This window comes from Zootermopsis nevadensis, unplaced genomic scaffold (genome assembly GCF_977971745.1).
Source record: "Zootermopsis nevadensis isolate Lab colony 2312 unplaced genomic scaffold, Znev_1.0 Znev_ptg000028l, whole genome shotgun sequence".
Taxonomy (NCBI): domain Eukaryota; kingdom Metazoa; phylum Arthropoda; class Insecta; order Blattodea; family Termopsidae; genus Zootermopsis; species Zootermopsis nevadensis.
This window is the reverse complement of record NW_028259160.1, coordinates 19,854,033-20,131,507: the sequence shown is the minus strand read 5'-3', so window position 1 is coordinate 20,131,507 and position 277,475 is coordinate 19,854,033. Positions and strand designations below refer to the sequence as shown.

At 40.4% G+C, this 277,475-nt stretch overlaps 9 protein-coding genes across 20 annotated transcripts; 6 read left to right on the top strand and 3 right to left on the bottom strand.

Moving 5' to 3' along the window:
• Positions 1–12,375: 12,375 nt before the first annotated feature.
• On the top strand, positions 12,376–45,670 carry LOC110826943 (kelch-like protein 10). Of its 2 annotated transcripts, XM_087357822.1 has the most exons (12): positions 12,378–12,744; positions 12,906–13,188; positions 25,421–25,521; positions 35,088–35,275; positions 36,845–37,096; positions 37,441–37,720; positions 38,539–38,778; positions 39,692–39,861; positions 40,260–40,429; positions 41,419–41,580; positions 42,840–43,026; positions 44,463–45,670. In XM_087357822.1, exons 2-12 carry the CDS (start codon positions 13,134–13,136, stop codon positions 44,572–44,574), a joined length of 1,917 nt encoding a protein of 638 aa, XP_087213948.1. In that variant the 5' UTR covers positions 12,378–12,744; positions 12,906–13,133; the 3' UTR covers positions 44,575–45,670. The 2 variants fall into 2 exon arrangements, with proteins under 2 accessions (XP_087213949.1, XP_087213948.1); XM_087357823.1 differs by lacking the exon at positions 42,840–43,026 and having other exon boundaries at positions 12,376–12,744.
• LOC110826948 (uncharacterized) lies at positions 20,079–22,933 on the bottom strand. Its single transcript, XM_022058100.2, has 3 exons — positions 22,829–22,933; positions 21,786–21,886; positions 20,079–20,476 (listed from the first exon to the last, which is right to left on the bottom strand). Exons 2-3 carry the CDS (start codon positions 21,801–21,803, stop codon positions 20,087–20,089), a joined length of 408 nt encoding a protein of 135 aa, XP_021913792.1. The 5' UTR covers positions 21,804–21,886; positions 22,829–22,933; the 3' UTR covers positions 20,079–20,086.
• A 48,778-nt stretch (positions 45,671–94,448) lies between the features above and the next one.
• On the top strand, positions 94,449–111,214 carry LOC147872427 (kelch-like protein 10). 3 transcript variants are annotated; one of them, XM_087357860.1, is made up of 5 exons: positions 94,468–94,641; positions 104,848–105,035; positions 107,418–108,532; positions 109,465–109,637; positions 110,035–111,214. In XM_087357860.1, the coding sequence occupies exons 3-5, from the start codon at positions 108,380–108,382 to the stop codon at positions 110,240–110,242; spliced, it is 534 nt and encodes a 177-aa protein (XP_087213986.1). In that variant the 5' UTR covers positions 94,468–94,641; positions 104,848–105,035; positions 107,418–108,379; the 3' UTR covers positions 110,243–111,214. The 3 variants fall into 3 exon arrangements, with proteins under 3 accessions (XP_087213984.1, XP_087213986.1, XP_087213985.1); XM_087357858.1 differs by lacking the exons at positions 109,465–109,637; positions 110,035–111,214 and having other exon boundaries at positions 94,449–94,641; positions 107,418–108,376; XM_087357859.1 differs by lacking the exons at positions 94,468–94,641; positions 109,465–109,637; positions 110,035–111,214 and adding an exon at positions 99,377–99,608 and having other exon boundaries at positions 107,418–108,376.
• A 19-nt stretch (positions 111,215–111,233) lies between these two features.
• Positions 111,234–173,625, top strand: LOC110830738 (kelch-like protein 10). 4 transcript variants are annotated; one of them, XM_087357825.1, is made up of 10 exons: positions 111,234–111,344; positions 160,676–160,863; positions 162,456–162,707; positions 163,102–163,381; positions 165,824–166,060; positions 166,960–167,129; positions 169,267–169,436; positions 170,430–170,591; positions 171,826–172,030; positions 173,445–173,625. In XM_087357825.1, exons 2-10 carry the CDS (start codon positions 160,679–160,681, stop codon positions 173,623–173,625), a joined length of 1,842 nt encoding a protein of 613 aa, XP_087213951.1. In that variant the 5' UTR covers positions 111,234–111,344; positions 160,676–160,678. The 4 variants fall into 4 exon arrangements, with proteins under 4 accessions (XP_087213951.1, XP_087213952.1, XP_087213950.1 ...); XM_087357826.1 differs by lacking the exon at positions 111,234–111,344 and adding an exon at positions 155,919–156,207 and having other exon boundaries at positions 160,676–160,722; XM_087357824.1 differs by lacking the exon at positions 111,234–111,344 and adding an exon at positions 155,919–156,207.
• Positions 131,720–139,724, top strand: LOC110830739 (uncharacterized). The gene is made up of 7 exons (XM_087357042.1): positions 131,720–131,898; positions 132,293–132,572; positions 134,515–134,684; positions 135,084–135,253; positions 136,246–136,407; positions 137,828–138,032; positions 139,449–139,724. The coding sequence occupies exons 1-7, from the start codon at positions 131,720–131,722 to the stop codon at positions 139,612–139,614; spliced, it is 1,332 nt and encodes a 443-aa protein (XP_087213168.1). The 3' UTR covers positions 139,615–139,724.
• Positions 173,626–175,188: 1,563 nt separating the features above from the next.
• Positions 175,189–181,299, top strand: LOC110830737 (uncharacterized). Its single transcript, XM_087357856.1, has 5 exons — positions 175,189–175,741; positions 176,537–176,759; positions 177,149–177,305; positions 178,289–178,565; positions 178,787–181,299. Exons 1-5 carry the CDS (start codon positions 175,189–175,191, stop codon positions 178,864–178,866), a joined length of 1,290 nt encoding a protein of 429 aa, XP_087213982.1. The 3' UTR covers positions 178,867–181,299.
• Positions 181,300–186,209: 4,910 nt separating this feature from the next.
• On the bottom strand, positions 186,210–228,098 carry LOC110841047 (kelch-like protein 10). Of its 6 annotated transcripts, none has more exons than XM_087356841.1 (10): positions 227,925–228,098; positions 197,046–197,233; positions 195,996–196,244; positions 194,364–194,643; positions 192,451–192,687; positions 191,428–191,597; positions 190,941–191,110; positions 189,942–190,100; positions 188,472–188,661; positions 186,210–187,984 (listed from the first exon to the last, which is right to left on the bottom strand). In XM_087356841.1, the coding sequence occupies exons 2-10, from the start codon at positions 197,228–197,230 to the stop codon at positions 187,834–187,836; spliced, it is 1,791 nt and encodes a 596-aa protein (XP_087212967.1). In that variant the 5' UTR covers positions 197,231–197,233; positions 227,925–228,098; the 3' UTR covers positions 186,210–187,833. The 6 variants fall into 6 exon arrangements, 5 of the variants coding, with proteins under 5 accessions (XP_087212967.1, XP_087212965.1, XP_087212966.1 ...); XM_087356839.1 differs by lacking the exon at positions 227,925–228,098 and adding an exon at positions 199,929–200,177; XM_087356840.1 differs by lacking the exon at positions 227,925–228,098 and adding an exon at positions 199,747–199,920.
• Positions 209,185–220,998, top strand: LOC110835242 (kelch-like protein 10). The gene is made up of 10 exons (XM_087356844.1): positions 209,185–209,325; positions 210,358–210,545; positions 211,272–211,523; positions 212,521–212,800; positions 214,822–215,046; positions 215,841–216,010; positions 216,393–216,562; positions 217,104–217,262; positions 218,477–218,684; positions 220,030–220,998. The coding sequence occupies exons 2-10, from the start codon at positions 210,361–210,363 to the stop codon at positions 220,178–220,180; spliced, it is 1,800 nt and encodes a 599-aa protein (XP_087212970.1). The 5' UTR covers positions 209,185–209,325; positions 210,358–210,360; the 3' UTR covers positions 220,181–220,998.
• A 2,598-nt stretch (positions 228,099–230,696) lies between the features above and the next one.
• On the bottom strand, positions 230,697–234,747 carry LOC147872426 (uncharacterized). The gene is made up of 3 exons (XM_087357600.1): positions 234,526–234,747; positions 233,881–233,985; positions 230,697–231,661 (listed from the first exon to the last, which is right to left on the bottom strand). Exons 1-3 carry the CDS (start codon positions 234,618–234,620, stop codon positions 231,232–231,234), a joined length of 630 nt encoding a protein of 209 aa, XP_087213726.1. The 5' UTR covers positions 234,621–234,747; the 3' UTR covers positions 230,697–231,231.
• Between the last annotated feature and the right edge of the window lie 42,728 nt (positions 234,748–277,475).

Here is a 277,475-nt window from a genome sequence, read left to right as displayed (position 1 = left end):
AAATGAAACCAACGCTCGAGTCCGTAGAACTTATTAGTTATTGTCTTGGTATCGTGCTGCCAAAGAAATGAATAAAGACGTCTTGCAAAACACTGAGAAAATCACGTAACATTATTAATTTATTTATTTGTAGTGTTCTGTCTGACGACAGGTCCATATGAACAGGATCCTTCCATCCTTTTCTCGGACTGGGACCTGTTCATATACGTTCTTGGCAGATGATCCAGAAGTGGTTTGCCATTGCCTTCTTCTGTGTGTGAATGGAGTAATTGTTGGGATGCCACGGAGAAACCGGGGAAGCCCCCGGAGGAAAACTCCGTGTTGCCTAGACCACGGCCTTGCCCAACACAAGTTATAAATTCGGGCACCGCCGGGAATCGAACCCGAGACCCCAGGATTACAAGGTCAGCGTTCTAACCGCTAGACCACCTCATCTTATTATTATTTAGTGTTCTGTCTGACGACAGGTCCATATGAACAGGATCCTTCCATCCTTTTCTCGGACTGGGACCTGTTCATATACGTTCTTGGCAGATGATCCAGAAGTGGTTTGCCATTGCCTTCTTCTGTGTGTGAATGGAGTAATTGTTGGGATGCCACGGAGGAAAACTCCGTGTTGCCTAGACCACGGCCTTGCCCAACACAAGTTATAAATTCGGGCACCGCCGGGAATCGAACCCGAGACCCCAGGATTACAAGGCCAGCGTTCTAACCGCTAGACCACCGTGGCAGGCAACATTATTAATAATGATCCAAAATAATTCCATTGGCTAATAGAGTCAGCCTCGCCAGAGGAATGTCGGATAAAATTTTGTAGGGAGATGACAAAAGGCAGATTCCTCGACAATTATTTCTATCAGCTTTATTACCCTTCGTATGAATTGTTTATAATAATACGAGATTCCTTCCTTCGCTGTGGTACTTTTTACTTTATTCTATTTAGAGAAAATAAGGTCGTGTATCTCGAGACGCAACGTTTCGCCTCCTGCCTTGATCAAGTCGGCCAGTACCCGGGGATTTATACTTTTCCAACTTCTCAAAAGCAGTCTCCACTTCGATGATTCTAGGCTCTGACACTAATGTGTCAGCCGTTTGTATATATCTATGTGCGTAATGTCATGAACCCCGTTAACATTTAACACCTCGTTAAAGAGATGTTTCCACCTGTTCAAAACCTTGTCAGGATCTACGAGCAGATAACTATTCCCATCTTTGGTAATATTAACTCTAGGTTGCCAACATTTTCTTAAATTAATTTATTCTTCTGTATAAATCACTAATATTTTTGTTTTAAGTTCATTAATTTTCTTGCTAAATGTTTTGCTGGTTTCACGTCTTAAATTCTGCAGATTATCTCCATTGATTTGGCATGAGTTTTGAAACCAATATAATTTAGCCTGATTCTGTTTTCGTCTATCAACTTTGAGCACTCATCATCAAACCATGGTTTACTATGATTTCGTTTGTGATATCCTAGCTTACCATTGGCTGAGGTCTTGATATTGTCCCTAATATTAATATTTCCCAACTACTATTAATATCCAAACTGTCATCCAAGTTCTCTAAAGCCACAAATCTATTGGAGATTTCTAACTGGTACTTTTCCTTAACTTCTACGTTACTGAGTTTCTTCAAATCAAATCTTTATAAATCAAACTTTTGCCTTTAAAATTGGCGTGTCGTCTTTTGCATATTAAAACATTATCTGATTACGTGTGACTCCATCAATAGAAGTTCAAGTCTGTTTGTGAATGTCACGGTGTGGGAGTGTTGTGCTCTTGTGAATTAGATTTTTTGAGATTCATTTTTGAACCCCGCGTCACAAAAATACAAGCTTCAATGTCGTTCCAGTGGCTTCTGACTTCAATCTGCTGGAATATTTTCATTTGTTATGGGATCAACGACGTCTTTTGATTATTGAATTCTTAATTTATCTCTTAAAAATAGAAAAAAATACATCATGGCTTTTTATTTTGATAAATGAGAAATCTCTCCCTGGATTTCGAAATATTTTTCATCTCGCAGGTAAAAATATACTTTGCCACGAATTTACGTGTTCTGTAACCTGCCATCCGCATTGTACTCATGAAATGTAGTTAATGGTTCATGCTCTATGATTCCGATAATCACGTCTGAATTGATGTTTTAATTTACTAAATAAAATATATATGTTTGTGTGTTGTGTACGTTTGGTAATTTTACTCCGTGACTGGCGGGCACATCATCACGAAATTTATCTAAATAGGTCGTTTTAGCTGTTTGATGTTTACACAATTTTATATTAAATAGGATTGGGATGTACATTCTCTACTATGTAGTACAGAAAACTCCCAACAGAATTTTTGTAGCAGAACATTTCTGTTTCAGCTTACGACGTTGTGATATAAAGTTCCATTTTTGGGATATAAATCATCATTTATATGTATATGATAGCAACAACGATGGATCTGTGAGTTCCTCACAATAATGTTGCTTTTGTCTTACGTATTGTTTGGTGCCAAGAACATGGGACAGAACTCATTTCTTTTAAGTCATTTCTGACGGAACGGGAATTCTCTAAAAAATTACAAAGATAAGATTACGCTACACTAATAATGGAACCACCATAGTTAAACCAGTCAAGAGAACGAGAATGCCAGTCAGTGTTCAGAATCAAATATGTAGCTGCTTCCAGATGGGTTCCCAAAGAAAGCTATGTTGTTCTTGACTAGTGACATCTTTCGTACGCAGCGTGTACTTCTATTGTGTTTCCTTCAAGTAACTCCCGACAGATACGGATAGGTGTCAGGAGTGTTTGTTGCTCCTTCCGAATATTAAATATAATTGAGTGCGCTCGGGTAACCACACCCCAACCAATCTTTGGCCCGCGAGCATGGGACAAGTGATGTAACAGTTTTTCAAGTTCTGTCTGAAATGGTATATAATATTGTTCTAGCGCGATGTTCCAGAACCAGGATTTTTAAAGCGACTGTATTTACACAGAAGACGGGCATTCAAGCTGCGAAATACCGAGGCACTGCGACGAGAATTTCTTGTCCGGGAAAACTACAAAAGCCACTTCCGTTCTGTTGCAGGAAGTGTATTGTAACGATGTTTCGGTTGTGAAACAGACGTCCATTAAAACTTCAAATTATGCATTGATATTACACATACTTCAAAGATTCTTTAATTTTTGCACAAGAAAACATGTTAAATCCAGCAAAATAATATTAATACCTCATTGAATATGGGTACACTGCTACACATAACGTTGAGTTTGATGGCGTGTGAGCGGGAAACCCATTTGTCCCAAGTTGCACCATGTGTGGGCCAGAAGTCTGGAGAGATAAACAGACCTTCCCTACGTCGTGTGACGTGATGTAAGGTAAGTGGAATACAAGCACACAACAGATGAAACACTCTGGGGCGGTCAGACATTCTCCGCCTGAGAGATGGGATACAACAAATGAATATCTAGAACCAGACGTCATTCTGTTGCTAAACAGGGCTTTATGAATACTGGCGGCGTAGCAGGGGGGGGAAATGGAATTCCACCCAAACCCTACACACTACTTCTGTTGTTAAGAGTTCTCACGGTCGTGTATAGTCGGCGCTGTAGTTTTTGGCCGGTGGAGAAGCTGGCGGAGCTGGCGGACGGGCCTAGTCTGTGTACCTGAGGTGGCACGGTCAGTGCATTTCTTTTGTTTGGGCGTGCAGACAGCATTATACTATCTCAAAGAGACTCGCTCCTAGCCTTTCCCTTGAAAATTCCAAGCTAGCGGAGCTGGCGGACGGGCCTAGTCTGTGTACCTGAGGTGGCACGATCAGCGCATTTCTTTTGTTTGGGCGTGCAGACAGCATTATACTATCGCACAAGAGACTCGCTCCTAGCCTTTCCCTTGAAAATTCCAAGCTAGCGGAGCTGGCGGACGGGCCTAGTCTGTGTACCTGAGGTGGCACGGTCAGTGCATTTCTTTTGTTTGGGCGTGCAGACAGCATTATACTATCTCAAAGAGACTCGCTCCTAGCCTTTCCCTTGAAAATTCCAAGCTAGCGGAGCTGGCGGACGGGCCTAGTCTGTGTACCTGAGGTGGCACGGTCAGTGCATTTCTTTTGTTTGGGCGTGCAGACAGCATTATACTATCTCAAAGAGACTCGCTCCTAGCCTTTCCCTTGAAAATTCCAAGCTAGCGGAGCTGGCGGACGGGCCTAGTCTGTGTACCTGAGGTGGCACGATCAGCGCATTTCTTTTGTTTGGGCGTGCAGACAGCATTATACTATCGCACAAGAGACTCGCTCCTAGCCTTTCCCTTGAAAATTCCAAGCTAGCGGAGCTGGCGGACGGGCCTAGTCTGTGTACCTGAGGTGGCACGGTCAGTGCATTTCTTTTGTTTGGGCGTGCAGACAGCATTATACTATCTCAAAGAGACTCGCTCCTAGCCTTTCCCTTGAAAATTCCAAGCTAGCGGAGCTGGCGGACGGGCCTAGTCTGTGTACCTGAGGTGGCACGATCAGCGCATTTCTTTTGTTTGGGCGTTCAGACGGCATTATACTATCGCACAAGAGACTCGCTCCTAGCCTTCCCCTTGAAAATTCCAAGCTAGCGGAGCTGGCGGACGGGCCTAGTCTGTGTACCTGAGGTGGCACGATCAGCGCATTTCTTTTGTTTGGGCGTGCAGACAGCATTATACTATCGCACAAGAGACTCGCTCCTAGCCTTTCCCTTGAAAATTCCAAGCTAGCGGAGCTGGCGGACGGGCCTAGTCTGTGTACCTGAGGTGGCACGGTCAGTGCATTTCTTTTCTTTGGGCGTGCAGACAGCATTATACTATCGCACAAGAGACTCGCTCCTAGCCTTTCCCTTGAAAATTCCAAGCTAGCGGAGCTGGCGGACGGGCCTAGTCTGTGTACCTGAGGTGGCACGGTCAGTGCATTTCTTTTGTTTGGGCGTGCAGACAGCATTATACTATCTCAAAGAGACTCGCTCCTAGCCTTTCCCTTGAAAATTCCAAGCTAGCGGAGCTGGCGGACGGGCCTAGTCTGTGTACCTGAGGTGGCACGATCAGCGCATTTCTTTTGTTTGGGCGTTCAGACGGCATTATACTATCGCACAAGAGACTCGCTCCTAGCCTTCCCCTTGAAAATTCCAAGCTAGCGGAGCTGGCGGACGGGCCTAGTCTGTGTACCTGAGGTGGCACGATCAGCGCATTTCTTTTGTTTGGGCGTGCAGACAGCATTATACTATCGCACAAGAGACTCGCTCCTAACCTTTCCCTTGAAAATTCCAAGCTAGCGGAGCTGGCGGACGGGCCTAGTCTGTGTACCTGAGGTGGCACGGTCAGTGCATTTCTTTTGTTTGGGCGTGCAGACAGCATTATACTATCTCAAAGAGACTCGCTCCTAGCCTTTCCCTTGAAAATTCCAAGCTAGCGGAGCTGGCGGACGGGCCTAGTCTGTGTACCTGAGGTGGCACGATCAGCGCATTTCTTTTGTTTGGGCGTGCAGACAGCATTATACTATCGCACAAGAGACTCGCTCCTAGCCTTTCCCTTGAAAATTCCAAGCTAGCGGAGCTGGCGGACGGGCCTAGTCTGTGTACCTGAGGTGGCACGGTCAGTGCATTTCTTTTGTTTGGGCGTGCAGACAGCATTATACTATCTCAAAGAGACTCGCTCCTAGCCTTTCCCTTGAAAATTCCAAGCTAGCGGAGCTGGCGGACGGGCCTAGTCTGTGTACCTGAGGTGGCACGATCAGCGCATTTCTTTTGTTTGGGCGTTCAGACGGCATTATACTATCGCACAAGAGACTCGCTCCTAGCCTTCCCCTTGAAAATTCCAATCTAGCGGAGCTGGCGGACGGGCCTAGTCTGTGTACCTGAGGTGGCACGATCAGCGCATTTCTTTTGTTTGGGCGTGCAGACAGCATTATACTATCGCACAAGAGACTCGCTCCTAGCCTTTCCCTTGAAAATTCCAAGCTAGCGGAGCTGGCGGACGGGCCTAGTCTGTGTACCTGAGGTGGCACGGTCAGTGCATTTCTTTTGTTTGGGCGTGCAGACAGCATTATACTATCTCAAAGAGACTCGCTCCTAGCCTTTCCCTTGAAAATTCCAAGCTAGCGGAGCTGGCGGACGGGCCTAGTCTGTGTACCTGAGGTGGCACGATCAGCGCATTTCTTTTGTTTGGGCGTGCAGACAGCATTATACTATCGCACAAGAGACTCGCTCCTAGCCTTTCCCTTGAAAATTCCAAGCTAGCGGAGCTGGCGGACGGGCCTAGTCTGTGTACCTGAGGTGGCACGGTCAGTGCATTTCTTTTGTTTGGGCGTGCAGACAGCATTATACTATCTCAAAGAGACTCGCTCCTAGCCTTTCCCTTGAAAATTCCAAGCTAGCGGAGCTGGCGGACGGGCCTAGTCTGTGTACCTGAGGTGGCACGGTCAGTGCATTTCTTTTGTTTGGGCGTTCAGACAGCATTATACTATCTCAAAGAGACTCGCTCCTAGCCTTTCCCTTGAAAATTCCAAGCTAGCGGAGCTGGCGGACGGGCCTAGTCTGTGTACCTGAGGTGGCACGGTCAGTGCATTTCTTTTGTTTGGGCGTGCAGACAGCATTATACTATCTCACAAGAGACTCGCTCCTAGCCTTCCCCTTGAAAATTCCACCGGCCAAGAACTATTGCGTCGACTATAATACAATCCATATTTCTTTTTTGATTTCGTCCATAGTTCACCCAGCAACACGTAACTTCAGTCTACGGTCTTCTTAACTTTCCTGTCAAATCAATATCCACATTCTGCCACACTTTACGTGTGCAGTTTTCTAACATTATCATCGAAAGGCTTGTTAACTGACGCATAAAGACGCTGTGAAATTGACTTCAGGAATTAATACCAGATCAGTTTATATCTCCATAGGGGTTTTTCAAATACCCGAGGAAATTATCCACACAAGGAGATGGTCAACTGTACAGCAGGTACCTCGGTCAAAGTTCGGGAATTAACGGGCTACTCAACTTACGCCTCTAACCAGGACTCTTCAACTACACGTGCATATTCGATATACGAATGGAGTAACGTGAATCGGCTCTTAGACTGAGGAGAATGTTTCAAATATTTCAGGACATTATTTTTTAATCTGGGAGAGTAAAATCACGGCGCGTGAAATGCAAGAAAAAGTTCAGAAATGTTCTTGTGTAACATTTGTTATAACACCACGGACATAATGTACTTTCGCTGTACTGAATAACCTCTCAAGTTCATTATCACTGCGGGGATTTTAAAGAAAAAGAAGTCATTATGCGAGGCAGAAAATAGGAAAAAGTGGAATATGGCCTGGAGACAGAGAGAAAATTTATTAAATTAATTTATGTATCAAGTGTAATCTTCCTTGTAGTTACGAAACACTTTATTAATATGAATAAAACATAGTAATTTTTTAATTCCAAGTTGAAATAAAATCTTATTTACCTGATAAACTCATGTCGCATGAACGGATTTCGTGCCTAAGCAAATTTTAGTATCGCCCGCGACCAAGAGTCAGTACAGTGACTGGCTACGAACAGGACGACCGGGGTTCGACCCCCGACGGGAGCAGATAATTTTTTTTCCTGTATCATCTGCATCCAGACCGGCTCTGAGGCCCACCCATCCTCCTCTACAATGGGTACCGGGGTCCTTTCCCGCAGGCTGGGTTTAAGAATGAGTAGGAGCTACACGACCTCTCCCCCCAAGCGCCTATTTGGCGTGTAGGGGGATATATTTACTTCCTCCTCAGTTTTGTTGTGTCCAGAATCATGATGTTTTTGATACGTTCGGATTACAAGTGTTTTTTACAAATGGCATTACTGGTTGTGTTAGACTGTGTTCGAAATTAAGCTTAAAACTGCCTCAGATTTAAGTGGTAACGGTGTGTCAGTAACATTCCGTGCCTCTTCTGCACGAAATTATTCACAAAAGGGTTCATTTGAAGCTACAAATTTCCGTAATAACTCATTCAAGTTCTATGATAAAGGTTTGGAGCTGTAAATTGAAAACCTCCTAGCGTCGTTGCGATTAATAATGTTAGTCAGCTGAGTAAACGCGTTCGGAAATGAAAAACGGAGTTTCAGAAGGGCGCAGTTATTTTCAGCGTGCCGATACTGATCGAGAGCTGTCCTATCCAAGAAGGTACTAGTACGAGCTGTATTTTCATGCATGAACAATAAAATGAACTCGTGACCTTGGGCTGATTTCTTTGGAAATACAGAGCCTGGTCTGACGTCACCCTAACCACTAGAATTTCTGAATGAAAAGCTCAGTTCCCACACAGAGATCACAACACGTCAGTATTAAAAAGGTCATTTTGTGTGCTGATTATGTAAGAAGTAATAACACTTCAGGAAAATACTCTCAAGTCAACTGAGCGTCGGTTTTTCTCAAAAGTCCTTAATATTAAGAGCTGTAAAAGTCCGTCTTGTTTTTTTCTGGAGCTTATCGTGACTAATTCGGCCCGGAAACTGGTGTTCTGGTTTCAAAAACCTTTCATTTTGCTTTATAGAAGGTTATTTTACGTTTTATTTATGTAGTTTTAAAGGCAGGATGTCTGCGTCAGGACAGTCTGAGTAATATGCAAGAAGATTACTTTACTTTATTCTATGAAGATTTTACACCGGAACCCTAGCGGCATTCCACGACACTCCCAGCACATCGCACGTCCACTGTACACGTGTTCCGATGTTCCACTCTGATGTCAACTGAAGTAATATCCGTTACTTGGTAGCGTTGTCTAACCTCTTCGTTTTAAGTCCAATGCGCCAAGACGCCATGTTTACGACATACCCCCGATGTGTTGTCGGACAGTAACACGTCCGTAGCTGTGTAGAAGTCAATTTGGCTATAATTAAGCGTCATTTGCGTGTTCTTCTTTGTTGCAAATTTTATTTAACTAGCTAGACGTGTCGATACTGTTCTGTTCTAATTGTTGCGTAACTCTGAAACGTGCCAGATAATCGGATGATGTGTAAATGAGTCGACAGGGAGCAGCACAAGTCGAGAGTGTTAGAAACTGTGAAGGGGAACGGACACACTCTGGTGCCACAGAACGAAAAGCGTGACTCATCTGTTTCTGACGGACGCCGTACTGTGCAGAAACAGCGCTCTCTTTGGTGCGTTATAGCACCTCACGGTTTTGAAATGGTGGAGGAGGTTCGTACGTAAGAAAGTCAGACGAAATGAAACCGCGTCCTTGTCACTCACTTGTTTACAATTGTTCTCACAGTGTTCACCAGAGCCCGCCATTTACCACACACAAACCGAGCTGGTTGTATTACGTAAATAGCCGCTCTGAAATCAGAAACACATTTTCGTATTCTCTGTCAAGCGACTATTTATTTTAAGGTTTCCGCCTTAAATTTTATATACATTTCTAATGTCTCATGTATATGACGCACGTCTTGCGTGCCTAATCCTTGTTCAAATGAGCTCCTGAAGAAAGTGTGATGTTTCAGATCGTGACATTTTCTCCTCTCTCTGTCTAGGACTGAACAACACGCTCGTGGTTGGACTGTTGTGCTTGTGATTGCCTGCAAGGAAGGAGCCCTGAGCTCCGTAGGTCGAGAGATCGATACAGCCCCCGACTCGCGTGGCCAGGGAACCCGTCTCTACAATTTCCAGGTCTTCGGTTCGAGATCCAGAGCCTCGTCGATCTCCCTAGGCGCTGGCCTTCTGGAAACTTCCGAGAAACGACGATGTATGTAACCAAATTTTTCTTTTTAACTTTCCCGTAGGAAAAATAACAATTCTTTTAATCCCTTTGCGTGGGTGTGAAAAGTGACGACTTACTTTGAAGCAAATGACAGTTATTTGTATTTCTTCTTTTATTATTTTCATCCTTTCAAGAATATTCTCACTATTTCTTCTAAAATGCTTGTTTAATTATTTACTTATTCGTTCATTTCCTTTAATATGCTTCTCTCCTTCGTTTGTTTACCATTCGCCCAGCAAATACGAGCGGATATAACGCTTTTACGCCAAGGGTGAACAACTTACTGTCCGCGGGGGCCGCATACGAGGTGCGATCGAAAGGTTTCCAGACTGCGCGTATAAAAACACGTACACTTATCTCAGGTATTAAATTCATCCATCACCCTCGAAGTAGTTCCCCTGGGAGTGAACACAACGATCCCAGCGCCGCTGCCAAGCCTGGAAGCATCCCTGGAAATCTTTCTTTGTCAGCCTGTCAAGCACCATCTGCGATTCTGCCTGAATCTCTTCTATCGTCTCAAATATCCTTCCCTTTAGCTGAATTTTCATCTTTGGGAAGAGGAAGAAGTCACACGGAGCTTAGAAAGGAAGTTGGGGTCGGTTCTTGCAAGATCTTTGAGCTCCTGACAAACGAGAAGTCGATTCTGCTTCTGGTCCTCAGACAGGATGCGTCGCATGTGGAGTTCTTCCTTTAGAATCAGCTGACAGGTCCCATAGCCTATCCCAACAATGTCGCACAAGTCGTTGATGGTACGACGTCGATCTTCGTGAATGGCCTGCCGAATATTCGTAACATTTTCGGGCGTTGTGCTCGAAGATGGTCGTCCAGAACGCTCGTCATCATCGACAGAGGTTCGGCCATTTTTAAAACGTGAATGCCACACAAAAGTTTGTGCACGACCCATTGCGGACTCCCCAAATGCTTGCTTTAGCATTTCATAGGTTTCCGTAGCCGTTTTGGCGAGTCTTTGGCAAGAGATTCAGGCAGAGTCGCAGATGGTGCTTGGCAGGCTGACAAAGAAAGATTTCCAGGGATGCTTCCAGGCTTGGCAGCGGCGCTGGGATCGTTGTGTTCACTCCCAGGGGAACTACTTCGAGGGTGATGGATGAATTTAATACCTGAGATAAATGTACGGGTTTTTATAGGCGCAGTCTTGAAACTTTCTGATCGCACCTCGTATGACCCACAGCATATCATCATGTATCTTTAACGTATCGTTACGTAGCCTAAAACAGGGTCATTATGAAGGCACCGCAAATCAGGGGGACTGCCTCTAAAGTCTGTTTAATTGTATGGTTTTCATCAGTACTTTCTTTTATTAGTGTGTTCATTGTTTGGTAAGGCCGTGCTGTCAACAGCCCCCCGAGTGTTTCTTAAGACAGCGGTCAGTTACCCCAAATGATTATGCGATTGCAAGTGACAGTCGGTAATTATTATGAATTATTCTATGTGAGTCACCTACTTTTCCGGGTAAATGTTGTCATGTACGCATCAGGACACGTGTAAGCTCAAAATTGTTTCGAAAACTCAGTTACGATATCCTTTTCAAGCATCAGTCAGCGCACATGAATGACGTATTTATGTTGTGTTTAACGCAGAATTGTAAGGTTTCGTGTCGACGTCAGCACGTGTCATGGTTTTTCCAGCTGAAATATTGACGCGATTGCTTTGCAATAGAATTCGGGCAGTTCCTGACATAAATGTTATTTTATGTAAGTTTATGCGGGGTTTCCAATAGAACTTGGTTTTCCTACCTATGAGCAAAGAAAGATGTTCTAAATTCAATAGAAACACCTTTATAATGCCTTTAATAATAAGCGTAAAGTGGTCTCCAAATGTGGAATCTTTCGATGGAAATGTACAGACGAATAAATTGGTATTTTCGTGAAGGGAAAATGTTATTGTCCTTTTTTTTGAGTAAATTTAATGATGCTTTTAAACAACCCAACATTACTAAAAGTAAAAAAAATATATCAGTGACCTGAGAATGTAAAAATATGTGCCTTTAAGAAGAATAATTGATGAGATGATAATGTTGCGTCATATTGTGATGATTATAATTGCTTAATTTTAACCGTCTAATCACAATAAAATATTTTATTAAATATTAAAATATTAAAATATTATTACTACAATTAACATTTAATATTTTAATATATAATATATTTTATATATTTTAAATATTAAATGTTAATTGTAATAATAATATTTTAATATTTATTAAAATATTTTAATGTGATTAGACGGTTAAAATTAAACAAGAATGATTGAGTTACAACAGAATTTAATTTCTGTCAGACCGCAGTGCTTGTCATTGAGCTATTTTTATTGCTCAGAGCAGTCTGACCCTGTCAGATCACCTTCGACATAAATATTACTGACTTCATATCAAGACTTACATTTATATGTGTATGTGTTTATGTCGCAACAGAATGTCCATAACTTAACTTTGTGCTCTTGGGATAATTTTGAAACGAAAAATTCAAATAAACGTGGGTCTGATTCTAAACAGTTTGTCAAAAAAACGCACCGCCAGTGTTTGTGAAATTAGTTCACTAAGCTGCTCACGTGGCGCACGTAGACAAGACACAGACAGGGCAGTCAGTACTTGCGAAGGCCGCTCGACATCTCAGCGCTACTTGCGTTTTAGTACGAAGAGCCGCCATTGATGTAGATAGATGTTCCTCTGGTAAGCAGGGAAGAAGTGTGAGTGTAGCAAGATGGCGCACCTCCTCATTTTGGTAGGCGTGTGCATTTCTGAATCAACAGTTTCCAGACCGTTGGATTTGTTCGAGGTAGTCCAGTTGCTTGGCCAGCTACATCACAAGATATTTCGCCTTTGAACTACTTTCTCTGCGGTCACATGAGATTTCTGGTGTACGCCATCACGTCAAACAGCAGGGCTGAGGTGGACTCCGGTGCTAACGTCATAAATGATTATGACTCTGTGCAAAGGACTGTTACTTCAATTACACGAAGGGCTTAACTGTACATCGATTATCAACGTGGCCATTTCGAGTCACGTAAGTAACATGAGTAATTGAAAATAATTCCAAGAGAATGTCAATGGGTGCCAGTTCCTTCCTTGAATTTTACATCAGGAGCATCAGTTTTCCTAAACTTATTTCTGTATTTGTCTTCGCTGAACTGGCCTTGGTAATAACAAATGCCACATTCATTTTAGGCGTGGTAGGAGCTATGCAGTAGCCGTCGTCTTTGGCCTCAGACTTAATGGGGTGGTAGACGATGTTTATATTCACGAAGAGACGCAGACATTCGAGAAGGCCTGGTCTATCTGCCCATCAATTGTCGTCTGATCTTCCTGCAGTCAGTTGAGTTTCAATTCCGATTTTTAGTCCTTGGAAGTGACGGCTAAGGATGCTGTTGCCAACGTGTGCTTACTTCACGAGTAATGGCTATTTCATGGAAACTAAGGTGTTCGAAAATTATTTCCAACAGTTCTGTGGGTAAGTGTTATTAGCACATTTTTGGAAACTGTTGAGCACTTTGTGCCACATTAGTGGTGAGAAACTCCTTAAATCCCTTCGACATTGTGTGTCCGTCCTTTGACGTCCTGTTTTGATTTCTCTTAATATTTCTTTTTCTTACCTAAGATGAAATGTGCTGTATCTTCCCATTATTATTTGTATGAGTCTGTATTAGTGAATTATTACTATTTTCATTAATTAACTAGTCTTTAAACTGCTAAAATTCGCTTTACACATCAGAAAATTTCCTGTACATAAACCATTGCACATTGCTCTCTCGCAACTCGACCGTTGAACATTTGAAATTTTAATTAATTTATTCAAATAAAATTACAAATTTTAAGCTCATCATTATGTAGTTTTCTCCATTCCCCATCGTCTTTTCTACTAGGCCCAAGTATCCTCGTCAGCACCCTGTTCTCAAACACCTGCAATCTGTGTTCCTCCCTCTGAGTGAGAGACCATGTTTCGCACCCATACAAAACAACAGGCAAGATTATTGTTTTGTATACTTTAATTTTCAGGTTCTTAGAAATCAGACGGGAAGACAAAATATTTCGAACTGAGAAGTAGCAAGCATTTCCAGAATTTAATCTCCTCCTAACTTCCTCATGAGTGTCATTTTGATTTGTTACTGTTGTTCCCAGATATTTGAACTTTGTAACACTTTCAAAGGATTTATTAGCTACCCTAAGATAATTTTGCCCACCTGTCTTCTGATGACGAGATACTAACATGTACTTAGTTTTTTCTGAATTTACTTCTAGCCCCACCTTTCTACTAGCCTCTAGTAAAACTTCTGCGTTCCTTTTATTGTATTCATATCATCACCCAATAAATGAACATCATCAAGGAAAGACAATGAACAAAGGACAAATATTCCGAGTATAAATTCTTCTCAACCACGAATACATGTAAGGTGACTCAATGGAGAAAACACCAATGTTTCGAGAACCATCTTCATCCCTGTCCTCAGGGTGCTGTTGATCAATTACCGACCCATACCATATAGACACTCAGAACGTTTTTAAATTAAATAAAATAAAATAAGCAGGCTACCAGTTCTGAATCCCCATTTAAAATGAAAACATGGGCCTATTCTTTCATTATACTTGTTTCCTGTATCGTCAGGATGGAATGAAAATTTTGCAGTGTTGACACACTTTTGTCCTTAAGATTGAGTTTGGCTAAACTTTCTTCGTTGTTGGTGCATTAAGGTACAACAAAATGTTTTACTCTTCTGTGTTCCTGTCTACCTACATTCTGATACTCTATTCCACGTCTAAGAGTGGTAATGCTGTGAATGAATGCTGGTGTGGAGTAGTTTTCATATTCTGAAAGCCAAAGAAGCAGACAATTTTTTACGTGACTCCAGTTTAGTTTTAATCGTACCAAATTTGTGTTTATATGATCTGATTTTTGTACAATTGATTACAAATTAAAGGTTATATTCGCTGCAACAGTGACAGGCCATGTTGGGCCTTGCTGGTGTTAGGTCCGAAATGCTGGGCCTTGCCAAGCCTTGTAGGACTTTGCTGGGCCAAACTGAGCTTTGTTTAGTCTTCCTGGACCCTGCTTGGGGCCCGCCAGGATCTGATGGAAGGATCATCAATCTTGGTAGCTGTAAAACAATTTTCACTCTTGAGTATTTGAAAGCATTGCAAATGCCAAATTCACATCCATACATACAAGCATTCATACATGCATATTTATTACATTCCAATGATCCATAAGTCAAGTCAGATGACAGCTTGATGTGTAATAAGTCCTAATAATAAATAATACAATGCGTGAAAATAAGAATAATTCAAATAATTATAAAACATGCCACATAAAATAAGCAAAGTGTTCATATAAGGTCGTAATATGTTCCAAATAAATCCACCTGGTACATGGATAAATGTATTGTATATAAAGACAAAACCTTATGAATAATATGAATTATTTGCTAACATTAACAATTCATTAGCAGGATAAAGGGAGTTTGTAATGAAGTATCCTTTAATGTTACTTTAAATTGTGCCCTCTCATTTACAAAACATGTGAGACTAGATGCTTGCTACTTCTCAGTCTTACGTCTGATTTCTAAGAACCTGAAAATTGTAGTGTACAAAACAATAATTTTACCTGTTGTTTTGTATGGGTGCAAAACATGGTCTCTCACTCTGAGGGAGGAACATAGATTGCAGGTGTTTGAGAATAGGGTGTTGAGGAGGATATTTGGGCCTAGGAGAGAAGACGATGGGGTCTGGAGAAAACTACATAATGACGAACTTAAAAATCTGTACTCCTCCCCCAATATTGTCAGGGTGATTAAGTCGAGAAGAATGAGATGGACGGGGCATGTAGCGCGCATGGATGGGACAAGATGTTTGCACCGGGTACTGTTGGGAAACCTGAGGGGAAGAGACCTCTGGGGAGACCTAGACGTAGATGGGAGGATAATGTCAGGCCGGATCTATGGGAGATTAAAGTTGAAGGAGACTGGATTTTGTTGGCCCAGGACAGGGTCCGGTGGAGGGCTTTGGTTGGTTCGGTGATGAACCTTCGAGTTCGGTAAGCCATCTAGTTGGTTGGGTCCACTATTTGGGAAGCCTGAGGGGAAGAGACTGCTGGGGGGACCTACACGTAGATGGGAGGATAATCTCAGGCAGGATCTGTGGGAGATAGGAGTTGAAGGAGACTGGATTTTGTTGGCCCAGGACAGGGTCCGGTGGAGGTCTTTGGTTAATTCGGTGATGAACCTTCGGGTTCCGTAAGCCATCTGGTTGGTTGGGTCCACTATTTGGGAAGCCTCAGGGGAAGAGACCTCTGGGGAGACCTAGATGTAGATGGGAGGATAATCTCAGGCGGGATCTATGGGAGATAGGAGTTGAAGGAGATTTTGTTGGCCCAGGACAGGGTACGGCGGAAGGCTGGTTAATTCGGTGATGAACCTTCGTGTTCGGTAAGCGTTAGTGAGACTAGATGGTAGACTCTTGAAAGGTTTGTTGCCAGGATGATGACCAATGTGCTTCAAAAGAATGCTGGAAAAATTCATATTTGCAGTTTGAATGTAATTAGAAGTCGCTTGAGTTGCAACTACCAATCAGGTACTACAACCTGACAATTGCACAGCACTAACAATGCCAGCCTGAACCAGTTGGAATCGCCTCACATTCTCATAACATTTTCATGTCGAAACTATCTTAATATTATCATCCATCTTCAGCCTGGTCTTCCAAGGAGTCATTTTACAACAGACATTCTGTATGCATTCCCTGTTCCACCATCCAACTTACATGCCCAGCCTCCTTGCATTCGTTATTCTAAAAATACAAAGAGACCTGCATAACCAGAGAAGTTGTTTGTTATGCGTATAATATCTTAAACTGGTTTCTTAATTTGTTCTTCTCAAAAACGAATATATTCCCCAGAATTTTGTTTACAAACAATTGTAATATCGGACATTTCTTTGGATAATAATGCACCGTAATTTAAGAGCAACAAATACATAAACCTTACTCTGCTATTTGTTCTTCTGTGGATAAATTTCATTGATACCGTTTCAGAAATCAAAGTTTCAGAATGTATCAAATATCAAGTTCATGAGTATCAAGCAACACTGTAAAAATTATCATTGATGCTGCATAGTCTGAGCTGCTGAAAGTGTCATTGTACGAACAACAAATACTTCTTCTTCTTCTATGGCTCTCCAGTCCGTATACCACTTAATGGTACCTGCACCTTGTCCTGGTGGTGGGGCTTGAGTACCTCAGTGACCCCAAGAGCTACTGGTAGGGCCTCCCTAGCCAGACTGGTCGAGGGGGAGAGATCAGACTAAGACAGGTACCCTGGTCCTCCAGGTTGGGGGTTGGTCGCAAGGCCAACAACCTTGCACCGTAAAAAGGAAGATGTTTCGAAACCTCGATCAAAATCTCAGGACAGATGGACCTAACAGAGTACCGAATGGAAGAGGAGAATTGAGGGGGCCGTGGACAACAAATACACAAGCGACTAAATATGAGCATAAAATCAATTAGCTCAGTTCATGACCTTCACCAATGCCTGGCAAGGGTTTCAATTGTCCACGTTCACATTTGTTCAGACCCTCTTTGTCGACAGGAGCCGACCAGTTGTTCAATGGTGTTACAAGGCCTTGAATTTGGGAGGCCATTCCAAATTGCTGACAATGGCGTTTTCTGTGAAAGATACAAAGCAACTGTAGTTAATGGTTGTTAACCTCATGCTTAGCAACAAACCATATGTGTAAGAAATATAATTAAAATTTCTTGGAAATACGCGACGGTTGATTTCATTCTGCATGTGACCTAGGACAGGTGAAGTAAGAAAAGAATGCAGTAAATTACACAGCAGAAAGCTTTATAATTTGTATTGTTCGAATGATATTAGAGTAATACAAACAATGATAAAATTGGTGGGGCGTATATAATGTAAAGAGGCAAACAAAGGAAACCATAAAACATTATTTGGTCTGAAAATTTCGTAGGTGCTCACTAATGAGAGCTGAACCATATATGAAAGGGTAGTATTAAATGTGTTAAAATAAACAGTTCAGTTCTTAAAAGAGTCTGTCCCAGAACAAAATGTACCCATTACTGGAGTATTTTAACTCTCCTATGACAAATGAAAAAGCAATGGTTATTCTCATGTCTATGTATAAGCACCTCAACTTCTTGACATGGTGTGCACTCAGGCGTGTAAAATCTAATTTATTGATACGAGGCTCGTCCACAAAGTAAGTTTCCCTGGGGCCGTTTACAGAAACAAAACACAATTTCATGGAAATATTTATTGCAACAGATACAGCAAGTGTCCAGCTATTTTTCAACATATTCGCCACCGGAATTGAGACATTTGTCATACCGTGGGACCAACTTTTGAATACCTGTGTCGTAGAAGTCTGCCGCCTGGGATTGGAACCACTGTGTGACAACCATCTCCGCCTCTCTGTCATTCTCAAAACGCTGACGCTGACCGGACAGGAATTTCTTGAGGTGTAGGAAAAGATGGAAATCACTGGGAGCGAGGTCCGGGCTGTAGGGTGAATGATCAAACACCTCCCAGCTGAACTCCTGCAGGAGACTTGCTGTCCGTCGAGCCGTGTGCGGCCTAGCGTTATCACTGACCGCACTTCACAGTCGGCGGGAGCTGGAATAAGAACCTCCATCTTCAACAGCTGCAACGATGCTACTGTGAGAACGCGGGAAGTGCCGTTAGTGCATGCGCCATGCTACGTCATTGCTCTATCACATACGCACAGTCGCTTCGTGCAATATAAGGTTTGCTAGCTGTGGGACGAGTGGGAAACTTACTTTGTGGACGCGCCTTGTACTTAAAATATGTTTCACAAACAAATCATCTTGACAGGAATGACTAGCATTTTGTTTTAAGGGGCTGTCTTTTCGGTTGCAGCGCCGTATAGTCTGGTAGAACTGGCGACGGAAGCAGCAAGGACCTCTGAAATGTTGGTAAACTTCTACCAGACTGCAAGGCGCAACAACTCAGAAGACAGCCGTCTTTGGACACACCGCCATGAAAACCTCAAATCCTAATTTTACTTTAATTTATCACATAACCACAAGTAATACTCTCTCACAAGGTGGACAAAACATGGAATCTATAGGACTGTATACAGAAAAACTAACCACCTGTTAAGATCTGTATGTTTGGGTGTGGCAGGTGGAGATATTCTCTCCCTGCGTTCACCACGGGTGCCTTTGCATGCAGTGTGGGCATCTGTAGGAGCTGCTGCCAGTTCTGGGCGAGTATCCTGCATGTAACCTTGTGCTTGAGTACACACCGGCTGCTTGATGTTTTTACGTTCATATTCTTTGTCTCTGTAATAAGGCTGGTCCAGAAGCTCATTGATTCCATGCCGGTTGAGGATTTTGCATTCCTCTTCCATGTCCTGAAGTCCAGGCATCTTGTCACGAGGTTTTATAATACTGTCCCTGCATTCAATATGAGTTCCTTTGTCTGCAGTATAGTCATCTCTGGGAGCTGCTACCAGTTTCTGGGAAGTACCCTGGGTGTTACCCTCTGTCGGGCCACACACCGGCTGCTTGATGTCTTTATGTTCATGTTCCTTGTCTTCATAATCATGCTGGTCTACACGCTCTTTCACTCCCTGCTGACTGAGGACTTTAAGTTGATCTTCCTTGTCTTTAGAACGAATTTGACCCTCAAGCTCATGAATTCTGTCACGAAGTTTTATAATATCATTATTTTATTACCACTTTTTGTACTCAAGCTCATCATGTGTGTAACGAAGATTCATAATATCGTTCTCATACAGCTTCACATCTTGTGCAACAACTCTCAGTTTTTTTATCTCTTTCTCTTTAGCGTACAGATCTGCACGTAAACGTTTGATCTCCATTTCTTGAACATCAATTGTGAACAGCCGTTCATACAGCGCAGCACTGAGATTGTACACTTTCTTCTGAACAGGACTCATTGCGACAAAAGCACTAGGATCCATTTTGGCTCTTTCTATCAGCTGTTTCAAATCAGCCGCGCTCTTTAAGAGGTCTTCAAAAGTCAGGAAAAGACCATCTTTCTCCGCCCTTTCGACTTCCCTCTGCAAAACAAGTAACTTAATCTCCTCAGATGTAGTTTTGAGGTCATGGTGTTTCTTCACAAGGTCGTCTAATTCCGCTCTCAAATTTTCATTTGTAAGCATCATGCGTCTGTTATCTTCTTCCATTTCTCTCCCCTTTTGCCTGTTAGTTCCAAATTCGTACTGTAATGCTTCCATGTACAATAACTTTCTTTCGTATTGGTCCAGTGCCCCATCCTTCCTGTTTATCTCATTTTGCTGTTCTGCTACCTTTGCCTTTAAAGATTCAATTTCTGCCTCCATTTCTTCCACCTTTTATACAGCATTCTTTCTGTCCTGTCCTGTAACTGTGCCTTCTGGCTTGTGTCTGACATTAAGGACTGCCTTCACGACATGAATGGATCTTAAATCTTCTTCGTTCTGCCATGGAAGACAATCCTGAGTTAAGAGTTCTTGGTCTTTATGAGGAATCTGAGCCCTTAACAATCTATTCTCTGACTGGAATTCTTGGATTCTGTTTTCAAGTGTTTCAAACTCTGACTTGTGCTCCTCCTCATTGAGGGTTATGAGTTTCAAATCTTCTTTGGCCCTAAGAAGGTCTTCCTGTATAGCTTGGATGGATCTTAAGTACTCTTCCTGACAATGCAGTATACTCTGTTGTGCCATTTCTTCTCGTAATTCTACTACATTCTTTTGTCGCTGTATCTGCAAAACAAATAATGTTATATAAAGAACATATTAAACTGAGAAAAATTTCTGACACTAAATTGAGTGATAAAGAAAACAATACAAACAGCCAATGTTTCTCTAACAAGTAATAGAATAATTAAACAAATAGCAACAAAAGTCTCATATGAATTACAAAATAATCATTTAGCATGACATAGGGTATTTGGTTAGAGTTTGGATTCATTTAGAGGCAAGAGAATAAAAATGATGCTCACAACCTCTTTTACTCATTTTGAGAAGAACATTTCTTCAAGGTCTCAGACAATAAACAAATTTCATCTTCACAAGCTGACAATAGCACTGACTGACTTTTATAAAAATCCGAAGGTTCTTTAACATGACCATGCCACTGAAACTCATCTTAAGCCTGATGAATGGGCTGTTCTTCACAATAACAACAGAATAGTTTGGGTGTGTGGAGACATGAGCGACCAGGTAAGCGCCTTCAGAAAGCGAGGGGATTGGATGATTACAGATGTCTGCAAAGTTTATAAGAAAAAGTGTCAGAGACACAGAAATACACAGGCCCATGAGATTTATTTTGCTCACACTAGAACATGAAGAACATAAAAAATGGCAAAGTCCCTGTTCTTAAGTGCACCATGAAGGCCCATATGAGGCTGAAACCCAAGCTCCATACACACATTCTTAACATTAGTGGTAGACGTAGGAGATTTGTCAACATTATCCTTGGTCCACCGAGGATTTTGTTGTTACCCACACACATTCGAATATTCTTGATGTGATCTGACCTGACCAAATATCAGTACATTCAACTAATGTTCTTTGTAACACCAAGATTGGAGGAATGTAATATGTAGAAGAAATAAAGAAATCTGGTTGAAAACTGGTTACTGGACCATGCAAAAGAGCTGCAAGTATTTATTCACAAATTTATAGCAATGTTTCTGAAAGTATGGTACGTGAAATTATTTCGAGGGTATGCGACAGAAAATTAATTATTAAACATTTTTCCAGACTTCCATCTCCTAACAGATGAACCTCTTAATGTCAAAAACTTTAATAAGTTCGTAAGATTCTGTACATTTTTTACCTTATGTCATAGCTGTTTCTTAGTTCATACAATGCAATGATAAAATTGAGACAGCAGGTTCAGTGAACAATGAAAGTGGTGCACAAAGGTTTAATGTTTCTCAAAGTGTTGTATGAATATATCTACATAAATGTTGCAAACTGCATGTTGACATGCCATTTGGATTAAATGAGTTAACTGTTTGAAGTGGTTGCTCTCATAATAAGGAAGAATGAAAGAAAGGAAACTCACCTCAGATGCCCTTCTCATCTTCCTGAACAGTGGTGAGCTTTTCGAAGTATTTGAGAGTGTCTTTACTCATAAAACTTGAGTATGCTTAGATTCCACAACACCTGAAGCAGTAGAAAAGAATGCATTATGGATCATATTGCTTCAACTTGAAACTGTACTATACAGAAATTGTGTTTTAAAATGAGAAATACATGTTTAGTAAGGATATGAATAATTATCTCTTTGAGGAGGGAACACAAAGCAAGGTGTCTGAAAGTATTTGGGGCTAATTTTTTATTGCACATAATTTTTCACTTTAGCAAAATCACCAAGACTATTGAACAATGTAAAATAATTCCCTGATAATTTGTATCGCTATCTGCTATGTGGAATTTTTATGTGAATATTGTTCTGACAATTTTTGTATTTTTATTGCTATTGCAATAAAATTACCAAGAGTTCTGGACAATGGAAAAATTTATAACTTCTGGTTATTAATTTTAAGTGGAATTTGTAAGATAAATGTTAAAATAGCATTTTATTTTGTATTAAAATTATCTGAGGTATTGATAATTCTTAAAAATTCCACACAGATATAAATATAATTTCTCAACGTTGAGATCTCTTTTGGCTCAATTGCTGTCAAACAATCTTTCCTTCATCATGGCCCAACCTTCTCACACAATATTAGTAATAAATATTATCCTTCTACATCAGAAACGTGAAGTTACGGGAGAAAATGTATATATTGTATCTTAAATAATATCTTGTATAGTGACAGGCTACGGACTGGACGACCGGGGTTCCATCCCCGACGGGGGCAGAGGATTTTTCCTCTAGCCTGTGTCCAGACCGGGCCTGGGGCTCAGCCAGCCTCCTATCCAATGGGTACCGGGGTCTTTTCCCGAGGGTAAAGCGCGGCCGGGGCGTGATTCTGACCACTCACCCCCATCTAGTGCCGAGGTCAAGAATGAGTAGGAGCTGTACTACTCTCCCCCCAGCGCCTACATGGCGAATATTGGTACAGCTTTACTTTTTTTATCTTAAAGGGCAAAAATACTTACTATTGGCGTTTGAATTCTTGATGGTAGCCTTGTTTTATATAAATAAAATTCAGTTTTAGATCACTAAGAAAAGTCTTCAACCTCACTTCACAACAAACAACTTCCGAATTGTTTGGAAGTAACATTGATTGGTTTTGTAACAATTAGACTGATTACGTAATGAAGCGCCCTCCAATCCTAAAAACTAACTTATTATTTGGCAGCAACATGCTATCATACGTCTTGGGATACACTCAGTCTGTCCAATCAGGGACGGTTTTGAGCGAGATGTCACATTTGCTCAAGGCAAAATTGACTTTTTAATATTTTTAGTTCTCTAAATAGCAGGTGACAAGCCTGCTGCTTCCGAAAAATTTCTACTTATTCCTAACTTGTCTGCTGGAGAAATGGCTTACGAAACATATCGTTCATCCTCCAAGGTTTATTTACATGCCGTGAATCTACATGGGACCGCCGGCTTTTCTTCCCCTCCAAAGAATGTCATGTTACGGATTTTATCACCCTTAAAAAGTCCGTCGACCTCGGCCGGGTTTGAACCCGCAAACCTTGAATCCAGTGGCAAGCAAGAGCGTCACGTTTACATTTGACAACTTTTGCAACTCGCTGTATGTAAGTTGGTGTCATGGTTGTTGGTAGGTTGGTATTATAGGTTGGTTGGTTTCTTGTGTTTATTCGTAATAGATCAGAATATCGTGATTAACCTCATTTGTAACTAAATACTTTTATACGTACGGAATCCAAAAGCTGCATTGTTTCTTTGTTAGAAATAAACATTTTAGATCTGTAATTACATATAACTGGCCCTGTTTTATGCCTATGTCAAGCTGAGTTTGATACAGGCTGTTTGAAACACTTTTGTGACCATACAAGGGGTTTCACCTGATGTGGAATATAAGTGAAGTGCGTATTTTCTTGATTTGTGTTCTTAGTAAAATGAAACGTTTGTCTTGGAATTTATTCTTTTGGTTGGTTTGTATTATGCTAAGAACAACACCACCCCTGCAGACCCAGAGAAGGCTGTTTCCTGGGGGTTTATTTACCTTAATTTCTAGTATCAAAAAGTAATAGTTGTGTATAGTATTCTCAGTGAAAGGTCTGGAAATCCTTTAAGTACCTTAAACATAGTTCTCAACCACTTGAAGACCTTGGGCCATATTTACCCTTTCTTATCAGCTCACTAGCTACAAGTTTGTATAGAATATGTCAGTTGGGGGTTTATTAAAATTGGTACTGGATTACTATTGCAAGAAGTTTCACTTATTATTAAAAAAAACGTTCATTATCAGCATCCATTAGTGAGATAGTTGGCACTACTTTTGCAAAAGTAACCTTTCATTGTCACGTTTGGTGTATATTGCAATTCACTTACATTCCTCGGTATGTTAATCTGTGAAGTACATCCTAATTCATGGTCTGATATTTTCATTAACCTGTGTTGTTGTACTGATATTTTGGCCGTTATTGTACTCGTCTTAAAATTCTACCAGTTTTGTGATTGAAGTCATTGTTTGAATTTCAACAAGGAAGTAAATGTTAAAGACCACATTGTAAAATACACTGTGTGTACGTCTTCCTTTTTGTGATGTGAGACGATATGCAGGTCATTTTGTATTACAGTTGGATGATGTTGAAACTCCAATGCATTTTACATGTCTTTAATTCACAAATTTAAGTAAAACTGGTGAGATAGGCAGAAGTCTTTAGATAGATATTTTTGTTTGAATTATTACAACGAGTAGATGACAGCATGATTAAAAATTGAAGAAATGTAAATATATATACATGTAAATTAATTTATATTGCTTTGTTGTTGTTATCTATGATCATTATTCATAGATGGCAGGTCATCGTAATCAGTAGCAGCAATCACAAAATTTTGAATTTTGCTTTTCCCTAACAAAGCTTAAGAACTTTTGACAGTAACTTGGTCGACACGTCTTTAACGTTATAAATAATACAGAGTTTTGGTATTCTTTAAGAACTTTTGGTGATCAATTTGTTCAAGGTATGTAATTAATAGGTTAAAAGGATAGGTTAGGGTTGTTTCCAGCAACAGAAGAACAGTGTCCTCCAAAGAGAGGTTGCGCATTGCGTTTGAGTTCAAACTGGGTGCTGCGCTTCTGATGAGTTTTAGTTTGAGTAGTGATTATCCTGTCTGGAATGTGTAATGTACAAAAATGAATGTTGGGTCCAGTTTCCGGCATTGACACCTTCCTCTATATTGGAATGTATACTCAGTATTTTTCCTATTATATTAGTGTTGGGCTGTATTAAGTGGGAAAATTAATATTTGTTCTTTGTGTGTAAGTTTATGCAAATGGACACAAAATCCTGCCCTTTTGCAAAGATCCTTCTGCTATAGGCGTAATGTTTGTTGAAGAGGTTGTCGCACTGTTGTGTATTAGTTACATTTGCTCCAAGAACACCAGCATTGAAGTGACAGATTTTACTGACTCTCAAGAGGGTTTTGACGTGTTGTATTCAGATGAGTTGGGCGTGATGAGAGAACTGGAGGGTAGGGTGGTAATACTGCAATTCGTTGATGTCTGAAAGGATAGCTGCCATATTAACAAAGTTGGTGTAATGTTTCAGGTGGTTGCTCACATGTGGATAGTGGTACATGCCCCAAGTCAAGATGCAATGTGGACTTTTCGAGCCTCAAAGCACCATCACCCAAGGGTCCAGCAATGCAGGTAATGGATGGTGTGGATTTATAACTGCCAGAAGTAAGGATAGTTCTTGAAACATTTTAGTTGATGTGTCAGGTTCTGGAAAGCACTGGAAATCATCCGAATTTGATCCAAAACTATTCACCAGCAGTGATATCTCATGGACTTGATTGTTTGCGTCTTACCAATTTGAACAGGATGTACCATGGGAAATTTGTGTAGGGTGATCTGTTTTGCAGACACTTCCATGCATCTCGTTATTATGAAGACACGTTTAATGCTGCGTTCAAAGTATTTGTATGCATTTCAGTTTTGGGAGGAATCACAACTAAAAATTGAAAAAGATGTTCCTGTTAGCTTTGCATATCTGTTGATATTTTATTCAGTGATTGTACCCTAAATTTCTTTTTGCTGGCTTTGAACCACTGTTGAATAGTTTGTTTGTGAAGTCAAAGTTATCTTACAACATTGTCTAAAAGTGCAGAAAATGAACTGGCTGGTACGTAGTATGATTTTAATTGCAATTGCTGGGAGGAAGGCTTAAATTGAGACTTGAAAATTTGATGGTACTGGGTATTTATTTGGTATGGTGCTGCTGATTTGAAGAAGTCTTGGTTCTCTATTCATACAGAAGGCTGTTATGAAGGTTTGCTAATGCTTAGCCTTTAGATTGGCATGTGTTCGTAACAAAAATCTGTTTTATTTTTAAAACTCAAATTGCATATCTGTTGACTGCACTCATCTTAAGAATTGTTTGTGGTTGGACTTGGTGTGATGGAAGAACATGAGTTACAGTTTATTGAAAGCAAAGTGTTAATGAAAATGCGTAAACCCAGAACATATTAATCACATAAGGAGAACTGTTGCATTGTGCGAATTATTTTGTCCTGCTTGTGTATCAAGGTAATGGGCGTTAGAGTCACGTGAACATACATCTTGGATAAAAGAAAGTAGAAATAAGCACAGAGATTTAATGAGAAAATGCTGTATACTGTATTTGAAAGCTGCTGCTTGATAGGTCGAAAATAATGTTAATTTTCAAGTGATGAAGTCAAAAATCAGAATGGTGTATGGATATTCCATGATGAACTTCAGTATTTACAGTGTTGAAATTTACATTTCTGTGTTTTATTTAGGTTTCTTGTTTATTTAAATATAATCTCATTTTGCTAGAGAAACTGAGGAAGACCATAAAGAAACCTATTGAATTATGTGAGGTTAAGTACACTGTACATATTCAAATGCTAACATTTTTGCAGCGAACCCCCACTTCAGGATTTGGTTTACACATTTGAAAAGTGTCACCTCACTACTGCAAGCGTATGTACAATTTAAAGAGAGGGATGAGCCAGGTTCAGGGGCAAATCCATTGTCGTTAGTAGCTCTGTAAATTTGTGTCTCGTGGCGTTCTGTGCTGGCCTCATACCACGAGACTGAGTTGAAAGATATTAATGTTACATTTACTGTCAAGATTATCTATGACTAATTCGATATCTTTTTGCCAGATATTATTAATGTGATCAGTTGAAGGGAGATGAAATGGGCTGGGCATATAGCAGGAATGGTGTAAATGGAATGCACACAGAATTCTAGTCTGAGACCCAAAGATAGTTGTTAAGACAGAACTGAATGGATAGTAAGTAAGTGTAATACGAGTGTGTGGGGTGGGTTTAAATGACCCTGTCCAGAGACAAGTGGCAGACGCATGCGAACTTGTAATTATTCATTCTGTGTTGCCTCCAATTACCGTTAACTTATATGAATTTGAGATCATCATGTTTGGTTTTCTTCATCGTTAAAGGTAAAATAAATGGCTAGTTGAAATGGGAGCAGACAGGCACAAGGTTAATTGTTGAAGCCATGAAAATGGAAGAGTCTGCATTTCGCAGGAAGGGCAGTCAAGAAGCAGATATTGAGTTCGGTATTCAAGGCTAGCAGTTCTAGTTAAGATAAATATTTACAATACCGCGTGTTTAATTGGCAGTTGTGCAGATGCCCTTGGATAAATCATTCCTTACTTAACCCACAACCTTGGCCAGAATTAATTTTGTCTCCATTGATTTAATAAACCTTTCAAATCCTGTCTTTTGAGGTCCTGTAATATCGGGCTCAAGTGATTTTGCAAACTTATCCCAGTCTTCACTTCTGTATTTTCTAACTATAGGGCTAAGTATCTTGCAGTGACGGCGTTCATAAGAGCTGCAGCATCCCCTATATTTTTTCAACAATTGAGAAATTTATTTCTTGTGTTTATATAATTTGTGACACTATATTTCCTCTATATCATTATTTTAATATTGCCCCTTACGTGTCATTATGCACTAATCAGCTGAACTGACAGTAAGTCTGAGGGCCAGGAGTGCGAAGGAGAACGGGGCTAACTTCCAGCTGCAATGATTTCAGCGTGGTGGATTGAGGGGTAGTCCACTGTTACAGCGCGTATCGGGGCTGCAAGGTTCGCAACGGGCTCAGTATACAAGCTTGCCAGGTACCACGTCTTTTAGACGAGTTTCTTTATCGCAATCTGTTTCGTGGTTATTGCTATTGAGTGTTCAATAATTTTCTGTGCCGACTATTTTTTGTTTTGATAATGAAAATGATCAAAGGAAGTGCATCATTGTTACAGAAAATTCCTTTTTCTAAATTGTTCTTTGTGTGAAAAGAGTGATGTAAAACTCATGGCCGCCCTCTCCCGGACTTAGAAATAGTTAAAACATCCTCGAGAACGTATGTTTTTTCTCCTGATGAAAATTAATTTTCATTTATTTATGTTGTTATATGTTGAAAAACTATTCTGAGTTCTCCCACTTGCGCAGCACTACCACTGCTCAGACTCACGAGCCGCCACTGGCTGCTTGTAATAATTTAGTTAGCAAATACATTCTGTAAGCTTGTTTCTTTTCGTCAGTGATTTCTTTTAGATAGTCTTTAAATGTTCATAAACATTTTTTCTCGTTTGTTGGTTTATTACAGAGATTTTCAGAAGCAGCGTAAAGTGTCGTTTGATTTACGCTTATCCAATCCTCTTCGATATTTCCAGTGGCTGCTTTCAGTTTATTCATTAATCTATTCTTATGTAAAGTTCTTGCACTTTCTTCTTCGAACAGATGGAGTTTTAGATGTTTATGTTCCTTATGAATTTGCCTTGTTTGTTTGTACTTCCGATGATTTAGAATGTGTCGACAGAATTTAAATCTACTTACAACCAAAACAGAAACAATCCTTTTCAGGACTCGAACCCAGGACAGTTTATTAGTGTTGAAGCTGTTGTTTCTGTAATCTCCTCTTCGAAGCAAAAAAATTGGCAGTGGAACCACGGTTCCGGAGAATCTGACGTAAATACGTCTCTGTATTTAAATTATGTTTAGGCAATAAATACAATGAAAGGAAGGGGTTTAAAACACTTGACCAAAACCCCCTGGGGGGGGGGGGGGTTGGTCAAGTTTTTAAAATCTTGAGTAAGAAACTAAACTACAACCCCCCCCCCCCCCAAAGGGGGGTTAAAACACTTGACCAACCACTTGGTCAAGTTTCCTAGGTAACAACAATGCCGAGTAAACACATAGGTAACCATTGTTGTCAATTTGTGATACGGATCTTACACATTTTCGTTCCATGTTTTCGTTACACGTTTTCCTTTCACTTTTTTGCCGAATGACCCTTCTGTATAGACGTATTTACGTCAAAAGTAATGGTACTTATAAACCACGCCTGCAAAAATATTGACTGAGCATGCCATAAGGCTCTTTTTCATTTCTTAGACATGCAATATAAAATGTAATGCACCTGATTGTTACGTCATTTGTTTACTCGGCATTGTTGTGTTACATTATTGCCGTCAACAATCGGGTTTCTCTATTGTGGAAAGAACTGAACTGTGAATCGCTTGTAGAAGAAGTGTGTCGTAGACCAGTTACTTTTGTGTTGTTAAAAGACTTTCAGAATAACCCAAGAACATTTCTTATACGATTCAAGGGATTTGTGATACTGTCCTCAACTCTCCCCATTTTGCTTTTGATTCAATTGTTCTTTCTTTCCGGTGGACATCCAATTCTTTTCCTCTTGAACAAAGGAAGAGGTAAGTTCGTTCATGTTTTATTATTACTTTGAGAGTGAGCAGTGCGCTGAGACATAGTCCTTCAGCCAGGTGCGTCATCGCTGCAAATGACGTATGTAAATCTTTGGACGTATTTAGCATAAACATCGTCTCCTTCGAGGGCACATTCTCAATATAGGAAATGATGTAGATAGGTTTTCTTGATAGATTATCTAGCTTGGATATTATTTCCTTGTGATTCTTAAGCGTTTTACATTACTATAAGTGTTTCCCTAGGTGGATCATTTGCTTTTATTTATATTCATTTATTTTGACGTAAATATGTCTATGAGGAAGGGTCATTCGGCAAAAAAGTGCTACGAAAAAGTGTTACGAAAAAGTGTCACGAAAATGTGTTACGAAAAAGTGTAACTTCATTGTTATGTTACCTATGAAACGTCAAACTTCATTGCTATGTTACCTGGGAAACGAAAAAGTGTAACTTCATTGTTGTGTTGCCTAGGAAATGTCATCTGTTTATCAACAAATAAACAACAGTGGTTACCTATAAAACATTTCATTACATTACCTTACCTTACCTTACAATACATTACATTACATTCAGCTACCACAGACCCATTTTAAGCGTAACTAATTGAAGTTAAATAAGCAAAGTCTTAATCAAACTTATCTCAATTGTAAAGGATGTATAAAGGAAATAATTTAGAATAAAACCAATATATAAACTTCCTTTCTGTATAGACGTATTTACGTCAAATTCTCCGGAACCATGGTTCCACTATCACATTTCTCTTTGTGTATAATATTGTTTCTATTTTGTGTTTACCTGTATTTAGCTGTTATATTTAATATTGTACATGTATATGTTTAGTTAGTCTGTTTGTGTAATATTTTTCATTATTATTTGTTATTAATATTGATGTTCATAATGCTATAAAGCGTTTGAGGCCATCAAAAACTGTTGGACTTGATGGTACACCAAGTTTTATTATTAAGGGTTGTTCTGAAATCATTGTTCCTATTCTTAAATTCATTTTCAGTATTAGCCTTAGATAGTATTGCTTCATTTATAAATAATCATGTTATTTTTTGCTTTATTTTAATTATTAATCTGTCTGTTTCCTAGGAACTTTATTAATTGAATTGAATTAAATTGAATTGAATTACTATAAAAAGAATTGAAAATTGAAAAAAAATTATCTGTGTTTGCCTGTCATTGGCTTCTTGCTTTTGGCAAACATTTTAATAATTAATTGGATTTAATTACTTTTGATAAGTACATTTGCATGTCTTCATTTACATTTATGAGCTTCTGTAAGAAAATTAGGCTTCTCTTCTTTCTAACACAATTTCAATGAATATTAGATTGACTTCTGTTTGTTCACATTATCATAATATTCCAGAAATCAATTAACATTTTAAAATTTTGAAGGGATGAAACGTGTTTAGTAGCCCAGAATCTTAATAAAACCTATATTGATGTTAAAAAGTGTTGTATATATTCTGAATAATAATTCTGACACTTTACATTTCTTGATACATCGACATTTTTAAAGCGATGTAAGGAAGTGTGAAAAATTTTTATTTCGGTTTTAAAAGCCAAATTATCGAGATTTCTTCCTCTTGTTATCTTCCTATAAAATTGTATCCAAAATTCTTCTGGAGATGTGACTCCATATCCCAATGGAATTATTGGGAATCATCAGTGTGCGTTCCGTTGTAATAGATGTGCAACTGATCAGATGTTCTAATTCGCCAAATGCTAGAGAAAAAGTGGGAGGTAAGCATTTGTCCGATATATTTCCTATTCAGAATGTCTTGAAACAGGGAGATTCTCTATCGCCGCTGCTTTTCAATTTTGCTTTAGAACATGCCATTAAAAAGTTCAAAAAAGTCATGGCGATTTTGAACTGAAAGTGACACATCAGCTGTTGGTCTCTGCTGATGGTATTAATCTGTTGACTGATAATATAAATACTATAAGAGCCAACGTAGAAACACACTTACGGGCTGGAAGGGATGTTGGTCTAGAAATAAATGCAGAAAGACAAAGTACATGATAATGTCTCGGCATCAGAATTCATGACAGAACCAGAATATAAGGATAGGTAATCAGTCGTTCGAAAATGTGATAAAGTTATGTAATTGGGGACGACACTAAAAAGCCATAATGAAATTTATGACAAAAACAACAGCAGATTAAATCCAGGGAATGATTGCATCATTTAGCCAAAATCTTTTGTCCTCGCGTCTTATATCAAAAGAAGACTACAGATTAAAGTGAACCAAAGCGTAATTCTGCCAGTTGTGTTGTTTGAGTGCGAAACTTGGTCTCTTACTTTGAGGCAGGAACATAGATTGAGGGTCTTTGAGAACAGACTGATGAGGAGGATAACTAAGTAACTAACTAGATGGCTTACCGAACCCAAAGATTCATCACCGAATTAAGCAAAGCCCTCCACCGGACACTGGCCTGGGCCAACAAAATCCAGTCTCCTTCAACTCCTATCACCCATAGATTCCGCCTGACATTATCCTCCCATCTACGTGTAGGTCTCCCCAGCGGTCTCTTCCCCTCCGGCTTCCCAACCAATACCCGGTGCACACCTCTTGTACCATCCATGCGCGCTACATGTCCCGCCCATCTCATTCTTCTCGACTTAATCACCCTGACTATTGGGGGAGGAGTACAGATATTTAAGCTCATCATTATGCAGTTTACTCCATGCCCCATCATCCTCTTAGGCCCAAATATCCTTCTCAACACCCTATTCTCAAACACTTGCAATCTGTGTTTCTCCCTCTGAGTGAGAGACCATGTTTCGCACCCATACAAAACAACAGGCAAGATTATTGTTTTGTATACTTTAATTTTCAGGTTCTTAGAAATCAGACCGGAAGACAAAACATTTTGAACTGAGAAGTAGCAAGCATTTCCGGAATTTAATCTCCTCCTAACTTCCTCATGAGTGTCATTTTCATTTGTTATTGTTGTTCCCAGATATTTGAACTTTGTAACCCTTTCAAAGGATTTATTAGCCACCCTAAGATAATTCTGCCCGCCTGTCTGCTGACGACGAGATACTAACATGTACTTAGTTTTTTGACGTAAATACGTCTATATTTTCGGGTCAGTGTCATTGGGCAAAAGTGAAATGAAAAAGTGTATCATCATTGTTATGTTACCTTGGAAACGTCATCTGTTTACTCGGCATTGTTGTTACCTATAAAACATTTCATTACATTACCTTACCTTACATTACATTACCTTACATTACGTTACATTCAGCTACCACAGATCCATCTTAAGCGTAACTAATTCAAGTTAAATAAGCAAAGTCTTAATCAAACTTTACTCAATTGTAAAGCATGTATAAAGGAAATATTTAGAATAAAGCCAATAAACTTCCTTTCCGTATTTACGTCAAATTCTCCGGAACCGTGGTTCCACTATCACATTTTTCTGAATTTACTTCTAGCCCCACCTGTCTACTAGCCTCTAGTAAAACTTCTGCATTCCTTTTTTGTATCATATTGTCCCCCAATAAATTAACATCATCAGCATATGCCAATAGCTGATGTGTCCCGTTCAACTGCAAACCCTCCTCTCTATCCTGGTCTTACCTGATAGCATATTCTAGTGCAAAGTTAAAGAGCAAGGGAGACAAAGCATCTCCCTATTTTAGACCGTTCTTGATGAAGAATGTCTCAGATACATATTTACCTACTCGAATTTTGCTACAGGTTTCATTTAAGCACATTTTTATTAGACTCACTAACTTCTTTGGTATACCAAATTCAATAAGAATATTATATAACACTTCTCTCTTCACAGAGTCATAGGCTTTTTGACATCTATAAATAATTGATGTACGGTCCCACCAAACTCCCATTTTTTCTCTAGTATCTGACGAATGCAAAAGATCTGATCAATCGTTGATCTGTTTCGTCTGAACGCACACTGATGATCCCCAATAATTTCATTCGCATATGGGGTTAATCTTGCCAAAAGAATGTTTGATAGAATTTTGTATGAGGTTGATAGGAGCGAAATTCCTGGGTAATTACCACACTCAGTCTTGTCCCCCTTCTTATGAATAGGAATAATTATGGATTCCTTCCATTGTTGTGGGTTGAGGAGGATATTTGGACCTAAAATGGAGGAAGACGGATCGCGGAGAAATTGCATAATGATGAGCTCACGGCCTGTAATCCTCACCTGTTGTTGTTAGAGTGGTTAAGGTGGGCGGGTCATACGGCACGCATTGGGGGAGGGGTGTTTACAAGTTATTGGTTTTGGGGGCCTGAAGGTAGGAGAACGCTGGGAAGACCTAGGCATAGATGGGAGGATAAAATTAAGACGGACCTTAGGGAAAGAGGAATCGATGGATCGAACTGGATGCAGCTGGCTTAGGATAGAGTACGTTGGCGGACTTTTGTGAACACGGTGATGAGCCTTTTGATTTAGTAAAGATAGTGGGCTATTTTTTGAAAAGCCCTGTGTAAAATCGAATTTTCAAAGAATAACCTGCACTTTACAGCGTGTGGGTAGAGTTATGTAGGCCTAATCTATGTATGCAATAGAATAACTTGCAGCTTTTACGAGTGTTCCCAACTGAAATTCTCAAGTTCATTTGATAAATCTAAATTACGTATTGTGTTTGTAGTGTATATTAATGTGTAACATAAGAAGGAAATCATTAATCATATAAGCTCTTAAGCACGTTTAGTTCCACAGAGAGAGAAGAACTTGAAAATTTCATGCTTATAAAAAGCCGTAGCATTCTTTTTCCAAAATTTATTTCTTAAATGTCTGGTTCTGCATCAAATGTCACATAATTTCTATGGCATATTTTTGTCGTAATTTTTTAAATGGGTTCATCGGAATTGGAGCATCTAAAGTTTTAAAGGTTACATTGCTATTTTAAACTTATTGTCTATGTAATTTACTTGTAAGAAGATTTAACCTTATGTGAGTAATAACAAACACGCGGCATGACTTAATATTGCATTGAAAGTCAACGGGCATTTCTATAACTAAGAAACAAACTGACTCTATGGAGCCTAAGTCCTGCTTGAGAATCTAATAGTAGCCCAGTTGATCAAAACTCTCGCCTTTTATGAAAAATGAAGTTGCATTCCCGTGCTTACAAGATGACGCCTCTAAAAATATCCTCAAGCCACACCGTCATTCCCCAATTCTCTAAGTTTCATTTTAATATTATCCCACCAAAACATAGGAATCTCAAGTGGCCTCTTCCTTTCAGGTTTTCCGATTAAAATATCGCTTTTCTTTTCTCTGCCACGTTAACTACGTGCCCCGCCAATCCCAACACCTTTAATCTCATCAGCCTTCAATTAATTATTTATTGAATAGAACTGTAAAGTTCCATATTATGCATTTCTCACCATTATCTTGTTAGTTACACTGTCGAAGGACCAAATTTTCTTCTCAGTAACGTGTTCCCTCACATTCACTCTCAGTTGATGTGCACACGTGTCAGTATGAAGAAAAAGCTGGACTGTTTTTCAGGAGATGGAGTTAAGCGAACATTGCAGCTGTTCTCATCATGACGGCAGGTGCGTATTCACCGAAAAATTGGTCCCTCTGAATGAGTTGAGAGAGGAGAATCTTCTATGTGACGCGGTGTTGAGGTTGGAAGATGGCGGCGTTTTTCCTGTCCACAGAGTGATTCTCTCGATGCGTAGCAGATATTTCAGGTTTGTTTATTTACTGATGTAGTTGTTAACGCGTGAAATAAGGACATAACAGACGTCAATTAGTATGTAAAATATTAAATTCTCTTTGATGAAGAAAACTGTATTTTTATCTTTGGTAATTTGTTTATGGCCATGAAATCTCATGGCGGTGATTAAGAAGATTAATTTTTTCTGGACGTTGCGGCGTTGAAACCAGGTGGTGTTTCAGACGTACTTGCTGCCTTCTTTCCTTGATAACAGAGGCAGTAGGCACCTCTGAAACGTCCGATAATTTCTACGAGAGTACACAATGCAACATCCCAGAAGCCCATTGTTTTTGCACTAATTTTTAAGTGCAGATGCAGCAAGGTGAGAGTCAATCGATCTGGAGAGAGAAATTTAATCCATTTCCAAATGACCTTGGTATTAATGTACAAAGACGACCGCCAAAGTCCAAGAGGAAGTTGGTAATACACCTTTGTCACGCCATTGTCCAGAACATTGATATCTGCTCTGTGTTATTCTGTTTGACAAAGAACTTGGTGAGAAATCTTTCAGTTGTTAAGAGAGAATCGTTCGTAGGCTCGTTACAAAATTTGGTGATCGTAACGTCTTCTTCTTTTGACGGATTAGGATCCTTTTAGCCTTCCCGCTGTCAGATGCGGCTGCATCTTGTCTTTGGGCGTCTGTCTTCACCCCTTCCACCTGCGCTTTACTTCCTTCAATCAAATTCTTGGCCTCCGTTTTGTGGAGGAATTTCTTATTTCTCCTTATCAAATTGCGCTAGAATTGGAATTTATTTATATTCTTTGTATTCAGATTTTGAAACGGGATGTGCGCATCATGGTAATATATTGACACACTATTCTTCGTGGTAAAGCACAGCAGGCAGACATGTTCAGTAGGGTCAGACAACATCCCCACGACAAATTTGTGCGTACGTTATTTATGCTTGTGTTTTAAAGAGAGATGCGATGTGTTCTTGATAAATGAGAAATGAATTAAAACCATGAACCTTTGTTTAAGTTTTCCAACAGTCTTGTCACAAGCTGTGCCACTCTTCCACTATTTCGATAAGACGTAGAAACGTCGGCTTATTTTTTAAGTTGTTTTTCGGGAACTGATTTTTTGTCAGAACAAATGGATTTTGGAGGCTCTGATTTCAAATTACGAGCTGGGTAATCAGTGGAATGTACAGCCTGTGATATATGTTGAGATATTTGTTTCAATTTGCTGGTTGGCTTTAAAATTACAGTTTCAGTTGTTATAACCCCAGATATCTCTTGAACGATTGAATGGTTTCTAAGGAACCAGATAACCACTCTGTGGAACAAATATTCACTGTTTGCTGCTTTATTCTTGACGAGTAATTTTCAGGTACTGACACAAATGGTATGTGAGCATCCGACTTGTAAATTATTTTCTGTTAAGATTGCTCATGCTCTTTAACATAAAAATTCATCCACCATGTTGACAAAAACAAACTTTTCTTTGGCTAAGTAAGTTATAAAAACTTAAACATTATGTGCATGGCTTGTAAATTTCTGCTCGCCGTTTCTCCAAATCGACGACTGCTTCGTGACGTTTCAGGAACCTCTTCACCTCAACACTGAACACCAGTGAGAAAACTGACATTCTACTTCACGGAATTAGCTCGGACGTGATGACGCAGGTTCTGGATTATGTTTATTTGTGTAAGGTGGACATCCACTGCGACAACGCGCGTCAGCTGCTTGGGACGGCTGACTATTTGTGGTTACCAGCCGTTACTGAGCTCTGCTGCGACTTCCTCAAGGACATGCTGGACGTCCACAACTGTATCGGCATCTTGCGTTTCGCAAGGTAATTGACGTTCATTTGTCATTTGCGAGTGTACGTTGCTGTGGCGAAGAGCTTCACTCAGAGAGCAGCCAAGTGCCGGTTCAGAGATTAAAGCCTCTGACTGAGGACTGGGCAAAGTCTAATGCGTTGTTGATCTGGTCTATTGGCAGGTTATTATTAATGTGTTTTTGATTTAAATATTCTGATTTAACTGCATATGATTTGATCAAAGGGTGAAGGTAAAAAGTGGAGGCGAAACACTGTGGTGTGTAAACACTTGAGAATTCAGTTCTTGCTGCAGTGGTTCAATGTGTCGGAGTTCGATGAAGATCGATTCTGAGTCGGCTCTTACGCTGGTTTTGCAGGTGTCACTTCTGCGCCGGCCTTGAGGCTCACGCTCGCCGCTTCGTTCTGCGCCACTTCGTGAAAGTGTCTCAGAAAAGTGAAGAACTGCTTGAACTGCCTGTAGAGGAGTTGCAAGCGATAATCGAGTCCGATGAACTGAACGTGAAGAACGAGAAAGTTGTGTGGGAGTGCATTCTCCGGTGGATCAACCACGACCCGGACAACAGGAAAGGCCACATCGTGGGCCTTTTGAAGGGCGTCAGACTGGGATTACTTGACGCAAAGTTTTTCAAGGAGGAGGTCAGTATGCCCCTGAAATCGTGGATGTTTATGTGTAGGGAAGCCCGCATATTCAATTCCGTTTTCACACGTGTTCGTAACTAATTGTTGCAAATCGTGAGCGTTTTACTTCGACCCGTGTAAGCCCGCCCGTCTGTTTACAGTTCAAACTGAAGAACGTCTTCACAAATTTTCATTGAATTTAATACTGATGAGCTTTAACAGAATGTGTTGACACATCCCAATTCTGGTTAAAATCTTACAATAACATTGGGGGAATTACACAAAAGAAACACCTGAAGATGACCAATTAAGATCGAAACATGCAATAATCATAATCACACATTGTTATTTTAATGGCCATCACCCTAACCACGAACACGCAGCAGGTTGCCTCCATTGAACCTCGAAGCAACTATTCGTCATAATTTTCTTTTGGTTCTCCATAATTTTGACGATTAATTGAAGTCATCGAATCAAATATAATGTGATTACAGCGTACATCTTGCACGGGAGAGACGAGAAATAAGTTTATTTTTGAATGTAATTCAAAAGACAAATCTTACTGAAATATTTAATGTTCAGCTGAAAGACATTTCAATTAATTTCTCTGAAGGTTGATTTAACTTTGTTTACGCTTCACTCAACAAACTGTACATTTGTTAAGAGCGTCGATACATATACCAAAAAAAATGTCTCCTGTGTATACCATAGTCTATTTCGGTGAGTCTCCAATCAAATTTTGTGTAAATTTCTTCTCTCCTCTGCAATGGAACATGCTACGATTCATGCCATCCCTTCCTAAATGTTCATAAGGTCCACATTGAACTGTTCAACAGATATCAAAGCATCCGTACGTGACGAAAAATGAGGCGTGTAGACCTGTGATATTGGAGACGAAAGCCTTCCTACGCGACGTGCAAAAGTTGAAGAAGGTAGAAGACAAGGGATTCGTGACACCAAAGATTGCCCAACCGCGAATCCCACAGGATGTTCTGTTTGCTATTGGTGGGTTTCATGACGGAAGGCTGACGGATTTGATTGAAACTTATGACATACGAGCAGAACGATGGAGTGTGGTGAGTTGTACACATTTCTACTCTTACAGCTCTTTGTTAAATGACGCCTCCAAGAAAGAACTAGCTTTTCTACCAACTAATTGCATATTTAAGTTTACTCACAAGCACCTCTTTGGCTCTTTTTCGTGTTCATTTATTTCCATGGCAGTGAACACTTTTTTTAAGAGAAGCTTCAATTAAATTAATTAAAAAGAATAAATGAATAGATTAAATGTCGTGTCTTATGTAAAATTTAACTTCTAATAGGAATCAACGAAAAGTGTGAAGTTTGCCTTAAATACAATGTAAAATTAGCATCCTACATCAACTGTCATGGCAACCTGTTTGCTGATTTTAAACACGAAACGAAATCATCATTGATGATCAGTGTGGATTTCAACGTAATAAATGAATTACTGATCATTGTCGATATTCGCTTTCTGGGTGGTAACGCCGCATGAATTAGATTTCACACTGATTGGTGTGGGTTGGGGGACGTACTGCCTCCAGCTTTGCGTCGATGAAACCCAAAACACCATCATCTGTCTTCACCACCACACGAACCTGAAATGTGAGCTGTTGATCAGAAATTCTACATTTCTCTGTTAGCACAGAGAGAGAGAGAGAGAGAGAGAGAGAGAATGAGAATGAAGTGTCCTTCAGTAACTCGTACACTTGAAGAAAACTCTGATAATGTTGAAGTTTCTTTCTCTTTCCTCTGCCTCCCATAATTCGACCATTGCTCCAAGTTCATTTCTCCCGCTCTTTGTCGAGCGCGGTAGGCCTGGTCACCGAGCACGGTATAGCAATTTCGGTCCGCTGTTGTGGGTTGTACCTCTGCTCCGGTGGTTGCTTGAACTCTAATGTAAGGACTTCACATTAGTAGACCTTATGACCCAAAGAAACATAAAATCATGACCTGTCGTTCTTGCAGATGGAGCAGGTCGATTCGATCGGTCCGCGAGGCTTCCATGGCACGGCGGTAATAGGTTTCGACATTTACGTCATCGGTGGTCATGACGGCGAGGAAGTCTTAAGCTCATGTCGCTGCTTCAACGCTGTTACGAAGACGTGGCGCGAGGTGCCGCCTATGCATAAACGCAGGTAAGATGCAGTTCGCTAACTAACAAACTCCTTCGAGCAGAGTCTTTCTTTAAAAGCTGATAGTCGCTCTGCTAGCCAAGATATATATTTGGACAGGGGCTCTAACTTTACCACTCCCATACACGAGCTTCATAAAGAGTGGGAATGGGTACGAGGGCATTTGCAACATTGTTGATCGTCGGTCAAAGCCGAATAGAAGTTAATCAGAAACTTCGTTGCATTTTCTCCAAGTTTTAAGAATTTTATTAGGTTCTTAATTCATTTGAATTTTCATTTAACAATGTCGAAGGAAGAAGAACTGTATTCTGCGAGAGGAAATGTATCTGTGTCGGCAATAAATGAGCATCAACACCAGAGGAACACGAATCTTAACAAAGTCTATACTTTTTTCGTTTCAGAGAGTGCTTAAATGTGGCAGTTCTGGGAGAGATGGTGTACGCCATGGGTGGTCGTCGTTATGGTCAGGAACACGAAACGGCGGAGCGATATGACTACAAGACGAACCAGTGGTCTTTTATCGCTCCTATGAACAGGCAGCGGTGGAACGCAAGTGCGGCTGTGCTAAATGGTAACGGAGAGCCTGTGAAAGTTTGCTGTGTGAATTAGTGCGTAATTTCGAGGTCTCCGTCTGTCTGCGTGTAACAACGCAAGAACGGTTGAAGGAATCGTGGGATCTGAGGGTCTCACGGTGGCGAGTACGAAGATGGCTGTCGTTTGGCTTGTAGCGCCATGTACTCTGGTAGAGGTCTACCGACGTTTCAGAGAAACTTTATGCCATCATCATCAAGACAGCAAGCATATCTGAAACATCTGCAAACTAGTAGAAATAACCCTTTAAAAATGAGGGACGTGGTTTATTTCGTAATTTCATATGTCATAATATTCTCTCTCTTTCCTCTACGCTCTTGAACTGACTTTCTCATTGTCCCACTTTCTTTTACTATCCATTTCTTTCATCCGTGCTATGTACTACGTTATTTCACAGAATCCAACGACTTGACGTTCTGAGTGCGTGATGGTTTCCTTTGCTCTTGTAAGCTGTCCCTGTACATCGTCTTCTGCCTTTCTTGTACTACAGATGTATGATGTTTTTGAGACAGTTAATAATCTCATAAAATAGCAAATTGTGTTAAAAATTTAGAGCACCTCTTGGCAGCTTGTACCGTACATCTCTGGTATCGAATTTAACACAATTCGTTTTACAGAAGATATGTTGTACAATCATTTCCATTATGCAATATTTTAAACACTTTATACTGTTTATATCAAATTGTATCTGTTTGTTTTCATCCATTAATCTAGTTTCCTTTCTCACGCTAATTGTCTAAATTCATTTAAATGCATAAAGTTGAAAAGAAAGAAACAAATGAATAGAGATAGCCGTGTCCGTACAGTTGCTATGACACGAAGGGGGACATTAAATACAATATCATTAATAGATTTACAAATTTAAGTACAGATTTTCCCATGTTTGTGCTCTGCGTGGAGCAGTGTAATGCCTCTGCCTACGTCAAACCTGTATACAGTTTGTGTCACACATGTAATTTGTTTTTACAGACAAAATATATGTCGCTGGTGGATATGATAAATATGACAATTATTTGATGACGGTGGAGGTGTATGACCCAGTCACCAACCGATGGACGTTCGTTGCACCAATGCTTTGTGGACGTCGAAATCATTGTTGTGTCGCCTTCCACGGCAGTCTGTACGTCCTAGGTAAGAATTCTGGATATCCTGAATGATGTTCCTCCAACCTTCTTAAAGAACTTCCTATAGTGCAATGTTTTCCTAGTTTTCTTTGAGAGCTTCAGACTTTATGAACAGTACGGTAAGTTTGTCAGTATTTTCTTAACCCTGATTCGTGGTTTCGAATACATTATCAACAAAGAAAACTAACTAACAACAGATAATCTCTTGTGGGATCTCAACTAACGCATGCCCCATTTATCAAAAAGTCCAAATTTTAAAGGTAAATATTTTGTTCTTGTGGCAAGGACATTTACGTTGTCTGTGCTTTTATCCACAAGAAGCCGGTGGTTTGAACCGGTTTCTGCGTAATCTTTCCTTTTCGTCAATTGTTTGTGTTATGCCATTTTAATCAGTGCAGCTTATTGTAATTGTTGAACTCCATTTTCGTACGCAGTTGTATGAATTAGTAAACAGATGTCAGGTGCAATTTCCTTATGGTGCTGGAAAAGTTAATGGCGTCACTCTCCACAGAGTGCCTACGATTGTAGTGGGACTGGTTACGTTGCGTTTACATCAGGGTTCACGGCGCTTTAATCATAAGTTTCAGCTGCGTAATTAAAATTTAATATTAACTATAATCTAATATGTAAAATAGACGTGACATTAAACTTCTCTTGATGCGAATTTTGGGACGCTGTAGTTTAGAACAATTCTGTTTCTACTGTACCGTAAATAAACTCCAGCATTAAAGTAAATGCTTCATAGATTCCCTTGTTCACTAAGCAAGCTACTAGTACGAAAATAATATTGCAGCTATTTGATCCTTAACTTTGTTCCTGGTACTAATACTAACACTGGAAAAGGGAATGAATTTTCTTTTCTGTATATCATCCATTCCTTACGTTTAATTAATTGCAAATTTTAAGAGCGTCAAGTCCGTTGTGTATGAAGGACGGAGTGTGAAGCATTGAAGTTATGAGAAATACATACATCTAGAACGTTCTAATTGTGTAATCTTGAAGGTAAGATACCACTTGTGTAACATAGGCGTAAAAGGAAGGATAATATTAAAACGTATTTGAGGAACTACAGTATGTGGGAAGGGTTCAACTACCGACTTTTGTGAATAAGGTAATAAATCTTAAGGCTCCATAAAGGCCAAACATTTCGTGGTCAGGTGACAGAGTAATAAATATCAAGATGGGCTCGCTGAATGGGGTTAGAGTAAGTTTCGTTTGGCAGATCTTTTTGTATATAATGTGACATATTACGGAATGTGTGTGCAGGAGGAGACAATAGTACATACAACAAGCTCATAACCGAAAAGTATGACCCTGCAGAAGACACGTGGACCGAGATCCCTCACATCAACTACCATTCAACATGCTTAAAAGCAGAAGTGATCGACAAGCTTATTGTCATTTGTGATTATTTTGACGGTATCAAAATTTACAATGAAGAGGAAAATACATGGTTTGTTTCTTGGTTTGTTTGTTCAGAACTGTATAATCACAAACTGTTACTTTCTAAAAGCACTAGGATGTGAAATATTTCCGGTCAACATGACCGCGATCTTGCGGGTGCTGCACGATGTAGTGTCGTGGAAACTGTCCGACATTTAAAAGGTTCTTATCGCTTACTCAGAGCATTGAATACAGAACGCGAAAAATGGATGAGAGGAGGGGGTTGAATGAAAGCAGGCAGGGCAATGTTGCGGTCAAGTTGAATCGTTAAAGCAGAGAGCAAATGACTAGGTAATGCTAATCAGACGTCAACTGTAACTGCATTAATAAGGGCTCTTAGGGTAAGTTTCTTTGATCAGGGGTACTCTCTTGGGCAGGACGTTTCTGGCGTTCAGCGCATCATATTCGCTATAATCATTGGCTTTCACCAAAATGTTAGACTGGTTTCACATCTAATGACGCCTATCCGTCTCACATTCCCTTCTTTGGATGGAAGTTTGTTTGTAAATGGCTGTCTCTTCGCACGTTTACCAATGTAATCTTGTGCCATCTGATGATGGAGTCAGTAAGCAGCCCCACAAACATCCCAGAAGACAGTTTTCTTCACACTTGTCTTTGCAAGAGCCAGAAATCTCACAGAAATTCATTTGTTTTTGGTTTTTGCCTCTTTTACGTCCAACAGAACCTTTCCAGAACTATTTTTGCAAGACAAAGAAAAACTAAATTTTGAAAACAAATTGCTAAAAGGGGGAAATATTATTATGGCCGCAATTCTCAAACAAAACACGCGTCTCTCTCCAAATAATGTGTGATTGAAGTGTTATTCTGACCGGGGGTAATGGCTTAATGAAGTATAGCAAACACAGCTGACGCAGAACATAATTCATTTAACAACATTTTAAAATATTCATAACCTCTCCCTCCATTTCGATTTAGTAAAATATATTATGTTATAATAGCATGTTGGCCGGTGTTCTTTGTGTATATGAGTAAAAGAAAGATCACGTGTAAATCGTGCACTGAAGTCCCATTGGGGGAATATTTGTTAAGGTTGTCTGGACACAAAATACAAGCTAAGACATTTCGATGGAAGCCTGTGCCTTCAGTTTCAAGCAGTTTTCCATTCTACCCAAAGAGAGAGCCAGCCCATCAGGAATGGACTTTCTTACGTCAACACATTTCAGTTTAGAAGCTGAAAAGAAAAGGAAATGGTTAATTTTTTTAAATAATGTCACTGACATTCAATTTAAATTCCTGTTAAACTTTTATTAAGTAAATTATTTATGGCAGAAGACTCATTTCTTCATGAGTTACCTCGTCTCATGTAGAGCTACATAATTTCTGTAACTGTGTCCGCGAAATGTGATAAAAATTGTCTTGAGTGTAGAAAATACTGATGGATGATGAAAAAGGGTTTGTTTTCACTTTTGATATCTCAAATTGCAGGTACCAGGCGACAGAAAGTAATGTTTATAGATTCGGGATGTCGATTTGTGTCGTCAACAACCTACCGAATGCAAAAGATTACGCCTACAAACACAGGGACAAATTAATTTAGGAGACACGTATAAAATTGTTGGTTTAGGAAACCCAGCGGCAGCAAGCCTTTTATTACAACCTCGACAAACACGTCAATTTTAATTAGGTTCCTCAAGAAAATAATGAAGAAAACTGGGATTCGATGTAATAGCAAATAAGATAGATAAAGAGAAATATCTTTTCCAGCAAAGAAGGAAATATTATTTCTCCTGTTTATTTTCTGCTCAAGATGTCTTATTAACACTAAATTATTTTAAAGACGTTTTATCGTATCCAAAATATTATTATCCATGAACACATAGCAGTTTGACTTTGTGTCTTTTACTAAATCCATTTGAGGCGACATGTTTCGAGTTACGAAAGCGTCTTCATTGTTTTAGGGGAAGTGGGGGGAATCGCGCCACCTTAAGGGAAAATGAAATTTTGTTGCGTCATGAACATCGTTTACAAAAACTTCATTACGAAGGCAACACACAAGAATTTTTTATTTATTTCTAATCTACATATGTATAAAAATGTTGGTTGAGTTGCGCCAATATACCGTGTAATTCTGCCATGTTTCTGGCGAAGTACCACTATTTCCAAATGCCATAAAGATAAAGACGATGCTTTCCGATAATGATTATATTTATTTATTCATGTAATTTTGTACGGTACCTTTAAGTGCTTGATGTATAAGTACAGATTATTACCACAAAACACTCAAAATTAATTAACTTCAGTTTAGTAAAGTTACATACAGAGTGAAAGAGAAATGTGACAGCTGTAATTAAATGGGTAACTCATAACATGTTTCCGAGATAAAGTCAAATACTGTATCAGCTTAACAGATCATACACCAAGGCTCAAAAGGACCTTTTTGCCGCCACACTGCCTGGCACTCGGGCAATACCACACAATAAAGAACCATTACCTCAGACGTGGTTAACGTAACACATTATTTATTCCCGCCTGAACCCAGTATGTTACAAGACTGCATATTCAGAAGAATAGACATGCACATTTTACTTTCAAATGTTAGCGTCTAAAGCATGTCCATAGCAATGATCGGCTGGTTAATGCCATGTAGGGAAGTTATCGCTGTTTTTTCTGAGAATAAAAAACCCATAATTACACATTGTGATTGTTAATTCAGGCTTTCCTTTCTGTTAACACTGGGTTTTAAAAATGTAAACTCAGTGTCATGATATAGGCCGAACAATCTTCAGATGCAGAAAGTTATTGCTCTGTAAGTAAACATTAGTTAAGTACTGTTCTCATTTTCCAAAACCATGTCGAGTGTTCCCATTGTCACCATGGTGTTTCACATCCTGAGAATACGAACAACAGCCGATAAGGGGTAGTCTTCTAACGAAGGGTTTAAGAGGGGGCTAACAACTCCCTAACTTATTATATTACAGAGTTTTTTATTTGTCTGACCATAGTACTAGTTACTCAAGAATAAGTTTGCTCTATGAATTTCGTTACATTTTCCAAAGGAATTTAAAAACTTATTAATAAAATACAAAATGACATACATTTATATTTATAAAAATACTGACTTTTGTTTTCTAACAAAGACACATTATTGCGACATCACATCAAGTCTCATTACAAGTTCAAAACAAGATTAAATATTCTCGGCGGAGGTAATTACAGTTATGTTTTACAACTATCAAGATGTAAGAATCAGTTTTAATGACACGTTTGTACTGGAAATATCTTTGCTTGCGTCAAATGCTCCCTATGTGCTTTAGATGTTACTTGCTTAAGGTGGAGAGACAAGATTTGTGCTTCGATTTGTATGAAGGGCAGAGGTACAAGTCTGTGTTCAGTAACATTCCCACACTCGACATCATGCACTTCTCTTATCTTCCATGCATTCTACGTATCCCAGCCATCGTATCATCATTGATTTAATCATCCTAATAACAATTGATGGAGAATAGAAATTATGAAAGTTTTCATAATTCAGTTTTCTCCAGAATCCTGTTGCTGTCCCTCTCTTAGATCCAAAGATTTACTACAGAACCTTGTTCTCAAATATCAGATTTCACACCCATGCAATGAAATGGGTAAAACTGAGATCTTAAGTTGTGATGGTGGCCGAGATGTCAAAAGTGATCTTCCAGATATTTATAACTTGTGGTCTTGTAGATGGCTACCAATGTTTCAGAGGAAAACGTGCGGCATTGCAGCCTGGGAGACTGCCATTGGCAAATAAAATTATAGATACTTGTATTTTAATCTTTATGTCTCTAGACAGGAGAAAAGAAAAGAAAATAATTCTGAATAGATATAAGTTTCTCTTAATGTATTCATGGATGTGATTTTAATTTGTTATTGTCATTTTGAAACATTTAAATATTACCACAATTTTGTTGTTTCTGTATATTATAATGTTCTCACAACCTTTGGTGATTATATATGAAGATATTATTTTGTTAATATGGCAATGAAGTTTTGATTTCTTTAATAACCAGAAAATCTAAAGTAAACAGTCTCAAGTTGTCAATCTATAGGTCCTCGTCTTGGCCAAATTGGAAGGTACAAACAAGTTCGTACATGTAGAATAGATTTTCACAGACAAGTAGAAATTGTACAAATGATCATGAATGTTAATTTGAAAAATTTTAGAAACATTGGTTAGGATAGGAATAGGTCTGTAATTAGTAACAATGGTACAGTTGCCAGTTTTGAACACTGGAACAAGCGCAGTTTATTTCCGCAAAAAACAAATGACACATTTGTTAAACTGAGATTAGATATGAAAGATAAGAACGACGCTAAAGTGTCAGAACAACCCTTAATTATGAACGGTGGAACTCCATCCAGTCAAGCACATTTGGAAGCTCTAAGGGGCTGAATGTCCATGCTGATTTCAACAGCAGAGACAGAAGCAGTGGGTAAAAATTGTCAATACTGTCTCTTTCTACCTGTGGATGGAAACATTCGGTTTACAAAATATCGTGTTCTTTTGAGTGGCTGTCACTTGAAACGAAACTCTTCTGGGATTTATTTGTAGTTAGTATTAATTTAGAACCTAGTATATAGTACAGAACTTTATGATGTGCTTTACAAACACAATTAATACTGAAATGGTGTACTAGATATTCGTGCTGAATTTCTGACTTAATCAAGTGGCTACTTGATTATTCGGTTGACTAATTGAATTGGTATAAAATATAAATTATAGCTTCAGCATGGATATTAGCTAGTGCTGATGCAACAGTTCATGAACTTTTTGTTAGGTTTACATTCTGTGACTAGAGTGTCGGAAAACACGATTGGGTATGCATCACACAAAATGTACAATTGCTTTAAACGTGGATGTTAATACAGTGCAACCAAGATGGTAACAAGAGCCCAGATTTATGAGTGATGATTCTGTAAGTGACAAAGTTTTATTTCGAAAGAATGCATTTAAGATGTGGGGATATAAATGAAAGAGAGGTTATGTTTGCAAGACTTTTTAAGAAGCTGCTGTTTTTATAAGCTTGGATAGTCCTAAAAATTTTATAGATATAATTAAATACTTCAGGCATTAACATATGCTGTACTAGATGTAGGATTTAAATGCCTAGCTACAGGCTGCCAGGTACATTCCAGGATTGGAAACATATGCTACTACATTATACAGCAAGTTGGAAGTCACATATTCCCATTGGAGCCTAAGTAATTCAGGTATGAACCTAGATTTCTAAGTTATGACATTTTTTGTAAATGACTTTTCTTTTGATGGCAGGAACTCCTTAAGAGTTAAAAGAAAGTGCGGCTCATCAGCAGTTCTCTTGAAACCAGTTTCAATTTAATCTATTGTCAGGAAGGCATTGAAATACTATATACCAACTGAAATCTGTGTTTGTCCTGAAAGTGTTTACTCACTACAGTGAAAAGACTACATACTGGACAACCACGGTGCAATATTTGGCAGCAAAGTTATAGATCCTCCTCTTTGCCACTTTGGCCAGACCACTTCTGTAGCCCACCCAGTCTTGTATGTAATGCTCACTCACACCATCTGGTGTCAAGGTGGTGAAGAATGTGTGAAGCCAATCTCCACTCCCAATGGTTTACTTGCTCTAATGCTTATTAAGCTCTGCATACATCTTTATCTTTAAGAGCATTTCTCACATTGAGATCGGCCAATTTACAGAGAAGCAATGATCAGGGCAAAGGCCACTGAACATGCGTGACTGCCAAATGGCCTGACTATATCCAATTCAGAATTTTTCACAAGTCTCTTCCTTCCCACTGTCTCATGCCCAGCTCCACTTAAAGAGTATGGAAATACACCAGTAGCTTCAGAAATTTGATTTAGTATTTTATTAGCATTAAGCCCCTTCTTGCTGTCAGCTTATTCCTTCATAAAACCGTATGAACATAGGCCCGATTATAAATGAGCCAATGTTTTTGAAATGGAAGTCAACACATGTTCTTGACTCAATCTCAGCATTCACGATACTAAGCTCCACTCACCCTCGTTTCCAACAGAAAAGCTGCTGCACATCATAGGACATAGCTCATGTCCACCGAACAAACTGTACCATTTGCAGATGTTACGGACTTTAAACTACGGGAGAGGTAAGAAGTGGAAGACTAACATATTTGCAGCTTAAATTAAGTATGTAATTCCCTTTAGTGTAGATCATAGATCAAAGAGCTGGGTTACCCATGCTCTGAAGATGATCCTGAAAGGTTCTTCTTCATTTAGAAAATTAACCTGTGCAGAGATGTATTTGGTAGTATGTTAAATATTCTCCGTTTCTTAGTTACTGCAAAGGTGATTCAGAAATCAGGGGTCACCCATTTGGCATCCGGGTTCGCAATGTGCGGTGCATCAAGTGTCACAAATGGGGTCGCATTAATAAAGGTAAGGAGGCAGGCTTAGTATTTTGGCACTCTGTGATGTCAGAGTGTGTGTTTATTATGAGAGATTATCTGATACTAGGGTTTGATCTTGTTATTGTTGATGTTGCTCTTGGGTGTTGACACCATGCAGGACCTTCGGTCACTTCACTCAGACCCACAGCTCACCAGTGGTCAGCGATGATGTGGTTCTGTATCTCTGCTCACCCAGGTTTCTCTCGAGGTAATATGGGATCAACACTTTAGCAAAGACTCAATGAGCCAATTTGATCTACTTTCTGTTTGATGGTTGATTCTATGAGCTGGAGGATTGAGTGGGCATGGAGCCATCAACTATCCCACATTCTGAGGCACAAGTGGGGTTAGTTAAGTTTTGTGGGCAATGCCTTTGTTGTCTGACTGCATGATGCAGTGGAGCTCCATAACTTTCTCGTGCACCTAAACAGAATTCCTACAAAGAATCAGTTCACAATAGAGTGGGAAGAGAGAGGTCATCCACCATTCCTGGCTGGACGTTGACATTTACAGAGTCAGAGTCGATTCTTGGGCACAAACTACAGATATTACTTGAATGAATGCTGTGTTGCATCACCAGCTGACCCAGATTTTTGGTGTCCTCTGAACCTTTATACTTTGGGAAAGCAACATAAACCTACGTACTGAATTTGCTTGTCACAGAAGAACATCCATGAGAACAGGTGCTCTGCAGAATATTGTGCCCCAGGGACTGGCCCAGTGAAACAGCATTGAAACAAACCCATCAGCACAGCATTTTATCATTTGTGCAGAATCTGTCCAGACACAATGGCAAAATACTGGTGTGTTACTCCATCCAACTTATCATGACAGCTTTTGTCTGAAAGCTGCTGGAGGCTACTTGTGAGTGCAGGGCTTTGTTCATAGGTGAGATTAGTCACATAATAGAAGAATGATGAAAGGATTAGCAGAAGACCTCTGGCTCTGCTGTGCTTTGTTGTCAAAACACTTGGTCAGATACAGTTTGACTACACAATGGTAGGAAGCTACTTTATAAGCCTAGCGTCTCTAAGGCAATCACTTGAGGAACGTAGGATACCATTGAGGGCCAATAGCAGCTGCACCAACTCTGTAGATTGCTCTATCTGTCAATCGTACCTATGTCAATCCTCACTAACACCTGAACACATGGGTTGTGACAACAACACCACTTCGGGGTTCTCCATATTGACTGCTTTTTTGGTGTTCTTTATGCTCTAGAATGAGGAAAGAAAATAAGGGCCTGTCCATACCTGATTCTCTGCCTGTCACGATTTTGAGTAATGGACTGGTAGTAGATTCAGAAAATGATAATGGCAAAGATGAAATTGTTGACCAAATGGAGATTTGTTTGCTGGCTGATCATAACACTGATTAGAATGATAAGATAAATGTTGATGATTTTCACAGGTGATTTTGGATTTCAGAAAACTGATGTAATGGATATGGCAGTGATCTTCAGACTGATCATTGTGGACCTTGCCATAATGACTGTACTATAAGCCAGTCATTGTGTTGAATATTTTTGGGATTGGTGTGTTACCTGTATAAGATGTGAAGTTCTCATTGCAACTTATTTCAGCAAAGTCTTGCTCATGAGAATTGAGTTTTGATCACAACTCACGTGGCTGATCATGTGAGAAGACATCACTGAGTGGGACAGCTGATTCTGTGTAGATCAATTGTTAGATCATGAAAGTTTATGATAGAGGAGGAACTGTCTATTATACTGGGTTACTTGCAATATGCTATGGCAATGTCTTTACAAGATGGTGTCTAGAGTTGATTTGTAAGTGTATGCATTTCACTGATGATAAGAGTATCCATACCATGGCCTTCCAAAACTTTGAGGATGGTGTCTGCCAGGCCAAGGCATCTTCAATTCTGTGGAAGAGCCATCTATGAAATAGTTTCTTCCACAGTGAAATTTTTAATGTAGACGTCTGAATACTGAGACAGTTACAGTCACCTATCATACTAGTAGATATGAGTGTATTTCAACTCTTTTGTAGACTATCAAAGCCTAACCAAACTTAACATCTCAGTGCAATAAAATACACTAGAGGAATGTAAGCTGAGAAAATTGTGGCAGATACTCGTTCCAGGATGAAAGCGTGTGTACATGTGTAATAAATAATCGTGATGCATCCAGATTATGATTATGTTGACATAACTTTTCATTATGGTTCATGACTAAAATAAAGTTGCAGCACGTGCATGTACTGTTTCTTTGGAAGACCTTATTCCTAGTGAAGATGAAGATGAGGAATCAGAAAAGTCTGAAGTAGAACTCTTGAAGTCTTTATCAGATAAACAGAAAAGAAGGTTGGTTAAGTAAGTGTATAATGTTTTTCTTCGGAGTTGTATGAATGTGCTAGCATTTAATCATCTAGTAACCATCAGTTTCTTCAGTTATGCTCTTCTGTAACTTTCCATTGACGCTATCCTAATGTGCAACTATTGAAACGTTCCTTTAACCCTGTTTCCGTGACATCTATCAAGACTCATAAGTGTTTTATTGCATTCATGTCTTTTTGTGCAAATTCATAGCAGTCTTTGGCTGTCAGTATTTGCTTGTCATTAGGACACTGGGGGCTTTCTCTGGCTGCCTGTCATTTTGTTGTGCCACCTACTGGGATAACTGAGTCAGTATAATGACTAGCTACGAGCTGGACGACTAGGGTTTGATCCATGAAGGAGGCAGAGGATTTTTCCTCTAGCCTCTGCGTCCAGACCGTCTCTGGGGCCCACCCAGCCTCCTATCCAATGGGTACCTGATTTCCTGTCCAGGATTTAAAGAGTGACCAGGGCATGATGCTGACTACTCACCATCATCTAGTGCCGAGGTCAAGAATAATTACGAGCTCTACCCCGTCTCCCCCCAAATTACCTACATGGGTGTAGCGGGACTGCTTTTTACGTACAGCATCACAAGGACTTTTGCCTTGATTGACAGCAAAGACTTACCACTCTGCAGCAATTCCAACTTTGTTATGATTTACACATTTGGTAACATTTTTATTTTTCTTGTATTGTGAAACAGCTGCATATTTTAAGTACAATATGTCTCTCATTTTGCTATCCTGTGTCTTGACATACTAAATCTTTTGCAAAGCATAAAATGTGCTTGTTATGTTCATACCATGATACAGGCAGTTATTCATCACTCCAAAGGCAACATCTTCATAATGTCAAATTGGGCCATTCACTGTTAACGTAGGTACAAAGGACGAGAACAAGTGTAATCGTCCATGGGAAGAAATTTCCGTTTGTCATCCTGTCGTCTGAAACTTTCCTGGCTTGATACGGAATTATTTCTTTCGAATGTGCACGTCTGAGACGAGTTGGAAAAATTGAAAGAAATGTTTACGGTATGTAAGGAAAACAGCGACTGTTATCTCTTCATATTTTAATAGAGTTATTGTTTACTCAAAATGTGTTACATAACTAGAAGTTTTATTTAGGTGAGCTGTCGGCAGGACGGGATACCGACTTCATTTCTTCTGCAATGCGTTGCGATCTATCTGGATCGGGTGAAATTTTATTAGCATACAGCACAGGTTCACATCATGTAAGTCAGCGCCATCTTGCGTTTACAGTTTTATGTTACCCGCCCGTGCTGGATTTTGGTCCTACATTTTAGAAGTTTTTCTCAACTACCAGTGAAGGTAAGACCTATTTATTATTTATATCCACTTTGTTGAATGTTGCATGTTACAAGGTATTTCTTGAAAGTCTTAAACACAATATTTTTATTTATTTTCATGGTGTAATTTTTGTTGGGATAATCCTAACCTAAAAGAGCATAATGGGTGCCCCTATGGAAAGCAGAGAAAAGGATCAAGATGACGAGTGCCTGTATTGTGGCGATGTTTATTCGCAGTCTATTGACTGGTGGTTCCGGTATTCGTCTTGCTTGAAATGGGGCCATAACTCATGTGCAGTTGTTGATAGTGACTATGATGAAGAGGTGCATCTGTGTTAGGCCTGAGGAGATTTAAAATGTGTAACGTTTTGACATTTTTAGAGCCTATTTTTAGAACATATATTTTATAATTTTTATATCCTACGTCATAATTATTACACAATCTGTGTCTTCTTACAACTTTTTCAAACGTATATGAATCATATGACGTCTTGTTCCGAGCACGGGGCAAAATGGGGCAATTTACATTATTATAAAAAAACTAATATTTTTAAAAAACTGTAACTCTTACAACTAAACTAATAACTCGTTATAAATTTCAAATAGACAATAGATCTACACGAGTCTCCATGTGTTTTTTGTCTATGGTATTGTCCCTTCCACATGCCTCAGAAGATTAAGTTCCCATTCTGCCCTGGACTCTCCTGTTGTTCATACAGATTTACAAAGTTTACTTTTTAATATATTTGAACACTTCTGGAAATGAGATATTTTATTACAGGATTAAGAGTGTTCTTTTACGCATTACATATGAACCAAATTTCATAGACATACGCTTATTAGTCTTCGAGATACAAGTAACCAAGTGAGGAACAGCCTGTATCCTCAAACTCAAAAAGTTTAATTAAAATATAAAATTCATTTGTTGAGTTGGCATGGACTGACTCTTTTGTTACAATGTGCAGAATGTTGTTAAGTTGTACAGTTTACTTTCCACTTTGTTCTGATGTTTTGCCACAATTTTTGTACAGTATTAAAAGAAACTTTATATATAAATTTCATATACTTTCTGTGAAAGTTATATTAAATTAATTTCTCTGTTCTTAGGAAACTTGACAAACTCTTCAAGAAGAAGAAGAAGAAGAGGAGCAAATCAAAGAACAGGAAAATGAAGAATGGTGAGAGTGGTGACACTAGTTCATGTAGTGAAATATTTAAAGGAAGAAATGAAATCACATAAGGAGAAAAGGAGAGTGAAGAAAGATAAACATAAACAAAGTGAAATTCATTACCAAAACGTGGTAATCAAGAAGGAGCAATCAACACTGAGCAGTGCATCAGAGTCACATAATAAGACTCCGGAAAGTGTTTATGGGAGAAGCATTGATTTTGCTGTTCACCGCAGTATGCACCAATGGCATCAAGCAACTTGCGAGAGAACATCTAACAAGGATTACAGAAAGACTGCCAGACTGAAAATAAGACAGGATGGATTCATGAGTGGAAGTAAGCACAGCAGTTTTTTTACATATTGGTTGCCCAACTGGTTAAATTTCTCTTTTTTGGGAGTGGGGGCATAAGAGGAGTTAAATGTCTTTCAGCACAGTCATTTTCCATAAACGTTTTCTTTCCTCCTTGAATCTAGGATGTCATTTTAGCATGGTATTACAATCTGGGGATCTTCTCTGTGAACCTGATGAATTGTTGTTGGCAACATTTTATGTCAGTGCCGTTTTGCAACTTTGACATTTTACATCCAGAATATATCATAAACTGATTGCACCTCAAAATCACACAACAGTGCACAAGTTCTTAATGATTAACATGGAAATGCTAGAGTCCTTGTAGATGCAAGGTGACGCATTCTGTCCTCTGCCACTTGTGTCACTGGTGAACTGATGGAGACCATCCCAACTTGGACACCCCTTTTAATACAAGTTTTATCATATTGTTATCATCCTAGTCACAGTTTTTGTGTGGGGTATATCAATGTTTGTCCCTGCTTTGAAAAGTTCTAAACTTCATTTATAGTAGAAGGAGTCCTCGTTTAAGTGGGGAGTCGCATTCCGTCTTTAGCCACATGTCACCTGTGTGTTTTTTTACTTTCCATCCATTGCAAATGAGGTTTCATCACCTTGTCATCATCTTAATCACATTTTTTCTATCGTCACGTGAATGCAGGAATGTGGATATCCACTGTTGCGCCATCTCGTAAGTCCAACAGTGGATTTCCTACATTTCTTGTTACTCTTGCAGGTCCGGGTTTTCATAATGTAATGTCCGTCTTAACACCTCATCCGTGAATAAATACTCCGTCTTTCAACAAACTTTACTGCTCAAAGTTCCGTAGAAGGTCGCCGCTTGGATAAGATAATGTCTGTATTCTGATGATGTTTAAATAAAACTTTTCTTACCCCATATTGTTTTAAAGCTAGGAATTCTCTTCCCACAAATTTCTGGCTGTTGAAGCAGACAGAATCAACAATGGCCACTTGGTTGAACCACATAGCAATGTAATTACATTTGTGAAAAAAGTTTTCATGACAGTGTGCCTTCGGCTAAATTTGTCTGCGTTGTAAAAAAGTTTATTTTAATTATTTGTTGCAGCTGTACCTTCTTTCTGGGGATTGGTTCAGTGTTGCCCCTAACAAGAGACTGAGGAATCGAAATCTAGTGTAGAGTGAGGGACATTTTACTGTATTACATGCGGTCCATGTTCTACGTTGCTTTCGCGTTTCAGCTGTCGCCTTATAACAAAACATCGTTAAAAATCTGCATGATTAAGCTGGCCAGCACATAAACCGGGCACCATATTTTACATGGGCGTAAAATTTTCATGATGGGTCGTAGGTTTTTTGGAATTTTATGTGCTTCTGTCCTGGCTAAGAATTTTGAGCATTGTCGTCTGTAAAAAGAAGTTTCTGCTTTCGTCCTTTAAAGTATCTCACTTGTCGGATAGCAGAGAAGTCACTTTCTATCGCACGTTTTTCAAGAAAAGGGAATTGTCGCAATCGCTTAAAGGGGATGGCAAACTGGAAAAGGTCAGGGTTAAAAATTATTAATGCACGTTCCTTGGTTTGAACCGTGATGGAGAACATAGTTCGCTCAGGATTATTACGTGAGTGAGAAACAAAGGAACTTGCATTTAGCTGGCAAACTACAGGTTGCATGTGTTGGAAGTAGCCAAGTTGAAATAACCCGGTTGTAAGTAGTTGGATGGAGAAATTAATATTACCAATATTTCACCGTAGGTTCCAATCTTATGTGAAATGCTTGTTTTTTATTCAGTGTTCTGTCTGATGACAGGTCCATATGAACAGGATCCTTCCATCATTTTCTCGGACTGGGACCTGTTCATATAGGTTCTTGGCAGATGATCCAGAAGTGGTTTGCCATTGCCTTCTTCTGTGTGTGAATGGAGTAATTGTGTGGAAGCTGCTGCAGGAAAACTCTGTGTTGCCTAGACCACGGTCTTGCCCAACACAAGTTATAAATTCGGGCACCGCTGGGTATTGAACCCGAGACAGTTATTCATTCTGACTGACTACCATGATTATCGCTCAAGTGAGAATGTACTTAATGCCACTGAACAATATAAATAAATACGGCAACATGTAAATTTCTGTAATATATTTAAACAATGTATACACATTGGCCTATATTTAAAGACATTGCTTTAAAGTTGTACGGCCACAAACTCGACAGGTCACCAAGGAGAAAGCCATTTGAGGTGTAGGTGCCTCCTTGATTATAATAAACACTGTTGTTCATTGGGCAAATTGTATGGTTTAGTGCAGGGTGGTCCAACTTTTTTCCTCACTTGGGCCAGAATAGTTTTCCTGTTTGACCCAAAGGGCCAAGAAATCCCTTCTGTCACTGTTTTTGCATTGTCATTATCTTTAATAATACTTATTCAGAAATGACAAATTACTATTGCATATGCTGAAATATAAATTGTATTGAAATGTGCACAAAGTACTATAGATATGTATATTATTTTAAATTTGCTCCTGCAACAGCTTTTATCTGTCACAATTGTTACCTGGAAAATTTACACAAATTATTTGAACTCTGCTACTTTTATAGCTTGTATCAGATACAATATCAATTTGTACCAGTAGAACGTACATTTTATGCTTTTAAAGTCAATAGCTTTAGTGAGAGCACTGGCAGAATATTCTTTTATGAGTGATGGAATATCAACTTAGAAGAAATGGGTTTGCAATAACTATTCACAAAATAACAAATACTTTCGTGGGTCGCCAGTTGGACCACGTTGGTTTAGTCTGATTTGTTATAATTATGCCTGTGTGTTAAAGGTGCATTCGGACATGCTTGTTTCTCCCGTAGAAAATTTCTATAGTGTTAGTGTGAGTAGTGTGGTGGGGTGGGAGATCACACCACCTGAGGCAATGCTGCCACCCTGATTATCTTTCAAACGATTTGAATTGAGCGCGCACTGATCGCACTGACATCTGTGGTGACGACACGCAAACAGTCTACAGTCGATGGAAGAGACTCGGGTTATTCAAACGATTTGAATTGAGTGCGCACTGATCGCACTGACATCTGTGGTGACGACACGCAAACAGTCTACAGTTGATGGAAGACTCGGGTTAGAAGCCGCGTCAGGTGTCTGAATAGTGAATAAACGATATTCTGCGTTATAGGTGCGTGCCTTCTGAGTTTTAAAGTTAACAGATTGCATGGTAAGTGTAACTTAGTGTTCGTTATTATTAATATAAGTGATAACTTTATCTTCATGGGATTTGTATAGGTTGGGTTTTACCCCAGGCACATGGTAGAATTTCTTTGTTCGGTGGAATTCCGCCATATTTGCTTTTGCAAACCTTTGTCAAATAATCAAACGTAGAGCAGAAATTATTACAAAATTCTGTGTGTTGTCTTCATGAAGAATCTGTCAAAGATTGAGGATTTAGCTATTGTAAATAATGTTCACAAAGCAAAAAAATTAAGGTAGTCTAAAAATGTTTTTTTGTGGTGGCTGACCGCGTTCTTAAGCGTCTTCGCTAAACAGTGGTCTGGCAGAAGCGAAGTGTTACCAATTCTTAATTATTACCCTGATATTTTGTAACTAATCCTGTGCGTAATGTTATGAATGATTCATGATTGAGTACAGGGGATGTAGTTCAAGATCCTCAGTGACAATGTTCAGCATCATGGATGCTTTCGAGGACATAATGACTGACCAAGGATGAGACAGGAATACACATTAAGCTCGATGATACAGATACAGATTGTGAGGGTAGGTGATAAACTGAACTGGCTCTGTGCTGCTTCCTGTGGCAATCTTAAGTGTTAGCAATCATCAGTACTGCAGCTAGTGAGTAGCATCTCTTGCTCAAGTCCTGTCCCATGTAACTCGTGTAATATCATATTTTGTCAGCAGGATAAACTAACATAGTCCTGCTGGGATACACCACAGTATTTGGTCCCAGAAGCAATGAGGGGACAGGGCACAGCATGGTAATTATCCCATTCCAGGAGGATGTAAAATTAATGATATTATAGTTTCATGTAACTGAACCACCAGTGGTTTCTGAGTCTGGTGCAGTCACCTGCCTGGTATCTGGCGGAATAGCTAATGCATGTTTGTAAGAAAGTGGATTTTAAAACACAAGCACTGGAGATACACTGAAGTGCTCAATAACACTTCTTAATTCATCTGTTTGTCTGCTGTTGCAAGAAAAATTAGCTGTAATTGTTTATGTTGGCTCCATTATTCTTCAAAACATAAAGGAAGTTATTAACATCTAAGACAGACTGAAAATTAAATGTTAAATATAGTGCGACATTCTGTTTCGAGCCTGGGGTAAAGAAATTTGTCATGGGATTTTCGACCCGTGTATGGGACTGGTGCCAACCCAGCATCGTGAGGAAATTGGAGAGCTACAATGGGTAGCGTAATCTGGTCATGAAAACTAGCAATGGCTGGGGGTTTGTCGTGCTGACCACACATCATCCTATATCTGATTGGATTATCGTTCACCTCTGCTTAGGCTTGTGAACGTGAGGCCAGCAGCCAGCTAGTTGGCTTTGGCTCTCAGAGGGCTGTTACTCCACAGATTATTATTATTATAGTGTGACATTCACCTCTTCTACTAAACTACACGACAAAATTTGCAACAATTTCTTCTGATAAGAAGTGTAATTAAGCTTGCAGCAGTGAAATAAGTACATACCAGACTCATCAATCATAGGCATGTCAACAACTGAAATTCACAAAAATACTCCTATTGGCTTGTTTGTTTGTGTTTTCTGTCTGTCAGTCCACATTGAAGAACCCGGGATCAGGTTTTGAATATATTTGTTAATAATGCGGACACATTTGCTGAAGTCATCAATGTCAAATGTAAATACAGAATGAGTTTGTAATATTAATTGAAAAAAATTAAAGAAGTGACTTTTAAGTTACGAATAAGAAATATGCAAGGAAAACCATAGAAAACTCAGCATAGTTTATGTCTGGCTACAATTAGTGTGTCATCTTGATTTACAAAGAAAGCAACTGTTTATTCTTAGAAATGTTTAAGTTAATATCTGATGCAAGAAATAAACGACTCTGTTCAAATTCTTAATTTTTCTGTTTGTGGAGGCCATTGTGAGCATCTGTGAGGGTAGGTGTGAAGATATGAATGTGACTGATTTCAGCCATTGTCCCAATTTGAATTGTTGCAGGTATCTGATTGGTGGAGCCGTGCGGTTTTGACGCATGAGATACTGTCATGAGCTACACCTTTTGAAGCAGAGAAATCAACCACCAGATGATATTTGAGTGAGTCTCAGCATTTGGAAGCAGATTGGATATCCATGTTCCCTGTGAACAGCAAGTTTTTTTTAACAATTTGTAACTTTCTGTGGTTTGACGTAGATGTACATCTGGCATTTAACTTCCCATCTGCGGTTCGACATACACCCCACATCCAGCTGTAAGCCTAATTTCTCCAGCCCATAAGTATGGAACGAATAACACCTGCGCGATGAGGTTTGCACTGGCCTGTTGTGAAAAGAATGCTCTCTCTGTTCATGTAGCAGCAACTTTGCATTTCCTCCAGCTGTGCCTGCCAGTCTAAATATAAATGCGTGACCTCATAGTTATCATGGCTCGCCCTTCAACAAGTCGTGCGCTCACGGAGCTTCAGCAAATGCAAGTTTTAAATGAAGTTTTAGAAGATGAAACTATAAGTGAATATAGTTCGGACGATGATAGTGTATTTGACATTGATTATACACAATTTGTGACTCCTGGAACTCACGTGATTAGTGATAGTGAGAGTGATAATGGTAGTGACGAAAGACAGGAAGAAATCGTACAAGTAGGATTGGGAGGGGTGTCCAGTAAGTTTGTGTGGGAAAATATGGACTCATTTCCTGCTTCACGAGAAACATTTTGTAATGTATATGGTCCCCAGTTCGACACTGCTGGACTAGATGTCGTGAGTTCATTCAAAAACATTTTTGATATAGCTCTTGTACAGCTCATTGTAGATGAAATCAACACGTATGTTCAGCAGGAAATATCGAAAAGTGCCAATCCTCTCACATTTCGCTATAGGATTAGGAAGTGGGAAGATGTTACAGTGGACGAAATGTACGTGGTTTTGGCTGTATTTATGGTGATGGGCATTGTACAAAAGCCTACACTTAGATCTTACTATGCAAAGAACTGGCTGCTGTTCACTCTGTTTTTTTCTGAGACTTTACTTCTGGAAAGACTATAGGTAATAAACAAATTTATGCATTTTGCAGATAACAGTAAGCAAAATGAATATCAAGGACCTCCCAAACTTTTCAAAATTTATCCAGTCATTCAGCACCTAAATAACAAGTTCCAAAATCTGTATCTTCCGAACCAGAACATTTTGATAGACGAGTCCTTGACTCTATGGAAAGGTCGTTTGTCTTTCAAACAATACATACCCCTCAAGGCTGATAAATTTGGCATAAAAACTTTTGAACTATGCGAGTCTAGCTCTGGCTATGTGTGGTCTTTTCTCGTGTATACTGGAAAAGACATGGAACTGACGAATCAGTTTGTGACTGCAGAAACAAACAAAACTGCAGCAATTGTAGTCACACTGCTAGGACCCCTTCTTGGTCGTGGACACACAGTGTGGATGGACAATTTTTATAATTCACCGGATTTGGCACGTTTTATGTTTATGTTTACAGACTGTGTTGGAACTTTACGTGCCAATAGGAAGAATGTCCCTCCTGCAGTGAAGAGTAAGAAATTGAAGAAAGGAGAGCACTGTGGTCTACACTCTGGCGATGTGGCAGTTCTCACGTGGCAAGACAAGAAGCGAGTCACAATGATATCAACTTATCACAAGGATCATATGTGTGTGACTCAAAACAAAGCCAACCGAGTACAGATCAAGCCTGTGGTTGTTCGTGACTACAACAAGCACATGCTAGGAGTTGATCTGAAAGATCAGATGCTCCAGCTGTACTTGCTGGAACGAAAACGAGGAACAAAGTGGTACATGACATTGTTCAAAAGATTACTGAATGTAGCAATACATAACGCAATTGTCATGTACCGGTCTGTTCCAAATACCAAGAAAATAGACACCCTGAAATTTAGAATTCTTCTCGCCCAAGGTCTCGTAGAGAAACACGGTCCTGCTGTTCCACGTCCTGTAACCGGCCATCCATCACTTGAGCCCCCACCTAAGAGACTCTCAGAAAGACATTTCCCGGAACGTATTCCACCCACTGGAAAGAAGGCTAGACCTCAAAGAAAGTGTGTGGTTTGTACGAAACACGGGATGAGGAGAGACTCTAAATATTGGTGTATTGAATGTGAGGCAGGGTTGTGTATAGACGGATGTTTCAAGAACTTTCACACGAAACTGAACTTCTAATTCGCCTGCTTCCATTTGTCACACACAGGGAGCTTATCTTATAAGGTAAGATTATAAAACCATCTTTTAAGAGGATTTCAGTGAAATTTCATTATTATGTCTCATATAATTTAAAAGTTATGATAAAAACAGTGTTTTAGAGCAAGATTTAAATGGACATCGAAAAAAAACTACCGCTGTACGAGCTCGACTGCGGAATTTAAATCCCCAGTCTGAAGAGTTAATTTTCATGAACTTAGTCTTTGTTTTACAGGGAAGGTACAATGTTACCATCATGTTTCCAGAGACGTAACATTTGTCTTATCTTTTAAACAGTGCAGTAAGAACATTTCTGTACGTATTAATTTGCCTACTTACATGTTACTTCTGTAATACTTATTGCAATGTTTCTCATTTGTCACCTTCTCTGGATGAAATCCACTAGCAGTGCCCAGCCACAGTGATAACAACCTCCATTAGTTCTTAAGCTTGTATGTGATATATGCATTGCAAATTATATAGTTATGGAATGGTCCTTTTTATTTTTGCCTGACAATGATATTTTATTACTTGTGTTGGAAAAATAGGCAAGAAACTGACAAGCTACTTATTAGATAAATGGCTACAGGCTTCGACCATATTTAACCATTTTGAGGCTCTACCAAAAATTATTATTATGGAATGGATTATATGTGGGCAAGTGTAATTTGCTTGTTTGTTACAGTAATATATATCAGTGAACAGATATATGTGATGTTAAATATATTACATTTACAGATTAATACAGGATGCGGCAGAATACATTAGACGATTTAAATTTTTGAAGTGGGTAATTTATGTTCAGTTAATATAATAAACACTTACAGATTTGTGAAGTCTGTAAAAAAAGCGTGCCATGTGATAACTACGTTTTAAAGACAACACCAGTCAGATGAGCTCCATTGTTATGCATACAATCCTCTGTCCGTCGCCTGAGACAGTCCGTTGTCTTCCTCAGCATTTCCACTGGAATTTGCAGAATGGTAGTCCTGATGGCTTCATTCAGCTCGTCAATGGTGTGAGGTCGATTCTCGTAGAAATTGTGCTTTAAATATCCCCTTAAGAAGTAGTCACACAGGGATAAATCTGGCGAGCGTGGAGGCCAAGCGACATCACCATATCTCGAGATGACATGTCCTGGGAACATTTCTCGAACTGTTTGCATCGAGATGTCGCGCAATCTTGTTGAAACCATACTAAGCGTATGTCATTGTGGCTTCGGCATGGTTCTGGCAGAAGAAATTCGTTAAGCATGGCCACATAACTCTCAGCAGTTACCGTAACTGCATGTCTGTTGTTGTCTTTAAAAAAGTATGGTCCTAAAATGCCAAATGAACTGAGTCCACGCCACACTGTGACCTTCTGGCTATGCAAAGGTGATTGATGCAGTAAGCTCGGGTTTTCTTCTGCCCAGTGCCTGAAATTCTGCTTATTAACATAACTGCTTAGATGAAAATGGGCTTCATCTGAATCATTATTTTTTAAAAAAAAAGCTCTCCGCAGCAAATACACGAAAATCACACGACCAACGCTCCATGGCGACTAATAGGCTTTGAACTGCTCTAGACACAGCCGCAACAATCAGCGCGCTATCTGCCGGAATATATATTTGGCGCAAATTTCAAATCGTCTAATCAATTCTGCCTCACCCTATATGGAAGATGCACTTACATCATATTTGCAACCGTGAATTTATTCCCAAAAGCATAATTCCATCATGGCAGGCTGTATTCATCAACTGACCTTAGACAAACTCCACAGCTGCTTGGGTCATGCCACAGCTCAGGTGGTTAGTCGCGGAGTTCTCAATGTGGGAGCCCGGGTTGAAACCCAAGGCTGTTCTTCTATGATTTATGGTGGGAAAAATGACACTGGGACACATTCATCTCAGAGATGTTTGGTTCATTCAGACACTAGATTATTATTGTCCATTGCTCCGCATTATTTGTGGGCTGTATTATCAGGTTTCTAGACGCATTTCCAGACAGGCAGTTGCTTCCCTTCTCAATAATAACAGTAATGCAGAATGTTGCAATATTAAAATCAAATATTACACAGTTTAAATCAATAATTTAAAATATGTAGTGGTCTGTGGATTGTATAAAATCTGTTGCCATGCGTAATGTAGCTCTGATGTTTCTCGTTTATCAATGCTAAAATAAAACTTGGGACCAGCTTTACATGGAGCGTTAAACTTTTATTATTTATTATTGTAATTTATGCTTAGTGTTTGCTGGTATAAAGTAGTTCCACTGGCCCAATGTGTCTTGTGGATATCAGCAGTAACCGATGTTCTAGTTCTGTTAACTACGGTGGTATACTATGATAATGGGCCAGTTCCTGGTTTCCTGACTTGTCTTCTACATTAATCCTATAAAAGTGTTGCAATAATAATTTGGCATTGCCCATAACAGAAATGCTAACCAGCCATGTGGAGAGTCACTCCAGTGCACTGGGAAGAAGTCGAGCAGTTTACCCAAAGTCTTATTACGTATTGTCAGAAACTACAGTAAACTAATGGAGTGAATAAAAGACCAGGGAACAGCTGTGTTGCCACGTATATTTTGTTTGATTCTTCTGCTCCATCTTCTTGCTTGAAAGTTACTTGAAATTGGTGTTTGGTATTTACGGAGTGTCCTCACTGATGCAATTGAAACTCAATCTAAACAGGTCACACCAGACTTGAAATTTCCTGGTAGTCTCACAGAACCAACTTTTGGTTGCTGAGATCATCATTAAATTATATTCCAGATCAACATTTCCTATTGAAGCAGGTGAAATGGCCACAGTTAAGCAAGCATCTGTCAACTGAAGTCAAGGTGTGACTAGTAGTTAGTAGAAAATGACTCTAGTTAAATGACTTAACAGCAGGTTGCAGCATAGTCAATTTGTGATGACTGGAAGGAACTGGATATTTCTGTTGAATGAGAAATGCCAAGTGCAAGAAAAGTTTCTTTAAACTTGAGTTGAGTTGCTGTTATAGTGCAAACACCCCATAAGAAGTGTGACGGTGTTCGTAGAACAAACTACTGCAAGGAACTGACTGATGTTTTTTTTCTCTTTTGTGTACAGAATGTGAATTTTATGATGCAGTAATCAAGTCACCCATTGGCTTCTGCAATTAAACGTGAAGCTCATGCTGCACCATTCAAAGACCAGGTGAGATATGTTATTTAATTTTAGAAGCAACCTACCTACATCAGTTGTTAACCAACATTTCTACAATTTAATTTCTGTCCCGACAGTGGAACTCTGTTTTGATGTTGGTACTCTAGATTGTGACGCCAAGCAAATGTGCAAGTAGGTGCTTACACTTAAGAGAAACTTACTGTCTACATCATCAGCCCTGATGATGGAGGGAGTAAATGCTTCTTAGAAGCTTGTATCTCCCTACAAGTTCGCACAGCATTTTCTCCAAAAATATGGCATCACCATCTTCAAAATGCTGTGAGAACTTTAAATTTCACATAGAGGATCTGTTCCTCTAATTTCTGTACATCATTTCAAACTAATGTGCCTTTGCGGTGTTGCATAAAAGTGTACTGCGGCCTGTAATCTCACATTTACAAATATGAAGCGTTATTCCATTCCCTTACTGTTTCAAATGTCCTTCCAAGGACATCTTGACTGTTTCAGTGGCCTTTCATTTATTTGTTCCAATTATCATAAAAATTTCTGTGTCTTTTCATTAGTTTTATTCTCTTAAAACCATCAGTTCTTAATATTTTTCATTCTCTGTTAATCTAAGCCACCTGTTTAACTACTTACAGATATGCAGTTGCAATACGCATGGTTTCAGCAGTCTCAAATTATATTTTTGTTCTCATCTTAGTATCGATTTGTGAATATAGTGACTCAAAACACAATGTTTGTACAGTCGTGCGTCATGCGCTAGAATGACAGAGTAGAGTGGGCTATTTATTTCTCAGTGCTCTGAATTTTCACCCAGCAATGTTATTTTGTGTTGTGTCTGCTTAATATGTTGGTTTGCCCCATTCAGTGTTATGGCTTATTTTCAACAATATCAATAACTCGGATTATATGGCGTCTTGTGATAAGCTGATCAGTGATAGATGCACTGTAAATGGTGTGCAAGGAAGAACATTTTGCGTCACTTAAGATAGTATTCTGTCTTTTTAATTAACTAATTGAGGAAAACCAGGAACAATCTGAATGGGTATAGGTGTTGTCTGGACTGAGATTTCTTCAATGTAGTATTGAGACACATTTAGTAAAAATGAGATTTTAATATTGATCTTCCATACAATGTTACGATGCAGATATAAGACGGGCTATGAACTGGCGTGAGGGACAGATATCTGATGTGAGTACCTGCACTCATAAATGCACTAACTCCCCCGTAAAGGTGCTCACTAGCTAGGTTTATTTTATCATTTTGGCACTCAATATTTTCTAAGTGTCTCTCAGCCTTTGCTCTGGAAATTTTACATATAGAATTGGTTTATCTGTTCACAGAATTTATTGTTTCAAGTTACATAATTAAGTTAAAGTTTTGTGAATTAAGGTACAATTTGAAAGAAATGTAGTTTATTTACTCATAAATAATGACTGTAAAGACTTGCATTCAGATATTTTGTCCACACTGTGAATTTCTTAATGCAAGTTTGAGTATTCTCATTTATAAAACTGTGCATGAATTATCTGGTGCTGTCTTCCATCACTAGTGCCATAAGTTGTCCAGGTATTTATGACATCCTCATACACTTCTAGCTTACTTTATACAAAATTCTTGTGATAAAATAATAATTAGTTTGTATTTTGTCCTGAAAAGAATGTTATTCAGAATTTGTTATTAGTATCCTCTGTATGTACCGACAGTTACCAATCCTCGTGATTTCTGAAGATCATCCTGAGGATGCTTTTGGCGCCAGCAGGATGGGCGTTCAACACGGTGGCAGGAGTATAAAATCCATTAGAAATGACAGGAAGACAGGGAATCATGAAGGAGGAGACATGTCATCGGTTCAGAAGACTGCAGAGGGCCATGGAACCAACAACAAAGGTCAGTGTTCTGAATGGATGAAAACATCAGATTGGTGAAGAAGAATCGTCTTCAACGCCTCTCCTGAAAGTGCTTGCAGGAACTCTCAGCTGGTCCGTGGATTCTCCATCACAGTAAGGTGTAACTGGACTTTACAATGTGTAACTTTACCTTAAGGAGTAAGCAGTGTAGAATGTTGAAGGTCTTCCAATGTTTTGGTAGATGCTTATGTTGCTATCATCAGGGTGAATGTCTTTTGAGAAATTCGAAAGCTTCATTTTGACTTGGCAGTGGGGACAGAATAGAGTAACTGAGGAGCAATGAGCTATCCAATGGGGCCAGGTGCACTGCTAGTGTCATGTGCTAATTGTTATGCACATCTGTGTGCCTAGTTCTTGCTCTTTTCATGATTATGGTATTTCTGAACTATAAGTTCAACTGTATTTCTTTTAACTTCTTCGTGTGTTTCTGCATTACATACAAGGATATATTTATGGTCAGTCTTATTTGGGCTGTAAAAATGGACATTCTTTTTTGGTGGATTTCTCTTTTTTAATAGAAATTGTTGAACTTATTTTTGTAATCTTGTTCCAAGAATGAAATGGAAATTCAATCTGATACTGCTGAGCATCATGAAAAAATTTGTAGTAGTACTGGGCTGATAACTTGAAATACTTTTCCATCAGAGCACCCTATAATCTGTGAAATATAACTAATCTCTTTTTAATTATTTGAAAAATTACAAGCCATGACAATGCAATTTCGCTTTCACAGTATTAACTCTGTCCGTATCCGTGCAGAAAGTACACCAACGTATTGCTCTCCTTGGCCTACAAAAATTCGTGCACCGACTTCCCTTAAGCATTAACCTCTTATAGCCGTATACCAACTTCAGTGTCCTGTGCATAAATTCCCTAACCCCTTTTTGCTCAGTAACATTCTTCTGTCTGTGACCATCATATCTCAATATTTAAAACTAATCTCCCTAAATTTACCTCTAATCACAAGCTGTATTACAGTTTTCTTGTTTCATAAAATCTTGTTATATCCACCTCACAAGACCTAGCGACTCAACCCGTGGTCAGGGGGAGGGCAGTGCAAACGAGTCTTAGGGGTCGAGTGGTTGTGAAGTGACATGATAAAAGTTTATCAGCAGCTGCTTATTAGGATAACAGGTACATATCCAATGTTTACTGAAACCTTTAATGTTGTACACTGCTTATTCCCCAAAGACGTTATTCTTTGAGCTCAGATGAACTTTAGACCTGGAGATTGATTATCACAAACTAAAGCAGAGTAAACCATAGTTTGATGATAAGTGCTCAAAATAGCAGACAAATGAAAGCAGGATAAATTACATTGTTTGCAAAACCCAAGGGAAATCAGTGGAGACAATCTGCAAAATATAACATGTGAAAACAGTAGAACATTTAGGAAGAAGAAAATCAGTTACCTAAAGACTAAGCATGAACTCGAATCTAATTATACAAATGGAAATATTCGAGATTTATATATATGCATAAAAGAATTTAAGAAATGTTACCAACCTAGCATTAATATTACCGTCATGTGAATGCTGCCGCCATCGGTAAGGTCTTTTAGTAACAATGGTCCTATGGCATGAGTCTAGAATTGGGTAGAGTCAAGTCCGAAATACGGAGGTTGTGGTCAGTTTCATCAGGGCTGTAATGGTGAGGAATTGGCCTTCCTCAGGGCACAAGTGCTGCTCACTGGGCACCACTAGAATAACTTCCCTTAGCTTCTGTTTTATCATCACTTAACTAGACATGTGTTCTATAGTAATTCATTCTAAGGACACACTAAATTTTTGGAAGCTATCATACTTTAATTACGCGTAACAAATGTCTCTCAACTTACAACTGATCAGCGACTGGAATGTATTATCGCATCCATGCTGACGCGATAATCTGTATGCAGATACCCAACTGATCGTCACTTTTAAGCCAGGTTCCAAGGAGAAAGCACAATGAAATGTTCTAGTACGTGAGATGAAGTTCCAAATCAACTACAGTGGCTGTTCAGAATAAAACTTTGAAAAGTTATTCTTCTGTGTCAGGCAGGCAGATGAGATCAGGAGGATAATTGCCCTTCCTCCGCAGTGGCCTGATACGCTGCACCTGCACTTAATGCTACGCCACTTATTTTCACACTGTGACATTTAGTGCGAGATTTGAATCACATAAATCAGCTCTTGCTTCCTAAGAATGTCTCTTTTATCTTAAGGTCCTCAAAAATTGACTTTGCCTTACCCGTGATAGCAATTTGAGTCAAGCGAATGTTTTTCTGATTCATATCCACCCATAGGGACAGTAATTTCTCCATTTTTTCTAAAAGTTTTTTTCTGCCATAACTCACTTGCGTTGCACTTACGTTCGTAGCCTGTTGCATTGACTGTTTTTATTTTATCTGAATTTTTCATTATGGTAGTCACTTTCGAAGGAGGCAATTTCATTCTTCTACACGAGTGGTCCCCAACCTTTTTGTGATTACGGGCACATTTGAGAGTTTATGAGATCGTGGCGGGCACCAACCAATTAACAAAGCCAAATTTTCTTTTCTCTGGACAAATAATACACAAAACAACATGACGTTTAATGATACAAGAAACCGTGCAATCAAAAATACGTAATTTTATAAGTACAATTATTATTACTCAAGTGGGAAGCTAGCGTGATGTTTGGCACTGCATTTCATCGGCCAGTTTTTCAAATTTGGGAGTGTAGGATGATGTTGCTGCTCACAAACAATCGTCAAGATGGGCGTCAGCAAGTCGAGATCTGCGCTTTGATTTTATAATGTTCATGGTTGAACGGCCTTCATTATTCAGTATAACCTCCGCGTTGTGGACCCCTGTTCTACCCACATTAGGACAGGTATCACCACCATCTATTCTACAAATTGTGTCCATCTTCTAACGTAATAGACCTACGTAAGTTTTTAGTTCAACATTCACTTCCATTTGTTTTCAATACACTTCTCTTACCAGACATGGTGGCTCTTTTTTTATTAATTTAACCCACAATTTATAAATATGAAACAGTTGCTACTGCAGAATAGTGGTCAAACAACAACACAAACAAGTTAGCTCATGGTTTTCAGCACGCTCAATGCGTGAACAAAAAACAAACTTAGCACATTTTATCTAATCTTAAAACTTTGCATACCGTGTAGTGTATTGGAATATAAAAATAAGCATACAAACAAACTATTTACACTATAAATGACACTAGTGCCAAACACGTTTCAACCTGAAGAGGTCATCATCAGTGGCAAAAAATGGGAATTAATTCATATAATATAATCAATAAAATATGGTTTCAAACAGATCATAAAGATGAGTTCTTTACAAAACCATATTAAGTAACACTTCACTAGATGTTGGTTTCACAGGAGTTGGTGTATTGTATTCTGTACTTAGCAATTAGTTCACTGGTCTGGTGGCCGTTGCTGGTCTGCGGCAAGCAGTGGTTGCGTCGTCTATGCCTGTGAAGCGTTTTTTGATTATATTATATGAATTAATTCCCCCTTTTTGCCACTGATGACCTCTTGAGGTCGAAACGCATTTGGCACTAGTGTCATTTATAGTGTAAACAGTTTGTATGCTTATTTTTGCATTTTATCCTGCTCCTTTATTGGTGACGTTCCACTCATTTTGCCACTTTATACTCCCTTCCCCCTTTGTTTATTTAATAATATTACAAGTTGTCTTTTAGTATCTGTGTACACTCCTACTATTCTTTCCTCAATGCTGATTTCCCTTAAAGTTGTTACTGCATCCAAAGGCTCTAGAATTCCGATTTGTTCTGTTTGATTGTTTGAGCAGTGACCGTGTAACTTCGTTTTAAAGCTATGAATTAGTTCTCCATTTTTGAAGATAGCAGCAGCACCCACCATTCCCTGGTGTTTACTTCCATCTGTATAGATTTCCACAGTGTATTTATTTAAGCCCTTCACTTCATCAAGAGTTATTCTCTCCACAGGATGAGGCCGTTCCTTCTTGTTTAACGGTGCTTCGTACTCAGTAGAGTCATCTTTCAGTCCGTGTGTAGTTTTATATATCTGCACTGCTTCTTCGATAGTAATGCAGATAGGCTTAACCCCGGCAACGGCACATGAGGCTTCATATGATTGCGTTCTGTAGGCTTTCGCGTATTTTAATATTAACCAGCCTTTGTGCTCTCTGTAGTTTATCTCTTTCTGTATGCCTTCTTCCCAAACAGGAGCTCCATATGTCAGCATAGGTATAATAGCTCCGTAGTATATTGTTGTCAAAGCTTTGTGGCCTAAACCCCACTGCAGCTTTGCTGCTCTCGTCAGCATGTGTATAAGTTGAATAGTCTTTTCTGTTATACTCTCTATATGCTTGTCAAAATTGAATTTGCTATTCAAATGTATTCCCAGGTATTTTATTTCATTGACTTGTTTAATTCGTTTATAGTTTATGTAAATATTGATTTGTTTATTTGCAGATTTCCTTTTCTTTGTAATCAGCATGGTCATAGACTTGCTATCATTAAATTGTACTTCGTTATTTTTTGCCCATATTTTTATTCTTCTAACATCTGCATTGGCATAATTTTCTGCTTCCGTGTCGCTCGCGCCATTTGATAGAATTATTAAATCATCAGCAAATGCAACGACCAGAGAGTGTTCTGAAAAGTTCAGGTTGAGGAGTGAGTTATACATTATGTTCCAGAAGCCAGGTCCGCTATAGGAACCTTGTGGGCAACCTGTGCCAACCTGTTTCGTAACTTCGTATGTATTGACTGAAAATGTTGCAGATCTGTGGCTAAAATAATGTTGTTCTAACTCATACAAATTCTTTGGGCATTTAAGCTCTTTCAAATTAAGGAGGATACTTGGCCACCAGGCCACGTCGAATGCTCCTCTTAGGTCAAGACTCACTAGGGCAACACTGTTCTTTTTGTTTAGATTTTTCTCAGTGAGGTTTTTAACTGCTGAAACTGTGTCTATTGTTCCCACTTGAGGGTTAAATCCGTATTGATTACTATTCATCAAATTATTTGCGTACATGTGGTGAAAGATTCTGTCAATAAGTAATTTCTCCAACACTTTGCCAGCAACATTTAGCAGACTAATCAGTCTGTATTTTGACATTTCCTTACTATTTTCTTTGCCTGGTTTAATGATGGGCATTATTATTGATTTTTTCCACATTTTTGGAAAATATCCATTAGTCAAGCATGAATTATATAGTTCTGTTACGAATAATAGGAGGTGTCCGAATACGGGAAAACGATAGTTGCGGGAAAGCATTAAATATTTTGAAAAAAACCCTGAATGTTTCTTTTTCAAAGATACTTCTTTTTACCAAAAAAGTCTTTAATGAACAACTGGTTTGTCGAAACTTTACGTTTTAGGCCAAACAGAGCCCTTTCCACGTTCAAAATGTTTTCCTCGTCACGTTCACTAATATTATGCGCATAAAAGAACGACTTCTCTTTTGCCAATACAGCATGTGCTTCGGCGAAACTCGGCACGCATTCGTCGTCTTCCTCTTCCTCACGGCTCCCACCCCCTTCGCAATCATCACACAACTCATCAATCGTGTCGACTCCGCATGTGGCAAGCTCGCTGTCTACTGCCGCGTAATCACGTCTTTCACGGCGCCAAATCGATTCCAGTCTTCGTGAAAGCCATCAACTGGTTCAAATGGTAGATGGCGTTAATCTTATCACTGTCTTCAAACATGGGTAGGGATAGATCAGCAGCACTTAAGTAGTTATGTGCACTGTAAGGGCGAACATTTATACTACCAGGACTCACAGGTACATTCTCATCATTTGTATTTCCAGAAATATCATTGGACCTTGACACTTGACTACCCAAGTTTTCGGCAGGCTCGCTGTGGGAACTGCTTTGACTGGCTGTGTTGCTATCAGCTGTTGCAAACAATGGAAGTAGGTTCTGACAATTTACCCTTTAAACGTTTAATCTCAAGGTTCAACTTCTCAAACTTACTGTCCTTAACGCAGTTAACCCTTTCGACTTATTTATTTAACTCTACAAAACGCTCCCCCTGCCGATGACTTAGTTTCTTTTGTAAAATTTGAGGTTTTCACAGCGGTGTGTGTGAAGATTTCTGTCTTCTGGGTTGTTGCGCCGTGTAGTATGGTCGATATATATTAAATCTTGTCCGTCTAATCACTATAAATACTTATTAAATATTAAAATATTACAATAATTAACATTTAAAATATTAAATGATGTTCTTTATCGAAATATTCGATTTACATTAGATCATCATGGTCGATGTTAACCAACGTTTCAGAGGTCATACTGCCTCCGTCATCAGGGCGATGAATATGCCAATGGGGTGTGTGGGGCTAGGTTTATAGGCCCGGAAAGTGAAAGGTATAGCCTGCGCCGAGCCAATGGGAGCGCGTGGGCGAGTGTGGGAGTGGGAGGGGGAGGGAAAGTAAAGAGAGAAAGGGTGAGTTTGGTTGGATGTATCCGGGCCCTGAAAAGGGGCCATGTTAGTGGTCTGGTTGGTTCTGGCGGCGCACTCTTGCTCGCTCTCGGAGTCCTCTAAGTGTGTGAATAAGAGGCTTCCAGGACCGGCTCAGGTGAAGTCCATCTTCCCTGTTAAAGTTATCGGGATGTAGTTCGATTTCGATGGCTTCCCTGATTATCCGATCCATGTAGCCGATTTTTGAGGAGAGGATACAAGTGTCCTCGAGCTGTATGCGGTGTTCCATGTTGAAGCGGTGTTCAGCAACCGCAGATTTCTCGGGCTGGCCGAGCCGGATGTGGCGCTTGTGCTCCTTGATCCTGGCCTCGAAGTAGACTTTACCGCACTCACAGGGAACGCTGTATACGCCAGGCGTCTTCAGTCCTAGGTCGTCCTTTACCGGCCTGAGAAAACTGGGAATTTTCTTTGGCAGAAGACCAACAGACTTGATGTCGTGCCTGGCCAGCAACCTGCTTATGCGGTTGAAGGTCGTCCCGACGTAGGGCAGGAAGGCAACCAGGGCTGGTTTTTCAGGAGGCGGTGGCAGCCTCGCAGGAGGGTTGAGAGCTCTCTGGATCTGTCGGTTGATGTATCCGTTTTTCCTGAAGGTGGTGGTGAGTGTCTCCAGTTCACCCTGTAGGCTCTCGTGGTCGCTAAGGGCCTTAGCCCTGTGTACCAGGTTCGAAAGCACGGCCTGTTTGTTGGACGGGTGGTGATAGGAATTGGAATTGAGGTAAAGGTCGGTATGGGTTGATTTTCGTACACCTTGTGGCCTAATGAGCCATCAGGTTCTGGTGGATATCTATGTCGAGGAATGGGAGATGGCCGTCCTTTTCTGTCTCCATGGTGAACTGGATGCTATCGTGAATATTGTTGAGGTGGTTGAGGAACTCCGCGATCTTGCCAGGGCCGTGGTGCCAGATAACAAACGTGTCGTCCACGTAACGGAACCAGCAGAGGAACTTGAAGGTCGCCCCGTCCACCGCGATTTCTTCAAAATGCTCCATGTAGAAATTGGCGATGACAGGTGATAGTGGGGAACCCATAGCCACACCGTCGGTCTGTTCGTAGAACTGGCGGCCGAACTTGAAGTACGATGATGGTAATACAAGATGGAACAGCCTCAAGAAGTCACCATCGAAGTGCCGTTCCAGGAGACGTAGGGCTTTACCAACGGGTACCATGGTGAAGAGAGACACGACATCGAAACTGACCATGATGTCCCCAGGGCCCACGCGGAGTGACTTGATGGTATTGATGAATTCGGTGGAGTTCGTCACGTGACGTGGTGAGTGCCCCACCATTCCACCGAGTAGTCCCGCGAGATTTTGGGCAAGCCGGTAGGTTGGGGCGCCGATGGTGCTTAGGATGGGCCTGAGAGGAGCTCCTTCCCTGTGGATCTTAGGTAGCCCATACAGTCTAGGGGTCCTCGAACCCTGGGGCCATAGCTGTTGGATGACCTCCTCTGGAAATGATGACTTCTTGAGAAGAAGGGTAGTCTTCCTTTCAACGGCTTCCGTAGGGTCCTTGGGCAGTAACCTGTACGTCGGGGCTTCCAGAAGGGCTCGGATCTTCCCGTTGTAATCGTCAGTGCTGAGGACAAACGTCACGCTGCCCTTGTCAGCCGGGAGGACCGTGAGGTCCGCGTTATTCCGCAGGGCTCGGAGAGCTGTCCTCTCAGCTCAGGACAGATTGTCTTTCGGCTTCTTGGAGGCTCTCAGGATCCGAACGGTCTCTTGCCGGACCTCCTCGGCCGCTTCCACAGGTAGGGAACGGACGGCTCTCTCAACACCGCTCAGGAAGTCCTCGATGGGCAACACTGCATAGTTCAAGCCCTTGCCCAGGGCTGCGTAGGCAGTGGCCTGCCGCTCAGGTTAACTACAGTTTTCTTGGTGTCGGTCCGCGGGCCTGCATGTTGAGCTCGTTGTAACTTGTGGCACTGCCTGACTTTGTCGTCAGCTGCAGCACGTGAAGCCCTCTCGAAGGTGATGCGGTCGATGAGAGCCCAGTCCGCGGTGGACAGCTCCGCAGCGAGGCGGAGGTGCATGTCCAACAGGTCCCGGGAGATCGCATCCAACTCGCGCCGCGTGTGGTGTATACGCTCCCGTAGTAGGCAGAAGCTCGTCTTCCGATAGATCCTCTTGGCGGCCTCGGAATGGATATGGTGATGAAATTGCAGGAAATGCGGGACCGTCCCTTGGTCCCTGCATCGTAGTAGGAAGTAGAGGGAGCAGAGACGTTTGGCTTTCTTGATCCGAAGAGCTTCGAATCTCTGGATGAAGCGATGAGTATCCTCCCCATAGTTTCTTTTGTTCTTTCACCAAGTCATTTCTAAAAACCTGAACTTCATCAGTTAATTTTGCTAGCCCTTGTCCCAGATGTTGCTAATTTTGGATAACCCTACTGGTTATTTCTCCTCAACGTTGTGATGGTCTAACTTATTATATAGGTCATTCGACAGTTCCTACATATTCTGTTTAGCAGCTCTTAACTCCCCTTCATTATCTTCTCCAACCTGTTTGATTTCACAAGGAAATCTTAGAGATTCCGAATGTAATTTCTCTGAAATTTCTTTGCTTAATTTTGCATTTTCCCGCTCAACTCTCTTAATCAAGCTTTCGTTTTCAAGTCTGACTATTCCAACTGTCAGGGGGTTTTCTACAGCTAATTGTTGAATTCTCTCCCGTGTGTCCATAAAACCCCGGAAGGTTATTAGGGACATGTCAATAGGTCCTATATAAATCTGTTCATCGTCTGCGGCACCTCCAGGTGGTCCTGCTAGTTCTGGGCCCTCTTGTCCTCCTGGGAGTCTTCCGGTTGGAACTCCTGTGGGTGGAGCCATGTCTGTGGGGCCTTGCTGTGATATGGAGCAACGGCGCCACATAACTTGTATAATTTATTTTAAACCTGTGATGGTAGTTGCAGACACCAAAGAATTAGCACGACAGCTTTTGGTTTTTAGGCGCTGCGTATCTTGAGATCGCCTCTGTCCACCGACGATCAGTAGAAACTCCGCCGTTACTAGTCACGTAGCCGAGAATTCTCGGGTACATTTTCCGGAAGCTGTCTTACGTATAAGAGAGCTGCTGCTTATTGGCATTAAAAGAATGAATTACTTACCGGGATATTTCAACTTGTGCTCAGCGTCCGCCTGGCGGGCTCGAGCAAAATACTCTTCTTTGTCCTTCTTTTGAATTGTTCTCCACATACAGCCAAGTCTGCAAATAGAAGAAGGTATGAACACAGGCAGGTTGTAGGAGGAACCGGAGGACGAACGTCCAGGGGTTGCAGTTGGGTAAAGCCAAATACAGTGGCGTATGAGGGCGCACGAAATGTTTCACCTATTCTCGACGATCAGAACATTTTCAGCAAATGAAAATAAGATATTCAACATCGAATTCCCGTCATGCATTCTCTGACAATTTTGGTTCCTTTGCAAATTTTACAGCGATATAATAGTTCCGGGCGGACTCTGCTGCCGGCTAGACTTTTGTTCTTTGTATCATGTGTTCAGTTATAATCCAGCAATAAAAGTAGCCTTCACGTTAATGTGCTGAGTTTGTGAGTCGAATTTTACAAGAGTCAAGATTTTTTAAATTACTAGGGCTCATAATTTATTACCTGCGCTTAATTATAATTTTGCATGTTCGCACCGGCGCCATGTTTATAATCGTTACCTTATGAACATTGATCTTACAAGTCTTCTACACAATCTAGTTCTGTTTTCTTTGCCGTCTCTGTCATATTGTCTGTTATTGACGCACGGGTAGTGTTCTCTTACGAATCTGGAATGCAGTGTGGCCAAAGCTTGCGCCAGACGCCATCCATACATGAATATGACACTTCACTCCATGCCGCTGAAGTTTGGAGATCCCTCTCATGATGTCGTATGACTTCCAGTCTCTCAACGTGACATTGTCGGCCACTTGAATAGCTCAGAAATTCCCTCGAGTGTTGTCCGTAAGTAATAAACCTTGAAGGTAGATATTACAAGTCCTCTGAATTCGAATGGCTTTGAAGACAATTTGTCGTTCACAAATGCTGTGCACATTGAATTATTAACAAGTAATTGTCCTGAAGTACATTTTGTATTGCAACCTACCTCACGCTGATTTGGTTGTTGTTTTCATCAGGGAACAGGGCAGCCAGTTTCTTTCTCCATTCATTAGAGTAAATTATAAAACCATTTGGCGGTCTTTTAACTTTTTGATTTTGCACAGCAGCAAGTTTTCGTGGCTTCTTTCCCAGGTTGTCATCTTTATTTCCTGAAAGAATAGTGGAATCCATACATAACACAGTTTTAAAACAATACGAATCAGAATATGGTTAGCAGTGTAGAAAAGCATGGCTCATTCCACACTTTTTTCTTTCCTGAAGGATTACAGACATCTTAAGCAACTCTAATGGATATTTTACAGGATCAAAAGTGTTTCTCAGGCAGTAAGTTGAGCATAACTTCTACACAATCTAGTCCTATTTCCTTTGCTGTCTCTGTCACATTGTCTGTTATTGACGCACGGGTAGTGTTCTCTTGCGAATCTGGAATGCAGTGTGGCCAAAGCTTGCACCAGACGCCATCCATGCGAGGAATATGACACTTCACTCCATGCCGCTGAATTTTGGAGATCCCTTTCATAATGTATGACTTACAGTCTCTCAACGTGACATTGTCGGCCACTTGAATAGCTCAGAAATTCCCTCGAGTGTTGTCCGTAAGTAATAAACCTTGAAGGTAGATAATACAAGTCCTCTGAATTCGAATGGCTTTGAAGACAATTTGTCGTTCACAAATGCTGTGCACATTGAATTATTAACAAGTAATTGTCTTGAAGTACGTTTTGTATTGCAACTTACCTCACGCTGATTTGATTGTTTTTTTCGTCAGGGTACTGAAGTGCCAGTCTTTTCCGCCATTCATTGGAGTAAAGTATAAAACCATTGGGCGGTCTTGTAACTTTTTGATTTTGCACAGCAGCAAGTTTTCGTGGCTTCTTTCCCAGGTTGTCATCTTTATTTCCTGAAAGAATAGTGGAATCCATACATAACACAGTTTTAAAACAATAAGAATCAGAATATGGTTAACAGTGTAGAAAAGCATGGCTCATTCCACACTTTTTTCTTTCCTGAAGGATTACAGACATCTTAAGCAACTCTAATGGATATTTTACAGGATCAAAAGTTTATAGTTTAAATGCGTCATGTTTGTGTTTTAAATTCAAATATTTAATATAATTCAAGTCTATACACAAACTTATAAATTGTTGATGTTAAAATTTAAAATTAATATTGATATTTTGCGCTATTCATCGTTATTACGATGTTACAGTATTGCGCTTTATACTACTACATGTTTCAATGCATAGCATCATCTTCAGGTTTTTTTATCTTTAAAACTACTCTATATTTTTAATGCAAGTTTTTCGTTTATTATATTTATTTTGTAGATTATTATAGTAGGTGTTCCGTTGATCTTTTTATTTGCATCTTATGTTTTGTTTTTCATTTTTCAAGAGTCGTGATGTACAGTGTATCCTCGTCTGATGAGGTTGAATGTCTGTTCGTCTCTTACGCCATTCATTGGAGTTGTAATATGTCCACATTGCGCGTGAAACGAATTTTGTGAAATTTCGATCCACTGAACCTATCAAATCATACTCGCGCTCCACAACAGGAATAAACCCCTCATATGTTGCTGAGAATGTATTCTCTCCTCGATATGGTGTTAGTCCTGAAAAACCGTGCTCCTCGAAATCAATCCACATTGGGTCGTTTCGTAAAGGTGTTGATGTTCTTGCCAAGTCCTTAGCCACTGGTCTAGCTCCCGGTGGTGGACGTGGTAGTGGTGGAGCCACAGGAGCTGGTCCTTGTCCTCTTGCCTTCGGACCTCCGCGTCCTCTAAAGAATCCTCCTTGGGTTGTAAACCTTTGGAAATCATCTTCCTTCTTCTCTCCTTCCCTTACTTGAGCACCGGGCTCATTATGCACTCTACTGCCATCCATAGCCAACTAGGCGATGCAACCAAAATGTTTACTAAGTAAAAATTTGTATCCGACCTTGGGCCGGGGGGGGGGGGGGTTACAATGCCTAATCCCCTTCAAAGTAGACCCCTTGTGACTCCACACACTTAGCCCAGCGGGCCTTCCATCGCTGAAAGCAATTCTGGAAGGCTTGTTTTGGAATGGTGTTTAGCTGCGCCGTCGCGTTCTGTATGATGTCCTCGTGGCTGTCGAAACGGGAGCCTTTTAGCGGTGTCTTCATTCTCGAGAAAAGACAGAAATCACAAGGAGCCATGTCAGGAGAGTAGGGAGCCTGGCGAACCTGCGGGATGCCGTGCTTGGCCAGGAAACCCTGAATCAGGTGTGATGAATGAGCTCGGGCGTTGTCATGATGCGGCTGCCAGTTGCGTGCGTCCCACAGCTCCGGTCTCTTGCGCCGAACTGCATCACGAAGATGACGGAGGACTTCTTGGTAGTACTCCTTATTGACAGTTTGGCCTAGTGGTGCGTACTCATGATGCACAACACCCCGGTAATCGAAAAAAAAAAACAGTCAGTATCACCCCCAGTCGTGATCTATGAGAGGCGCAAAAGTGAAGCGGCGTAAACCGAGTCCTACCTGTACCGGCTAAATTTTACTTGCGCATACAACACGTTTGTTTGCACTGAAGAAAGCGAGCCAAGTGCCCCACTGCCCAAAGCGTAGCAGTTCCAGAATTCTGAGTTTCAACAGTTGGGATTGGATTCCTTCTCCACATTGTCAATCCTGTGACATTGGGGTCCCACAGAAAACTGCATTCCAATTCCACTGACTTGAGTCCTACCTTGTGGGATCTTTCTAGAGATGTACGTTTAACATCTGCAAAGGATAAAAATTCTTGGAAGGAAACAATCTTCTGCAACTGCAAACCCATTGTAGATGTTACATATCCACCCGACAATAGGTCCAGAAAGATGTTGTCCCAAGGTAACTTGAAAAGGTTGCCAAAATATAAAATTAATTTAGGTGGAGTAAGGTCCACTCATCTTAAATGCACCCCTTTCTTTAATAAACGGGATCAATTACCAATTGTCCAGTTTAACTTCGATCTCAAGGCGCAATCAGTTCGGGATCCGAACCCCAAACTTGGTCTGGTACAGTATCAGTACTGAGTTCCTGCCCACAAGATAGTGGACGTAGTTTTCATTGCTAAGCAAGGAAAATTCAGGACTGTTAATGGGTGAACCTCCTTGAGGACATGAAATAGGTCTTTTGTAATGGCTTCAATATCCGGGTCGTTTATTTCACTGGGATTGGATGTTTGGTCAGGAATCTGAAAAGGAAGTAAACTAATGGATCCGAATAGGAACTGGAATTATGAGTACAAATGTGGTAACACATGCGGCAAAAGTTTATGAACATTTTTTTATTCTTATTCCTAAATATATGATACAGTGTGTCCACAAAGTTCCTTCGGGATTTTGAAAAATTGTGGCGCGCAGACAAATTGATCTAGCCACATGCGGTTTGCGGCAGATTACAGTGAAACTCTGGAAGTTTTTTTTACTAACCTCAGTAGACTTCGATGTGGGTTCCCTTGGTAGCGCGGAGAACGTCCAGACGATATTCGAGCTCTTGCCATGTTCTGTGGAGCATGTCCGCTGGAATAGCCGAGATCGCATTCCTGATACGGGTCTTCAGGTCATCAAGTCCGTTAACTGGTGTTCGGAACACACTGCTCTTGGCATAACCCTACAGAAAGAAATCCAGTGATGTTACGTCTGGTGCACGTGGAGGCCAAGGCATTTGGTGGAGCACCATCTTGTTGCAGAATGATGTGTGGCTGTAGGTGCTCAATTTGTGGTACTGCGTACAGTTCCAGCATGTCCATGTTCATGTTGATCATCTGCTCTTGAAAAAAAGAAGGGTCCAATAATCTGGTCATGCATTGCACCACACCACACGTTCACTTTCGGACTATCGCGAATGTGCTCCCTAACAACATGTGGGTTTTCAGTGCACCATATGCGCACATTATGCCTGTGAACTTTACCCGAGACATGAAATCTTGCCTCGTCTGTGAACATGATTCTTTTCAAGAAGTCCACATCAAGGTCAATGCGGTCGAGCATTTCTTCTGCGAAATGTTGACGTGCTATGCCATCACCAGGTTTCAGCTGTTGCACTAACTGAACCTTGTATCCACATAACCTCAACCTCTTAAGTAGCACTTTGTGTACCGTTGAACGTGGGAGTAACAATTGACGCGAAGCTCGCCGTGTGGATTTTGTGGGGCTTCGTACAAACGATTCACGGATTCTTTCCACACATTCATCGCTTACACCCGGTCTGCCACGTCTCTTGCGATCGTGGACGCTACCAGTTTCTAGGAAACGCCGTTGCCAGTCTCTTATGGCATTGTCACTCGGAGGTTGCTTATTGAACTGTGTGGGGTAATTTCGTTGAGTCTGGGTGACTGATTTTGTCTCAAAAAGCCATCCCACACAACGCGCGCGTTCCTGCACAGTCGCCTTTTCACAAACAACTGACTGAGAAACGTAAAGATGGCCGCTTATGTCATCTGTTGGCGGCAAAGAAAACTTCCAGAGTTTCACTGTAATCTGCCGCAAACCGCATGTGGCTAGCTCAATTTGTTTGCGCGCCATAATTTTTCAAAAACCCGAAGGGACTTTGTGGACACACTGTACATCAACTAAATACAAATCCAAAATCGAAGCAAATAAATTTTCTTCCATTTCTGGAATCTGGAAAGGAAATAAATATATGAATCAGATACAGGAAGTCTGATTAAGGGTAACAAGTATTTCATTGAAAACAATTTAACTATTTATGTAATTAACTATTCTATATTGGTATTGACTTGATATCTTCCAAAATCGAAGCAAATAGATTTTCATCCATTTCTGGGATCTGGAAAGGAAATAAATATATGAATCAGATACAGGAAGTCTGATTAAGGGTAACAAGTATTTAATTGAAAACAATTTAACTATTTATGTAATTAACTATTCTATACTGGTATTGACTTGATATCTTCCATTCGAAGCAAATAGATTTTCGTCCATTTCTGGGATCTGGAAAGGAAATAAATATATGAATCAGATACAGGAAGTCTGATTAAGGGTATCAAGTATTTAATTGAAGACAATTTAACTATTTATGTAATTGACTATTCTATACTGGTATTGACTTGATATCTTCCATTCGAAGCAAATAGATTTTCGTCCATTTCTGGGATCTGGAAAGGAAATAAATATATGAATCAGATACAGGAAGTCTGATTAAGGGTATCAAGTATTTAATTGAAGACAATTTAACTATTTATGTAATTGACTATTCTATATTGGTATTGACTTGATATCTTCCATAATCGAAGCAAATAGATTTTCATCCATTTCTGGGATCTGGAAAGGAAATAAATATATGAATCAGATACAGGAGGTCTGGTTAAGGGTAACAAGTATTTAATTGAAAACAATTTAATTATTTATGTAATTGACTATTCTATATTGGTATTGACTTGATATCTTCCATTCGAAGCAAATAGATTTTCGTCCATTTCTGGGATCTGGAAAGGAAATAAATATATGAATCAGATACAGGAAGTCTGATTAAGGGTATCAAGTATTTAATTGAAGACAATTTAACTATTTATGTAATTGACTATTCTATACTGGTATTGACTTGATATCTTCCATTCGAAGCAAATAGATTTTCGTCCATTTCTGGGATCTGGAAAGGAAATAAATATATGAATCAGATACAGGAAGTCTGATTAAGGGTATCAAGTATTTAATTGAAGACAATTTAACTATTTATGTAATTGACTATTCTATACTGGTATTGACTTGATATCTTCCATTCGAAGCAAATAGATTTTCGTCCATTTCTGGGATCTGGAAAGGAAATAAATATATGAATCAGATACAGGAAGTCTGATTAAGGGTATCAAGTATTTAATTGAAGACAATTTAACTATTTATGTAATTGACTATTCTATATTGGTATTGACTTGATATCTTCCATAATCGAAGCAAATAGATTTTCGTCCATTTCTGGAATCTGGAAAGGAAATAAATATATGAATCAGATACAGGAAGTCTGATTAAGGGTAACAAATATTTAATTGAAAACAATTTAACTATTTATGTAATTAACTATTCTATATTGGTATTGACTTGATATCTTCCATTCGAAGCAAATAGATTTTCGTCCATTTCTGGGATCTGGAAAGTAAATAAATATATGAATCAGATACAGGAAGTCTGATTAAGGGTAACAAGTATTTAATTGAAAACAATTTAACTATTTATGTAATTAACTATTCTATATTGGTATTGACTTGATATCTTCCATTCGAAGCAAATAGATTTTCGTCCATTTCTGGGATCTGGAAAGGAAATAAATATATGAATCAGATACAGGAAGTCTGATTAAGGGTAACAAGTATTTAATTGAAAACAATTTAACTATTTATGTAATTAACTATTCTATATTGGTATTGACTTGATATCTTCCATTCGAAGCAAATAGATTTTCGTCCATTTCTGGGATCTGGAAAGGAAATAAACATTTGGATCCGAACAGAAACTGGAATAACGGGTAACAAGTATGGAAACACAGGCAGCGAATATCTCGTGGTAGGCAATCTCTAAGGTTGCACGTTTTCAAGGAATTTGTGACGTAGCTCATGCTGAAAGACACTGGACTTATTCTAGTTACGTGGACTCTTGTATAAATGACAGGCTTAAACCTGATTTAGCAGTTTTAGGTGTGACTTCTGTTTGACCGTCTGTTTCATCTACCTGTCATAACCTTACCTGGTGTCGTAACTTTTATGTCGTGCGATTTTGAACTGCATGAAATGTGCGAGTCGGAGGTCAGATGCAAGAACATAAAAATTATAAAGAGAACTTCGGACTCTTAGTATGCCTTCGTGGCACTATCCAGGCACTACATCTAGATGAAAGGCAAATCAGTAATTTCGTGGTGGGCGTTTCCTGTGGTGATAATTAACTGTGAGCGTGTAATTAGTTCTGTGTGATAATTGGGCAAGTACTGGCTTATACCTCACACCGTGCCAGAATCTTCTATTCTGTGATACGGATTTCTAGATGTGGATACAGAAACTTTAAACGAGTTTAATTTGGATAATTTATATTAGAAATAAAACACGTTCGTAAATCAGCTCAAAACTCTATGCAGTGCCTTAATATTTTCTTCTGCGCTTTACTTTTCTAAATGTTCAGGGTTAGTTATCTTACATTCCAGATAATTCCGTTGGATAAATGTTCCTTGCGTCCTTTGAGATTGCTACCAAACGATTCAAAATCTGAGTTCTTCAATTTGTAGTTCATCTTTTCAACAGGGACTTCGAAAGTGAAAGTACGTATTGAAATGAAGCTCAAGAGGAGCGTTTCAAAGCCAGTTCTGTAAACAATTATGTGTTATTAATTATACAACTACAAATGTTAATGTTTTGAAATTGGTCCCTAAAAATATTACTTTAAAAGTATTTAATTAATACAGTTTCTTTCAACTGTTACATGACTGGGCTTTGATTATCACTTCTTTTAAATGGGAATGTGATAATTTGTGATGGACTTCTTCATAACTGTTCCTTTTTGAATTGTGAAATGTCCCTTCCTTATCTCTACGTCTTCGTCTTACTCCTATCATGTTGACTATGGCTCTGAATCTCTCCCTTATTATCACAGTGCTTACGAATCAAGGCGAAACACTACAGCAACCTAAGGGAAGTGTGCGTACAGTTAACTTAAAGGGGCAAATGGGCGAAGGCATTCGATGACTGTCACTGGCTTACGAGATAGTTAACGTCATTTTAGAATGACAGTTTGCCTTTAAATGGTAAATCTGATATTCAACACTAATAAGGCTTCTTTGAACAAATATAACACGAAACCTTTTCACAGTTTTATGTATTATCCGAACAGGATGAAAATGTTTCTTGATAATGAACTGAACTCAAAATGATAATTGATTCAAACGTGGGGATCTGTGTTTGGCCCGCGTAATACTTGTAATCCGAAGCAGAGTGGACACTAACCTCATCGTCAATGAACTGGTGGATGTCGGCTTCTTTAGGGGTTCGTCCCCATTGGTGTTCAGGGGCAGGCAGCAGACGGGCGCTGCTAGTCTGCGCCGTGGTGTGGTGGATGTCGGCTTCTTCAGGGGTTTCCAAGAATCCTTGTGTGCCTGTGGTTCCTCCCCATTGGTGTTCAGGGGCAGGCAGCAGACGGGCGCTGCTGGTCTGCGCCGTGATGAGGCGTCGCTTCTTCGACTGGCGTCTTGACCGTCGTAATCTGGCGTCGCGGGCCTGGTCTGCGTTTTACTTTACTAAATGTTCAGGGTTAGTTATGTGACAGTGAGCCTGTAATTTGTGCTGTGCTCGATGGCGGTGAATTCTTGCTGATTTTCTGATCCTCTGGCAATGTCACAAAAATGAAGCTCAGGGTACCCGTACAAACACACAGCGTCCAACTTCAGGGAGTAAATTGTTGTTTTGAAGGGGATGGTTTAGAAGGCTCACTGTACAGACTGCATTTCCTTATGTCCTGGCCGTCCCGAGCAGATGGAAGTATTCGTCTTGTTTGTGACACCTGCTGGGAAGAAATATGAAATTGTGTTAATATGTGATATATATTTATTGCTTGATGTATACTGCAATGAGAGCTATAGATGAACCCTGGTATCTTTGTTAACCAGGATACACATTGATTACAATACATGTCAGTCATTATTCTAAACAAGTGCTCCAAACTGGTGTGCCACAACCTTTTTATAGGAAATGGCATGTTTGCACACTTTTTTAGGAAAAGGCATATCTTATCTTTCAAAATTAAATTTATAATACACACACTCTGGTGCATCATTATCCAAAATGTGGAATGATTTTCTTATCCCCTTTTTGTGGGGCAATATTTCGTGGTCTGCCACCACATGTCTTCGACAAATTAGGGTCTACAGTGAATTTTCAATTCCATACATCATTCTAAATCTCATTTATCAACTCTTTCTTTCTTCGTGTACCCCAAATAGAAATTCTATTTCGGTCACCAAACCGTCATTTTTTTATTTGAAAATACCATCATTATAGCATATCATTACTAGAAATAGAATGTTCCAGCACTGAAAGCTGCTGTTTTAGCCTCTTAAAATAAGCGTCGTCATCATCTATGGTGCTTCGGCCCGTTTTCGGGCCAAGATCTCCCCAATCTTCTTCATCCAATCTTTTTGGGGTAATGAGGGTCTTCCATCCTCGCTACATGGCCTGCCCATTGGAGCCTCTTTATACGAATAAGTGTTGAAAGTGCCACATCATTGTATAGTGCTTATATCTCGTGGTTATATCTAATTCTCCACATACCCTTGGACTGAATGAGTCCAAATACATGTACTAAAACGCGTGTATTTCTAAAAAAAATTGCATTAATGATAAACTAATGATAGTAGCACCAAGTGACACGTATGTTAGAAACCGATGATGAAATGAATAAATAGTAGCAGTTTATGCAATTCTTATTTTCCAGTGACATAACTGAACCTTAGTGACTGATTCCTTGGTGTATTTAATAACTTTCCTTTGACTAAATGGTAGGACAATTATGAAATATCAATTGTAAAGAATGTAAAGCAAGCTGTCCTAGGATTACCACGGAGGGAGTGTGGAAACCCATACAAAGTGTCAACCTTGCGGTTGGTTGGCAGCAGCTCTCCACCGGTTCCTGTCCTATATAGTCCAACCTAGGCCTACCCCTACAGTTCCTTCCCTCCACAGACTCTTCCAAGATGAAAGACAGCAAACTCTCATGCCTAATGATATGTCCAATCCACTTGTTTCTTCTCTTCCTCATGTGCTGTATCAGATACGGTGTCTCTCCGATCCTTCTCAATACCTCGTTACTCACTCTTTCTATCCAGGGTATTTTAAAAATTCTTCATTAGCACCTTAACTCGAAAGCTTCGATTCTCTTGTTATCCGTCGCCCCGAGCGTCCAGGTCTCGCTTCCATAGAGGAACACGCCCCACACATGTCTTTAACAGATGTTTCCTTAACTCCATGTTAATGCTATTAGATGTGAAGAGCTTCCCTTTCTTATTGAAATCTGTCTTTGCTTGGTTAACTCTACTCACCAGGTCTCTTTTAACTCCATCAGATATTAACTCTTTGACATTCTCAGGATGCCTTCCATGCAGAGTCACCCCAGCCTGAGTACCTTGGCTACTTACCACGAGCACTTTCGCCTTATCCTTATTGATTTTCATATTGTATCCCGTCACAAGCGTGTTCTCCATTTCCTCCACAATTGCCGCCATCTCCTCACTCTCTGCTAATATTGCAATATCATCAGCAAACCTGAGCATATCTATCCTCTCTCCTTGGATATCCACGCCTCCTCTCTTCCCTAAATTCTCCCTCATTTCATGTAAAGCTTTCTGAATATACCCATTGAAGAGTACAGGTGAGAGGGATCACCCTTGTCTTACTCCCTGTCTGATACCTGCCTCTTGTTCATGTGCACCGAATCTCACAACCACTTCTTCTCTGTATAAACTCCAGATTACTCTCCTGTCTCTGTACTTTATACCTGCGTCTCTCAACATCTGAAACAGTTGACACCATCCGACATTGTCGAATGCCTTTTCCAGATCTAAAAAGCAATGTGAAAGTGTCCTTATTTTGCCTTTGTCCTTTATCGAGCTCTAATCTTAGTGAGACAGCCTATAATAATCCGTGGCGTAGCAGCCCTCTCAGAGCCAAAGTCGACTAGCAGGCTGCTGGCCTCACGTTCACATGCCTCAGCAGAGGTGGACGATCATCAAACCAGATACAGGGTGATGTGTGGTCAGCACGACGAACCCCCAGCCATTGCTAGTTTTCATGACCGGAGGAGTAGGAAATTGTCCTGTTGATGAGAGCTGCACTCTCCACAGGCCTTTGCCATTTTGATCTTGTTGAATGGCAAGTTTTTTAATGATTGCACCTATTGGTGCTAATTTACTCTGCAGGCAGCTCCTGGCCACTGCGAAGTTCTCAAACTTGACATCTGGTAAATTACACTCGCTGTACATTTTAAGATCCGTGTAATAAAGACCTTAAAAGTATAATCTTACTGATTCTAGTTTATCAGGTTCTCCATACGGAGTTATCCAGAGATAAACTGGGGGATCATTTGTTGGCCTTGTCATGATTGCTTGAGTCAAATTCTTGAATGTAACCTTTTCTATGCAAAATGTCTCAAATTGACTTATAATATCCGAAATACTTTTTAGATATCTAAGATTGAATCTAGTATTCGAAACAAATTCTGGGAAGGCATTTGGTGTTATACCGTAACCTGCCAATCTTTGCCTAATTTCTATACGTCTTGGTCCAATGGAATGAAATCTACCGGATAAATTACTGGTGACCCTCGATCCTTCTGGAATTCCGACGTCGAAATTGACACGTGGCTCGTCTTCTGCAGATGATACTGCCATCACCATATCTGCAGCTACTCCTAAGGTTGGAACCTCTTCGAATAGTCGATGTGAATCTGCATCTATCCGAGGCATATTACACTCGCTATACATTTTAAGATCCGTGTAATAAAGATCTTAGAAGAATAATCTTACTGATTCTAGTTCATCGGGCGCTCTATAAAGAGTTCTGGGAAAATATTTCAAATTAGGTCCTACTGAATATGAATGCTAACAATAGTACTGTGATGGTCAGTGTTAATCAATCTTGGCAATATCTGTGTAACACAATAATAATTCTGTCCTCATCAAAGTGTAGAACAGTCTACAGACCTAGTGCTTTAACGGGAAGTTTCATGACCTTTGGGGATGAGTTGCGCCGAACAATGAAAATTATTGAACACATCAAGTACTTACTAAGATGCTGGATAATTTTCAGCATATGGCACAGTCCATCCCGGAAACCCAAAGTTCTTCAAAATATATATAATAATTATTTTAGAAGCAAAACTTCATCTCTAACTCAGACAGTAACTAATACCAAAGGTAACTGGAACAGAGTGCTAATGAGAGTATCTTGACTTCTAAAAAGACATGCACCAAAGTTGTAATATATGGAATTTCATATTGAGTTAATTTATAGTCTGCACTCTTTACCTTAATTTATAAATAGAATTAAAGCATACATAATTTGTGTTTTTGAGTCCGCAGATTTCTTCAATTCTGTTCTGATATTTTCTGAGACATCTTCTTACATTCCGTAATTTTAGCCTGGTGAGCAGCTTTCAGGGCCCTGAGATCACAGGACAGGCAACTTATTTTCGCAACGACTGCTTGTTCGGTAACATTTTATGCGTGTATTAAATTATCTGTTAAATTCCTAATGTAAGGCTATTCAATGAAACAAGCAGCTTTGTGTAATGGTACATAGCTGTACTTCAATGTGGGTTTGATGTCAAGGGATAGTTTTAATTTGCGCTCTTCAAGAAATTACGAGCAGGTTGCATTTTGCTTGCTACCATGCCATTCAGAAACTTTTTCCATCTGCTACACAATTACAAGATTAAAACCCACACTAACTTAAAACTTTGTAACAAAACATGATGGTATACGCTTTTCTTGTTCAGAAGCAAATATTCGTCTCCAACTCAGAAAAAGACCTAAAATTTAAGGTAAAAATAATAGAAGGTACCAAGAATAACGTCTAGAATACAAAACACATATGCACTAACATTGTAACTGAAAGATTTATATATTCTGTGAGCTTATAATCTGTACTCTTCATTTTAATACATAAATAGAATTAAAGCGTGCATACTCTGAATGTTGAGCTTTGAAATCACTCCATCTAGCAGCTCAATCTTTTCTGTTCGCCGGCAGATGGACGCCTGATCCCTCTCTATGAGCATGTTCTGTGATGCATTTTTTGTACAAGCTTCCTCGTCTATAACATTTTATGATTGTGTGAAATGGTATGTAAAATCCATATTGTAAGTGTATTTTAATAAACAAGAAAATCTGTGTCAAATTTGTTGTTGTTTCTTGGCTCTGCAACCCGATTGTGGGTTTTCGCCTCTTCCTTTGTCAGAGGTTTCTTGGTCTTGAGGTGTGCATTTATGAGACCACGGACTCTGCACAAGCCATCTAACAGTTAATCAGGAGACTTGGGTGAGAAATGGCCACTGAATTTTGCTTACGGAACATTTCGTATTATGCTCGTAAAGTTCTTTTACGTGCTTTTAATCTATGACATGGGACCGCCGGCTTCACTTCAGTTGTGCTACGGATTTTTATCACCCTTAAAAATCCATCGACCTCGGCCGGGATTGAACCCGCGAACCTTGGGCCCAGTGGCGAGCACGCTAACCACTAGTTCACCGACGACGACGACTCTGTGTTAAGTATGTGCAGCATTTCAACACAGCTATAAATGCACCTAGATTGTAATATCTAGGGCATATTTTCTTTGGACAATGTAGCTCTCGACAAGTAATCCCAACAATTTCTGAATCTTAATGCCCTAAAGTGCACGGGGTTTTCCATTTCCAGCACCTCATCTCGCACTGTACAAAGAATAGCCTACAATGGTAATTACTAGTTGCATACCAAAACACGGCTGTATAAACATGACCATTTAAAGCCGTCGTGTGATATTAAATATTCACAGTTACTAATCATGACCTACGACATATAAATCTCCATCAATATGAGTGTAGCATGCAATGGAAACAGAAGTACGTGCAGTGGCTTCTCTTGCAAGAACTGTGAGAAAAATGAGTACCTTGGGTTTGAGATTTTCATGGAAATGTGGATTATGATGCAACGTAGTCCTGTAACTACTAATGGAAGAACATGCTGCCTATATATTCGATGTGGAACAGAGATCTAGTTCATGGATGAGTTACATATAAAGGAGGAGGAACTGTACAGAGAAGAACAAGAAGACTGGTCATTTAATCATTAAAATGGAACAGTGATGAAACTTTGTGATTTCTAAACCATAATTCTTCCACATATAATGAAATTCTTAATTCTTCATGTATTGGTTTCTGATACATGAACTAAAAATTTATTGTCAGCCATAACTTACAAAATAAAGTGGGTACCTGAAATGGACTGAGAAGTAAATACAGAGAACAAAGCAAGTCTCAAGTTTCAGATATTTGGAGATGACTGTCAAATGAAATTTGTGTTCTTTACAAAATTAAATGCAGGTTACATCTGGGGAATTCTTGTTACGCCGCAGTTAGTGTGTTTTACTTGCCTCTGAATCTGATATATTTTTCAAGATTAAACCCCACTCCACCTTGAACCACTTAACAAAACGTGACACTATATTCTTATCCTTCAGAAGCACAGATTCGTCTGCAACTCGTACAGAACAAATGCACACTGCGTCAACTGGAAAACGGGACTGATGCTCGAATTCAGGAAGTTTGGATTTGTTTTTAGTGGCCTCAATGAGTTCGCTGCAGTGTTCAACTCGGAGCTGTTGTTGATCGTCTGTTAATGAATGTGGAACAAACCGCGCACAGACCTTACCTTTTTTCAAATTCTGAGTTATTGTTTGTCGAATGGTTTCCTTATTAACGCACAGATCCTCTGAAATTATTCGAAGCGTTGCACATCGGTCGTTGGTGATTATTCCCCGCACCTTTTCAATCAACTCTGGCGTTCGAATGGTTTTTCTGGGCCAGGATGTTCATCGTCTTCCAATGATTCTTTTCCATAGCAGAAACGGTTATGCCACTCAAAAACACGTGTACGAGACAGACAATTCATATTCACTTCTGGTAGATGGCAGCACCAGTTCATGTCTCATAACACCAGTCTTCCAGTTGCCGCACTGTGTATTGAAGGTGAGTGGAATAAAATGTATATATGGAAAATATATAGATTTCTAAAAAGACTTGTACTAATATTATAACTAAAATTATGTTATTAATGTTACCAAAAGAAGATTGCTGTGAAAGCCTCAAATCTTGCATAATATGGCCAAACCTAATAGTCCGAAAACAACCTCTTTCAACTCCTTGATTTGCACAGCCTGTCTCTGGATAATCTCGTCTTTTTCGGAACACAAACTTTCCAATTCCTGGTGTTTAGGAGGCTCTTCAACTGAAACATTTTAATACTGTACGAAATGGTCTGCAAAATTCCAACAGCGAGGGAATTTCATTGCAGTAGATATTTTGTTTAAACATAACTGTAGCATTTCTACACAGATGTAAATACAAGCTCAGCAAATGTATTCTGTACCCAAGTACACACAATATCCTCATACATTTTTTGCAATATGCATTTAGAGGTATTTTCACATCGATGTGATAATTCCTGTGCTCAAGCTTCATCTTCACGCTTCGGCCAGCTTGACCCTAGGTGGTCAGGGGATACCAGGCTAGGTGGGCCCCAGAAACACTGAACGCAGAGGGAGTGAACTTTACCCCGTAGTCCACACAAAACCAGGATCGCGATCGACTGACACCTCTGATCGCTTGTTAAGGGCCGCCAGATACTGAGTGTTTAGAATAAACATTCGCGGACAGCCGACATGGGGTGATTCTCTGACTTGTAAGTATGGTGTGGGGCTAACAATTGCTGATTGTGAAAATAATAAATTGTTCGGAAATGTTGGGCGTGGCTTATAACTTTAAGGATACGTACAAGACGGAGTCTAGAAGGTCGCTGGTAGCCGGGAAGGTAGCATAGCAGAAACTGAGGGCGTGCACAGTGACTCTGGTTTCAGCCTTATCATTCCAGCTGACTTATTTCAGAGACTAGTAGCTGACGACTAGACGTGACTCTAAAAACTATGTATTCAAGTAGTGGCAGTGACGATGAGGAATTACTGGATAGCTGTGCTTCTAAATCGTTCTTGATGCAAAAAAATTGTCACTGCGGGAGTATCAAGTGAATCCAGTCAATGTTGACAGAAATAATTTTGGAGAATATCACCATTTTATAAGAAGTTAAGATATTATCCTAGTCGATATTTTAAATATTTAAGAATGGTAATTGAAACAATTGATTAAGTTTTGAGTGTGACATGCGAAAAGATGCTGAACAAATTGAAAAACTCTCATGGAAATTCCAGGAAGAACGACTTGTGCTTACATTGAGGTATGCTGAAACAGTTTTTGTTCCAATGTGTTTTCAAAAGCCATAGAAACCACTGAAATTGCAGCTGACAAAATTGTGATAGCAGCTTGTGTCTTGCACAATTTGATAGTTGAAAAAGAGGGAGTGGAACGCCTTTTGAAAGATATGACTTTCTTTCCAGCTAAGCTGGACTAAGCTCTATCAAATGTAAAAGACAAATAACTTGTTCTTATGCTCATCTGCTTTTTAACGTGATACATGCAATATTAACATTTGTGTATGTTGGCTAATATGATCTGTGAGAATTATATTTTTCATAATATAATTGTTTTGTTTTTGTTTTAATTAACCAGAAGAAGGGGCCTACAGATGACATTAGTTCGGATGGGAACATGTGGTTTAATGCTCTTTTACTAAACGTTAACTTCTGGGTCGAAGTAATACTGGGGGATATTGGGAGCGACCCGTTCTTCAAGTGCCTGAGCACTGCGGGTCCCAACTTTTTGTTAGCTTTGATTTGTTAGACAGTTGGTAAGACTCCTTGGACGAGGGATCGGCCCGTCGCTGTACACAGGACAGCACAACACAGAAAAACGCAGACAAACATCCATGCCTTGAGTGGGATTAGAACCCACGGTCCCAGCGATGAAACGGCAGAAGGCCCACGCCTCAGACTACTTCGAGAAAGTGGCCAAAGGAACGGCGGGACCAGCTGCAGAGAAAATCAGCAGAAGACAGGAGCTCGCCACGGAGCTACTATCCGCCTTGAAAATATTAGTTTTAATAAATCGGTGTAGCAGTGTGCATTCTCCTACCCGGCAGTCAGTTTGTTGGTCAATTCTTTCTTTCTTTCTGCGCAGTCGCAGGCCCCTCCCTGCTCCCCCCTTTAATAGTGACGTAATTTCTTTCCTTCAAGGGATTCTGAGCTTCGAGTGTTGTGTTGTTGTCAGTTGTGACTTGCCTGGTTATTGTCGTGTGAGGAAAAGTGAATTTGCGGTTCGATCCGTCTCTCTCTGTGAATCCGTTCTTTCGTGAAATGCTGGCTTTTAATTGTCTGCATTTCGAGAATGAATTAATGTTTCTTGTGCTTTCGATCATGGGTAAGTGTTTACTTTCAATTGAATTTTTATATAAAGGTTTGTGCAGGGAAGTGAACTGAGTTTCACCAAACAAAATTATTGTTAAATTACTGGAAAATACAATTAGTAAAACAATGATCAGAATAAACTTCCAAGTTAGAAGGCGAATAAATTCGTTCACTGAGTGCAGTAATTTATTTGTCGCGAATTTAACTGAACTGTGAAATATTAAGTAGAGCCGGAAACTTCTGGGATGGACGTTGTAATATAATCCGTGGCGTAAAGAGCCCTCTGAGAGCCAAAGCCGACTAGCTTGACTGCTGGCCTCACGTTCACATGCCTAAGCAGAGGTGAACGATCATCCAACCAGATACAGGATGCCGTGTGGCTAGCACGACGAACCCCCAGACATTGCTAGTTTTTATGACCGGATGGACGTTGTAGAAATTAATTTTTGTGTTTCCGTCTTTTAAGGAAAGGACTTTGAGACATTGTTTCTTTATTTACTATAAATTTAGTTTGGCATTTATGAGAATGTATTTGAATTAGATTTATAATGTTCTCATCAGTTTTACAAAGCTTCACACCGTGACAAACTGAAATTCTACCCACGCCAACTTGCATCATTTTCCAGACTATAACGAATAGGCTTAGGTTATCTTTAACTGGGCAGTAGTAGTCGTTAGGTAGTAAATAAACACAAATTATGAGCTGAAGAAGTTGAAAGGGCACAACTGCTAACTAACTAACTAGATGGCTTACGGAACCCGAAGGTTCATCACCGAATTAACCAAAGCTCTCCACCGGACCCTCTCCTGGGCCAACAAAATCCAGTTTCCTTCAACTCCTATCTCCCATAGATCCCGCCTGAGATTATCCTCCAATCTACGTCTAGGTCTCCCCAGCGGTCTCTTCCCCTCAGGCTTCCCAACCAATTTCCGGTGCACACCTCTTGTCCCATTCATGCGCGTTACATGTCCAGCCCATCTCATTCTTCTCGACTTAATCACCCTGACAGTACTTGGGGAGCAGTACAGATTTTTAAGCTCATCATTATGCAGTTTTCTCCAGACGCCATCGTATTTTCTCCTAGGAACAAATATCCTCCTCAACACCCAATTCTCAAACACCTGCAATCTGTGTTCCTCCCTCTGAGTGAGAGACCATGTTTCACACCCATACAAAACAACAGGCAAGATTATTGTTTTGTAAACTTTAATTTTCAGGTTCTTAGAAATCAGACCGGAAGACAAAATATTTTGAACTGAGAAGTAGCAAGCATTTCTAGAATTTAATCTCCTCCTAACTTCCTCGTGAGTGTCATTTTGATTTGTTGTTGTTCCCAAATATTTGAACTTTGTAACACTTTCAAAGGACTTATTAGCTACCCTAAGATAATTTTGCCCGCCTGTCTGCTGATGACGAGATACTAACCTGTACTTAGTTTTTTGTGAATTTACTTCTAGCCCCACCTTTCTACTAGCCTCTAGTAAAACTTCTGCGTTCCTCTGTATTGTATTCATATCGTCCCCCAATAAATTAACATCATCAGCATATGCGAATTTCGATAAGCCCGGAATCTGCCATTTTCGTGGAGTTCAAGTTTGTGCATAACAGCAGACTCCGTTTCAAGTGATGAAGTTATTTGCTTGTTATTTAATGGGGAAACCACTCGTTGTCATTATGAAAGTGAAGTAAAAATGATCCATATTGATTATTCAGCCCGTTAGAACAGTTCGTCATGGTGTTGGTTCACTATTACCAGAGGACGGTCATTCCAACAAAAGCCAGTTTGTGGTTCAGAGTTTCGACAGACGGACAAACAGAAAAATTCATTGTTATCAGGTCCGTACTTAGGCACAGGCACATGAGGCGCCAGCCTGGGGCCCGCATTTATTGGAGGCCCCAATAAATTTAATTTTGACAAAAAGTAAAAGAAACACGAATTTTACTACGTAAAAATTACAATGATAAATATCTGGGTCATGCAAAGTTACTTGAGGCCCGGGTGCAAGAAGAAATCGGGACGCCTTTTTTTTTTTTGAGATGAAAATGTTAAACCGCGCCGCAATGAGAAAACCAAGCCGGGAGACCGGGCCACGCCAAATATTTCCTGTCGTCTTATTATGCGCAGATTTCTACATTTCTGTGGCAACCAATGACAAAACTCGATTATTTTTTCTGATTAAAAATATTAAACTTTTGTGCTTTATCGATTGGGGCCCCGGTGGTCTGCACTCAGCGCAACCCCCCCACCCCCATTTGCAACAACCCTCATAAAGACGGTATTTTTTTTACAAAAAGATGATGTGAAATGAGGAGCTTCTTGTGAAAGGGTAGCGAACGCTGGTCACGAAAGCGAGAAACACAGCGATGGGAGTCGATGCGCTGACCACGTGATGACCTTCTAGAACCGTATGGCTCATGCGACACAGAGTTTAGTTAAGTATTGTTCTTCATATTTCGCAATCTTACAATTTTTTGTGTTTAAACAGATCGGTAAAAGTAATTGGTTTTTGTGATTTTATTTATATATGCAAGTTTCTTTTTGTAACTTTAAAGGGGGCCCCGCAAGAGTTTATCGCCTCGGGCCCCGAGAAGTTTAAGTACGGTCCTGATATCACTTCTCTCCCCAAAAGACCATCCGGCCGTGTGGCGGGACTGCATTGCTTTTTCATGTTTTGCAAAGGCAATTGTTTCGGCATATTTCGTTAGTCGACTGCTCCAATCCCCGACCCCCTCCCGCGAATCAATCTCATACGTTCCTGACGCAATGGTTGGCTATTCCGATGTACGCCGGTTGCATCTTTCTGCGCTGTGACGAGTGGGCCGATGTAGTGAGCAGTGGCGGGATGTCCATAAGAGCTGCAGCAGCCCCTATAATTTTTCAAAAATTTAAAAATTCATTTTTTGTCTTTATATAATTTGTAACACTTTATTTCCTCTATATCATTATTTTAATATTGCCCCTTACGTTGTCATTATCCACTGAACTGACAGTAAGTCTGCGGGCGATGACGGTAAGGAGAACGGGGCTGTCATCCGTCTGCAAGGATTTCAGCGCGGCGGGCGGTAGATTGAGGGGTAGCGCGTATCGGGGCTGCAAATTTCGCAGCTCCGTTCGCTTGTCACACGTAGCAACGCGGTGTGAGGTGGAGTGAGGTGCAGTTGGCTGATACAGCGCGTATCGGGGCTGCAGTCGCCGGCTTATATTAAACACGCTTGCCCGGTACCTCGTGTTTTAGACGAGTTTCTGTATCGCAATTTCTTTCGTGGATATAGTTAATGAGTGTTCAATAATTCTGTGTGCCGACTATTTTTTGTTCTGATAATGACAATGAGCAAAGGAAGTGTATCATATTTACAGTAAATTACTTCTTTTGAATTGTCCTTTTTATGAATAGAGTGATATAAAAACTCATGGCCATTCCTTCCGGACTTACAAATGATTAAAAATCCTCGAACACGTATGGGTTTTCTCCTGATGTAAATTTACTTTTCATTTATTTATGTTGTTATGTGTTGAAAATCTTTTCTGAGTTTTCCCTTTGCGCAACAGTACCACTGCCCGGACTCACGATCCGCCGCTGGTTTCTTGTATTAATTTATTTTGCATATATATTCTGAAAGCTTGTTTCTTTTCGTCAGTGATTTCTTTAGATCGGCATTCCATTTCCATTTTCAGAAGCAGCTTAAAGTGTTGCTTGATTTACGCTCATCCAGTCCCCTTCGATACTTCCAGTGGCTGCTTTCAGTTTATTCATTAATCTTTTCTGATGCAAAATTCTCGCACTTTCTTCTTCGAACGGATGGAGTTTTAGATGCGTATGCTCCTTATGAATTTGCCTTGTTTGTTTGTACGTCCGATGTTTGAGAATGTGTTGACAGAATTTAAATCTACTTTCAACCAGAACTGAAATAATCCATGTCAGGGCTCGAACCCAGAATAGTTTATTAGTGTTGAAGCCTATGTTTCTGTAATTTCCTCTTCGAAGAAAAAAAATCTGATCCTGGCGCCGTTGTTCTGTCTCGCTTAGTATCGGAGTCAAAGGAACCGACCTTGCTGGAAATCCCAGACTTCTGACATTCCTGCCTTTGCTCATTGGTCAAAATGAACAATCACGCCACGTTTTTCCTTCACGGACTGTAAGCGAACGAGTGAAGGAACACGTCAACCCCCAATCTCGTGTTTTCACATGACCAATAGATTCCGCAGAATTTACTAAGGAGAAATACGACAGTTTCTTACAAATTCATCTTCTTGACCTCAGGACACGTTTTTGGGTTTGTGACCTTAGCCAATCAAATCATTTGCCTTAGTGTCATTCTTCCCTAATGCCTAATATCGGAACAAAAGAAAACATCTATGCCGGGATTCGAAGGAAGGAAACATTTTTCTGTCCCCCAGGGGCGATGGACTCAAATGCTCCCGGGCCCCTCAAAAATCATCTGTAAAATGAGTTAAGTGGAATGTGACCAAATTACAACTTACAGTAATTCTGTTTGTATTTTTATTTCAACTGCCAAGAATGTGTAAATATGGACCGACAATGTTCAGCTTTTATATGAACACCTGCGTGCATTGGAATGTAAGAGACGTTATTGGTACTTTAAACCACGCCTGTAAAAATATTGGCTGAGCATGCCATAAGGCTCTTTTTCATTTCTTATACATGCAATATAAAACGTAATGCACCTGATTGTTACGCCATTTGTTTACTCGGCATTGTTGTGTTACATTATTGCCGTCTACAATCGGCTTTCTCTATTGTGAAAAGAACTGAGCTGTGAATCGCTTGTAGAAGAAGTGCGTCGTAGACCAGTTACTTTTGTGTTGTTAAAAGACTTTCAGAATAACCCGAATACATTTCTTATAGCATTCAAGGGATTTGTGATACTGTCCTCAACTCTCTCCATTTTACTTTTGATTCAATTGTTCTTTCTTTCCGGTGGACATCCAATTCTTTTCCTCTTGAACAAAGGAAGAGGTAAGTTCGTCCATGTTTTATTATTACTTTGAGAGTGAGCAGTGCGCTGAGACATAGTCCTTCAGCCAGGTGCGTCATCGCTGCAAATATTTGGACGTATTTAGCATAAACATTGTCTCCCTTGAGGGCACGTTCTCAATAAGAGAAAAGATCTAGATAGGTTTTCTTGATGGATGATCTACCTTGGTTATTATTTTCTTGTAATTCTTCAGCGTTTTACATTAATATATTTTTTCCCTAGGCGGATTATTTGCGTTTATTTATATTCATTTATTTTTCTTTGTGTATAATATTGTTTCTATTTTGGGTTTGCCTGTATTTAGCTGTAATACTTAATATTGTACATGTATACGTTTAGTTAATCTGTTTGTGTACTATTTTTCATTATTATTATACGTATTATTAGTGTTTGTCTGTTATTGGCTTCTTGCTGTTGGCAAACAATTACATAATTTAATTGAATTTAATTACTATGCGCCCAACTGGCGACCGTGAAGAGATAAAAATTATCCCAGAGGCCGGGAGTTGGTACGGTCATAGGATTATGAAAGGGGTTAGCCAAAATACAAAATAAAAGTACTCCCAATTTACCAACATGTATTTAAAAATGTATCTATATATAAATTCAAAAGGAAAACAAACTGACACAAATCCCTCAAACCTCCAAGGCTCAGGCTCCGGTCGGGGTCACGACCAGTAACGTCAAAACAACCCAAAAATCAGACTATCTGTCTCCAAGCTCTCTCTCTCTCTCTCTCTCTCTCTCTCTCTCTCTCTCTCTCTCTTCGAGTCGTTCTCTGCCCGGCGGACACATACAGAATGTCCGCCTGCTGGCTCATCAGGGCCTCGAAGCCAGCAGCTCCAAAGAACGTCAAGAGGGGGTGATATGCCTCTTCGAGCCATGAGGCATGGCTCAACTATTGATAATTACACTTGCATGTCTTCATATACATCTACGAGCTTCTGTAAGAAAATCAGGCTTCTCTTCTTTCTAACAAATAATTTCAATGAATATTAGATTGACTTCTGTTTGTTCACATCATCAAAATATTCCGGTAAGAAATAAACATTTTAAAATTTTGAAGGGATGAAACGTGTTTAGTAGCCCAGAATCTTAATAAAATATATGAATGTTAAGAAGTGGTGTATATATTCTGAATAATAATTCTAACATTTTACATTTCTTGAAACAAGGACATTTTTAAAGCGATGCAAGGAACTGTGAAAATTTATTATTTCGGTTTAAAAAGCCTAATTATCGAGAATTCTCCCTCTTATTATCTCCCTACAAAATTGTATCCAAAATTCTTCTGGAGACGCGACTCCATATCCCAATGGAATTATTGGGAATCATCAGAGTGGCTTCCGTCCTAATAGATGTGCAACTGATCAGATGTTCTCATTCGCCAAATGCTAGAGAACAGGTCGGAGGTAAAGATTTGTCCGATATATTTCCTAATCAGAATTGCCTGAAAGAGGGAGATTCTCTATCGCCGCTGCTTTTTAATTTTGCCTTAGAACATGCCATTAAAAAAGTCCAAGAAAATCAGGGCGATTTCGAACTGAGGGGGACACATAAGCTGATGGTCTCTGCTGATGATATTAATCTGTTGACTGATAATATAAATACTATAAGAGCCAACGTAGAAACACACTTACGGGCTGGAATGGATGTTGTTCTAGAAATAAATGCAGAAAGACAAAGTACATGATAATGTCTCGGCATCAGAATTCATGACAGAACCAGAATATAAGGATAGGTAATCAGTCGTTCGAAAATGTGACAAAATTTATGTAATTGGGACGACACTAACAAGTCTGAATGACATTTATGACGAAATCAACAGCAGATTAAATCCATGGAATGCTTGCTGTCCTTCCCTCTCATTACAAAAGAAGACTAAAGATTAAAGTGAACCAAAGCGTAATTCTACCAGTTGTGCTGTTTGAGTGCGAAACTTGGTCTCTTACTTTGAGGGAGGAACATAGATTGAGGGTCTTTGAGAACAGACTGATGAGGAGGATAACTTAAAGAACCAGAAGGTTCATCACCGAATTAAGCAAAGCCCTCCACCTGACCCTGTCCTGGGCCAACAAAATCCAGCCCCCTTCAACTCCTATCTCCCATAGATCCCGCCTGAGATTATCCTCCCATCTACGTCTAGGTCTCCCCAGAGGTCTCTTCCCCTCAGGCTTCCCAAATAGTGAACCCAACCAACTAGATGGCTTACGGAACCCGAAGGTTCATCACCGAATTAACCAAAGCCCTCCACCGGACCCTGTCCTGGGCCAACAAAATCCAGTCTCCTTCAACTCCTGTCTCCCATAGATCCCGCCTGAGATAATCCTCCCATCTAAGTCTAGGTCTCCCCAGAGGTCTCTTCCTCTCAGGTTTCCCAAATAGTGGACCCAACCAACCAAATGGCTTACGGAACTCGAAGGTTCACCACCGAACCAACCAAAGCCCTCCACCGGACCCTGTCCTGGGCCAACAAAATCCAGTCTCCTTCAACTCCTATCTCCCATAGATCCCGCCTGACATTATCCTCCCATCTACGTCTAGGTCTCCGCAGAGGTCTCTTCCCCTCAGGCTTCCCAATGAGTACCCGGTGCACACCTCTTGTCCCATCCATGCGCGCTACATGCCCAGCCCATCTCATTCTTCTAGACTTAATCACCATGACAATATTGGGGGAGGAGTACAGATTTTTAAGCTCATCATTATGCAGTTTTCTCCAGACCCCATCGTCTTTTCTCCTAGGAACAAATATCCTCCTCAACATCCTATTCTCAAACACCTGCAATCTGTGTTCCTCCCTCTGAGTGAGAGACCATATTTCACACCCATACAAAACAACAGGCAAAATTATTAGTTTGTATATTTTAATTTCCAGGTTCTTAGAAATCAGACGGGAAGACAAAATATTTTGAACTGAGAAGTAGCAAGCATTTCCGGAATTTAATCTCCTCCTAATTTCCTCATGAGTATCATTTTGATTTGTTATTGTTGTTCCCAAATATTTGAATTTTGTGACACTTCCAAAGGATTTATTAGCCATCCTAAGATAATTTTGCCCGCCTGTCTGCTGACAACGAGATACCAACACGTACTTAGTTTTTTTCTGAATTTACTTCTAGCCCCACCTGTCTATTGGCTTTTAGTAAAACTTCTGCGTTCCTCTTTATTGTTTTCATATCGTCCCCCGATAAGTTAACATCATCAGCATATGCCAATAGCTGATGTGTCCCATTCAACTGCAAACCCTCGTCTCTATCCTGGTCTTTCCTGATAGCATATTCTAGTGCAAAGTTAAAGAGCAAGGGAGACAAAGCATCTCCTTGTTTTAGACCGTTCTTGATGAAGAATGTCTCAGATACATATTTACCTACTCGAATTTTGCTACAGGTTTCATTTAAGCGCATTTTTATTAGACTCACTAACTTCTTTGCTATACCAAATTCAATACGAATATTATATAACACTTCTCTCTTCACAGAGTCATAGGCTTTTTTGAAATCTATAAATAATCGATGTACGGTCCCACCGAACTCCCATTTTTTCTCTACCATCTGACGAATGCAAAAGATCTGATCAATCGTTGATCTGTCTTGTCTGAACCCACACTGATGATCCCCAATAATTTCATTCGCAAATGGAGTTAATCTTGCCAAGAGAATGTTTGATAGAATTTTGTAAGAGGTTGATAGGAGAGAAATTCCTCGGTAATTAGCACACTCAGTCTAGTCCCCCTTCTTATGAATAGGAATAATTACGGACTCCTTCCATTGTTGTGGGTTGAGGAGGATATTTGGACCTAAAATGGAGGAAGGCGGATCGCGGAGAAAATTGCATAATGATGAGCTTCACGGCCTGTACTCCTCACCTGATGTTGTTAGGGTAATTTAATCAAGGAGGATGAGATGGGTGGGTCATGCGGCATGCATGGGGTAGGGGTGTTTACTAGGTACTGGTTTTTTTGGGCCTGAAGGTAGGAGAATACCTAGGCATAGATGGAAGGATAAAATTAAGACGGACCTTAGGGAAAGAGGAATCGATGGATCGAACTGAATGCAGCTGGCTTAGGATAGAGTCAGGTGATGGGCTTTTGTAAACACGGTGATGAGCCTTTTGCTTCAGTAAAGAAAGTGGGCTATTTTTTGAAAAGCCCTGTGTAAAATCGAGTTTTCAAAGAATGCCCTGCACTTTACAGAGTGTGGGTAGAGTTATGTACGCCTAATCTACGCATGCAGTAGAATAACGTGCAGCTTTTACGAGTGTTCCCAACTGAAATTCTCAAGTTCATTTGATAAATCTAAATTACGTATTGTGCTTGTAGTGTATATAAATGTGTAACATAGGACGAAAATCATTAATCATATAAGCTCTTAAGCACTTTCAGTTCCACAGAGAAAGAAGAACTCGAATATTTCATGTATATGAAAAGGTGTAGACTTTTTCTTACAAAATTTATATGTTAAATGTCTGGTTCTGCATCAGAGGTCACATAATTTCTATGACATATTTTTTTCGTAATTTCTTAAATCGGTTCACCGGAAATGGTGCATCTAAGACTTTAGAGATTACATTGCTATTTTATACTTAATGTCTTCGCAATTTACTCATAAGAATATTTAACTTTACGTGAGTAACAACAAACACGCGGCATGACTTAATATTGCCTATGTAAGTCACATTTAGAGCTTTGTCATTTTTTATTGTAAGTTAACGGGCATTTCTATAACTAAGAAACAAACTGACTCTATGGAGCCTAAGTCTTGCTTGAGAATCTAATAGTAGCCAAGTTGATCAAAACTCTCGCCTTTTATGAAAAATGAAGTTGCATTCCCGTGCTTACAAGACGACGACTCTAAGAATATCCTCAAGCCACACCGTCATTCCCCAATTCTCTAAGTTCCATTTTAATATTTTCCCACTAAAACATAGGAATCTCAAGTGGCCTCTTCCTTTCAAGGTTTTCCGATTAAAATATCGCATTTCTTTTCACTGCCATGTGTACTACATGCCCCGCCCATCTAATCACCCTTTATCTGATCGGCCTGCAATTAATTATTTAGTGAATAGAACTGTAAAGTTCCATATTATGAATTTTTACCATTATCTTGTCAGTTACGCTCTCGCAGGACCAAATATTCTTCTCAGTACAGAGTTCCACCTCAGTCACCCTCAGTTGAAGTGCACATGTGTCAGTATGAAGAAAAACCTGGACTGTTTTTTCAGGAGATGGAGTTAAGCGAACATTGCAGCTGTTCTCATCATGACGGCAGGTGCATATTCGCCGAAAAATTGGTCTCTCTGAATGAGTTGAGAGAGGAGAACTTTCTATGTGACGCGGTGTTGAGGTTGGAAGATGGCGGCGCTTTTATTGTCCACAGAGTGATTCTCTCGATGCGTAGCAGATATTTCAGGTTTGTTTATCTACCGACGTGGTTGATTAAATGTGAAATAAGGACATGACAGACGTCAATTAGTATGTGACATGTTATATCCTCTTTGTTGCAGAAAACTGTATTTTTATCTTTGGTAATTTCTATATGGCCATGAAATCTCACGGCGGTGATTAAGAAAATTAATTTCTTCTGGACGTTGCGGCGTTGAAACCAGGTGGTGTTTTAGACGTACTTACTGCCTTCTTTCCTTGATAACAGAGGCAGTATTCACCTCTGAAACGTCCGATAATTTCTACGACAGTACACGACGCAATATCCAAGAAACCCATTGTTTTTTTGCACTAATTTTTAAGTGCAGGTGCAGCAAGGTGAGAGTCAAAGTATATGGAGAAAGAAATGGAATCCATTTCCTAAACACCTTTGTTTTAATGTATACAGACGACCGACAAATTCCAAGAGGAAGTTGATAACAGACCTTTGTCACGCCATTGTCCAGAAAATTGAAAGCTGCTCTGTGTTGTTCTGTTTGAAAAAGAACCTCGTGAGAAATGTTTCAGTTGTTAGGAGAGAATCGTTCGTAGGCTTGTTACAAAGTTTGGTGACCTTAATGCCGGTAAGTTACTGAGTGTTTCCACTTTTTCTTTTCACGTATTAGGATCCTTTTAGCCTCCCCACTGTCAGATGTGGCTGCATCTTGTCTTTGGGCGTCTGTCTTCACCCCTTACACCTGCATCTTTACTTCATTCGATGAAATTCTTGGCCTCCGTTTTCTGGAGGAATTTCTTGTTTTTCCATATCAAGTGGCGCTAGAATTGGAATTCACTTACATTCTATATATTCAGATTTTGAACCGGGAGTTGTACAGCATTGTAATGTAATGACACACTTTCTTCATATTAAACACAGCAACCAAATATTTTCAATAGTCACACAACATCCCCACGAAGTATTTGTGCATACGTTAATTGTCCTTTTGTTTTAAAGAGAGATATGATGTGTTCTTGATAAACGAGAAATGAATTTAAACCATGAACCTTTGTTTAAGTTTTCCAAAAGTCTTGTTACAAGCTATGCCCCTCTTCCACTATTTCGATAAGACGTAGAAACATCGGCTTATTTTTTAAGTTGTTTTTCGGGAACTGATTTTTGTCAGAACAAATGGATTTTGAAGGCTCTGATTTCAAATTACGAGCTGGGCAATCAGTGCAATGTACAGCCTGTGATACATGTTGAGATATTTATTTTAATTTGCTGGCTGGCTTTAAAATTACTGTTTTTGGTTGTTATAACCCCAGATATCTCTTGAAGTATTGAATGGTTTCTAAGGAAGCAGATAACAACTTTGTAGAACAAATATTCACTGTTTGCTGCTTTATTCATGATGAGTTATTTTCTGGTACTGACATAAATGTTATTATGTGAGCATCTGACTTTAAATTATATTCTCCCGTCAGCTGGGGGGTTTAAATGCCGCAGTCGAGTCGTACAGTGGGCTTTTTTTCGATGTACATTTAAATTTTGCTCTAAAACACTTTTTTATCATAACTTTTAAACTATATGAGACATAATAATGAAATTTCACTGAAATACTTTTAAAAGATGGTTTTATAATCTTACCTTATAAGATGAGCAGTCTATGTGTGAGGAATGGAAGCAGGTGGATTAGAATTTCAAAGTTGTTTTATAATCTTATTTTATATGATGAACACTGTGTATGTTGGCAATGGAAGATGTTGAGTTTTGTATGGTAGTTCTTGAAACGTAATCAAAACACAACACTACACAAATAAATAGATTCTATCCTTTTCTGGCGTTTCCTGCATAACACGCAATGAGGCCTGTGTCAGGAATAAACTGGAGGAAATGCGGCAGCCTCACCCCACCATCTGACCCCGAACTGAAGGCCAAATATATGCATCATACATAACAGTTATAACCTGTCTCTTTCTAGGAAGGTTTCTTTCCATAACCTTGTAAGTATAGTGGTGCTAAAATGTTGTTATTTTGCCACACCGAAACATGACCACGGCATATATTATAGAAAAATTATGGGGTCCCTGACCGTTTCAGATACTTTTTTCCCCTCTGTCCTTCACAACAGGATTTAAGGCTGTAAAATAAACCTTTTTGGGATAACAGGCATTTTTCTTTCCTTCACAAACAATCACCACAGTGAAGATTCCGTAAACTCTTAGGTCACGCATTCACACACGGACTAGCCATCACAGATCCAAAAATTGCCACTACATGAACAGAAAGAGCATTTTTTCCACGACAAATCAACTACAAAGATCATATATCAGTCGTTATTATTTCCATACTTATGGGCATTTGAAATTAGGCTTACAGCCGCACGTCATTGAACGACGTTCTGGGTCATCTCTTACGCTGCTTTTCCAGGTGTTACTTCTGCGCCGGACTTGAGACTCACGCTCGCTGCTTCGTTCTGCGCCACTTCGTGAAAGTGTCTCAGAAAAGCGAAGAACTTTTGGAACTGCCTGTAGAGGAGCTGCAAGCGATAATCAAGTCCGATCAACTGAACGTGAAGAACGAGAAAATTGTTTGGGAGTGCATTCTCCGGTGGATTAACCATGACGTGGACAACAGGAAAGGCCACATCGCGGGCCTTTTGAAGGGCGTCAGACTGGGATTACTTGACGCAAAGTTTTTCAAGGAGAAGTTCAGTATGCCCCTGAAATCTTGGATGTTTATGTGCTGGGAAGTCCGCATATTCAATTCCGTTTTCACACGCGTTCATAACTAATTATTGCAAATCGTGAGCGTTTTACTTCGACCGTCTGTCTACAGTTCAAAGTGAAGAACGTCTTCACAAATTTTCATTGAATTTAATACTGATGAGCTTTAACAGAATCTGTTGACACATCCCAATTCTGGTTAAAATCTTACAATAACATTGGGGGAATTACACAAAAGAACCACCTGAAGATGACCAATTAAGATCGAAACATGCAATAATCATAATCACACATTGTTGTGTTAATGGACCATCACCCTAACCATGAACACGCAGCAGGTTGCCTCTATTGAAACTCGAAGCAACTATTCGTCATAATTTTCTTTCGGTTCTCCATAATTTTGACGATTAATTGAAGTCATCGAATCAAATATATTGTGGTATTTACAGCGTTCATCTTGCACGGGAGAGACTTTAAATACGTTTATCAATCAAATTATGCGTCAATTTCTTTTCTCCTCTGCAATGGAACATGCCATTCCTTCGTAAATGTTTATAAGGTCCACATTGAACTGTTCAACAGGTATCGAAGCACCCGTACGTGACGGAAAATGAGGCGTGCAATCCCGTGATCTTGGAGACAAGCGCGTACCTACGAGACGTGCAAATGTCGAAGGAAGAAGACAAGGAATTCGTGACACCAAGCATTGCCCAACCGCGAATCCCACAGGACATTCTGTTTTCTATTGGTGGGTATCATGGCCAAAGTCCGACAGTTGCGATTGAAACTTATGACATACGAGCAGGCCGATGGAGTGTGGTGAGTTGTACACATTTATACTCTTACAGATCTTTGTTAAATGACGCCTCCAAGATATAACTAGCTTTTCTAGTTTTTGCTTATTTATGCTAACTCACAAACCTCTTTGCCTCTTTTATTTCCATGGCAGTGAACACGTTTTTTAAGAGAAGCTCCAATTAAATTAATTAAAAAGAATAAATGAATAGATTAAATGTCGTGTCTTATGTAAAATGTAACTTCTAATAGGAATCAACGAAAAGTGTGAAGTTTGCCTTAAATACCGTTTACAATAAGCGTCCTACATCAACTGTCATGGCAACCTGTTTGTTGATTTTGAACACGAAACGAAATCATCATTGATGATCAGTGTGGATTTCAACGTAATAAATGAATTACTGATCATTGTCGATGTTCGCTTTCTGGGTGGTAACGCCGCGTGAATTTTATGGCACACTTTTTGGTTTGGAGTGAGGGACGTACTGCCTCCAGCTTTGCGTCGATGAAACCCAAAACACCATCATCTGACTTCACCACCACACGAAACTGAAATGTGAGCTTTTGATCAGAAATTCTACATTTCTCTGTTAGCAGAGAGAGAGAGAGAGAGAGAGAGAGAGAGAGAGAGAGAGAGAGAGAGAGAGAGAGAGAGAGAGAGAGAGAGAGAATGATGTGTCCTTCAGTAACTCGTCGACTTGAAGAGAACTCTGATAATGTTGAAGTTCCTTTCTCTTTCCTCCGCCACCCATAATTCCACCATTGTTCCAAGTTCCTTTCTCACGGTCTTTGTCGAGCGCGTTAGGCCCGGTCACCGTTCACGGTGTAGCAATTTCAGTCGGCTCTTGAGTTTGTACCTCTGCTCCGATGGTTGCTTGGACTCTAATGTAAGGACTTCACATTAGTAGACCTTGTAACCCAAAGAAACATAAAGCCATGACCTGTCGTTCTTGCAGTTGGAGCAGGTCGACTCGATCGGTCCGCGAGCCTTCCATGGCACGGCAGTAGTCGGTTTCGACATTTACGTCATCGGTGGTACCGACTGCGGCATTGAAGAATTACGCTCATGTCATTGCTTCAACGCTGTTACGAAGACGTGGCGCGAGGTGGCGCCTATGTATGAACGCAGGTAAATATGCAGTTCGCTAACTGACAAACTCCTTCGAGCAGAGTCCTACTTCAAAAGCTGATAGTCGCTGTGTTAGTCAACATATATATGTGGACAGGGGCTCTAACTTTACCACCCACATACACGAGCTTCACTTAAAGTGTGGATTGGTAGGAAGACATTTGTGACAATGTTGGTCGTCGATCAAAGCCGAATGGAAGTTAATCACAAACTTCGTTCGCATTTTCTCGAAGTTTCAAGAATATTATTAGCTTCTTAATTGATTTGAATTTTTATTTAACAATGACGAAGCAAGAACTGTATTCTGCGAGAGGAAATGTATCTGTGTCAGCAATTAATGAGCATCAACGCCAGAGGAACACGAAGCATAGCAAAGTCTGAACTTTTTTCTTTTCAGAAGGAACTTAGCTGTGACAGTTCTGGGAGAAATGGTGTATGCCATGGGTGGTCGTGGTTATGGTCAGCAACACGAAACGGTGGAGCGATATGACTACAAGACGAACCAGTGGTCTTTTATCGCTCCTATGAACAGGCAGCGAATCAATGCAAGTGCGGCTGTGGTAAATGGTAACGGAGAGCCTGTGAAAGTTTGCTGTGTGAATTAGTGCTTAATTTCGAGGTCTCCGTCTGTCCGCGTGTAACAACGCAAGAACGGTTGAAGGAATCGTGGGATCTGAGGGTCTCACGGTGACGAGTACGAAGATGGCTGTTGTTTGGCTTGTAACGCCGTGTACTCTGGTAGAAGTCTACCGACGTTTCAGAGAAACTTTATGCCATCGTCATCAAGGCAGCAAGCAGATCTCAAACATCTGTAAACTAGTAGAAATAACCCTTTAAAAATGAGAGGCGTGATTTATTTCGTAATAATCATATGTCATAATATTCTCTCTCTTTCCTCTTCGCTCTTGAACTTAGTTTACCTTGTTTCATTGTCCCACTTTCTTTTATCCGTGCTATGTACTACGTTATTTCACAGACTCCAACGACTTGACGTTCTGAGTGCGTGATGGTTTCCTTTGCTCTTGTAACCCTTCCGTGTACATCGTCTTCTGCCTTTCTTGTACTACAGATTTATGACGTTTTTGAGACAGTTAATAATCTCATAAAATAGCAAATTGTGTTAAAAATTTAAAGCACCTCTTGGCAGCTTGTGCCGTACATATCCGGTAACAAATGTAATCAAATTCGTTTTACAGAAGATGTAACTTACCAACATTTCCATTATGCATTAATTTAAAAATTTTATGCTGTTTATATTAAATTGTATCAGTTTTTCATCCATTAATCTCGTTTCCTTTCTCACGCTAATTGTCTCCATTCATTGAAATACATAAAGTTGAAAAGAAAGAAACAAATGAATAGAGACAGCCGTGTCCGTACAGTTGCTATGACACGAAGGGGGACATTAAATACAATATCATTAATAGATTTACGAATTTAAGTACATATTTTCCCATGTTTGTGCTCTGCGTGGAGCAGTGTAATGCCTCTGTCTACGTCAAACCTGTATACAGATTGTGTCACACATGTAATTTGTTTTTACAGACAAAATATACGTCGCTGGTGGATGTGATAAATATCACAATTATTTGATGACGGTGGAGGTGTATGACCCAGTCACCAACCAATGGACGTTTGTTGCACCAATGCTTTGTGGACGTAAATATCATTCTTGTTACGCGTTAAGCGGCAGTCTGTACGTCATAGGTAAGAATTATGGATATCCTGAGTGATGTTCCTCTATCTTTCTTATAGAACTTACTATTGTGCAATGTTTTCCTAGTTTTCTTTGAGTGCTTCAGACTTTATGAACAGTACGGTAAGTTTGTAAGTATTTTCTTAACCCCGATTCATGGTTAGAATATATTTTCAACAACAGATAATCTCTTGTGGGATCTCAACTACGCATGCCCCATTTGTCACAAAGTCCAGATTTTTAAGGCAAATATTTTGTTCTTTTGGCAAGGAAATTTACGTTGTCCGTGTTGTTATCCACAAGAAGCCGATGGTTTGAACCGGTGTCTGCGTATTCTTTGCTTTTCGTCAATTGTTTGTGTCATGTCGTTATAAACAGTGCAGCTTATTGTAATTGTTGAACTCCAATTTCGTACGCAGTTGCATGAAGCAGTAAACAGACGTCAGGTGCAATTTCCTGTTCCTACTGGGAAAATTAATGGCGTCTCTCTACACAGAGTGCCTACGAATGTAGTGGGACTGGTTATGTTGTGTTTACATCAGGATTCAGGGCGCTTTAATCATAAGTTTCAGCTGCGTAATTAAAATTTAATATTAACTATGATCTAATATGTAAAATAGACGTGACATTAAACTTCTCTTGATGCGAATTTTGGGACGCTGTACGTTAGAAGAATTCTGTTTCTACTGAACCGTAAATAAACTCCAGCATTAAAGTAAATGCTTCATAGATTCCCTTGTTCACTAATCGAGCTACAAGTATGAAAATAATATTGCAGCTATTTGATCCTTAACTTCGTTCCTGGTACTAATACAAACACTGCAAAAGGGAATGAATTTTCTTTTCTGTATTTCATCCATTCCTTACGTTTATGAAATTACAAATTTTAAGAGCATAAAGTCCATTGTGTATGAAGGACGGAGTGTGAAGCATTGAAGTTACGAGAAATACATACATCTAGAAAGTTCTAATTGTGTAATCTTGAAGGTAAGATACCACTTGTGTAACATAGGCGTAAAAGGAAGGATAATATTAAAATGTCTTTGAGTAATTACAGTATGTGGGAAGGGTTCAACTACCGACTTTTGTGAATAAGGTAATGAATCTTAAGGCTCCATAAAAGCCAAACATTTCATGGCCTGGTGACAGAGTAATAAATATCAAGAAGGGCCCGCTGAATGGGGTTAGAGTAAGTTTCGTTTGGCAGATTTTTTTGTATATAATGTGACACATTACGGAATATGTGTGCAGGAGGAGACAACAGTACATTATACAAGCTCATAACCGAAAAGTATGACCCTGCAGAAGACACGTGGACCGTGATCCCTTACCGGATCATCCCAGACAGATACTTCAACGTAGAAATGATCGACACGCACATTGTCATTTGTGATGGTTATGACGTTAGCGAAATTTACAATGAAGAGGAAAGAAAATGGTTTGTTTCTTGGTTTGTTTGTTCAGAACTGTATAATCACAAACTGTTACTTTCTGAAAGCACTAGGATGTGAATCATTTCCGGTTGACATACTCGCGATCTTGCGGGTGCTGCACGATGTAGTGTCGTTTAAACTGACCGACGTTTCAGAGGTTCTAACTACGAGGGTCGCTCATTAAGTAATGCCCCACATTTTTTTCCTCAGAACATATTTATTCAAGATGGCTCAAATTTAGTGACAATATAAATCAATGTTTCCTTTTCACATACTATTTTTCCACATAGTCCCCATCAACTTGTACGGTTTTACGCCAGCGTGGAACAAGTGCATGCATGCCTTGCCGGTACCAGCTCTTGTCCTGTGCACGTAGCCATGTCCTCACTGCTTGAATCACGCTCTCGTCATCTTCAAATCTTGTTCCGCGGATAGCATCTTTAAGTGGCCCAAAGAGATGGAAGTCGGAGGGTGCCAGATCTGGACTGTAGGGTGGATGGGGTAGCACCGTCTAACCCAATTTGGTGATTTCTTCCCGGGTTCTCAGACTTGTGTGAGGGCGTGCATTGTCGTGCAGGAGCAAAATTTCTGCTGGATGCTTGTGAGGCCGAACTCGTCGAAAACGTTTCTTGAGGGTTTTCAGGGTCCTGATGTACGCGTCTGAATTGATGGTCGCACCTCTTGGCATCACATCCACAAGAATGACCCCATCACTGTCCCAAAAGACAGTCATCATGACTTTTCCGGCGGAGGGAATTGTCTTGAATTTCTTCTTTCTCGGTGATTGAGGATGATGCCACTCCATTGACTGCCTTTTTGTCTCTGGCTCAAAGTGGTGTATCCAGGTTTCGTCACCTGTAATGATCCGGGACAGAAAGACCTCTCCCTCAGCATCAAAACGCTCCAACAATTCAGAAGAAATCGTTTTCCTTTGAATCCTGTGGTCTGCTGTGAGACTTCGTGGAACCCATCTTGCGCACACCTTCGAATATGCGAGAGCCTGGATAATTGCAATCACACTTCCATTGCTGACTGAAAGCTGTTGGGCCAATTGTCGAGTTGTGATGCGCCGATCCTCACGAATAATGACATCCGCGCGGTTCAACATGTCTGGAGTGGTGGCTGTGGCAGGACGCCCAGAGCGCGGCAGATCACGGAGCTCGGTTTCTTCACTTCCTGAAGCTTTAACTCTCTTAGCCCAGCGACCAACGGTGCTCCTATCGACTGCACAGCTTCCATACACAGCACACAAACGTTTATGAATGTTCACCACCGTTTCTTTTTCAGCAACAAGGAATTCAATTACAGCTCGTTGCTTGTAACGAGAGTCGTTCACAGACGCCATTTTAACAGTTCACTACAGCTCCGCTATCGGTTGGAATCATTTGAAACTCCGTACACGAACGCGGGAAACATCAAATCTCAAGCATGTAAAAGTACACTTTTCTATCTTCATTATTGGCTGAGAAAAAAAATGTGGGGCATTACTTAATGAGCGACCCTCGTACTTATTCAGGGCATTGAATGCAGCACGCGGAAAAAGGTGTGAGGGAAGGGGGGTTGAATGAAAGCAGGCAGGGCAATGTTGCGGTCAAGTTGAATCGTTGAAGGAGAGAGCAAATGACTAGGTAATGCTAATCAGACATCAACTGTAAATGCATTATTTAGAGCTCTTAGGGTAAGTTTCTTTGATCAGGAGTACTCTCTTGGGCAGGACATTTCTGGCGTTCAGCGCATCAGCGTCGCTATAATCATTGGCTTTCATCAAAATGTTAGGCTGGTTTCACATCTAACGACGCCTATCCGTCTCACGTTTCTTTCTTTGGATGGAAGTTTATTTGAAAATGGCTGTCTCTTGGTGTGTTTCTCAATGCAGTCTTGTGCCATCTGATGATGGAGTCAGTAAGCAGCCCCACAAACATAACAGAAGACAGCTTTCTTCACATTTGTCTGTGCAAGAGCCAGATATCTCACAGAAATTCATTTGTTGTTGGTTTACTTTCAACAGAACCTCTCTAGAACTATTGTTGGCAGGACAGACAAAAATAAACTAAATTTTGAAAACAAATTGCTAAAAGGGGGAAATATTGTTATGGCCGCAATTCTCAAACAAAACACGCGTCTCTCTCCAAAGAATATTTGATTGAAGTGTTATTCTGACCGAGGGTAATGGCTTAATGAAGTATAGCAAACACATCTGGCGCAGAACATAATTCATTTGACAACGTTTTAAAATATTCATAATCTGTCCCTCCATTTTGATGTAATAAAATGTATTATGTTATAATAGCATGTTGGCCGGTGTTCTATGTGTATATGAGTAAAAGAAAGATCACGTGGGAATCGTCTACTGAAGTCCCATTGGGGAATTTTTTGCGAAGTTTGTCTGGAAACAAAATACAAGCAACGATATTTCGGTGGAAGCCTGTGCCTTCAGCTTCGAGCAGTTTTCCACTCTACCCAAAGAGAGAGCCAGCAATCAGGCATGGACTTTCTTACGTCAATACATTTCAGTTTAGAACATCAGAAGAAAAGTATATATATTTTTAAGGAAATGGTTAATTTCTTTAAATAATTGCACTGACATTCAAATTACATTTCTTTTAAATTTATATTAAGTAAATTATTTTTGGTAGAAGTCGCATTTCGTCATGAGTTACCTCATCTCATGTAGAGCTACATATTTTCTGTAATTGTGTCCGCGAAATATGATAAAAATTGTGTTGAGTATAGAAAATACTGATGGATGATGAGAAAGGTTTTATTTTCACTTTTTAAATTGCAGGTACCAGGCGTCAAAATGTAATTTTTGTAGATATGGGATGTCGATTTGTGTCGTCAAGGACCTACCGAATGCAAAAGATTACGCCTACAAACACACATCCAAATTAATTTAGTAGACACGTAAAAAACTGTTCGCGTAGGAAACCCTGCGGAGTAAGCCTTTGATTACAACCTCGACAAACACGTCAATTTTAATTACGTTCCTCTAGAAAATAATGAAGAAAAGTGGGATGTGATGTAGTAGCCAAGATGAGTAATAAGTCATAGTTGGAATTATTATTTCTCTTCGTTATTTTCTGCTCAAGAAGTTTTATTAACACTAAATTATTATAAAGACGTTTCATTGTATCCAAAATATTATTATCCATGAACACATACTAGTTTCACTTAGCGACTTGTATGAAATTCATTTCAGGCGACATGTTTCGAGTTACGAAAGCGTCTTCATGGTTTTAGGGGAAGTGGGGGAAATCACGCCATCTTAAAGGAAAATAAAAAGTTGTTGCTTCATGAACATCGTTTACAAAAACTTCATTACGAAGGCAACACACGTGAAATTTTTATTTATTTATAATGTATTACATGTATTTAAAAAATGTTGGTTGAGTTGCGCCAATATACCGTGTAATTCTGCCATGTTTCTGGCGAAGTACCACCATTTCCAAATGCCATAAAGATAAAGACGATGCTTTCCGATAACGGTTATATTTATTTATTCATGTAATTTTGTACGGTATTTTTAAGGGCTTGATGTATAAGTACAGATTATTACCAAAAAAATACACAAAACTAATTAACTTCAATTTAGTTAAGACACATACAGAGTAAAAGATGTTATAAAATGGGGATCACATAGCGTGTTTCCGAGATAAAGTCAAATTCTGTATCAGCTTAACAGATCATAAACCAGGGCTCAAAAACACAATATGCCGACAAACTGCCTGGCACTCGGGCAATACCGCACAATAAAGTACCATTACTTCAGACGTGGTTAACGTAACACATTATTTATTCCCGCAAGAGCCCAGAATGTTACAAGTCTGCATATTCAGAAGAATATACATGCACATTTGTACTTTCAAATATTTAACGTCCAAAGCATGTCCATAACAAGGATCGGCTGGTTAATCCCATGTAGGGAAGTTATGTCTTTTTGTTCTGAGAATCTACAAAACCCATAATTACATATTGTGATTGTTAATTCAGGCTTTCCTTTCCGTTAACACTGGGTTTTAAAAATGTGAACTCTTTAAGGCAATCAATGTCATTATGGAGGCGAGCGATCTTCATCTGCAGAAAGTTATTACTACGTAACTAAACATTAGTTAAGTTCTGTTCTCATTTTCCAAAACCGTGTTGAGTGAGCCCTTTGGCACCATGGTGTTTCACATCAGGAGAATACGGACAACAGCCGATAAGGGGTAGTCTTCTAACGAAGGGATTAAGAAGGGGGTAACAACTTACTAACTTATTATATTACAGAGCTGTGTATTTCTCTGACCGGAGTACAAGTTTCTCAAGAATACGTTTGCTCCATGAATTTCGTTACATTTTCCAAAGGAATTTCGAAACTTATAATAAAATACAAAATGACATGTATTTATAAAAATACTAACTTTTGTTTTCTAACAAAGTCACATTTTTGCGACATCACATCAATTCTCATTACAAGTTCAATTTAAGATTAAATATTCTCAGTGGATGTAATTATGTTATGTTTTACAACTATCAACATGCGAGTATCAGTTTTAATAACACGTTTATTCTGGAAATGTCTTTGCTTGCATAAAATGCTCTCTAAGTACTTTAGATGTTACTTGCGTAAGGTGGAGGGACAAGATTTGTGGTTTGATTTTTGTGGAAGGCTGAGGTACAAGTCTAAATTCAATGACATTCCCACCCTCGACGTCATGCATTTCGCATATACTCCGTGCACTTTACATACCCCAGCCATCGTATTCTCATTGATTTGATCATCCAAATAACAATTGATGGAGATTAGAAATTATGAAGATTTTCACAATTCAGTTTTCTCCAGAATCCTGTTGCTGCCCCTCTCTTAGATCCAATGATTTTCTACAGAACCTTGTTCTCAAATATCAGATTTCACACCCATGGAAGTAAATGGGTAAAACTGTGATCTTAAGTTGTGATGGCAGTCAAGATGTCAAAAATGATCTTCCACATATTTTTAACTTGTGGTCTTGTAGATGGTTACCAATGTTTCAGAGGAACACGTGTGGCATTGCAGCCTTTGAGACTGACATTGACAAATGAAATTATAGATACTTGTATTTTAATCTTTATGTCTCTAGACAGGAGAAAATAAAAGAAAATTATTCTGAACAGATGTAAGTTTCTCTTAATTTATTCATGGATGTGATTTTAATTTGTTTTTGTTATTTTGAAACATTTAATTTTTACCACATTATCAGAGGGGTTATATTGTATCTGTGTATTATAATGTCTTCATAAACTTTGTTGATTATACATGAAGATATTACTTTGTTAATATGTCAATGGAGTTTTGCTTTCTTTAATAACCAGAAAATCTAGAGTAAACAGTCTCAAATTGTCAATCTATAGGTCCTCGTCTTGGCCAAAGTGGAAGACACAAACAATTTGTTATATGTAGAACAGATTTACACAGACAAGTATAAATTGTACAAATGATCATGAATTTTAAATTGAAATATTTAAAAACATTGATACAACCCACACCCAGTCACCTGCTGAAGGCCTGCCATATTTTCCATCCCCTGTGCGGTATTTACAAATTTATTGCTCGTCTCGGTGGCCATTTCCAATACTACAGAACTCCGGGTACCGGGTTACCTGGCTCACTAAATCTCTCTATTTGTGCATACGGCATCTCAGTGTCCGTTCCACCATCTTCAATCAATTCTCAATCGAATTCAACAGTCCTATTCCGCAGCTGCCTTCCAGCCATAACTTCACGAAGTGACTGACCTGATTCGGCGTAGAAGATGATCTACAGCTACGATACTGTCAATAGGCGTGGTCGTCGTTTCGATGTCCTTGTGACCAGCGTCGGGATGCTGGGACGCTGTGGTTTGCTCCCCTCCCCCAAGTCACTCACTATTGCTGTCGATCCGTCGGAAGTGGCCTTCCTTCAATTCTTCCTATCGACTGCTACGAGTCCCGAAGTCGGACCCCTCGTTGTCGCGCCAAAAAACACACTGTAACCTATCGCTTCCACGGACCGGTGGATCACAGCGTCCGCTATGTTTTGGTTGGTCACACACTGCATTCCATCCCGGACCGTGTGTAACTGGTGGGATAAGTTGGGTCTTCGGGATTTGTCAGGGGTATTTGTTTAGCTCATTTTGTCGGTAGGCAACGACTCATCTCAGTTGGGTTCACGCCCAGTTCGTACCAAATAAATCAACCACTTTATTAATTTCACAATCTTCTTACAAATCACTGCACCTCTTCCGAGCTCACAAAGTGTTGTGTTTCAACAGTCGGCAAAACTCCTTTTACACCGTAAACATGCTTACGGTCGGACAATCAATATTTCAATATCTGCCGCAAAAGGAAATGTAATAACAACTCCCACTTGGCGCGGGTCCACGTTTTGTCCGAGAAAAACACGTCAATGAGTGGATAATAACAAGCCTTGTGACCTAGCACAAAATGTTGGATTCATTACGAGTACAGAATTAACCTAAACCAATAAATTGATGTAACATCACTATTTCAAAATCTTTGAAAGTGCTGAGATGACAACTCACGCCCATCAGATGCTTCACCTCTAAACAAAATACAAACACACTACACTAAATAGGACAAGAAATATGGTAATTATGTAACACTACCATCAGCTTCTCTTCCAGCGAATTCTCACTGCACTAGATTACATTAGGCGTTTTCTATAACAATGCCTTAAGGTGTTAGGTTTACTTGGTTTTACTTTTTTTATGCTCCCTCTTAAGTCACATTCGTACAGAAAACTTACATAATAACTTCACTCACATAATCTTTCATACCAAACAACAAAATAGATTGAAAAAGTAAAATATCTTTACAAAGTTCGCTCTCATTCTGTTTTCTTACTAAACTATAATTTCTGTGGTTCAATTGGTAACCCTTATTATTATGAGTGCATGTTATCTCAACTGGATTCGTGACAGTTTGTTAATCAACTTTAATAGTTCAAAGAAAGTTAAACGATCAATTACAAGCAAGCTTACTGACGCTTGAAGGAGGAAGTAAAGGATAGGGAAGGAGACGACTTATGCGTTCCAAAGTAGCTTCTTTCCCGATAGCTGCGTGAGTAGACCAACACGTCGGCTACATTTGCTACGACAAACTCCGTGGTGTCACCACCTAGCACCAGCTGTAGTGCTCTAATAAAAGCTGGCAATAAATTTTTATACGTTTATACTTACAGACTGTTGATTCGAATAAAAATGCAGTATAAGCCCTATACGCGTTCTTCAAGGGAATTTGCAGCTCAACTCAAATCTATGGACGACATGTACTTAACTCCATGAAATTTCTGCAAGTGATCGTTCAGCGGAGGCGTCCTAGTCCTGTCTGGTAAACTTACGTCATTAATCCTCCTGGCATCGACACATATCCTAGGCGCTTTACATTGCCTGAGCACAACGGTATGTGGATTCAAGAATGGCGAGTTAAAACAAGTCTCAGCTTCCTAACCTAACCTACAATTGACTTATCATCAACGAATTTGAATTCAAATTCAAACTCCTTACAACGGCCAGGTCTGGACGTTAAGAAAGTGGCGTACTTCATTAGTCCTTCTAATAACAATTACCACCAACCAAATTCCAGATTTCCGCTTCACCAATAGCACGAGCGTCGGGACATTCGTTACCAAAACTGCGAGTACCATCAGGAATAAGCTGCATAATCTCTGGTCTATACCACATCTCTTCATCAACTATTTGCCTATTTCCGAGGCTACCTCGAACTTCAAAAATATCCATACAATCTACCTCATCAGTAACATGGCATTCGCGCCGTACATCAACATCAACACAAAGCGAACTCCGCTCTAACACATAAGCTTCACTAGCTATAGATTTATATAAATCGTCGGGACTACTTAAACTTTCTGTGGTATGAGTTGATCTAGATGGGCTATCGTACCGCCTGTACCGAATATTGCCGCACAACAAACTGCTATCTACACGTCCTACTTCGCAAGATTCCGCCTCTACACTCTAGCTAAAATTTATAGTTCTCCTTAATCCACCCAGGGAATACTCAATACACTTACAATTAAAACCAAGAACAACGCCATGCAACCAAAATGGTCACAACCTAATATTATATCTGACGCTAACAGCGACGATGCCAGAAACACATGTTGGAACTCATCCTTTCCTAAATTAGACGCCAAAAAGACCTGGGTCCTAACTCGTTTAGACTTCGTTCCAAGAGCGTAAATGAGTAGCAAATTCTGTAGTGGCAAAACCAAAATGCCTAAACCTGTCGTTACTAAGTCATTGTAAGCTCTCTCTGACAATATGCTGGCCGGCGCGACCGTGTCTTTAATGCTGCTAATTACTATGTCCGGATCAGAAACTTCTACACAGGGCAATTACACAAAACAGAATCGTTGATACTACAAACAACCAAAGTTTCTGCTTCTCCTAAGTCCGAATCATCATCATATTCCTGAAAAACTAATTATTCGGCCGAACTAGAATTTCTAAGATTGCTGGATGCAAAGTGGTGAACTTTATCGTAATAACCAGCGGACAGACGTAGGGTCGACAATCCGTCGCTTAGCATTTCTCCGCTTGCTGCCGACTGGCTGGACCATCTTGCCTGTCGTCGCTCTAATTCCTGTTTGCGAAATCATTGGCTCAACGGTTTAAGCGGTTCAGACCTCTTCCAATCTTCCGTCCTTGCGGTCCTTCCAGAATTCCAGTTATCGCTTCGGCGTTATTGAGAACGTGGCCTATGCTGCACGTAACACTTCCTGTAGCCGCGGCCTATTGTAAGTATTATTATTGCGGTCTGTCATGACCCTGATTTTGAGAGGTGCCGGAGGAGTTAGACCGCCTTAGCCCTTCCCGTATTTCAATACTTTCCAGCCGCTTTAGGAGATCCAAAGCGTCCTGGACACAGGTTAGCTGAGCTGCCGAAAAGCTATTCTGAACATAAACCGGGAAATGAAATCTTAATGCATTCATTAGCTCCACATCCGTCGTTTTAGGTTCAAGATAACTTGCGAGCATCGCGTACTTCAAGAAGTGCTCAGACATGCACAGACTCGAGTCCTTTTGGTACCGGTCCTGTTAAATCGAACACTTAACGAAACTCTGCTTACTTGAAGACCAAAAGTGGCATGAACACGTTCATTTCACACTGAACCCCACTAGGCACCTGTTGGTTACAGGGCATTGTATCATACCTACTATTGGAATCGTCAACATTAGTACCAGAAACACTATGATAACCTTCAACCTCAAGGTGGTGGGCAGAACCACAAGTCGAATGGCTTATTCCTAAATTTTTGTCAGTGGGTGGCAACAAACTAATGTTTCCAGCCGCTGTCGAGCCTTCCGAAATCTTCCCTTGGTATTATTTAATTCAGAATTCAATTTGTCAAGCCCATACTTAAATGTTTCAACTTGCTTAACATGTATTTCTACTTGTTCCCTTGTTTCATTCTCCTACTTATTCACACCACTTCTTAGGCTAGATTGAACAGACATAATATTACCTTCGAGCTTAGCGAACCTTTCATCTGACATCTCTTTCTTTACTACAGTGCTGCAGGTTATTTCTTCACGTTTCTGAGTAAGCTGTTTGGCAATTTCTTTAGTATTGTTGGTTGACCTAAACACCAAACCTACCTTTCATAGCAGAGAATTCTTTATCGGTGTTATCTTGAACCTGTTTTAAATTTGCCTGTAACCTCGAATTCTCGCTTTCCAGTCTCTCGGTTAATTCTTTGCATAATTTCTGGAACTCACATTCGAATCTTCAAACGAGCCTTTCATTTTCTACTCTAATTTATTCTTTTATTTCCCTCTTTATCTCTGAATTTTCCTATGCTATATTATTTTTAACATCTTGTATTTGATTCTTAAGTGTTTCGCTTAACTTAGAATTATCTTCTTTCAATTTCTTGCTCAGTTCCTTATTGAATTCTCTGAATAATTTTACTCAACTTAGTGTTATCTTCCTGAATTTCCTCACAGAACTCTCTATTTAATTTGGGATTGTCCTTTTCAATCGTTTCGCTCTATTTAGCTTTGCTACCCAAGAACATATCAGCTATGAATTCGCGCAAGGAATTCGTGCTTTCATGGGTAGTTTTTTCGGAATATACGGTCACCTTTTGAAGGCCTTCAGTACATTCCGAATCTTCTGTGGCTTTTACAAAATGCATATAGATCAAGCAAACGAATAGTAGGGACCCGCAGTGCTCAGGCACTTGAAGAACGGGTCGTTCGCTGTGTCCCAGTATCCAGTGTTACTGGAATTAACTCATTCATGATATATGTATTATTTGAACTTTCGCAAGAAGCGCGGTCAAGAAGCTGATATTGAGTTCGGCATTCAAGGCTAGCAGTCTTGGTTAAGATAAAGATTTTCAATGCGCGCGTGTAATTGGCAGTTGGATAAATCATTACTTACTTAACCCACAACCTTGGCCAGAATTAATTTTGTCTCCATAAATTTAATAAACCTTTCAAATCCTGTCTTTTGTGGTTGTGTAATATCGGGATCAAGTAATTTTGCAAACATATCCCAGTCTTCGCTTCTGTATTTTCTAACTTTAGGCGTCCATAAGAGCTGCAGCAGCCCCTATAATTTTTCAAAAATTGATAAATTTATTTTTTGTCTTTATATAATTTGTAACACTTTATTTCCTCTATATCATTATATTAATATTGTCCCTTACGTTGTCATTATGCACTAATCGGCTGAACTGACAGGACGTCCGCTGGCGAGAAGTACGAAGGAGAACGGGACTATAATTCGGCTGCAAGGATTTCAGCGCGGCTAGCCGGTCAAAATTAGTGATCACGGCGGGCGGTGGATTGAGGGGTAGTCCACTGTTACAGCGCGTATCGGGGCTGCAGTCGCCGGCTTATATTAAACACGCTTGCCCGGTACCTCGTGTTTTAGACGAGTTTCAGTATCGCAATTTCTTTCGTGGATATAGTTAATGAGTGTTCAATAATTCTGTGTGCTGACTATTTTTTGTTCTGATAATGACAATGAGCAAAGGAAGTGTATCATATTTACAGGAAATTACTTTTTCTAAATTGTTCTTTGTGTGAACAAAGTGATATAAAAACTCATGGCCGTCTCTTCCGGACTTACAAATGATTAAAAATCCTCGAACACGTATGGTTCTTCTCCTGATGTAAATTTACTTTTCATTTATTTATTTTGTTATGTGTTGAAAACGTTTCTGAGTTTTCCAGATTTCCCAGCATTATCACTGCCCGGACTCACGAGCCGCCACTGGCTCCTTGTATTAATTTAGTTTGCAAATACATTCTGTAAGCTTGTTTCGTTTCGTCAGTGATTTCTTTTAGATAGGCTTTAAATGTTCATAAACATTTTTTCTCGTTTGTTGGTTTATAACCGAGATTTTCAGAATCAGCTTAAAGTGTCGCTTGATTTACGCTCATCCAATCCTCTTCGATACTTCCAGTGGCTGCTTTCAGTTTATTCATTAATCTTTTCTGATGCAAAATTCTCGCACTTTCTTCTTCGAACGGATGGAGTTTTAGATGTTTATGCTCCTTATGAATTTGCCTTGTTTGTTTGTACGTCCGATGATTGAGAATGTGTCGACAGAATTTAAATCCACTTTCAACCAAAACAGAAACAATCCTTTTCTGGACTCGATCCCAGGACAGTTTATTAGTGTCGAAGTCTTTGTTTCTGTAATTTTCTCTTCGAAGCAAAAAACTCTGTTCCTGGCTCCGTTGTTCTGTCTCTCTTAGTATCGGAGTTAGAGGAACCGCCCTTGAAGGAAATCGAACTCAAGACACTTTTTCCAGAGTTCTGACCTTCCTGTGTTCGCTCGTTGATCAAGATGAATAATCACTTCACGTTTTTCCTTCACGGGCTGTAAGCGAACGAGTGAAGGAACACGTCAACTCCCAATCTCGAGTTTTCACATGACCAATAGATTCCGCAGAATTTACTAAGGAGAAATACGACAGTTTCTTACAAATTCGTCTTTTCGATCTCAGGACAGTTTTTGGGTTTGTGACCTTAGTCAATGAAGTATTTTCTCCTGAACAAACAAAATTTGCCTTAGCGCCATTCTTCCCTAATGCCTAATATCCGAACAAAAGAAAACATCTTTGCCAGATTTCGAAGGAAGTGAACATTTTTCTGTCCCCCAAAGGCGATGGGTTCAAGTGCACCCGGGCCCCTGAAAAATCATCTTTAAAATTAGTTAAGTGGAATTTGACCAAATTATAACTTAGAGTAATTCTGTTTGTATTTCTTTCAACTGCCAACAATATGTAAATATGGACCGACAATGGTCAGCTTTTATATGAACTCCTGCGTGCAATAGAATGTAAGAGACGTTATTGGTACTTTAAACCACGCCTGCAACAATATTGACTGAGCATGCCATAAGGCTCTTTTTCATTTCTTATACATGTCATATAAAACGTAATGCGCCTAATTGTTACGTCATTTGTTTACTCGGCATTGTTGTGTTACATTATTGCCGTCAACAATCGGGTTTCTCTATTGTGGAAAGAACTGAGCTGTGAATCGCTTGTAGAAGAAGTGCGTCGTGGAACAGATAATTTTGTGCTGTTAAAAATCTTTCAGAATTACCCAAGAATATTTCTTATACGATTCGAGGGATTTGTGATACTGTCCTCAACTCTCTTCATTTTACTTTTTAATCATTTGTTCTTTCTTTCCGGAGGACATCCAATTCTTTTCCTCTTGAACAAAGGAAGAGGTAAGTTCGTCCATGTTTTATTATTACTTTGAGAGTGAGCAGTGCGCTGAGACATAGTCCTTCAGTCAGGTGCGTCATCGCTGCAAATGACGTATTTAAATATTTGGACGTATTTAGCATAAACATTGTCTCCCTTGAGGGCACGTTCTCAATAAGAGAAAAGATCTAGATAGGTTTTCTTGATGGATGATCTACCTTGGTTATTATTTTCTTGTAATTCTTCAGCGTTTTACATTAATATATTTTTTCCCTAGGCGGATTATTTGCGTTTATTTATATTCATTTATTTTTCTTTGTGTATAATATTGTTTCTATTTTGGGTTTGCCTGTATTTAGCTGTAATACTTAATATTGTACATGTATACGTTTAGTTAATCTGTTTGTGTACTATTTTTCATTATTATTATACGTATTATTAGTGTTTGTCTGTTATTGGCTTCTTGCTGTTGGCAAACAATTACATAATTTAATTGAATTTAATTACTATGCGCCCAACTGGCGACCGTGAAGAGATAAAAATTATCCCAGAGGCCGGGAGTTGGTACGGTCATAGGATTATGACAGGGGTTAACCAAAATACAAAATAAAAGTACTCTCAATTTACCAACATGTATTTAAAAATGTATATATATAAATTCAAAAGGAGAATAAACTGACACAAATCCCTCAAACCTCCAAGGCTCAGGCTCCGGTAGGGGTCTCGACCAGTAACGTCAAAACAACCCAAAAATCAGACTATCTGTCTCCAAGCTCTCTCTCTCTCTCTCTTCGAGTCGTTCTTTGCACGGCGGACACATACAGAATGTCCGCCCTGCTGGCTCATCAGGGCCTCGAAGCCAGCGGCTCCAAAGAACGTCAAGAGGGGGAGATATGCCTCTTCGAGCCATGAGGCATGGCTCAACTATTGATAATTACACTTGCATTTCTTCATTTACATTTACGAGCTTCTGTAAGAAAATCAGGCTACTCTTCTTTCTAAGACAAATTCAATTAATATTAGATTGACTTCTGTTTATTAACATCTTCAAAATATTCCGGTAAGAAATTAACATTTTACAATTTTGAAGACATGAAACGTGTTTAGTAGCCCAGAATCTTAATAAAAAATATATGAAGAAGTGGGGCATACATTCTGAATAATAATTCTGACACTTAAATTTCTTGATAAATCGACATTTTTAAAGCGTTGTAGGGAAGTGTGAAAAAAAATTTATTTCTCTTTTATCAGCCTAATTATCGAGAAATATCCCTACAAAATTGAATCCAAAATTCTTCTGCAGACGTGACTCCATATTCCAGTGGAATTATTGGGAACCATCAGAGTGGCTTCCGTCCTAATAGATGTGCAACTGATCAGATGTTCTCATTCGCCAAATGCTAGAGAACAGGTCGGAGGTAAAGATTTGTCCGATATATTTCCTAATCAGAATTGCCTGAAAGAGGGAGATTCTCTATCGCCGCTGCTTTTTAATTTTGCCTTAGAACATGACATTAGAAATGCCCAAGAAAATCAGGGCGATTTCGAATTGAAAGGGACACATAAGCTGTTGGTCTCTGCTGATGATATTAATCTGTTGGCCGATAATATAAATACTATAAGAGCCAACGTAGAAACACACTTACGGGCTAGAAGGGATGTTGGTCTAGAAATAAAATCAGAAAGACAAACTATATGATAATATCTCGGCATCAGAATTCAGACAAAACCAGAATATAAGGATAGGTAATCAGGCGTTCGAAAACGTGACAAAATTTATGTAATTGGGGACGACACTAACAAGCCAGAATGACATTTATGACGAAAACAACAGCAGATTAAATCTATGAAAAGATTGCTGTCATTCAGCCAAAATCTGTTGTCCTCCCGTCTCACATAAAAATATGACTACAGATTAAAATGAATAATAATAATAATAATAATAATAATAATAATTCGTGACGTAACAGGCCTCTGAGAGACAAAGCCGACTAGCTGGCTGCTGGCCTCACGTTCACATGCCTAAGCAGAGGCGAACGATCATCCAACCAGATATAGAGTGACGTGTGGTCACCACGACGAACCCCCAGTCATTGCTTGTTTTCATGACCGGATTACGGTACCCATTGTAATTCTGTCAGTTGTGCTGTTTGAGTGCGAAACTTGGTCTTTCACTTTGAGGGAGGAACATAGATTGAGGGTCTTTGAGAACAGACTCTTGATGAGGATGTTTGGACCTAAAGTGGAGGAAGACGGTCACGGAGAAAATTGCATAATGATGAGCTTCACGGCCTATAGTCCTCACCTGATGTTGTTATGGTGATTAACTCGAAGAGGATGAGATGGGCAGCGCATGTGGCAGGCATGGGGGGAAGGGTGTTTACAATGTATTGGTCTGGTGGCCTGAAGGGAGGAGACCGCTCGGAAGACCTAGGCGTAGATGGAAGGATAATTTTAAGATTGACCTTAGGGAGATAGGAATTGGATGCAGCAGGCTAATGATAGAGTCCAGTGGCGGGACTTTGTTAACACGGTGATGAGCCTTTTAGTTCAGTAAAGAAAGTGGTCTATTTTTTGATAAGACTAATATACAATCGAGTTTTAAAAGAATGTCCTGCACTTTACAGCGTGTGGGTAGAGTTATGTTGGCCTAATGTACGTATGCAGTAGAATAACGTACAGCTTTTATGACTGTTCCCAACTGTAATTCTCACGTTCAATTTATAAATTTAAATTAAGTATTGTGTTTGTAGTGTATAAAGAGTGAGTCAGAAGTATGTTTACAAACTTCGTGTGCTTGTTCGAGGATCAAGAATAAGAAAAAATGTTCCTATGAACATTTGGTCGCAAATGTTTCATTTTAGACATAATAGCAAAAAATAAGTTTTAATGAATTGATTTTATATCAAAGTGAATCCAGCTTCCAACACAGATTTTCAATTAACGTTTGGACAGGAATTGTTGGCGACATGCTTATTGGTCCACACATGCTTCCATCGCGTCTAAGAGGACCTTGATAACGGTAATTTTTAAGAAGACACTTGTCACGTCTCCTTGAAGATGTACCACTGAATACAAGAAGACAAATGTACGACAGAGCCTCAGTACACTTCTCCCATCGCGTCAGATATCATCTCAATGAACAGTACACTCAGCGATGGATTAGGCGTGGTGGCCCAATAGCATGGCCACCGAGGTCACCGGACCTGACTCCATTGGACTTTTATCTGTGGGGTAACTTGAAGTCCGTCGTTTATGCAATATCCATAGAAAATATTGACGACCTATGGCAACTGTGCAGAATGCATGCCAGATGATTCGAGGAAATTCTGGTGTGTACAAACGAATCCGTCAGTCTTGTGTACGTCGTGCTCGTGCATGTGTGGAGAATGAGGGAACAACCTTAGAGCATCTGTTATAAAGAAACATCCCTGTCCTTATACTTGGCAATAAAGGCATACATTGAAAATTATTTTTGGATATTATTTCTAAAACAAAACTTTTGCGACTCTATGTTCATAGGATCATTTTTTCTTATTTTTGATCCTGGAACACGCACACGAAAATTGTAAACATACCTCTAACTCACCCTGTATATATCTCTGACTTATGTAGGTATGTACTTAATCATGTAAGCTCTTTTAGTTCTGCAGAGAGAGACATACTCGATAATTTTATGGTTACGAAAAGGCGTAGCCTTCTTTTATCCAAGATATATTTGTTAAATGTCTGGTTCTGAATCAAAGATCACATAATTTCTATGGCATATTTTTTCGTAATTTCTTAAATCGGTTCACATGAGTAGAAGCATCTAAGACTTTAAAGATTACATTGCTGTTTTATACTTAAAGTCTACGTAGTTTACTTACCAGAATAATTAACGTTATGCCAGTAATGACAAACAGGCGGCATGACTTAATATTGCTTAAGCAAGTCACATTTAGAGCGTTGCCATTTTGCATTGAATCTCAACAGGCATTTCTATAACTAAGAATCAAACTGACTCTGTGGGCTTAAGTCCTGTTTTAGAATGTAATAGTATCCCAAGTGATTAAATGTCTCGCCTTTTATGAAACATGAAGTTACCCTTCCGTATTTACAAGACGACGCCTCTAAACCATATCCTCAAGCCACACCGTCATTCCCAAATTCTCTAATCTCCATTTTAATATTATCCCACCAAAACATTGGACTATCAAGTGGCCTCTTCCTTTCAGGTTTTCCGATTAAAATATCGCTTTTCTTTTCTCTGCCACGTTAACTATGTGCCCCGCCAATCCCAACACCTTTAATCTCATCAGCCTTTAATTAATTATTTAGGGAATAGAACTGTAAAGTTCCATATTATGAATTTTTACCATTTTCTTGTTAGTTACACTGTCGAAGGACCAAATTTTCTTCTCAGTAACGTCTTCCCTCACATTCACTCTCAGTTGATGTGCACACGTGTCAGTATGAAGAAAAACCTGGACTGTTTTTCAGGAGATGTAGTTAAGCGAACATTGCAGCTGTTCTCATCATGACGGCAGGTGCATGTGCACCGAAAAATTGGTCTCTCTGAATGAGTTGAGAGAGGAGAATCTTCTATGTGACGCGGTGTTGAGGTTGGAAGATGGCGGCGTTTTTCCTGTCCACAGAGTGATTCTCTCGATGCGTAGCAGATATTTCAGGTTTGTTTATCTACCGACATGGTTGATTAAATGTGAAATAAGGACATGACAGACGTCAATTAGTATGTAAAATATTAAATTCTCTTTTCTGTATTTTTATCTTTGGTAATTTGTTTATGGCCATGAAATCTCACGGCGGTGATTAAGAAAATTAATTTCTTCTGGACGTTACGGCGTTGAAACCAGGTGGTGTTTCAGACGTACTTACTGCCTTCTTTCCTTGATAACAGAGGCAGTAGGCACCTCTGAAACGTCCGATAATTTCTACGACAGTACACGACGCAATATCCCAGAAATCCATTGTTTTTTGCACTAATTTTTAAGTGCAGATGCAGCAAGGTGAGAGTCAATCGATCTGGAGAGAGAAATTTAATCCATTTCCAAATGACCTTGGTATTAATGTACAAAGACGACGGACAAATTCCAAGAGGAAGTTGGTAATACACCTTTGTCACGCCATTGTCCAGAACATTGATATCTGCTCTGTGTTTTTCTGTTTGACAAAAACTTCGTGAGAAATTTTTCAGTTGTTAAGGAGAGAATCGAACGTAGGCTCGTTACAAAATTTGGTGACCTTAATGCCGGTAAGTTACTCCGTCTTTCGCCTTCTTCTTTTCACGTATTAGGATGTTTTTAGCCTCCCCGCCGTCGGATGTGGCTGCATCTTGTCTTTGAGCGTCTGTCTTCACCCCTTCCACCTGCGTCTTTACTGCCTTCAATCAAATTGTTGGCCTCAGTTTTCTGGAGGAATTTCTTATTTCTCCTTATGAAATTGCGCTAGAATTGGAATTTATTTATATTCTATGTATTCAGATTTTGAAACGGGATGTGCGCATTATGATAATATATTGATACTCTTTTCTTCGTGGTAAAGCACATCAGGCAAACATTTTCAATAGGCTCAGACAACATCCCCACAAAGAATTTGTGCATACGTTATTTATGCTTTTGTATTGAATAAAGATACCATTTGTTCTCGAAAACGAGAAATGATTTAAAACTATGAACAATTGTTTATGTTTTCCAAAAGTCTTGTTACAAGCTGTGCCCCTCTTCCACTATTTCGATAAGACGTAGAAACATCGGCTTATTTCTTAAGTCGTTTTTCGGGAACTGATTTTTTGTCAGAACAAATAGATTTTAGAGGCTCTGATTTCAAAATACGAACTGGTCAGTCAGTGCAATCTACAGCCTGTGATTGGTTTCTAAGGAACCAGATAACCACTCTGTGGAACAAATATTCACTGTTTGCTGCTTTACGCTGCATTCTTGATGAGTTATTTTCTACTATTGACACAAATGGTATTATGTGAACATCTGAATTGTAAATTATTTTCTGTTAAGATTACTCATGCTCTTCAACATAAAAATTCGTCCACCATGTTGACAAAAGGAAACTTGTCTTTGGCTAAGTAAGTTATAAACTTTAAGTGCATCACTGTATAAAATTTCTGCTCGCCGTTTCTCCAAATCGATTATTGTTTCGTGACGTTTCAGGAACCTCTTCACCTCAACACTGAACGCCATTAAGAAGACTGACATTCTACTTCACGGAATTAGCTCGGACATGATGACGCTGGTTTTGGATTATGTTTATTTGTGTAAGGTGGACATCCACTGCGACAACGCGCGTCAGCTGCTTGGGACGGCTGACTATTTGTGGTTACCAGCCGTTACTGAGCTCTGCTGCGACTTCCTCAAGGACACGCTGGACGTCCACAACTGTATCGGCATCTTGAGATTCGCAAGGTAATTGATGTTCATTTGTCATTTGCTGTGACGCCAGTCTTCGAGCCTTGTTCACATTACGCGGTTTGAGACGCGCGGTTGAATGTGAACACTTAATGAGCCATCTATGGTAAAAACAACCGCGCGGCGCAAACCGCGTAATGCCTCGGACTGAGGACTGGGCAAATTATAATGCTTTGTTGATCTGGTCTATTGGCAGGTTATTATTAATGTGCTTTTGATTTAAACATTCTGTTTTAACTGCATATGTTTTCATCAAAGGGTTAAGATAAAAATTGGAGGCGAAATACTGTGGTGTGGAAACACTTTAGAATTCAGTTCTTGCTGCAGTGGTTCAATGTGTGTGAGTTCGATGAAGATCGATTCTGAGTTGGCTCTTACGCTGCTTTTGCAGGAGTTACTTCTGCGCCGGCCTTGAGGCTCACGCTCGCCGCTTCATTCTGCGCCACTTTGTGAAAGTGTCTCAGAAAAGCGAAGAACTTTTGGAACAGCCTGTAGAGGAGCTAAAAGCGATAATCGAGTCCGAGGAACTGAACGTGAAGAACGAGGAAGTTGTGTGGGAGTGCATTCTCCGGTGGATCAAACACGACCGGGACAACAGGAAAGGTCACATCGCAGGCCTTTTGAAGGGCGTCAGACTGGGACTACTTGAAGAAAAGTTTTTCAAGGAGAAGGTCAGTATGCCCCTGATGGATGTTAATGTGCTGGGAAGTCCGCATATTCAATTCCGTTTTCACACGCGTTCGTAACTGATTATTGCAAATCGTGAACGTTTTACTTCGACCGTCTGTCTACAGTTCAAAGTGAAGAACGTCTTCACAAATTTTCATTGAATTTAATACTGATGAGCTTTAACAGAATCTGTTGACACATTCCATTTCTGGTTAAATCTTGCAATAACATTGGGAACATTACACAAAAGAACTACCTGAAAATGACCAATTAAAGTCGAAACATGCAATAGATCTTTATAAACATCGAGCCCATAATCACACATTGTTGTGTTAATGGACCATCACCCTAACCACGAACACGCAGCAGGTTGCCTCTATTGAAACTCGAAGCAACTATTCGTCATAATTTTCTTTCGGTTCTCCATAATTTTGACTATTGATTGAAGTCATCGAATCAAATATATTGTGGTATTTACAGCGTTCATCTTGCACGGGAGAGACGGGAAATAAGTTTATTTTTTAATGTAATTCAAAAGACAAATCTTACTGAAGTATTTAACGTTCAGCTGAGAAACATTTCAATTAATTTCTTTAAAGGTTGAATTAACTTTGTTTTCTCTTCACTCAACAAACTGTACATTTGCTAAGAGCGTCAGTATATAAACCGAGAATAATGTTTTCTACCATAGTCTATTTCTATGAGTCTCAAATCAAATTTTGCGTAGATTTCTTCTCTCCTCTGCAATGGAACATGCTACGATTCATGCCATCCCTTCCTAAATGTTCATAAGGTCCACATTGAACTGTTCAACAGATATCAAAGCACCCGTACGTGACGAAAAATAAGGCGTGTAGTCCCGTGATATTGGAGACGAAAGCCTTCCTACGCGACGTGCAAATGTTGAAGAAGGTAGAAGACAAGGAATTCGTGACACCAAGGATTGCCCAACCACGAATCCCACAGGACATTCTGTTTGCTATTGGTGGGCTTCGTAACGATAGGCCGACAGATGTGATTGAAACTTACGACATTCGAGTAGACCGATGGAGTGTGGTGAGTTTCACTCATCCCTGCTTTTATCGTGCCTTGTTAAATGACGCCTCCAAGAAAGAACTGGCTTTTCTATTTTCTGCTTATTTCTACCAATTAATTGCTTATTTATGCTAACTCACAAACCTCTTTGCCTCTTTTATTTCCATGGCAGTGAACACGTTTTTTAAGAGAAGCTTTAATTAAAGTAATTAAAAAGAATAAATGAATAGATTAAATGTTGTGTCTTATGTAAAATTCTAATACGAATCCACGAATGGTATGAAATTTGCCTTAAATACAATTTAAAATTGGCGTCCTACTTCAACTGTCTTGGCAAACTCTCTGCTGATTTTAAACACGAAACGAAATCATCGTTGATCATCAGTGTAGATTTCAACGTAAGAAGTGATGTAATGATCACTGTTGATGTTTACCAGCTGCGTCGTAACGCCGAATGAATTAGAATTCACACTGATTGGTGTGGGTTGGGGGACGTAATGCCTCCAGCTTTGCGTCAATAAAACCCAAAACACCTGCATCTTTCTTCACTACCGTATGAACCTGAAGTGTGAGCTGTTGATCAGAAATTCTAAATGTCTCTGTTAGCAGAGAGAGAGAGAGAGAGAATGAAGTGTCCTTCAGTAACTCGTAAACTTAAAGAGAACTCTGATAATCTTGTAGTTTCTTCCTTCCTACACCTCCCATAATTCACCATTGCTCCAATTTCATTTCTCACGGTCTTTGTCGAGTGTGGTAGGCCCGGTCACCGTTCACGGTGTAGCAATTTCGGTCCGCTGTTGTGGGTTGTACCTCTGCTCCGGTGGTTGCTTGGACTGTAATGTAAGGACTTCACATTAGTAGACCTTGTGACCCGAAGAAACATAAAACCATGACCTGTCGTTCTTGCAGGTGGAGCAGGTCGATTCGATCGGTCCGCGAACTTGTCATCGCACGGCGGTAATAGGTTTCAACATTTACGTCATCGGTGGTTACGAAGGCAAGAAAGCCTTAAGCTCATGTCACTGCTTCAACGCTGTTACGAAGACGTGGCGCGAGGTGGCGCCTATGCATGAACGCAGGTAAGACGCAGCTCGCTAAATGACAAACTCCTTTGAACAGAGTCCTATTTCAAAAGTTTATAGTTGCTCTGCTAGCCAAGATATATATTTGGACAGGGGCTCTAACTTTACCACTCACATACACGAGCTTCATAAAGAGTGGGAATGGGTACGAGGGCATTTGCAACAATGTTGATCGTCGGTCAAAGCCGAATAGAAGTTAATTACAAACTTCGTTCGCATTTTCTCCAAGTTTTAAGAATTTTATTAGGTTCTTAATTCATTTGAATTTTCATTTAACAATGACGAAGCAAGAAGTACTGTATTCTGCGAGAGGAAATGTATCTGTATCAGCAATAAATGAGCATCAACGCTAGAGGAGGACGAAGCATAGCAAAGTCTGAACTTTTTTCTTTTCAGATGCTACTTCTTTGTGGCAGTTCTGGGAGAGATGGTCTACGCCATGGGTGGTCGTGGTTATGGTCAGCAACACGAAACGGCGGAGCGATATGACTACAAGACGAACCAGTGGTCGTGGATCGCTCCTATGAACTCGCAGCGGTGGAACGCAAGTTCGGCTGTGCTAAATGGTAACGGAGAGCCTGTGAAAGTTTGCTGTGTGAATTAGTGGGTAATTTCGAGGTCTCCGTCTGTCCGCGTGTAACAACGCAAGAACGGTTGAAGGAATCGTGGGATCTGAGGGTCTCACGGTGACGAGTACGAAGATGGCTGTTGTTTGGCTTGTAACGCCGTGTACTCTGGTAGAAGTCTACCGACGTTTCAGAGAAACTTTATGCCATCGTCATCAAGGCAGCAAGCAGATCTGAAACATCTGTAAACTAGTAGAAATAACCCTTTAAAAATGAGAGGCGTGATTTATTTCGTAATAATCATATGTCATAATATTCTCTCTCTTTCCTCTTCGCTCTTGAACTGACTTTCTCATTGTCCCACTTTGTTTTATTATCCATTTCTTTTATCCGTGCTATGTACTACGTTATTTCACAAACTCCAACGACTTACTGTTCTGAGTGCGTGATGGTTTCCTCTGCTCTTGTAAGCTGTCCCTGTACATCATCTTCTGCCTTTCTTGTACTACAGATGTATGATGTTTCTGAGACAGTTAATAATCTGATGACTATAGCACATTATGTTAAAAATGTTGAGCACCGCTTAGCAGCTTGTACCGTACATCTCTGGTATCGAATTTAATGAAATTCGTTTTACAAAAGATATATGTGTACAATCATTTCAATTATGCATTACTTTAAGTATTTTATGCTGTTTATATTAAATTATATCAGTTTGTTTTAATCCGTTAATCTAGTTTCCTTTCTCACGCTAATTGTCTAAATTCATTTAAATGCATAAAGTTGAAAAGAAAGAAACAAATGAATAGAGACAGCCGTGTCCGTACAGTTGCTATGACACGAAGGGGGACATTAAATACAATATCATTAATAGATTTACGAATTTAAGTACATAATTTCCCATATTTGTGCTCTACATGGAGCAGTGTAATGCCTCTGCCTACGTCAAACCTCTATACAGTTTGTGTCACACATGTAATTTGTTTTTACAGACAAAATATACGTCGCTGGTGGATGTTCAAGGTGGTGGGCTATTTTGAACTCAGTGGAAGTGTATGACCCAGTCACCAACCAATTGAAGCTTGTTACGAAATTGCGTTCTGCACGTCAGGGTCATTGTTGTGTCGCCTTACACGGCAGTCTGTACGTCCTAGGTAAGAATTCTGGATATCCTGAGTGATGTTCCTCCAACCTTCTTAAAGAACTTACAATAGTGCAATGTTTTCCTAGTTTTCTTTGAGAGCTTCAGACTTTATGAACAGTACTGTAAGGTTGTCAGTATTTTCTTAACCACGATTCGTGTTTTCGAATACATTATCAACAAAGAAAACTAACTAATAATCTCTTGTGGGATCTCAACTAACGCATGCCCCATTTGTCACAAAGTCCCAGTTTTAAAGGTAAATATTTTGTTATTGTGGCAAGGGAATTTATGATGTCCATTTGTTATCCACAACAAGCCGGTAGTTTGAACCGGTTTCTGCGTATTCTTTACTTTTCGTCAATTGTTTGTGTTATGCCGTTTTAAACAGTGCAGCTTGTGTTTATTGTTGAACGCTATTTTCTTACACAGTTTCAACAATTTTCTGTTCCGAGTGGGAAAATTTATGGCGTTACTCTCCACAGAGTGCCTACGAATTTAGTGAGACTGGTTATGTTGTGTTTACATCAGGGTTCAGGGCGCTTTAATCAAATGTTTTAGCTGCGTAATTAAAATTTAATATTAACCGTGATCTAATATATACAGTCCGCAGACCAGGAGAAAATCCCTGCTAGGAATTCGATATAAGCGCGTGCGCAAGATTTCGCGGCGAGTGACGACCCATCCTAAAAGCATTCGTTCCACAACTACTGAACGAACAACAGACAACAATCTTTCATGTGTTTTAATGGGTACAGCATTAAGATTACCTCACAGAGGCACAGCGATTTAATCTAGAATATTATCACAACACCCACAGAACACAGAAGAGACGCACTCTCTACACGCTACTCTTAACTGCTTGATGTTTCCAGTCTGTGTGTAGTAGCCTTAAACTCTGACGTATCACATTTACTGCCTGGTGGACTAGAGGGCTGTTATCCTCTAGTCCACCAGGCAGTAAACATTCCCCCCGCTCAGGGATTTTCTCGTCATCTGTGGACAGTAAAATATACGTGACATTAAACTTTTTTTTATGCGAAATATGGGACGCTGTACAAGTGAGGTAAATGCTTCATAGATTCCCTTGTTCACTAATCGAGTTACAAGTTCGAAAATATAATGTAGATATTTGATCCTTAACTTCGTTCCTGGTACTAATACTAACACTGCAAAAGGGAATGAATTTTCTTTTCTGTATTCATCCATTCCTTACGTTTACGAAATTACAAATTTTAAGAGCGTCAAGTCCGTTGGGTAAGACAGACGGAGTGTGAAGCATTGAAGTTACGAGAAATACATACATCTAGAAATTTCTAATTGGTAATCTTGACGGTAAGATACCACTTGTGTTACTTAGGCGTAAAAGGAGGGATAATATTAAAATGTTTTTTTATATACTGTGGCTTAATACATTCTGTGTGTATTTGCAGGAGGATACAGCGATACGCGAGACGCGCTCAATACCGAAAAGTATGATCCTGAAAAAGACACGTGGACTGAGATGCCTGATATTAGCCTCTCACGTGGCTACTCAGAAGCAGTAGTGATCGACGATATGATCTTTGTCATCGGTAAATGTTTTGAAGTGGTCAACAGCTTCAGTTTCGGATGTTTCGATGACGTGAAAAATGAATGGTTTGTCTGTTTACTCAACACTGTATCATAACAAACTGTTACTTTTGAGAAGCACTAGGAAGTGGATCGGTTCCGGTCAAGATGATCGCAATCTTGCTGAAGCTGTGCTGTGTATTATATTAGGAACTGTCCGAAATTTCAGAGGTTCTTATCGCTTACTCAGACCATTGAATACAGAACGCGAAAAATGGATGAGAGGAGGGGTTTGAATGAAAGCAGATAGGGCAATGTTACGATCAAGTTGAATCGTTAAAGCAGAGAGAAAATGACTAGGTAATGCTAATCAGACGTCAACTGTAAATGCATTATTTAGAGCTCTTATAGCAAGTTTCTTTGATCAGGAGTATTCTCTTGGGCAGGACGTTTCTTGCGTTCAGCATCTCAGCATCGCGATTATCATCGGCTTTCATAAAAAATGTTAGGCCTATCCGTCTCGCGTTCCCTTATTTGGATGGAAGTTTGTTTGTAAATGGCTGTCTCTTGGCGTGTTTCACAATGCAGTCTTGTGCCATCTGATGATGGAGTCAGTAAGCATCTCCACAAACATTCCAGAAGACAGCTTTCTTCATACTTATCTGTGCAAGAGCCAGAAATCTCACAGAAATTCATTTGTTTTGGGTTTATTTTCAACAGAACCTCTCTAGAACTATTGTTGGCAGGACAGACAAAAATAAACTAAATTTTGAAAACAAATTGCTAAAAGGGGGAAATATTATTATGGGAGCAATTCTCAAACAAAACACGCGTCTCTCTCCAAAGAATATTTGATTGAAGTGTTATTCTGACCGGGATAATGGCTTAATGAAGTATAGCAAACACAGCTAGCGCAGAACATAATTCATTTGACAACATTTTAAAATAGTCATAACCTCTCCCTCCATTTTGATGTAATAAAATGTATTATGTTATAATAGCATGTTGGCCGGTGTTCTATGCGAATATAAGTAAAAGAAAGATCACGTGGGAATCGTGCACTAAAGTCCCATTGGGGGAATTTTCTTAAGGTTGTCTGGAAACAAAATACAAGCAACGATATTTCGGTGGAAGCCTGTGCCTTCAGCTTCGAGCAGTTTTCCATTCTACCTAAAGACAGAGTCAGCTCATCAGGCATGGACTTTCTTACGTCAACACATTACAGTTTAGAACCTCAGAAGAAAAGTATATATATTTTTAAGGGAATGGTTAATTTCTTTAAATAATTGCACTGACATTCAAATTACATTTCTATTAACTTTACATTGAGTAAAATATTTATGGTAGAAGACGCATCTCTTCATGAGTTACCTCATCTAATGTAGAGCTACATATTTTCTGTAACTGTGTTCGCGAAATGTGATGAAAATTGTCTTGAGTGTAGAAAATATTGATGAATGATGAAAAAGGGTTTGTTTTCACTTTTAATATTTAAAATTGCAGGTACCAGGCGACAGAAAGTAATGTTTATAGATTTGGAATGTCGATTTGTGTCGTCAAGAATCTACCGAATGCAAAAGATTACGCCTACAAACACAGGGACAAATTAAAGGAGGGGAAACGTACGAAATTGTTGGCTTTGAGAATCTCAGTGGAAGCAAGCCTTTGATTAAAACCTCGACGAACAAATCAATTTTAATTAGGTGCCTCAAGAAAATAATGAAGAAAACGGGGATTTGATGTAATAGCCAAGAAAACAAATAAAGAGAAATGTCTTTTGCGATAAAGAAGGAAATATTATTTCTCCTGTTTATTTTCTGCTCAAGAATTCTTATTAACACTAAATTATTTTAAAGACGTTTAATTGTATCCTAAATATTATTATCTATGAACACATAGCAGTTTGACTTTGTGTCTTGTACTAAATCCATTTGAGGAGACATGTTTCGAGTTACGAAAGCGCCTTCATTGTATTAGGGGAAGTGGGGGGGAATCGCGCCATCTTAAGGGAAAATGAAATGTTGTTGCTTCATGAACATCGTATACAAAAACTCCATTACGAAGGCAATACACGTTAATTTTGTATTTATTTCTTATCTACGTGTGATTTTAAAAAATTTGCGAAAATGCATTTGGCTGAGTTGCCCCGATATACCGGGAAATTCTGCCATGTTTCTGGGGAAGTACGCCCTTAACAAATGCCATATAGACAAAGATGATCCTTTCAGTTAACAGGTGTATTTATTTATTCATGTTATTTTGTACGGTACTTTTAAGTGCTTGATATATAAGTACAGATTATTAACACAAAACACTCAAAATTAATTAACTTCAGTTTAGTAAAGTTACATACAGAGTGAAAGAGAAAGGTGATTGCTGTAAAAAAATGGGGTACTCATCGCGTGTTTCCGACATGAAGTCAAATTCTGTATCAGCTTAACAGATCATACACCAAGGCTCAAAAGGACCTTATTGCCGCCACACTGCCTGGTACTCGGGCAATACCGCACAATAAAGTACCATTACCTCAGACGTGGTTAATGTAACACATTATTTATTCCTGCCCGAGCCAAGAATGTTACAAGTCTGCACATTCAGAAGAATTTACATGCACATTTGTACTTTCAAATGTTATCGTCTAAAGCATGTCCATAGGAATGATCAGCTGGTTAATGCCATGTAGGGATTCATCGCTGTTTATTCTCTTTAAAGCAATCAGTATCACCTTGACTCAATGTCATGTTGGAAGCGAGCGATCTTCAGATGCATAAAGTTATTACTACGTAACTAAACATTAGTGAAGTACTGTTCTCATTTTCCAAAACCATGTTGAGTGTGGCCTTTGTCACCATGGTATTTCACATCCTGAGAATATGGACAACAGCCGATAAGGGGTAGTCTTCTAACAAAGGGTTTAAGAGGGGGGCTAACAACTTTCTAACTTATTATATTACAGAGCTGTGTATTTGTCTGTCAGTAGTACTAGTTTTTCAAGGTTAAGTTTGCTCCATGAATTTCGTTACATCTTCCAAAGGAATTTCAAAACTTATTAAAACAATACAATATGATTAATCATCATCATCCATTGCTGTTTCAAGCCTGGGGCCAGGTCCGCTTGGTAAAGCTCCTCCATCTCTTCCTGTCCCTCCACCACTCTTCTTTCTCCAACTGCCACTGGGCACCTCACTCCATCACGCCTCCTACCTTCTTCGTGGTTTTCCCCTTGGTCTTGTGTATTTCTCTCTCATATCCAATATTTGTCGAGCTATCCGCCCTTCTCCCATTCGCTTCAAGTGTCCATACCACTTCATTCTTGCTTTCCCTCACGTCCATTCCTTTGCAGATAAGACTCTGGAGGGCTTGAAAATGATCCTCTGACTTCCATCATGTTGGCTTGGGTAAGGATAGCCATGATGTCATTGCTATCCGCGTCAGTAAACACTATAAATGGATTACCCTGATTAGGATGCATTAATTGGATGCTGTAAGCTAATTGCATTCTCAAGGTATCAAACGCGGCCTGTTTATGCTCATCCCACTTCCATCGGTTTCCCTTTTATCAATAAAGGTAACAAAAGAACCACGTAACTCGTGTAATTTATGATAAAGCGATGGTGGTAATTACAGATTCCTAAAAGTCGCCTTAGATCCTTGTGGTTTTTGGGGGCGGGGTAGTTTAGCATCTTTGACATCCTTTCAGGTTCTGGCGCGACGCCGTGCTCATTTATTATGTGATCTTGAAATTTGGCTTTGGGCTACCCGAACTTGCATTTTGTCACATTGATGGTGAAGCCTGCTTTAATTAAATTTGATAATACAGTATCCAAATGCTCGAGGTGATCTCGGTATTTCCTCAAGTAAATTAGTAACTCGTCTACATAATTCACCAAGAAATGTGTGGTTGTTCCGCCAAATATGATGCGAAACGCCCTCAGTAAACCACATAAGCTGTTTCTGTGCCCACAAGGTACTCTCTTGAACTGATATTGCTTTGACACGAACACAAATGCTGTTTATTTCCGACACCCTTCATCCAATTCAATTTGCAAAAGCGCTGACGTCAGGTCTAATCTGGGCATGAACTTAGCCCCATGGAATCTTTGAATTAGTTCCTCAGTTCCGCAATAGTTATTTCATTTACCTTCCTCGCATCCAAACATATTCTGGGCGGTTTCTTTTCTCGACTGACTATAACTAAAGGGTTGTCGTGAGGGAAACTGGAAACTTCGATAATACCATCAGAGATCATCTGGTTTATTTCCTTTCTTACAGCTGCACGCAAAGAGAATGGTATCTGCCTTGATTGTGTTCTAATCGTTGACTCACTGTTCATTTGGATCCCATAGGTATACGTTCTGCAACGCCCCGGCCTCGATGTGAAGTGTTCCAGCTACTTAATAATACATTTAACTGTTGTTCTTTCAGCAGACGCGACACGTTTCCCTGGGCCTCTATGATCCCGGACTGGTCCCAGCTGGAAATGTTACGACGTTCGGCCGGTGCAGCTATTGGGTTTGAATTATTCGTGGTAAATTGCCTCTCTCCCTTATCAATACCTAAACGCCTCCCGTATTCTAACTTTGCTGGGTAAAATGGCCCGCATTAACATAACTCTATCTCCTTTTCGGAGCGATCATGATTGCAATCTCTGTTGCAACATCTACAATTTTACACGTACTCCTGGGGGGTTCTCCTTCTATATCTTCATCAAACTCAGTCTCCTCCTGCGAATGTTAACAATCACGAATAGCTGAGGTTTGATCCACCTGTGGTTGGATTTGGCTACCAGAGACGAGTAGGAGCTTGTGGTTGTCGTATGCTTCGCTGTAGTGACTATCGTCCTCTGGGTCCCGTCCGTTACATCGCTCAATATCTTGCCCTGAGCCCTTGTTAGATTTGAACCTAATAGCAACTCCGTCTCTCTCTGTCTGGAGGCTTCACTCTGCAAGAATCTACACCTAGTATCATAGGAACCATTAATTTCTGAGTAACGACGAAAACCTGGTTAAATTCGTCGTCTTCAATTCCAAATTCCACCATTGCCTGTTTCTACAATCTCTTAGATTTGCTACCGAGGGCTGTAATCAGGATGGAGTCTTTAACGTGCAACATCAACATTGGATGTTGCTTCAATATTAATTTCTCATAGATTTCTTCAATGACCAAACTTATCTGTGATCCATAATCTAATAAATCGTCACCTCAACACTTCCGATGTCAATTTTCACGTAGAGGCAATTGTTCAATCTGTCGCCATTTACCGCTTGTAATAAAACTTCATGTTCTAAACCCAGTTCGTCATCGCAAACTCCTGCACTTTTGACTTTTAACTCATTCCTTGGGGCGTTTTCTACTCTATTGCACCCATCTAGGTCGAACCCACGCCATCCGGACACGTCCTGTTCTAATTCCCCTGAGGCTGATTGGAGCTTGGTCATGGGACCCGCAGATCACTGCCTTCCTCTTTCCTCTCCTGATTGAAAGTGATGGCGTAGGGGTTCAACTGGTACCCCTGTCTGTCATTCCGTCTCTCCTCCTTCCTGTGCTGCCCACCTGTGGCACAATTGTTACGTAAATTTCCAAAATCCGATTGTCGATGGGCCGGGCGATCTTGACAGTTGCTTCCCCTACCAAATTCCACCCCTCTGATTTTATATTGCCTTTCCTGGTTTCTGTCATTGCCTTGATATTGTGCCCTGTTGTTCCGATGACCCTGCGAGTACGAGTTTCCTTGGGATTCTCTTTCCGTCCTGCAACCCTGCTCTTTCTTTTCTATCTCCTCCATTTGCCTTAGGAAGCTGACGACCTCTTCAAATTTCTTAGGCTCCTTAGCCAAAGAAATTCTCCGCACGGATATTGGGTAATGAGCTTTTATTGCAGAAATGAGTTCCTGGTCATCCATTGGTTGTTGTAAGTGCCTGGCTAGGACAGCATATTTTAGAAAATGGTCGGACATAATATTGTCGCTCTGACGATTGAATTTCTCTTGATATATTCTGCAGCGAGTGGCCGACTGGCTTTCGTTACTTCAAAATTGATCTCTTAAATTTCTCATACTTTTGGAACGTACCCACGGTCGCGAGAATCCATGACCTGGCTGATTCATTCGTGAGTGATTTCATAGCAAAGGTTAAGGGAAATTGTGGAGGAATTGCTTTCAATTCGAAATAATCGTCAAGTTGTTTAACATGGAACAAAGCATTTTGTATCGTAGCATCTACAAAGTGGGTAACGGGATTTCTACTAATTTCTGGATATTTGCTCTGAAATTTAAGGACGAGTTAGGTGACTCACTTACAAAAGTACTTTCATTCTGCATGCACCGTCCATCAGAATTCGCATGCAATGGATGTTCTCGCGAACGGCGTCACCAGGGCGTCGTAAAAGTCAGCGGACTCCTGGTCATCGGCTTCGAGGGTGGGCGAGTACTTCTGAATGAGCGTGCCGGTGAGTCGGGCAGAAATGCCGAACTCGAGAACGGCGAGGCGATGACTGAGCACCCGGAAGTTACGGACGTGATGCAGGAACTGAGGAACGAAGACAAAGCCGACTCTTGCAGAGATAGAGCCTTCTTGTCGAGGGCTGAGGAAGACGCCGGAGCCGTCGTGGAAAGTAGCAGTCAACGCCTTGTTCCTCTTCGTCTCGCTGATGCTGATGATGTCAAAGCATACACGGGGGGCCGGGCTTGGAAAATGATAGAGGATAGATTATTAAAGCCATGCTACCTGGGCAGGGACGATCATACTCGGAAAATTAGGACTAGGAAACAAAGAACGGATGTTGGCAAATATTCCTTTGTAAATAGGATCATAAGAAGCTGGAACCAATTACCTCCAGGCGTGCTAGAGTCTTTCCCCTGTAAATTAGGCACCTTTAGAAAGAGGGTCAGAAAAGTAGTTACAAGCTAAGGGTTATTAAGTTGGGAATAAATGGTGATAAGTGAAGTGAAGTGTCTTAGTCTCCAAGTGATGAAGGGCTGTAGTTCTTTGGGATAAAATTTTCATGTACTGAGAGCGGACTTTATATTCTACTCTTAAGTATTGTGATTAATTAGTGGATGTGTGTTTTTTTATTGTGTGTCAGATGTTTTATTTTGAGTGTGGTATGTTGTATTGTTGTGTCTCATTGTATTGTTGTGTGAGTGCATCAGTTCATGACGTTTGTAATACATTACAGTTATTGTCTTATGTCTAGGTGGTATTAAGTTCTTTTTTTAAGTTAAGTACTTGAGGTTGGATGGTTTTGTAATTTATGAGTTGGTTGATTTTGAGTTGGATGTGTTGTTTTTGTTGTGTCCTTTTTTTATTGTTTTGTTCTGTCTCTGTATTGATGTATCTCATTGTATGTTGTGTCTTATGGTTTTTGTTGTGTCCTTTGTTTATTGTTTTGTTGTGTCTCATTGTGTTGATGTATCCCATTGTTTGTGTGTCATATTGTTTTTGTTGTGTCCTTTTGTTTATTGTTTTGTTCTGTCTCATTGTGTTGATGTATCTCATTGTTTATTGTGTCTTATTGTTTTTGTTGTGTCCTTTGTTTATTGTTTTGTTGTGTCTCATTGTGTTGATGTATCTCATTGTATGTTGTGTCTTATGGTTTTTGTTGTGTCCTTTGTTTATTGTTTTGTTGTGTCTCTGTGTTGATGTATCTCATTGTTTATTGTGTCTTATTGTTTTTGTTCTGTCTCATTGTGTTGATGTATCTCATTGTTCTGTTCTGTCTCATTGTTTTGTATGTTATTGTAGGACACTGCCACCGGGTATAAACCCATTTGCAGTCAATAATAAATAATAATGTCAAACTTGATACGACGACACCAGACGAATATGAGTGAGAGCTGTGCCCGGAAGCACAAAGAACGGGCGATGTACGTGCAGAGACGTAGGTCAACTCTTCGTGTCCGGGATGGACGTGGTTGTAGCCGTGCTTTATTTGTAAGGTCCGTGTCCGGATGTTTTCCTGTTAGATCGAGACTGAGTCGCCTCTTCCTATTGCTTTATCCGCGCTACCGTCTGGAACAGGTACGGGATACTGGAGATTGAGGCGTGGGTTGTGCTGGTCGTAGCCAATATTTGTGCGACCTTGGGAGGCTGGCTGGTCCGTCTCAAGGGCGGGATTTTAACGCCTCTAACAGACACATCCTGTGTTAGCCGGCATTGATGAACCCTTCACGAATTGGTTGAACCAGCCCGAGGTTGCCTCGAAAGACCATTCTCTGCTGCACATCGCGTTGCATCCTCCGTTTTTCCCCCCATGCTACGCTGAGGTACAGGTATGATTTCGAGGGGGCATACTGTTACAGGGGCTCAAAAGCTGGCAGGTCGCTATCCTTGCGTGCCTCACTTGACCTGGACTCTGGACCATGATACTGAGTTGAAAAATTATAATGTTACATTTACTGTCAAGATAATCTATGACTAATTCGATATCTTTTCGCCAGATATTATTAATGTGATCATTTGAAGGGAGATGAAACCGGCTGGGCGTATAGCTTGCAAGGTGTAAATGGAATGCACACAGAATTTTAGTGTGAGATCCGAAGATAGTTGTTAAGACAGAACTGAATGGATAGTAAGTAAGTGCAATACGAGTGTGTGTGCTGGGTTTAAATGACCCTGTCCAGAGACAAGTAGCGGACGCATGAGAACTTCTAATTATTCATTCCATGTTGCCTCCAATAACTGTTAACTTACATGAATTTGAGATCATCATGCTTGGTTTTCTTCATTGTTAAAGGTAAAATAAACGGCTAGTAGAAATGGGAGCAGACAGGTACAAGTTTATTTGTTGAAGCTGTGAAAATGGAAGAATCTGCAATACTCAGGAACCGCGGTCAAGAAGCAGATATTGAGTTCGGCATTCAAGGCTAGCAGTCTTGGTTAAGATAAAGATTTTCAATGCCGCGTGTGTAATCGGCAGTTGGATAAATCATTACTTATTTAACCCACAACCTTGACCAGAATTAATTTTGTCTCCATAGATTTAATAAACCGTTCAAATCCTCTCTTTTGTGGTCGTGTAATATCGGGTTAAAGTGATTTTGCAAACATATCCCAGTCTTCGCTTCTGAATTTTCTAACTTTAGGTCCAAGTTCCCTGCAGCGGCGGCGTCCATAAGAGCTGCAGCAGCCCCTATAATTTTTCAAAAATTGATAAATTTATTTTTTGTCTTTATATAATTTGTAACACTTTATTTCCTCTATATCATTATATTAATATTGCCCCTTACGTTGTCATTATGCACTAATCGGCTGAACTGACAGGACGTCCGCTGGCGAGAAGTACGAAGGAGAACGGGACTATAATTCGGCTGCAAGGATTTCACTGCGGCTAGCCGGTCAAAATTAGTGAGCACGGCGGGCGGTGGATTGAGGGGTAGTCCACTGTTACAGCGCGTATCGGGGCTGCAAGGTTCGCAGCTCCGTTCGCTTGTCACACGTAGCACGCGGTGTGAGGTGGAGTGAGGTGCAGTTGGCTGATACAGCGCGTATCGAGGCTGCAGTTGCCGGCTCATAGTAAAAACGCTTGCCCGGTATCACGTGTTTTAGACGAATATCTGTATCGCAATCTCTTTCGTGGTTATTGTTAATGGATGTCCAATAATTCTGTGTGCCGACTATTTTGACGTAAATACGTCTATATTTTAGGGTCAGTGCCATTCGGCAAAAAGTGAAACGAAAAAGTGTAACTGCATTGTTATGTTACCTTGGAAACGTCAATTGCTTACTCGGCATTATTGTTACCTAGGAAACGTTACATTACTCGGCATTATTGGTACCTAGAAAACGTCATCTGTTTACTCGGAATTATTGTTACCTAGGAAACATTTCTTTACATTGCCTTATATTACATTACATTACATTACCCTACCTTACATTACATTACATTACCTTACCTTACATTACATTACATTACCTTACCTTACATTACCTTATCTTACATTATATTCAGCTACCACAGACCCGTCTTAAGCGTAACTAATTCAAATTAAATAAGCAATGTCTTAATCAAACTTCCTTTCCGTATAGACGCATTTACGTCAAATTCTCCGGAACCGTGGTTCCACTGACATCTTTTTTTGTTCTGATAATGGCAATGAGCAAAGGAAGTGTATCATGGTTACATGAAATTACTTTTTCTAAATTGTCCTTTTTATGAAAATCGTGATGTAAAAACTCATGGCCGTCCCTTCCGGACTTACAAATAGTTAAAACATCCTTGAGCACGTATGGTTTTTCTCCTGATGTAAATTTACTTTTCATTTATTTATGTTATGTGTTGAAAATCTTTTCTGAGTTTTCCCCTTGCGGAACACTATCACTGCTCAGAGTCACAAGCCGCCACTGGCTCCTTGTATTAATTTAGTTAATTAGCTTGTTTCTTTTCGTCAGTGATTACTTTTAGATCGGCATTCCATTTTCGTAAACATTTTTCCTCTTATGTTGGTTTATAACCGAGATTTTCAAAATAAGCTTAAAGTGTCGCTTGAATTACGCTTATCCAATCCTCTTCGATACTTCCAGTGGCTGCTTTCAGTTTGTTCATTAATCTATTCTGATCTAAAAGTTTCGTACTTTTTTCTTCGAACCAATGGAGTTTTACATGTTTATGCTAATTATGAATTTGCCTTGTTTGTTTGTATTTTCGATGATTGACAGAATTTAAATCTACTTTCAACCAGAACTGAAACAATCCCTATCAGGACTCGAACCCATGACAGTTTATTAGTGATGGAGCCTTTGTTTCTGTAATCTCCTCTTCGAAGCAAAATAACTCTGATACTGTCTCCGTTGTTCTGTCTCGCTTAGTATCGGAGTTAAAGGAACCGCTTTGTCTGAAATCGAACTCAAGACGCTTTTCCCAGACTTCTGACCTTCCTGTGTTCGCTCATTGATCCAAATGAACGATCACGCCACGTTTTTCCTTCACGTGCCGTAAGCGAACGAGTGAAGGAACACGTCAACCCCCAATCTGGAGTTTTCACATGACCAGTAGATTCCGCAGAATTCACTAAGGAGAAATACGACAGTTTCTTATAAATTCATCTTTTCGATCTCAGGACAGTTTTTCGGTTTGTGACCTTAGGCAATCAAATCATTTCCCAGGAACAATGGGTAGTGTAATCTGATCATGAAAACAATGAATGGCTGTAGGTTCGTCGTGGTGACCACACGTCACACTGTATCTGGTTGGATGATCGTTCACCTCTGCTTAGGCATGTGAACGTGAGGCCAGCAGCCAGCTAGTCTCGGCTTTGGCTCTCAGAGGGCTGTTACGCCACGGATTATTATTATTATTTTTATTATTATGATCAATAGTTTGGTTGGTCCACAAACAGCCAAAAACTTCGGGCGTGTTGCCGTCATGACTCGGATGCTTGCAGGCCACGTGAAACCGTAGTCACGGCTCGAACCACGAGATGGGCGGCCACAGTGAGTTGGGATCGTGGGCACGCGCAACAGTCGGAGCGACCCAAGAAGCACGGCCTTTTGCATGCAGCAAATTACAGCTTCAGCGTTATGCTAGTCTGCCGGAATGAGCTTGATGTTGGCCAGCAGTGACGACTTGACTCCTCCAAGAACTCCGATTATAAGGAGGACTAATTTGACAGTAAACCCTGGATACAGCTGTCTTAGCTCAAACACAAGGTCTTGATACTTGGTCCGTTTTTCAGCCTCCTTCACAACTATGTTTGTTTCAGCCGGGGCCGAAAACTCGATGACATACATGGTTCATCCAGAGGTATCGATGAGAACGATGTCAGGTTTAGTGGCTGTTAACTGCCTGGTAGTGGGAAACGACTATTTCCACTAGATTTTACATTTGTCGTTCTCAACGACGGACTCAATGTCCGCAGGAGCGTACGGCAAAACGGGTGTCTTATCTATGCCGTAAAAGTGTCTCAGGTGGTAGTAGAGTATACGTAAAGCAGCGTTATGTCGATGAATGTAGGCGCAGCTGGCGTAATGTTTACATGCCGACAAAAGATGCATCAACGTCTCTGGTTGCATTCGGCATGCCCTGCAGACAGTATCCGCTACCCTCAAACCCATCACCATTCGGCGGTACACAAGTGTGTTTACAACACCATCTTGGCACGCTAAGATGAAACCCTCGGTTTCAGACTACAGTCAAGCCGACCGTAGAAAGGCGAACGTCAGGTCTTTCGGCAAGATCAATTTTCCTATGTTTTCGAATAAGGCTCCTTCGTAGATGTTTGACATAGTCTCGCAAGACCGGAGTTCTCAGGATGCATCTCGCACCAAAGGGAATGCACCCGTTCCATGTACCCTCTCCGCGAAGGATGTCTAGTGGCGTGACACGCAAAGAGGCCACGCCGTAGATCGTCCGTCAACACCATGGAGACGGCCCCACGGTTTCTGCCACTCCGAGCGCCTCTAGGGTCCACATCCGAAACAGGCCGGCTGGAAGTGGCTTTACTGCGATTCTTTTTAGGAACGAGTTTAAACTTCGCGCCGGGTGGTTGGCCCGACGCACAGACGGCAGCATCTGTCAGTACAAAAACTGTCCAGGGCACGCCACGAGGAGGCTGATTATCATCATCCCATCTCTTCACCACTTTATGGAGTATGTACTCCCATGTACCCGAGACAGACCTTGTCCCTAAGGTACATAGGGCAGCAGCTATTTCCGGGATACATATTGTTTTTAGCAAGTGCCACATGTATTATGAAATGTTTTACAAAACATGTGACACCAAACTACTTCCTTCATTTCTTCTCTTGTCCAAGCCACTCTTGATTTTCTTGTGAGTCTTGGGCTTGTTGGCTGTGCGTGTCCATGGTTGGCCTGCGTTGAGTTGCCTCGTTGCCGTAACCAACCTCAGCCCTTGGAGTACCTAGATCCGCCGTGTTCTGTTATATGCCAGGGTCACCTCTCGTCTTTACCACGCACGGACGGTCTTGAGCAAGGAGAGGCTCTGGGATGCCTAGCATCTGTAATGCGCTTCACTTACTCCTGGGTGGGTGAGGACCAGTGTCCAGCATAGTCAGACTATGATGGTGAGAGGTACTACCTCTCCCCATTGCCTTAACACTTTATTATTATTATTATTTTCACATTGTATTAAGTTGCTGGGTCTTGTTCACACAATAACCTTTTCGTTCTCTTCTCTCGATTGCCTTTACATGTTATATGTAACCTTAGTTAGATCGAAGCTCGAGTAAGCCTCGGTCGTTTGGAGTTCTATTATGATTACTGATGCCAACAAACTGGAACGTATCCAGCAGAAGTTTGCAGCCCTTTGCTACTATCGTTTCCTCCCCCAAGTGCATTACAGCCATGTTGATGCTTTAGAATATTTAAAACTCCATACCCTGCGTAAGAGAAGGCATTGCAGTGATGCACTGATCCTTGCTAAAGTTTACCGCTGTTTTAAACACTGTCCTTCCCTTCTGGAAGCTGTCGATCTCCGCATTCCTGCTCGGAATCTGAGAGATTTTCCTATGTTCAGTGTTAGCCCTTTGATCAAAAACAGTCCTTCTGCTAGATGCGCATCAGCTGCTAATGTTGTCTGCAGGGATTTGGACATATTCGAGACGAAAATTGTCACACTTGTTTACATTTTATAATAGTATAATTTACTTAATTGATTCATGATATTTTTACAAATATCCTAATGTAGTTAGTTGCAATTTTCTTGTGTATTTATGTCCTCCGTAAAAATGTATATTGTATACTGCTTGTTTATCTTTTATGCTTTTATTGTATTCATGAGCTCATCTCTGTGCTGTATCTGTAATTGGCCATCTGGCTGTTGATACAGCACACAAATAATAAAGAATTGAATTGAATTGAATTATTATAATGATATAGATAGGTGTCTTGTTAGATGATCTAGCTTGTTCATTTGTTTTTGTATTTCTGTAACGTTTTACAATTGTATTAGTGTTCCCTAGGTGGATTATTTGTTTTTATTTATATTTCTTCATTTATTTTTCTTTGTGTATAATATTGTTTCTATTTTGGGTTTGCGTGTATTTGGCTGTTATATTTTTAATACTGTACATGTACAAGTTAGTTAATCTGTTTGTGTAATATGTTTCATTATTATTTCATTATTATTGTATGTATTATCAGTGTTTGCCTGTTATTGGCTTCTTGCTGTTGGAAAACACGTAAATAAATTGATTGAATTGAATTGAGTTATTATTATTCCACCATAGGCTCCTTACATTTTAATATATTTATTAATGATATTTGCGACTCCATACATAACTCACAGAACCTTTTATTTGCTGATGACTTAAAGATATATCGGAGTATTAGCGATGTTGATGACTGCAAACTGTTACAGGACGACATCCATTGAGTTCAAAATTGGTGTCTTGTTAATGGGATGCAACTTAATTTAAGTAAAACGACTGTTGTATCATTCACCAGAAAGACAAAGAGTATTTACTTTAATTACAAATTGTGTAACAACCTGGTGGCACGCTCCCATTGTATTAAAGATCTCGGTTTTCTATTGGACTATAAGCTTTATTTTCACAATCTTATTAAATATATCTTCCCACAAAGCTTAAAAATGCTAGGTTTGATAAGGTACATTACTTCTTCCTTCTCCACTATTGATAGCCTTTTGGTTTTGTACAGTACATTAGTCCGTTCTAAAACTGAGTATGCATCCGTTGTTTGGAACTCTGTTATTAATATTAACTCCTTTAAATTGGAAAGGATTCAAACGAAATTTGTAGCTCTGTTACACTAGATTCTTTAATGGCGTTTGTGCCTATAATTATGATGATATTTTAGTCAGATTAAATTTCTTATCGTTGCATTTAAGGAGGAGGCTTTTGGATGTGCTTTTCCTCGTTAATGTTTTTAAAGGCGAAATTAGTTGCTCATCTGTTTTTGATGCAGTTAGTCTCTGCATACCCACTAGGTCTATCAGAGACTACTCTACCTTTCCTGTACAACGTAATTTCAAGGCTGATCCCTTTGCCAGATGTGTTTCTGCTGCCAATGCAGTCTGTAGGAGCATCGACACTGATGTAAGTCAGCATTTAAATAATAATAAGTGTTTTTATTGTTCATTTAGTATAACATTTTATTTTGTATGTTGTTTGTTCAAAATTGAACTGATTTTAATTTAATTATTATTTTATTGTGCATACTATTTAGCTCATTTACTTGTTAATTATTTTGCAATAAAAAAAGGAATTGAATTATTATTATTATCTGAGGCTATTAACCTTGCCGTTCCTTTTGTTAAACCAAGGAATTCCACTTATTCTAATTGGTTTTTCAGTTTTCTTATATATTATATTAAGAAGAAAAATCAGTTTTTTAAGAAATTCAAGAAATTTAAGCCTATTTATTATTATAGTATTTTTTCGTATTATCGTAGTGTAGTTAAAATAAATATTAAGGCAGATAGATTGGTTTGGTTGAAACTTATTGATGATAATTGAAGATCTCAACCTAAGCACGTTTGGAAATATATTTCAAAATTTAAAAAGAATGACCAATCTGTTACCCAAATTGAAGTTGGAAACAAAATTATTACTGAGCCTCAATTAATTATCGAAGCCTTTGTAGATCATTTTTTCTCTGTTTTAAATCCTTTTCTTCTGTTAATACTCAGAATAATTTGATTACACCTGCTCTGATTTCATTAGTCTTCCATCCATCTCCGATGCAGACTTCAAACGGGCGATTAGTCGTCTTCGTTCGACGAAATGTGTCGGACTTGATGAGATTCTAAATTTCATTTTAAAACGTTGTACTGAGATATTAACTCCTCTCTTACGCCACATATTTAACTTTAGTTTACTTAGTGGGAGTTTCCCCTTATTATGGAAGCAAGCGTCTGTAGTGCCTATTTTTAAGAAAGGCAAAAGTGTTTTAGTTTCTAACTATCGGCCTATTTCGATTTTAAATAATTTTTCCAATTTTTTTTAAATTATTGACCATGATTATCTTTCATTTAATTTTAAATTTAAGTTACATGGCTTTTGTAAATCTAAATCTACGGTAACTAATTTAGTTACCTACGTTAATGATGTTCAGCCATTTGTTTTTTCACAGGGACAGATCGACTCTGTGTACTTTGATCTTAGGCAGGCCTTTGATTCAGTCCCGCATTCTATTCTTTTGAAAAAACTTAATAATTTTGGACTATCTTCTCCTTATGTCAAGTGGTTCCAAAATTATTTTTGAACTGTATCTGACTTTGTTCGCATTTTAGGACAGTCTTTTTCCTTTTACTCGGTGTTATCTTGAGTGCCGCAAGGCTCTACCTTGGGACCTCTCTTATTTAATATTTTATTAACGACATTTGTGACAAAATTAAGTATTCTAAATTTCTCTTATTTGCTGATGATTTGAAACTATATCGTGATATAAAATCGGTGAATGACTGCAAATTTCTTCAAGCAGATATTGATTCTGTACATCAGTGGTGCGATGTTAACAATATGGAACTTAACATTGAGAAAACCAAAATTATATCTTTCACACGTAAAACCAACAGTATCCATTTTAACTACTTTGTCAGTGATATTTTAATTTCCGTACTGACTGTATAAAAGATCTTGGTGTCTTGTTAGACGCTAAGCTATACTTTCATTGGCATGTAAATTTTGTTCATTCTCAGGCACTAATGACCTTAGGGCTTATTCGTTTTATTACTTATAATTTTTCCTCTTTAGACAGCCTTGTTCTTTTATACAATGCTGTAATTAGGTCAAAGCTTGAGTATGCCTCGGTCGTTTGGAATAATCTTACACAAATAGATTCTAATAAATTAGAAAATATCCAAAGAAAATTTGCCAGTTTGTGCAATTACCGGTTTTTTCAGTTTAATATCACACGTTAATATGAATTGATTTTAAGTACTTTAAATTTCAGAACACTTTATACCAAACGACGGCATCTTGATGCTTTATTTATTATTAATGTATTTAAGGGCAAAATAAATTGAAATTCCATTATGGACATGTGCAGTGCGCTAAGACATAGTCCTTCAGCCAACTGTGTCATTGCTGTAAATGATGTATGTAAATTTTTGGACGTGTTTGGTATAAGCATTATTTCTCTTGAGAGCATTTTCTCAATAAGAGAAATGATTTAGAGAGTGGCCTTGATTGGATCTAGCTTGATTATTTGTTTCAATTTGATTTTTGTTTTTATTTTTTCTTTGCATTTTATTAGTGTTTTACATTTATACTAGTGTTTACCTATGAGCCGGGATAGCTCAGTTAGTATAGTGACTAGCTACGGGCTGGACGACCGGGGTTCGACCCCCTACGGGGGCAGAGGATTTTTCTTCTAGCCTCTGCGTTCAGACCGGCTCTGGGGCCCACCCAGGCTCCCCTACAATGGGTACCGGGGGTCCTTTCCCAGGGGTAAAGCCGGCTGGGGCGTGATGCTGACCACTCACCCCCATCTAGTGCCGAGATCAAGGAAGAGAGGAGCTATACCTTCACTCACCCCAAAATCCTACATGGCGTATAGTGGGACAAACTTTACTTTACTTTACTAGTGTTTACCTAGGTAGATTATTTTCTTTTTATCAAATTTCTCTCTTTGTATTAGTGTTTGCCTGTCATAGACTCTTTGCTGTTGGCAAACACTCAACAAAGGAATATAACTATTATTATTATTATTATTATTATTATTATTATTATTTAGTATTATTTATTTTATTTAGAATTATTAAATTGAATTATATTACTTATGTATCGTATTTAGCCCATTTACTTGTGAAATATTGTTCAATAAATGATTAGAATTATTATTATTATTATTAATATGGTACATTTATATATTTAGTTTCTTTTGTTTCTTTGTTTTACTTTTATTATTATTGAAATAAATTACTTACTTTTTATATTTTATCCTGTACTCTGGTTTAGTGCTTGCCTGTTATTGGCCTTTTTGGCTGTTGTCATGGACTCAAATAAATAAATGAATTGAATTGAATTAATGCACTCAATTCCTTTACCTAGGAAACGTTAATTGTTTACTCAGCGTTGTTGCGTTTCATTAGTGTATATTGCCGTCTACAAACGGCTTTCTCTATTGTGGAAAGATCTGAACTGTGAATCGCTTGTAGAAAAAGTGCGTCGTAGAACAGATAATTTTGTGCTGTTAAAAATCTTTCAGAATTACCCAAGAACATTTCTTATACGAGTCAAGGAATTTGTGATACTGTCCTCAACTCTCTCCATTTCACTTTTGATTCAATTGTTCTTTCTTTCCGGTGGACATCCAATTCTTTTCCTCTTGAACAAAGGAAGAGGTAAGTTCGTCCATGTTTTATTATTACTTTTAGTGTGAGCAGTGCGCCAAGACAGAGTCCTTCAGTCAGGTGCGTCATCGCTGCAAATGACGTATGTAAATCTTTGGACGTATTTAGCATAAACATTGTCTCCCTTGAGGGCACGTTCTCAATAAGAGAAAAGATCTAGATAGGTTATCTGCTTTTTCATATTTCTTTAACGTTTTACATTTATATCAGTGTTTTCCTAGGTGGTTTATTTAATTCTATTCATATTCATTTATTTTTCTTTGTGTATAATATAGTTTATATTTTTGTTTGCCTGTATCTGGCTGCCATATTTAATATTGTATCTGTATATGTTTAGTTAATCTGTTTGTGTAATACTTTTCATTATTATTGTATGCATTATCAGTGTTTGCCTGACATTGGCTTCTTGCTGTTAGCAAACACTTAAATAATTTAATTTAATTTAATTTAATTCTCTTCTTCTTTGGCGCTACAGCCCGATGTGAGCCTTGGCCTCCTCAACGACCCTCCGCCATCTGTTTCTGTCTCGCGCCACAGTCCTCCAATTTCTGCATCCCAACACTCTTGCGTCCTCCTCCACTCCATCAACCCATCTATTTCTTTGTCCTCCAGGATTGCTGTTAATGATTTTCGTTGGTTGGTCACTGTCTTCCATCCTAGCAACATGCCCTGCTCACCTTAGTCTAGCGGATCTAATAATACTTGTGACGACAGGTTCCTTGTAGATTAAATAAAATTCTTCGTTGTATCTCCTTCGCCATTGCCAGTTTTCACTCACTCGCCCAATTATTCTTCGTATGACCTTTCTTCCAAACCCATCAATGATACGGATATCGTTTTTTGTTAAGGTCCATGTCTCAGATGAATATATTAAGACAGGTCTTATCAGTGTTTTGTAGATCTGCAATTTTGTTGGCCGAGATAGTAACCTTGAACGCAAAAGTGTTGACAGCCCAAAATATGCCCTGTTTACATCATAAGCCGCATTCTAATCTCTTCGGAACAATTGTTATCATGCGTTACTGTAGTTCCAAGATATTTAAAACTGTCTACCATCTCGAAATTATAACATCCGAATGGAATCGAGGATGGCATATTATTTATTCTAGCTTTGGCAGTATCAATACACTTTGTTTTGGTTTCACTGATCTTCAAACCACTATTGATAATTACATTTATATTTACGAGATTCTGTAAGAAAATCAGGTTTTTCTTCTTTCTAACATAATTTCAATGAATATTAGATTAACTTCTGTTTGTTCACATCATCAAAATATTCCGGTAAGATATTAACATTTTAAAATTTGAAGGCATCAAACGTGTTTAGTAGCCCAGAATCTTAATAAAATATATGAATGTTAAGAAGTGGTGTATATATTCTGAATAATAATTCTAACACTTTACATTTCTTGAAACAAGGACATTTATAAAACATTTTAGGGAACTGTCAAGAATTTTTATTTCGGTTTTGTAAGCCAAATTATCGAGGAATCTCCCTTTCATTATCTCCCTACAAAATTGTATCCAAAATTCTTCTGGAGACGCGACTCCATATCCCAATGGAATTATTGGGAACCATCAGAGTGGCTTCCGTCCTAATAGATGTGCAACTGATCAGATGTTCTCATTCGCCAAATGCTAGAGAACAGGTCGGAGGTAAAGATTTGTCCGATATATTTCCTATTGAGAATTGCCTGAAAAAGGGAGATTCTCTATCGCCGCTGCTTTTTAATTTTGCCTTAGAACATGCCATTAGAAATGCCCAAGAAAATCAGGGAGATTTCGAACTGAGGGGGACACATAAGCTGATGGTCTCTGCTGATGATATTAATCTGTTGGCCGATAATATAAATACTACGGGTCTACAATTTATGCTGTAACGGCCTTGCTTGCATTGCGTGCTCGGCCGAGTTCACTGTTGGTGTGGGATAGAGATAGCGTGTTATTCCCGTGAGTCACAGGCGAATCAGTTTCATTGCGTCTCTCGTCGCGGATTGACGTTGATAATATGGTGTACAGTATTAAGCAACGTGTGTTCTTAGTCGAAACATATGCCAAATATTCATCCTACGGAAGATGCCGCCGTAAATATCGCAGACATTTTCCCGGTGAAAGTGTTCCTAGCAGGCCCACGATAGAGAGATTAATAAAAAAATTTCGTAGTACGGGATCAGTTTTGGATAAAAAGAAGAACAGGAAACGGAGTGTATTGACGGAAGAGAAATTGGATGAAATTGGGGCTTTCTTAGAAAAAAGTCCAAGGAAATCTTTGGCACGTTTAGCTGCACAATCTGGCGTGTCATTGGGATCTGCTCACACAGCAACGAGACTTCTGAAATTGCGACCATATAAGACCACTGTTGTTCAGAGATTCACAAATCCTGACACTGGTGCTTGCCTGCAAGCACAAGGAAGTCACTTTGAACATCTTTTGTGATTTAAGGTAAGAACAATTAATGTAATAACATGTATTAGTGACGAGAAATATTCGTAGTTCGCTGTTACTAGCGGCACTGAAACTGATTCGCCGTGACTCACGGGAATAACACGCTATCTCTATCCCACACCAACAGTGCACTCGGCCGAGCACGCAATGCAAGCAAGGCCGTTACAGCATAAATTGTAGACCCGGTATAAGAGCCAACGTAGAAACACACTTACGGGCTGGAAGGGATGTTGTTCTAGAAATAAATGCAGGAAAGACATGGTACTTTTTCATGTCTCGGCATCAGAATTCAGGACAAAACCTCAATATAAGGATAATATGACAAAATTTATGTAATTTGGGACGACACTACCAAGCCAGAATGATATTTATGATTAAATCCATTGAATGATTGCGTCATTCAGCCAAAATCTTTTGTCCCCCCGTGTCATATCAAAAGAAGACTACAAATTATAATGAATAATAATAATAATAATAATCCGTGGGGTAAAGAGCCCTCTGAGAGCCACGTTCACATGCCTAAGCAGAGGTGAACGATCATCCAACCAGATCTAGGGTGACTTGTCGTCAGCACGACGAACCCACAGCCATTGCTAGTTTTCATGACCGGATTACGCTACTCATTGTAGCTCCCCAATTTCCTCACCGGCAAAGCGTAATTCAGCCAGTTGTGCTGTTTCAGTGCGAAACTTGGTCTTTCACTTTGAGGGAGGATCATAGATTGAGGGTCTTTGAGAACTGACTATTGATGAGGATATTTGGATCTAATATGGAGGAAGACGGATCGCGGAGAAAATTGAATAATAATGAGCTTCACGGCCGGTAATCCTCACCTGTTGTTGTTAGAGTGGTTAAGGTGGGTGGGTCACACGGCACGCATTGGGGGAGGGGTGTTTACAAGTTATTGGTTTTGGGGGCCTGAAGGTAGAAGAATACCTAGGCATAGATGGGAGGATAAAATTAAGACGGACCTTAGGGAAACAGGAATCGATGGATCGAACTGGATGCAGCTGGCTTAGGATAGAGTCCGGTGGTGGGCTTTTGGGAACACGGTAATGAGCCTTTTGCTTCAGTAAAGAAATTGGACTATTTTTTGAAAAATTTAAATTGCTTATTGTGCATGTAGTGTATATTAATGTGTAACATAGGAAGAAAATTATTAAACTCTTAAGCACTTTTAGTTCAGAGAAAGAAGAACTCGAAAATTTCATGCTTATAAAAAGGCGTAGACTTTTTCTTACAAAATTTATACGTTAAAAGATGGTTCTGCATCAGAGGTCACATAATTTCTGTCATATTTTTTTCGTAATTTCTTAAATCGGTTCACCGGAAATGGTGCATCTAAGATTTTAGAGATTACATTGCTATTTTATACTTTATGTCTTCGCAATTTACTTATAAGAATATTTAACTTTATGTGAGTAACAACTAACACGCGGCATGACTTAATATTGCCTATGTAAGTCTCATTTAGAGCTTTGTCATTTTTTAATGAAAGTCAACCGACATTTCTATAACTAAGAAACAAACTGACTATATGGAGCCTAAGTCCTGCTGGAGAATCTAATAGTAGCCCAGTTGATCAAAACTCTCGCCTTTTATGAAAAATGAAGTTGCAATCCCGTGCTTACAAGACGACACCTCTAAAAATATCCTCAAGCCACACCGTCATTCCTCAATTCTCTAAGTTCCATTTTAATATTATCCAACCAAAACATAGGAATCTCAAGTGGCCCCTTCCTTTCAGGTTTTCCGATTAAAATATCGCTTTTCTTTTCTCTGCCATGTATACTACATGCCCCGCCCATCTCATCACCCTTTATCTGATCAGCTTGCAATTAATTATTTAGTTAATAGATCTATAAAGATCCATATTATGCATTTCTTACCATTATCTTGTCAGTTACACTGTCGAAGGACCAAATTTTCTTCTCAGTAACGTATTTCCCCTCAGTCACCCTCACTTGATGTGCACACGTGTCAGTATGAAGAAAAACCTGGACTGTTTTTCAGGAGATGGAGTTAAGCGAACATTGCAGCTGTTCTCATCATGACGGCAGGTGCGTATTCACCGAAAAATTGGTCTCTCTGAATGAGTTGAGAGAGGAGAACATTCTATGTGACGCGGTGTTGAGGTTGGAAGATGGCGGCGTTTTTCCTGTCCACAGAGTGATTCTCTCGATGCGTAGCAGATATTTCAGGTTTGTTTCTTTACTGATGTAGTTGCTAATGCGTGAAATAAGGACATGACAGGCGTCAATTAGTAAATAAAATATTAAATTCTCTTTGCTGAAGAAAACTGTATTTTTATCTTTGGTAATTTGTTTATGGCCATGAAATCTCACGGCGGTGATTAAGAAAATTAATTTTTTCTGGACGTTGCGGCGTTGAAACCAGGTGGTGTTTCAGACGTACTTACAGCCTTCTTTCCTTGATAACAGAGGCAGTAGGCACCTCTGAAACGTCCGATAATTTCTACGACAGTACACGACGCAACATCCCAGAAACCCATTGTTTTTTGCACTAATTTTTAAGTGCAGAAGCAGCAAGGTGAGGGTCAAAGTATATGGAGAGAGAAATTTAATCCATTTCCTAAACACCTTTGTTTTAATGTATACAGACGACCGATAAAGTCCAAGAGGAAGTTGATAACAGACCTTTGTCACGGTTGTCCGGTACATTGAAAGCTGCTCTGTGTTGTTCTGTTTGACAAAAAACTTCGTGAGGAATATTTCAGTTGTTAGGAGAGAATCGTTCGTAGGCTCGTTTCAAAGTTTGGTGACCTTAATGCCGGTAATTTACTCAGTCTTTCCCCTTCTTCTTTTCTCGGATTAGAATCTTTTCAGGTTTCTCGCCGTCGGTTGTGGCTGCATCTTGTCCTTGGGCGTCTCTCTTCACCCCTTACTCCTGCGTCTTAACTTCATTCAATCAAATTCTTGGCCTCCGTTTCTGGAGGAATTTCTTGTTTTTCCTTATCAAGTGGCGTTAGAATTGGAATTCACTTACATTCTAAAGAAACAGATTTTGAAACGGGATGTGCGCATTATGATAATATATTGACACTCTTTTCTTCGTGGTAAAGCACAGCAGGCAAACATTTTCAATAGGGTCAGACAACATCCCCACGAAGAATTTGTGCATATGTTATTTATGCTTTTGTATTGAATAAATATACCATTTGTTCTTGAAAACGAGAAATGATTTAAAACCTTGAACAATTGTTTATGTTTTCCAACAGTCTTGTCACAAGCTGTGACCCTCTTCCAGTATTTCGATAAGACGTAGAAACATCGGCTTATTTTTTAAGTTGTTTTTCGAGAACTGATTTTTGTCAGAACAAATAGATTTTGGAGGCTCTGATTTCAAATTACGAGCTGGGCAATCAGTGGAATGTAAAGCCTGTGATGCATGTTAGATATTTGTTTTAATTTGCTGGTTTGCTTTAAAATTACAGTTTCGGTTGTTATAACCCCAGATATCTCTCGAAGGATTGAATGGTTTCTAAGGAACCAGATAGCCACTCTGTGGAACAAATATTCACTCTTTGCTGCTTTACGCTGCATTCTTGATGAGTTATTTTCTAGTACTGACACAAATGGTATTATGTGAAAATCTGAATTGTAAATTATTTTCTGTTAAGATTACTCATGCTCTTCAACATAAAAATTCGTCCACCATGTTGACAAAAGGAAACTTGTCTTTGGCTAAGTAAGTTATAAACTTTAAGTGCATTACTGTTTTAAATTTCTGATCGCTGTTTCTCCAAATCGATTATTGTTTCGTGACGTTTCAGGAACCTCTTCACCTCAACACTGAACGCCAGTAAGAAGACTGACATTCTACTTCACGGAATTAGCTCGGACATGATGACGCAGATTCTGGATTATGTTTATTTGCGGAAAGTGGACATCCACTGCGACAACGCGCGTCAGCTGCTTGGGACGGCTGACTATTTGTGGTTACCAGCCGTTACTGAGCTCTGCTGCGACTTCCTCAAGGACACGATGGACTTCGACAACTGTATCGGCATCTTGAGATTCGCAAGGTAATTGATGTTCATTTGTCATTTGCTGTGACGCCAGTCTTCGAGCCTTGTTCACATTACGCGGTTTGAGACGCGCGGTTGAATGTGAACACTTAATGAGCCATCTATGGTAAAAACAACCGCGCGGCGCAAACCGCGTAATGCCTCGGACTGAGGACTGGGGAAATTATAATGCTTTGTTGATCTGTGCTATTGGCAGGTTATTATTAATGTGCTTTTGATTTAAACATTCTGATTTAACTGCATATGATTTGATCAAAGGGTTAAGATAAAAATTGGAGGCGAAATACTGTGGTGTGGAAACACTTTAGAATTCAGTTCTTGCTGCATTGGTTCAATGTGTGTGAGTTCGATGAAGATCGATTTTGAGTGGGCTCTTACGCTGCTTTTGCAGGAGTTACTTCTGCGCCGGCCTTGAGGCTCACGCTCGCCGCTTCATTCTGCGCCACTTCGTGAAAGTGTCTCAGAAAAGCGAAGAACTTTTGGAACAGCCTGTAGAGGAGCTACAAGCGATAATCGAGTCCGAGGAACTGAACGTGAAGAACGAGGAAGTTGTGTGGGAGTGCATTCTCCGGTGGATCAACCACGACCCGGATAACAGGAAAAGTCACATCGCGGGCCTTTTGAAGGGCGTCAGACTGGGACTACTTGACGAAGATTTGTTCCGTGGGAAGGTCAGTATGTCCCTGAAATCGTGGATGTATATGGGAAGTGAAGCCCGCATATTCAATTCCGTTTTACACGCGTTCGTAACTAATTGTTGCAAATCGTGTGCGTTTTACTTCGACCGTCTGTCTGCATTTCAAACTGGAGAACGTCTTCACGAATGTTCATTGAATTTAATACAGATGAGCTTTAACAGAATCTATTGACACATTCCAATTCTGGTTAAAATCTTACAATAACATTGGGAAAATTGGGGATCATAAACCTAACAACAAACACGCAACAGGTTGCCTCCATTGAAACTCGAAGTAAATTATTGTCATAATTTTCTTTCGGTTCTCCATAATTTTGAGGATTAATTGAAGTCAACGAATCAAATATAATGTGGTGATTACGGCGTGCATGTTGCACGGGAGAGACGAGAAATAAATTATATTTTTGAATGTAATTCAAAAGACAAATCTTACTGAAGTATGTAACTATCAGCCGAGAAACATATCAATACATTTCTCTAAGGTCGATTTCACGTAGGGGGTAGCTAGTCCCCCATTGGGCGCTTCCCCAAGTTGCGGATAGGGGAATGCTTCCCAGATTTGGGTGGTACCGGGGAAATCATATACCCGGGTCGTACAAAAACTAGCTTAGTGGAGGGCAGCAGCGAATACTATTACCAGCTTGAAGCGTAAAGGAAAAGATCCGGGACCGGTTAGAGGCTGGATTACCACAAGCATGGCTGGAGAAACTTTAATGGTTGTGGTACTGCGATGTGGAAAGCAAATGGAAAAACTACCACATTACTTTTTTCCAGGACAGCTTCTGCCCAACAGGAGCAGTCACAATGTGCATGATGCTTTCTCCAGAGACAAAACAATCCGGAGGTAAACTAGTCCTCCATTCGGATTTCCGGGCGAGGACTGTCTCCGGAGACGGTATCAGGCAGGAGAATTCTTTTAGGAAATTCACCATAGGAACGTGAAACGTCAGGAAACTACAACAAGGAGGAAAACTGGAAAATCTGAAGATCGAAATGGATAAAAATAATGTGTGCATTGTGGGTGTCAGTGAAGGGATCAAGGTGATTTCGAGTCTAGAAGCTGAGAGGTGAGAGGTGAGAGTGCTGAAAGAGGAGCAGAAAACAACATTGTCGACCCTCATGGACTGGGAATAAGGAATAGGAGAGGGGACATGATGGTTGACTTCTGCCGAAGAAATGGACTGGTAATCACCAACACCTGGTTCAAGAAGCATCACAGGAGACAGGAGCAGATACCAGATAGACTAGTGAAGCAACGATTTAGGAATAGCGTAAAGCATGTGACAACAGTGCCATCAGCGGACATCGACTCAGACCATAATATGTTAGTTGTAACCTGTACGGGGAATGGCAGCCAAGGGAACTCTGGAGGGAACAGGAGACTTCAAAATTGGAGGAAGAGTGATAACGACTGTAAAGTATGCAGACGACTTAGTAGTATTGACGAAGGAAGAGGAGGAATTACAGAACATGATGGACAAGTCAGTGGAAACAGGTAGAGAGTATGGAATGGAAATCAACATTGAAAAATCAAAGGTAATGAGGACAGCACCGAGAGCAGAACCACTGAACGTTGTAATTGGAAACCAACAGCTGGAGAACGTGGAGCATTTCAAGTACTTGGGAAGCATAGTCACGACGAACGCTCTATGCACCAAGGAAGTAAAAGCAAAGATAGCCATGGCCAAGGCAGCTTTCGTCAAGAAGAGGATACTTCTCACTAGCAAGTTGGGCTTGGAGATGAAGAAGAAACTAGTGAAGTGTTACGTATGGAGTGTCGCGCTGTATGGAGCAGAGACTTGGACACTCAGGAAGAAGGAACAGAAATACCTGGAGAGTTTCGAAATGTGGTGTTGGAGAAGAATAGAGAAGATCAGGTGGACGGATCGAGTGACCAACGAAGAAGTATTGAGGAGAGTCAACGAGCAAAGAAGCATTCACGAAGGAAAGCTAACTGGCTGGGACATATTATGAGAAGGAATGGATTACTGAGTGATATCATCGAAGGCCAGGTTGAAGGAAAGAGAGGACTAGGAAGAAGACTGATACAGCTAACCGACGATCTGAAACAAGGAAAGAAGATGAAGTTTCAGGAGTGAAAATGAGAAGCTATGAATAGGGAAACCTGGCGAACTCTTTTTGGGCAGAACAATGGACCTATCGTCAGACAGAACACTCAATAATAATAGTAAGGTCGATTTAACTTTGTTTTTGCTTCTCTCCACAAACTGTACATTTGTTAAGAGCGTCGTTACATAAACCAAAAAACATGTCTCATATATATACCTTAGTCTATTTCAGTGAGTTTCCAAATAAATTTTGCGTGAATTTCTTGTCTCCGTTGCAATGGAACATGCTATGATACATATCATTCCTTCCTAAATGTTTATAAGGTCCACATTGAACTGTTCAACAGGTATCAAAGCACCCGTACGTGACGGAAAATGAGGCGTGCAGACCCGTGATTTTGGAGACGAGCGCGTTCCTACGCGACTTGCAAATGATGACGGAGGAAGACAAGGAATTCGTGACACCAAGGATTGCCCATCCGCGAATCCCACAGGACATTCTGTTTGTTATTGGTGGGTTTCATGACGGAAGGCCGACGGATTTGATTGAAACTTATGACATACGAGCAGACCGATGGAGTGTGGTGAGTTGTACACATTTTTACTCTTACAGCTCTTTGTTAAATGACGCCTCCAAGAAAGAACTAGCTTTTCTACCAACTAATTGCATATTTAAGTTTACTCACAGGTACCTTTTTGCCTCTTTTTCGTGTTCATTTATTTCCATGGCAGTGAACACTTTTTTTAAGAGAAGCTTCAATTAAATTAATTAAAAAGAATAAATGAATAGATTACATGTCGTGTCTTATGTAAAATGTAAGTTCTAATAGGAATCAACGAAAAGTGTGAAGTTTGCCTTAAATACAATGTAAAATTAGCGTCCTACATCAACTGTCATGGCAACCTATTTGCTGATTTTAAACACGAAACGAAATCATCATTGATGATCAGTGTGGATTTCAACGTAATAAATGAAGTACTGATCACTGTTGATGTTCGCTTTCTGGGTGGTAACGCCGCGTGAATTTTATGGCACACTTTTTGGTTTGGAGTGAGGGACGTACTGCCTCCAGCTTTGCGTCGATAAAACCCAAAACACCAACATCTGTCTTCACCACCGTACGAACCTGAAGTCTGAGCTGTTGATCAGAAATTTTACATTTCCCTGTTAGCAGAGATCGAGAGAATAAAGTGACCTTCAGTAACTCGTAGACTTGAAGAGAACTCTGATCATTTTGAAGTTTCTCTTCGTGTCTTCCTCTTTCCTCCGCCTCCCATAATTCGACCATTACTCCAAGTTCATTTCTCACGGTCTTTGTCGAGCGCGGTAGGCCCGGTCACCGTTCACGGTGTAGCAATTTGGGTCCGCTGTTGGGGTTTGTACCTCTGCTCCGGTGGTTGCTTGGACTCTAATGTAAGGACTTCACATTAGTAGACCTTGTGACACGAAGAAACATAAAACCATGACCTGTCGTTCTTGCAGTTGGAGCAGGTCGATTCGATCGGTCCACGAACTTGCCATCGCACGGCGGTAATAGGTTTCAACATTTACGTCATCGGTGGTTACGAAGGCGAGAAAGTCTTAAGCTCATGTCACTGCTTCAACGCTGTTACGAAGACGTGGCGCGAGGTGGCGCCTATGTATGAACGCAGGTAAGACGCAGTTCGCTAACTAACAAACTCCTTCGAGCAGAGTTCTTTCTCAAAAGCTGATAGTCGCTGTGTTAGTCAACATATATATGTGGACAGGGGCTCTAACTTTACCACCCACATACACGAGCTTCATACAAAGTGTGGTTGGTCGTCGGTCAAAGCCGAACAGAAGCCAATCACAAACTTCGTTCGCATTTTCTCCAAATTTTAAGAATACTAGAGCAGGGCGCTCCTTTCGGAGCTCCTAGGGAGGGTTGGTCAAGTTTGTAAAACGCCACCAACCTTGTGTAAGAAACTAAACTAACCGCCACGAATTGAGGGTTAAAACAATTGACCAACCCCCCCCCCCTTCCGGGGGGTTGGTTGCGTTTTGAAATCTTAAGTAACACGCTAAATTAACTCCCCTTCGGGGGTTAGTTCAGTGTCTCATTCAAGTGTTTTAACCCTTGAGTAAGAAACTAAACAACCCCCCGAATGGTGGTCAAAATACTTGACGAACCCCCCCTCCGGGGGGGTTGGTTGCGTTTTAAATTCTTGAGTAAAAAACTAAACTAACCCACCCGAATGGGGGGTTAAAACACTTGACAACCCTCCCTTCGGGGGGTTTGTTGCGTTTTAAAATCTTTAGTAAGATACTAAACTAACCTCCCCTTCGGGGAGGGTAGTTTAGTGTCTCATTCAAGTGTTTTAGCCCTTGAGTAAGAAACTAAACTAACCCACCCGAATGGGTGGTTAAAACACTTGACAACCCCCCTTCGGTGGGGTTAGATGCGTTTTGAAATCTTAAGTAACACGCTAAACTAACTCCCCTTCGGGGGGTTAGTTAAGTGACTCATTCAAGTGTTTTAACCCCTGAGTAAGAAACTAAACTAACCCCCCGAATGGGAGGGTTTAAACACTTTAAATTCTTGAGTAAGACACTAAACTAACCCCCTTCGGAAGGGTTAGTTTAGTGTCTCATTCAAGTGTTTTAACCCTTGAGTAAGAAACTAAACAACCCCCCGAATGGTGGTTAAAATACTTGACGAACCCCCCTACCGGGAGGGTTGGTTGCGTTTTAAATTCTTGAGTAAGACACTAAACTATCCCCCTTCGGGTTGTTAATTTAGTGTCTTATTCGGAGCACTTTCTCTAATCTGATTTTTTACTTCTTTATAACGCTGTTCAGAGGCCAACTGTTCTTGGTCAGTCAGCTTTCTACGTCCAACCCCACCCTTTCAAATCTTCGTCTGATTTTTTGTTCTTGTGTTCTTGTTAAATACGTATTCCTGCGTTTATCAATGTAAATTTCCCTTCGCTTTTCTTTATTTGATAGGTCAGATGTTTAAGTTTTTACGTCGCTATTCAGAGGCCAACTGTTCTTGGTCAGTCAGCTTTCTACGTCCAACCCCACCCTTACAAATCTTCGTCTGTTTTTTTCCCCTTCAGTTCTTATTGAATAAGTTGTTCTATGTTTATCAATATAAGTCTCCCTTCGCTTTTCTTTACTTGTTAAGTAGGTCTGATGTTGTAGTTCTTTACGTCGCTGTTCAGAGGCCAACAGTTCTTTTTCAGTCAACCTTTTACGTCCAGCCCCACCCCTGCAAATCTTCGTCTTAAAATCGATCAAAGTCAGTTTTCATGATACTTTCGTAATCGTAATATATCGAATGAGTATCAGTTTACCTTGTAGGAGTTGTTAGAGTTGGTACTTCAAATACTTGATAACTTCTTCTTTCACTTTTCTGATGTTTTAGGCCGACTGTCAGTCAATATTCAAGAATGCGACGTGCTGCTTCTGGAGCAGTGATAATGCGACTGGGTTGATAGTTTTTGATTTCTTTGTTGTGAAGCGTTATTTGTTTGCTCTGCATTGTTGTGTTGTACTATGCATTGTTGTGTTCCACAACAATGCAGAGTAAACAAATATCTGTTGACATTGTTGATGACGTAATTTATTGACGACAACGAGGAATCACAAATTTTTATAATAGAAGATTGTTGGCTTCTTAATTCATTTGGATTTTTATTTAAAAAAAAACAATGACGAACAAACAACTGTATTCTACGAGAGGAAATGTGTCTCTATCGGCAAAAAATGAACATGAATGCTATAAAAGCACGAAGCATAGCAAAGTCTGAACTTTTTTCTTTTCAGATGCTACTTCTTTGTGGCAGTTCTGGGAGAGATGGTCTACGCCATGGGTGGTCGTGGTTATGGTCAGCAACACGAAACGGCGGAGCGATATGACTACAAGACGAACCAGTGGTCGTGGATCGCTCCTATGAACTCGCAGCGGTGGAACGCAAGTTCGGCTGTGCTAAATGGTAACGGAGAGCCTGTGAAAGTTTGCTGTGTGAATTAGTGGGTAATTTCGAGGTCTCCGTCTGTCCGCGTGTAACAACGCAAGAACGGTTGAAGGAATCGTGGGATCTGAGGGTCTCACGGTGACGAGTACGAAGATGGCTGTTGTTTGGCTTGTAACGCCGTGTACTCTGGTAGAAGTCTACCGACGTTTCAGAGAAACTTTATGCCTTCGTCATCAAGACAGCAAGCATATCTGAAACATCTGTAAACTAGTAGAAATAACCCTTTAAAAATGAGAGGCGTGATTTATTTCGTAATAATCATATGTCATAATATTCTCTATATTTTCTCTCTTCGCTCTTGAACTTAGTTTCCCATTGTCCCATTTTCTCTTACTATCCATTTCTTTCATCCGTGCTATGTACTACGTTATTTCACAGACTCCAACGACTTGACGTTCTGAGTGCGTGATGGTTTCCTTTGCTCTTGTAAGCTGTCCCTGTACATCATCTTCTGCCTTTCTTGTACTACAGATGTATGATGTTTTTGAGACAGTTAATAATCTGATGACTATAGCACATTATGTTAAAAATGTTGAGCACCGCTTAGCAGCTTGTACCGTAGTTATCTGGTACCGAATTTAATACAATTCGTTTTACAGAAGATATGTTGTATAATCATTTCCATTATGCAATATTTTAAACACTTTATACTGTTTACATTAAATTATATCAGTTTGTTTTCATCCATTAAACTCATTTCCTTTGACACGCTAATTGTCTCCATTCATTGAAATGCATATAATTGAAAACAAAGAAACAAATGAATAGAGACAGCCGTGTCCGTACAGTTGCTATGACACGAAGGGGGACATTAAATACAATATCATTAATAGATTTACGAATTTAAGTACATATTTTCCCATGTTTGTGCTCTGCATGGAGCAGTGTAATGCCTCTGCCTACGTCAAACCTGTATACAGATTGTGTCACATACGTAATTTGTTTTTACAGACAAAATATACGTCACTGGTGGATATTCTAAATTTTATAATTATTTGAACACGGTGGAAGTGTATGACCCAGTCACCAACCAATGGACGCTCGTTGCAAAATTGCATTCTGGACGTGTAGGTCATTCTTGCGCCGTCTTCCATGACAGTCTGTACGTCCTAGGTAAGATTTCTAGATATCCTGAGTGATGTTCCTCTATCCTACTTATAGAACTTATTATTGTGCAATGTTTTCCTAGTTTTCTTTGAGTGCTTCAGACTTTATGAACAGTACGGTAAGTTTGTCAGTATTTTCTTAACCCCGATTCATGGTTTCGAATATATTATCAACAAAGAAAACTAACTAACAACAGATAATCTCTTGTGGGATCTCAACTAACTTATGCCCCATTTGTCACAAAGTCCAGATTTTAAAAATAAAAATAATAATAAAAATAATATTTTGTTCTTGTGGCAATAACATTTACTATGTCCGTGCTCTTATCCACAACAAGATGGTGGTTTAAACCGGCTTCTTCATACTCTTTGCTTTTCGTCAATTGTTTGTTTAATGCCGTTTTAAACAGTGCAGCTTGTGTTAATTGATGAACTCCATTTTCGTACGCAATTTCATGAAGCAGAAAACAGATGTCAGGTGCAATTTCCTGTTCCTACTGGGAAAATTAATGGCGTCTCTCTACACAGAGTGCCTACGAATGTAGTGAGACTGGTTACGTTGTGTTTACATCAGGGTTCAGGGCGCTTTAATCATAAGTTTCATCTGCGTAATTATAACCTTAATATTAATTATGATCTAATATGTAAAATAGACGTTTCGTTAAACTTCTGTTGGTGCGAATTTTGGGACGCTGTACTTTAGAACAATTCTGTTTCTACTGTACCGTAAATAAACTCCAGCATTAAAGTAAATGCTTCATAGATTCCCTTGTTCACTAATCGAGCTAGAAGTACGAAAATAATATTGCAGCTATTTGATCCTTAACTTTGTTCCTGGTACTAATACAAACACTGCAAAAGGGAATGAATTTTCTTTTCTGTATTTCATCCATTCCTTACGTTTAATTAATTACAAATTTTAAGAGCGTAAAATCCGTTGTTTATGAAGGACGGAGTGTGAAGCACGGAAGGTACGAGAATTGTATGAGTCTAGAAAGTTCTAATTAGTAATCTTGATAGGAAGATGACAGTTATGATATATATAGACATGAAGGGAAGAATAATATTAAAAGATTTTTGAGTAACTACATTATTGTGAGAAGGTTTCAACTACCGACTTTTGTGAATAAAACTACACAATTTGTGGTCAGGTGAGAGAGTAATAAATGGTGTTAGAATAAGTTCCGTTTATCAGCTTTCTTTATATACTGTGACTTAATACAGAATATGTGTATGTGCAGGAGGATATTATAATGGTCAAGTCAAGCTCAGTACCGAAAAGTATGACGCAGCAAAAAACACGTGGACCGAGATGACTGATAAGTGCGGCTCACGTGGCTACTCAGAAGCAGAAGTGATCGACGATATGATCTTTGTCATCGGTGAAGGTCAAGACGTGGACACCAACTTCAGTGCCAGATGTTTCAATGACAAGAAAAATGAATGGTTTGTTTCTTTGTTCTGCACTGTATCGTAACAAACTGTTACTTTTGAAAAGCACTAGGAAGTGAATCAGTTCCGGTCAAGATGACCGAGATCTTATGGATGCTGCACCATGTAGTATCGTAGAAACTGACCGACGTTTCAGAGGTTCTAACTGCTTACTCAGGGCATTGAATGTGGCGTGGGAAAAATGAGTTGGGGGGTGGGGGGTTGAATGAAAGCAGGCAGGGCAATGTTGCGGTCAAGTTGAATCGTTAAAGCAGAGAGCAAATGACTAGGTAATGCTAATCAGACGTCAACTGTAACTGCATTAATAAGGGCTCTTAGGGTAAGTTTCTTTGATCGAGGTTAATCTCTTGGGGAGGAAGTTTCTGGCGTTCAGCACCTCAGCATCGCCATTATCATCGGCTTTCATCAAAGTGTTAGGCCTATCCGTCTCACGTTCCCTTCTTTGGATGGAAGTTTGTTTGTAAATGGCTGTCTCTTGGCGTGTTTCTCAATGCAGTTTTGTGCCATCTGATGATGGAGTCAGTAAGCAGCCCCACAAACATCCCAGAAGATAGCATTCTTCATACTCCTCTGTGCAAGAGCTAGAAATCTCACAGAAATTCATTTGTTTTGGATTTACTTTCAACAGAACCTCTCTAGAATTATTGTTGGCAGGACAAAAAACAACAAATAAATGTTTAAATCAAATTGCTAAAAAAGGGAAATATTATTATGGGCGCAATTCTCAACCAAAACACACGTCTCTCTCCAAAGAATGTTTGATTGAAGTGTTATTCTGACCGAGGGTAATGGCTTAATGAAGTATAGCAAACATATCTACCGCAGAACACAAATCATTTGTCAGCGTTTTAAAATAGTCATAACCTCTCCCTCCATTTTGATGTAATAAAATGTATTATGTTATAATAGCATGTTGGCCGGTGTTCTTTGTGTATATGAGTAAAAGAAATATTACGTGGAAATCGTGCACTGAATTCCGATTTGGGGGAATTTTTTTAAGGTTGTCGGAAACAAAATACAAGCAAAGATATTTTGGTGGAAGCCTGTGCCTTCAGCTTCGAGCAGTTTTCCACTCTACCCAAAGAGAGAGCCAGCAATCAGGCATGGACTTTCTTACATCAACACATTTCAGTTTAGAAGCTCAAAAGAAAATTATATAAATTTTTAAGGAAATGGTTAATTTCTTTAAATAATTGCACTGACATTCAAATTACATTTCTTTTAAATTTATATTAAGTAAATTATTTGTGGTAGAAGACGCATTTCGTCATGAGTTACCTCATCTTATGTAGCTACATATTTTCTGTAACTGTGTCCGCGAAATGTGATAAAAATTGTCTTGGGTGTAGAAAATACTGATGAATGATGAAAAAGGGTTTGTTTTCACTTTTGATATCTCAAATTGCAGGTACCAGGCGACAGAAAGTAATGTTTATAGATTCGGGATGTCGATTTGTGTCGTGAAGAACCTACCGAATTCAAAAGATTATGCCTACAAACACAGGGACAAATTAATGGAGGAGAAACGTAAAAAAAATTTGACTAAGAAACCCAGCCGAGGAAGCCTAATGAAGAAAAGTGGGATGTGATATAGTAGCCAAGATGAGTATTATGGCATATTTGGAATTATTATATCTCCTCGTTATTTTCTGCTCAAGAAGTCTTATTAACACTAAATTATTTTAAAGACGTTTCATTGTATCCAAAATATTATTATCCATGAACACACAGGAGTTTCACTTTGCATCTTGTAATAAATCCATTTGAGGCGACATGTTTCGAGTTACGAAAGCGTCTTCGTTTTATTAGGGGAAGTGGGGGGAATCACGCCACCTTAAGGGAAAATGAAATGTTGCTTCATGAACATCGTTTACAGAAACTTCATTGCGAGGGTAACACACGTGAATTTTGTATCTATTCCTTATCTACGTGTGATTTAAAAAATGTTGCAAAAGTACATTTGGCTGAGTTGCGCCAATATACCGTGTAATTCTGCCATGTTTCTGGGGAAGTACCACCATTTCCAAATACCATAAAGATAAAGACGATGCTTTCAGTTAACAGGTGTATTTATTTATTAATTGGTTGGCTGCATGAAAGGTGTATGCGTCGGCGTACCCGTTTGGGTGCCGAAGACCAGTGGCCTGTTCCAGGCGTTGGTCACACGCATGGCCGGAAAGTTTCTATTGTTATAACTTGGGGGTCTGGGGAGGGCTGGCTGTCGGAATGGACCAGCGTTGGGGGATTTCTTCTGGTTGAGCCTGCCCTCTTTATCCTTAAGGGCCTGGAAAAATGGGCAGCCCCGGAATCTGGAGCTGTGGTCGCCGATCTTGCAGAGGGCGCAAGTTGGGATAAAATCCGGCTCGAGTCGGGCGGCTTGTTCGCCCGTGGAGGCAGTGGGTTTATCCACCGGGCCTTGGGCGCGGAGAACATTCTCAGGTGCGGACAGAAGCGTGAACCCCGCTCCGGAAATTGGCCAAATCATTGGCTTTTCGCTTGCTCGCGGTGGCTCGAGTTGCCTTGTGGGAGACAGGAGCATCCCCCCCGGCAGAGCCGGGTTGGCGCCCACCGGACTGGCCAGTGGGTCGTTCGCCCGACTCTTTGGCCGCGGCGGATGAGACAATGTTCAGCTTTTATATGAACACCTGCGTGCATAGCAATGAAAGAAAAAGTATTGGAATTTCTAACCAACGCCTGCAACAATCTTGGCTGAGCATGCCATAAGGTTGTTTATTAATTTCATATACATGCAGTATAATAGCCTGAATGAACCGCATTGAACTCCATTCCGTTATTTAAGAAACTAATTGTTACGTAATCTGTTTACTCGGCATTGTTGTATTTCAATAGTATATATTGCCGTCAACAATCGGCTTTCGTTAGTGTGTAAAGAACAGAGCTGTGAATCGCTTGTGGATGAAGTGCTTCGTGAACTACATAATTTTGTGCTGTTAAAAATATTTCAAAATTACTCAAGTACATAAGAATTATAAAGCAATTTGTGATATTGCCCTCCACTCTCTCAATTTTAATTTTGATTGAACTGTTTATTGCCGGCGGACATCGAGGTCACTTAATCTTGAAAAGAGGTTCAGAAGTACAGAAGATTTTTATAGTAATTGTGTTGATCGAACGTGTTACTGAAGAAAATAATGATCACCAAAACGTCGGTAAATACATCGAGCTTCAGTACTCAAGCAAATCAACTGACTGGCCCAGGGACGAAAAGGAAATTATTTGAAAAAATGAATTCAACGCTTGCGAAGAAGTCGAAGAACGAAGATTGTGTGAGCACAGAAAACTGTGGCTTTCCAACCACAATCGAAGTAGTGGCTTCAAATGGACAAACTTTTCCTTTGAACACTGCAGATTTGCAATGGGTGGCAACACAGGACATTGACACCAACGAGTCTTGTACTCTCAGAAATGAAAATGGAGGAATTGAAATTTCTCTTATGGATATCGACAGTATTTTAAAGCAGCTTTCTGATACTTGCACAGATTCCAATTTAGACTCTTCTGAATCCATTGCACTGACGCAACATTCAGTGGCAGAATTTCAACACAAAAATGACACCGGTGACTTCAGTGATAATGATCTTTCGTGGCTTATAAATTTTAAAAATGACCCATCGTCTAACGCAGCTGAAGTCGAGGGCGACCACAAAAGCGGAGGAGGAAAAGAGGAAAAAATTGCAGGTTCCGGTATGTGGAGTGCGATTTGTTCTTTGCGTTCTGTGTTAAGTTTTCCTAAAGAGCAGAGTCTCCTTTGTTCAAATAAGATTTTCCTATATTTCCCGGTTTTGTGACGGCCTAATAATTACCGCCTTCCGATTGCACCCAGTGAGGACCAGCTCATAACTTCATTATACATTTCTGCAAATTCTTTACGCAAAGACAGAAACAGCATTAATATTAGTTATTAATAATATATAACGGAAGAAGTCCGACACATGTTGTACATGAAATAAAATATTTAATATTTATCGTAAAATACTAAGGCTTTCGTCTGAGCAAACACTTTCCGACAGGAAGTGTAGAAACGTTACTTCTGAGAGGCTTGGCATTCCTTCCAACTTCTCTTGAGGTTCAGTGTTCGAATCTCAACTGGCAGACTGGGTATTTGTATGAAAATTCTTCGTTGTTTCTTTCGGTTTTTCAGATGTTTGTTAGCAAAATTCCGCTATTGATGTACGTAAATATCCTTCCTTTGTCTGATTACCGTAACTTGTTCATTTCTGTGAGTGCACACGACAGGTATGGTTGCTATTTGTATTTACCTGTTGTTTATTTAACGACGCTGTCAGTAGCTTAGAAGAGTCAATGCTGTAGAATGATAATGGTGGTTTTTCAATGATGATTAGGAAAGGGCATAGAATTAAGTGGTAGTGGCGTAATTCAACTGGAATTTACCAGAGAGAACTGAGGAAAACTATGAACATTTCTCAAGAAACTGTCAAGATATGCAGCTAGTGTATAATGACGTTTCTTTGTTTTAAGGTGCTGGCAAAATCGAACGCCCAGACGTCGGCTTGGCACCGTCTTGCACTGAAAGGACAGAGACTTCAGCCTGGCGTGTTCGGACGCTATCTTCAGCTGTTGTAAGCCGCGAGAATCGATACTCTGAGCTTACGAGTCCACCGTTCACATACGCCGAAATGATAAAACAAGCTATTCTGAAGAAGGGAGAACTCACAGTATCTGGAATCTACCAATGGATATCGTAAGTAGCCTGATGGAAATTAAATGTCTCTTTTGACGCAGTTTGCATTACGCTAGAAAATACACGCATGCATCACAGAACACTTCCCATCACTTAACTGATTATTTAAGCTTCATTCTTAATAATTCTTTAAGTGTTGTCGGTTTCAGCTGGCGCAATGTCTCATGACTACTGAGTTCTTATCACAGATTTACCTTCAGTTCATGCTGTAGATATTTAAGTGAAAATATCTATCACAGAGCCGAGAAAGTTTCGACTGTCTCCGAGTCTTGAAAATCAGTTCCGTAGCAAGAAGCAGAAAAGTATCATTTGTTTTTTAAACATTTTAAAATCCCTCCGACAATTTGTGTCAACATGTATTTAGAATTGTTTTATGCATTTTGTTACAGAGAAAATTTCCCGTTTTACAAACCAAATGATAACACATGGAAGAATTCTGTCCGACACACCTTAACAACCAACCCACGTTTCATGAAGGGTGCGAAAGGATCACGTAGTCCCCTCTGGACACTTGCGACTAAAAATGAAAATTTCCAGTCAACCCTGGTAAGAATTTATCAAAAATTATCTTTTGTTTTAACGTGTTGCTTGTGGGCAGATAACAAACTTCTTTAAGGTTTCTTTCATCAATAAGGATAAATTACAACATACAGCTGGGATGAATAACATGAACTTCGATGATTTTAAGAACTCGTCAACTTTGAATTGCAATACAAAGAGTTATAAATTTAACACATAATAACATCTTGAATAATGTTAATGATATCTCTTGTTTGATAATAATTTTTTGATTTTGCTTTATCAGAACCTAGAGTAACAAAATTGTTTTTAATGTCTGATTAATAAGTCACACAAGAACAAATTCATAATTTTCACTAAGGCAGTTCAAAGAAAGAGATATCTAATTTAGGCCGAAACTTATTTTTCAAGATATTTCTACTGTTACGAAAGCACATTCATCTCACAAAGCTGTTAATAATAAATGTTTCATAAGATTCATTAAAAATATCACAAATAACAATAAACTGAAACTATTTTGTGTATTTATGGCTTGAAAATAATGCTTTCAATAACACATAGTTTGTAGTGTCAAATGTTGAGGATGGTTAATGAATATTTCATTTAGAAGTATATGAACAGCAGCAGTAGTCACATAATTAAGGAACTATCCTGGCATTTTGCTGCAAGGACTGAGGACAACCACAAGAAACACGTGTGGATAGCAAGTCTGAGGGCTAAAATTTGAAAGGAGAAACTCTCAAATATGTAGCAGAAATTCCAACCACTTAGCCGCCACATTTAGTATATAATTTATAAAGGAAGAGGTCTCTCTACCGGGAATGAAATGAAGTTCAGCTAAATATCTGCCGAGTAGAGAGAAGTTGGATCTCACAGAATTTTACAAAAGATATTTAAAGATTTCTTCCTCTCTGTCTTCACCTGCATGTCGGATACTTAATTCGCATTTTTTGTGTGTTCACGTGAATTGAAATGTCTTGTACATTAACTGACACTTCGAAAATATATAGGAAACAAGACGTCAAAGTTTCACGCCCATCACGACACCATATGAAGTGGACAGAGTCACAGGTAATATAGAGAAAGAGGAAAATGAAGATCTTCCTAGAGAAGTGCTGCTTTCTATTCCTGAAGAAGGCACTTCAAGCTACCCTTTCCCTGACTTCAATTATGAGCAGTTGGTCAGTCTCGAGCAGTCAACGGAAGAGATTCTAAGTCGAATCAAGAAGAATGCTGAGGTACAAGACCTGACGCCTCAAGCAGAGACGACATTTCCAATTGAAATAGGTACGAATGCACACGCACGCACACACCGAAATTTCGACAAAATGTCCTACGTAGGGACTAGGAAGTGTTCTTACATTTCTCAACAGTTTTTATTGGTCACCATTAACACATGGTCTTAATGGTTCTAGAACACTATAGGAACTGCCGATGGTCATCTTCTGTGTCTACTTTTTGGAGTATGAGAACTTACGAAATGATTCCAAGGAGAAAATTTGTTTCAGATTCCCTGAAACCAGTGCCGATGGAAGTGGCTGAAGAAGAACTCAGGCCGCTTGAGGACATGGCATGGACAGTTCTCTGATAAGCAACCTGAGAAAACCACGCATGAAAGTAAAATCAGGGTACTTGAGTCTTTGCTGGAGAGCTAGACTTCCACCACAGTTGGAAAGTTAGGAAGCGAGCAGAAAATTGTAACGAAGTGAACCGAGTTTCGGTTCACCTTTTTACTCGCTGACTCGTTGCTCGTGTATTCTACGCCCCGAGATATTCGTGGGGAAACCAAGGAACATTGAAGGCAGTTGAACATTTACTCTCAAATCAATCAAATCCCATTCAATTGAAGTTAAACAAACAAAATGAATTTAATATTTAAAAATTGAACAAAGCAAAAATGACAAACACAAAACTGTAATACAACAAACAAGAATGCAAATTAATCGTTCAGAAGAAACGATACTTCAAGTTACTACATTCATACAGACCCTTGGTGCGTTCATACAGATGACAGCCACACCCTAAACACAGATTACTCTCGTAGCCACACTACGCTACGTCACACTTGTTATTTGACGAAGTGCTTTAAATGTGTTCACACATTTCAAACTTGCAACTTCCCAATAACTCTCAAGGTGCCCCATGGCACGTTTTCTCCCGGCAGTCAGACCAGCCTCAACACAAACATCATACACGAAATAATACAGACATCCGTACACACACAACTCTCGTACACACCCAACACCCAGTGAATTCACAATACACGATGCGTACATTACAACGCTCTTTCCAAAGCTTCTTACTTTTCTGTGCGACCTTATTTACCTTATGGTCCGCGAACAGAAACATGAAAGACCAAGATCCAACCTTTGATCAATCATCGGTTTGAACCGCACAAGGATTCAAACACTCATCTTCTCTCGGCGTGACACGCCCCAGGAGAGCAAGAGAGCCACTAGCCTCACTACCAGGCATAAGCTTTGGATCACGTGTTTCGCTACGCAGTAGCTCGTGATCAAACTGGTGTTTCCCCCGTCTTATCGCGCTGCTAGCCTCGCACAGGGCATCCCATACTACCTTATGCAACAGTCTACAGACGCGATACATTCACCAAAACACACAATTACTCTTTTCCATTTACACACTAACAAAAGAGTAATATCTGCAATAAAAACAAATACAATACTAGTCGACATATAATGATACATACATGTTTCACACTGGGCCACGCCCGACACCAAGCACAACATACTTACAAGTTCTTTTACTCATAACAAATAATGACACAAGAAGATAAACTATTTTACAGGGTGCAGATCCAGTTGACTATTCATAATGAACGTACTAAGCTATGTTTGAACCAAAATTGACGGCCTCCACAATTTTTGGTGCCAGACATAACTCTACGTACGTCTGTTCATTATGACCGTCGAACCGGAAGAGAAAGACCAAAGCCAGGTCAGTCCTAATCACGCATCTTCCCTAGCCAGAGACAGAGAGAGGGGGGAGGAAGAACAGCTAATTGGCTAATAATGACGTAAGGGTACATGGAGATTATGCTAGCTGGAACGGTTTCTTGACGGTATCATCAACCTCTCGTGACCAACCAAGCACAGTACAAATGCTGGCCGTCAGAGGTCATCCAAGGCCTGAACCTTAGAACGGTTCAGAAGGAACGAGGAAAACGCGACATCCATTAATTTTTCCTAGACCACGAAGATGGCGAAAACTTTATTGTGTTGGACTGAAACATGTTTTGTAAAGAAATTCAAGTACAAAAGACCTCTACACCATAACAAAAGTTCCAATTATACTTATATCGTACAGCCACGGTGGTCTAGCGGTTAGAACGCTGGCCTTGTAATCCTGGGGTCTCGGGTTCGATTCCCGGCGGTGCCCGAATTTATAACTTGTGTTGGGCAAGGCCGTGGTCTAGGCAACACGGAGTTTTCCTCCGGGGACTTCCCCGGTTTCTCCGTGGCATCCCAACAATTACTCCATTCACACACAGAAGAAGGCAATGGCAAACCACTTCTGGATCATCTGCCAAGAACATATATGAACAGGTCCCAGTCCGAGAAAAGGATGAAAGGATCCTGTTTATATGGACCTGTCGTCAGACAGAACACTAAATAAAATAAAATAATACATATATCATGAATGAGTTAATTCCAATAACACAGATTCGAGTATTCTTCAAAGTTCAAGTAATTTCTGACACAATTAATATGCAGTAAAATTGCACTTGTGAAATAATTACGTGATCTTTTTCATTTAATTACTGTTGCTGTAGATGCCGTGTACTTTAGGCAAAACTAAAATGACGCAAAAACTTTTAATTGTGAAGTTCTGATGATTGAATTAGAAACGCAAGTTGGACGATTTCTGGAACGACTGTAAGTACGTGAAACATGTTTAAGCTGCTTCAATTACTTGTAATTTCTCTTAAATACAAAATGGGTTTGAAACTGGTTTGAGTATGTCATTTTCGCTGAGGTGCAATAAAGTTCTAACTGCGTAATATGATTCGCTAAACTTCCTTATCAGTTATTCAATATGATTTGTCCAATTAAGGTGCGTAGAATATGCAGGGCATATTTATGGCAAGAGGCCGAGCATTTTGTTCCTCCAGTCTGCAAATTTTCGTAGTAGCATAATGCTCATACATTATGAAAAGGCCCTGATGTCAAGTTGCCCGAAAAAACCAATTTCCTACGTCGGAAGTCGATACCGCCTTTCATCACACTTTTGAAAGCAGAGAAGACGCGTGGAACAAATAACGCTTTGGGATTTCCTGGCCGCAGAAAGTCTTTACAGTTTTGAAAATGGAAATGTTGAGATGTTGAGGACGAAGGATTTTCTGGCCCTGTCTCTGCAGCCTTTAAATTATTTCAATGCCTCGTGTCCATCTGGGACGTTTGACGTTTTGTTCTCACTTCCTGATTTTAAAAAAAATTATTTATTTAATCACTTCACTAAAACTCTCATTTGACGTTGTTCGTGACATGCTTATTGGTCCACACGTGCTTCCACCGCGTCTAAGAGGACCTTCATATCGGCGATTCTTAAGAAGACACTTGTCACGTCTCCTTGAAGATGTACCACTGAATACAAGAAGACAAATGTACGACAGAGCCCCAGTACACTTCTCCCATCGCGTCAGATATCATCTCAATAAACAGTACACTCAGCGATGGATTAGGCGTGGTGGCCCAATAGCATGGCCACCGAGGTCACCGGACCTGACTCCATTAGAGTTTTACCTGAGGGGTCACTTGAAGTCCGTCGTTTATGCAATACCCATAAAAAATAATGACGACCTATGGCAACTGTGCAGAATGCATGCCAGATGATTAGAGGAAATTCTGGTGTGTACGAACGAATTCGACAGTCTTGTGTACGTCGTGCTCGTGCATGTGTGGAGAATGAGGGAACAACCCTTGAGCATCTGTTATAAAGAAACATCCCTGTCCTTATACTTGGCAATAAAGGCATATATTGAAAATTATTTTTGGCTATTATTTTGAAAAATAAGCATTTGCGACCCCATGTCCATAGGATCATTTTTTCTTATTTTTGATCCTGGAACACGCACACGAAAATTGTAAACATACCTCTAACTCACTCTGTATATGTACACCTGCATATTTCAAGACATTACATACAATAAAATGTAGTATGTAACTAGAAAATATCCCCGTTATAAGACACGTCCACAATCGTCGAAAAACTTATTTTAATACAGGCAAAGAACAACCTACCCTGACTACAAGGATTTACGATACGGTCATTTGGCAGTTTTCTCTCATACTTTGCCAGGAAACGAGTGAAATTTACTTCGACGTTCAACCGCGTCGTTGCCAGGGATACAGTTAAATTTAAAATGTCGGTGTAGAGATAAATCTGTAAAATCGAAATAAATTAAAAGTTTTCTTTCCTTCTAAATATGAAACTAATTTTAAAATTTACATCGTATCATATATTATTAATAGTATGTACCGCTTAGAAGCCTAGTAGTCGGCGCAGTGACCGGCTACGGATTGGACGACCGGCGTTCCTAATCCGGAAAAAAACTGGTTTCTCTTTTCTCCGTCAAGTACGGAGCAGCTCTTGGAGTCACTCAGACTCGCGTGTAGAGTGTTCAGGAGAATATTCAGGGTTAAGCGGACAAAGCGTGAAACTTACTACAGTCCACAGACCAGGAGAAAAGCCCTGCTAGGAATTCGATATACGCGCATGCGCAAGATTTCGCGGTGAGTGACGACCCATCCTAAAAGCATTCGTTCCACAACCACTGAACGAACAACAGGCTTTCACGTATTCTAATGGGTACAGCTTTAAGATTACCTCACAGCGATTTAATCTAGAATATTATCGCAACACCCTCAGAACACATTAGAGGTGCACTCACTACACGCTACTCTTAACTGCTTGATGTTTTCAGTCTGTGTAGTAGCGTAAAACTCTGACGTATCACACTTCCCACCAATAGCAGCCCTCTAGTCCAGCTGATAAGTAACATTCCCCCTGAACCGCACCAGAAACGACTACCCACCGCAGGGCTTTTCTCCTGGTCTGTGGACAGTAGTAACGGTCATTTAGTGCGTCTGTTTTGAGTTGATGGTTCAGGTACAGGAAGAGATTTATGTCACTTACATTTTTCTTTGCGTGATACTCCAAATAATTCCAGAGTCCAACTTTTCCCAAATAAAAAGTGAAGACGTTAAAAATCTGTAGCAGCGAAGACACTGAAAGACATTTTTGACACCAAGAAATTTAAAATCGCTTGCTTATGTAACACCTGTCGCACGTTTAATAAAGCATCAGAGATCCTCAAGAAATATTAATGATCAGACAAGAGAAACCACTCGTTGAAACACCTCGCACATGTAAACACGGACACGAGTTCTGTCAGATGGGAAATAACAAAACAATGCACTAAAACAGGACAACAGTCCCAAGCGTCGAACCCACGAACTGGCATAACCCAGTCGATGCGAGAGGAAAGTTCGACTTTCATTCTTGATGGTCGACTCACGAAATATTCCGAAACTAAACGGCTATTGTAAGATTTGAGGTTTACACAGCGGTGAGTATGAAGATTTCTGTCTTCTGGGTTGTTGTGCTGTGTAGTCTGGTCGATGTTAACCAACGTTTCTGAGGTCATACTGCCTCCATCATCAGGGCGATTCTTAGTATGAAGATTTCTGTCTTCTGGGTTGTTGCGCTGTGTAGTCTGGTAGATGTTTATCAACGTTTCAGAGGTCATACTGCCTCCATCATCAGGGCGTTGAGTATGAAGATTTCTGTCTTCTGGGTTGTTGCGCTGTGTAGTCTGGTAGATGTTTACCAACGTTTCAGAGGTCATACTGCCTCCATCATCAGGGCGTTGAGTATGAAGATTTCTGTCTTCTGGGTTGTTGTGCTGTGTAGTCTGGTGGATGTTAACCAACGTTTCAGAGGTCATACTGCCTCCGTCATCAGGGAGATGAGTATGAAGATTTCTGTCTTCTGGGTTGTTGCGCTGTGTATTCTGGTCGATGTTTACCAACGTTTCAGAGGTCATACTGCTTCCGTCATCAGGGCGATAAGTATGAAGATTTCTGTCTTGTGGGTTGTTGTGCTGTGTACTCTGGTCGATGTTTACCAACGTTTCAGAGGTCATACTGCCTCCATCATCAGGGCGATGCATTAGTTTGAAGATTTCTGTCTTCTGGGTTGTTGCGCTGTGTAGTCTGGTCGATGTTTACAAACGTTTCAGAGGTCATACTGCCTCCGTCATCAGGGCGATGCATTAGTTTGAAGATTTCTGTCTTCTGGGTTGTTGCGCTGTGTAGTCTGGTCGATGTTAACCAACGTTTCAGAGGTAATACTGCCTCCGTCATCAGGGCGATGAGTATGAAGATTTCTGTCTTCTGGGTTGTTGTGCTGTGTAGTCTGGTCGATGTTAACCAACGTTTCTAAGGTCATACTGCCTCCATCATCAGGGCGATTCTTAGTATGAAGATTTCTGTCTTCTGGGTTGTTGCACTGTGTAGTCTGGTCGATGTTTACCAACGTTTCAGAGGTCATACTGCCTCCATCATCAGGTCGATCCAATAGTTTGTAGATTTCTGTCTTCTGGGTTGTTGCGCTGTGTAGTCTGGTCGATGTTTACAAACGTTTCAGAGGTCATACTGCCTCCATCATCAGGTCGATCCAATAGTTTGAAGATTTCTGTCTTCTGGGTTGTTGTGCTGTCTACTCTGGTCGATGTTTACCAACGTTTCAGAGGTCATACTGCCTCCATCATCAGGGCGATGCATTAGTTTGAAGATTTCTGTCTTCTGGGTTGTTGCGCTGTGTAGTCTGGTCGATGTTTACCAACGTTTCAGAGGTCATACTCCCTCCATCATCAGGGTGATAAGTCTGAAGATTTCTGTATTTTAGGTTGTTGCGCTGTGTAGTCTGATAGATGTTTACCAACGTTTCAGAGGTCATATTCCCTCCATCATCAGGGTGATGAGTCTGAAGATTTCTGTCTTCTGGGTTGTTGCGCTGTGTAGTCTGGTAAATGTTTACCAACGTTTCAGAGGTCATACTCCCTCCATCATCAGGGTGATGAGTCTGAAGATTTTTGTCTTCTGGGTTGTTGCGTTGTGTAGTCTGGTCGATGTTAACCAACGTTTCTGAGGTCATACTGCCTCCGTCATCAGGGCGAGGAGTGTGAAGATTTCTGTCTTCTGGGTTGTTGCGCTGTGTAGTCTGGTCGATGTTTACAAACGTTTCAGAGGTCATACTGCCTCCGTCATCAGGGCGATGAATGTGTCAATTGTATCCTACACATAAAAAGGTAACAGTAAAGCAGTCCTGTTACTCGGCTGGAAGGTTGCGAGGAGGTATAGCCCATACTTGCTCTTGACATCGGTGCTAGATGGGGCGAGTGGTCAGCATGAAGCCCCGGCCGCGCTTAACCCTTGTACCTAATGGTTAGGAGGCGAGCGGGTGGCCCCCAAAGCCGGCCTGGACGCAGAAGGAAGAGGAAAATCCGCTGGCCTCATCGGGAATCATTATTATAAATATTATTTGCCACATATCGCGATATTTAGACGTTTCTACAATTAAGTTATTTAATGTTTGTCTTTCTCTGTACCTCATTAGCAACGTACAATGAATTCGTTGATAAGATAAAAGCAACTGTCACTTACCGGGTCCCGGCTGTACCTGTATTCATCACCACCAAGCGCTGCAAGGTTTTCCCTACACAGATGACGTACGGCTCCACAAATCAATAAATTCAAGTTTCCTGTGTCTTAGCAGTCTATGCTAGAAGCCGGGAATTTAACGCATTGCACTTTGAACTATTTCACATATCTTAATGTTCCCGTAATAGACAGACACAATATGTCGACAAGGTTACAGTAAATGCTTAGTAACTGAAACGTCGCTGTAAACACCATAAAAATACACATTTATTGCTCTATGACTAATAACACTTATATACATTCTTTTTTAAAATGTTCCTTATGCAAGACCAAATCTTCGTACGAAGAGGCCGGCCACTGTCACGTTGGAACCAGTCGGCGTCAATCGGCAGACTCAATCTTCTCCTCTTTGCTTTTAAGGAAGTGCAGTGCGGTGCCACGTTTCCTCCATCGGTATTGCAGCAAGTAATCAGGTCGACTGTTTCGCCGTTCTTGTCAAACAATTTCCCGTCTATTACCGAATCGAAGTCTCGCTATCGTGTTTGCTAACGCCCGCCACACGTCAAGTTCTTTGCCAGATGATTCCACGATCCATTTTAATATTATACCGCAATCTGCTTCTAGCCGTATCAGACCACTGGCTCTCATTGCGAGTATAATGCCGTCAGCCAATCGCCTGAAGACGTGAGTCGAGCGAACTTAACGCGGGTGAAATAAATTGTCACGCGTGGTAATTGGGGGCGTGGCTCAAGGCCCAGGTTCATTCCCTGTAAAAACTTATCGGACCTTACGACTGCTGATCGACGCGACGTTCTGGTTTACAATTTTCCTCACCTGCTCGCAGAAACGACCGACAATCGTCCAACTCGTCAGCCAAAATGAGCCGAATAAATAAGAGAATGCCAGGCAATTCAATAGGCACGAGATTATACTCTGTCCATTCTATGTTGGGACCAGCGGCACACCTTCCAAGGCACACACAGCCGCACGTAAGTTTCACGAAAGTCGGTTAATTGGTTCAAACATTCTGAATGCGGGGCGGATGTGCCAACCCAGACACATCCATTAATTACAAGCTTCTTTGTCTGTATAAGAAAAGCAATGTGGTAAGAGAACAGTAGAAAGATCAAGGGTTAGATGGCAGAATAATATTAACAGCATCAAATAATGTGTGAGTACGTTGACTAAATCGATGTGGCTCAAGAATTGGACGACGGCAGGATGCAGCGAACACGGTAACGAAACGTCGCATTCCATAAAATGCAGGGAACTGTTTTTCAGTAGTGGAGCGCACTGTTAGATTCTCAAGGACTCTGCTCCTTGGATTTCGGCCAAAGAAAAATTACATGGGAATAAAACGAAAAAGCCGGCAGGCGCCAAAAATTATGACTGCCTTATTTATGGCATAAATTAACCATGGCTTACGTCCTCCATTAGGTATTACATCTCTTATTTCGGAACCCAAGGCCTACTCAAAAATCCCTTCCGCCTCCTGTTCTATCCGTTTTCATTTCACGAGTTCTACGTTACGAGGCTTAAATCAGAAGCTGATATCATGATTGATGGCAAGTGATCATTAATGTTTAATCATGACAAAGTTAATTGACATGATTACATCTTTTGTGATTAACTGCACGCGAGTATTTATAGACGAAAGAGGAGAAACGGCTATGTGTTAATGGAGAGAAATATTTTGAATAAAATTAAACGTCATTAAAATAATTAATTTCAATAAGACTTATTGAGCAGAAAATAACGAGGAGAAATAATTTTTCCTTTTTTATCTTTGTTTTCCTCCATAAAATACCAGTTATTTTTTAAGGAAAGTAATTATAGTAAATGTGTTTGTCGAGGTTGTAATCAACTGTAAACTATTGATTTTCCCAATCCAAAACTTTTTCACTATTCTCCTCCATCAATTTCTCCTTGTGTTTGTAGGCATAATCGCTTGCATTCGGTAGGTTCATGATGACACAAGTCGACATCCCGAATCTATAAACATTCATGTCCGCCGCCATGTACCTGCAATTTTAAATATTAAAAGTGAAAACAAACCCTTTTTTATCATTCATCAGTATTTTCTACATTCAAGTCAATTTTTATCACATTTCGCGAAAACAGTTATAGAAAATATGTGGCTCTACATGAGGTGAGGTAACTCATGAAGAGATGCGTCTTCTACATCAAATAATTTACTTAATATAAATTTAAAAGAAATGTAATTTGAATGTCAGTGACATTATTTAAAGAAATTAACCATTTTCTTAAAAATATATATACCTGTTTTCATTCAACCCCCCTTCTCTCACACCTTTTTCCGCGTGCTGCATTCAATGCCCTGAATAAGCAGTTAGAACCTCTGAAACGTCGGTCAGTTTCCACGACACTACACGGTGCAGCACCCGCAAGATCGCGGTCATCTTGACCGGAAATGATTCACATCCTAGTGCTTTTAGAAAGTAAGAGTTTGTGATTATATAGTCCTGAAGAAACAAACCAAGAAACAAACCATTTCTTTTTTTCGTCATTGTAAATTTCGACACCGTCATAACAACCACCAATGAAAAATAGCGTGTCGTCGATCACTTCTGCGTTGAAGTTTGTGCCTGGGACGTTCATGTCACGGATCTCGGTCCACGTGTCTTCTGCAGGGTCATACTTTTCGGTACTGAGCTGGCATGATGTTCTGTTGTGTCCTCCTGCACACACATTCCGTAATATGTCACATTATATACAAAAAAAATCTGCCAAACGAAACTTACTCTAACCCCATTCAGCGGGCCCTTCTTGATATTTATTACTCTGTCACCTGGCCATGAAATGTTTGGCCTTTATGGAGCCTTAAGATTCATTACCTTATTCACAAAAGTCGGTACATACATACATACTGTACTTCCTCAAATACGTTTTTATGTTATCCTTCCTTTTACGCCTATGTTACACAAGTGGTATCTTACCTTCAAGATTACCAATTAGAAATTTCTAGATATATATATATTTCTCGTAACTTTAATTCTTCACACTCCGTCCGTCTTACCCAACGGAATTTATGCTCTTAAAATTTGTAATTTAATAAACGTAAGGAATGGATGAAATACAGAAAAGTAAATTCATTCCCTTTTGCAGTGTTTGTATTAGTACCAGGAACGAAGTTAAGGATCAAATATCTACAATATTATTTTCGAACTTGTAGCTCGATTAGTGAACAAGGGAATCTATGAAGCATTTACCTCACATGTCTTCTGTAGTTTATTTACGGTACAGTAGAAACAGAATTGTTATAAACTACAGCGTCCCAAAATTCGCACAAACAAAAGCTTAATGTCACGTCTAATTTACATATTAGATCATAATACATATTAAGGTTATAATTACGCAGCTGAAACTTATGATTAAAGCGCCCTGAACCCTGATGTAAACACAAAGTAACCAGTCTCACTACATTCGTAGGCACTCTGTGCAGAGTAACGCCATTAATTTTCCCAGTAGGAACAGGAAATTGCACCTGACATCTGTTTACAGCTTCATGAAATTGCGTACGAAAATGGAGTTCAACAACAAACACAAGCTGCACTGTTTAGAACGGCATTACACAAGCAATTGACGAAAAGCAAAGAGTATAAAGAAACTGCTTTAAACCACCGGCTTGCTGTGGATAACACCATGGCAAACTGAAATATCCTTGCTACGAGAACAAAATATTTACCTTTAAAACTGGGACTGTGTGACAAATGGGGCATGCGTTAGTTGAGATACCACGAGAGATTATCTGTTACTAGTTAGTTAGTGGTATTTCGGGAGAATGTATCCGAAACCACGAATCAGGGTTAAAAATACCGACAAACTAACTCTGTAATGACCGGAGAAAAATGCTGTTCATAAAATCTCAGTCACTCTAAGAAAAGTAGGAAAACATTTCACAATAGATACGTTCTGTAATAAGGATAGAGGAGCATCACAGAATGTCGAGAGTTCTCACCTAGGACGTACAAACTGCCGCGGAAGACGACACAAGAATGGCCGGCACGTTCAGAATGCATTGGCGCGACGTACGTCCATCGGTTGGTGTCCGGGTCATAAACTTCCACCGAGTTAAATGAATCGTAACCATTACTTGCACCAGCGATGTATATTTTGTCTGTAGAAACAAATAAGCTATATGACATAAAATGTACATATATTTGATGTAGGCAGTGGCATTACACCGAGACAATCCATACTTAAATTTGTAAATCTATTAATGTACCCCCTTCGTATCACAGAAACTGAATGAACACGGCTGTTTCTGTTCATCTGTTTCGAATGCAGACAGTCAGCGTGTCAAAGAAAACGAGTTTAACTGATAAAAATTTAATATAAACAGCATAAAGTACCTAAATTAATGCATAATGTAAATGATGGTAAGTTATATCTTCTGTGAAACGAATTTTATTAAATTTGGTACAAGAGATGTACGGTAGAAGCTGCCAAGCGGTGCTCTACATTTATAATATAATGTGCTATTTACATGAGATTATAAACTGTCTCAAAAATATATTAAATCTGTATTACATAAGAGTCACTTTGATAGTTTGGTAGTTGTTTGCATTCACTCCTAGTGTACAATAAAAAGACAGAAGACGATGCAAAGGGACAGCTTACAAGATCAGGATAAAATCACGCACTCAGAACGTCAAGTCGTTGGAGTCTGTGAAATAACGTAGTACGTAGCACGGATAAAAGAAATGGATTTAAAAGAAAATGGGACAATGGGAAACTAAGTTCAAGAGCGACGAGGGATGTCTTTATGTTGACAGCAAAACGTTCCTCTGAAACGTCGGTAGAAGCCAAACGACGGTCATCTTCTTACTTGCCATCGTGAGAACCTCAAATTCTACGATTCCTTCAAACTTTCTTGCGTTGTTACACGCAGACAGACAGACAGACGCCTCGCCTTTTGCACTAATTCACACATTAGTGTTTCACAGCATTTATGTACCATTCAGTACAGCCGCACTTGCATTGCATCGCTGCGAGTTCATAGGAGCGATCCACGACCACTGGTTTGTCTTGCATTCGTATCGTTCCGCCGTTTTGTGATCTAGACGACCATCGCAACCGCCAATGGCGTACACTTCTCCTCGCAGAACAGCCAAACTTAAATTGCGTCTGAAACGATAAAAATACACGCTTTGCTATGCTCATTTATTGCTGATTCAGATGCAATTCCTCTCGCAGAACGCAATTGTTCTCTCGTCATTGTTAAATCATAATTCAAATGAATTAACAAGCAAATCGTATTCTTTAGACCAACATTGTCACAAAAGTCCTAAAACCTATTCACACATTGTACGATGCTCCTATATGTGAGTGGTACAATTTTAAATCCACTGCCAACATTTATATCTTGACTAACAGAGCGACTATCAGCTTTTGAAGTAGGACTCTGCTCGAAGGAGTTCGTTAGTTTTCGAACTGCATCTTACCTGGGTTCATGCATAGGCGCCACCTCGCGCCACGTCTTCGTAACAGCGTTGAAGCAGCGACATGAGCTTAAGACTTCCTCGCCGTCATAACCACCGATGACGTAAATGTCGAAACCTATTACAGCAGTGCCATGGAAGCCTCGCGGACCGATCGAGTCAACGCCCTCCACCTGCAAGAACGACAGGTCGTGGCTTTATGTTTCTTTGGGTCATAATTTCTACTAATGTTAAGTCCTTACATTAGAGTCCAAGCAACCACCGGAGCAGAGGTACAACCCACAACAGCGGACCGAAATTGCTACACTGTGAACGGTGACCGGGCCTACCACACTCGACAAAGACCGTGAGAAATGAAATTGGAGCAATGGTCGAATTATGGGAGGCGGAGGAAAGAGGAACACACGAAGAAAAACTTTAATATTACCATGTAAGATTTGTGATCAACAGCTAACATTTCAGGTTTGTATGATGGAAAAGCCAGATGTTGTTGTTTTAGGTTTTTCGACGCAAAGCTGGAGGCAGTACGTCCCCCACCCCACCCCACCCCACCCCACCCCAAACAGTGTGTCAGCCTTCTAATTCACCCGGCATTACCACCCAGAAAGCGAACATCGACAGTGATCAGTAATTCATTTATTACGTTGAAATCCACACTGATCATTAATGATGATTTCGTTTCGTGTTCAAAATCAGCAAACAGGTTGCAATGACAGTTGATGTACGACGCGAATTTTAAATTGTATTTAAGGCAAACTTCACACTTTTCGTTGATTCCTATCAGAACTTACATTTTACATAAGACACGACATTTAATCCATTCATTTATTCTTTTTAATTAATTTAATTGGAGCTTCTCTTAAAAAATGTGTTCACTGCCATGGAAATAAAAGAGGCAAAGAGGTTTGTGAGTTAGCATAAATAAGCAATTACTTGGTAGAAATAAGCAAAAAAATAGAAAAGTTAGTTATATCTTGGAGGCGTCATTTAACAAGGCACGATAAAAGCAGGATGAGTGAAACTCACCACACTCCACCGGTTTGCTCGTATGTCGTAAGTTTCAATAAAATCTGTCCGCCTATCTTCACGAAGCCCACCAATAGCAAACAGAATGTCCTGTGGGATTCGTGGTTGGGCAATTGTTCTTGTCATTGATTCTTTGTCTTCCTTCGTCATCATTTCTGAGTCGTGCAGAAACGCGTTCGTCTCCAATATCACGGGTCTGCACGCCTCATTTTCTGTCACGTACGGGTGCTTCGATATCTGTCGAACAGTTCAATGTCGACCTTATAAACTCTTATTAAGGAATGCCATAAATCATAGCACGTTTCATTGCAGAGGAGAAAATAAATTCACGCAAAATTTGTTTGGAAACTCACATAATAGACTAAGGTATATAAAGGATAATATGCTTTTGGTTTACGTAACGACGCTCTTAACAAATGCACAGGTTGTGGAGGGAAGCGAAAACAAAGTTAAATCGACCCTACAGAAATGTACTGAAATGTGTTTCAACAAAGTTAATTACTGCAGTAAGTGTTGCATTTTGAGATAGATTCAAAAATTGTAATTTATTTCTCGTCTATCCAGTACGAGACGCACGCTGCGAACACCACAATTTTTTTGATTCGACAACTTGAATTAATCGTCAAAATTACGTGTCATCGAAAGAAAATTATGAAAAATAGTTGCTTCGAGTTTCGAGGGAGGCAACCTTCTGCATGTTGATATTTGTGTTGAAGGTCCGTCAACACAACAGCGTGTCAATATGGGCTCAATGTCTATTAAGATCCATTGTATGTTTCGACCTTAATTGGTCATTATCAGGAAGTTTTCTTTAAGTATTCGAAACTAGTAGATATGAATGCTAAATTGTAAAGACATTTGGAGCAGGTAAGATTTTCATGGATCCGTGTGATTATTTCACATAAGAGGTGAGTGGCTGAAATTACAGGACATTTGACCTAGAGTAGAAACATTTTTTCTCTCGGGTTAAAGCACGTGCTGAAATGTATGAAAGAAAATCTTAAGTTGTATGGTTGCTTTGTGAGATGATTGTTAAAATATTAAAATGTTAAAGCTGTCTATGAGTTTGAAACCCTTCGAGTAATTTACTCTTGGATGTAGAACGAAGCTTTCTTGTTGCAATTTTCGGGTATCTATTGTCCCTATGTGGTCAATCAGCTGAAGATTATTCTCCTAAGTGATCTCGGGTTGACTATATATATCGTCGGAGATGCGTGAAATTATTATAGCAGCTAAGACACGCTTCTTATGGCAGTAGGATCTTAGGTTAAGTAGAACGCTGAGCCAGAAGACGTGATTTATCTGTTGGAGGATTTTTATATTCGAGCTGAGTAGACGTTTGAATGTAGTTAACGGTGGAATTCTGTAGTTGAACTGAAACACGTAATGGATCCTAATAAACGCTGAGACTTTATTCAAAGATTGTAGGGCAGACGGACTGTCAAACTAACGGACACTTACAAACGATGAATAAAATACGATTATTGACTCCAACCACAAACCTGCATAAAAGGACGAATCAAATATTTATTTTACACATACACACATACTATGCCAGCGTGTTACAAGCTGCATTTCACAGGTAGTTACTCTAACCATGGAATCTAAGGTAATCTGGGGATTTCTTACGCAGAAAATTTTGTGCGGAATAAGGCATTCAAATCATTATGTAATTTTCACGTTGTTATTGTAAGGTTTTAACCAGAATAGGAATTTGTCAACAGATTCTGTTAAAGCCCATCAGTATTAAATTCAATGAACATCCATTTAGACGATCTTGAGCTGCTTACACGTGACGAAGGAAAAGGCCCACGATTTTCATTAATTACGTACTTACGAACATGTGTGAAAAGGGAATTTAAAATGCGGTTTTTTTTTCCCATAAACATCCAAGATTTCAGGGGCATACTGACCTCCTCCTTGAAAAACTTTGCGTCAAGTAATCCCAGTCTGACGCCCTTCAAAAGGCCCGCGATGTGACTTTTCCTGTTATCCGGGTCGTGGTTAATCCACCGGAGAATGCACTTCCACACAACTTCCTCGTTCTTCACGTTAAGTTCCTCGGACTCGATTATCGATTGTAGTTCCTCTACAGGCAGTTCCAAAAGTTCTTCGCTCTGCTGAGACACTTTCACGAAGTGGCGCTGAACGAAGCGACGAGTGTGAGTCTCAAGGTCGGTGCAGAAGTGACACCTGCGACAGCATAAGAGCCGGTTCATAATCGATCTCCTTCGAACTCTGACACATTGAAACACTGCAGCAAGAACTGAATTCTCAAACATTTGCACACTACGGTATTTCGCCTGGAGTTTTATCTCAGCCCTTTGAAGCTAGATTGAGTGAGACTGAGAAGAGACAAATGGAGAGGCAAGAGCGAGAGACGCTTCGTTTAACCGGGGAAAAATGGAAAGTTTTCGGCTCTGAATGTTCCCAGGCAATGTCCGCTCGTCTTCGTGATAAAGTTTAAGGTTGATACAAAAGCACGGTGTACACAAGTAAATAAGGCAGTGAGAAGAGAAGTGTAGAATTTAGAATTCTGGCATTAACCTTCGCGATAAGACGTTGTGTTAACTGTGTGTGTTAATCCAGTGAAACCTCGTTTAACCGGATTATATGGGGGGACCATCGGTCGGAAAAGCCGATAAGTTGAATGAGCGAGGTAGAGGGGAACGTGGTCATGGATTTGAACAAATAAGTAAAGAATCAATACAGATTTTCCTCGTCAGCGGATAACGCGGGAGTTTCGCACGCACAAGCCGACGGCAAAAGTCACTCGTGAGTGCTGTTAGAGGAAGTTTCTGTATTGAAATAGGGAATGTATTAGTCATTCTGTCCATCGCATGCAGTGGCGGTTCTGGTGTGATTCTGCCGATGCCAGTTCATTTGCTTGCTGTATTGTCCTGAACAAGAAGGAGTAGGGGTTCAGCTTCTATGGGAACCAGCTGGGTTTTTTGTCTTTGCCCGATAATAACCAATTCTCTAAATGCCTTGAAGTGTTCATAATAATCAGCAAAATCTTGGTTTGAGGTTAGATCAATGAACTGTACCAAATGGACATCGCTTTAAAGAATTCCGCCGGTGGAAACCGATCACAACCGACCTGGTTGAAATTCTGTCGCTTAATGTGGGAATCGGATAATCGAGGCTCGGTTACAAGAAGTTTTGCTGTATGCAGAAAGATGTGGGTTGAATGTTGGTTTTTATATTGGGAGGATTATGTAAGAATTAAGAAATGCCGCAGAGAAAGATAGATAGAAGGAAAGGAATTCGAGAGGAATAGGTCGTGATTCACGTTCTACATGATGGAATTAGTCATCTGCTAGTCATAATGACGATAAAAACATATGCAGTTAAATAGGAATGCTTAAATCAGAAGCATAATCATAACCAGCCAAAAGCCCTGACCTACAACCCTTTATAATTTGACCAGTACTCAGCCAGAGGCTTTAATCTCTGACCTGGCACTTGGCTGCTCTCTGAGTGGAGCTCTTCGCTGCAGCAACGAAGACTCGCGTCACAGCAAATGACAAATGAACGTCAATTACCTTGCGAATCGCAAGATGCCGATACAGTTGTCGAGGTCCATCGTGTTCTTGAGGAAGTCGCAGCAGAGTTCAGTAACGGCTTTTAACCACAAATAGTCAGCCGTCCCAAGCAGCTGACGCGCGTTGTCGGAGTGGATGCTCACCTCCCGCAAATAAACACATTCCAGTATCTGGGTCATCACGTCCGAGCTAATTCCGTGCAGGAGAATATCAGTCTCCTCACTGGTGTGCAGTGTTGTGAAAAGTTTCCTGAAACGTCATGAAGCAGTCAGCGATTTGGAGAAACGGCGAGCAGAAAATTACAAGTCACGCATGTAAATTTTAGGATTTTACAACTCACGTAGCTAAAAGAAAAAGTATAATTTTGTCAACGTTCTAGCGCCACTTGACAATGAAAATTAAGAAATCCCACCAGAAAATTGAGGCCAACACAAAATCTTTTCGTAATGAGCCCACGAACGATTCTCTCTTAACAATGAAACATTTCTCGAGAAGTTTTTTGTTACAGTTTATTACATTTCAGACAGAGCAATACACAGAAGTTTTCAATGTTCCGGACAATGACGTGACGAAGGTGCATTACCAACTTGCTTCTGGACGTTGTCGATCGTCTTTATGTATTAAAACCAAGACCTTTTTTAAATGGATTCTATTTCTCCCTCCAGTTTGATTGACTGTCACCTTGGTACAACCGCACTTACAAATTAATACAAAAAGCACACCCGTCTTCTTGTAAGTTGCGTCGTGTTGTCTCGTAGAAATTATTGGACGTTTCAGAGATACTTACTGCCTCCATCATCAACAAAAAAGACGGTAAATACGTCTGAAATATCACTCAGTTTCTACGGCGCAACGTCCAGAAGACATTAGTCTTCTTAAACACCGCCGTGAGATTCCATGGCCATAAAGAAATTACCAAAGATAAAAATACTGCTTTCTGCAACAAAGACGATATAACATTTCACATACTAACTGACGTCTGACATGTCCTAAAGTCCTATAATGTCCTTATTTAACATGTTATTTAAACACGTCAGTAAAGAAACAAACCTGAAATATGTGCTATACGTCGAGAGAATCACTCTGTGGACAGGAAAAACGCCGCCATCTTCCAACCTCAACACCGCGTCACATAGAAGATTCTCCTCTCTCAACTCATTCAGAGGGACCAATTTTTCGGTGAATACGCACCTGCCGTCATGATGAGAACAGCTGCAATGTTCGCTTAACTCCATCTCCTGAAAAACAGTCCAGGTTTTTCTTCATACTGACACGTGTGCACATCAACTGAGAGTTACTGAGGTCGAACACGGTACTGACAATATAATGGTAAAAAATGCATAATTCGGAGCTTTATAGTTCTATTAACTAAATAATTAATTGTAGGCTGATCAGATAAAGGGTGATGAGATGGGCGTGGCATGTAGTACACATGGCAGAGACAATAAATATGACATTTTAATCGGAAAACCTGATAGGAAAAGGCCACTTGATAGTCCTATGTATTGCTTGGATAATATTAAAATGGATCTTTGAGACGTGGGGAATGACGGTGTGGCTTGAGGATTTGGTTTAGAGCCGTCGTCTTGTAAACACGGGAATGAAACTTCATTTTTCATAAAAGGCGAGACATTCGATTACCTAGGCTACTATTAGATTCTCAAGCGGGACTCAGAGTCAGTTTGTTTCTTAGTTATAGAAATGCCTGTTGAGATTCAATACAAAATGACAAAGCTCTAAATGTGACTTACATAGGCAATATTAAGTCATGCCGCGTGTTTGTCATTACTGACAGCAGGTTAATTCTTCTTATAAGTAAATTACGTAGACGTTAAGTATAAAATAGTAATGTAATCTCTAAAGCTTTAGATGCTCCATTTCCGAGGAACCGATTTAAGAAATTACGAAAAAGATATGTCATAGAAATTATGTGATATTTGATTTAGAAACAGACAGTTAACAAATAAGTTTTGGAAAAGAAGGCAACGCCTTTTCTTAGATATAAAAATTTTCGAGTTCTTCTCTCTCTGTGGAACTAAGAGTGCTTAAGAGCTTATATGATTAATGATTTCCTTCCTATGTTACACATTTATATACACTACAAGCACAATACGTCATTTAAAATTATCAAATGAACGCGAGAATTACATTTGTGAACAGTCACAAAAGCTGTACATTGTTCTACCTCACTGCTTCCCAAACGTTTTTCTTCATTACCCAAAACCGCTTATCTGAAAGTCCTTTTTACCTAATGTAGGCAAAACACTAACTGCACAGAAAACATGTGACACGTGAAGAGAGATCGGTAAAATATAGGAAGTAAGCAATATGTTTGATGCAAAGTCTTTATTTTAAACATCTTTAAATATTTTAGCAGCCATAAAAAATTGGTAATTATTCACCATGAAAATATTTTATCACCCAGGTCCCAGCTAATGAATACAAAGCCACTGCTTCATCTTATATTCTACGTCTGCAAAATTGGGAGGAATTGGGTGTAAGTTGCAAATAAATACTTGTTAGACTGTTTTAGAGCATCGGTGCACAATGACTGATCTCTTTCTTCAGAGTAATTCTTCTACACTTTTACGGTAAATTTTAATGTGTATTCCGACGTGTGTCGTTACCCAAAGAAAAACCACTTTTACCTTATTTGGGTAATTTACCCGAGTTTGAGAAGCACTGTTCTACCGAATGCGTGGATGAGGCCTACATCACGCCACTCACATACTGGAAAGTGCAAGATATTCTATGGAAAGTCGAGTGGTACTCGGCTTGTCAAAAAATAGTCCATTTTCCTTACTGAACTAGAGGGTTCATCACAGTGTTCAAAAAAGTCTGCCACCGGACTCTATCTTGAGCAAGCTGCATCAAGTTCGATCCATCGATTCCTGTCTCCCTAAGGTATATCTTAATGTTATCTTCTCACTTATGCCTAGGTGTTCCCAGCGGTCTCCTCCCTTCAGGCCTACCGACTAATACCTTGTAAACACGCCTCCCTTCCCCATGCGTGCTGCATGACCCGCCAAAATTATCCTCCTTCGATTTAATCATCCTAACAATATCAGCATAGGATTACAGGTCGTGATGCTCATTATTATGTCATTTTCTTAATGATCTGGCTCCATCTCTTTTAGGTCCAAATATCTTCCTTAATACTCTGTTCTCAAAGACACTCAATCTATGTTCCTCCATCAAAGTGAAGACCAAGTTTCGCACCCATATATCACAACTGGCAAAATTATACTCTGGTTTATTTTAATCTTAATTTTCTTTTGATATCAGGCGTGAGGACAAAAGAATTTGTAGTCAATGATGACAAGAGTTCCCCGGATTTAATCCGCTGTTTCAGGAAGATAATGAGAGGGAGAGTCATCGATAATTAGGCATATAATACCGAAATAAAAATTCTTTGCAATTCCCTAAAACGCTTTAATATTGTCGATGTATCCAGAGATGTAAAGTGTTAGAATTATTACTCAGAATATATATCCCACTTCTTAACATCCACATATTTTTATTAAGATTCTGGGCTACGAAACACGTTTTATTCCTTTAAAATTGTAAAATGTTAATTGCCTACTTGAATATTGTTTTACTATCAATGATGCCGTGAACAAACAGAAGTCAATGCAATATTACTTGAAATTGTGTTAGAAAGAAGGCAAGCCTAATTCTCTTACACAAGTTCACAAATGCATATGAAAATATTAAATGCGATAAACAACAATAATAAATAGGAATCCCTCACCTGAAACTTTGTTCAACTGTGAGAGACCTCAATGTCCAACAGCAATGATAAATTGAATCAGAAATAAAATGGAGAGATTGGAGGGCAGTATCACAGAATTCTTAATAATTCTTATGTAAGATAATTAATTGTGATATTCTAAAAAGTTTTTAACAGCACAAAATTATCTAGTCTACACACACTTCTTCTACAAGCGAAGCACAGATCAGCTCTTTCCGCACTGTCGAAAGCGGATTGTTTACGGCAATAGTGAACCATAACAACGCCGAATAAACAGATGACATAACAATTAGTTTCTTAGGTAACGGAATGGAGTGCAATACGGTTCATCCAGGCACTAGAGCAAAGCGCTCCTTTCTTTTATCAAGGTCATTCGGCAAAAAAGTGTAAAGAAGACGGGTTTACTCGGCATTGATGTTACCTAGGAAACGTCATCTGTTTACTCGGCATACAATGAACGGAAGGGGGTTAAAACACTTGACCAACCCCCCTTCTGGAGGGGGGGGGGTTGATTGCGTTTCAAAATCTTACTCAAGTGTTTTAACCCCCTTCCTTTCATTGTATTTATTGCCTAAATATAATTTAAATACATTTGTTTACTCGGCATTGTTGTGCAGTTTCACAGACAAGCTATAAAATGGGTCAAAACAACGCAGTATCTGGGGGTTACACTTGATACCGGGCTTACCTGGTCGACGCACGTCAAACAGGTGGGAAAGAGGGCGGTGAAACGATTGAGCGTGCTAGGCTCGCTCCTTAATAGGAGAAGTGGCCTGTCCATCAGGAACGGAGTGCTACTCCACAAGCAGCTCATCATTCCCATGATGGATTACGCATGCCCGATCTGGAGGTCAGCTGCCCGCAGCCACGTCCGGAAGCTGCAAGTGTTACAATCCAAGTGCCTTCGCATTGCTACTAACGCGCCTTGGTACGTTTGTAACAGGCAAATACACGAGGATTTGGGGATCCCGCTCTTTGCCGACCACAACAGAGCACTGACTGAGAGATTTGACTTGAAGTTAGCTGGTGTGGGGATCCCCTTAGTCCGGCAACTCAGGCGGCACTTGTTCCGAACTAGGGCTGACAGGGGTCACCCAAGGGCAACCGAGGGCGACTGATGTTCAGCAGGCCAGCCGAGGCTGTCCCCAAAAGACGGCCAAGTCGGCACAACGAGTAGTCTGACTCCTCGGCTACACTGACTGGTGTTTTCCGTGCTTCTCCTCAGTTGTAAGGCAATCATGGAGGCCTTCAGCTGAAGTGATTCCCCCCCCCCAAGCTGCAGAGGCGTTCAGCCGAAACGGCCACTCCCTCTCTGGGTTCAAACCCCAGGGAACGAACCAACTAAAATTTTCTGGACAAGTTGCCTGACGACATAACCTCCAATCAGCAGCAACAAACCCTAGTTTCAATGGTCAAGGCTCCTGCCACGACCGAACCCCGTATTAGGTGTTAGATCCGGGGAACGAGGTGGCCATGCTATTGGTGCGGCCGGACCAATCCACCGACCTAGGAAACGGTTGTTGAGGTACTCGGGCGTTTCTCCCAGGTAATGCAGAGAGATAGGACATTGGCGATAGCGAACTGATCTCTGCTCTCGGATTGACTGATCTCTACTCTCCATGGAAGGAAACGAGCTGGCCTTTCTAAAGGCCCACCTCCCTGAGCTGCTCCAGCAGGTCCGGAAGCAGCTCATGGACGCCATCGCCGCGGAAAAGAAGATGCAGCGGTCAGCAGCAGCAGCAGCCGTGGCCGGAGGGCCTACTCGAGCCAACGCCGGCAAGAGGAAAGCCAACGAGTTCGACTTCTCCAACTCGGGCGGTTGGTCGGAACCCGCATCTAGGCGCCCGGTGCCCGGGCCACTGTCCGGAGCCGGGTCCACTCCTCTGCCGGCACCGGCAAAAGTTCATCGGCCCGATAGCCCTGCGGTAGCAGCATCATCCACCACCGCTTCCACGGGCGAACAAGCCACCTCGTGTGGCCGGCAACTCGGCAGCTACGCTGAGGTCAGCGCGTCGTACACCGGGGTAGTGGCCGGGCGACCGGTTAAAGGGGCGACTGCTGGGGTGGATTCCTCGGCACCGCTCCCCACTAAAGCCGGGGCCTCGCAAGAGGTTACAAGAGTGAGGGACGTGAAGTCGTCCCGCGGACCTCCACCCGCTCACCCCGCCCCGCTGAAAACGCCAAGCGGGACAGTGAAGCCCTCAGCCAAGGTACCCGGCTCCCAGCCGGGACCCGCTTCCTCGATGGAGGAGGCACTTGGGCGCAGGTCTCCACGGGCTTCCGGGTGACCTATCCGGGCCGCTCACTGCCGTGTCATCTGACGCCGCTTCTTCCCACGCTCAAGTGGACAAAACGGCTAAGAGGGAGCGCCGTAACAAAACCCCGGTGTACGTCTCTGGGGTGAAGGACGTACGCGGCTTCCTGCATAGGATTCGCGCGGAGTCGGCCTGCGGGATCGTGGCGCAGATAAAGGGAGACCTCGTGACTCTTGTGCCTGAGACCGCCGACGGGTTCCGGGCCACCGTCAGGGTCCTGCGGTCCCTCGGTGAGGGCGAGGGTGTGAGTTTTCACACATTCTCCCTCCCCGAGGATCGGTGTGTGCGCCTGGTGATAAAAAAACCTGGGCGTGCGCATGCCCGAGGCCGAGATACGCTGGGAGCTGGCCGCCATGCACATTGCTGTGCAGGGTGTCCTGCAACTGCGATCGAGGCGCCGGGCCATGGACCAGGACGTTGACCGTCCCCTTACGCCACACTTCATTGTGTCGGTAGCACGGGACCCCGACGTGGCGAAAGTGCGTTCCCTTACCGAGATCTGCGGTTTGCGGGTCAAGATGGAAACGTACGTCGCACCGAAGGGGCCCACGCAGTGTAAGCGGTGCCAACGCTTCGGGCACAAGCAGCGGAACTGCGGTTATGCACCTAGGTGCGTGGCCTGCGGGGACGCCCACCCATCCGGGTCGTGTGCCACCTCCAAGCAGCAGCTTAAGTGCTGCAGCTGCGGGGGCAACCACACTGCGAACTATAGAGCTTGCAGTAAGTGGAAGGAAGCCAAGGCGGCCGCTGCACAGCGTGCGAAAGAGAATCGCGGCCAAAAGACGGCGTCTCCACGCGCCTGCCAGCGCCCAAATCGGCGCCAGATAAGCCTTCCCTCGAACAGGAGAACTTGGGCCTGGGTGGAACCACGTGATCCGTGGTGGCCGCGTCGTCAAGGCTGCGGCTATGAAAAACCCCGCCCCAACGCCATCTGGCGCCACTGTACGGACTGAGCGGCAGGCTGTCCCCAAGAGCGGCCGTGCCAAGCCCGCTCGTCCTGTGGTGCCGGTGGCAAATTCCACTGCACCTGCACCTGCTCCCAAGAAGACTGGCCCCACCCCACCCAAGGGTCAGTCACCGCTCCAGGACATCTCAGATGTCCTGGAGACCCTCTCGCCACGGGTCTGCATCGAGTTGACACGCCGTCTCCTCGCCGCGATCCATTCCCTCCCACCCGGGGGGTCTCGTCCGCGAGCCCTCCTCTAAACCGTTCTCCTCTTCATGGCCGACAATGACTGCACGACCTAGAGGTCACGGTGGCAAGGCCTTGCGGCTGGCTTAGTGGAACGCCGACGGTGTTCGCGACAGGAAGCTGGAGCTGGAGCAGTTCCTCGGCGACTACGGAGACGATGTTTGCCTCCTGAACGAGACGCACCTCACGTCGGGTCGGGCCTTGAGGTTCGCGAACTACGTTTGCCACCGTACGGACCGCCCGACGCTGGGGGGCGGCACAGCGATCCTTGTCCGCAGGGGCATTGATCATTACCCTGTGCCGGTCTCGGGTCTGCAGCAACTGGAAGCAACCGCCATTCACCTGGTGCTGGCAACCAGGAAAGCCAAGCTCGTGGCGGCATACCTCGCACCCCACCGGCCCTGGATTGAGTCGGACCTGTCCTATTGCCTGGTGACCTCAACGCGAAGCACACGGACTGGAATTCTAGGCTGATCTCTGCTAGGGGCTCGCTCCTGCGTGATTACGCCAACAGAAATTCCTGCTTGATCTACGGGCCGGACTCCCCAACCACGGCTCCTTACACACACAATGCAACCCCCGACGTCCTTGATATTGTCCTCCTCAAGGACTTCGTCCTACCGGTGCACCTGACAGTCTGCTCCGCACTCAGCTCAGATCACCTGCCCGTCCTCATCGACACCACGTGCCGATCGTCCTTTCAAAACCTGCCTGATCGCCCGGACTTCGCGAGAATGGACTGGGCTGCATTCCAGGCTTGCCTCGAAAGCAAACTCCCGGGGAATCCCGTGGTAAACGACGAGGAGGCAATCGACAAGTGCGTCGAGTAGCTGACCAGTGCTATCCTGGAAGCCACAGCAGCGTCCGCTCCTAAGCTTCGACCCCGCGTTGACAGGCGACCGCTTCTGCCCGCTAGTATTCGGGATGAAATACGCCTGAAGAACCGGCTGAGGAGGCGGTGGCAGGTCACGAGGGACCCCGCTCTTAAGACCCAGGTCAATCGACTCCAGAGGTCGGTGACCTATCGTCTCAACGAGTGGCGGAACGAACAGTGGAGCGATACGCTCGAATCCTTGGACTGTGAGGACCAGTCGCTTTGGAAGATGACCAAGCGGGTGATGCGAGTCCCCACTCCGTCGCCCCCCTTGGTAGTGCCGGGAGGACTGGCTCTCTCGAACCCCGAGAAGGCAGAAGCCCTGGCCGACAACCTTGAGGTCCAGTTCCAGCCGGTAGACAACCCGTCGGACCCGGCTGCAATTGACATGATTAACGAGGCGATGCGAACATACGAGTATGCCCCCGCAAGTGAACCGAAATTAACCAGTCCCTCGGAGGTCGCCCAGGCCATCAAGGGACTCAAGGTTGGCAAGGCTCCGGGCCCCAACGGTATACCGAACAGGGTCCTGAGACATCTCCCACGGCGTGCGATAACCTTTCTCACGAAAGTGTTCAAAGCGGTCCTCCGCAGGCAGTACTTCCCCTCGGCATGGAAACACGCTCGCGTGGTGTCCATACTGAAACCGGGGAAGGACCCCACGCTACCTTCTTCCTATAGACCCATTAGTCTTCTTGACACGGTCGGCAAGCTCTGGGAGAAGATCCTCCTAACGAGGGTCCTACACGAGGTCGGCGAACGCGGGCTGCTGCGCGACGAGCAGGTTGGGTTTCGACGCAGACACAGCACGTCGATGCAGCTGGCTCGTCTCGCCGAAAGGGTCAACAGAAACCTTGATGAGAAGCGGCTAACCGGCGCGGTTTTCCTGGACGTGGCCAAAGCCTTCGACACCGTCCTCAACTTCCCGAAGTACTTGGTGAAAACCATCTCTTCCTACCTCGCTGACAGGACATTCCAGACGTCTTTCCAGTCGGCCACGTCCACGTGTCGTACCATGCGGGCTGGAGTCGTGCAGGGCGGAATTCTCTCCCCTGTGCTCTTCAGTCTGTATGTCAACGACATACCCACACCGTCCCGCCACGTCGAGTTAGCACAGTACTCGGACGACACGGCTCTAGTAGCCACGTCCCGTAGCCCAACGCTTCTCGCCAGGTATCTGGAGACTTACCTCAGTAGACTTGAGCTCTGGCTCAGGGCCTGGAGGATTGCTATCAACGTCTCCAAGAGCACCGCGGTTCTCTTCGTTTCGGCGAGAAGACGCATCCAACAGCCCAGAGCAGTGCAGTTTCTCAGACAAGCTATACAATGGGTCAAAACAAGGCAGTATCTGGGGGTTACACTTGATAATGGGCTTACCTGGTCGGCGCACGTCAACCAGGTGGGAAAGAAGGCGGCGCAACGATTAGGTGTGCTAGGCCCGCTCATCAATAGGAGAAGTGGCCTGTCCATGAGGAACGGTGTGCTGCTCTATAAGAAGCTCATCCGTCCCATGATGGGTTACGCATGCCCGATCTGGAGGTCAGCTGCCCGCAGCCACGTCCGGAAGCTGCAAGTTCTGCAATCCAAGTGTCTTCGCATTGTTACTAACCCGCCTTGGTACGTTAGTAACAGGCAAATACACGAGGATTTGGGGGTCCCTTTCTTTGCCGACCACATCAGAGCACTGACTGAGAGATTTGACTCGAGGTTAGCTGGTGTGGGGAACCCCTCAGTCCGGCAACTCGGGAGGCACTCGTGCCGAACGAGGGCTGCCAGAGGTCGCCCAAGGGCAACCGAGGGCGACCGATGTTCAGCAGGCCAGCCGAGGCCGTCCCCAAAAGACGGCCAAGTCGGCACAACGAGTGGTTAGACTACTCGGCTAACCTGACTGAGGTTTTCCGTGCTTTCCCTCAGTTGTAAGGCGAATGCCAGGGTATAACTTAATAGGGGCATGGCCCGCCACCCTCCCCCCCCCCAGATCATGGAGGCCATCAGCTGAAGTGATCTCCCCCCATGCCGCAGAGGCCTTCAGCCGAAACGGCCCCTCCCTCTCTGGGTTCAAACCCCAGAGACCCAACCAACCAAATTCCTTTGGACAACTTGCCTGACGGGATAACCTCCCATCAGCAGCAACAGATCCCAGTTTGAATGATCGAGGCTCCAGCCACGACGAAACCCCGTTAGCGTTAGCAAAATTTCCGTCTTTCTGTTTAAGACCGTGTACCATTTCCAGCAATGCGCCTTGTGCGCAGGAATGGTGTCACCTAGGAAGGGACGACGCTTGCGCTTGCACAGGACTCCGCCCTCAGTTAGCTTTTTGGTTGGTTGGTTGGTTGGTTGGTTGGTTGGTACCAGGTAATGAGGGGGTACAGTTTATGTGCATGAAACTCGATGAGTTTGGCTAAATTTGTGCATTTAAAAATATTACGCACGTCCGTTAAATAAATTTATATTCTCCTGCAAAGTTGTAAAGCTACTTTTGAAACACGGTGTATAATGACATACTTTCTTCGTGATAAAGGACAGCAGGCAAAAATTCTCAGTGGGGTCACACAACATCTCAACGAAGAATTTCTGCATCCGTTAATTGTGTTTGTGATTTAAATAAAGATGCGACGTGTTCTTGAAAACAAGAAATGTATTAAAACCTTGAACCAATTTTAATGTTTTCCAACAGTCTTGTTACAAGCTGTGCCCCTCTTCCACTATTTCGATAAGACGTAGAAACGTCGGCTTATTTTTTAAGTTGTTTATCGGGAACTGATTGTTGGCAGAACAAATAGATTTTGGAGGCTCTGATTTCAAAATACGAACTTGTCAATCAGTGCAATGTACAACCTGTGATGTATGTTGAGATATTTGTTTTAATTTGCTGGTTGGCTTTAAAATTACTGTTTTTGGTTTTTATAACCTCAGATAACTCTTGAAGGATTGAAAGGTTTGTAAAGAATTAGATAACCATTCTATAGAACAAATATTCACTGTTTGCTGCTCTACGCTGCATTCTTGATGGCTTATTTTCTGGTACAAAATAAATGGTATTATATGAGCATCTGAATTGTAAATTTACGATGATTGAGAGTATCTACAGAATTTAAATCTACCTTAAACCAAAGAGTGGTCACCGTCAATTTCACTTCCCCTGAAAACTCCACAGTCTCTTCTGTTTCGTTTCAGTTTTTCATTAACCGTACTATAATCTATTACAGACTTTAGCCCTCTTGCTTCCCACGTATATTGTGTTCTTTTCTTGTGTCTGAAGAAGGAATTTGTTGTCTTCAAATTTTTGAAGAAAGAGAAGTCCATTAGTAATCTCATGTTATTATTTATGAATGGTTCTCCTTCTGTGCCAGTGCATCCACAAACAGATTGGTTTGCAAATATTTCATTAAAATCGCCTTCAATCACTTCTTGAATTTCGTTGTAAAATTCTGCTGTTTCTAAATCTTTTCCTTCCAATGCCGCATGAAATACAAATAACTGACACAGTTTATGTCAAAATTTTATTCCGATTTCTACAATTCTTGGGGAAAACCATTCGTAATTCAGCACTCAATTTTTCACATCTTTTCTAACAAATATTGCAACTCTTGATGATACCCAGTTTTCCTCTGGCACCCCCGAGTTAATCATTATAAACTTTCTTAATTCTTTTGGGCCTTTATTTATTTTCTTTTTGATTGCGATATCTATTTTGCTACTTTCCAATTCCAATTCTAAATTATCTTCTTTGTTAGTAACACCCCGAACATTCCACATTGCAACTCTTCAGCCCTTAATCACCGTCGTCGTAAGTAAAATCCGTCCGCATTTCTGCATGAGATTTTCGAGCAATCAATTGGAAGTCCCCTGCATTGGTTACCAGCCAGTCGCGGGGCAAGTCCAGTAGCAGGGTTGCTGCCCTACAGCCCCTAGACAGGCGTTAAGATGTGGCATTTTCCCCACCCTCCATGGATGGTTTTACCGCCATGACTCGGTTTGTTACAATTTAAAAATAAGGAGCGATTTAAGTTTGAGTTGTGACAGGAATTAGAAAGAAAATGAGATTAGGATTTCAGACGCACAAACCTTCCTTGAAAAGAGAGATCGGCCAAGTTCAGAGGCAAATACACTGCCATTGTCTATACCAGACTGCACAACATTAGTCCCGCTGGCCACATGCCCCCCCACCCCCCGGAAACATTTTCCTTTGCGCAGGTGAGGTTTGATGAACAGCACCCGGACCCCTAAAAATTGGTCTTTAAAATTAATCAAGTATAAAAAACACGACGTTATTTTTAAATAAGGGAAAATGAAATTACAATTTTTTTTCAAGCCTCTTCTCATTATTTTTAAATTTCCGTATAGAGAAAACACTAAATACTAAAAATTGACTTTTTACATTTAAGATGGAATGGGACCAAATGATAACAGAGTAATACTTTTGTGGGAGCCAAAGGGTTAGTATGTGGCCTAGAGAGTACATATCCTGCTGGCAGATATGTACCATTAAAACTCGGGAAATGCCATTCATTCCTACCAAGTCCGATGCATGCACGTCCAAGTCATGAATCCCAGGCAACGTTTTTACGGCTGTGTTGCAAGGACAAACAAGCGAGTTCCCGACGCTTACAAATTGGGACTGGCCAGCTAAGGGAGATAAAACTGACAGAAAAAATCACTCCCTCAGGATTGCTTAGGGTTGGGCGTGAGGCTGACAACCTCATTCCTTAAAAAATAATTGTTTCGAAACTTCAAGCTAAGCCTCGGATGGAGGTGAAAGATTGCAGAAGCCAAGGTTCAACTTTGAACTGTAGCGCCAGGGAAGAAGAAGAATACAGTTTGTATTTTTTCAATTACCAACAATGAGGAAATATGGATCGACAATGGTCAGCTTTATACGAACACCTGCGTCTGCAACAATGCAAGAAAAAGTATTAGAATTTCTAAACCGCACCTGCAACAATATTGGCTGAGCATGCCGTAAGGCTCATTTCTTATACATGCAGTATAATATCCTGTATAAACCGTATTGCATTCCACACATTTACTAATTGTTGCGTCATAGGTTTCGTCGGCATTGTTGTATTGGTATATATTGGCGTCAACAATCGGCCTTTGTTAGTGTGGAAAGAACAGAGCTGTGAATCGCTAGTAGATAAAACGCGTAGTAGACAAGATACTTTTGTGCTGTTAAAACTATTCAGAATAAATATAAGGTAAGATATGTGAGTTATTAAGACATTTTGAATACTGTCCTCCACTCTATGCATTTTATTTTTAATTAAATTGTTATTGCGGGTGGACATCGAGTTTTCTCCCCCCTTGAACGAAGAGTTAGGCAAAGAATTGCTATATTTTGTTGTTATTATCATTTTTCAACATATTTACATGCTTTCATTGATACTTATAAACACTTGTAAGAAAATTAACCTCGTATTTCTTCTTACACAATTTCAAATAATACGAGACTGACTTCTATTAGTTTACGGCATCATTTATAGTAAAATAATGTCCTAGTAAATAATTAACAATTTAAAATTTTAAAGGGTAAGACGTGTTCAGTGGCCTAGAATCTTAATAAAAATGTATCGCATCGATACTTCACACTCTACAAAATTTTCACCTGGTGTTAACAATGAAACACGTGGCGTGTTACATGATATTGCATCTATTTTTCACATGTAGAGCTTCGCGGTTCTGTTTAGCGATTGCTAAAATCGTATTGAATCTCGATAGGCATTTCTATGACTAGCAAACAAACTGACGCCACGGAGCCACGTCCTGCTTGAGAATCTAACAGCAGCGCATTTAATCAAATGTTTCGCTTTTAAGGAAGCCGATATTTGATTACCAAGATTACTACAGACCCCGGACCTGGACCATATCCTGAAGCATATGAAGTCAGTCCGTATCCGCAAATGCATTTACTTAGTGTCAATTTTAATATTATCATTATACCAGTATTTGGGTTTCCGAAATAATCTCTTCCTTTCGGGTTTTCCGACAGAAACGTTGCATTGCTTGTTTCTTATGTTTGTACTACATGCCTCACCCATCTCATCCTCCTTGATTTTATAACCTGAGAAAAAATGCCAATTATAAAGATCCACTTTGTGAAATTTTACGTATTCTCAGGTAGGACCAAATATTCTTCTCAATGCCATGTTGTCATACACTCACAGTTGATAAGCAGGCAAGTCAATGATAAGATAAAAATCCCGTTACAACAATTGACTACTATTTTTCAGGAAATGGAGTTAGAGCAACAAAGCTGCTGTTCTTTGCAAGATAGCAGGTGCATGTGCACCGAAGCGTTGTCCTCTCTGAATGACTTGAGACAGATGGACCTATTGTGTGACGCGGTGTTGAGGTTGGAAGATGGCGGCGTTTTTCGTGTCCACAGAGTGATTCTCTCGATGCGTAGCGAATATTTCAGGTTTGTGTATTTAATGTTTAAGTTGTAAACGCGTGAAAATAGGACATAACGGGACTTCATAACGTAGCAGACATCATATAGAAAGTGAAATTTGATATAATTTTTTTGTACATGACTATTTATAAGTTGTAATTTGTCTATTATGGTGAGACGTCAGGTTCTCACGGCGGTGGATTGTTGCGCTGTGTAATGTTACTCCCTGGTTATGGGGCAGTTGCCTCAATGTACAAACACTAAAATATATCTTCAATTGTTTATCGGCAAGGGGTTTTATAACAGAACACTCATTCAGGGGGCCTTCGCTTTGTACAATAATGATCTATCATTGCAATGCAAAGCCAGAGATATATGCTGATATATGCGATGCCACTAAATCATCCATTACCAAGACGGCTGTCTGCTCGTTTGTAGCGCCGTCAAGTCTGTCAGCCTTCTTCGTACTCACCTCCGCGAGAACCTAAAATCCTTCGATATATCGATCTATGTGTGCGTGCGTGCGTGCGCATACAACGTATGAAAAGGATTCACCGAAAATGGAAATACATTAATGACACAACAGAATTTAACAAAATTATTCATTACTTTTTGACTACGTTAATTATTAACAGTAATAAAATTAATGTTTTTCTGTTACGAATTTCTGTCAGCACTTCCTAAAACTCAGACCGCGTCAAGGGAGCAGAAGCCCTGTGAGTGTATATTAACGGCTGCTTCGTGACGTTTCAGGAACCTCTTCACCACGACAATGCACGCCCACGAGCAGACTGACGTTCTCCTGCACGGAGTCAGCTCGGATATCATGGCTCGGATATTGGACTACGTTTACACAAGGAAGGTGGATATTAATTGTGGAAACGTGCGTCAGCTGCTCGTAGCGTCCGACTACTTGTGCGTGCTAGGCGTTCTTCAGCTCTGCTGTCAATTCCTCCAGAACACGATGAATCTTGGTAATTGCATCGGCATCATGCTTTTCGCAAGGTAATTGATGTTCATTGGTCATTTTCTGGAACGCTAGCCTTCGTTACAAAATCAACTTTATTATTCCGAGACCAGTCACTTGCTGAGTCAGAGATGGGAATTTGGACTTAGGACTGGAAATGTGATAATACGGTCTTGGTCAGGTCTATTTCTAGATTATAAGAATTGTTGTTCCATCTATTCACCATTTTATAGGGTGTTTACTTCTATGCACCTGAGAAAAACCTTGCACCTGAGGCCTTTTCTGAAATACATTTTGCTTTTTTAATACGTGTTACATTATTAGATAGAATTGTTTGGTTGTTCCACAAACAGCCAAAAACTTCGAGCTTTTGGCCGTCATAACTCGACTGGTTGCATACCTGGTGAAACTGTAGCCACGGCTCGAACCACGAGATGGGCGAAATGTAATGATTAATTTCATCAAGTAAAACGTGAATGACGACTTGCAGCAGGGTTATAATTTTCTTGGTCTCCTCCCGAATTCCTTTCTTTCTGCATTACTCTCGTACAGACTTGCCATTATCAATTACAAAATCCCACCATAATTTGCCCACCCCCAGCATACGAACCACAAAATTTTATCAAATGCCAACTTCCTGAGGTCAATGCCGGAATAAAAATTCAAGTCGAATGCAGTTCGACCCTCTGCTCAAATTTTCTCCTCGCTCTAATTTTCATATCTCCGCCTCCTTCACTTTCAAACGTCTTGCCTTCTCTTTAACCTGCCTTTACTAGAAGGACGAGCGGGCTCTGCCTGGGGACCTTCACCGTCGTAAACTTCCCTCTTCCCCCCAGTTAAATGAAGGGTCTGTCACTACTTCATCTCCACGTTCTCGTTCATTCGTTCATCCGGATTTCAAAGGGTTTTTGGTTAAAGATGGGGGCGAAATACTGTGGTGTGGAAGCACTTTAGAATTCAGTTCTAGCTTCAGTGTTTCAGTTCGATAAGATTTCGAAGGAGCTCATGAGCCCGTTCTTATTCTCGCTGCCGCAGGTGTCACTATTACGTCGGCCTTGAATCTCACGCTCGCCGCTTCGTTTCGCGCCACTTCGCTCATTTGTCTCAGCAGAGCGAGGAACTCCTGGAAATGTCAGTAAAGGAGCTGCAGGCGATTATCGGGGAGGATAATCTGAACGTCAAGGACGAGAAACTTGTGTGGGACTGCATACTCCGGTGGATCGACCACGACACAGAAAAGAGAAAAGGACACATCGCAGAGCTCATGAAGAACTTCAGGCTGGGACTACTCGACAAAGATTTCTTTCTCGAAAAAGTCAGTAGAACTCAATAAACACAAATGATTACATGCAGGGAAAGCACACAAGTCCAAATCCACTTTCAGACGCGTTCGTAATTAATAACTGCGTTTGCTGGCTTCATCATCTGTCAATCCGCCCGTACTTCTGCATGTAACAATTCGGGAACGTCTGAAATATCCAGGCGACCTTGGTTTCTTGGTTATCTGTTGAATACATCCGTTTCGCGGTTTTCTTTTACGTTCTCAAACAATAGATTCATATAATCTGCTAGCTTCTCATTTTTGCATGTGTGTGATGTGTATATAATATATAATAATATATATAGTAAAGTAAAAGTAGAGTAAAGCTGTCCCACTCTACGCCATGTAGGCGCTTGGGGGGAGTGGAGATATAGCTGCTACTCATTCTTGACATCAGTACTAGATGGGGGTAAGTGGTCAGCGTCACGCCCCGGCCGGCTTTACCCCCGGGAAAGGACCCCCGGTACCCATTGTAGAGGAGGCTGGGTGGGCCCCAGAGCCGGTCTGGACACAGAGGCTAGAGGAAAGATCCTCTGCCCCCGTCGGGGATCGAACCCCGGTCGTCCAGCCCGTAGCTAGTCACTATACTGACTGATATATATATATACGAGGTGCTACCCAAAAGTTCGGGAAATTTGAATTCCACACGAGAACAGGTTGTGGAATGGCCTGTCGCCGCTAGATGGGGCGAGCAGTACCCTTAGTAAATTAGTGTGCCGACAGCCGTGAAGGCGAGAGGCCGCGTTCTTGAGTCTCGTGCGTTTTTGTAACGTTGTGTTGTAGTGGTTCGGCAATTTTTTAAACCTGCATAAATGGCAGATTTTAAGAAGCAAAGAATCTGTATTAAACTTTGCTTTAAGCTTAAAAAACTGCTGTAGAAACCCACCGCATACTTGTGGAAGCATTTGGTGAGAACGCTATGAGTCAAACTACAAACGCTTTAAGGATGGACGAACGTCTGTCGACGACGATGAGCGTTCAGGACGACCATCGACAAGCACAACACCGGAAAACATCGCGAAAGTGCGAGAGGCTATGGTTGCAGATCGTGGACGAACAATCCGTGATGTTTGTGCGATCGTAGGAATATCATACGGGTCCGTGCAACGCATCTTGTCAGACGATTTGAACATGAGACGCACTGATGCAAAATTTGTGCCGAGACTGCTGAGCAACGACCAAAAAGAGCATCGCGTCGATATCCGCACTGAACTCAAAGATGAAGCCAGAGATGACCCCAACTTCATCTCCAAGGTCATAACCGGTGATGAGTCAGGCAGAATGGCATTAGGTGTTTAAAACGCTCACACTTGAAGACTTCCAGGGATGCATTGAATCATGGACAAAACGCTGGGATTGCTGCATTTATGCACAAGGAGACTACTTCGAAGGAGTCGGTGGAAACTTGGAGTTATGATAAGCAATTTTCTTTATGGGCAAATTCCCTTAAAGTTTGGGTAGCATCCATATATATATATATATATATATATATATATATATATATATATATATGCACACGTGTTAGTGTGTGTGCATCTATTATTCCAAAGAACTATTTATTCATCCTTTTACCTTTTATTCACTGTAGAACTAAGTTTTTATAAATTTCGTTCCACGCTACACCATTTTGACGTTGAATCAAAGTTATCAACTAAAGACGATCGAAGTAAGCAGTTCGCATGGGGTCTCTCCCATAAATAAATAAATAAATATAATTTTTTTGAATGCAACTCAAAATACAGATCTTACTAAAGTCTGTCTGTATCTTGCAATTGAAATGTTTTTCAATTGAATTCCGTAAGATCGATTTTAACATTGTTTTCCCTACTCTCTGTAACCTGTACACTAGTGAGAGCGACATTACCTAAAACAAGAAATTTCTTCTTCTGTGTAAGCCATAATCGTTTTCGGTGGGTTTTCGCAACCAAAACCGTTTTCGTCATTAATGAAATCTCTAAAGGTTCACACTATCTTTTCTTAAACGTTTATAAGGTTTACATTGCGCTGTTAAACAGATAAGACATCACCCATATGTGAGGGAAAATGAGTCATGCAGACCCGTGATCGAAGAGGTGCAGAAGTTTTTGCACGAATTAGAAACGAACTTGGCGAACGACAGGGAATATCTGACTCCAAGGTTTGCCATCCCGCGAATCCCTCATGACATTCTCTTTGTTATTGGAGGGTGGACCGCTGATACCATGGAAACATACGACACGCGGGCAAACCGATGGATTAAGGTGAGCTCCACACAACTGCTCCTTGTTGAATAATGTCTCTTTGCTTATTTCCGCCACTTAATTGTTTTTTCTTATTTCATTATAAGTATTCGAACCCTCTTTGCCAATTTTTTCGCCTTAATTTATTTCCATTTCATTGGAATTTTTTTTAAATAAGTTACAGGCATGAGAATTAAATCGAATAAATAAATTAAATAAAAGTTTCTCGTATGTGAAATGTTTTCAAATTGGAGTCCACGAAATAAATTTTGTTTCTCCAAATACAACATTTACTACAATCGTCCTACATGAAACGTTATAACAACTTGTCTGGTGAGTTTGGACCTTAAACGAAATTATTGTTGTCCATCATTGTTATTTTCAATTTTAAAAAATTACGTAAGTACTGAGGACCGAGAATGCTGGTTTTTTGGGTAGTACCGCCGTGTGAATTGGTACGTAATTTCATTGTTTCCGAGGAACGTACTGCCTTTAGCTTCGTGTTGTTAAAGCCCTCGTCACCAACCGCTGTCTTCACCACCGTGAAAGCCTCATGTATCAAATGTATACGCTATCAGCTACTCACAGACTTCAAGAAAACATTAGCCACAATTTCACCGTTGCTTTGCATTAATTTCTCACGACGTTTCTGGCGTCCGTAGGCCGGGGCAGCCAGCACGGTGTAACAATATTCGTCCACTGTAGGGGGCTTTACCTCTGCTCCCTTGGTTGTCCAGAATCTTAGGTAAAAACTTAACCAAGAGTGGACCTCACGAACAAAAGAATTATATGCCCGTATTATGTCGTTGTTGTAGATGCAGGAAAACGACCCGACCGGACCGCGAGTCAAACATGGCACGGCGGTAGTCGGATTTAACATTTACGTCATCGGTGGTTCTGACGGCGTGCAATTCTTGAGCTCAGTCCGCCGTTTCAACGCAGTTACGAAGACATGGCACGAGGTGGGGCCGATGAATGACCGGAGGTAAGACACAACTCAGAGACTAACGAATTCCGTCCTCCTTGAAAAGCTGATAGTTGTTCTGCTAGTCAAGAATTATGTGTGTGCAATGGCTATAACCTGTACCGCTCACAAACAGGAGCATTCAGTACAGTGCAATTAAGTACACTTGCACCAATGTTGGTCTTCGTAAAAACCCGAATAGAAGCCAGTTACTAATTTCGTTCTTAGTTTCTCCAGGTTTTAGATAAATAAGATTTTCTTGCTAACTCATTTGAATTACGATTCAGCAATAAAGAGTGCAGAGTGATGTTCTGCGAAAGAGAATGTATTTGTGTGAGTAATAAATGAGCTTCAAAGTCAGAGGAGAGTGAAGCATATCAACGTCTGTACTCTTTGGTTTCAGAGGCTACCTCAGTGTGGCAGTGCTCGGGGGTCAGGTGTACGTTGCTGGTGGCTACACTGACAAGGGTCGACTTAAAACGGCCGAGCGATACGACTACAGGACGAACCAGTGGTCGGTGATCACTTCTATGAACACGAATCGATCCGACGCAAGTGCGACCGCACTCAAAGGTAAAGTGAATCTCGTGAAACAGAATGCGAGGCTATCAGAACTGAGAGGTAGAGTCCAGTTACACCTGCGGGTGATAGAGCGCAGTAAGACCCAATAACGGACCAAGAGAAACTATTTTGTAGAATTAGATCGAAGTCTTGAACGTATTTTCTGCAATGAACAACGTTTCAAATATAATTCTGATCGGATGTGAGAAGCTGGCGACAGAACGGAGCACAGAACAATTGCCTGTCGTACACACTTCATGTTGTTTATGTTGCATTCTTATCCTTCTCTTTTCGCCCAATAAAATCATTTCCTTCGACAGGCTAATTACTTTAATTACATGGTTATATTTAGAGCACACAGCATAGAATAAAAGAAACAAATGAACACCGGAAGCGATTTACTTACAGTTGCTAAGACATTAAATGCAGAATCTTTGCGTAATCACAACTACAAATTGTCCCACAATTGCACTACGTACGGATCGGTACATTTACTCAGCCCATCTGAAATATATGATAACATTTGTGTCATATAGCTGGTCTCTCTTTACAGATAAAATCTACGTCGTTGGTGGAAACAACGGCCAACAATATTTGGCCTCAGCGGAGGTGTACGACCCACAGACGAACCTATGGACTAACATTTCCCCGATGTCTGCCACACGCAGCGGCCTGTCCTGCGTCGCCTACCACGGCGGTGTGTACGCCGTAGGTAAGAATTTTCGACTTTGCAAGCAATATTTTTCTCCTTCATTTACGGAATTAATTTGTCAACAATTTTAACCTCTTATTATATGATTTGTGTATCGCGGTTTCGACAACTTTCTCCACAAAGACCACTAAATACAACAACACACAATCTTTTCTTGTATTTCTATTATAGTGTGCCTCAATAGTCACGTATTTTGTTAAGCGTGGGAGGTAAATTTCATTTTGCCGTGCGTGGCAACACTGGCCTCGTCTCCCTACAGAGCCCGCGTTGTTTGAAGCGGTTTCTTTGAATTCCGTGCTATTTATTCGGCGGTTTGTGCAACAAATTACGTTTTCAACAATGCAAGGTGTTTATTGTTGAACAGTGTTTTCGGACACAGTCGTATGTAGCAGTTAACGGGCGTGGCAATGGCTGAGGTACAAAATAATTTTGGAAATTCGACGGAGTCACTCGTCAGTCGTCAGATTGCCTGGGAACGTGTTGAAACGGATTCCGTTGTTTACGCGTGTGTTCGGAATTCTTTCAACGCATGTTTCGACTGTGTAATTATAAGCTTAATACGTAACTATAATCTAATATGCACATTGAACATGGCATTAAACTTGAGTTCGGTGACTTCCGAGACACTGCATAGTTCAGGACAATCTTCTTGTAATGGCGTGCTGCATAAATGAACTACAGAACTGTGATTTGCGTGTTTCATAAATTCCATTGTTCACTAATCGAGCTATAAGGAAGATAAAGTGTGCTCCATCATAGACATTTTAGTCTTCATTTTGTAGCCGTTATAAACATGAACATTGCAAAAACGAGTGAATTTATCTCGGTTCTCACTCATGTGGCTTTACACATTTTTGTTTCGTTGATTCATTCATTACTTTGACCGAATTTCATATTTTGGGAGCATAAAACCATATGACGACTTTGGCTGAGTGTGTAGCACGCATGGAATATACGAGAAATGCGAAGTTTTAACCAGAAAACCTGAAGGGAAGAGACCACGTAAATTGGAGGATAATATTAAAAGTGATTTTAGAAAATAATAACGTACGTCAGAACGGTCGAATGATGGGATTTTGCGAACATGGTAATGAACATTCTGGTTCCATTGAAGGCTAGAAATTTCTTCACCATTTGAGGGAGTCATAATTATCGTCAAGGACTTGGAACACGTTTCGTTCGGCAGACTTAACACAGAACATTTGTACCCGCAGGAGGATATATCCAAGGTTCTCGCGCTACGAGCAGTGGCGAGAGTTACGACCCAGAAACGGACACGTGGACCGAGATCTCCCACCTGCTTATTCCACGTCGTGACTTCGCGCTTCAAGTGATTGACGACACCATCTACGCCATCGGTGGTTTCATTAACGAAATCAGCACTTGCCGAGTGGAGTGTTTCGACGTCAGCAGAAATGAATGGTTTGTTTGTTTAGGATCTTTTCACAAACTATAACTTGTGAAGCATAAATGAGTTTCGATCAAGGTGTCCAGTCCTATGGATTGTTTTGGCCTTGTGGGCTCTTAGAAATTTTCCGACGTTTCAGAGGCGCTTGCTGCTTGAATCATCTAGGCTTTATAAGCCGCCCGCGAAACATGCTCGGGGGTTGTGTGTTGCAGTGAGAGCGGGCAGAACAATGTTTCGATCGCGTTCGGTCATTAAATCCAAGCTGCAGATGGCTGAGTAATGCTAAGCGGACGTAAACAATAACTGTGTCGATAATAAGACCACAGACGAAGTTTCTTTGATCATGGACACACTTTCGGGGCTCGGCACATCGACGCCGCCGTAATAATCTCGGTATTTGGCCACTTGCAGGCCTGAGATTTAGCGACATTTTGCATCCATCCCAAGTTCTTTGTATTTGTTTTAGTCTCTTTTCTTACTCTTGTTACGCCGAAAGTCCCTCTCCAGGAATGTTTTCTGTCGGACGAACAATTAATTTTCTAACTTAATTGTTAAAAGAGGGCAATTTGTTATGATCATACAGATTAGAACCCACCGACGCAATTGGTACTAAGGTATGTTTCGATGGGAAGATACTATTAAAACGGATCATGAAATGCGGTCTGGATCAGAATCTGGGCCGGTGGCGATACGAGTACGGGAAGTAGACACAAAAGTCGTGCTGGGGGAATTTCAGTTGGAGGTTGACTGGGAAAAATCTAGAAGGTTTAAGTGTCGGGCTTCCATGTCCCTTCTGCCGCAATCCAAAGATAATGGCTTCGGAATTATTCGTCGTGACCTCGAATTGCGGGATCCGCCATTCTTCCCTGTCCAGTGCTTTTGTAGTGGCGTCTCTGAGCGAATTTCCAGTGAGCACGCTCACTTGATCGATCCATCTTGCCGGGAATCTTCCTCGTGACCTTTAACCCTGGACTTTGCCTTCCACGACCAGTTCTTCTAGGCCACTTTCTCTTCGCATAATGCACCTAAAATATCGCAGGATTCGGTCATAGATCTTGGAAGACCAGCGATACGCTATTCTAAGCTCATTCAATATAGAGATGTTAGTTTGACGGGCAGTTCAGTGTATTGATAGTAATCTTCTGCAACACCACATTTCAAAGACATCTTAGAACCACAAAAACACATTTTTGAAGAAAATAGTTGTTATTATACGTAATAGTAATTTAAAAGAAAAATAAATAAGGGTGAATATGAAGGTCTCAATAATTCTTTTTCCCATGAGGGGCTTAATTATTTTCGGGTTTACATGACGTATAACCTTGCTTCTTTTCACTCTTAATTTTTCTCAAACTGCAGGTGCGAGGTTGCGAACATGACTACATATAGAAATGGGATGTCGGCCTGTGTGGTCAAGGGACTTCCCAATGCCTGCGACTACATTTACAAACACAGGGATCGGTTGCTGTATGAGGAATGGCAGAGTGCTGGACGTTGTTGGATGCTCTGACAGTCGAAGACGACTGGGAAGACAGAAAAACCATGACATCGCCGACGATTACCATTGAGGAAGCGCCTTCTTATATGTTCAAGACAAAAGGAACTTCACTGAAGTTCACTTCATCCTGTGCGATGGCTAATTGTTTTGGTGTGTCATTTGTACGTTGACACCTGAGAGCTTGCCACTGAATCTGAAGTAAGTTCCCGGCGGTAGATTAGAATAACCTGAAGGAGGCAATTCAGGCTTCTCGAGGCACCTCGCGTCCTTACCGACGTGTCTTTAAAAAAGTCGCTCTCCCTCGTGGCCACTCGGCGGAAACAGTCGCTACTGCAGCAGCTCCGATGCAGACGCACATTGAAGTTGGAATCTGTGCAGTTGCCCACGTTTCGGATTTACATTATACAAGAAATGCATGAATCGGACCTGTCGTAGAATACGGTAGTCGGTCTCCTGGGAGGGAATAAAGAACGACTCAGAAGACTGTAATAGGGCGAAATGCCAGCAGAACAAACTGTCTCAGGGTAATGAAAAGATAGAATTAAGAGAATAGACGACCCTAATGTAATAATGGAAGCAAAACGATCAAAAGAAATGAAGGTGCAACCTTTTCATGTGCAACTGCAGATGTGGGCTCCGGCGTTTACTACTCTGTGTGTAATACCGGGTTACGAATGCCTCGACATCGTAGCGCAACCTTTCTACACTCGCGGCACACTGAAAATTTTCGAAGAGTCATGGCGGCACACCAACCCCATTTTGTATGTTGTGGGGGGTGATAGATGGTTTATGACAACCCAACCGAAAACTTTACCATTTCAAGTTCATGATTATCCATACTTATTATTATGTTGTTTGTTTTAAATATATTCATTATTTGAATAAATTAAAATATAATATTTCCTATGTATGTGTAGTCATTTAAAATTAAAGATAGTCATTCATATTTTTACGTATAGATTATGTGTAATTATTTCACAGTATTCAAATCATTGTCCTTCGACCCAAAGATCCCACTGCATGTGGAATATTTTTATGGAATGTGACCGTCATTTACAAACAGCGGATGTAAGAAGAGAAAATATTAATCTAAAATAAAACTGGGGGACCGCAGTGGCCGCGTGGGCCTTCTGCCGCTTGGTTGCTGGGACCGTGGGTTCGAATCCCACTCAAGCCATGGATGTTTGTCTGCATTTTTCCGTGTTGTGCTGTCCTGTGTACAGGTAGAGGCCTAGCGAAGGGCCGATCCCTCGTCCAAGGAGTCCTACCAACTGTCTAATAAATCAAAGCCAACGAAAAGTTGGGACCCGCAGTGCTCATGCACTTGAAGAATTGGTCGTTCCCAGTAACCCAGTAAAATAAACCTAGACATAAATAATTAACTAATTATGAAAATCAATAATCCATTTAATAGCTATGTGGTTTTCATCTACAGTCGATATAAAATTAAGAGAACATCTTCATAGTGTAACAGTATTTAACTGAAGTATTGAGGAATGCGACCGCAGATACAAGACATTACATTTTTAAAAATTTGGGGATAAATTACACTCTTGTCTATAAAAGCCTTAAAACGTTTTACGAGCTCAAATCACAATGATCTTTGTTGAGTATTTAAATCTTAGAGAGGAGAGCAAAGAATTATTTGTATATTATATGGTAATAATTTAACTTCAAAAAGGTAATAAGTGTGAATAAGTAGGACGTTTACATTCACTTGATAGTCAGTGTGACACTTGTGCCTGCTCTGTTGAGCAAATAAGTTCGATACGCGGTGAAACTGAAGACGAGGCAATATGAGGTGAACATTTCGCGGCAGATCGGTTGCGCGTCACTGGCGTACAGAATGTTCCGAAGGCTCCAGAACTTTACTCTGAACATCGGGCAGATGCAAGACGCAAGACAGCAGCAAATGGAAGGTGATGACGTATGTAAATATACAGCGAGAATTTCAATTTGACAGATAAGTACACTGAATTAACTCTGGGATATTGTGATAGGTGTGATGGTAAGCTTTGGGTGAATGTGACTGGTTATCGAACAACGAATAATGAGACAGACACGAAAATTACCATGCTGAAGCATAAGCGTGATCTTGTAAATCAGATAACTAGAGCAGATGAGACAATCCACAGGCAGAGGTGAGAAATATTAAATCTGATACGAAAGGTATCCCATACATTGGTTGGAGTATTCGACGATGACAATCAGAGATTTTTACAATGATAAAATTACTCAGCTAGTGTCAGAACAGGCAGATCTTATTAAGCTGTCTAAGGAGCAGATGCCTGTAGTCAAATCTACGTTGAGGTCAGTTAATTACACATTCCATGTTGCCGCCACGAACGAAGCTGTGTTAGCGAAAGGGTTTGGAACCGATTAGTATTCATGTTGAGGAGAATGGAGCAATCAAACAGAAGTATACGTACGTTTCACTGTTAGTTGCTTTGAATGAACGTACCATTCAGTTGGAACGCACACTGACAGAAGTAAGAGAAGAATACGATGTAAATGCTCAGAAGGGCATCATCCAGCCACGTGTCTTGTCACCTGTCCGTTTAATTGAGACCTGAGAGACCTTCCGCGAGATTTGCATGTCCCAGTACCACTGATCGACGCTTATCTATGTCAATTAATTAAAGTACAAGATACAGGGTTGTATCTGATAGCACGTAAGCTAGTATATGTTGTGAGAGTACCATTAGTAAGCCGGTACACCTGTAACGTACATAGAGTTTTACCATTTCCAGTCTGAGTGATTAAGAGATTAGCAAACATAAATCCATCCAACCAGAGAAAGAAGTGCTTGTGATGTTAGATTAATTAAAGAAGATTTTTGGTGCATCGTAAAATGGCACGGGAAACCAGCTGGGTATGTAAACAGAACTTTCCACTTCACATAAGTCATTCAACTAATAAGGCATCGAACTTGGAGAAACATTGTGGTTTCCATCCAAGGGTAACGCGTGGACTAAGTTGCCCCTTAACTTGACCACTTAACTACAATATATCAGAACCAAAAGCCTTTTGCCTTGAAAATTAAAGACAATGGCAAAATTAATTTCACAAATACTGTACAGGTTATGGATCACAAGTGTTGATCAGGTCTTCTACAGAATGGAATGTCAAAACACACACAAGGAGGTTAATGCAGCCTTAAACTTTAACAACGGAATTCTGCGACGAGCTTAAAGCTGATGCAATTCCCATAGCAACGCACATAAAGAAAGTACTTAACACACAAAGAACGAATTCAAGCTAGCTAGCCATAAAGAAGACGAGTTAGGAAAGCTGATAAAACTTACCAGTTAAGCATACTGGCATTAATATTAGGAATCCTTATTTGTGTATTGGTTTGTTGTTGCTGTAAATGTTGCAGAATTATGGAGTTGAATCCGGTGCACAGCCATAATTTATAAACCCAAGATAGTAATCAATGTTCATACTTCAGATGATGGCATAAGCAGCAGGGGTATTCGATTAAAACTGGTCACCAGTTGGACAGTTAGATCCAGAGAATTAAGGTCATCCGGCCACCAACAGCCACAGAGCTGAGCCCACGAGCGAGTAGAAGCCTCAACAGAAAAGAGACGAGAAGGAGCTACGATTGGGCAACAAGATAATAAAACCATTCCCTCAATCTCCCATACGGAGGGAAATGTTTCTGGAGGTTAAGGGCGAGTTAAAGCGATAAAATGTGGAAAGAGCTAAAGTTTAAGCAAAGCTCATGAAGGTGTGCCACCGGCAGCGTTGCCAGCTACACAAAACCCTTCCACATGCACACGAGATTCATGATTTGTGAGGGATGCTGAAGGCGGAGGAGCTTGTGTTTAACGATGTATATAAACAGGTCTTGACTGACATCTGGCGGATTCAATCTTTGCATTGAACAGAATCTAATTAGTTGTCAACTTTGTCCGAATCGCTGCCCCCATCCTACATCTCCTGTAACAAACATTCTACGTTCAGATGTGAGTCAGTTGTCAGTCTGTTCAAGGTTTGCACGACCAACCCTCCCACGCACTGCGAGATATCGACGCATCGCCAACCTTGAGGCAAACCGCTCTGCCACCCGTGTTCCGGACCGAAGGCAAACACGAGCCGCGAAACCTGGGATAAGGGATACAAGAATAGCGGACGTGGCACAAGGCCGAGGTTCGTTACCTGTAAAAGCTTATCCGGCCTTTCGACTGCTGATCGACGCGACGTTCTGGTTTACAATTTTCCTCACCTGCTCGCAGAAACGACCGACAATCGTCCAACTCGTCAGCCAAAATGAGCCGAATAAATAAGAGAATGCGAGGCAATTCAATAGGCACGAGATTATACTCTGTCCATTCTATGTTGGGACCCGCGATACACCTTCCAAGGCACACACAGACGCACGTAAGTTTCACGAAAGTCGGTTAATTGGTTCAAACATTCTGAATGCGGGGCGGATGTGCCAACCCGGACACATCCATTAATTACAAGCTTCTTTGTCTGTACAAGAAAAGCAATGTGGTAAGAGAACAGTAGAAAGATCAAGGGTTAGATGGCAGAATAATATTAACAGCATCAAATAATGCGTGAGTACGTTGACTAAATCGATGTGGCTCAAGAATTGGACGACGGCAGGATGCAGCGAACACGGTAACGAAACGTCGCATTCCATAAAATGCAGGGAACTGTTTTTCAGTAGTGGAGCGCACTGTTAGATTCTCAAGGACTCTGCTGCTTGGACTTCGGACAAGGTAAAAAATACATGGGAATAAAACGAAAAAGCCGGCAGGCGCCAAAAATTATGACTGCCTTATTTATGGCGCAAATAAACCATGGCTTACGTCCTCCATTAGGTATTACATCTCTTATTTCGGAAGCCAAGGCCTACTCAAAAATCCCTTCCGCTTCCTTTTCTATCCGTTTTCATTTCACGAGTTCTCAGTTACGAGGCTTAAATCAGAAGCTGATATCATGATTGAAGGAAAAAGATCATTAATTTTTATACATGACATGATTACATCTTTTGTAAGTAACTGCACGGAAGTATTTAAAGACGAAAGAGGAGAAACGAGAATTAGGAAGACAGGCATACCTCGGAGATATTTCGTGTTCGGTTCCAGACCACCGCCATAAAGCGAGTCACACGAATTTTTTGGTTTCCCAGTGCATATAAAAGTTATGTTTGCATTATACTGTAGTCTATTAAGTGTGAAATAGCATTATGTCTAAAAAAACATTGCGAGAATTACCAAAATGTGACCCAGAGACACGAAGTGGGCACACGCTGTTGGAAAAATGGCGCCGATAGACTTGCTCGACGCAGGGTTGCCACAAACCATCAGTTTGTAAAAACGCAATATCTGCGAAGCGCAATAAAGCGGGGTATGCCTATATAAATACAACGTTAAAAGCCTCACAAAAGAAGTGGTTCGTACGCTCGCAAAGAACGCCTGAGAACGCGACACCCAGGATCTTCTGTCAGCGCAAGCCGAAGGGAGGGAAAAGTCAAAGGACGTCAGACAAAACGAAAGAACAGTCTTAATCCGCGACACTGATGATGATGATGGTGGTGGTGATCATGTAAACTAATTACATGCATCAGGGATCTTAACAAGCAAATGATCGCTCAGCTGGTCAAATATAACTCATATTAAACCCCAATTGGATTATAGTTTTCAGCCGGATAAATCCAGTCCATATTCTATTCCTGTAAGATCCATTTTAATATTATATTCATATATATTCCAAGGCTTCCGAGTTACCTCGCCCCTTCAGTTTTCACACCAAAACGCTGTACAAATATCTACATGACCTAACCATTTCAGCAGCATTGACTTAATCGTCTTAATACAACTATTTTTAAAATTAAAATATAAATAATAAGTTCCTCATTGTGAATTTTTCTCCATTTGTCTCCTGCCTTCCCTTGCTTTCTCCCTTTGGGTGATGACGTGTGACTTCGAATTCCCTTTCAAGAAGAGCATAACTCTAAAAGCCACAGACCAATGGATTTCTCGTGTTCGTCCGTCCGTGTGTCGAAACCCTGATCACGCATGCGCCTTGCGACTATCATCGACGATGTTTGCATTGGCCTCTTGTGCCTATTACATTTCCACTTTCTATCCATAGTTACAATCGATTTTATATGCAAGCCTGGACGTTATATGAAACGGACTACAGAATGGAAGAACGATTCAAACAGAAAGCAACAATGTTCCTATTCTTGGTGGTAGATTCTTAATACGTCTCTCAAATGAAGTTCTTTTGTTTTCTGAAATACAGGAGGAAAATACGTCTCAACAAATTTTGGTTTTCTACGCAGTTAAATTAGCTGAGAAACTAAATCTGACTCATGATGAAGAACGGGATGGCTCGTCACTCAGGACTCTGTTTAAAACAGTGGAATTCGCAATTCCCACGACTACCTGAAATTGAACCAACTATCTACCAAACTTCGCTGTCAGACAACGGTCGGTTAGCATAAAGTAAAGCAAGTTAATAAATTTAGCTCAATTGCCTCTAAAACCACGAGACTCGTACATTCCAGTCTCTTCTGCCTTCGTTGTCAGGGACAACTTTCGCTTCGAGAAATATTATTCAAGTTGCGTTGAAAATGCGCGGAGAAAAGCAAGGGACCTGATATAATTGTCCGCACTTAATCACAACTGAAATGTGGGGACACGTTTTAATGAAAATGGCCAAATCTCACAATTGATAAAGAGGGACAGACATTAAAGAGCTGTTCGGCGCATTTGCAACTTTTCGTAAGAACTAATCTTTTTACGTATGTGTGTCCCTCGACACTTTCTTTAACCAATTCAAACAGAGTCGTCATAACATCGTATAAAAACTGCGATTGTAATCACCAAAATTCTTCAATAATTAAATATTAAAATGTGGAGATAAATTTGGCGCTAAATGTAATCAACCTGTTTATTATAAGAATTATAGTCGCCACAGAATGAGTAAAGCGTTTAAGAATTTCTCCCCATCCGCGTTTGTCTAGTTCTTATTTCCGCCAAATTCAAATTAATTGGAAAACATGGCGGCCAAATTTGCTCATTAACGTAAATTACTATCAGTTATTAAGCGATCTTTATAAATACAAAGCTGCTGTGAACAGAAGTTGCGTCACTGACTTTGATTTACCGGTTCGATTAAATCAACTTGGAAAATGGGGCGTTTGATCAAATAGGGCGTGTGACGGGAGAAAAGCGGACGGATCCATATGTTTTATCTGAAATCTAAAATCCTCTATATTTTCACTAGGAAACTTTTAAAGAACAGTTTCAATCGTGAGAGAAGAAATTCATGACCTTAGAACTTACATTTCAGTAACTGGTTCTGTTGAAAAGAATACGTTACACGTGGCAGGCTGCATAGAAGATACTTATCACCTGCTGCACGTATGAAAAAACATTTTATTCAAAAGGAAATTAATTTGGGTAATGTTTTTCTATGCTATAAAACAATAAATTTAGCTGTAATGCAGATGATAAAGGACACACACAGACGACATTTTAAAAGTGTAATTAACCCTCTGACGTCTTCCTCGTGGTATGTTTCCTGTCTTGGGACGCCAATATAAGATCGGTTGGAAATAAGTAAGTTTAAAAATCGTCACAAAATCATCATCTTCCGATTCCCACCAATGAACAAGTGCGTTTCAGACAATTAAAATGTCACAGCTGTTAAAAGGCGACCAGGTTCAATACATTGACATTACGGTATTCCAGAAAAATTTAAGCATTAATGAAAAATGTGTCTTACTCACCTAAGCATCAATTCTTTGAACAAGTTACTTGTATATGCAGACAATTAAAACCCAGCATTTCACGAAAGAGCGGATTCACAGAGAGAGACGGATCGAACCACAAATTCACTTTTGCTCACACGACAATAAACAGGCAAGTCACAACTGACAACAACACAACACTCGAAGCTCAGAATCCCTTGAAGAAAAGAAATTACGTCACTATTAAAGGGGGGAGCAGGGAGGGGCCTGCGACTGCGCAGAAAGAAAGAAAGAATTGACCAACAAACTGACTGCCGGGTAGGAGAATGCACACTGCTACACCGATTTATTAAAACAAATATTTTCAAGGCGGATAGTAGCTTCGTGGCGAGCTCCTGTCTTCTGCTGATTATCTCTGCAGCTGGTCCCGCCGTTCCTTTGGCCACTTTCTCAAAGTAGTCTGAGGCGTGGGCATTGTGCCGTTTGATCGCTGGGACCGTGGGTTCGAATCCCACTCAAGCTGTTTGTCTGTATTTTTCCGTGTTGTGCTTTCCTGTGTACAGGTAGAGGCCTTGCGACGGGCCGATCCCTCGTCCAAGGAGTCCTACCAACTGTCTAACAAATCAAAGCTAACGAAAAGTTGGGACCCGCAGTGCTCAGGCACTTGAAGAACGGGTCGCTCCCAATATCCCCTAGTATTACTTCGACCCAGAAGTTAACGTTTAGTAAAAGAGCATTAAATCACATGTTCCCATCCGAACTAATGTCATCTGTAGGCCCCTTCTTCTGGTTAATTAAAACAAAAACAAAACAATTATATTATTAAAAATATAATTCTCATGGATCATATTAGCCAAAATACACAAATGTTAATATTGCATGCATCACGTTAAAATGCAGATGAGCATAAGTACAAGTTATTTGTCTTTCATATTTGATAGCGTTTAGTCCAGCTTAGCTGGGAAGAAAGTCATATCTTTCAAAAGGCGTTCCACTCCATCTTTTTCAATTATCAAATTGTGCAAGAAACAAGCTGCTAATAATAATAATAATAGTTCCTTGTAAAGAAGTGGCTCTGGGCCACAATAATTTCTTTGTAACTTACCGAAAGATGCATGTGATGTATCGTTCAGGATTGAACTATTTTTCTTTCTGTTGTTTTGGCATCGTTTAAATCGGACTTTGCACTGGGGAGCGTGTTTCTCTTTCTCGTTTAATTTAAAGCATAGACTAACTACGTAATATACATAACTTAAGGCCGAAACTCGTAGTTCTGCAAGTAATTTTTTCTATCATACTTACTAAAGTTGTTCATACTATTACGTTCGTACAAAATTACGTATCTTCAAATTTTGCTGTGCAAGGTTGTAAAACCTGTAATAAAGTTATATATTTTATAGTCTTGTGCTTGAAGGAGGCAACGAGAGTCCACATACACGTCCGTCAGAAGGATCACGCTCTAACCTCTATATTTAAAACATCGGTACGGCTGGTCTGTAGCAAGAGGTGCAACGTACTACCAACTTCTGCACAGAACATGGTCCTACTTCGTGTCTTAATACGTTAGTGCTGCACAAAACGTACAGTATGACAAATACTGAGCTCTACTATGAAACATATGGGGTTTAAATTTGTTTTCTCAGGCCACAGCCCTTGTTGTTGACACACGTCAATATATTCTTGATGCAAACATGTTATTTGCAGATCTAATGAATAACAGATACCATAACGCATAGTCAACCTCTGTTGTTGACAGCTATTAACAGAAGAGGTATTACACTACACTTCTGTTGTTTTTTTCTATCCAGAAATATTTCAATTACGAGTGTATTTTAATTAAATCCTTGTACCCTGTTCCTTTTTCTGCGAGTTGTTGTCTGTCTAAACTGTGCTTAAATTTAATTGTAAATTTATATGTGGCTGTGACTGGGACAGCTTTTCCGTTGTCAGTATCATTCCACCTTTGCTCCATATCCACTCATTCACTGACGTATCGTCTGGGCTCGGGCAGTGGGCCCATTAGCCATAATAATTCACTTAGGATAACAACAAAACCAGTGACAATAATGGTCTTGAGGCCTGGTTGAAGTTCACCGACGTTTTACAGGTACTTCCTGCCTCCATGCTCAATGATCAACTGCTATGGAGCAGATTGAGTGGAATTTGATTATGTAGGATTAAGTTAGGTTAGGTCGTCAGGTGAGGTTAGTGACGCGCATGTGCAGTGGAACTTGTACGCATGCGCAGAAGGAAATTATCAATTTTCAGTTATTTTTATTGTTTTAGGTATTGCTGGGATAGGTGACTTTAATGATGCGCTTGCGCGGAACCTAGGCTAGCGTGGGTTGGGTTAATTTGGGTTAGGTTATGTATGTTGTGTTATATTTTCTTAGTTTAGGTTAGGTTAGGAAAGATTGAGATAAATTAGCATCTCCGAACCGTCACTGACTTTATAACAGAATACACGGCGCAAGAACGGAAAATAACTTCATAGTTTCCACCATAAGAACTTATAAAATTTTAATAGAAACTTATTTTTTGTCCAAAATTCCGAACCGCCTCTGCCATTCGAATCTAAACTGTTTTAAAACGGGTTATCATAAATATGTCAGTGGGTAAATAACACTTTATTGTGTTGTTAATACTTGATTTTAAAATGGGCGTTCCACTCTACGTGCAAAGTCATTACGTTTATAACAGCATGATTTTCTTTTCCAAAAATAGAGCAGAATTTGCCAATATTATATGCACTTTAATTGATGTTAGAACTGCGTTTATTGTAGTGATTTAGATTTGATTTAAGAACGCTAATTCCTTTTTCTCATAAGTTATATTTACACATATGCACAATCACTTGAACAAGATTTTTGATTACACTTCATACTTCTTGATTTTACTGTACTGCTGCAATAATTCAAATTTAATACCATGCTATAATAAGAAATTGGTTTTCTTACAATACCTTTAATTAAATTTTGTAATGTATTATAAGGCCTTGGTGTATTTAACGGTGACCAGATACGTGCTCAAATGAAGTAAGCCCACACGAAAATTCCGCTCAAAAACATCCACTGTCATTAATGCTCACATGAAAAATACCCACACGGAGAAATGTTTACGCAGAGAAATACGCACATAGTATAATTCCCACATTAATTTTAGTTTACAAAAAAACAAAAACAAAAACAAAAAACAAATTTGGCCAACGAGTATGTATAGTATGTTTGAAATTCACTTTCTAGCACGCACACAACGCTTTATTAAGCGTGTGTTACTTGCTAGTATTGTGAATGTGAGAACTTTTGTATGTGCGTATTTTTTGTGTGAGCATTTTTCATGTGAACATTTATGACTGTGTTTCTTTTTGTTCGAAATGTTCTTGTTTTCTTTCGTAAAGCAGTGGTGCAGACGGCAAAGTAAACAGATTTTTCAGTCTGGGGCACAATTGTATATCCTCGCAGTGTGCTAGCAATGCATTACTGAGTTCCAGAATAAGAACTTCGGTATGGTCTGATAGCTGATATTCTATTTCCTCTGAAGTGACATGGGAATCGTCCACGGTTTTTCCAGTTTCCCTGATATCGGAGTTCTCGCGTGACTCAGGTTCAGTGCGTGTACACCTACTTGTCTCACATTCTAGCGGAGTCATCTCGTCGCTGCTTGGAATCTCCTCTCGGGTGTTGCTGCGAGTCGCATTATCTGCGCTCGTCTGCCATTCCGAAGCGTCGCTGACTGCCGTTGTGCGAGGCTGTCGGTCTTCTCCCAGAGTAGGGCCCCTATCCGAAAGGATAAATTCTAAAGTGTCTGTTTTCTTTCTTTTTGAACTCGCATCTAAGACGGGTTAAAGATGAATAATTGGACACATTAGAGCAGACTACCGATCATCCGAAGGCGGGTCAACCGGGGTCAATCAGCTTCAAACCGATATTACAAATCGATTTAGAAACTGCATTTTAAAAGTTAGAACGTTTAGAAGGAAATTAATACAGTAAAACCTCTCTAAGTTGGAAACTTGCGGTTCCACGATAATGTGTCCAACTTACAGAGATGTCCAGGATAGAGGGAAAGGAGAAATTCATCCTTTCAAATTGTGGTGTAATGACAATGTGGTAATTGTAGAGTATTATGGAGCCCTTCCCAAAAAGGAAATTATTGATAAGAAAAATCAAAAGAGTAAATTAAATTTTTACAAATTTTGTTTTCACTAAATTAAACTTGCATGGATAAGCTCAAAGGGAGGGGCACCAATACTTTACGTTTACCGACAATGTAACCTATTTACTTACATAATCTAACTACTGTAATTTCTGTTAACACTGTTTAACTCAGTTGCAAGCACAGTACAGTACAACCCCTCTATAACGCGGTTCACTACACCGCGGTTCCAGATATAACGCTGGTACCTCATGTCCCCCATAGTGCAGCAAAAAAGAAAAAAAAGTTCATCAATTATCCTTCACACAGAACTCAAAATTATATTAAAATGCAAGCCAAATTAATTATTTATTACTTTTTCCGTAAAAATCAATCGTAAACATAGTTAAATAAGTATGTATACTCTTAAATGGCGATAGTCTATCAATACTGTAGGTACCGTACAGTACGTCCAGTACTTGTACCGATTTTTCTGATGCACTCCCGTAATAACGCGGGTTTACCCCTGTCCCCCGCGACCCGCGTTATAGCGGGGTTGTACTGTACTGACAAAGTTAAATCTGTACCAGCAATAGGTACTGTAGTCCAGTGAAGGGTTTAACAAAGGAATAACTATACACTTTCACTGCATTCCAATGATGTGTTCAAAGTCTCACACCCTCAACCATAAGCTAATCCTCAGGTAGAAGGCATTCATCAGTCAGAAATTCAAAACAACAAAATACTAACTGTAAACGTTTCCCATAAAAGCTTTGAAGCTAAGTGCGTGCATGCACCTGTCCAACTTACAACAAAAGGGGTGAACAAGTTTCAGGATATAGAGTGTTGTGGACATGTAAAATTATAGGATATTCGCCGGTTCCAATTAAAAGTGTCCAATATAGAGGGGTGTCCAGGATATAGGGGTGTCCAGGATATAGGGGTGTCCAACTAGAGGGGTTTTACTGTATATACAAGGATCTCACAAATAACGCCCTTGCGCGTTTCTTGCAACGTGCATTTACAGGTATTACATAAGCCTTTTCCTACGAAACAAAATTATAATTAATTAAAATTTAATAATTTCTAAATTTGTAAACACCCACGGATTTAAATTGTTTAAAAATACTATCGAAATTTCAAACACCAGATTTTAACATTTTATAACTCCCACATTCAAGTTTCTAAAATTTAGAATTTGTATTCAAATTATCTATCCTTCCTTTAAATTAGCCGGGATAGCTCAGTATAGTGACTAGCTATGGGCTGGGCGATCGGGGTTCGATACCCGACGGGGGCAGAGGATTTTTCCTCTAGCCTCTGAGTCCGGATCGGCATTGGGGCCCACCCAGCCTCCTCTACAATGGGTACTGGGATTCTTTCCCAGGGATAAAGCACGGCCGGGGCGTGATGCTGACCACTCACCCCCATCTAGTGCCGAGGTCAAGAAAGAGTAGGAGCTATACCTCCGCTCCCCACAAGTGCCTGCATAGGCATGTAGAGGGACGCTTTACTTTACTTATCCTTCCTTTAAATTCCACATCCGAATCCTAAGAAACCTAACCTAACACGTCTTAACCCAACGAACCTCACTTAAAATAACACAGCCAAAACTAACGTGTCCGGACCTGTTCTATCCTAAGCTGTCTCAGCATATCAGCATTGCCCAAGAAACGGAACATACAGTCGGCTAATCAATTAATTCATAGAGCGTCATTAAATGAGTCACTTCGTTGTCTAATGAGAAAATGAATCGCCCAACAAGTCAGTTAACCCGTTTATCGGTAGCCAAATATCCACATGAGCTGGTCACTTAGTTTGTCAGAGATGTGCCAGGCACATGATCGCAAAATGAACTTACCTCGTTGTGACGTCATATCCACCCTCAACCACGCCACCACACTTAAATTTCAAGGTCTCGTCTGATCTATGTGTCGGGTCTTCAGGAACGGACCAATTGAGTGATCTGTTGAAGAGAGGGTCAAATCGGTCGTGAGTGGTAATTGTGGAATACTAAAAATCGATTTAAAAACTGCGTTGTAAATTTAGAATGTTTAGAAAGAAAGTAATATATACAAGAATCTCATAAATAACGCCCTCGCGCGTTCTTTGCAGCGTATGTTTACAGGTAATACATCAGCATTTACTCACGAAACACAATTAAAATTTAACCATTTCTAAATTTTGAAATTTGTATTTGAAGTTCCGTAGTAACCACCATAAACAGTGAGTCCGTTAATGAAAGACTATCGGGTTACAAGCAGCGTCAGGTGGCTGAATGGGGAATAAACAATATCTTCTGCCAACGTTTCGAGAGCATTCTCTGCTCTCATCCTCAGGGCCTGAGGATGAGAGCAGAAGATATGGTTCATTCACCATTCAATCGCCTGACGTGGCTTGTAATTCGAGAGTCTTTCATCAACTTCAGTTGCCGCGAAAGCTTCGCTTTTTACATCAGTACGTCTGTTAGTCTGTAAACGTTTAGATAATGCAGACCCTCTCTTACTTTGAAGAAATCAAAGGTGGCATGAATGGCTCTTGTAGCACGCTTGGCAGAGATGAGAAATGGAATCGCTGCACCAGACCGCATCTTCTGTTCATCCTGATCTCTTGCTTTTCTCTGCTCTGACTGATCACTACACACGCGAAACGTTCGCTCGCCAAGTTTTGTTACACTCTGAAGTAACAATGTCGCTAGTCTGGAACTTCTATATGCATTTACACAGACTTCCAGTTGACAGTTACCATGGTTTCAAACAATACTGTTGTTTAGTTCTGTGTTGATATCTGTTTGGACGGTTTTTATATTGTTGATATGATATTCATTGTTACTGGCGCAACACAACTGCGTAAAAATGTTAGTTGATTGTTGATGAGTTGATTGTTGTCAGTTTAAAGTTGTCACAGCTGTACTTATTGTATGAAATAAATTTTAAATTAACCTCAAAAATTTTTGATAGAGAATACTAAATGGTAAACTAAAAATTATAATTTCGTAAGATGGGATGATTCTTCACGGTTCAAAGCTAACACAGTTGTACTTCGTATTGCCCTACTGTCGAAACTACGCCATCTAATTTAGTTGCTACGAACTTATTTAAATTTAACCTGAAATAATACTGTTGACAGGAACATAAGAAAAGGTAACCAAAAATGGAGCAATTATGAGAATGGCATGGCCTAAAATACCCTGTAATTTTCGAAAGCAACAGACACTTCTGGTTATAACATTCTAGAATACCAAAAACAATATTAGTCGAATAATAATACACTTAGTCATTACAAAATATTCAATCTCCTGCGGAACTAACTAGTTAAGATTCTCTATTGTGTCACTGCAGCAGTTTCCAGTCGTCCACTTCACAGAAAAGTATTACGAGACATTACAATATCAACTGCAGAAAGGGCTGTTTCTTGATGAACACGTGCTGGAGAGTGACTTTATTTCACATCGAGGTACAGCACAAATACTGCATTTATGGTAGCACTGCACTGGTACTAAAATATGAGCGACATTTAACAAGACTTTTGAACTGTATTTTTCTGTATCATTATGGTTGGAACGAAATAATGATATTTGAAACATTTGCATGCTGCTGAATCGATCTGACATCTCTGCAGTAGAAGAATGAATTCTAGCATTTAGTTATTCAAAAGCTCTGTTACCAAATATTATGATCAAGCAGTTAGCATTTTTATATACATTTACAAAAAAAAAATGTAGTCTACGCAGACAGATTCCAATGTATTTTTGTATTTGAGTGATATTGGCCCATTTCAAGGATAAGTAACAAGCTATCACTTATTGTGCAAGGCAAAAATTAAAAAAGCTCTTCCTTAACTTTATAATTTGCAATGAATATATCAGATACAAACTACTGAGAAACTCATGTAGCTTTCATGTTGTCACTTACTGTGATTGGGCGCTCCTGGTGGATTTCTTCCAGAGGAGGTGACTCGAAAGAAATATTCTGTGAAACCGATTATGAAAGTCACATGTAAGCAAGCACATTCATTTGCACTGAAACGCCTTTACTGCTGTGTTTGTAAAGAAATTATGTGTCTCTGGAAACAAGCTGATAAAATCATATCTTCGCTGTTAAAAACGTCAATCGTGTGTAGTATATTGAAATTAAACAAATGTCACATTTATGACCAAAGGCGTTGTCTAAGAATGTTTTTTTAAAGTAGTTGTCGGCCCCGGTACAAGTCCAATTTTGGGCCCCCGTCGCCATATTGGGTATGCCAAGTGGGTCAGATGGGTCTGGGTCGACCTCCATTGCACTCTCGATCTCATAAGCAACGAAATTAACGTCCATACTTGACCCAGATGCCGCCTGAGTTGTCCGAGCGCGCTTACGTTGCCTATATTCGCGGCAATACTGCTCGTTGGTTTTGGGTCCGGGCCCGGCGTTTTCGGTGTCATTCTCTTTGGAATTCTGTGCTCTACGCATTCGTGCCCGAGTTTTGTAATTCTGGTTGTACTTTGCCCTCATATATCGCGACATTTTAAGAAAATCGGGAAATTTTCAAACTTTTTCAAATTCACAGCCTCGTATCTTTTTGAGTTTTTGAGATACACACTTGGAGGCCAGGATGAGTTGTAACATATACACTCCTCTTCAAAACAACACCTGGCATCTTAAATGACAATGGATCATTTCACTGTTAGATCAGACCTTGTAACACATCAACACATCACACTCTCATCAATCACAGAGGAATGACAATGTCAAATGAGTGAGAAGTCGGAATACAAGACAAGTGATACGGTGTTATTGTTCAGTAGCATGTCTGCTGGCTGTACATAAAAAAACCACGTAAAAAGAGAAGGATTGGAATTATTACCCATGTGAAGCAACTCCGCATCACCAAATTGCCCCAGACCTGCTGCCTTCTTCATGGCTGATGTTCCTTGTGCTGAGATAATGTGTGCGGATGATCTACGTTCATAAACGACAGAATTCTTCTCATGGACTCTGGCTCAAAGTAACTGCCAAAAATATGAATACAAGTTTCCCATAGGATAACAGAATAAACCTTATAATATGTGAATAGCACAATGGAAACAACGGGACATGAACATATCGATATTGGTTTCATGTAAGTTATATTTCATTTCTTACTCTAATTTTGATTAAAGCAACTTTGAATGAAATCAAAGTCCAGGGATTCGCAGTCTGTGGCCTGCTAATGTGTTTTGTGAGGAACACATAAATGTTCAACACTCACAGCAATACAATATTCACAACGTAACATTTAACAGAATAATAACAGAACTTAAGTGAATTGGGAAGTAATATCAAATAAGTAACAAACAACTATTGACCCTATAAAAAAGACATTATTGCCATAAGCATTTCGACCTCAAGAGGTCATCATCAGTGGCATCTGGGAAATCAATTCATTTAACCAAATGGTTAAAACTGGATTTAGAAATAAATAAGGTGTTTTACAAAAGTTATTTCAAACGATACTGCACTAGATGTTGTTATTCACAGAGTAGAACTATGCATTTAGCTATTGATCGGATGGTTCGGTAGCCGTAGATGGTCCGCGGCGAACTGTGGCTGCGTTGTCCGTACCTGTGAACTCCAGAATCGTGGGAAGTAAGTTTACTAATACACAAATTAATTAACTTATAATTCCTTTCTGCCAGGACTTGCTTAATTACACTAACAGTACTACTGGGTACTGGGAACTACTTTTGGTTGGCTTGATCTATGGACATTTGGTAGGACTCCTTGGACGAGGGATCGGCCCGTCGCAAGGCCTCTGTCTGTACACAGGACAGCACGACACAGAAAAAGCCGGACAGACATGGCTTGAGTGGGATTCGAACCCACGGTCCTAGCGACCGCGCGGCCACTGCGGACCTCCAACAGTACTACAGAAGTACATAACTGGCAGTTCTCTTGAAAATAACTTATTTCCTCTCGTTTACAGTAAACTGGTTTTGGTAAAGCAAAGGGATTTGATTTCATTCTGTAGTTTCTTGTATTATTTGCACTCCTCCTTGTAGAAATTTTTGGTCTGCAATTATACTTAGTATCAATTTCACAAGAGTTCACTGGCTCCTATTATTGTCATTCATCTCATTCAGATTACAACAGTTATTGCACAGATTACATTCCTAATTAATTTTTCACAAACAACAAGTTTCTTGGCACTGAAGGCATTATAATTTTATTCCAAAGGGCATTATGAAAATTAGTTTCAGGAATCTGTAACAACACATAACCTCACTTTACTTCACAGACAACTGCAGTCAGGATACTACAGTTCAAGGTCTCTGAATTCTACTGTGCAGTATAAAACTGTGGAAGAAGATAAACCAAGACCCCGACCTCCTATTTTCTGAGAACAACTGCGTCTCTTTCACTGTTCAAGGAAAACTAAAATCGAGATCCAGTCTACAAAGTATTGTGACTTACCTCTGAGTGAACATTTGGTGAGTTCGCATCTCTGTAGAACGCCTATTAAAATCGCTCCGCCCGTCTTTACACCTGTAACGGCTGAACACATTATCGCGAAATTTGATATTGGAGAGAATTATTACAGTTTTATTTACAAGACTAAGGGGCAGCTGACACAAAGACGTGCATGTGTCTCTGGCGCCAAAGTGAATGTGGAATTCCAGACTTTACATTGGCTCAAATGCAAACACCAATAAACAAATTTACTTCTCACCATAAATCACAGGAAAAAAACGGGTCCTCTATAGGGTCACGTCGTCTCAGCCAGTCAGCCTCATGTCCCGACCCCTTACCTTTATTTCATATGTGGCGGCTTTATTTCGGCGTTTTGTCATAATTGCAGCCCCTCTCTCACGCTGCGGTCCATTTGACCAGCGGCTAGGCACAGGCTTCAAAGCGCTAATATGAACCCCAACAGAATGACCACCAAACAGATTACCGATTCGATTTTTTATATATCTATACAATACTTAATGTTTGCATAGAAAAATGACCTGCGGGTAAATTCATGTGTACAAGACCTTGTCAAAGAGGAACATTTTCATACACAATTTATTTTCATCCACCAAACAACGTGCTTTATTCAGCCGCCGGTTGAATGCAGTAAATTTTATTACCACAAAACTTTTCTTGAATTTGGTTATTTACTTTGGCGACATCTGGTGGCATACGTGTTAATTAATAATATAATACGAAGCCAGTCACGTGCTTCCAAAAAATAAAATTATTTGCCTACAAGAATTTATCAATGGATTGAATGTTCGTTTGCTACTCTGAGCTACTACAATGCGTCTTTAAATAAAGTATGAATAAATACAAAAAAATCATGCTCTACTATGACCACACAAAATCGGCAGCTTAATTAAGAGACATCTGGTAGCATACGTGTTAATCAACAGTACTTAAATATGAAACTACAAAAACACTGAACTAACAGCATTACGTGATCAGCTTCATGAAGCAAATATGATAATGGTCCATGAAATAAATTTTAACACCACAATGATTTTAATTTAAAGTGACATAAAATTAATTGAACATATAATTTTTATCGGCGTGATGTCAAATTTGAAGGAAAACAGATGAAAGATCTTTCTTGAAAGTCTGTACATGCAGATGACGTAACTTTTGTTTTAATTTTATCATCACAGTAATTCTAATTTAAAGAGGCATCTAATATTAATTGAAAACCTTTGAAATGTACTCCAACATAAAATACGCAGAACCAAGTATATAAAGTATTCACATCCAATCATACCGTCTACATTAATATAAATAAACACCAAGGCTATGCAATGTTAATGAAAGTATTTTAGCAGTAAATTAAAGCATATTGTAGGCCTGTAAAATACATTCTAAATTAATGTCATTTATATAGTACTGAAATGGAAAAAACGTGCGAGTTTTTAAGAGAAATATATTTGTTTACATCAAAGAATGGTATAACCCCAATTATTGAATAATTATTTGAAGAGGGATTAACTTGTAGACTTCTAGCGCTAATAGTGTTGTTAATTGTAAAACGAAAGTCACTCCTTTTACATTTTACATGTTCCCAGGTTTAAATATCCCCCGATACCAGTTCTACTGATTGAAGATTTTTTGTGGTTTCCCTCAGATCCTCCAAGTAACTGAGGAGACATTTCCTTAAATTAGGCCACGACCGCTTCATTCTACATCCTTTCTCATCCAGTGTTCATTAAACGTCCAGTTGTTGCCGCTGTAAACTCTGTGGTGCTGAGAGAATCGGTAAATTCATGGCAGCCACAATACCCAGAACACCAGGACATCACAATACTAGGAAGGCAATTTTACAATAAAGTGAACTTGTTTATGGCCTCTTCTTAAATTAGGCTACATGTTATGTTATTTTTCAAGCCTATTTACAATTCAAACAAGCTTTGTGTGATCAGCTTCAGATTTCATTCAAATATTACTGTTAGTTTGAGCACTCTAATGACAATTTAAAAAAAATCTACCAGATTTGGTCTCTTTCACTGGAAGACCTAATAATACTGTAAACAATATGACAGAATTACTCAAAAGGAGGTTGGATTAAAATGGTTTCATTTATGCAGGGAATGTGACTAGTACGTGTATGAAATATGTTGTAAATCACGTACGGATCAGTAGAAAGGGTCATTGCAGGTGCACTGACAAGATGTTGACATGAAAATGCATACCAATGTTTTTTTTACAATTTATTTAAATTAATTACTTTTCATGTCTGTCCTTACATATATCTTCATGAGCACATACATAAATAAACTATGTTTTTACTTATATATTCAAAATGGCCACCTTCCACCTTGATACAACTTTATAACTTGAGATGACAATTGTGTCTTGGATTCTGCAAAATTCTGTGTGCTTATTACAATTTATTTCCTCAAAATCAGTCACCCCTATGCAGATATTTCATAAAACAGACCATGTGTAAATAAGCCCATTTTACAGAGCTACAAATACAGGGTGCGCCAAAAAATACCCGGAATAGTTAAGAGATCATAACTCCACGAATAAGCAACGAATTCAAACCAAACTTTTTTATTTAAACAAACGGTTGCAAAACATGTTCAAAATGGCCACCTTCAAATTTAATACAAGCATCAAGACGTTTCATGAAATTATCGACGAAGCTCGCACACTCTTCGGCGGTTTTTTCAGCCCCGGGCTTTGTGCAGCGCCCGTTTCAGCTGATCCACGGTAGCGTATCCTGAAGAGGAGATTTTGCTCCAGAATTGACCAAACTGCGATGTCCATAGCATTCAGATAAGGAGAGTTAGAGGGCTTTGTCCAAAATCTGCGGAAACAGCTCTTTGCAGAGTCTGATTGAAGATTTCGCTGCATGCGGAGGAGCCCAGTCCTGTTGAAGGATCCGGTGTTTGTTTCCGAAATGCCTGCGTGCCCACGGCTCCAATTCATCTCTTAAGATTCGTTGTTGGTACACGGCGGCGTTGATTTTGACGCCGCTGTCCACAAAGACCATCGGCGTCTTACCAGAGGATCTGATGCCGGCCCAGGCCATCACAGAGGCCGGAAAATGGTGGCGATACCTCAAAATACATTTCGGCGAGTTGCCTGAAACTACTGGCACCAACTGACGATGGTGTTGTCGATTGTGGAGCGACTGGATGATGAAAATCTTTTTGCTCGCAAAAAGAACCGAGCGATAGCGAGAACTTACGAGCAACCTGCGAGGTTTCTTGGCTTTTTTGAGTCGATTCGTCGCCATTGCATCCGTGGGGTGATGACCAATTCCGAGTTTGTAAGAACGGAGTTTAAGCTTCTTTTTTGTGATTCTTCGAACTGATTGTTCGCTGATACCAAGGTTCTTTGCCATCTTTCGCATTGACTGTACCGGATTGAGATCGTACTACCTGGATGTTCCTCTTTGTAACTGCGGAAGGTTTTCGTCCTAGTCCTGCCCTACTCTCATTGTTCCCAGTTTCCTTGTAACGTTTTATCGCATCTTAGACGGTTGAAAGTGTCGTTTTGGCCATCTTCGATATTGTTTTTGCAACATTTTTTGAACAAATTTACAGCCGTTATGTAAAAACAGTACAGAGAATCAAATGAAAACATTTATTGTCCAAACCAAACATAAAAACCGCGATAATTTCAAATTACGGGCATTTCGGTGCACCCTGTATATTGAAGATTTGTTTCTTATCCTATATACATAAGCCAATTCCCAAATATTTTTGGGGCTCTTGCCTCCATAATGTGACCTTAAATTAAAATTATTTGACATTACATTAGTGTAATAGAAGTACCTTTTACGACTTACTCTGACAGAAAAGCCGATCCATAAACTAACCACTCATTAGCACGCACCTAATGCTGTTCCGTAGTATTAGTCATTTTAATTTTTAGTGTCACTTGAAACACAACACAGTCAGTTATTCACAATTCGCATATTCTCTGTTACACTGATGTTACCGGAACCTCACCCCTTCTACACAACCATTTTCAGATACATCAACACATCATATCTTATTACTTAAGCTTCGTATATCTGTAACTCTTAAAAAATAATTCAATTCATTTATTTAAGTGCTTGACAACAGCCAACTAAGGCCAATAACAGCCAAACATTGACAAAAGTACAGAATAAAATATAATAATAATAAAAGTAAAACTTTACAGATACAAAAAGAAACAAATCAACTAAATATATAAATGTACAATAATAATAATATTTCAATTCAATTCAATTATTGCATAGTAATTAACAAGTAAATGAGCTAAAAAATATGCCTAAGTAATATTAATTTGTAATTGAAATATATGCTGTTTGTTTTACGAGTAAAAGATATAATCGTGGTTTTACCTAAATTAAGCTTCATACCATTTTTATGCCAGCAATTTTTCACAGAATGAACATCATGCTGTAACAGCTTACAATCAACAACGTTTCTAATATTACGATGTATCTTTAAATCGTCAGCAAACAACAGATAACTGGAATTGGAAAGAGAGTCGGAAATATCATTAATAAATATGTTAAAAAGTAAGGGGCCTAAGGTGGAACCTTGAGGCACTCATGACTTAACAAAATAAGGAAACGAAAACTTTCCCGATATACGTACAAAGGAATGTCTGTAAGACTTGAGGTTCTCACAGCGGTGAGTATGAAGATTTCTGTCTTCTGGGTTATTGCGCTGTGTAGTCTGGTCGATGTTAACCAACGTTTCAGAGGTCATACTGCCTCCGTCATCAGGGCAGTATGACCTCTGAAACGTTGGTTAACATCGACCAGACTACACAGCGCAATAACCCAGAAGACAGAAATCTTCAAAGGAATGTCTGTTCGTAAGATAACTACAAATCCAATCAACAAAATAAGTTGGCGAGCTTGTGAAGAAGAATGTTATGGGGAACCATGTCAAAGGCACTACTAAAGTCAAAGTATATGGAATCAATTTGACCTTGTGTGCTAACAATGGGCATAATGGAGTTTAAGTAAGTAACCAAATTAGTTGAAGTAGAATTAAATTTTCTAGACCCATGCTGGGCAGGATTAAGTCTGTATTTAAAAACATAAGATAAGTTATCATAAATAACAAATTCAAATATTTTGGAAAAATTGTTAAGAATAGAAATGGGCCTATAATTACTAACACAAGTCCTGTCTCGTTTTTTTAAATATATGTACAACAGCAGTTTGTTTCCACAATGATGGAAAAGTCGCAGAAGATACACTAAGATTAAAAATATGTGTTAATAAAGGAATAAATATGTCCGAACAACCCTTGATAATAAATGATGGAATTTCATCCAGTCCAACACACTTGGAAGGTCTAAGGCGCTTAATAGCCATACATACTTCTAAGGCAGAAATAGAAACGGAGGGTAAAAAGTCAGATGTAGTCGAAACAGAAGGACAATTGGCATTAAAAACTTATTTAAAATGATAAGCAAAGGAATCTGTAATTAGTTTAGAATCAGTGATAAACTGATTATCAACTTTAAGTTGGATAAAAGAGTTATCCTTCCTTTCAAAATTAGAAACGTGTTTCCAAAAATGCTGGGGACGAGTTTTTAAACTGTCATCAACAGATTTTAACCACCGCTGTCTATCACACTTAATAGTACCTTTAACAAGTTTCCGAAAAAATGAAAAATAAGAATAATGGATATCAGATTTAGTCTTTCTGTGCCGACGAAAATACATACTTTTTACGAGTATAGTATTTTAAAGTACTACTAGAAAACCAACATGGAAACTTGGACTTCCTAGAACATTTATAGGGTATAGCAAGATTTAAAGCTTCAGTAACAACTGAGTTGAGCTTATTAACGGCACAGTCAACAGAAGTCTGATTATAAACACAAGTCCAGTCATAGGAAAATAAAAATTTATATAACAATACATAATCCCCACGAGCATAATTACGAAATGAACGTGGAGACTGCGAATAAGAAGAAAAATATATACTAAGATCAACAACCAAGGAAGGATGGAAGGTATCAGGTTCAACCAAGTCAAAATCAGAGTAAGAAACATTAATATCAGTAAAATTAGTAAATATAATATCAGTAAAATTAGTAAATATAAGATCACGTAAATTCTTGTTTTGTACGGTAAGATTGTACTGAGAAAGTCCAAAATAACATACAGCATTATAAATTACCTCACCTCTAAATTTGGTATAATAATGTGAGTTACCATGGGGACACCCACGAACCCAGCCACAGCCAGGTACATTAAAGTCACCAAATAGAACTACGCGGAAATTTTGAGTGTTAAGCTTAGCTTCCAAAGAACTATAGTAATTTTCAATAATTTTGATATCCATATTGGGCAGAAAATAATGTTTACCAACAAGTAAATTAAAACCATTGGGAATAAAAATTTCTATCCAAACACATTGATACGTAAGTTCAAAGTCGTACCTACGTTTACAACCAGAAAAATAACGGCGAACTGCAATCAAAACACCACCACCACCAGTTAAATTTGAATCCGCGTAAGCTCTGTCTGCACGGAAAACAAAATAATTATCGGGAAACATTGCGATTACAATAAGAATCGTTAAGCCATGTCTCAGTAAGACATATAATTTTGGAGACAAACATTGCCGAAAAGACTGGTACATTAAGTACGCAAACCCCTGGCATTTTGATAAGAAATTCCAAAGGAATCGGTGCACCTGTCAAAGGACATGGCAAACGATGCGGATTGGTTAAAAATCAAGATCTATTAGCGCTTCCCCCATGCGACTCACAAATACTGACGTCACTCGCCAAAATATTGCTGTTGGACGTTGAAGCAGTTTGAGGTACTGTTATCTCTGAAGAGATAGTTGTACTGGATGAGAACACTTGTTCTGCAGTAAGTCTGCCATAAAACGTAACAATAAGGCATCCATTAGGCCATACTCCAGTATTGTTAATGAGAGGAAATTCATTAACTGATACATGAAAGGATGCATATGCATTGAATTTGTTTTTCAGTCTGGTACAAACCAATCTTTTAAGACTTAACTGATCCTTTAAAGATTTCTCAATACCAACAGCCGAAACCTCAGGGCTGAAGCGAGAACCAACAGGGAGAGAAGCAGAAGTTCTCACACCAATCAGAGGCTGGCGCCGTTGGTTCACAGCATTGACCAAAGGAGTTCCAGAAGCAAGCTTCTTTTTTGTAAGTAACTGTGGTGAAATCATTAGAATGAGCAGCGTAAACCTTTGATTTCATACCAGTAGAAAGTGCCTCTCTATAGATTTTGGTTCCTGAGTCAGCAGATGCCGAGGCAGGACAAACTTCTTGTTACTTGATACTTGGACAGACCATTGCAGTATTTCATCCTCAGGAGGTCGGACCACTATTAGTCGATTTTATGCAAAAGTAGTCATAAGTGACGCGACGTAAACTGTCACAGTTGACCTCGGGTATCGAACCGGCCAATCAGAGAAAAGTTATTCTCACTTAAGTTTAAATTATTCCACCAACCACGAAACAATGCGGATGGAAACTTCCATTTCATGGCATCTACCTGACTGTTTAAGATATAGGCGTGCGAGGACCTTCGGTTCCCGGATGTCTTGGTTTTGACACTAAGGTGGGACGCAAACGGAGCCACTAGCCACCGCCACCGGTGGCTGTCACAAGCTGCGGTCTGTATTTTGTATGCAGTTTTAATAGACTCAGCGCAGACTCAGCCCGTCCGGGCCACACGCTACGGTAGTGGCCGTGTCTCGCTGCTTGTGGCTGCGTTCGACCACCGTTTATCCCGCGGAAACGCAGCCACTTGCGTCCGCCACGCCAATCTTAGCCCCCCACCCACTACCTCACCGCAGCCGGCAGGCCAGTCAGGTCAGTTGCTGTACTGCGCGTTACCGGAGTGTATGTACGCTATGGAGACATTCGATACTGAATTGAGGCCCGTCCAGCTATCTGGGATATGCGGTCTGAATTATTCAGCAACAGGACAGAGAAAACAAAATGCTGGGAAGAACTCTGCCGTCTTGGCGTATTGGAAAGTGGGAAGTCTGTTCCGACATAGCTTGAGAGCAAGGTGCTCTGCGTACTGGCCTGGAGTTGTTCCGGTTGTTTAGCGCCTCAGAGTGGGAGACTTAATTGGGCTTTATAAATACATTCGTATATTGTGCTTCGTATTTACTTATATTGCGAGCAACTTCTTTATTTTTTATGTATTTGGGTAATATAATTAGTCTGAAATAATATACGCAAATAATCTTCATATACCAATGGAAAACAGATGCAGAATCTGTGGCTTTATGGACCCAGATTTTGAAAGTTGTGACGATTTGTGTAATAATTATTATCTGCGTGAATTTAGAGGTAGTTTAGAAGGCAGAGTTAGATCAAATTTGAATACAGTTTATCACGTTCAACGCCAGGGGCGAAATCCAAACCATAGCCACTTCTCGGGCTTTGATATAGAAGCTGTGCACCCAGTTTGGCTGCGTGAAGAGACTGTTCCCTGCAGACTGTAACCCAGCTCCACCGTCTACATTCAAGACTCCAGGTACGTTTTTGCCGGAGTTCCAGGGTTCTTGCGAATTAATTGTTGTGGACAAGGACGGTGAGACTAAATTGAAGAACCTCGTAATAATTGGAGGAGGGTAAATTCTTGTATATTTTGGGTAATATGTCGTTGTATCCGAGACAACGTCTCACCCATTGCATACCGAGGGTCCCGAAAAAGAAATGCGTGTATACTTTGGCAGTTAATAATGCAATATAAAAATACAGGCAGAGTAACGGCATTTTGCAGTGATATATTACAATTATGACACACATTCGTCGCTTTGTATTAGTGCATTCCATTAGATGCCACTATCAAGTGAAACAAAATAACGTGGCGGAACAAAGTGTATGCATTCTTGGGACACTTTCTAATGCGTTCAAATCTGGTAGCAAAGTTCTGATCTGCAGGTCGTGCACCACTTACTCAGTTTCTATACACAACAGCCGATTCAACGCGCTGCCTAGTATAAACTGTAACTGTTCATCAAATTGTCTCAAGAGACAATAAAGTTGACAACTCCCGGCTCACCAGTGGCGTCTTCTGTTATTCGAGACTGCTCACCTCACGTAAAACATCAACCCTACCCTTGCCTTCCCCCGTATATTCCCTGGGAAGCAGAGTTACACGCTCGCCGACCTAAATCCCCGCCCACTATCAAATTTTCCTAAAATTCCCTTCCGCACTTACTAAAAAGAGTCGAAGCAGCAGCCTGGCACGTCACTGGGTTTGATCCGTGACCGCAACAGAACAAACATCGGAGCGAGAGTGTGGGGGGGGGGGGGGGGGGCCCGGTTGCAGCGTATTTGGCGCGACAACGTTTCGAACTACACGATTTCGCAGGACCGTATTAAAGACACTTGAGGTGCTCAAAAAACACAGATCTTCGGAGACTCTAATATGCTGCGTTACGTCGGAAACTACCGTGTGCATCCAACGGTGATTTTGGGTGTAGTAGGACGTTTCCAGTGGCGTAAGTAATATGGGTCGTATGTTTCCAATAGCGACACATAAATCTCATCAATCAAGCCTTCGTTAAAACACGGCAGCTATGAGCGTGTAAACCTAAATATTATGCATACATTTATATTTTCCATGACTAGGAATGTGATGGTTGTAATTTCTGAATGAAGTGTAAAATAAAAGCATATAAATAATTTAATAATTTTTTCTGTGTCGACAACAGAAGTCTGCATACCAAACAACAAGTCTGCGTCTAAAGTTACAGGGTCGCTCACGTCAACAGGTAACCAGTGCAAATTACTTATGTCCTTATAACAAGTACAATTACATGTGAAGTTCTAACTACATTAATTTCGAAATTTGAAGGATTCAGATAAAAGAGTATTTTAAATTTACGCAAAAAATAATCACGATAACACGGTGACCAGTCTGGGACACCTTCCGAGAGTGAAGATCGTCGTAGGAAATCAGCAGAGGTCGACCACACACTAGAAGACAACCAAAGCATTGGACGAGGCTCGAACTGAAGACGTCGAGACGTGTGGAGCACCGCATAGACTGGCAACCTGGAAGTTCGAACCGAGGTCTGCGACAAGTTTTGAGACCTACCATCTCTGGGTACTACTGCTGAAAGGTCAGTGACAAATATCTCAATGGCAAGTCGAGGACTCGTAGAAAGAAACAGCTACGTTGTGAGGGCTTGAGCGAAAGTGCGATTCAGGAACTACCCGACGCTCAACCATTATATTCAGATAGTTCAACTAAGGATAGTTCGGGAGAGGAAATAAATGTAGGTTCGGGAAGGCGAGAAACTGTTGAAGCTGCTGTAGGAAAGACGACCACAATTGGAGACCAAGCAGCTAACCAGCATCCCCCGGCCGAGTTGTTGTCCGATGAGGAAAATAGAAAGCAGGAAAAGAAGGAAAATAAGAAAAGACTAGAAAAATTACAAGATGACTTTGCGAGAATTTCAGAAAAGTTATCCGATCAGCTTCTTGAAAAGATGGACAAAGAGTGTGGAAATCTATATGACTCCATAAGAACCCTTAAGCAAGGTACCCAGCAACAAATTGAAGGTATGAATGAGAGGAATGAGAATGTAACTGAGAATTTAAATGAGAAAATTGTCAAGGTACTCGAAGTTGTAAATGATAAGATCAACCTTTTGAATGAAGGTGTGGATGAGAAATTAGCAGTACACTTTTCGGAGGCTAAAAGGAACCAGGAAAGGTTAGGTAAAGAATTAGAAAATAAGACTAGGGACATGTTGGTCAAAGAACGTGTTAGTTCCAGAAAGGGGGTGCCTGAGGAAAATCCAAATACTGCACAAGCAAGAGTAGAGGCACCTGGTCGCAGTAGCGACTCCAAAATAGCAGAAATATCATCACGGCTAGATATGGTCCAGAAACAGATAGATGCAGTCACTAGTAAACAAATTGTAGGTCAGTCAAAAGTTGGTGAACAGGTGGAGCTTGGGGTAGGTAGCAGGAATTTAGGTCAGCGGCCGACCTCTACTCCTGTACAAAACCTTGGAAATGTGCAAGAGGGGTGTGAGAGTGACGGACGAGTGTGCTCTTAGATTAAGTAGTCATAGAGACCATAGCAACAATGTACCTGTTGTGTCCGTTGCTATTGGCAACGTCAGTAATGACAACAGCCAACCGCGAGAACTTGCAGAGTTGCCACAGTTCCAGTGCACTAGCAATATTTTGAATGACATCGTATTACCTCAATTCCACGATTGTCGTAAACAAAATGTAGTGCAATTCTTGGCCGAATTAGACGATTACTACGGCTTGAAACGCGTAAATTGCCTATAGCAATGAAAGCAATCAGCGATTCATATTCGAAGCAGTGGTTCACTGCAGCGTAGCAAGATTTAATTAATTATGACCAGTTCAAGAGAGCGTTCACTGAGTTGCTGTGGGGCCCTCAAATTCAATCACAAGTTAGGAGCCAGTTGTATCAAGATCCTTACGATAGAAATTCGAATGAAAGAATGTCGTCGCACTTCTTAAAATATTCAGTATTGGCCGCCAATTTATCGCCCAAGTTGTCCGAGTTAGAATTAGTCGACGCAAAAGTGGGGCACTTCCCGCTTTGTGTCCAAAGGGCTCTTTTGTCGGCTGGTGTAAGAACTGTACAAGATGGGTTGACCTTCTTAACTAAGTTAGAAACAATGGATCAGGCAGATTCAAGTAGAGGGGGGCAGAACCCGGGTCCACCTCAGAACAGGCACAACCAAGGTCATTCATCCGGTCAGAACCGATATGATGGACGCAGACAAACGTAACACTCATTACGTGAGGGGTGTACATTTTCCGACCAACCAGCGTTTCCGCGGAGACAAGAGTTACCAGCAGAACTACGAGCGACGTGAACCAAGTTTTTCACGCCCGGAAGCAAGTACGTACGTGCATGGGCAGCGAGGTCAACCGATTTTGAATACATGAGCTCCTGCGTTTGGCCCCAGTGCTGAATCAAGGCAGGGAGGGGTTAATGACACCAATAGGAATAATTCGGGAAACGAGGGCAGGACGATGTAAGGGACCGAGCATTGTCCGAACGTGAGGGTGTCAACCCAGGTCCGGTGCTGAGTCAGAGGCTAGAAATCGAGAGAGAGGTAGTGCCTGGCAATAATCACATATGTGCAGATTGTGATGAAAATTTGGGTAAAAACCCTGAAAATATTACTGTATATTTCATAAATGAAGTAAACCTTCGTGGGTGTCCACACGTAGAGATGACAATTATAGATAAATAAATTGTAGCATTAATTGACAGTGGAGCAGAGGTCAGTGTAATGTCCGAGGAATTGTTTAATTCATTGTTGGAAAGGGGACTGAAGTTTCTCTACATTCCAGTTAAAAATTGTGTGCTTTCCTCTGCGTGGCTCTCGAAGTCTAAAAAAATTAAGAAGCAAGCGTGGATCGAATTCAAAGTATGAGATGATCATTTCAAATTAAATTTTATGATATCGCCACAGCTAGCGACGGACGCCATCTTGGGTGCAGACTTCCTGAACGAGTTTCACGTCGTTTTGGACTTTTCAAATTGTAGTTTCGTGACGAGACACGGAGATTTGGCGAAGAGACACCGCATGGCTACCGATCTTTGAGTGGCTTCAGGAGGATCCAGTGATAAACGAATGGCTAACTGCTGGCCAAAGAGCAGTGTTGACAGACAATCAGGCCGAGGAACTCCCAGTGTGGAGAGCTCTGCTGATATATCAAGGCTTTGATATAAAGACGATTGTTAAGAATATGATTAGGAGAGGTGCACATTATGTCAGAACAGTGGCACGTGACACGGTTGACATGGAAATTCGTGTGGGGTCCATTGAAAGGCACTTCCATTACAATAATCATGAATCTCTTGCAAGAGACATTGAATTCATCATCTTCTTGTTCGCTGAGCGTGGGTCCACATATGAGAAGTTTGTGAACAAGTCTCTTCCAGCTGTTCGCACAGTCATGGACTGGTTAGTCCAAAAATATAATCTTGACATCACTGTGCATGCACCGTTAACAGCATTGGATCCAGATGTGGTCACCATCCCGAGGATTGTGGTCTGCTTCCCAGCGAAGATCTGTGAATACTATAATAGAGGATTTGGAAAAAATCTTCTTTCATTTCAAGACCTTAACATCCCTGGGCCTGATTACCCTTCACGCTCAATTCTGTGCCCTCATTTCACAGCATTAATTTCCATGACCTACATCGAACACAGATAATCTAGAACTACTCAATCCAGACGTTGATATAAAAAGTATCAACGTACCGAGTCCTGAATTTCCGGGAAGCCGAGTGGATCTGAGCTACGACGACGTAAGAGCAAATAAAGAAGTTTGTGATAGGCAGGGGGAGAAAGCCCCTTTTATTGATGAAGTTCTTCGCGACGATGTTTGTATTGAAAATGACAGGGCAGTGTACCCTGACATATTAAGTTGTAATAGGATTTTTGGAGATCCAGAGAATGGATCGCATGCTCTAGCCCAGCATTGCAATGATAGTGAGATAGTGGGAAGTAGCTCGGCGCTTCTGAAATCCAGTCACGGTTCGCATCCTGAAGTTAGCGATGCATTAAGCACCCGGCGTCAAACCCGTCGGAAAGATGCATGCGGGAACCGCCTAAATATTTACGGATATACACACTATCGGGTAATCGGTGGCCACGCAGGGGATCCTTCAACTCTCGGAAGAGGGCATAGTCACTTGGTGCCAGGTCGGGGGAATAGGGCGGGTGTGGAAGCACGGTGAACCCTAGTGACTGCATGTGCAACTGTGTTCAATTCCCCGATAGTGATGCTGTCAGGGTGTGGGTACGAGACACCCTCAAACAATGGTTTCGTGAGGCAATAAGGAAATTGCAAGAGAGATGGCAACGGTGCATCGACCTCCAGGGAGAATATGTGGAACGGGCCGAAGTGTAAACTTGGAGCCACCAACATCAAGGATCACTACGAGCCCGTAATATCGGACACAACACATCACATACAACCCGATTTAAAGCATCCGGGCACAGCCTTCAAATTTAATGGAAGAGACTTAAAAAATCAAACAAATAAAACAATCAATATACGCAGAGCAAGAAGTGCAACAGATTTTAATTGATAGACCTGATGATGATGAGATAACATCGAAACATGTCGTCAATGTAAAATGTAACAAGATCTAGTATCTAATGAAAAAATGTTATAATTTTAAGTAATTTTAACAACATTTTTGAGTTTGTGTAAAGACGGTAAATAAATTATTGTATCAAGGATCACATAATTCAGGTTAGTCTAAATCATTTATATACGCCCATCGTAGTAAACAATTTGGTATCTATATCATCCATCAGTATCCTGTGAAGGAGCGAATCCACAACAATCACTTGCAAATAAATACCTAAAGTGACACAGCTGAGGCGACCCTTAATTAAAACCAGTAATCCCGTGATAAGAGTCTCATGGCTCGTCCTATCCAACGAGATTTCTTCATCGTACCTGATCCCACCTTGGCAACACGCTGCAAAGATTAGATTGTCGCAAATCTGTAGTGATTCTTATAGTTTAAAAACTGTGTTATTTATGGATTCCAATATTCTTCCAGGAAATATAGACCACATTACTGGCAATAGTCAGCAACAGCAAGATTCCAACATGCACCAGGCTTACCACCAGCAGAAAATACCAGTGCAGCCAAAGAAACATTGTCAACAGAACAGGAAAGGAAAACATGGCAAACAAACACCAAAGTGTCATCTTGCTGTTGTGCGGAATCAGAGAGTCCCTAGACCGCCAAACGCATTCATGGTCTTCTCAAATGAATGGAGAAATAAACTGGCTGCCCTGTACCCTGCAGACAGCAACAATCAAATCAGCGTGAGGTAAGTTGCATTACAAAATCTACGTCAGGACAATTACTTGTTAATAATTTAATGTGCAGAGAATTCGTGAATGACAAATTGTCTTCAAAGCCATTGTTTGATTAATCTATTAATGATTATTTGTTATTTCTTTATTTCATCTTACATATTGGAACACATGAGTAAACATGTTGTGAAGCAAGACCCGGAGACGTTGCGGTGAACTGCAACCACACATTGGTCATCTGCAGCCACAAGTTGCATCCTGTAAGACAGGCCCATCCGAGTTGCAGTTAGTAGGAAAAACCCTAAAAGAATGTTGGGAAATCCAAGGCGTACGTGTCTTGAGGACATGAGTTGTAACAGAGGAAATGACTTGAGAATGAAGACATCAAATCAGACATCTTCTTTTGTAAAATATTATTTGAAAGTAGGGCGTGAACAACCAATAAGAATTCATGTCATGTGATGCCTAATGAAACACATATTTAAGGGATACTTTTTGGAAATTAGTTACTCTTCAGTGCGTATAGACTGGGCAGACTAAGTTCTAAAGATAAAGTGAGGTTAGCTAGGTTAAAGCTGAGAGGTGTAGCGAAATCATTCTATTCAGTACAGGCTCATTTGAAAGCAGAGGATATCACATATGAGAAATTTCAAGCTGCTTTTGTGAATAGATTCAAGGCTAAGCAAACCGATCAATATAATTATACTAGATTACAGAATGCTTCTCAAGGAAAAGATGAGAGTCCCGAAATGTACTTAGATCGGTTGCGTAAATTATGCCAGAAAACGATACAAATTACTGACAATCCAGTGGAACAGGTTGTGGTCAATAGAGAAGCTGAACGTAGGCTTTTGGCAGCCTTTATAAGAGGACTGGCTGGGACACCAGGGAGGCAAGTACGATTACAAATGCCGGATACAGTTGATAGAGCCTTGAATATGGTTATAGTAGCAACAAACGCAGATCAGGCGGAGAGAACCGCGCTACGTGATAATCAGGGGACAAATAAGAGGGTGTTTGCGGTAGGAGGCAACCGTGGGTATGCACCAGATAGGAATCAAGGGGGTCCCCTGGTAAAAAATCAATGGAGCAGTAACTGAGGTGGCCGGAGCTCAGGCTCATATGGTCAATATACCCGGAACAGAGGAGCAGGGACTCGCTCCTTCCGGACCGATAGTCGAACTCCTGTAGGAGGGGGTGCGGCGTCGGGATCGAAGAACGACGACGGTCGTTACGCGCAGTACGATCATAGGAGTATTCAGTGTTGGAATTGCGGGCTGACTGGACACATTAGACGAAATTGTCGCAGGGGCGAGAAGGGGTGTCCCAATGCAAACCCAAACGGGATAGGGAGGATGAATTAGACCCCGTCATCTTACCCGAAGTGAAGCCGCCAAGAGACAGCCTAGTTGCGCCGTCAGCAGCGATACGGTTAATGACAGGACCTTTGCTGACAGTAGAAATAGAGGGAGGGAAGTTTGTGTTCATGGTAGATACCGGTGCCATGGTTTCATTAATTAAACCCGAGATAAATAAAGCGCAACTGAGAGCATGTGAAGTGCAGGCTAGGGGAGTTTCAGGCACACATTTGGATATACTAGGTGTACAAGATATTAAGGTCATAATTGGTACGGAAGGTAATTCGCTGACTTTCGTACATCCATTTATTGTAAGCCCTTTGGAGATCTGTAGTGGTATGGATTTCTTGCAAAAAGTGGGGGCTGAGATAAGCCTGGCCTCTCATTCATTGACTATAGGGAATCACTCGTATCGCCTGTCAGATTCAGAGAAAGAACATCCGGTACCCCAGAGTCTGATCAACGATGGGCACGATGGAGTTCTGGCTGAAGGGTTTGATGAGGCGAGCGATGACTCTGTAGGTGAGTGGGTAGGAACTGTAGAGCTGCAGTACTCCCTTTTTCAGGGAGAATAACCCGGAGTCGAGTCATTAGACGTGACGGCTCGATGGAAATAATGACCCCTCGAAATGAAATAATAATGGTAGACTCAGGTCCAGAAAGTCTACCCGGAATATATTTTGCGCGGATAGTAGCTACTATAAGTTATTGTAATACTGAGCTCATAACTGATACTCCCGGTCTCACCCGCCGTTGGTCGAGAGCCTCCATTGGCAGCGAACAAGCTGAACACTCAAGTACTCCCTCTGAGAATAAAAGAAATTGTGGTAAGAACAACGTTGACCCTGAAAAATGTAGAACAACCGATGCGGGCGAAAACCTATCAGAATGGCCAGTGAGCGAATTGATACCGCGAGTCGCTGCGAGACGAAATAATGAAACTGTACAGATCAAGAGTGATTCTCTTCCCGTTGAGGATCAATGTGAAAATATAGAAGTACTAAACCAAAAAGTGATAAATACTACTCGCACTATGAAAGGAAGTGGCGAGGGGAATACAGGGCAAAGTTACACCAAGGGAATAATACAACAGAGAGATGAAATAAAGGGTCAAATTGTGGGATATGTGCCAATCCAAATTATTAATCTGTCATTAGAAGAAGTGAAGATACCTAAGAATTTGTACGTAGGAACTGCCTCACCTACAAGATGTACTGAAATAATGGATACCGAAGTTTGTACAGTTCGTGCTGATAGGAGGACTGTAAATAAGGGAAACTTCGATGAAAACTTGCAAACGAAGTTAGGGCATATGAACAAGAAAGATCAAAGTATTTTAAAAGGTGTTTTGCGGAAATATAAACATTTGTTCTACCAAGAAGGTAGTACGGCGATAGGACACACAAATCGAGTGAAACATGCGATAGAAACAGGGGATGCGGTACCCATTAAGAAAAGTCCGTATAGAATTCCACATTCGCTAAAGCCAGTGGTGGAAGACCACATAGATGACATGTTGACAAAGGGAATTATAGAACCTAGTATGTTACCTTGGAGTAGTAGTGTTGTGTTAGTGCAGAAAAAGACAAAAGATGGTAGTATTAAATACAGATTTTGCATAGATTATAGATCTTTAAATGCGGTGACCAAACCGGATACGTACCCCATACCAAATATTGTAGATACTTTGGACTCACTAGGGCATAGTAAAATATTTTCAGTACTAGATATGGCATCAGGATACCATCAAATAGAAGTTAAAGAGGAAGATAGAGAAAAAACTGCTTTTTCGTGTCATCGAGGGCATTACCAATTTGTAAAAATGCCGTTTGGTTTAAATAACGCACCCGCAACATACCAAAGGTGTATGGATTCAATATTGATGGGAATAACAGGGCTAGATTGTTTGGCATATTTAGATGACTTAATATGTTTTTCAGAAACTATGGAAGAAAATGCTCGGAAATTAGAAAAGATTTTCCAGAGGTTGGAACATGCCAATTTCAAGATTCAACCAGAAAAATGTGTTTTTGGAACTGATACTGTAGAGTATTTGGGACATATAGTAACCAAAAAAGGAGTTAAACCTGACCGTCGAAAGATAAAAGCAATAGAAGAATATCCTGTACCAAAAACAGTTAGAGATGTAAGATCTTTTATTGGGTTTAAGGTTTACATGCATCATGTTTGTGTTTTTGATTAAAATATATAATAAAATACAGGTCAATACACAAAACTTTATTTGGATGTTAAAATTTAAAATTTAAATGTTAAAATTTTAAATTTTAAATTTGCGCTATTCATCACTATAAGGATGTTACATTGGTCCATGAACAGACAGTCAACCCGAGCAGACGTGATACACCACACAACACGACTTATGAATAATTCAAAACAAACATAAAATGCGTAAAATGGGAAGACCAGCGGAACACATCTCACAATAATGAATTATTGAAAGGCATGCATTATAATATAAAATAGTTTTAAAAAACAACACCTGAAGATGATGTATTACATCGAAACATGTTGTGAAATGAATGAAAACGCTCTAATGTAACATCCTTATAGTGATGAATAGCGCAAATTTTAAATTTTAAATTTTAACATCCAAATAAAGTTTTGTATATTGACCTGTATTTTATTATATATTTTAATCTTTTATTGGCTTGTCTAGTTACTACCGACGCCATGTACAAAACTTTGCTGAGATAGCTAAAACTTTGACAAACTTAACTAAGAAAGAAGTAGCTTTTGAATGGAAATTGGAACAGCAGCAGGCTTTTGATAAACTTAAACAGATACTGAGTACTGAACCATTGTTAATTTATCCAGATTTTTCACAATCTTTTATTGTAGCCTGTGATGCATCAAGTAAAGCTATTGGAGCTGTGTTATCACAACTTGAGTTGGGCAAGGCCGTGGTCTAGGCATCACGGAGTTTTCCTCCGGGGGCTTTTCCGGTTTCTCCGTGGCATCCCAACAATTACTCCACTCACACACAGAAGAAGGCAATGGCAAACCACTTCTGATCATCTCTGCCAAGAATGTATATATGTATGAGCAGGCCCCTGACAACCTGAAGAGGTTGGAAGGATCCTGTTCATAATATATGGACCTGTCGTCAGACAGAACACTACAAATAAAAAAAGATTTACTGTGTATACAGATCACCGTGCACATAAGTGATTGTTAAATTTACAGGATCCTAGTTCGAGATTGACACGTTGGTCGATCAAATTGTCTGAATATGATTTCGTAGTTGAACACAGACCAAATTCGAAAATGCACCATGCAGATGCCTTATCACGGCATGTTAATATAGTAGAAGGGGATTCGACACTAGCAAGAGATGTCATTCGAGACGCACAAGAAAAAGATACCTGGTGTCAAGAGCATATATCATATAACGAGTTTTATAAGGATGGTGAGAACATCCTATATTATGTAGGACAGAGAGGAGATCCAAGAATAATAATTCCCCAGGTATTGGTTCAAAATGTTCTAAAATGTTATCATGATTTACCGTTCACTGCTCATCAAGGAGTAGCTAGGACCCTTAGTTTTATTAAAAGGAAATATTGGTGGGAAACCATTAATCGAGATGTTAAAGATTATATAAAGGGATGTGAAGCATCTGCAAAAAGGAAAACGGGACAAAGAATACTTGCGCCTTTAGGAGAGTCGATAGAGGCAAGTGAATTTTTAGATGTTGTTTCATTGGACGTAGTGGGACCATTACCACTCACGGAACAAGGTAATAAAGATTTGTTAACTTTTGTGGATCATTTCACGAGATTTTGCGAAGCAATACCGATTTCTTGTCAGGATCCAGAAACAATTGCTAGAGAATTTGTAACCAGAATTATTGTTCAATTTGGAAATTATTGACGGATAAAGAATCTTCCTTTACATCCGCTTTGATGCTTGAAACTTGTAAGTTATTAAAAATTAAGAAATTGCAAATGAGTAGTTATAACCCCCAAGCTAATGGAATTTGTGAACGCATGCATAAATTATTAGTTGACATGTTGTCACATTTTGTGCGAAAAGATGCAAAGAATTTGGATAGATATGTACCGTATGCAGTGATGGCATATCGAGCCACTCCTCATACGTCAACAAATTATTCTCCATATTATTTAGTATATGGAAGGGACATTCGTCTTCCAATTGAGGATGAATGGAAACCTAAGAAAACTCATTCAGAGCATAAAGTAGATTACGAGGAGCACATACATATGCTAGCTGAGCGGTTACATGAAGCTTATCAAGTAGCTGGGAGACAGTCTAAAATGAGTCATGAGATAGGAAAGAAATATTATGATAGGAAAATTCGAGATGAATGTTTCCATAAGGGAGATTTTGTATATTTGTATAATCCTATTTTCAAAAGAGGGAAAGCTCAGAAGTTTTCGTATATGGATGAAGGTCCTTACGAAGTAGAAATGAAAATATCTCCTTTGGTATATAAGATTCGGATAAATGAAGAAAAATCCATAATTGTTCATATAAATCGCTTGAAGAGAGAGCAGGGGAATAATAATAAAGTTATTCAAGCAGAAAATGTCACTAAGACAGAAGGGAAGTCTAAAGTAAGTGAAACCCCAAATGAAGTAGTTAGTAGCAAGAAAGTAACTACTCCCAATTTAGTAAATGATAGACAAGGAACTAGTGAATTTAGGAGTCCAGGGGTTCCAGACTCAGAAGATTATAGTTGGGTAGAGTCACCTAACTCAGAACAAAGAAATCGAGAAACAGATTGGGTTCCAGATACGAGATATCTTAAACGGAAATTGTTCGAAGAAACAGAAATTCCAGAAGGAACATTGAAATCAGCAATGCCTTATCAATTACGCCCTAGAGTAGGACGTCAGATAGACGAAGATTTGAGAAATAATTCAAGAGGCGACAGGCCTATAGATAGTTTGGAAGTACCCGAGGAAATGATAGAAATTCCGCCGATAACAGAAAATGAATTGGTACAAAGTCCAACTACACAATCCGTTTTACACTCGTATAACTTGAGAAATAGAATTTAATGTACTTGAAGTAATAACCTACGTAAATAGGAAAAGTATTAGGAATTAGAAGTGTGAGTAAAAAATTAACCTTTTGATACAGGTATCATCTGTTGGAAGTGAGCAGTCATAGCTTCCGAACCAGAATCAAAACAATACGACAAGGGATTCGTATTTATGAAAGATAGAGATATATTACTCACTGGAGATAAGTGGACAATTGCAGTTAATGTAGGTTTAGATGATTATCTAAATTTGATTAGGGGAATGAGATTCGCCTTAGCTCAAATCCGAAGGAACATACAACTTCATCGAAGTCAGTTTAAAACGTCGTTAGATATTTATTGGGAAGAAATAGGAAGATTAGATCAAATAACTAATGAATTGGAAGTCGATTTAGATAGTTTTGCTAAACTATTATCGCAAAATAATTCCGGGAAAAGTTCTGTACCCGGAACTAGGCGGAATAAACGTGGATTAGTTAATTTTATAGGACATGGGTTGAAATATTTGTTTGGCACAGCAGATGCTAAAGATGTCCAGAGATTGAATATGGTTTGTGATAACCTACAGTCATTTGAAACTAAAGTAGTGCATGCAACTGAGCAACAGTTGACTTATTTACATACGTTAGATGAAGCGTCGAGACAAAATGCACGAGACACTTGAGTTGGCTAAAGGATTGAGAGATTCAATTCAAAATTTCTCGCTTAGATTAGGTCGAAATGAAGCAGACCTGTATGATGTACATGTAGCCATGGAGAAACAAGTTAGGTATAGTACAGCTATACGTGAAATAGAACTTACAATGCAAGAAATGAAATTTAGTTTGATACAACTACAGGAGTCATTAGATTTGACTAGTATAGGCAAATTAAGTAGTACTTTGATAAATCCACATAATTTGTCAGATATATTGAAACAAGTTAGTTTACATTTACCGGCAGGTACGTCGATGTTAACAGGATTAACTGTTGAGGAAATGTATGTTTATTATGCAGTAGCTAGTGTACATGCTACAGCCACAACAAAAAGCATTCGTTTATTTATTGATATACTGTTGAAAGCTGCAGATAGATATTTTGAATTATATCAGGCCCATTCCTTACCATTTTTCCATAAAGGGATTAATAGATTTATGATGATTAATGAACCATTTAATTATTTAGCAGTGGCTGAAGATCGACAGTTCTTTACAACCCTTACGGAGCAAATGTTGTCTCAATGTTCTAAAGATTATTATACAGTATGCCCTTCAGATTTTGTTTTAAGAAAACCCGGACATCAAGATTGTTTGGTGGCTCTGTTCTTTGGAAAAATAGATATTGTATTAGAAAAATGCAAACGAATCATATTACATGAAAATTTTGAACCTGTATGGATCAGGTCACCAGATTTCAAATACTGGATTTATACTTTGACTTCACCCATTAGAGTCACTTTGAAATGTAGGACAACCGGCCCTCCCCAGGATTATGAACCAAATCAAGAGAAGTTGCTACATGGCACTGAAATTCTACCGAATTCTTCAGATTGCTATATATATTCTGAAACTTTTAAGTTGTCACCACATTCGTTGGGAAGAACCGCTGTTGGATTAAACAAAGCTCACCTTATCCTACCAAGTATTGGTGATATATTAAAAACAGATGAACAAGCCTTGTTACAGGAGCACTCTGGTGATTTAACAGCACTACAGACAACGGAAAGAGTTATTCAACGAGCTACAGAACGAGTTGCTAGACCGGGACTAGATGTGGCTGAGATCTCTCGTACTCTACGACATGTCACACCTGGACATACTAATCATACTTTACCTTGGCTTATTGGGATCACAATAACACTTGTTCTATTAATAGTAATACGTTTTATTCGCACTAAAAACACTGAAGGAAGGCGATGGAGCAACTGGAAACGAATATGGACTCTACATTCGTCAACTCCTCAACCTGCAGTGGTAATGATGGCATCAGCAGTTCAAAGCGGGACTAGTGTAGCTGACATGGAATCAGAAGCAGAAGGGGCTGGGAATATAGTTAAACCACCTACGCCGTATGTTCGTCGGGGTAAATTGGAAGTGGAATTGTAGCTCCAGAAGTTAGCGTGGTGTTGAGCAGCGAGTCCATTATTCTTAAATCTGCTTGAATCCGTTCTAATCGAGAGCACAGAAGGAAGCGTCGTACACCAGCGATCAAGGATGATCCTGAGGGACCACCTTGAGTATAGTTACCACTTTCAGCCATCTACATTGAATGATTGCTTCCTTGTTTTATAAAATGCATTTACCTAGTTGCATTAAAGTAAAGGTCATAACTTCCTCAGGAAGTTACATATAATCTTATTTCCTTTGTATTTTATTATTCAATTAAGTTGTGTTAAAAATGAGCGTATATCGCTGCATTTTTAGTAAAGGTGAGGGTAAATGTTATGAACACCCTTGCTTATACATATATATATATATATATATACCTGTATATTCGGGTTACCTTTGTTTGATTAATCTATTAATGATTATTTGTTATTTCTTTATTTCATCTTACATATTGGAACACATGAGTAAACATGTTGTGAAGCAAGACCCGGAGAAGTTGCGGTGAACTGCAACCACACATTGGTCAGCTGCAGCCACAAGTTGCATCCTGTAAGACAGGCCCATCCGAGTTGCAGTTAGTAGGTAAAACCCTAAAAGAATGTTGGGAAATCCAAGGCGTACGTGTCTTGAGGACATGAGTTGTAACAGAGGAAATGACGTGAGAATCAGACATCTTCTTTCATAAAATATTATTTGAAATTAGGGCGTGAACAACCAATAATAATTCATGTCATGTGATGCCTAATGAAACACATATTTAAGGGATACTTTTTGGAAATTAGTTACTCTTCAGTGCGTATAGACTGTGATTAAACGAACCTTGTTCAGAGGGGAGGTCGTCGTGTTCGTCCTAACATTTGACTAGCATGGAACTTCATAGAATTAAGCAGATATGGGTGTTTCTGCTGGCATAGATAATCTTACGAGCCACACATTAATAAAGCATAATGTAGTACAGGAGGTGACTGATTAATTGTCAAGTAGATGAACGATTTAATGTATATAAAAGTAGTTTATATTCACTTATAAATGGATTTGATTTATTTTCTTTAATTATTTGTTTGAAATAGAGTTATGTTAGAACCGTGTTGTCATTAATTGGGTTAACTTTGGTAATAAGTTACCTATGGTTAGCTAGGGTAGGTACCTGTCCGTATCCCCATCCTCCGGCCATAACAATAGTACATTCGACTATGAATGTGGTTCCAATGAAAGAAACAAGGATTGAATTGCCGCAAATCGGCCTTGAACCTACAAGACTGGTTGTGTTAAAACAGCCATTCGATCTCGTTCCTTCTTTACACGGAGCCATCTAGTATTAGCCAAAGGGAATACTCCATCACCATCAGATTTATAGCACCATCTAACGACGATTTAACGAAGGATTCAGATATTCTTCCGACTCCATCAGTATGACCGAGAACAGCGAACAACTCAAACGGAAGGGAATCCAGATACATTTTACCTGCCTCATCAAGCTGTGGACAAGGAGAAACATGGGGACTTTAAATGGAGAATTGTGTTCGACGCGTCCTCGCACGAAGACAACGAAACCTTACTCAATGAGGTGCTGGAGATGGGACAAAACCTCCTCCCTGAGATATTTGCAGTCCTCCTACGATTCTAACTATATCCAGTGGCACTTATCGGCGATATCAACCAGGTCTTAGACACCAAGGACAGGGATCTGACAAGATTCTTCTGGTACAATGTAACACTAGACAATGAGGGAAACCACAACACGACTGATGAAGTAGCGACGTATCGTTTCAGTCGTCTCCCGTTTGGTTTGACCTCAAGCCCCTTTCTACTCTTAGCTCCGCTGAGGGAACTCGCCAACATGAACAAGACCAAGTTCCCCAGGGTTGCGGCCCTCGTAGACAGTAGCACGTTCAGGGACAACTTCGCAGCGGGTGCCGAGGACGACAATGGGGCAATTACGCTCTTTCAGGAACTTACCGCGATGATGAGACAAATTAGGCTACTCATGGGAAAATGGGCAACAAACTCTGAACAACTGAAAGGCATCTGGTGGATCTAGAGCCTTGAAACTAAGAAGGAAGTGCAAGTATTAGTGGTAGAATGGAAGCTGTGTGTTGGTTCCCACGAGAAGCCTGACAAAAGCGCAAACTACGCCAGTATGGTACTGGAGTCGTGTAAGTTTCGACTGGGGCCCGTCCAGCCTATGAGGGTGGACTTACTCATGAACGTTCTTACACGTTTTCCTGTGTTGCCTTCAAGCAAGATGAAGACGAATTCTTGAAACATCAAGAAACTGGCATGGGGTGTGGATCGTCAGAGGAGGAGGCCAAGAACGTAGCTGCCAAATCTATTGTGGATAAGCTTTTTGTTGGTTCTCAGGAAGATTGAGCTAACTGCACCTACAACACGTCCGAAGTTTAAGTATAGAGTAGGTTAGGCTTTCTTGACTTTCCAGAATTTCGCTTGGACAAGGCTCCACGCACTCTTCCCTGGAGAGTTCGAAGCATACAGTTCACACAGACAAGTAGAAGTTCTGATGGATGCAGCAACTGAATTTCATTTCTCTTCAATTTATCATCCTTGACCTGCAACTGTAACTGATCTTTGGTGTTCAACTAGTGAAGCGGCCTCTGACGACGTTGTGTTTCCATTCAAGAAACTACTTTGACTTTTCTTCAAAAGTAGAATAAATTAGTGAAGAAGATATACTTGGATTTTGGTTATCAGAACCTGGGTATAATCAACGACCAACTCTGGTTGTGCACAAACGTTATCACATAGGACAGAGACCACATGGCGGAAAGTGGGCGTATGGATGCATTATGCTGGAACATTTTAATAGGTAATAAGTGTGGCAAGTGTAAAAAAGTAGGTAGAAATGGAATATTATGTGACAATTGCGATAAATGTAGCAACGTATGTGAGGAAAAGATACCTAATAATGAATGGTTCTGTGTTTTTTTGTTCAACACACGATGACTTGGTAAATGAGAACTTAACACACAGCACTTTAATAGCGATGTTCCTCGTAAGTTAGTTGTTCGAGGGAATATCGTCTTTGCGTGAAATACTATCTGTTCTACAGAATAAAAGAATACAAGATACGCGTTTTCATGTACAGCAAGTGAATGAAATTGGCTGGCGTTATGCAGCTAAAGGAAATGAGAAAAGAAGGAAACAGGCTACTCAACCGTTTCTAGTTCCGACGAGAAACAACTTTAGTGCACTGTTGTGCCAGCGGCCCCTTGCCGTGTATTTGCACCCCTGAGTAGGACTTGTTTCAGAAATCTTGGGGTTTCACAGTGTTACGCAATATACAGGATGACTGGAAGGAAGTCCGGAGAAGTCGGATTAAACCAACCACTCTTCCTACCGCAAGAGTCAGCGTCTACGTTCTGTGTTTTTCTTGGGAAATAATGCATACGTGACTTCCATAGTGTGGTTAGGGAAATTACGAATCCAATTGACCAATGAGAAACGCCGATTCAAGGGCGGTTCCCGCGAACCACGTCATAACTGCGAGTCCTTTGATCCGTATAAAATTGCAGGATCGGTACTCAAAAAGGGCTCTCTCGAACAAGAAAGGTTGCTACTGGAATCTGTGTCACTCGCGCTCGCCATGATGCTGTTGCTCACCGTGGTGTGTGGTCTGGGTGTCTGTGGGTGAGAATTTGGTCTGGTTCAAGCTAGTTAATGGGACAGGGAAATGTACTTTATAATTAAATATTAATACTGTAGCTTATGTAAGTGGAGTTTTATTTCATAGGTCAGATTACCGCTCCTTAACCAAAGTCCTTACCTGGTGGTTAGAGAGAGAGAGAGGGAGAGAGATGGGTGTGACCTGTAGAGCATAATAAAATTGGTGGCAGCGTCGTGGTGTAGAATTCTGTTGAATTATACGAACTTGGCCTTCGAAGTACGAAGCAGGAAATTATAAGGTTAATCCCCGTAACAAAATCGGGTTTTGATGTTAAACAAGGGTAAAACGGAAGGGTATGCAAGGATAGAGTAAGTTCGGGAAATGTGTTGTTTTGGTTTTCTGCACGTGTGGGGGTACAGGGAAAAGTGGATCCATAGAGTTTACGGTGCTTCTGGTTCATGTCGTTGCGACTACCAGTGCTAATGCGTTGGTGAATTCTGATATATTTGCCTTGGGGTTGGTAAGAGACTTTTTTAGAAAATATACTACGATCGATCCTGCTAGAATCGACGAATACGCCCGTACGTTCGGACGACTAGAAGTAGACCCCAGGTTGGAAATTGCGTTCGAAGGGAAACCCCGAGGATTTCAGGCGCCTTCTTAAAAGGTGTTCACTAACGAGAACCCCCCATGGAACAGTAATATTTGACGTGGAAACAAGGATTATAAAAGGTATATAACACCGGGATGTACTTCTATGAATTTGGAAATTGAGCGGACAGATTTTCTTTCCACTTATTGTGGATCACAGGAGGAAATTGATAGGGAAAGTTGGGCTACGACATTTTCCGCCCCTATCTCCAGACCAAGTCAGGAGGCAGTGGACACTTCGCGCTGTCGATATTCACGTTTTACCCATAAATATGATTCCTGTAAGTAATAAACCAGTTCAGACAAAACCAACCGTGTCTCACGAGTATATGAATATGGGAAAACTAAGATTACCTCAGTAAGATGACAATTTGGTATGTATAGGTAATAAGTGTTTTATCTACTTAAAAATACTGCAAACAAAATTGTATCATATAATAATAATAATAATATATTTGGTTTAGAACTATATACAGAGATCTGTGGTGGCAGATCTGTACATAGATCAATTTGTACATAGATTTTGTATATAGTCCTTCGTCAGTATTTTGTCTGTATCATATAAATGGAGGCACTACAATTACAGTTAGAGGAGTTGAGAGCTCAGCTGTGTTCATTACGAATTGACGAAGAAGGAGTAGCTGTCAGGGGGCAGAGTAAGACTGTGTCACTAGTAGCGGAAATCAAAGAATGGACGGGCGAAGCAAAGGGCAAGTCCGTGAACGAATTTTTCACCCAAATAGAGACTCTGGCAAAAGTCAGTGGATGGACCAATAATGATAAGGCGTTGATTACCAAGGCAAAATTTCAAGGGTTAGCCTTGCAGTTCCTGAATGGACGAGAGGAGCTAATATCTGATGCATGCACGTATGACACCCTTAAGCAGGCTTTTATGGAAAGATTTAGTGATAAACTATCCGACCAATATTATTATACTAGACTCCAGGACGCAGTTCAAGGGCGAGATGAGAGCGCAGAGGAGTTTAGTGATAGGTGCAGGAAGCTGTGACAGAGGACAATACGAAGGGCCCGAGATGAGGAAACCCAGAGAATTATTAATGAGGAAGCGGAACGCAGACTCCTACCTGCGTATATTAACGGACTCAGAGGAGTCGTGGGACAACAGGTCCAGTTTCAGATGTCAGCCACTATGGAACAGGCTATTCGATTGGCGGTTACGATAGAAAATGCAGAAAGGCATAAGAATATGGCCGGAGGGGCGAAACGGGTTTTCACCACCAGTAGAGAAATTGAGTGTTTTCGGTGCAAACGGAGGGGTCATTACGCGAGAGATTGTCGGCAAGACCTGAGAGATTACGCCAATTTCAGATCGCAGGGGAATAGTCGAACAAAACCAGTCCGGGGTCAAAATTTTCAGCAGGAACGGTTCAGTCAGATGGGGAGAGGAAGGAGCAGGCCGAGTTGGCCGACCAGGGGAAATTATAGCGCGGGGAACAGGGACGTATCTGACGGATCTCGCCCCTTTGGATTGCAATGCTTCAACTGTCAAGAAGTTGGGCATAGACAGCGGGATTTTCCGCGACTTTTCCAGTCTGCAAACCACCCAAACAGGCAAGGTTCGGCCCCGCCATCCCCAGTGTCGAACCCCCAGATCAGGGCAAGGAAGTAGGGTATTCACTTGCGAACATAAGTGGGCTAGAACTCCTGTTGGAAATAGAAATTGAGGGTAATATTCATCACGTATTGGTCGACTCAGGAGCCAGTTTAAGTGTTATAAAGGAAAGAGTGAGCACGGCCGAGATTGAACCCACTCAAACCGCCGCAAGAGGGATCACGGGAAACAAATTAAGGGTCTTAAGGTAATCAGGTGATTACATTTCAGGTAGGCAAAAAGGTTTTTAAACATGAGTTTTTAATATCTCCACTGGGAGTGAAGTATAGTGGTATTCTAGGAGTAGACGCGCTGAGGCGTATGGAGGCAAGGGTTGACCTGCGAACCAGCACCCTAGTCATAGGGAGAACTAGTTTCAGACTATCAGGGCAAGAGGCAGCGTGTTGTGATTTACTTCAACACGAACCGCAGGCTGCAGGACAAGCGCCAAGGATGGGACTGATCACCCCGGAGGCGAACGAACAGAATGCACCTGTGGGATCGCCCATCCCAGGGTTGAACCCGGGAGGACCCGATGGTTCAAGCTGGAACGTATTGACTCAAGGGTCGGTCATCCTACCTCCTGGGTCTCAGGGTCTAGTAATAGGGAAACTCGCGAAGAAGTCCCGCAAGAAATATTAATTGAACCATTGGATTGGGGACGCCGGGGGCGTACGTGGCTCGTGTGGCGAGCAAAGTTTACACTCGGAAGGAGGTAGACGTGTCACAGGGAATAAATAAGAGGGGTATGGATCCAACCCAAGTTAATACAAGTATAAGGGAGGCGAGGAAGCCTAACACAGAAATGTCGATAAGGGAGAATACTATCGACGCGAGATGTTATTGTGTGTTAAAAGTGCTGAACGCAAGGGGTCAGCACTTAGAATTGGGTAAAAATGTGAGATTGGGGGTAGCGGAAACCCTCGTGACACCTCGGAGGAATACAGGTGTCGAGTCCCATAGCTTAGGGACGTGTGAAGCTTCACAGCCTAGGGTACAGGCGTTAAGTGGGCGGATTCCCACGGATATTAGAGACATTGAGGAGAAAATCCGCGAGAAACTGGGTCATTTGAGGCAGGAAGAAAAAGATGTTCATCTGCCAGTGGTTAACGAGTATATAGAGTTATTCTGTAATGAGCAGAGTGGTGTGCTGCCATGTACGACTAAAGGGCGCCATGAGATTAGGGCGGGGAACGCCCTCCCGATAAAGAAGAATCCTTATCGCGTACCTTACGCATTGAACGACGAAATGAAGAGCCAATTAGATGAGATGTTGGCGAAGGGGGTAATTACTCCATGCGCGTCGCCTTGGGCTTAGCCTGTTATCCTGGCACCAAAAAAGTCACCTGATGGAACCCCAAAGTATAGATTCTGCACTGACTTCCGTGGATTAAATGCTGTTACCGAAACCCCTGTATATCCTATACCCGACATTAAGAGTAACCTTTCGCTCGTGGCAGGGAGTAACTATTTCACGTTATTAGATATTGAAAATGCATATTGGAACATCCCTACACGAAATAAAGACGAGGATAAAACCGGGTTTGTTACCCCATTTGGAACGTTTAGATATGAGAAAATGGCATTTGGGCTTTCAGGCGCTCCTTCCACGTTTCAGCGGATAATGGATGCTGTGTTGATGGGTTTGCGCGATATTAGTGTCTTGTGTACCTAGACGATGTCTTGCTCTTTAGTGAAACGGTGGAGGATCATGCTAGACGAATGAAGTTCGTTTTTGACTTTACGAAGGAAGCGAACTTTAAGTTAAACCTTGCTAAGTGCACATTTGCTGTGGCGAAAGTGTCATATCTTGGGCACATCGTAAGCAAGAACGGTGTGGCCCCTGATTCGAGTAAGGTAACTTCAATTAGGAAACAATATTAAAAATAGTAAAAAACAAAAGACACAGAGATACAATAGAAAAATATCACATATATCAAACTTATAAACAAAACATATGCCTTAATGATAATAACATTTTTCTTAACAACCCCATTTTTAATGCACTCCAGTACCTTGACCCCAACCCTGACAAACCACCTTTCATCCACTAACACCGCAGTCAATAACCAACCTCGCTCCGATACGATGTACTTCTGATCTCTCCTCTTACAAATTCGATATTACTTCTCTGGTAAGTTTATACGTTTACTTTCATTTATTTATTTTGTTTACTATATTCAATTTCATTAATGGTTTTGAATCCTTTAATTCACAGATCAATATACGCAGCATTAACATCACTCCGACAATACGATTGCATCAATGATATATAACACAACAATAAATGTTGATACAATGTGAAAAACGAAGAAATGATAAGAAAATTAAAAATTAAAAATTAGTAATTGAATTATGAGTTTATACATACACCTGATGACGGCTCTATGAAAGCCGAAACATGTCGAGAATGTTCCATATGTAAATCGAGTACTCGATACGGAACAAAGGATAATATTTTAACCATTTAATTATCTTATATTACTTTATTGTGATTGACGGACAATTTTAATATATTTTAATACTATTTTCAATTAGGAAGTTTCCCCAACCAAATCTGTAAGGGACGTGAGAGTCTTCCCAGGGTTGTCAGGATACTATCCGTCATTCATAAAGGATTATGCTGCTATGAGCAAACCGCTGACGCAGTTGACGAGAAAGGACGTAAAGTTCAGATGGACGGACATCCAGCAGGAGGCGTTCGACAACCTCAAGTTCGCCCTAACCTCAGAATCAGTTCCAGCTCACCCAAGGTTCGATCAACCATTTATATTGAGCTGTGATGCATCTGACTATGCTATTTCGGCCATTTTAAGTCAGATTGGTCACGGGAAAGAACGCCCCATTAGCTTTGCCAGTCGAGTATTAAATGCAGCAGAAAGAAATTATAGCACCACGCAAAAGGAATTATTAGCTGTTGTTTAAGGCACACAAATTCATCGATGCTTTTTGTATGGGAGGAAATTTAAAGTAGTAACAGATCACGCCGCCTTGAAATGGCTAGTTACTGTAAAGAACCACCAGTGTGCTAAAATTAGCGGAGTATGATTTCGAAATCGAACATAAGGCAGGAAAGAAACACGTGAATGCCGACTGTTTGTCACGGCATATCGCCGCCCTAAATACCCCCGTGAAGGTAAGGGAGGCTGTACGAGACGGGGAAGGAGCAATCACTCGCGAAGTAATGTTTAGAGAACAACAGAAGGACTCTTACTGCCAAGAAATAATAAAAGCAATAAAAGCCGGAAAAGAGGAAGGGTTCGTGATCACAGCGGACGGACTGCTGTATGAAGGGCATACGCTCGAGGCGGCTCGATTAGTAGTGCCCGACACCTTGATATTACCCATTATTGAAATATATCACGATAAGGTGTTCGCAGGGCACCAGAGAATAAAACGCACTTGTGATTCGCTCAGATTGAATTATATTTGGCCCACCCTGAATCGTGATGTGGAGCAGTATATTAGGCAATGTGAATCTTGCGCTAAATTGAAAAGCGGGCGAAATCCAACTGCTCCGCTGGGAGAATTGCCTGAAACCTTCGCTCCATTGACATTTGTGGGCCCTATCCAGAGACAAAAAGGGGGAATAGGGTAACTCGGGTGGAGATGGCAGTTGGGGGAAGAAGCCTCTTTGCTTGTAATTTCTACATGCGCGCAGAGGTGGCAACATCGACTACTCAGTAGGAAGAGGAACGTGTGTGTGAAGACAACTACTGTCAAAGAATCTTTTGTTATCCAGCTTCATCATGTTTATACTGAATTGTTTTCCCATAGGACTCGGTAAGTACGTGCTTTATAATATTGTATTACCCGTACTTAAGGTCTGTAACCAGATGTTTTATTTGAAAGCACAAATATTACTGATATAATAGAGCAGTGGCTTCTCGTACGCAAGTTGCTTGTGTGGGCACTCACAGCTCTGGCAAGTCTTTGTGAGTAAACAGGTGTGGCATCTTCCCCTGATGTTTGGGATAATATGCTATATTGAGTGAAAAGATGATTTATTGTGCTTCAAGGCTGTGCTTATGTCTTATAGGAAGCGTCAGTGATAAGAATATTGACATTTTCTTTACAATACAACAGGTCATGCCACGTGAATACGTGAGGAAAACAGATCGTGCTTCCTGGTCAGAAGCAAACCTCCTTCTTGCATCTCAAGAAGTGAAGACAGGGAAAATGACATTGTGGAACGCGTCAAATACATATAAGATCCCATATAGAACACTGAAGAGACGCATTGAATCTTAGAATTTCGTGAAAGGGTCTCCTGGCCCTGCAGGTTCGTTTTATATTTTTATGTCATAAATTTCCTTGCTGAGATTACTTAATAAAGGTTAGCTTCTATGTTATTTCAGTTTCACGTTGAACTTACGACAATTTCAGGTTGCCTTGGAAGGGAGCAAGAAAAAGCTCTAGTAAAATACATACAGCATCTAGAGGAAGTTGGTTTTCCACCAACAGCCAAATTTCTCCGACAGCTAGCTTACATTTTTGCTGAGAAAAATTGCATTCCTCATCGGTTTAACAGAGACACAAGGCTTGCAGGTTATGACTGGATGCAGCTGTTTTTGAAACGTCATCCTGAACTTAGAGTGAGGAAGAAGACTGCAGTTCTGACAACTTGCGTTGTACCAAGTGTTAAATGTCTGTCTGATCACTTTGCAAGCAGAGGCATCTTTCCTCATACCATGAGGCATCTTCCCCATACAGTTGGGGGAACATGCCGGTTGTGCAAGGTTGTATTCGAAGAATTGTTTTGCCTCTTTATATATCTCATTTTTAATTGTAATTAATTACTTGAATACAAAAAGGACTGGAAAATATTGTGTCAATTTTTGGTACTTCTTACTCACCCCATTTTCTAGCTATCCTCGGGAAATGCCTTAACTATTGCGTCTTCCCCCGAGTCACCTTAAGTATTTGTTTACATTCATTGATCATTTTAGTAGATATCCCGAAGCAATTCCCATACCACGACAGGCTGCACCTACTGTGGCCCGTGCGTTGGTGACTGAAATCTTTTCAAGGCTAGGTTGTCCGCAGGTACTCTCATCAGACCGAGGGTCAAATTTCATGTCGGAACTTTTCCAGGAAATGTGTAAGCTGTTGAGTATCAAAAGAATTAATTCGACTTCCTTTAATCCGCAAATGCAAGGCAAGGTAGAGGAATTTCATTCAGGCCTCAATCAGAGTATGAGTCATTACGTGAATAAATACGGGAACGACTGGGATGAGTTTGTCAATTATGCTTTAATGGCTCATCGGGCCACCCCTCATTCGATCACGAGGTATAGTCCGTTCTATTTGTTACACGGAATGCAGTGGCGTCTGCCTATGGAGGACGACTTGACGACTTTAAAATTTGTAACCAGCAAACCGGACTTGAACCAGGACCCGATTCGAGGGCATATCGATAAATTGGCTGATAGGTTGAAGGAAGCCTATGATGTGGTGAAGGAAAGTAACCAGGTCGGACGGGAGAAGCAGAAGGAACAGTACGATAAGGGAACGAAGTTGGTCACCTTCCAGGCCGGTGAAATGGTATATCTCCGAGAAATGGTTAAGGGCAAACGAACTTGTTCAAAATTTCGAATAAGATGGAAGGGTCCCTATAAAGTGATTCGCAGATTATCTGATTTAAATTATGTTGTTCGGCTACCTCGAGGCAAGGAAATTGTGGTGAATGTGAATAAGATGAAGAAATGCTATCAGAAACCGAGACCACGGCAAAAGAACAGCTGCGGATATCCACTTCCGGAGTGTGATGCGGTTAGAGACCATGATGAAGCGGTTACTGAGGGTTCTGTCCAGAAGAAAGAGCATGATATTTTAGATCGAAGGGAGGGGCTGAATAGCGGCCTTTCAGACTCGGAAGAGGAGGATAATAGTGCAAGTCAAGGGCAGGACACCACAGGGGAACCAAACCGATACTATCAAGGTCAGCTACCATGTAGTCACGAACCAGGGATAGGTGAGCAAGCTGAGGTACGGCCGAGATATCCCTTACGAAGTTAGAAGGCGGTAACCGAACGGAAGCTACGGAAGGAGCGACCATAAGGGAGTCCGACTTCGAGGGAACAGAGGCAAACCTTCCCCCATGCCAGTCCGATGTCACCAACGAAGTAGCAGGCCCGACTGAGGAGAATGCCAACACCTCACGGTATAATTTACGACCACTCCCAGGCAGGAGGCAGAAAGGCCGAAGCATATCATTACCCAGTATTTTATTTTCAATTTTCAGGTGTTAACGCGGGAACAGGTGACATCCCTGAACTGAACAAGGGTCTTGTGTTCCTGAGGGAACGCGAGTTATTAGTGACTGGAAATTATTGGTAAATCTTGATGTTTCATGGTATCAGAAAACACTGCTAGTCGTCGAACAGGTATTTCAAAAGTTAGAATGGAACAAGAACATTCGCGATAAACAGGGTACGTTGATAAATTGGGAGGAGATTGACCAACTCCGTGACGCGGTGAGTAGAGTCAGCCGGGAACTGGACAATTTTGAGAAGTTGTTACCTATACCCAAGGATGTAGAGCTGACGCTCAGGTGGAAGAGGGGACTATTACATTTTGGAGGTGAGATCCTGAAATTTTTATTTGGAGTCGCCACGACAGAACAGATGCAGAATATTCATGAAACAATAGAAGGGATAAAGAATCGAGATGGAGAGGTCATTCACGCTATGCAGAGGCAGTTAACATATTTGAAAACGGTAGATGGTGTTGCTTCACAGAACATGAAAGGATTGGCCACTTTGGCTCGACTTCTAAAGAATGCCGTCAATGATGTTCTCGTTTTAAATAGGACTTTAGAAAATTCCGTGGAGGAGTTGAAGATTAAAATCGCTCTACAACTTAATATATCACGAGCAATGCGGGAGTTAGAATTTACCGTGATACAGTTACAAAAAGAATTTGTACAATTGCAAGAGGGAATGGAAACAAGTGCGACTGGTAGATTATCCTGTCCTAATTCCCCCACACAACCTATCAAAATTTTTGCAAGAGGTGGCGCTATGGCTGCCTCCGGATGCTTCTTTGCTTGCCGGATCTAGTATGGAAAACATGTATCTTTATTATGATGTAGCCACAGTGCAAGCCTACGCTAAAACGAGTGCTATTCGCCTCGTGGTACGCATCCCATTGAGAGGAGCGGACCGGGTTATGACCTTGTTCAGGAGCAGTCCCTTGCCGACATACTCTAAGATATTGCAGACATGTGCAAATCGAACCAGAGACTCTTTATATTGCGGTCACAGAGAACGGACAATGTTACTCACTTTTGACGACGGTGGATTTGCAAGCATGTAAACATGGCTTGTTCACCATATATGAGGCGACATTTCCATTTATACATACGGCCATCTTATACATCGGCCTTGTATTTTGAACAGCTGGAGAATATACATAAATTATGTCGGAAATTCATTTTGGGTACAGACTTTAATCCAGTATGGGTGCATGTGAGGGGATATCATCCTTTCTGGGTGTACAGCCTGCCCTCACCTGCGATGGTAACGCGGACTTGTAAGGTGAATGGGACTACGACGAGCTCCAACACGGAACTAGATTGAACTGGTGTCCTATATGAGGATACCAATTGCCAGTTCTATTCCGAGACTTTTATATTGTTACCTTTTATCTGATGGCTATACCAACTTTTCGCTTACTAGTAGCCAAATAATATCGCCTCATCTGCCGGAGCTGATGTCTACCTAGGAACACGACCAAATCTCTTACGATGGCGAGCAGACGAAGAGGACTCTTGCTGCTTTGGAGGCCATCGTACGAAGCAGTTCCCCCGCTAATCAAAAGCCGTGCGTAGAACTGAGGGGTCTACTGGGGGCCATGACCACTGAGGGAAGTAGGACCGGTGGAAACACCTAGATTTATGCATTCTTGATCCCTATTATCATCCTACTACTGGGAATCCTTATCTTGAAAAACTGGCAACAACCTATTAGAACCCTAATCCGGAATCATATCCGATGTTGTCCTGAACAACGACCAGAGAACCCCCAGATAATGAGCTGTCAAACAATGCCCCAATCCCTGGCTATAGGCTCCGCGACATCAGACTGTCCATGCTGCACTAAACTAACAACTGATGAAGAGGAAGACACTTCGTCACATCCGGCTTTTCTCCTTCAAGCTGAACCGACAATTGAAATCGGATCAACATCCGCCGGGCGACACCAAGCAGCTCCACGCGTGGAGTTCGCCCAGCCCGGGAAGTTCCAGTTGCGGAAGTGTTAGAAGATAACAAGGAGCTGCGTAAGATTTAAAAAGGAAAAAAAAAAGTTATGAACTGTATTCAGAACATTTTTACTAATTAAATATTGTATTTATTTATTAGACAGCCACAAAGGCTAGTCCTATTATATTCATTTTTAATTAATAAGGAAGGATATTTAATCATTGTAGTTCAAGTTAACGGATGTATACTCGCCTTAAGAATCCATTTGAAGTGTATTAGGAATTTCACTGTATAAGAAAATTCAAGTGCATGTGTTAACTTGACGTCTTGTATGATTATCAGTTGAGGTTATAACTGTTCTTGTAATTGTGGTATTTGATCAGGAAGAACCAGACCACTTCGTCGTGCCCAACTTCCGTAAGGGCGGAAGGCATCTGTTGGATCTAGAGCCTTAAAACAATTTTCGATAAGCTTTTCGTTGGTTCTCAGGAAGATTGAGCTAACTGACCCTACAACACGTCCGAAGTTTAAGTATAGAGTAGGTCAGGCTTTCTTGACTTTCCCGAATTTCGCTTGGACAAGGCTCCACGCACTTTTCCCTGGAGAGTTCGAAGCATACAGTTCACACAGACAAGTAGAAGTTCTGATGGATGCAGCAACTAAATTTCATTTCTCTTTAATTTATCATCCTTGACCTGCAACTGTAGCTGATCTTTGGTGTTCAACTAGTGAAGCGGCCTCTGACGACGATGTGTCTCCATTCAAGAAACGACTTTGACTTTTCTTCACAAGTAGAATAAATTAGTGAAGAAGATATACTTGAATTTTGGTTATCAGAACCTGGGTATAATCAACGACCAACTCTGGTTGTGCACAAACGTTATCACATAGGACAGAGACCACATGGCGGAAAGTGGGCGTATGGATGCATTATGCTGGAACATTTTAATAGGTAATAAGTGTGGCAAGTGTAAAAAAGTAGTTAGAAATGGAATATTATGTGACAATTGCGATAAATGTAGCAACGAATATGAGGAAAATATACCTAATAATGAATGGTTCTGTGTTTTTGCCCATCACACGACGACTTGGTAAATGAGAACTTAACCACACAGCACTTTAATAGCGACGTTCCTCGTAAGTTAGTTGTTCGAGGGAGTATCGTCTTTGCGTGAAATAATATCTGTTCTACAGAATAAAAGAATACAAGATACGCGTTTTCATGTACAGCAAGTGAATGAAATTGGCTGGCGTTATGTAGCTAAAGGAAATGAGAAAAGAAGGAAACAGGCTACTCAACCGTTTCTAGTTCCAACGAGGAACAAAATGAAGTTGTTGACGACATGCAATCAAGGAAAGCGTCAATTTGCCCAAAGGTAAATGCTTTGAAAAATAAAAATAAACTGATGTTCTACAGTGATAGCTACGGTCGTGATATATCTACGTCGCTCTGTAAAAACAATGTTGATGTCTCAGTGTATGGTGAAGTGAATCCTAGTGCTAAGATAAAAGGTGTAATGAAGAATTGTTTAAGAGATTGTTCATCATTAGGCTCTCAGGACTATGTAGTAATTATGGGAGGTGCCAATGACATTGCTCGAAA

Coding starts and splice junctions, on each gene's coding strand:
- LOC110826943 (XM_087357822.1), top strand. CDS start 13,134: ATGGCTATTTCATGGAAACTAAGGTGTTCGAAAATTATTTCCAACAGT. Junction 38,779..39,691: donor GAGCAGAACGATGGAGTGTG/GTGAGTTGTACA, acceptor TCGTTCTTGCAG/ATGGAGCAGGTCGATTCGAT. Junction 43,027..44,462: donor AATGAAGAGGAAAATACATG/GTTTGTTTCTTG, acceptor CTCAAATTGCAG/GTACCAGGCGACAGAAAGTA.
- LOC147872427 (XM_087357858.1), top strand. CDS start 104,851: ATGGAGTTAAGCGAACATTGCAGCTGTTCTCATCATGACGGCAGGTGC. Junction 105,036..107,417: donor ATGCGTAGCAGATATTTCAG/GTTTGTTTATCT, acceptor CTGCTTTTCCAG/GTGTTACTTCTGCGCCGGAC.
- LOC110830739 (XM_087357042.1), top strand. CDS start 131,720: ATGACGCTGGTTTTGGATTATGTTTATTTGTGTAAGGTGGACATCCAC. Junction 132,573..134,514: donor AAAAGTTTTTCAAGGAGAAG/GTCAGTATGCCC, acceptor TCGTTCTTGCAG/GTGGAGCAGGTCGATTCGAT. Junction 134,685..135,083: donor GCGCCTATGCATGAACGCAG/GTAAGACGCAGC, acceptor TTTTCTTTTCAG/ATGCTACTTCTTTGTGGCAG.
- LOC110830738 (XM_087357825.1), top strand. CDS start 160,679: ATGGAGTTAAGCGAACATTGCAGCTGTTCTCATCATGACGGCAGGTGC. Junction 166,061..166,959: donor GAGCAGACCGATGGAGTGTG/GTGAGTTGTACA, acceptor TCGTTCTTGCAG/TTGGAGCAGGTCGATTCGAT. Junction 167,130..169,266: donor GCGCCTATGTATGAACGCAG/GTAAGACGCAGT, acceptor TTTTCTTTTCAG/ATGCTACTTCTTTGTGGCAG.
- LOC110830737 (XM_087357856.1), top strand. CDS start 175,189: ATGATCACCAAAACGTCGGTAAATACATCGAGCTTCAGTACTCAAGCA. Junction 177,306..178,288: donor AAAATTTCCAGTCAACCCTG/GTAAGAATTTAT, acceptor GAAAATATATAG/GAAACAAGACGTCAAAGTTT. Junction 178,566..178,786: donor GACATTTCCAATTGAAATAG/GTACGAATGCAC, acceptor AATTTGTTTCAG/ATTCCCTGAAACCAGTGCCG.
- LOC110841047 (XM_087356839.1), bottom strand. CDS start 200,030: ATGTCATCTGTTTATTCGGCGTTGTTATGGTTCACTATTGCCGTAAAC. Junction 197,234..199,928: donor GTGCTTCGCTTGTAGAAGAA/GTGTGTGTAGAC, acceptor ACTGTTTTTCAG/GAGATGGAGTTAAGCGAACA. Junction 196,245..197,045: donor ACGTATAGCACATATTTCAG/GTTTGTTTCTTT, acceptor ATGACGTTTCAG/GAAACTTTTCACAACACTGC.
- LOC110835242 (XM_087356844.1), top strand. CDS start 210,361: ATGGAGTTAGAGCAACAAAGCTGCTGTTCTTTGCAAGATAGCAGGTGC. Junction 215,047..215,840: donor GGGCAAACCGATGGATTAAG/GTGAGCTCCACA, acceptor TCGTTGTTGTAG/ATGCAGGAAAACGACCCGAC. Junction 218,685..220,029: donor GACGTCAGCAGAAATGAATG/GTTTGTTTGTTT, acceptor CTCAAACTGCAG/GTGCGAGGTTGCGAACATGA.
- LOC147872426 (XM_087357600.1), bottom strand. CDS start 234,620: ATGAACAGAAGATGCGGTCTGGTGCAGCGATTCCATTTCTCATCTCTG. Junction 233,986..234,525: donor CCACCTTTGATTTCTTCAAA/GTAAGAGAGGGT, acceptor TCTCTTCAACAG/ATCACTCAATTGGTCCGTTC. Junction 231,662..233,880: donor GGATATGACGTCACAACGAG/GTAAGTTCATTT, acceptor CCTTTCGGATAG/GGGCCCTACTCTGGGAGAAG.